The sequence below is a fragment of the Phyllobates terribilis genome, unplaced genomic scaffold (assembly GCF_046119375.1).
Source record: "Phyllobates terribilis strain yellow unplaced genomic scaffold, ASM4611937v1 Scaffold_1__5_contigs__length_1240528914, whole genome shotgun sequence".
Taxonomy (NCBI): domain Eukaryota; kingdom Metazoa; phylum Chordata; class Amphibia; order Anura; family Dendrobatidae; genus Phyllobates; species Phyllobates terribilis.
The window spans coordinates 814,534,317-814,821,434 of record NW_027362761.1 but is presented as its reverse complement, the minus strand read 5'-3'; the positions used below and the strand labels follow the sequence as shown (position 1 = coordinate 814,821,434).

At 44.1% G+C, this 287,118-nt stretch overlaps 2 protein-coding genes across 11 annotated transcripts; one reads left to right on the top strand and one right to left on the bottom strand.

The window, feature by feature from the left end:
- The first annotated feature begins 12,365 nt into the window (after window positions 1–12,365).
- LOC141152766 (G-rich sequence factor 1-like) lies at window positions 12,366–34,014 on the top strand. Its single transcript, XM_073637455.1, has 9 exons — window positions 12,366–12,521; window positions 13,156–13,311; window positions 14,360–14,548; window positions 17,771–17,909; window positions 19,591–19,772; window positions 23,841–23,962; window positions 24,095–24,233; window positions 29,407–29,493; window positions 33,442–34,014. Exons 1-8 carry the CDS (start codon window positions 12,452–12,454, stop codon window positions 29,454–29,456), a joined length of 1,047 nt encoding a protein of 348 aa, XP_073493556.1. The 5' UTR covers window positions 12,366–12,451; the 3' UTR covers window positions 29,457–29,493; window positions 33,442–34,014.
- A 19,519-nt stretch (window positions 34,015–53,533) lies between these two features.
- Window positions 53,534–186,963, bottom strand: RUFY3 (RUN and FYVE domain containing 3). Of its 10 annotated transcripts, none has more exons than XM_073637369.1 (18): window positions 186,291–186,963; window positions 94,776–94,949; window positions 94,538–94,655; window positions 94,266–94,367; window positions 91,718–91,841; window positions 91,481–91,542; window positions 88,389–88,454; window positions 86,587–86,656; window positions 84,370–84,450; window positions 83,414–83,497; window positions 77,013–77,180; window positions 75,294–75,391; window positions 70,906–71,025; window positions 64,926–65,052; window positions 60,606–60,679; window positions 59,672–59,705; window positions 57,515–57,589; window positions 53,534–54,200 (listed from the first exon to the last, which is right to left on the bottom strand). In XM_073637369.1, the coding sequence occupies exons 1-18, from the start codon at window positions 186,697–186,699 to the stop codon at window positions 54,060–54,062; spliced, it is 2,127 nt and encodes a 708-aa protein (XP_073493470.1). In that variant the 5' UTR covers window positions 186,700–186,963; the 3' UTR covers window positions 53,534–54,059. The 10 variants fall into 10 exon arrangements, 8 of the variants coding, with proteins under 8 accessions (XP_073493470.1, XP_073493503.1, XP_073493523.1 ...); XM_073637402.1 differs by lacking the exon at window positions 186,291–186,963 and adding an exon at window positions 124,018–124,751; XM_073637422.1 differs by lacking the exon at window positions 186,291–186,963 and adding an exon at window positions 104,052–104,085.
- Window positions 186,964–287,118: the final 100,155 nt, after the last annotated feature.

Genomic DNA, 287,118 nt, shown 5'->3' with positions numbered 1-287,118 from the left:
TACACTATACTTACACTGCTCCACAGAAACCCTCCATCCTCTTATACAGGCTCCCCCTACACTATACTTACACTGCTCCACCAGAACCTCCATCCTCTGATACCAGGCTCCCCTCTACACTATACTTACACTGCTCCACCAGAACCTCCATCCTCTTATACCAGGCTCCCCCTACACTATACTTACACTGCTCCACCAGAACCTCCATCCTCTTATACCAGGCTCCCCCTACACTATACTTACACTGCTCCACCAGAACCTCCATCCTCTGATACCAGGCTCCCCCTACACTATACTTACACTGCTCCACCAGAACCTCCATCCTCTTATACCAGGCTCCCCCTACACTATACTTACACTGCTCCACCAGAACCTCCATCCTCTTATACCAGGCTCCCCCTACACTATACTTACACTGCTCCACCAGAACCTCCATCCTCTTATACCAGGCTCCCCCTACACTATACTTACACTGCTCCACCAGAACCTCCATCCTCTTATACCAGGCTCCCCCTACACTATACTTACACTGCTCCACCAGAACCTCCATCCTCTTGATACCAGGCTCCCCCTACACTATACTTACACTGCTCCACCAGAACCTCCATCCTCTTGATACCAGGCTCCCCCTACACTATACTTACACTGCTCCACCAGAACCTCCATCCTCTGATACCAGGCTCCCCCTACACTATACTTACACTGCTCCACCAGAACCTCCATCCTCTTATACCAGGCTCCCCTACACTATACTTACACTGCTCCACCAGAACCTCCATCCTCTGATACCAGGCTCCCCCTACACTATACTTACACTGCTCCACCAGAACCTCCATCCTCTTATACCAGGCTCCCTTCTACACTATACTTACACTGCTCCACCAGAACCTCCATCCTCTGATACCAGGCTCCCCCTACACTATACTTACACTGCTCCACCAGAACCTCCATCCTCTTATACCAGGCTCCCCTACACTATACTTACACTGCTCCACCAGAACCTCCATCCTCTGATACCAGGCTCCCCTACACTATACTTACACTGCTCCACCAGAACCTCCATCCTCTTATACCAGGCTCCCCCTACACTATACTTACACTGCTCCACCAGAACCTCCATCCTCTGATACCAGGCTCCCCCTACACTATACTTACACTGCTCCACCAGAACCTCCATCCTCTGATACCAGGCTCCCCCTACACTATACTTACACTGCTCCACCAGAACCTCCATCCTCTGATACCAGGCTCCCCCTACACTATACTTACACTGCTCCACCAGAACCTCCATCCTCTTTTATACCAGGCTCCCCTACACTATACTTACACTGCTCCACCAGAACCTCCATCCTCTTTTATACCAGGCTCCCCCTACACTATACTTACACTGCTCCACCAGAACCTCCATCCTCTGATACCAGGCTCCCCCTACACTATACTTACACTGCTCCACCAGAACCTCCATCCTCTGATACCAGGCTCCCCCTACACTATACTTACACTGCTCCACCAGAACCTCCATCCTCTGATACCAGGCTCCCCCTACACTATACTTACACTGCTCCACCAGAACCTCCATCCTCTTATACCAGGCTCCCTCTACACTATACTTACACTGCTCCACCAGAACCTCCATCCTCTTATACCAGGCTCCCCCTACACTATACTTACACTGCTCCACCAGAACCTCCATCCTCTTATACCAGGCTCCCCTACACTATACTTACACTGCTCCACCAGAACCTCCATCCTCTGATACCAGGCTCCCTCTACACTATACTTACACTGCTCCACCAGAACCTCCATCCTCTTATACCAGGCTCCCCCTACACTATACTTACACTGCTCCACCAGAACCTCCATCCTCTGATACCAGGCTCCCCCTACACTATACTTACACTGCTCCACCAGGGCCTCCATCCTCTTATACCAGGCTCCCCTACACTATACTTACACTGCTTCACCAGAGCCTCCATCCTCTGATACCAGGCTCCCCCTACACTATACTTACACTGCTCCACCAGAACCTCCATCCTCTTATACCAGGCTCCCCCTACACTATACTTACACTGCTCTACCAGAACCTCCATCCTCTGATACCAGGCTCCCCTACACTATACTTACACTGCTCCACCAGAACCTCCATCCTCTTATACCAGGCTCCCCTACACTATACTTACACTGCTCCACCAGAACCTCCATCCTCTGATACCAGGCTCCCCCTACACTATACTTACACTGCTCCACCAGAACCTCCATCCTCTTATACCAGGCTCCCCCTACACTATACTTACACTGCTCCACCAGAACCTCCATCCTCTGATACCAGGCTCCCCCTACACTATACTTACACTGCTCCACCAGAACCTCCATCCTCTTATACCAGGCTCCTGCTACACTATACTTACACTGCTCCACCAGAACCTCCATCCTCTGATACCAGGCTCCCCCTACACTATACTTACACTGCTCCACCAGGGCCTCCATCCTCTTATACCAGGCTCCCCCTACACTATACTTACACAGCTCCACCAGAACCTCCAGGCTCCCCCTACACTATACTTACACTGCTTCACCAGAACCTCCATCCTCTTATACCAGGCTCCCCCTACACTATACTTACACTGCTCCACCAGAACCTCCATCCTCTTATACCAGGCTCCCCCTACACTATACTTACACAGCTCCACCAGGGCCTCCATCCTCTTATACCAGGCTCCCCCTACACTATACTTACACTGCTCCACCAGAACCTCCATCCTCTTATACCAGGCTCCCCCTACACTATACTTACACTGCTCCACCAGAACCTCCATCCTCTGATACCAGGCTCCCCCTACACTATACTTACACTGCTCCACCAGGGCCTCCATCCTCTTATACCAGGCTGTCATCCCTACAGTTTACTTACACTGTGATATCAGGGCCCCCATTACTTTTTGAAGTATCCTATTGAGTGCAGTGCAGTCCTTTACTGGGTAAGGCAGTGTCCCAGTCTACAGAAAATCCCACTGGCTACAATAAGGATGTAAAAGAGCTTTCTTAAAAACTACCTAATAAAGCCATACACGGCTGCAGTGGTCTCAGGATGTTGTGACTGCTGCTAGCGATTTGCTTTTGTGGTCACATGTTAGTACAGCATGTCATAACTCCAGTGAAGATCTGCTCTAGTATGGTGAAGTATTGTAGGCGAGTATAGGATTTATTTCATTAAATGGACTTTTCCCACAATTAACAGGTTTTCTCAACAGTAATAATGATTAGAATTACAAAGTGCTTCTAAAAACCATTTGGGCATTTACGCTGCCTTCCAAATTATTATGCAAATTCTATTTTTATTTGATTCTCCTAAATGGTTGATGCAAATGAGTACAACAATCAATTGTTAGAGTATAAATCAAAATTTATTGAACCCCCCCCCCCCCAATGATACATTTTTTTTTTTCAAAACTAGAAAAAAAACTCAATTCACTGTTCTTGATTATTCTGCACAACAGTTTCCTAACATTGTATAGGTAGTAAAGAACTGAAAATGGTCATTTGGTGAGTTTACAGCATTAAATGGTCACATTTACTGAAATCAATAGCTTTTTCAAACAAAAACATCTTAACAGGCCAAGTTGAATGTTATCATAGGACCCCTTCTTTGAGATCACCTTCACAGTTCTTGCATCCATGGTACTTGTGAGTTTTTGGATAGTTTCCAGGGCTGTGGAGTCGGTAAGCCAAACCTCCCACTCCTCAATTTCCATGACTCCCGACTCCCTCATACATGGATCATGTTTAAGTGATAAATTTACTGTATGATAGATTCATCTCGGCTAAAAGTCTAGACCCTTAGATCAGGAATAGGACAGACATTTATAGAACATTTTATAACTTTCCCTAATTCTTATGAAAAAATATTCCCCACAAAGTGCATTGAACTACTGTACCCAATTTATTATATATTTTAGGAGTCAGACTTAGTCCATTTTATACCGACTCAGACTCCACAGCCCTGATAGTTTCTTGAATTTTTTTGCAGGATGTCAGAATAGCCTCCTAGAGCTGCTGTTTTGATGTGAACTCCTTGTTAGGCTATGTGCCCACGATGCAGAAATGCTCCGGATTTTTTCCTGAGCATTTCTGCATCTTCACATGCATTTCTGCATGCGGGTTGTCAAGCGCTTTCCAAGCGATTTTTGCATCACTTGGAAAGTGTTTGTCAGCTTGGTCACACTAATTAAATCCATGCAACTGGCATGGATTTATATACTGTGACCTTAAAGTATGTTATAAAATAAAAAAAATAAATCTATACTTACCTTCCGATGACCCCCGCAGTCTTGCTTCCGTCCGTCCTGGCTTGCCGGCAGCTCGCGGTACACTACACTGAAGGACCTGCCGTTACATGACTATGACGTCAGCGCAGGTCCTTCAGTCCACCGCGAGCTGCCGGCAAGTGAAGACGAGCGCACCGCGGGCCATCAGAAGGTAAATATGATATTTATTTTTTATTTTCTTTTTTTTTACAGGTACAATGGTACCCAGGTCCGGAGGAGAGTCTCCTGTCCGCCGCACATTGAAACGCTTGGATTCCGCATGTACAGATCCAGTGATGCGGATTCCATGCGTTCCAATGCAAATCAGTGGCGGCGAAAACGCAGTGCTTCCGCAAAATAATTGGTAGTGCTGCGTTTTTTTCCGCAATGATAATCCACAGCGGAAATTTCCGCAGCATGTGCACAGCACATGCGGATTATCATTGGGGAACATGGCAGGCCTTCTACCATGTGGTTTTTTAAACGTTTCTGCAGCTTTTTTGCCACTGCGGAAATGCTTAAAAAACGCATCATGGGCACACAGCCTTACCCTCATAGATCTTTTGCTTGTTGATGCTACAAGGGTTCTCAATAGGGTTAAGGTCAGGGGAAGATGGTGGTCACACAGTGAGTTTCTCTTCATTATATGCCCATAGCAGTCAATGACTCAGAGGTATTCGTTGCAGCATGAAATGGTGCGTTGTTATGCATGAACATGATTATGCTACGTCACAGCCTTGCCAAAATATACTGGCCATCCACCAACCATACATCTGGACCATCCAGGGTTGCTTGACACTCATCAGTAAACAAGACTGTTTTAAAATAATTTTTCTATTTCTGGGCCCACTACAACCGTTTCTGCTTGTGAACACTGTTTAAGGGTGGCTGATAGTAGGTTTATTCATAACTGCAAGCGTCTGGATTGTTCTACTCATTGAGGTTTTTGGGACTCCAGAGGCACCAGCAGCTCCAGATACCTGTTTTCTGCTTTGTAATGGTATTTTCGCAGCTGCTCTCTTAATTTGATGAATTTGTCTGGCAGAAACCTTCCTCATTATGCCTTTATCTGCGCCAACCCTACTGTGCTCTTTATCAGCTACAAATCTCCTCACAGTATAACGCTTACGTTTTGTGAAATAGCTAATGTTTTCATACCTGGTCCAAGGCATTGTACTAAAGGAGATTTATAGAAAACAGCAGCATAATGATTCTAATGTATTAGTAGAACCTACTACAAATATTATAGCTGCCAAGTAATGGATTGTTATGGACAGATCATTGCAGTAATCATAGTAGGAGTGGGAGAGGGAAAAATGATCAGTAGTCCAAGGTATAATGAAAAAGTGTTACATTTAATAATAAAATATCACAACAGGCAAGGAAACGTAACATGTGCAAAGTGTGCATGGGGCGCACAGGGCCGGAGCAATAACAAAGTAGGGCAAGTGGCACATATAAAACTAGTGTAATGTGACCACTACAATTGACAATAATAAACACTTCCACATTAGCTACCATATAGGGTGATAGATATAGTGTGACCACTGGGTCACTAGCGATAGTAAGCCATGTTACTTTTCCTTGCCTGTTGTGATATTTTATACTTTTTCATTATACCTTTGACATAATTTTTTCCCTCTCCCCCTCCTTCCAATGCTTTGTATTAGTGGACACTTTTTGGTAGCAGCGAGATCCTTTTTTTTCCCATATTGCTTGAAACCTGTGGCCTGCTTAATAATGCGTAGCATTTCTTTAATTGGGCTCACCTGGCAAACTAATTATCACAGATGTTTGAGATTGATTTCAGTGATCAAAGAGCCCTGAGACACAATACCATGCATGAATTTATTATGAGTTTATTTGAAAAACAAAAAATTACATCTTTATGACACTTAAATCCAATTTGCATAATAATTTGGAAGACAGTGTAGATTCTGCTGTCACTCTGAGGCTATGTCCACACTGTGCGTTTTTGATGCTTTTTCGCGGCGGTTTTTCCGTGTGAAAATGCACCAAAAACGCTAGGTAATCCATGTGCCAGCTAATGCATGACAATCCTGAAGTGCTGTGCACATGATCAGGAATTTTCCTGACAGGATTGTCATTGCGTTTAAATCTGAAGGATGTCCATTCTTTATAGCGTTTCTGCAGCGTTTTTCACCCATAAACTTGAATTGAGTCAGTCAAATCCGCAGCAAAAACGCAGGTATAAAAATATTTGCGTATTTGCTGTGGGTGTTTGCTGCGAATTTGACTGAGTCAAAAGCGCACAAAGAATGGTACCCGGGCCGGTGAAGAAGACTACTCCTCCCATCATCCGTTGGCCACTCTCGCTGATAACAGCGGGAGCAGGTGCGGCTGAGGGGAGAAGTAGTCTCCTCATCCGGTGTCTGTGCGTGTTGTTTAAAAAAAAAAAAGTAAAACTTTACATTAAAATTAAACACCTTTTATTCTCACCTGTCTTCCGTCCTCCCGATGTCTCACGGCGGCCCAATCACCCAGCAGTCGGCGATACACTAACAGGAGAACGATCGCTCCCGGCAGTGTACATCGTTACACTGCCGGGACTGATTCCACCTGCGTTCATTAGCTGAAGATCAGCTGAGGGAGCCGGTGCCCTCATTTACGGCATCAGTGTTGTGTGGGAATTCCCACACAACACTGATGTAGTAAATAAGGTTACCGGAGCTTATCAGCTGATGGACTCAGCCCCAGCAGCGCAGCAATGTACACTGACAGGAGTTATTACACTCCTGTCAGTGTATAGTGCTGTTTTCTACAGCAGTCACATCAGTGATTGATGTGGCTACTGTAGAAGCGACCCCGATCGCCGTTGGACAGTAGGATTACGTCATGATGGCGGACACTTGAGGGATATGGTTCATTTTTATTTTAGTTTTTTCTTATGGGTGCGCCAATTCTGGGACTGCTGAGAGCTAGTATCCATGACCCCTTCCCTGGCTATTAATATCATCCCACAGCTGTCTGTTTAGCCTCTTCTGTGTTTTTTTATAGTGGGACCCTATTTCAATTTTTTTCTGGGATCCCCCTGTAATCTAGCCAGTAAAGGCTAAGCAAACAGCTGTGGGCTGTTATTAATAGACAGGGAACATTTTTGGATGACGGCCACTTCCCCGGCTACTAATATCAGCTCCCAGCGGTCTGCTTTCCTTATACTTGTTATGAAAATGACACTGGAGCCCACTCCATTTTTTTTTTAATTTTAGGCTATGTGCCCATGATCTGGACGTAGCAGCGCTTTGGACACAGCATGTTTTTGCTGCGTCCAAAATGCTGCATTCTATTGAATGCAGGTAAATCCGCCTGTGTTCACTGAACCATGCGGATTTACTGCATTCAATACATTTTAGCGGTCAAATTTCTGTTGCGGAGACTAGCGATTCTGCAAGAGAATTTGACATGCTGCAGTCCTGAAAGACGTGCAGCATGTCAGTTTTCCACGGGTGATCTGCTGCCTCAGATGCATGCATAGTGGACATGGGATTTCTAGAAATCCCATCCAATGTACTGTAACATCTGGACGCTGTGGGTTTGACGCTGCAGAAATATGAAGTGTCGAAACCCGCTACGGCTCCTGATCGTGGGCACATACCCAAACTCACCCGCAGCATTTCAATTTCTGTAGCGGAAACGCTAGTATCCACTGCAGATTTTGACCGATTTGAAATGTCATTATATGCGATGGATCCGCATGTATTGACAACAAAAGTGCGGCATTAGAACAGTGTTTTGGATACAGCAAAAATATTCTGTGTCCAAAGCGCTGCTGGTTGCTGATCATGGGGATGTAGTGGCTAACGAAACAGCTGTGAGCTGTTTATAGCCAGGGAACATGTTTACCTAATGGCACCTTCCTAGGCTAAAAATAGCAGCTCTCAGCTTCTCCAGAAATTACATTAATGGGAATGCTGATGAGATTGGGTTTATGGGATTATCTGACACCTAGCCCTTTTTGTTTAGTGATGACAAGGTGTCAATCAGACCCTTTCATTACTAAACCTAATTAAAATAAAGAGTTAAATAAACACAAACAGCGTAAAACACTTTATTTGAAATACAACAGACATTCTTTAATCATTTAAATTAACCAATATACTCACCCCCGGTCTGATGGTTATCCAAGGGTTAAAGTGATGTCTCACGTTTCTTTTTTCAAATATGGTATTTTTATTTAGCTCCAAAAAGCATTCATTGATGTACGAAAACTGCGTCAAAATTGCAGCAAAACACATGTTTTTTCTGCAGCGTTTTTCTTGCCAAGAGATGCAGAAACCTTAAGGAATTTTCTGCATTCAAATCCTGAATGTGCTCTCATAGCTTACAGCAGCATTTAATTGAAGCTACCGCAGGATGCCAAAGACTTACCATGGTAGCCAGGGTAGGTTGGATTTCATAAGTGACAATGATTTACACTGTTTATTCGCTTATATAGTACTATTAATTCCACTGTGCTTTACAGGCATCATCACTGTCCCCATTGAACTCAATCTAAATTCCTTATGAGTATGGCTGTGGGAGGTATTTGAACCCAAGATCCCAGCGCTACAGTGCTATATTACACTGAGCCACTGTGTGCGATTATTAGGCAATTTGTGTATTTGATTGTTGAACTACAGTGCTGCCGGTCAATCCAAAAGGTTAATAAACCTGAATATTGAAGAAAGTAAAAGTGAGGATTTGTCTGTCTTAGGAGAATATCTATATGTGCAGAATTATTCGACTAAATGAAAAAACATAAATTTTCCTATCTCAGTTAGTCATTTTTATCTGTTAAAGTGAGAATAATAGCCAAACAACTCAATGTACAAACATTTCTGGCATTTTCAAAAAAATATCAGTGACCAATATAGCCACTTTTTATTTTGTAGCAGTCATAAGTCTTCCATCCATGGAATCTGTCATTTTCTTAGGCTCCTGACAATGAACTTTATGAGCAGTACCAACCACAGCCTCCAAGGTACTGTTCAGACAGGTGTACTGTTTTACTCACCGTTTAAGAAGGGCCCATAAGTTCTCAAATGAGTTTAGTCAGGTGAGGAAGGGGCCATGTCATTTTTCTTTCATCTTTAAGGCCTCCCTGGTTAGGCAAGCTGTATAATACTGCGATGAATGCAATGGTGCGTTGTCGTACATAAAAATCATGGTTTTCTTGAAAGATGCAGACATTTTCCTGTACCATTGCTTGAAGAAAGTGTCTTCTAAAAACTGGCAGGTTTTTGAGTCTTTTCAACTGCAAAAGGTTGGACTAGCTCATCTTTAATCCCTGCCCATAGCAGTATGCCACCCCCACCTTGCTGACATCTGATTCGAAGTGGAGATCTGTGCCCATCACTGATCCAGCCATGGGCCCATCCATCTGGTCCTTCAAGAGTCATTCTCATCTCATCAGTCCGTAAAACCTTGCGAAATAATCTGCTTTCAAATAGTTCTTGTCTTGATCTTGACTTTTCCACTTGTCTTGCTCAGTGGTGGTCGGGTTTCAGCCTTTCTTACGTTAACCATGTTTCTGAGCACTTTCTGGGCCCTCCAGGGAGGTTGTAGTTCTGGACAGCACTGGAGGATAATGGGATCCTGGTCATTTCACGTTTGATTCTCAAATCTTTAGCAGTTGATGCGCGTTTTTTTTTTTTTTATCACCCATTTTTTGCGACCCTGTTTACTATTTGCAATAAACCTTTTAATGGTTCTGTGATCACACCCCACTATCTTAGCAATTTCAAGGGTGCTGCATCCCTCTAACAATATTTGCCTTTTCAGAGTCAGTTAAATCTTTTTGGCCCATTTTGCTCCTTAATAATTCTGCACACCTTGATAAAGGGTGATGATATTTTTTGGCCTCACCTTCCCTATTACACAAATACACATCACCTGATCTGATTCACCCAATAAGCATTCAGGGTTATGCAGCTTGGAGATGGAAAATATGCATTTGATTGAGTATATGGTTAAAGTACTCCTCTAATAATTGTCACACAATGTATACTGTGGATTTGCAGTGAATAGAATGTGTTCAAAGCATCACAGGTTCTAGTCACCAAAGGGGACTTGGTATAGAATAAAAAAAATTGTCACCCTCATTTTCTCCCTTTTAAAAAACAAGTTTTTAGTGTAACTGTGCCAGTAAAAGTCTGTTGTCAGAATATAAAGGTAACTGACCCATGGGGTAAAGGCCGTAAAAAGCCCAAAAAATTGAACCTCCAGAATTGTAGTTGTTTGATCGCGCTTTCTGCCTTCAAAAAAAAAAAAAATTACAATAAGAAGCAAACTTCACATATCTCCTACAGAAAAATAAAATTGTTACATTTTTAAACAAAATAACAAACAAGAAAACTCAGCTTGCTATTGCTAACCCCTATTGCTGACCCCACCACTGATGGGCAGATTTTTGCCTATGCACAGTGTACACAGAAAGCTGCCAAAGTTGTGTTGTGTGTGGGTTTAAACAGAGCTCAGCATTCAGAGAACTGGTAGATCAGATAAAACAGGGATTTTGTCAATATCATAGCAAGCAGCTCCGTAAGTGATACGTCACTGGAATCTGCATCCTTGCCCCTGCTCAGATTGAGTAGTAAACACCTGGTGACAGATTCCCTTTATTATGGTTGGCCCAAAGCTTTGATTCCTTCATAGTTAACTGGTCTTAATCATTTTCTTGTCTTTAACAAGAATAGAAATCGAGCAGAAAGATCCATTTTACAGCTATCCATTAAAGTTGTCATCTCTCTGTATCAGGAAGCCCTGATGCTGATGTGAGAGTCCTCGGTGCCCTGCACTGCTATAAATGAGGACATTGATAACGCACGACCTCTGTGCTCCTCATAGCTGAACCCTGTGATATCAGCTAAATTCAGAATTCTGGTTTCCTGTTCTCAGGGAGTGAAGCATCATGGGAGTTTAGATGACCAATTCAGGGCTGTGGAGTCTGTAAGCCAAACCTCCGACTCCTCAATTTCCCTGACACAGACTCTGACTCCCTCATACATGGCTCATGTTTAAGTGATAAATTTACTGCAGCACAGATTCATCTCCGCTAAAAGTCTAGACCCTTAGATCAGGAATAGGACAGACATTTATAGGACATTTCATAACTTTCCCAAATTCTTATGAAAAAATATTCCCCACAAACTGCATTGAACTACTGTACCCAATTTATTATATATTTTAGGAGTTGGATTCCGTCCATTTTATACCGACTCCACCACTCCGACTCCACAGACCGAAGACGATGATACAGATACAGCTATAATTTCACAGGATATGATTGCATGTAGATCTTCAGAACAAACGAGCAGTTTTTTTCTATACTTTTACTTTGGATGTGAATGGCAAAGAGAACCAGATCTAGCTTGATTTCAGCAATCTTGTCCGTGTGAAGATGTAGTATCAGTAATATCAGATTATCTACAAGTCTGTGGATGGCATATACTGGTCACTGTAGTTTGTGGATTAAAGTGGAACTCTAGTTACTTGGACTGGTGTTCTGCTTTTTCTTGCATTTAACATGTAAAACATAGATTTACTTGAAAGGAATAAGCCAAGTTTCTTCCTGCCAGGTATAGTACCATGTCTCCAGGATCTGACCCTTATCTCCAACTCATCGGTATGCCGTGGGTAGACGAGGATGAACACTGTACCCAGCTTCTGCATGCTGGCACTATGCAGGTGTCCGCACTGGCTCTGGAGCTAAATTCTCAATACCACTTCTCATATATCCTAAATGAAGTAGTGAAAGTTATCAGCACCAAAAAATAATGTGAGAACTGAATGCGGTTACATTGACATTTATTTTATTCCGAAAAGTGTTCTTGTGTCCCTGGTCCCTACAAAGCATTAACAAGGAATGCGTTAATTTGTCTACAATTTTGTGGTGGAAGGTAACAGGCAGATCGGTTTGTATTTGATTATCATTCTTGCATTTATTTATTTATTTTTTATGTTTTAACCTTTAACTTATTTTTCATTTAGGATGTTGTAGTGAACCTGTGATTCTTGAAAAAAATGATCAGTTTTGAGCTTTGTATTTTGCTTTGTGTTGACAGAGTCCATATAGGTCACATGAAACAGAAGAATACCTTGACTTACCAGAGTATGAACTTGGGCCTGTAAACAAAGGACCAAGTAAGATGTTCATTGTGCGTGCTAGAGGACTGCCATGGTCGTGCACTGCAGAAGACGTGCTCAATTTTTTTTCTGGTATGTTTGGGGAATGTAAAACGATTGTCCTTAAGGGATGACTTACTTTTCATAAACTCAGAGGACCCATGTATCTAAATCTGATTAAATTCTCACCAGAAGTCATTATAGCTCAGACATAATTACTTTTATTTATTTTTTCCTGCCCGGCTCTATGCAGCACCTTTTGTTTTGATGCTGCCAGGGCTTTCTCTTGATGGAATTGTGAATAATGACATTTCTCATTGTTCCTCTCAGACATTGCCTCTTTTTACAGCTCTCTAGTGCAGGATGGTACGCCATCCAGAAAGTAAGGGGCATAGCCAGGGCGCAGTGAGGATAAGGGCAGATAAACACTGGGCGCATTGGCATGTGAGGGGCATTTTGGCTACAGTCATTATATTTATAAAGGATTAATCTCACTGCATGAAACCCATTTGCACGTTTGCCCCGATTCATCAAGACAGGTGTTTTGTAAGCCACTGTTGATGAATATTGTCCTGGCATAAGATAATCTAAACTCATTGAGACGTCAGCTTCTTAATAAATTTAGCACACCTTTCAGCCATTGTGCGCCACTGCAAGAAGTATACTCCAGTCCTATTTATTTTTGTGCAAAAATATTTTCTAGAATTCTGTTGCTGTTATTTTTCAGGTTGCAATGTACGGAGTGGCACAGAAGGGGTGCACTTCATATTTAATAGGGATGGAAAACCACGAGGAGATGCAGTCATTGAGTTTGAGACAGCAGATGACTTGGTAAAAGCATTAGAACAGCACAAAAAATACTTGGGACAGCGGTATGTGGAAGGTAAGAAATGTGTACTATTCAATGCCGCTATGCTAGTGAGGTTAAAAAAGCCAAAGATGAAATAATATCTTTTTAAACCTACAAAAATATCAGGAGTAAAACTGAATAAATATTGATTGCTAAAAAAGGTAAAAGAATGTCAAACCAAGGCTGAGACCTCACAGGGAGCCCTGACAAGGTAATAATAGTTACCGTCAAGCACACAGATCACAATCAATGTAATGATGGATCTTCAGAAAGAGAAGATTCAAATGGCAAATCCCATAGTCAGGTCAAGATAAACAGATTATTACATGAAAAATAGTGATGAGCCAAGTGTCACAAAAAGGTAAGCGGAGGAAAAATGCTACAATAATCCAATATGGACACACTGGGAGCACCATAAAATGTAAAGCGAAATGACCATACTGATAAGGAGACTAAGGATAAAGTGCTGGATGGAATAAAATATGAGAAGTTAGATTAGAAAGGGCAAAAACCTATGTGGAAGTCAAGGAGCCACACGTTTCGCTTACAGCTTCTTCTGGTGGTAGCGATTATTACCTTGTTAAGGGCTCCTTGTGTGGTCTTCGCATCTGTTTGACATTCTCATTCTTACTTGTTTATCTATTTTTTTTCTCAATAAAGATTAATTCACTTTTACCCTGGCTGTGATTCTCCTGATATTTTTGTTGGTTTTGTGTTCTCTTCAGAAGAGCCTTTCTAAAGTATGGTCAAATATAAGCATCATTTCATCCTTGCTAAATTTTCAACAGATATTTGAAAAGTGAGAAGGGGTCATACACCTTTTATTCCTGTGGTGTTAACTTTTGCACACCCCATTGATGTGGCATGCAGCAAAATAGAGCTGTATGCAGTTTACTACAGATTCTATAATGGTGTCTCTGAGCATCTGAGATCCTCCCAGGTGAGGACAGCGCCTAAGATATTCTGTATTGGAAAAAAGCTTTTGCAGACCATTTTTATATTTACTGTTCCTATTTTCTCTATTTCATATTTTTTAGTTCGAAATAGGATTTTTTTCAGAAGCTGTATTTTTGTCTTGCAGTGTTTGAAATGAGCCATAAAGATGCAGAGTCGTTGCTGCAAAGACTGCAAGCTCCTTTGTCGCCCACTGCATCCTCCTCTGTGTCTCAAGCTGCACAGTCAGCGGCTGGTACCCCAAGTGATGGTACTGTGCGCCTCCGCGGTCTTCCATATAGCTGTAGTGAACAGGATATTGTTAATTTCTTTTCAGGTAAATTATATTTGTATCGTTTTTGATTTTAGAAAATTTTGTTCTCAAAAGCATCATTGTGACATATAGCGTTATAGATCTATAACAGCAGGGGATATAAAAGGCTGTTGGTTGCTGATTTTCACAGACCTGCTTTAACCCTTTTCCAACAGATGTAGAGGTAAGTTCTATGTCAGGTGCTGATGTTTGGAGCAGGCTCAGAAACTGAGCTTTCTCCACATCGCAAATACCGGCTGTGTTCCATAGCAGGCATCTGCCTCGTACTGCAACGATCGGAGCTGTGATCATTGCTGTTAACCCCTTAAACACCTCTATTAATTTCTGACAGCAGCATTTGAGGCACGTGATCCTGGGGGAACACCATTTTGGGCGCCCATCAGCTTCCTGTACAACAAGATCACTGGGTACCTGCTGAAGGCCGCCATGGTTGCTGCCTTAATACTCCTGTGTAGCCTAACTATAGTCTGAGCTTCATAGCAGACCATCATTTTCCCTATAACCTGCAAATACTGTAAACAAAGGTTGAAGACCCTGAGGCAGTGATGGCGAACCTTTTAGAGACCTAGTGCCCAAACTGCAACCCAAAACCCACTTATTTATCGAATAGTGCCAACATGGTCATTTAACCAGAATACTGAGGTTTTAGTTTAGAAAAACAACTCATACAGAGAGCAGGCGAGGGGAACCGAAAGCAGCCACAACCAGAAGCAGGGGTATGAGACTGTAAATATAAAGAATATGCTCCCCCTTCCATCCTGGTATATGTTTGCCCATCCTTGTATATATGCTGCTGTTTGATGCTGCTGCTCCCCCATCCTTGTATATATGCTGCTGCTCCCCCATCCTTGTATATATGCTGCTGCTCCCCCCCATCCTTGTATATATGCTGCTGCTCCCCCCCCATCCTTGTATTTATGCTGCTGCTCCCCCCATCTTTGTATATATGCTGCTGCTCCCCCCCCATCCTTGTATATATGCTGCTGCTCCCCCCCATCCTTGTATATATGCTGCTGCTCCCCCCATCCTTGTATATATGCTGCTGCTCCCCCCCATCCTTGTATATATGCTGCTGCTCCCCCCCATCCTTGTATATATGCTGCTGCTCCCCCCCATCCTTGTATATATGCTGCTGCTCCCCCCCATCCTTGTATATATGCTGCTGCTCCCCCCTCCATCCTTGTATGTATGCTGCTGCTCCCCCCCCCATCCTTGTATGTATGCTGCTGCTCCCCCCCATCCTTGTATGTATGCTGCTGCTCCCCCCCATCCTTGTATGTATGCTGCTGCTCCCCCCCATCCTTGTATGTATGCTGCTGCTCCCCCCCATCCTTGTATATATGCTGCTGCTTCCCCCCCATCCTTGTATATATGCTGCTGCTCCCCCCCATCATTGTATATATGCTGCTGCTCCCCCCCCATCCTTGTAGATATGCTGCTGCTCCCCCCCATCCTTGTAGATATGCTGCTGCTCCCCCCCCATCCTTGTAGATATGCTGCTGCTCCCCCCCCATCCTTGTAGATATGCTGCTGCTCCCCCCCATCCTTGTAGATATGCTGCTGCTCCCCCCCATCCTTGTAGATATGCTGCTGCTCCCCCCCCATCCTTGTAGATATGCTGCTGCTCCCCCCCCCATCCTTGTAGATATGCTGCTGCTCCCCCCCATCCTTGTAGATATGCCGCTGCTCCCCCCCCATCCTTGTAGATATGCCGCTGCTCCCCCCCATCCTTGTAGATATGCTGCTGCTCCCCCCCATCCTTGTAGATATGCTGCTGCTCCCCCCCATCTTTGTAGATATGCTGCTGCTCCCCCCCCCCATCTTTGTAGATATGCTGCTGCTCCCCCCCCCATCTTTGTAGATATGCTGCTGCTCCCCCCCATCCTTGTAGATATGCTGCTGCTCCCCCCCATCCTTGTATATATGCTGCTGCTCCCCCCCCCCATCCTTGTAGATATGCTGCTGCTCCCCCCCCCCATCTTTGTAGATATGCTTAGCTGCTCCCCCCCCCCCCCCCATCCTTGTAGATATGCTTAGCTGCTCCCTCCCCCCCATCCTTGTAGATATGTTGTCGTCTCCCATCCTTCATCCTGGTAGATGCCCTACCCATGAATATGCTCCTCCATACTTGTATTTGCGCTGCTGCTCATCGCATAGTAAAAACAGACACACATAATAAACACTCCTACTCGCCTTCCTTCCTCTCCTGTAGCCGGCAGCTGATTTCAGCGTCCTAACGACGGGGCGCATGGCGTCACTGCTATGTACGCTGACGCTGGCTGCTAGCAGCGTGTATTGCAGCGCTCGTGCCTGGCGAGTTCGTACGCTGCAATACACTTCAGCTAGATGTGTGTCAGAGAACGCACATCTAGCTGAAGTTGGCGGGCTCCAAGTACTCACCCGCCGGGCCCGGTCCTAGTGCTGAGGCGATGGTGCGCGTGACCTTAGGGAGGGCTCTGCGTGCCCTCTCTGGCATGCGTGCCATAGGTTCGCCAGCACTGCCCTAAGGGAACTAAAGCCGATTAAAAAATAAAGTTGGGGGGGGGGGGTTAAAGAAAAAAAATCTTGCCTTATTTAAATCTGCCCTCTATTTCCAGTTTAAAAAGTAAGAAATAAAGAACTAGGCATATTTAGTATCACTTCATCTGTAACATTTTGATCTGTCAAAATGTAAAATTATTTAAGCCATTCAGTAAATGCTGTAAAAAATGAAAACTCCAGAAATGCTGCTTTTTAGCATCCGCATTTCTCTAAAACCTCTTACATGCATGCCTTCAAAATGGTGCCAGTGAAAATAACAATCCCTCACTCGGCTCAATCAGTGGAAAAATGTAAATGTTCCAGGTCTCAGGAAATGGCATCTTATTTTATTTTTTATTTTATTTTTTAAGAAACTTCTGAAGGGTTTATTTATTCACCAGTAAACTTTACAGGGCTGGTATTGCCATAATCGCACTGACCTGAATGATTGATTATTACTGTATAATAAACGCCACAAAAACAATGGCAGAATTTACCATTTCACCTCATTTGGATTTTCTTTATTTATTTATTTTTCAGTACATTGTATAGTAAATTGGAGTCATAAAAAAACTCCAACCCATCCTGCATGTGGCTGTCGATGATGAATGAAATTGTTATGGCTCTTAGAAAAGGGGGAGCAAAAAAGCAAGTGGTTGTGTATGTTCAGTGGTCTTTGTTTTAATAATGTACATGTCTTTACAGGTCTAAGTATAGCCGAAGAAGGCATAACATTTGTGTTTGACCAGAGGGGGCGCAAGTCAGGAGAGGCGTTTGTTCACTTTGTTTCCGATGAACATGCAGAGCAAGCTCTTTTGAGACACAAGCAAGAAATAGGCAGCAGGTAATGTGTTTTCTTTAAGCATTACGTACTAGTATTGTATGTAGTGGCTGTGGTTTTTCATCACTTTGCTTAAAGGTGTTTAGAGGGAACCTGTCAGCAGGATCATCCATGTTAAACTAAAGCTATGGGCAGAATGATGCGGTCATACTGATTTAATACATGCATTTGATGTAAAAATCTGCCGCCTGGTTTTCATTAAATCATGATAAATTTCTGTTTCCTCAGTGCTTCGTGCTTTGAGGCTGCACTTTGGGTAGAGTCTTAGGCTCATGACCCCTCCACTGCCTCTGTTTCATTCATCATCCTGCATTCATTTAAATTTTGGGCTGGCACAGTCTTAGCTGTGGGCGGTGCTCTCGCTGGTTACTGTATTCATGAAAATTACCTCTGGCGGTCTTTAGGAAAATGGCGCCGGAGGTGGCGCATGCACAGAATGAGATCTCGGCTCAAAGATGAGCTGAGATCTCATTCTGCGCATGCACCCCCTCCAGTGCCATTTTTCCGAAGACTGCAGGAGGTTGATCTGCGCATACGCCAGCACCACTTTCATGAAGACCTGTATTAAATCAGTATGATAGCGCCATAAAGTTTAACATTGATGATCCTGATTACAGGCGGTCTTTAAAGGGAATCTGTCACCACTTTGGAGTTATCAGACTTCTACTATGGGCATACAGGGTATAGAAAAGTAAATCTATACACATACCTGTATAGCCCATGGTAGAGGTCTGAATGCAGAGAAATGTAGTTTCATCTTCTTGGTTTTTCACAGGCTTGGCGTCCCCCGGACGCCAAGCTGTCCCTGCCCATCTACTTATCATTCCACCAACTCCCCACCTACGTCCACGTTTACCATATTTCCTCCCTCTCCCCTTTGTTTCCTCCTGGGCCTGTTTGACTGAGCACAGTGACTCCCTGGCGCCTGCGCAATAGAGCACTGTGGCACTGTGCTCAGCCAAATGGGCCCGGGAGGAAACAAAGCGCGCTCCCTGTAAGCTGCGCTTTGCGCATGCATCGGGAGGTGAAGGCAAAAAGCGCACGTCACAGGGACCTGTGATGTGCGGGGAGGGGGGGAAATATGGTAAACATGGACATAGGCGAGGAATTGGAGGAATAATAAGCAGATAGGCAGGGATAGCTTGGCGTCCGGGGGACGCCAAGCCTGTGAAAAACTAAGGAGATAAAACTACATTTCTCTGCGTTCAGACCTCTACCGTGGGCCATACAGGTAAGTATACTACTTTTACATACCCTGTATGCCCATAGTAGAGGTCTGATAACTCCAAAGTGGTGACAGATTCCCTTTAAACAACAGGTATCACACAGGATAGGTGATAACCATATAATCACCCAGGGTTCATCCGATGAGACCCAGGTGATCTATTAGGATGCCATGTGAAAAGAGGTGTAATCCACATGCGTGTCCGCCAATTCAAATTGCATCTATGGTACTGCATGAGACCATTTTTTGGGCGCTTTAGACTTTTTGAGCAATTTAGATTAGATTTCTTTTTATTTAAAAAAGAAAATTAGGTTGTGATGATTTCATTACCCAGGTTGTCATCAGTGCACCTTTATCACTCATTTAACGTACTGCAATTATAAACTTAGGTTGCTCCAATATGACTGAAATTCACTTTGATTGTTTTCAAAATTATTTATTCTTCTTCCTTCTTTTTAGGTACATTGAAATTTTTCCAAGCAGAAAAAATGAAATTCAGAATGCTCGCTTTCTGGTTAGAAAGAGGAAAGGTGTTACTTTTGCTCCAACCATGAAAGAACTTTATGACCCAGACATGTCTGTTAATAATGAAAATAAAGACAGACAGTGTGACATGGTCAGTGAGAACAATCACATGAATGGTGAGATACTTTTCTCTTGCTCGTTCTTTGATCTAATTCTACAGCTAAATAAATGCACACAGTCCTTTTGGCTGAGATTTACCAAGATTGCATGCTAAGGGGTCTACATAGCAGCAGGGTCATACATTAAAATCACAGGACACTGTGATTAGGCCCCCCCATCCAAAAAATATTCGGCGACATAGGCGTGGTCATATCGTTCAACTTGTACGCATGGAGAGGAACATGGCACGTACACAGTAATTATGCCCCTATTTAAGCCCTTAGTGTTCTCGCCCACAATACCAATTTCATGGCCGTTAGAGTATGATGCTCCCAAAAAAACGCCTCCCACCTCAGTGAATTCCCGCCTAACCGCCTGCAATCCTTTACAGTCCACCTATACATACATTATAATACTGCACAGCAGGATACCCCTTAAAGGGGTTGTGCCATGAGCAAAAGTACATTTTAATCGACAGATCTTGGAGTAATAATAATTTCCACAATTGGATGAGTTAAAAAAAAATAAATAAAATGATCCTGTGCTGAGATAATCTTATAAATGTGCCCCTGCTGTGTACTGTGTAATGGCTGTGTCTGACCGTGCAGGAACATAGTCTGATCATACCACAGCTCCTGGGCAGGGGAGGACACAAAACAGTATACAGCTATTACAGCACGGGATCACAGTCGATTCTTTCTTTGAGGTAAAACATTGTGTAACAGGCAGAGAAATGCTTTACCTCACAGAAAGAATCAGCTGTGATCCCCTGCTGTCCTGTCTGTATACTCTTTTCCTTCCTCCCCTGCCCAGGAGCTGTGGTATGATCAGGTCATGTTCTTGCATGGTCAGACACAGCCATTACACAGTACGCAGCAGGGGCACATTTATAAGATTATCTCAGTACAGGGACATTTTATTTAAACACATCCAATTGTGGAAGTTATTATTATTCCAAAATCTGTTGATTTGAAGTAATACTTTTGTTCCTAGCACAACCCATTTAAGTAACTCACCCCACGGTATGATGTGCGAATAGTACCCCCCACCCACACACAGTATGATGGCCCCCATAAATACTGACATTAAAAAAAAAAAAATACTTTCATTCCCCTAATGCAGTGTGAGGACTCCACACAGCATGCTCAATATAGTGACATCATCAAGTCTGCAGGCGCCGGCTGAATGCTGCATTTGCATCATTCTATTTAAAGGTATCCTCAGGATGTGAATACCGTTGAACTTGTGATGACGGGCTGGTGGGGGGTGGTGCCATCTGACACCAGGCTTCCGGCTCATGGGCCTCTTAGCAGCAGCGGTCACTATGGATAGTATGCCCCTGCATAGCAGCTACAACATATATGGGGGCTGAGCAGCTGATGATGGTTGTAGTGTGGAAAATTGGGGCCAGATTCCTTAAGATATTTATGCCAGAATTGTGACGTAATACACCTTAAAAAGTCCCAACATTTTAGCACAACTTGTAAGTTGTGTAAAAAATTTGTGACTTTTTTTTGGTGTTTTCATGTCAGTCCTGGCCAGCACCGCCACAATAAGCAGAGAATGGGTGAGATGGGGTGTGGATGTACCCGCCCATCTTATTCATGAAAACTACTTGCGCATGAAATGCATTACAGTCCCTGACGTGAGCAGCATCTCTGCCGGAGTTGCACGGCACTTGTACGATGCACCCCATTCACTAATTGGTGTGTGCTTTTTAGCAAAAATCTGCTGCCAGATTCCCTTTGTGATCTGAGAGCAGCATGATGTAGGGGCTGAGAACCTGAGTCCAGTGATGTCACTTACTAGGCTGTGTGTTGCTGTTTTAATAGTGTTTTGTCAGCAGGAGGTAATCAGTAAAAGACTAGCTGCCTTGTGCCTCCTAGTCAACTGCTGTGTAACTATGGCCCCACCACTGATTAGCAGCTTTCTACTTCTGCACAGTGTACACAGAAAGCTGACAATCAATGGTGCGGGCGGGGGTACACAGAACTTTGCATTCTGAGCACTGCGAGCTCATGCAGACCATTAATTGACATATCGCTGGAATCAGGATCTCAGCACCTACATCATGCTGCTCTCAGATTACACACAGCAAAAACCTGGTGACAGATTCTCCTTAGTAAATTAAGTGCATCTTAGTCCACCATGGTTACAGCCCTTTATTAAGACTGGTATGTACATGATCAGTCTTGATGAATTTGCCAAATAGTTTTTGCTGTCAGTGTTGTATATGAAAATATTGATTTTTGCTTCAAGCATATGTGTTTTTTGACTCTGCTAAAATGAGTGCGTGCTCCCTCTGCCCAGTGATTGAAGTGCTATTGTGTATATAAGATAGTGATGAGCCTGCTGTCAGCCCGAGAAAAGGGAGAGTACGTCACTGATGAGTATACTGGGCTATAAGCCAAATGGCACTATTATTGTATAATTTGTTTTAATTTCTCCATGCTGTTTTGGCTGAAAGAGCAGTCATGACAGCATAGTCTGATGACTGACAGATCCTCTTTAAGCTTATGCAGGACTACATTTATATGTCATGCTTGCACTCCATACATCATTAATCTTTAATAAGCCTGCACAAAGCAGGGAATTAATGTAAAAAGAATTGTATAGCTTACCTAGATAACATTCAGATCTTTCAATATGAGCATTACAAGGACATTGCATGTACAATTACTTTTAGTAATGGTTCCTAAAAGTACATGCAGCAATCATCATAAGACACGACATTATGTTGTTGTTTTTTTTTATCTAATGTGGTAAAAACTCAGTCAAACCACTGTCTAGGTCTAGATATTCATATATCCTTTTCCTATCTGATTAAAGAGGTCCGGTCATCAGGTTACAAGTGGGCAAGTTTTACTCTTCTTTTATTCCCACTGTTCCCCTGACTAGTCCATTATTTTTTGTTTTATTTTTTAATCCACCATGTGTTTCTAGAGGCATGAGACTTTTCATTTAGTGCATTTATTATACGATTTATTTATTTATTTTAAGAAGATTACCAAGTTGTCATTTCTCACAAGCTAATAATGCAGAGCAGTGTAAAGACACACCCCCTTGGCAAATACAATTAAAAGTAGCACTAAATGAAAACACCTTGTTCTCTGGAACTGTATGGCAGATTAAAAAAAATACCCAAAATACTCGGGGAATAAAATGGTGGTGAGGATAAAACAACAGCAAAAACTGCACACTTTTTTGATCTAGTGATGCATGTTCTTTAAAGGGAACCTGTCACTTCCTTTTTTTTTTTTTTTTTTTTTTTATATTAAACTGCCCCAATGTCTTGTTACTGTTGCAATGGGCATCACGAACATGGTCTTCTCAAGCAAAACTTTCCACTTTTTATCCTTATGTGATTGCATCACATACTTTCTCTTTCAGTCATAGGGTTAGCGCTTTCTAATCTTCCACTTACAGTCCTCTTCAAATTATTCACACACGTCACAACCTGATTGCCTGGACTGCCCCGATGTCACGCCAATCGCCCAGTTAATCCCCCTCTTGCGCGCTGGCTATTATGTCCCCATGCACTGAATCTGGGTGTACGTCCCCAGCTTCATTTCATATCTGTGCATGCTACGGAGCCGCGGTGAGTCAGTGGCCAGGTGACGTGTCCATTGTGGACATGTGCAGCACTGTGTTCCCGCGGCTCCAGAGCATGCGCAGATATGAAAGTAAGCTGGGGACGTACACCCAGATATAGTGCGTATGTGCAGAGACCAGATAGTCAGTGCGCAAGAGCGGGATTTACGGTGCAGTCCAGGCAATCAATCAGGCTGCGATGGGTATGAATAATTTGAAGAGTACTGTGACTAGAAGACTAGAAAGCGCTACCCCAAAGACTGAAAGGGAAGGTATGTGATGCAATCACTTAAGGATAAAAAGTGTGTTTTTAAGATTAGTGGGAAGTTTTGCTTGAGAAGACCACCTTAGTGATGCACATTGCATCACTAACAAGACGTGACCGGTTCCCTTTAAGTGCTGAGAAGCAGCTTTACACCTAATCTTCTCTGGTCAAATAGTTTAAATTACAGTTTTTACTTTACTAAAAAATTTTTGCTTCTTTCCTCCCACAGATTATGGGAAGGACATGTCTGGGAAGGCAGCGGATACCAGTGAATTCACAGTTGTATCACCAGTCCATGATATCCACATTCGAGGACTCCCATTCCATGCATCTGGGCAAGATATTGCAAATGTGAGTTAATATGCAGTGAAAGTTTTTAGATAATTTTACTGATGGGGTCGTAAATAAGTTTATAAGTATTTGGAATAAAAGTGAAAAAAATTCCACATTTTTCAAGAGCACTTTTTGTTTTCCCCGTAACAGTTTTTCCACCCTGTGATGCCATTGAAAATAAATATTGAATACAGCGCAGATGCAGGAGGAACTTCTGGGGAAGCAGTAGTAAGATTTTTGACCCATGAGGATGCCGTAGCTGCCATGGCTAAAAACAGATGCCATATGCGTAAGTTTTCTACTATTCACATAACATTAGTGACTGCCTACGTTTTCTATTGTAAGCACAAGTGAAAATGTGCAACAAGGAAAATGGTTGCTTTAACCCCTCTAACCACTTCAGCCCACCCACTTTCGTGACCAGGACAATTTTTTAATTTCTGACCACTGTCACTTTATGTGGTAATAACTCTGGAACGCTTCAACTGATCCCATTGATTCTGACACTTTGTACTTCATGTTAGTGGTAAATGTGGTAAATTTTGGTCGATATGATTTGCCTTTATTTATGAAAATCTCGAAATTTTGCCAATTTTAAAATTTTGCAGTTTTCAAACTTTAAATTTTTATGCCCTTAAACAATCATACCACACAAAATGTATAATAACATTTACCACATGTCTAATTCACATCAGCACAATTTTTGAAACATAATTTTTCTTGTTCAGAAGTTAGGGTTAAAAGCTTATCAACCATTTCTAATTTTTCAAATAAAATTTACAAAATACATTTTTCTAGGGACCACATCACATTTGAAGTGACTTTGAGAGGCCTATATGACAGAAAATACCTAAAAGTGGCATCAATTTAAAAACTGCACCCCTCAAAGTACTCAAAATCACATTCAAGAAGTTTATTAACCCTTTATGCGCTTTACCAGAATTATAGCAATGTGGGAAGAAAAAAATGAACATTTTACTTTTTACCACAACAATATTGCTTTAACCCCAAATTTTGTGTTTTCAAAAGGGTAACAGGCGAAAATGGACCGCGGTAGGATTCAACTTTTGGAGTGCAAAATTGTCTGGAATAGATAGCGGATGTCATGTCGCATTTGCAGAGCAACTGAAGTGGCTAAACAGTGGAACCCCCCCCCCACAAGTTGACCCCATTTTTGAAACTGCACCTCTCAAGGAATTTATTTAGAGGTGTAGTGACGATTTTGACTCCATGGGTGTTTTCTAGAAACAAGCAGCAGTGGATGTTGGAGTGAAAATTGCAAATCTGCCATTGTAGTGGCTAGTACATTGTAGTGCCCAGCTCGTGCTTCTGGAGACACGCATCCTTTAACCCCTTTAAAGCCCATGACGTACTAATGCGCGTCTGTGCCCTGGGCTTTAAGAGCCTGACCCGTATTAGTACGTCATGGCGATCGCGCGCGCACACAGGCTGTGCGGGCGCGATTGCCGCCGGGTGTCAGCTGATTGTCACAGCTGACACCCGATACTATGTGCAGGGAGCGGTCCTGCACCGCTCCCAGCACATTAACCCCCGCAATGCTGCGATCGAAGTCGATCGCAGCATCGCGGAGGCAAGGGGAGGTGATCGGTATACTCGCCTCCTCTTCCGGCCTCCAGCGCTGTCTGCCGCGGCTTCCCGGGTGTTGCCATGAAGACAACATCCGGGTCACCAGACTGCAGGAAGATTGTTTGGACATGCTCAGTGCATCTCCAAACTATCTTCTCCCTGTCCAGCGCTGACAGCCTGCATGGCACAGGGATGGTGCTGCATTCCTGTGCCATGCAGGCGATCAGAATAAAAAAAGTGAAAGTCCCATAGTGGGACAAAGTAAAAAAGTAAAAAAAACTGTCTGAAAGTGAAAAAAAAAATTGTAAAAATATAAAAAAAAAATAATCCACTAAAAATAAAAATATAATGTACACATCAATAAATATTATTATGAAAAAAAAACCAAACCAATAAAAGTACACATATTTGGTATTGCCGCGTCCGTAACGACCTGACCTAGAAAACTGTTCCACTAGTTAACCCCTTCAGTGAACACGGTAAAAAAACAAAGCAAAAAACAATGCTTTATCATCATACCGCCAAACAAAAATGGAATAACACGCGATCAAAAAGACGAATATAAATAAAAATGGTACCGCTGAAAACGTCATCTCATCCCGCAAAAAACAAGCCGCCATACAGCTCCATCATCCGAAAAATCTAAAAGTTAGAGCTCTCAGAATAAAGCGATGCAAAAAAATAATTTTTTCTATAAAATAGCTTTTACTGTGTAAAAGCGCCAAAACATAAAAAACTATATAAATGTGGTACCGCTGTAAACGTACTGACCCGAAGAATAAAGCTGCCTTATCAATTTTACCACACCTGGAGCAGAATAAAAAAAACAATTCCTGAATTGTTGGTTTTTGTTTATTCTGCCTCCCAAAAATAGGAATAGAAAGCGATCAAAAAATGTCACGTGCCTGAAAATGGCACCAATAACAACGTCAAGTCATCCCGCAAAAAACAAGCCATCACTTGACTGTCTGCCAAAATATGGCGATGCAAAAACTAGATTTTACAAAATATGTGTCTTTTAGTGTGTGACAGCTGTCAATCATAAAAACCCGATATGATTCTGGTATCGCTGTAATCGCACCGACCCGAAGAATAACGTAATCTCATCACTTATACCGCATGAGGAACGGCGTAAAAAATAAACGCTAGGGCTGGGGTTAGGGTTGTGCTAATGTTAGGGTTGGGGTAGTTTTGTTTTTTTTTCCAATGTAAAAAAAAAAAAAAAAAAAAAAAAAAAAGATGATGATATGGCGACTAGTGTTGAGCGCAAGTGCTCGCTACTTGAGTTTGCATCGGGTGCTCGGGTATGCACTGAGTATCGCGGGTGCTCGAGTCTCCGCCCCATATGCTTCGCGGCCAAAAAAACCTTGCGAGGATTGCCTGCCATGCACGAGCGATCCCCGCATGTTTTTTTGGAGGTGTCTAATAACCGTGAAACATGCGGGCGGTGACTCGAGCATTTCACTTGAGCACCCGTGATACATGGTGCATACTTGAGTACCCGATGCAAACTCAAGTAGCGAGCACTTGTGCTCAAGAGTAATGACAACTTATTCAATATGATGACCTAATGTTATCAAATTCTGTGTCGTACCTCTGGGTTCAGGGGCTCTCCAAACGCGACATGGTGTCCGCTAACAAATTGAATGGAAAATCGGCTCAAATTTTTAGCGGATACCATGTTGCGTTTGAAGAGCCCCTGTGTGCCTAAACATTGGAGCTCCCCCACAAGTGACCCCATTTTGGAAACTAGACCCCCCAAGGCACCAATCTAGATGCATAGTGAGCACTTGGAACCCCCAGGTGCTTCACAAATTGATTCGTAAAAATGAAAAAGTGGAAAAAAAAAACTTTTTAATTTTTACGAATCAATTTGTGAAGCACCTGGGGGTTCCAAGTGCTCACTATGCATTTAGATAGGTGCCTTGGGGGGTCTAGTTTCCAAAATGGGGTCACTTGTGGGGGGGTTTCCACTGTTTAGGCACATCAGGGGCTCTCCAAATGCAACATGGCATCCGCTAATTATTCAAGCAAATTTTACTATCAAAAAGTCAAATGGCGCTCCTTCCCTTCCCAGCCCTGCCGTGCGCCCAAACAGTGATTTTTCCCCACATATGGGGTATCTGCGTGCCCAGGGGAAATTGCACAACAAATTTTGGGGTCCATTTTTTCCTGTTACCCCTGTGAAAATAAAAAAAATTGGGTCTAAAGTAACATTTTTGTGAAAAAAGTTAAATGTTCATTTTTTTCTTCCACATTCCAAAAATTCCTGTCAGGCACCTGAAGGGTTAATAAACTTCTTGAATGGGTTTTGAGCACCTTGAGGGGTGCAGTTTTTAGAATGGTGTCATTTTGGGGTATTTTCTGTCATAAAGACCTCTCAAAGTGACTTCAAATGTGATGTGGTCCCTAAAAAAAATGGTTTTGTAAATTTTGTTGGAAAAATGAGAAATCGCTGGTCAACTTTTAACCCTTATAGCTCCCTAACAAAAAAAAATTTTGGTTCCAAAATTGTGCTGATGTGAAGTAGACATGTGGGAAATGTTATTTATTAACTCTTTTGTGTGACATATCGCTCTGATTTCAGGGCATAAAAATTCAAATTTTGAAAATTGCTAAATTTTCGCCAAATTTCCGTTTTTTTCACAAATAAACGCAAGTGATATCGAAGAAATTTTACTACAATCATGAAGTACAATATGTCACGAAAAAACAATCTCAGAATCAGGGGGATCTGTTGAAGCGTTCCAGAGTAATTACCTCATAAAGTGACAGTGGACAGAATTGTAAAAATTGGCCCGGTCATTAACGTGCGAACCACCTTGGGTTGTAAAGGGGTTAAATTAAGCGGGCCCTCATCGCTTCAGATGAAACCCCTGCAGGATCCATTCACTGTAATGAAGCAGCAGAGTTACTCTGGACTCCATCTGGCCTCTGTTCAGCGGTGTCCCTTTTTTTTTTTTTTTTCCAGAAGTGCACAAAACTGTGTGGACGACCGCACTTTTATTCACTCTTAAAAAGACTTACACTGCTGGATCACAGACCAGAGTCCATCTGCCTCATTATATGGAATCTTCTGCTGGGGGTTGCTTCTGAATCACGCAGCGCTCGGCGTAGAGCACAGGATAAGTTTAAGCTGAGCCATACTGCGATCCTTGGGAGGCAGAAGAAACAAAATCGAATTCATAACTTGACATGTTAATTTAATTCCATGAGCTGTTCCCCCAGAAATAATTGCTGTCCAGCTGTTTTGTTTTGCATATTTTAGAAAATGAGTTGTGTTCATCTGCTAAATCGTCGCCATCTGCTGGTCAGTATTTGTTTCTGGGGGAACAGCACAGTGACTATAGCAAAATACAATGTATATAGAGGTTTTATTTATTTTTTGCTCACTTTACACTTTTTTTTTTTTGATTTTGGATCATTTTGCGAGCCATATTCTTTAATGAATTAATGTAGTTTGATTAACGTACAGCTGACACCCACAGTGAAGGGTTCAGGTACACCTCTTGTGCCGCACCATATATTTACAGCATCTGACTATTACTACATAGCACAAGCACTATAAATTATAATTGGCTTTTTTATATAATACATTATAGACTACATATCAGATTGTAAAATGCTGAACTTGTTTCAATCCAACCTTGTACCTAGAGATGGACTTGATTGGAAAAATGTAATTAGAGAGAAGTTGGAATCCAACCAAAATGCACTTTTCCTTCGTGATCTGCTTTTGGTGAATTTTAAATTGGTCTTAATTTTTTCTTAATGTTTTTGGATGTTAATCAGTTTTAACAAATCATTTATTTCAGTTATACTAGGTATTCATGTACTTAACTGACATTTACCATAAATAATTTTTCCCCTTTTAGAACATGGATACTTAGAACTGTTCCTGAATTCATCGCCAGATGGTAAATGAGATCAGTTTTGGTCGTGTTGTTGCCCACATTAAAAAGGTATTACTGATAATAAAAATAATTGTGCTAGTAAGAGGTTTTATACATTGTAAATGGGCATAAAGCACGGCGTTTATTTTCTGGAGTGGCCACTAAACATATTGACAGAGTATTGGATTTCTACTCCATACACTATGTACATCCGGCTGGTAACAACTAATCTGTGGGTGCACCAGGTGACTGACGGCCATGAACCCCTTCACGCCACGGCCATTTTCCATTTTTCCGCTTTTGTTCTTTACTCTTTCCCAGAGCCATAACTTTTTTTATTTTTAGGTCAATATGACAATGTGAAGACTTGTTTTTTGCCGGACAAGTTAAACTTTTGAACTACCCCATTGGTTTTACCATATCGTGTACTGGAAAACGGGGGGAAAAAAATTCCAAGTGCAGTAAAATTGCAAAAAAAACCCTCAATTCCACAGGTTTTTTTTTTTACCATGTTCACTAAATGGTAAAACTGACCTGCCATTATAATTCTCCAGATCATTATGATTTTGTATATACCAAACTTGTATATGTTCTTTTTTTATTTAAGTGGTGAAAAAATCCAAAGTTGTTTTTTTTATTTTAAAAAAAAAAAAAGTCACCATTTTCCAAGACCTGTAGCATCTCCATTTTTCTGGATTTAGGGCTGGGTGAGAGCTTATTTTTTGCTTGCCAATCTGATGTTATTGATACCATTTTGGGGTAGATACAATGATCGCCCGTTATTGCATTTTATTGCAATGTTGCAGCGACCTAAAAAACTTCTGGCATTTTGACTTTTTTTCTCATTACTCGTTTACTGATCGCATTCATTATTTTTATGTATTGAAAGGATCAGGCGATTCTGAATGTGGCGATACCAAATATGTGTATATTTGATTTTTTTATTGTTTTATTTTGAATGAGGCGAAAGGGGGGTGATTTGAACTTTTTTATATTTTTTCCGTTTTTTGTTTGTTTTTTTTTTTTAAAAATATTTTTAAACCTTTTTTTTTATTTTACACATGCTTCAATAGTCTCTATGGGAGACTAAAAGCTGCGATCTTGTGTAGCAGAACTACTCACTTGCTATGAGCTCCGACACCTGCGGCAGCACTCATAGCATCCTGGCAATGACAACCTTAGGGGTCTCTTGCAGACCCCGGGTTGTCATGCCAACCCATCGGCGACCCGCGGCCATGTGACATGGTCGGGATTTGTGATGCGTTTCTGGGCGTGGCCATGTTAAATGCCTCTGTCGGAGATTGACAGCGGCATTTAACATGTTAACAGCCACCACGATCCACCCGCGGCTGTTATGGGCACATGATAGTGGATCAGATCAGCTGCCATGTCCCTGGAAAGGTGCGGTTCATCGCGGGAGCCCACATCAAAGATGGAGACACGCCATGCGCCGTACATGTACGGCGCATGTCGTGAAAGCATTAATATGATCATAGATCATCAACATAGTAGTGAAGAACCCATTTAACAACCTGTATGTATAAACCGGGCCCCTGGTACCAATATATGGCATTGTTTGCCATAGGAGATCTGTGGAAAGCCTTTCTCTTCTTGCTTGAGATCTAATTCCGATTTCTACCGTGACTTGCGAAAGTATTCACTCCCTTGCCTTTTTACCTATTTTGTTTCTTTACGCGAGTCACCGATGCGTGGGCATGACAACCCTGGGTCTGCAGCAGACTCCAGTGGTTCATGAGCTGATCTCTATGAGCGCCACCTAGTGGTCGGTGCTCATAGCACAGGAGCATTTCTGCTACATAGAGGTGATCTGCTCATCACCTCTATGTAGCAGAGGCGATCAGACAAGTGCTATGGAGACTATAGAAGCAAGCAAAAAGTGAAAAAAAAAAATGTTTTTAAAAAAAAAATATAAAAGTTTAAATCACCCCCCTTTCAAAATAAAATAATAAAAACCCACATACACATATTTGGTATCGCCGCGTTCAGAATCGCCCGATCTATCAATATAAAAAATAATAATAATAATCTGATTGGTAAACGGCGTAACGAGGAAAAAATTCTAAACGCCAGAATTACGTTTTTTGGTCGCCGCAACACTGCAATAAAGTACAATAACGGGCGATCAAAACATCGGATCTACCCCAGAATGTTATCAATAAAAACTTTAGTTCGGCGCGCAAAAAATAAGCCCTCACCCGGCCTCAGATCCCGAAAAATGGAGACGCTACGGGTCTTGGAAAATGGTGCCTTTTTTTCTTATTTGCAAACTTTTTGGATTTTTTTTCACCTCTTAAATAAAAAAGAACCTGTACATGTTTGGTATCTACGAACTCGTAACGACCTGGAGAATGATAATGTCAGGTCAGTTTTAGCATTCAGTGAACGTGGTAAAAAAAATTTTTTTAAAAAATCTGTGGTATTGCACTTTTTTTGCAATTTCACCGCACTTGGAATTTTTTTCCTGTTTTCCCATACACGATATGGTAAAACCAGTAATGTTCAAAAGTACAACTCGTCCCGCAAAAAATAAGCCCTCGCACGGCCATGTTGACCAAAAAATAAAAACGGTATGGCTCTGGGAACAAGGGGAGCAAAAAACGGAAAATCCCAGGATTGCGCAGGGGTTAAACACATTCAACTGTGGAAGTTATTATCATACAAAGATGTATTGATTATAATCAACTTCTGTTCATGGGACAACCCCTTTAAGCAAGAAGCAACACTAACCAAGCGACACCATAATGGCCAAGGAGATCTCCAAACAATCAGGGACAAAGTTGTTGAGAAGTAGGGTGGAGTTAAGAACATGGTACCACAACTAACCTACCAAGACAGGGCCGCCCACCAAAACTCTCAGTCCAGGCAAGGGGGTCATTAATCAGAGAGGCAGCATAGAGGCCAAAGGTAACACTAAAAGAGCTGCAGAGTTCCCAAGCAGAGAATGGAGTATCGGTCCATACGACAACAATAAGCCGTGCACTCCATAGAGGTGGCCTTTATATAAGAGTGGGCAGAAAAAACACTTACACACACAAATTGTAAGACTCGTTTTGAGTTTGCCAAAAGACATGTGGAAGAGTCCCCAGATGTATGGAGGAAGGTGCTGTGGTCAGATGAGTCCAAAATTGAACTTTTTAGCCACCAAGGTAAACTATATGTCTGGTGCCAAACCAACACAGCTCCTCACTCCAAGAACACCTTCCCCACAGTGAAACATGGTGGTGATATCATCATGCTGTGGGAATGTTTCTTGGCAGCAAAGACAGGGAAAATGATCCGAGTCAAGGGGAAGATGAATGGTGCGAAATACAGGGATATTCTTGAGCAAAACCTTTTTTAGTCTGTCACCGATTTGAGACTGGGACGGAGGTTCACCTTCCAACAAGACAATACCCAAAGCATACTGCTAAAGCAACACATGAGTGGTTTAAGGGTGTAAATGTTTTGGAGAGGCCTAGTCAAAGCCCAGACTTTAATCCAATTGAGAATCTGTGGTCAGACTTGAAGATTACTGTTCTCCAGAGGTAACCGTTGAACTTGAATGAGTTGGAGCAGTTTTGCCTTGAGGAATGGGCAAAAATCCCAGTGGCAAGATGTGGAAAGCTCATAGAGACTTATCCAAAGCGACCTGCAGCTGTAACTGCCGGAAAAAGAGGCTCTACAAAGTAGTGACGTTAGGGGGTGAATAGTTATGCACACTGAAGTTTTCAGTTATTTTGTCCTATTTGTTTGCTTCACAAAAAGAAAGAAAAAACCAAATGTTCACAGTTGTAGCCATGTTCTTTACATGAACTGATGCAAACACACCAAAAAAAGAACAACTGATTTTTGTGAATTTCCAGCTTGTGAGGTAGCAAAACATGAAAAAACGCTAAGGGGGTGAATAATTTCACAAGCCACTGAATATTCAGTGATATTTGTATGGAATTGTGTTGTACGTATCTTTACTTGACATCGTACCAATTAATTTACATATTCGTTTTTTTTTTGTTTTAGGGCATTTAAGTATCTTCTCCACCTCCTGACATTAGACTGTATAAACACCTCTATTTTCTTTTTAATGGCTGTTTAAAAGTTCAGGACTTTTATTTTAAATACATATATATTTGTTACCTTGCTGAATGTAAGAAGATAGCCGTACAGATCCAGCAAACAAAGATATTTCATGAGATTACCAACTCAAAAGTACTTATTGGCCTGAAAGAAAAATTCTCAGAAGAGTGGATATAAGTTGCAAGCCAACAGCGTATGTTCTTGTTTCATCAAAGTGCCTAAGATAATAGCCAGAATGGAGTTCCTTTGAAAATGAAGGAAAACAATAAACTAGAAGATATCAACAAGCATTTAATTGTCCTGCATTGTGCCCACATAGATTTATAGACACACTGGTAAGTGGTACAGTGAATGGTCAGTTGTCTTATTTCCTCCACGTTCTAAGAACTGCTATGTGATGGGTTCAGTTCTTGCATAGTTAATTTTGCAATTGGTTCTAAATTTATGAAAACCGTTACATTTATTTGTAATATTATGGGGTTGGAATACAAATGAAATAAACTAGGAAAATGGTCAGTTGTTTTGTCTCTTGTCTTTATTTTTTTTCTTCTTTCTATATTAAAGCATCACATGATGATCCTACCAGTTGTTATGTTCCCTTCTATGTTAGGACTTACAAAGTACTTTATTAAAGGTTTTGTCTGGGATTTAAAAAAAAAAATATATATATATATATATATATATTCCTCATAGACAGTCAAGTCTGGTATTGGATCTATGCTCAACTGATCTACACAGATTGGCGTATCCTAGTCCTCAACCCTATATGTTTTCCCACCACCCCCTCATCCTTTTCTTTCTGGTAATACCACTTATCATTGTATTGGTGGATTTCCCTGCGACTGTTGGGAAACTTAAAGCGTTTTTTATTGTTTTGTTATTGTCTTATACCTACCAGCTGCAGTCTTCTTCTTTTATCGGTGCCGCTCCAGTCGGTGTCCAGCAATTGGTGACCTGCTGGATTGCTCCAGTGTGTGTTTGGAAGTCTCAACTCAATGTAAGTCTGAGAGCCAGAACAAGGACATCATAGACTTCTGTAACCTCTGAGTTGTGCCTGTTGCCTCTGACTTCTGGTTAGCGCTAGACTGGAGCGGTGCCAGGAAGAGCTGAAGACTGTGGCTGGTAAGTACATTACTAGGGTCAGGGAACTTGGGTTACTAGCACCACTCCAGCGATTTAACTTAAAAAAAAAAAAAAAAAAACGCCGTAGTGGTGTCTTATATGGACTTTTATACTTTTTGGGGTAGGGAGATTTCTTCCTTCTAGATGTCCTATGATGAATCTTCCTCATAAGAAGCAGTGCTCCAAAACTTTCTTCTTGCAACAAAGATGCTCCTTTTGGTGTTAAAAGTGCACAAGAAAAGAGACAGAAATGGAAATTGTTGAAGTGGAAATAATTTGTTTTCAGTCAACACGGCTTATGTTGTCTCCAGCCCTATGGGAGGGAGTAGATTCTGATTTAGTTTTTTTCCACAAGTCGCCTCCTCCATGAATCATTAGTTTTATCCAGACTAGTTACAGGTTGGCGTTCCTGTCTCTGCTCCCCAGCCGGGAGTCTTCATCTCATCAGCTGGCAGAGAGCCTTGTAACCAGAGATATTCACAATTCTTCAGAAACAGGAGATGGTATCAGTTACCAGTTTGGAAAAGAGTAAATGATTTTACTCTCTGGTATCTCCAGTCAAGATGCCAAATTGCTACTTCAGAGCGATTACCAATTTAAAAACCCTCAAACACATCAAATGCAAAAAATTCTAAATGGACACAACATGACGTGGTCAAGACTCTCACGTACTAACCCTGGGTTTATCAGTTGAATTATAACACATCTCCATCCTCAGGGATTTTCATATGAATTGCAGTCTCTGATAATAAATATTACAAAACTGGTTATTGACTGACTTTTCCAGCTATTCTGGCCATGGCCCTAAGAATATTCTACCAGAAACTTACAACCTCAAGTTCTACACATGTGCCATTGTTCAGAAATCTTAGAACCTGACGAACCAAGCTTCAGCCAACCTAAAAGACCATTTACGTCAGTAGCTGAAGTCCTGAGATATGGTAGCCCTATATGAGTAAGCGGGGAGACATGAGAAGAAAACTTGCATCTGTCATGGGTTAAATCTTCTGGGGACACAGGAGTCTTTACTGGTCAATTTTCTTAGCACAGAAAAACTCCAGTAAGGAAAATGGAAACCTAAACATCAAGTTTGTTTTCTGTTAGCTGGTTACTCTTCAGGTGGATGCCTTGCTTTCTTCATTGGATAATGGAGAAGGTTTAAAAGGGTCATCAGAAAAACAAATTAATTTTCATCCTAAGTGCCTATCTATTTTATGCCATAATCTAGTTTATTTTCTAATATATTTTATTTAAATATATATTTTTAATTCTTGGTTTCATGATTATTCATTTGCATGTCTTCAAGGGGCAGAGGCTGCGGTCATTAGTGATGACCGTTTCAGGGGCTGGGCTAATCCCAGCTCTACTGAGCATGCGTCACTTGTCTATTCTGATGGATGCTGAGTAGATTCATGTCATTGTGCAATATTCCCAGTGCGCTCCCTCTACTACTCTGATCAGAAGTAACGAGACTGCAGGAGAGCGCATTGTCAGTGCACATTGTTAAAATACTCAGCGTGCAGAGACCAGTACCGCCCCCATAAATGAGTCACACGGATCTTCTTAGAACGCGCACTAACAGTGCGAGTGCACTGTCCCAATGCGTATTGCACAGTGACAAGAATCTAGTGAGCATACGTCGGACGTGACTTCCAAAGCATGCCCATTACAGTGGGGACTAGCCCAGCCTCTGAAACGGAGATCACTGATGACCCTTCATTTCAGGGAGGGGGCAGAGACCACAGCCTCTGCCCCCCTGATGACTTGTTTGTGTATCCCAGCATGCACTAGGATTCTCAAACAGAGTCATTAAAGAGGAGGTATTAATAAAAATAAAGCAGTTAATGTAGTGAGGGAATGGTAGGGACTTTTTCATTAAAGTATATTAGAAAACAGATTCAATTTTGGCATTTAAGATGAAAATCAATTTGTGTTTTGGACCATCCCTGTTCAGTCCTATTCCTTCTGACAAAAGAGGCCTCCGTTTTCTCCCACTCTGGCTTTTGGCAGGAAACTTTTGGAATCCTCTGTGTCTGACCTTCTTACGCGTTCCTCAACTTTGTCGACAGCATGTACCGTACAGACCAAAAGTTTGGACACACCTCATTTAAAGATTTTTCTGTATTTTCATGACTATGAAAATTGTACATTCACACTGAAGGCATCAAAACTATGAATTAACTCATGTGGAATTATATACTTAACAAAAAAGTGTGAAACAACTGAAAATATGTCTTATATTCTAGGTTCTTCAAAGTAGCCACCTTTTGCTTTGATGACTGCTGTGCACACTCTTGGCATTCTCTTGATGAGCTTCAAGAGGTAGTCACCGGAAATGGTCTTCCAACAATCTTGAAGGAGTTCCCAGAGATGCTTAGCACTTGTTGGCCCTTTTGCCTTCACTCTGCAGTCCAGCTCACCCCAAACCATCTCGATTGGGTTCAGGTCTGGTGACTGTGGAGGCCAGATCATCTGGCGCAGCACCCCATCCCTCTCCTTCTTGGTCAAATAGCCCTTACACAGCCTGGAGGTGTGTTTGGGGTCATTGTCCTGTTGAAAAATAAATGATGGTCCAACTAAACGCAAACCGGATGGAGTAGCATGCCGCTGCAAGATGCTGTGGTAGCCATGCTAGTTCAGTATGCCTTCAGTTTTGAATAAATGCCCAACAGTGTCACCAGCAAAGCACCCCCACACCATCACACCTCCTCCTCCATGCTTCACGGTGGAAACCAGGCATGTAGAGTCCATCCGTTCACCTTTTCTGCGTCGCACAAAGACACGGTGGTTGGAACCGAAGATCTCAAATTTGGACTCCTCAGACCAAAGCACAGATTTCCACTGGTCTAATGTCCATTCCTTGTGTTCTTTATCCCAAACTTGTCTCTTCTGCTTGTTGCCTGTCCTTAGCAGTGGTTTCCTAGCAGCTATTTTACCATGAAGGCCTGCTGCACAAAGTCTCCTCTTAACAGTTGTTGTAGAGATGTGTCTGCCGCTAGAACTCTGTGTGGCATTGACCTGGTCTCTAATCTGAGCTGCTGTTAACCTGCGATTTCTGAGGCTGGTGATAAACTTATCCTCATAAGCAGGGTGACTCTTGGTCTTCCTTTCCTGGGGCGGTCCTCATGTGAGCCAGTTTCCTTGTAGCGCTTGATGGTTTTTGCAACTGCACTTAGGGACACTTTCAAAGTTTGCCCAATTTTTCGGACTGACTGACCTTCATTTCTTAAAGTAATGCTGGCCACTTGTTTTTCTTTACTTAGCTGCTTTTCTCTTGCCATAATACAAATTCTAACAGAGTATTCAGTAGGACTATCTGCTGTGTATCCACCAGACTTCTGCACAACACAACTGATGGCCCCAACCCCATTTATATACATAATTTTGATTCCATGCTGCAGTATGATCGAAGGGCCCCAATAGGTCGATACGGGCACTTGCGGTCTGACAGAAAAATGCAATGCAATATTTAAGTTAGCCAAATGAAAGAACACGCTGTGGTTTTTGTTTTTATATTGTGCTATCTGAAAACAGGTCTTTCCCATTGTAATGCCCCTGTACCGGTTAAAAACATGCTTCCACCAGCAAGCTTGCAGGGAGCAGTCTCAACCTGTATACCTGTTTATTTCACTCTCATTCTGTGTTCATTACAGTGATCTACATATATTCAAAAGTTGTCAGGTTCAGTTATCAAACAAGCAATTTCTTAATGACTTTGACCACCTGAATTCAAATCGACAAACTTTTTAGGTGGCTCTTGTTTCTATGATATCAAAGCCTTTTCCTTTTACTACTACATATAATTGATGCATAAAAGTTTCAGTACTTTGAAACATTATTTTTGCAAATATAAATATGCAGAATATTTTTTTATTATGGCAATTTTCTGATATTTACCGGAAATTTAGCAACAATTCAAATAACTAAAACATGTCTAAACACGCTTGCGAATTCTAAACCGTTACAGAAATTGCAGTATAAAATTTGGTCCTCATTCAGTGACTACTCTTTTTTTCCTTGTCTCTTATACTCCAGCATCGGATCGTGTCTTACAATTGTTCAACAATAATCTGCAAGCATTGATGGATTCCATTTTCCTTGGTATCTTTTCTCCATAGCCATAATATCTTGGTGAAATTTCTCACCGTGCTCGTCGCTCACTGCGCCACAATTTGGTTGGAAAAAGTCTAGATGCGAATGTAAGAAATGAATCTTTAAGGACTTATTATAGCCAAGATCCTTATATGTTTCGAGGAGATTTTCCACTAACTGCTCTTGAGTTTCCCAAAAAATTAGTTACTACTAGTGAGAATGCTACTCTACATGGTTGCCCTGCAACAAACGGTGAAACACCTTATCTTGAAGAAGCTTACTAATCTCAGGTTCAATAAAGACTCCTTCCTTTATCTTTGTATCACTCAACCTTGGAAAAAATTTTATGAGATACTTGAATGCTTTTGCATTTTTATCCTTTGCAAAGTTCTTTATTAGGTCCAACTTGATATGCAATGGTGGTAACAAAATCGTATGTGGGTCAACAAGTGCTAGATGCAGGACATTCTTACTCCCTGGCTGAAGTGAATGTCAGAGAGACTCTTTCATTCTCTTTTATTGTAGTGATATTCTCTTGCACGACTATCCCGCTCACACAGAAAGCAGCAGTACTAATGGTTTGGTTGCTCTGTGTGTGGAGCCAATCGTGATGATCGAGCACTGAAATGCTTGAGTGCTCGGTACTCAAATTGAGCAGGTCAGATGCTCGGACAGGCTCGACTCGAGTAACAAGTACAATGAAGTCAATAGGAAACTCAAGCATTTTCCTGTAAAATCCTAACAAGGGACCTGGGGGGCAGGCCGGAAGATCACTGACATGGATGGAAACAGTGGTGAAATGGAATGCGAACAGCATGTGGTACATGCCTGGATGCATCTCTAACTCCCAGGTCCCGGCTGGGAACAAAGTTGTCAGAGTATTACTCCACTTTTACGGACTCACAATAAAACATACAAAACCAAAGATGGATTTTACAGGAAAAAATGTTAGGAAACATTCTTTCTTGTGTAAAGATTTGCATAAAAGACAAAAAAAACGCCTCCTCCACCCCTTTAATGAGCAATCACTGATCATATTTTGCCTTTACCTGTGATTACAGTAGATTACACAGAGAAATTAAATTAAACTACACCCACCGGTGAATGTAATTTTAACAAATTACTGCCTTATCTGGGCATGTGCTGAGTGTGACATGGTCAGACACATCCTGTCCGACTCACTGGCGAAGATGAGGGCTGCAATCCAGGAACTGACCCTGCAAGTGGATCAGCTAAGAGGGTCTTAGTGGGATGGGGAAAGCCAGTCCATTCAACATATGACTCGTCGCCCTGACAGATGGGGTGGGAAGAACTGAGACCTTCAACAAGCATCCCTTCATATAGTTCACCAGAAGAGACCTGGGACTTAACGGCCCCAGCGCAGTCTTACCCGCCCCCAAGGATAATCTCGCCCAAACCAGGATCAAACCCGAGAACCCTGAACAATTTCTATCCCAAGGCCCAATATCCTGGAGGTGCCGAAAAAGAGGGCATGTCTCCCAGAGCTGCCCTCAGCTCAGATAACAGATGGTAGAGCGCGAGCCAGGACATTTACAGGTGCATCTCACTAAATTAGAATATGATCAAAAAGTTAATTTATTTCAGTTCTTCAATATAATAAGTGAAACTCCTATATGATATAGAGTCATTACAAACAGATCTATTTCAAGTGTTTTTTTTCTGTTAATGTTGATGATTATGCCTTACAGCCAATGAAACAACACAAAAGTCATTATCTCAGTAAATTAGAATACTTTATAACAACAGCTTGAAAAATGTTTTTAAAATCTGAAATGTTGGCCTACTGAAATGTATGTTCAGTAAATGCACTCAATACTTGGTCGGGGCTTCTTTTGCATCAATTACTGCATCAATGTGGCGTGGCATGGAGGCGATCAGCCTGTGGCACTGCTGAGGTGTTATGGAAGCCCAGGTTGCTTTGATAGCAGCCTTCAGCTCGTCTGCATTGTTGGGTCTGGTGTCTCTCCTCTTCCTCTTGACAATACCCCATAGATTCTCTATGGGGTTAAGGTCAGGCGAGTTTGCTGGCCAATCAAGCAAAGTGATACTGTTGTTTTTAAACCAGGTATTGGTACTTTTGGCAGTATGGACAGGTGCCAAGTCCTGCTGGAGAATGAAATTTCATTCTCCAAAAAGTTTGTCGGCAGAGGGAAGCATGAAGTGCTCTAAAATTTCCTGGTAGACGGCTGCGCTGACTTTGGTCTTGATAAAACACAGTGGACCTACACCAGCAGATGACATGGCTCCCCAAACCATCACTGATTGTGGAAACTTCACACTAGATCTCAAGCAGCTTGAATTGTGGCCTCTCCACTCTTCCTCCAGACTCTGGGATCTTGATTTCCAAAAGAAATGCAAAATTTACTTTCATCTGAAAACAGCACCTTGGACCACTGAGCAACAGTCCAGGTCTTTTTCTCCTTGGCCGAGATAAGACGCTTCTGGCGTTGTCTATTGGTCATGAGTGACTTGACACAAGGAATGCGACACTTTTAGCTCATGTACTGGATATGTCTGTGTGTGGTGGCTCTTAAAGCAATGACTCCAGCAGCAGTCCACTCCTTGTGAATCTCCCCCAAATTTTTGAATGACCTTTTTTTTAACAATCCTTTCAAGGCTGCGGTTATCTCTGTTGCTTGTGCACCTTTTTCTACCACACTTTTTTCTTCCGCTCAACTCTTCATTAATATGCTTTGATACAGCACTCTGTGAATAGCCAGCTTCTTTAGCAATGACCTTTTGTGGCTTATCCTATGTAGAGTGTGCCAATGACTGCCTTCTGGACATCTGTCAAGTCAGCAGTCTTCCCCATGATTGTGGAGCCTACTGAAACAGACTTTTTTGTTAATTAGTCTAATTTACTGAGATAATGACTTTTGTGTTTTCATTGGCTGTAAGCCATAATCATCAACATTAACAGAAATAAACACTTGAAATAGATCACTCTGTTTGTAATGACTCTATATAATATAAGTTTCACTTTTTGTATTGAAGAACTGAAATAAATTAACTTTTTGATGATATTCTAAGCACCTGTATATGAGAATCACCTCCAGTGGTAGGGCGTACTGGAGATAATGACCCATGTAGGCAAGGCCTGAAATGCCCTAAGTCCTGAGGTTCAGTGATGGACGTACTGATTGAAGACAAAACCATGCGCAGCCTAGTGGATACAGGACCCGAAGTCTCCACAATGCCACTGCAGTACTTTGAAACCCATTTCGGTCACTTTATCAAAGTTAAGCGAGAAAAACTGATTAAGCTGATGGCTGTTAACTACACGAAGATTCCAGTCCATGGGATAGCGTGGATGCACGTGAAGATTGGAGACCTACATGTGGGTCAAAAAAGGATCGTGCTGGTGAATGGGGATTCACAGTCAGGAACCACGATTATATTAGGAATGAATATCCTGTGTGATCTGGACCATCTTTGTGGAACATCAACCGGCCTGGGATACTGGCAGTCACCAAACATCGGCCTACACATAAGGCGTTCTAGAGACTGAACTGAATATGTGGGATTCACTACAGTGTTCCCAAAGATGAAGTGGTGGAGATTGCGACCCTCTCACCAGGGCGTCAAAATATTATCTTGCCTAGTCAGGAGCAGATCGTTCAGATGGATGTGGGTAGCCACCCAAGACTCAATGGAATAGAGGTGATTATTGAGCCCTGGAAACCAACAGGAACCCGACAAGGCTGATGATCGCATGTACTATGGCGACAGTGGTGGATGGACAAGTGGCTGTCTGGTATGCTAACGTACATGACTATCTTGTCATGCTTCATGTAGACAAAAAAGTTGCGAATTTGTATGTGTATGGAGGAGAGACAGTTCCCGGAGTCCAGCTGGCCCTGATTGCTGAGGAAAAGGAACCGTGGGCTGTGTCTTTGTCCGAAGCTCCGAGGACAGAGTCGACTCCGTTGTGGAATGGCCAGAAGATCCTCGAAATAATACAATACCAGTAATAATACACCAGTCAGTTCTCCTCTGAACAAATGCAAATGATAGAAGACCCGTTATGGGAGTTTTAAGCTGCTTTCTCCAGAAATGAAGATGATTTTGGATGTACAACCAGCGTTGAACACGAGATACTGACGGGAAACACACCTCCAATATGAGCGATATCAACAAATTCCCCCTAACCTCTACCAGGAAGCAAAAGCCATGCTATCACAGATGCTGAATAGTGCGGGAAAGTCAGAGTCCATGGGCCAATAGTGCTCGTCCGAAAGAAGGACGAAAACTTGAGATTCTGTGTCGACTATCGCAAGTTGACTAGTGTCACTGTACGAGACGCTTACCCTTTGCTTAGAGTGGAAGAGTCCCTGACAGCGCTTCGACAGGCCCAGTATTTCTCCACGTTAGATCTGGCAAGTGACTACTGGCAGGTTCCGGTGGCTGAAAGAGACAAGCCCAAGACAGCTTTCATTTTACCAATGGGCCTGTGCAAGTTCAATAGAATGCCTTTCGGATTCACAAATTCACCTGGGACGTTTCAGCGGTTAATAGACCACTGTTTGGGTGAGCAGAATTTTGAATCCATCTTGATCTATCTGGACGATGTCATCGTTCATGCACCCTCATTTGAGCAACACATACAGTAGTGTTCAAAATAATAGCAGTGTGTTCAAAAACATGAGTTAAGCACAAAATCTTTAGGTTAAGTGCACACTGAGTGTTATTGATGCGTTTTCACAGCGTTTTTTCCACGCGAAAATACACCAAAAATGCTAGGTACTCCGTCTGCCAGCTAATGCAATGGCAATCCTGATGTGCTGTGCACATGATGCGGAAATTTTCACTCAGGATTTCAATTGCATTAAAATACGCAACATGTCCATTTGTTGTAGCGTTTTTCTGCAGTGCAAAAACGTTCAAAGAATGGTACCCGGGCTGGGGAAGAAGACTACTTCTCCCATCATCCGACTGCCACTCCCGCTGATAACAGCGAGAGCGGCGCGGCTGGGGAGAGTCTCCTCAGTAGAGCCGGGGCTGTGCGCTGTGTAAAACAAAAAAAAAGTAAAAAAACTATTTTTAAAATAAAAAAACACCTTTATCCTCACTTGTCCGGTGTCCCGCTGTCCTCCTGATGTCCCCCGACGACGCAATCATCCAGGCGGTACACTGACGGGAGCACGCTCACACCCGGCAGAGTACATCCCTGCTGCCGGGGCTGAGGTCACGCAAGTTCTTCAGCTGAAGATCAGCTGACGAGCTCCGGGACCTCACTTTACGGCACCGGTGTTGTGTGGGAATATCTTTACCAATATTCCCACACAGTACTGATGCAGTATGAGGTCACTAGCGCTGATCAGCTGATGAACTCACCTGAACTCAGCCTGCAGCAGAGCAATGTACACTGACAGGAGTGATTTTACACTCCTGTCAGTGTACAGTGCTGTCTTCTACAGCAGTCCCATCAGTGATTGATGTAGCTGCTGTAGAAGTGACCCGGATCGCCGTGGGACAATCTGGATTATGTCGTGACTGTGGACAGGTGAGGGATATGGTTATTTTTTATAGAAGATCGAGGGCTTCGGGGATTGGTAGAATAATAACAAAATTAGTAAAACTGTGTAATTTTATTTCAATAAAATACTTTATTCTAGCGGTGTCTTTATTGAAAAAAGCGTTGAAACCCTTTACTGTGGGGCTAGTAATGGGGGCGTCTTATAGACACCTCTCCATTACTAATCTGGGCTTCATGTCAGCAGCCAATACAAGGCTGACATGAACCCCAACCCCATTACCCCACTTGCCACCGCTACACGGCAGTGGGAAGAGTGGAGGCTAAGCCCCAGATTTGGCGCATTTTATGGATGCACCAGTTCTGGGATTGCTGAGGGGTGATATTATTAGCTGCGGAGGGGGCTAGTATCCATGGCCCCTTCCCTAGCTATTATTATCAGCCCGCAGTTGTTTGTTTAGCCTTTTCTGGTTAGATTTTACAGGTTGACCCTATGTCAATTTTTTTCTGCGGTCCCCCTGTAATCTAGCCAGTAAAGACTAAGCAAACATCTGTGAGCTGTTATTAATATCCAGGAAACATTTTTGGCTAATGGCCCCTTCCCCAGATACTAATATCAGCCCCCAGCGGTCGGCTTTCCCTCTGCTGGTTATAAAAATGACGTGGGAGCCCACACCATTTTTTTTTTATTTTTTAGGCTATGTGCCCACTATACGGACGTAGCATATTTTTGCTGCGTTCTATTGAACGTAGGTAAATCCACATGTGTTCACTTAACTATGCGTATTTACTGCATTCAATACATTCTAGTGGTCAAATTTCTGTTGCGGAGACTAGTGACTCTGCAAGAAAATTTGACATGCTGCGGTCCTGAATGACATGCGGCATGTCAGTGTCCACAGGTGATCCAAAGCCTGGACGCTGTGGGTTTGACGCTGCATAAACACGCAGCTTAAAACCTGCAGCGGCTCCTGATTGTGGTCACGTGCCCAAACTCACCAGCAGCTTGTCAATTTCTGTAGCACAGAGTAAACACTTAATTTGAAATACAACAGACACATTCTTTAATCATTTAAATTAACCAATATACTCACCCCAGGCCTGATGGAAATCTTAGGGTTGAAGCAATGTCCCACGTTTCTTTTTCAAATATCTTTATTTAGCTCCAAAAAGCATTCATTGATGTCCAAAAATGCATCCAAAAATCTGCATTAAAAAATCGTCAAAATCGGGGCAAAATGTGTGTTTTTTCCGCAGCGTTTTTCCTGCCAAGAGATGCAGAAACTCTGCAGAAATTTCTGCATTCAAATCCTGAACATGCGCACATAGCCTCATTCTAGTTTTTATTTCCATGCATTGGGAACATTGCACAGTGTTTTCTAATTCAAAACATGGCGAGATGTATATAATTTTTAACTACTTTACAGAAAATAACAAAAAATTAACATTTTGCTGTTCTAAAAAATAGCAGTGTCTGCTACAAACTCACAATATGTACTCTTTTTTTTTTTGAGGATTTAGCATTCCTGTGAATCACTAACCTAATATTTAATTGTATAGCCACAGATTTTAGAACTGCTTCATATCTATGTTGCATAGAGTCAACCAACTTTTATCAACTGTTATTCCAGCCCAGGATGCTTTGACTACATAGAAGTTTCTTGGCATTTGTTGGCTTTGCCTCAGAAACTACATTTTTGATGTCACCCCACAAGTGTTCTATCGGATTAAGGTCCGGGGATTAGGCTGGCCACTCCATAAACTCGATTTTACCATAGTAAGAGAAACACTCATATCATGATGCTTGCCATGCTTCACTGTCTTCAGAGTTTACTGTATCTTGAATGCAGAGTTTGGGGGTCGTGTGACAAACTGTCTGCGACACTTGGACCCAAAAAGAACAATTTTACTTTCATCAGTCCACAATATGTTTCTCCATTCCTCTTTAAGCCAGTTGATGTGTTCTTTTGCAAATTGTATCCACTTTGGTACGTTTTGTTTTTTTTTGTTTTTTTTAACAGTGGGACTTTGCGGAGACTTCTTGCTAAGAGATTAGCTTCACACAGGTGTCTTCTAACTGTCACAGTATTCACAGGTAACTTGAGACTGTATTTGATCATCCTGGAGCTGATTATTGGCTAAGCCTTTGCCTTTCTTGCTATTCTTCGATCCATTTGAATGGTAGTCTTCCATTTTCTTCCACATCTCTCTGGTTTTGCTTTCCATTTTAAAGCATTGGAGATCATTTTAGCTGAACAGCCTATCATTGTCTGCACTTTTTTTTGTAACTTTTACTGTCTTTAATCAACTTTTTAATCAAAGTACGCTGTTCTTCTGAACAATGTCTCGAACGACCCATATTTCTCAGGCTTTCAAAGAGAAATGCATGTACAACATGTGCTGGCTTCACCCTTAAATAAGGGCCACTTAATTCACACCTGTTCTTCACAAATGATTGTCCTCACTAATTGAACTCCACACTGCTATTATGGTGAACACACCCCTTTCAATTAATTATTCAAATACACAGACTCAAAAACATGCAGATCATGAATGCGGAGTCTTTTGGTTTTCTTAGAATCTACTGCACCAACTGGTAAATTGTTTGACATGTGGTAATATAATTTATACCAAAAATAGTGATAAATCTGGTTAGTCATATTGGACTGCTATTATTTTAAACACCACTATATGTGGGTGCCTGTCTATTGTTAGTGTGTGTATGTATACATGTGGCCTTTATTTTTTATAATTTTGCCGTTTTTAAATTGTCTTTGAATTTGTCCCAGATATTGTGATATACACTGCTCAAAAAAATAAAGGGAACACTTAAACAACAGAATATAACTCCAAGTAAATCAAACTTCTGTGAAATCAAACTGTCCACTTAGGAAGCAACACTGATTGACAATCAATTTCACATGCTGTTGTGCAAATGGAATAGACAATAGATGGAACTTATTGGCAATTATCAAGACACCCTCAATAAAGAAGTGGTTCTGCAGGTGAGGACAACAGACCACATCTCAGTACCAATGCTTTCTGGCTGATGTTTTAGTCACTTTTGAATGTTGGTTGTGCTTTCACACTCGTAGTAGCATGAGACGGACTCTACAACCCACAGAAGTTACTCAGTTAGCGCAGCTCATCCAGGATGGCACATCAATGCGAGCTGTGGCAAGAAGGTTTGCTGTGTCTGTCAGCGTAGTGTCCAGAGGCTGGAGGCGCTACCAGGAGACAGGCCAGTACACCAGGAGACGTGGAGGGGGCCGTAGGAGTGCAACAACCAAGCAGCAGGACCGCTACCTCCACCATTGTGCAAGGAGGAACAGGAGGAGCACTGCCAGAGCCCTGGAAAATGACCTCCAACAGGCCACAAATGTGCATGTGTGTACACAAACAGTTAGAAACCGACTCCATGAGGGTGGTATGAGGGCCCGACGTCCACAAAAGGGGGTTGTGTTCATAGCCCAACACCATGCAGGACGCTTGGCATTTGCCACAGAACACCAGGATTGGCAAAGTCTCCACTGGCGCACTGTGCTCTTCACAGATGAAAGCAGGTTCACACTGAGCACATGTGACAGACATGACAGTCTGGAGACACCGTGGAGAGTGATCTGCTGCCTGCAACATCCTTCTGCATGACCGGTTTGGCAGTGGGTCAGTAATGGTGTGGGGTGGCATTTCTTTGGAGGTAGCCTGACTGCCATTAGATACCAAGAGGAGATCCTCAGACCCCTTGTGAGACCATATGCTGGTGCGGTTGGCCCTGGGTTCCTCCTAGTGCAGGACAATGCCAGACCTCATATGGCTGGAGTGTGTCAGCAGTTCCTGCAAGATGAAGGCATTGAAGCTATGGACTGGCCTGCCCGTTCCCCAGACCTGAATCCGATTGAGCACATCTGGGACATCATGTCTCGCTCCATTCACCAACGTCATGTTGCACCACAGACTGTCCAGGAGTTGGTGGATGCTTTAGTCAAGGTCTGGGAGGAGATCCCACAGGAGACCATCCGCAACCACATCAGGAGCATGCCCAGGCGTTGTAGGGAGGCCATAGAGGCACGTGGAGGCCACACACAATACTGAGCCTCATTTTGACGTGTTTTAAGGACATTACATCAAAGTTGGATCAGCCTGTAGTGTGTTTTTCCACTTTAATTTTGGGGGTGACTCCAAATCCAGGCCTCCATTGGTTAAAAAATTTGATTTCCATTGATGATTTTTGTGTGATTTTGTTGTCAGCACATTCAACTTTGTACAGAACAAAGTATTCAATGAGAATATTTCATTCATTCAGATCTAGGATGTGTTATTTGAGTGTTCCCTTTATTTTTTTGAGCAGTGTAGTAAATGACGTTTCTCCGTATAGTGCATGTATAGAAGTTTTTTCTTTCAGTCCCATTGCCACCACTGTATTAAAAGAGTCCCCTTTCCCAATGATTTCCCTGTGGTGGGCTTCGGGAAAATGGCCTTCGGAGGTGGCGCATGCGCAGATTGAGTTCTCGGGAGACGATTCCGCTCACCGGTGCAGACATCTTATGAGAGCTCAGAGTCTGCAGCATCGCCCCACTCCTGCTGCCGCCGCCGCCTCCTGAAGCAGCAACCCTGCCTCCTGTGACCATGCTCCACCACAGCTGTCCCCCCGGTAAGCTACAGTTAAAACGGACTATAAGACGCACCATAATTTTATTTAAAAAATGTTTTTCCTATTTTCCACCCCAAAATTTGGGGTGCGTCTTATAGTCTGCAAAATACGGTATATATATTCGTGGCTAGATCACATCCAGTTGGCGCAGCCTTGCTCCATACTCTTGTATGGAGCAAAGCCCCGCCCTCTAATCGGCCATGCCCACATCACTAGTCGGGGAACGGCCTCGCTCAATAGAAGTATTTGAAGTGAGGATGCACCCACCGGACATGAAAATGAACAAATGAAAGTCAGTCATTGCTTTTCAACTCTGCTTCCACAGAATTAAAAAAAATAAATAAACTCATGAAATAGGCCTGGACAGAAATGATGGTACCCCTAAAAATAATGTGACAAAAGGGACATGTTAAATCAAGTTGTGTCCACTAATTAGCATCACAGGTGTCTACAATCTTGTAATCAGTCAGAGGGCCTGTATATAGGACTACAGATACTCACTGTGCTGTTTAGTGACATGGTATGTACCACACTCAACATGGACCAGAGGAAGCAAAGGAAAGAGTTGTCTCAGGAGATTAGAAAGAAAATTATAGACAAGCATGTTAAAGGTAAAAGTCATAAGACCATCTCCAAGCAGCTTGATGTTCCTGTGACTACAGTTGCACATATTATTCAGAAATTTAAGATCGATGGGACAGTAGACAACCTCCCTGGACATGGCCGCAGGAGGAAAATTGATGACAAATCAAAGAGACGGATAATACGAATTGTAACAAAAGAGCCCAGGATAACTTCTAAAGAGATTAAAGGTGAACTTCAAGCTCAAGGAACATCAGTGTCAGATCGCACCATCCGTTGTTGTTTGATCCAAAGTGGACTTCATGGGAGACGACCAAGGAGAACACCATTGTTGAAAAAAAAACATAAAAAAGCCAGACTGGAATTTGCTAAACTACATGTTGACAAGCCACAAAGCTTCTGGGAGAATGTCCTATGGACAGATGAGACAAAAATGGAAGTTTTTAGCAAGGCACATCAGTTCTATGTTCACAGATGGAAAAATGAAGCATATCAAGAAAAGAACACTGTCCCTACTGTGAAACATGGAGGAGGCTCTGTTATGTTCTGGGGCTACTTTGCTGCATCTGGGACAGGGTGTCTTGAATCTGTGCAGGGTACAATGAAATCTCAAGACTATCAAGGGATTCTAGAGAGAAATGTGCTGCCCAGTGTCAGAAAGCTTGGTCTCAGTCGCAGGTCATGGGTCTTGCAACAGGATAATGACCCAAAACACATAGCTAAAAACACCCAAGAATGGCTAAGAGGAAAACATTGGACTATTCTGAAGTGGCCTTCTATGAGCCCTGACCTGCCGTCTGGAAAAGGCAACCTTCAAACACGAGACAACTGGAGCAGTTTGCTCATAAGGAGTGGGCCAAAATACCTGTCGAGAGGTGCAGAAGTCTCATTGACAGTTACAGGAATCGTTTGATTGCAGTGATTGCTTCAAAAGGTTGTTCTACAAAATATTAAGTTAAGAGTACCATCATTTATGTCCAGGCCGATTTCAAGAGTTTAATTTTTTTTAAAAATTCTATGGAAGCAGGGTTGAAAAGCAATGACTGACTTTCATTTGTTCATTTTCATAGATTTTTCATTTATTATTATTTTTGTCAGATTTAAGTTATTTCTGTGACCATTGTGGGTTTTTCTTTCATTAAACGAGGGGTACCAACAATTTTGACCACGTATGAACATACCCTCCAGTCCCGGCTCAGAAACAGGCAAATCTCAGCAGTGCACACTGTGGAGTTTCGCAAGTCTGCAGTCACACAGAGTGACTGCAGACTTATCGATTTGGACCAGACAACCCCTTTAAATCTAGCACCTACCCATGCGGTCTGCCTTTACAAATAATTGTGAAAAATATGGGTTGTTATAAAGAGCTTATAGAATCAGAGCATGAAATTTTTGGTAGTCTGATGGACAAGTTTGGGTTTTGTGAATGCCAGGAGAACGTAACTTGTATTGTGTCAACTGCAAAGTTTGGTGGAGGAGGGATATGGGGGTTGTTTTTCAGACGATAGCCAACACCTATTAGTTTCAGCAGGGGAATGCTAAAGCTTCAGCATACCATAACACTTTTGACAATTGTGAACCAGGTCCATAAAGGCATACTTTGCAGTGTTTGGTATGAAACAATTTGACAGGCCTTCACCAAGCTCTGACCTCCAGTAAATGCTTTTGGGATGAACTAAATCAGGGTTGTCAAACTCAAATACACAGAGGGCCCAAATTAAAAACTTGGACGAAGTCACGGGCCAACCTTGATATTTATAAAAAAAAAAAAAAAAAAAAAAAAAAAACACATGGTCCTCCATACACTAGAATGGCCCCTTATTCCTCAGTATCGCAGGCCAAATACAATCACCCTGAGGACCAGATTTGGCCATCGAGCCTGAGTTTGACATGTGTGAATTAGAGTTTAGATTGCAAGTTAGGCTCTTCTCCTTGGACATCACTATCTAACCTCGCAAATATTTCTCCAGATGAATGGGCAAAAATTCCTACAGAAAAATGCCAAAATCTTGTAGAAAGGCTTTGCAGAAGAGTAGAAGCAATTATAGCTGCAAAAGGAGGACTAACTCCATATTAAAGGGAATCTTTCTCCCCCTGGCACTTATCTGACCTCTAATATGGCATACAGGTGATAAAAATGTAAATCTATTCCTACCTATCACGTTTCTGATGCTTGCAGGCCCGGGGCCCTGAAGAAATTCCCACCTACTATGTGAATTATAATGTTTCCCCCTCCCCTGCAGGTCACAGTGCCTGGATTTGGCCGCTGCAACTGTACATCACAGGGCACTGTGACATGCAGGGGAGGGGGAAACATTGTAATTCAAGGAGGCAGGGATTTCTTCAGGGCCCGGGGCCTGCAAGCATCAGAAACTTGATTGATTAAAAAGACTTTTCACAGCAACAAGACCTCTAATATGAGGCATATTGGTAGAAATAGATTTACATTTTTATCACCCGTATGCCCATATTAGAGGTCAGACAAGTCCCAGGGGGTGTCAGATTCCCTTTAATACCGATTTTTTTAGAATGGGATGTTATAAAAAGTTCCTAGAAATGGGTTTGTCAATATAGTATATATGTGCCGAGAAAATTGTAAGCCAAAGAAAAGCGGGAATACTCAGTCTCAGAATTTGGAGCAGCACGAGATAAGTATACAAACCAGAGAGAATTATCTGGCTATTGTGATAATAAAGGGCTCCCAACTAATGCTTAAAGGGGTTTTCCCACGAACAAAAGTTCATTTTAATCAATGGCTGTGTATGACCGGGTACAGAACATACATCTCCCGGGCTCGTCATTCCATGTGTCCATTGGCGCCCGTGTGATGCATTCCGGGGAGCTGATGAGTTGCCATGACAGCTGTGGGCCTAATTAACTGTACAGTAAATACCATAAAGAGAGATGATCAAAACGTCGTATGTAACCCAAAATAGGGTCAATGAAAATTTAGCCGAGACAGCTCCATTTATGGAAAACAGAATTTTTTTTTTTCTTATTTACAAATTTCTGAATTTTTAGCTTCAGATGAAGACCAAATGCTGGATTGGAGGCCCATCTTCTTCAGCGATGAGTCCGGATTTTGTCTTGGACGCAAATAATAACTGGAGATTGGTCTGCAGACCACTTGAGCAACGCAATGAAGAGGCATTCACGAAGGAACGTCACAGTAGCCCGACTCCTGTGATTATGGTGTCTGTTGATATAATGTACAGTAGCAAGACCCCTTTAGTCTTCTTTCCAGGTATGATAACAACTTTGGCATTACATCAATTTGGTTGTGGACGCAGTGGTATGACCATTTCTACAAAGTGTTCCAGGAACCGTTTTTCAACAGAACACCGGGCTGCAGGTTACTCGTGCTACAGTGAGCAGCTTGTGTGGCCTAAACATGCTACCATGGCCTGCAGTATCTTCGGACTGGTCTCCCTTCGAGTACAACTGAGATGTCATTAGTTGGCAATTGTATCGAGCAGCCAGCAGCAGATTTTGATAAATGTGTGTACCCAAGTGCATTCAGCAAGGCAGAACAGTCCTCAGGTAACCATCAATAGCAACCAAGTGCAGGTAGTGTTGTGCATAGCACTCCCTTATATTGAATAAATCATGGTATTTTGACAATTTTTTTTTCCATTTTCTCATCATATGTATATCATTAACATGCCTATCCATCCTGTGATTTCCATAATGCCAAGACTTTTCTGTCTTGATGTTGCAGTCTCAATGCTGAGGAGTGCATTTGCATAAACTTTTAATCATTATTATAGTTAATTACACATTTTTGAAAACGTCCTTTCAATTCAGTGTCTATGAAGCCCTTAGTAGGGCGGACCCATGGAAGTTTGGGTTCTGGCACCAGACCGAACTTTCGTCCAAAGTTCGGTTCGGGTAGCAGAACTTTACCCAAACTTGAACCTGAACCCAATTGAAAGGTATGGGGACTCGAACTTTGGAGCTGGAAAATTCTCACCGTCTCCAGTACTAACCCCGAACTCTACTACTGAGTAATAATAGACCATTGCACGTCTAGGAGTATTAGTCTCAAGCCTAATTATATATATGTAAAAACACCATAGTAAAAAAAAAAAGTCAAGTTTCATTGCACAAATTTAATTTCCGATATGCATTTTTCCAAACTCTCTTCACTTTATTCATTGGAAGAGTGCAGACAGATTCTTGTAACAGCAGAAGTGCTAAGTCCACTCATGTCGGGGAAGTGGATGTTTATGCGGTAATTTTATCCAGTAATAAGAACAGATAAAGGGCATGTATTTGGCTAAAAGGTACAATTGACCTCTCACATAGATTATACGATTTACTTTTACCAAAAATAAAATTCAATACAAATGTACATAATTTCATACAACATTTCAGCAGCAAAAGCGTTCTCACATTGGGTTACAGTAACAAAGTTGATGTCAGCCTTGATGCCCTGATAAGAAATGGACATTTCTCAAGGAGTGCGTATAGGGGTAACGGTCATACCCATTTGTAAAAGAAAATCTACATCGATAATCCAATTTGACAAGGAACATCTTAATCAACACGGATCCGATGTCTTAGTATGTGCAGGATTGGAGTCATTTCCAGTTTCTATGCAAGTTCATACAATGCTCTGTTTTAGGATGGACTAGAATACTGCTGGATCAGTCTCTTGTAACAGAGGTTACACACTCGTTCTGGATTAATAGAGGATGGAAGAGGAATCTCATTAGATGAACAGGTGGAGCAGAATATCCCGCCACAATTCTTGCATTCATTCTGCAGTGCAAAAAAAAAAAAAAAAAAGAAGTGAGAAAAATCTTAAACTCAATTGTTAAAGGGCATGGTTAGCTAAAATGTCAGTCGTAGCCTGCTATTAGTGTTAGTACACCTATCATTAGTGACGTAAAGGGAATCTGTCACCAGGTTTTTGCTAACCCATTTGACAGTAGCATGATGTAGGGTCAAAGACTCTAATTACAGCGATGTATCACTTACTGGGCTTCATGCTGCAGTTTTGATAAAATCGCTGTTTTATCTGCTACAGAACCACCAGTCTCTTGAATGCTGAGCTCTTAATAACCCTGCCCACACCACTGATTGGCAGCTTTCTGCCTATGCACGGTATCCACAGAAAGTTGTCAATCAGTGGTAGAGGTGGGACTATACAGAGCTCATGAATATAGCAGACTACATGGCAGCAGGTTTAAAACTCCACTAGCAATAATCACTTGCTGATAAAACAATGATTTTAACAAAATTACAGCAAACAGCTCAGTAAGTGACATTGCTGGAATCAGGGTCTCGGCCTCTACATTATGTTGCATAAACCTGTTTATACATTTCACATCACTTGAGATGGAAATCTTTTGTCATTCTTCAGTCCCAAGCCTTTAAGCTCACATAGGGTAGTGTTTTCAGAACAGATACTAAAGATGGTTAAGGTAACGTTCCAATAGGATGAATACGCCTCAAATTGCCGTAGCATGAGGTGTATGGGATTTTAATTTATCAGTGTAAATTGTCTGGGGCTGCTGATTTGAAATCTGCAGTATATCAATGTAAACTGCAAGTGTCACCCTTTCCAAAGCCAAGGGTGATATGTGGCTTACAGGAAATATATCAGTAGGATCAACCCTCCTAAGTCGTCTATATGGGCATGTAGGTCATAGGAAGGTGATTAAAATGATACCTTAATATCTGCAATCTGGCGTCTTATTCCAGAGAAATCCACGTTTTTTCTTATATGTAAATGACCTCTTCCAGGCTATGGGGAGGACGCTGCCTGGAAGATAACTCTGCCTCCCTAGCATATGTTACATGAAGGGGGAGTTACAAATGTGAGACAAGTAACTAACACAGAACAGGGGAAATTAAATTTGTCTTCTTGCCAACACATTTTTTGCAGCTCTCTGAGCTCTGCTGCATTGCGACAGTATTGTAACCCCGTCTGCCTTGTGAGAGAGAAGCTGGAGCCGAGAGGAACTGTGATGGTGTGTGATATGGTATCATTTTGTGTATATTTATATTTTACTGATTTTTATAGTGTTCTCTTGCTGCTATGTGTACCTCTATTGCCTGCTGGAAAAACAGGCATTCCTCACATGTATTAAATCTGTCAAACAGTCGCAAATCATGTTCACGAAGCGAGGAAAACTTAAAGCCCGAGCACGCTATAAATACTCGGTGCTCGGCCGAGTATACTCGGCGAAAGGGTTAAACGAATATACTCGCTCATCACAAGTTGACTTCTCTTGTAGGATGAGTTATTTGTTAATTGATTAATAGCTGTTATTCATGATATCAGCACCCACAGCTTATTATACTGTTATCTGTGCACAGGGTCAGTGAGGCTATGTGCCCACGATGCAGAAATGAAGCAGAAAATTTCTGCATCATTTCTGCATCTCCCTGGTAGAAAAAACGCATGCAGATTGTACATGCAGATTGTACATGCGTTTTTCCCGCCAAATACATGCGGATTTGAAGTGTTTTCACATGCGTTTCTGCATGCCGGTTGACAAGCGCTTTCCAGGCGATTTTAGCATCACTTGGAAAGTGCTTGACAACTTGGTCACACTATATAAATCCATGCAACCAGCATGGATTTATATAGTGTGACCCGAGAGAGTGGTAAAAATAAAAAATAAACCTATACTTACCTTCTGATGGCCCGGCGTGTGTAGCTGCGCTCGCTCCTGTCTGCCAGCTGATTGCGGGACACTGCACTGAAGGGGCTGCGGTCACATGACTGTGACGTCACCGCAGGTCCTTCAGTCCTGCCCGCAAGCACAGGGAAGGAGACCGGGGCCCGTCGGAAGGTGAATATAAACTTTATTTTTTATTTTATTCTTTTTTTTTCAGGTACAATGATACCCAGGTCTGGATGAGAGTCTCCTCTCCTCCAGAACTGGGTACCCTCCGCACATTGAAACGCATATAATCCGTGAGTACAAATGTACTGACACGGATTATGTGCGTCTCAATGCAAGTCAATGGCGGCGATTACGCCGCGCTTCCGCAAAATTAATGGACATGCTGCAGATTTTTGAGCGCAGCATAAACGCTGCGGAAAAATCCACAGCATGGGCATAGAACTTGCGGAATCCCCTTGGGGACCATGGGGGGCGGATTACCTAGCGTTTAACAAGCGTTTACGCTGCGGAAATTCCACAGCATATACACTTGAAAAACGCTACGTGGGCACTTAGCCTGAATAATTCTATTTGCTAATATGCTAAGGACATATTGAACCAGCTTGGTGATTTTGTAAAACAATGGAAGACCCACAATGTCACCTCCCCCCCTGACCTGTGAATGAGGGACTTTTAAATATCACAGCCAGGAGAGACACTGGTTACATGCTGTGTGGGACAATGACGTGAGGACAGCATGTCAGAGAATGGGAGAAACCTGGATGACTTTGGAAATCCTGCTGGAAGGAACATATATGGAGAAACATATGGACTATTTTATCCTCTGTCTGCTGGATTGTTGGACTCCTCTCCCAGGGCGTTTGTCCCATTACTGGACTGCTTTAATGTTTCTGGACTATTTTTATCCTCTGTGTGGTGCATTGTATGTGGACCTTTCAGTTTTGCCTATAATAAAGGTCTGGTTATTGTTCACTCTTCTCTTGCTCTGTTGATTGTGTGATACTGGAGAAGGACCGGTGACAGGAACCTGCAGATGTGTGAGGTATAATCACACACAGCTCTGCAGTGAGATCAGGAGAGCAGAGAGCGGCCATTACACATCACACTCTGGTAACTCGCCCTTCATATAAAATAATCTCTGGAGGCAGAGTTATCTTCCAGACAACATCCCCCCCAGAGCCTGGAAGAGGTCATTTATATAAAGTGAAAAAAGATGATTTATCAACTTATATGGGGCATACAGGTGGGAATCTTTTCAGCAGTCTATAACCTGTATGTCCATATTAATAGTTTACATAGGTCAAATGTGGTGACAGATTCCCTTTAATGTCAACATTTCAACATCAACAGCAGCATTAGCACTGTGGGAGGTCTACAGTGGAAATGCCCAGTGGAAACCCTAATGTGTTATGAGCTATAAGCGAACGTATAGATTACCTTTGTAAGCAAGATGCTGGATTCTTCTCGACACAGCTGACACATTTGAAGAATGTTTGTTTCACCATCTTTCTCCTAGTACAGTAATAAGAGGAATATTATATACTAGTATGTGTGGCAAAAGCAGTTTTACCTTATTTTGGCGGATGAGAGCAAGAGCTGCTACAGAAATTTTTTGGGGGATTTAGTAACCTTTGGGGTGGACTGGATCATGCACTGGGGTTGTGTATATGCCCTTCCCTTTGACCTTTCCCATCCCTCGTTTGATCTTGATGCACATTTGTCTTTTTTCAACTGTATTAAAAGTGAATCTGTCCGCAGTTTTTTCTATGTATACTGCAGACAACGTGAAGTAGGGGTTAAAACACTGTAGGCAACGATGTGTCACATGTCTGACTGTGTGCTCGTGTTTACTTAGACTGAGGCTTTAATCACCTTGTGATTAACATTGCTGTGACTAGCTGGCCACATGCTTGCAAGTCCGACTCCGCCCCCTTCTGTGATTATCAGCTCAATGCCTATATCTATGTACACCTAGAGCCTGTTGTAGGCGGGGTTAACTTTCTCAGCTCTGCTGCATTGGTAAATCTAAAAACGCTGTGTCAGAACGCCTGTGCCGAATAATTAAGTGATACATCGTTGAATTCAGGGTCACTTTGCCTACAGTATGCTGCTCTCAGATGAAGCAGCAAAAACCTGGTGACAGATTCCATTTAACTATGGAACTTCCTGTTATCTATTGAGTTACTGACATTAAGATCCACAATCCTTTTTCAAATAAGCTTGGCAGCGTCTATTCAGTGTACTATACATTGCTTATGCCAGTCGCTGTGGAAAGAAAAGGCGAAATGGAGCCTTCATGCTTGTCAAAGTGACAAAGATCACCCACTTTTTGAAGGAAAAAAGGAGCTTTCTTTTTTTTTTTATAAAAGACAGAAGCTGTCCTTGAAAGAATAGCAGATGGATCAGTCAGTAGGTTAATACCCAACTGGCCCTTTGTTTTGTTTCCAGCTAAAAAACAATATATTATTCAACAATACATGTATTGGTGACCAAGTGTATTTAAAGAGTAACCAATTACATATATCAGTGGTATACGTGAAAACAAGCATCCTTGTAATATATCTTACCAGGGAAATCGGCTTCTTTCTCCTCCTGAACGGATCATTTTTCCAAATTCTCAATTTGTAGGTAAAATGTGTATTCAGTGAAGACAGACTTTCCCATTACTGAGATAGGAGATGACAATCACTACTGTTAAGATTCAGACAGGAGTGAGGAGGAAGAGGCAGATCTTATCAGTAGTTACTGCCATCTGCTATTCTTTCTTCACTGAATAAAGATTTTTTCTGGAAATTGAGAATTTTGAGAATATTCTCAGTAAGGACTGATGAGTCAGTCTGAGAAAAACCTCGGCACTCGGTATAGCTCTTTTGAACTTCAAGCTTTTAATATCATAATGTAAGTGCAGTCCAGAAAAACAACAAACGTTTCGGCCTACATGGCCTTCATCAGTGTTATCCAACAGCTTTTGGAGATCAGTGAAACCGGGGGATGGCCTGGACTCTATGTCTCAAAGGTGAAAGGTTAGTAGGACCTGTTTCACCTGCCAATACAGTGTGGGGCTCAAAAGCAGTGTCCACTGCTGGTTCCAGTGTCTGCCCATCCCCCGGTTTCACTGATCTCCATAAGTGGTTTGATCACACTGATGAAGGACATCTAGGCCGAAACGTTTGTTGTTTTCCTGGACTGCACTTACATTATGATATTAAAATCTTGAAGTTCAAAAGAGCTATACCGAGTGCCGACGTTTTTCTCAGACTGTATTTGGGTTTGGACCCTACTCGAGCAGCTTTCAGAGAGTGCTGCGGTTTTCTTTACTTGTTGAGCATAGAGCAGATTTCTCTGATCAGATATATTACACAGTTGCTTTTTTTCATGCATGTGTACTATTGATTTATGAAGTAAAAATGAAAACAATAGTTACTCTTTAAACCTATGGGTGTTTTATTACCACAGAACTTATGCCATCATCCCCTCCCTTTTGGTAATCTCCGCTTTCTTATTTTCTGTTTAACCATGCCATCAATAAATACCATACTGTTGGGTTTCATGCTGTACACAACCATGTGAATGAACATTTGAGTTTGCACAAACCTCACTCTCTGGGTTGATAGAAGGTAATGTTGTACTGAAAAAATAAAAAAAGTAGAATAACTGGAGCAGTAGGGACATGTAAAAACTAAGCAAATTTAAGCTCTGATAACAGCACACATTTCAGATGGAAAGATCCCGGCACATAAGCCTACGGTATCTTTAAAGCCACATTTACCCAGTGAATGCCACAATAGTGTCCTTTTGGCATCCGCTGGGCAGGTATATGCCAGTCTACTTTTTCCCTGGAAAGAGGTCTGTAGTCTGCCACTTTTTCCTATACAGAGAAAAAAAAAAGTAGTATTCTGCTAGGTATAAGTCTCATTCTAAATTCCCGAATGTCACAGTAAAAGGTAATATGACAAAGTAATATTCAGAAAAAAATAGGGCAAAACGACTAACAGGATCTTGTTTCAGGGATTAGTTTAGATAGGTGCATTCACTTTTTACGTTTGGGCTTGAAGGGCATAAAATAGCTTTTGTAGAGCTGTACAGTAAGTTGTCACTCACAACAGCTGACTCCGGCCTACTGACCTCGTCTGTAATTATCATTTAGGTGACCATACTGTACTTTCGTAGCTCTCTCTTTGGTTGGATGTTGCTGCGATATATACAATGTATCACAGCGTGAGCATTTGTTGAGCCCTCTCCATCGACATAGAGTCATATGTTAGATACAAACCACCTCCAAAACATTAACCAGTCTAAAACTTGGAATTCACCTGGCATCTAATTTCTCATTACCTATCCTCATCATTTAAATAACCAATGCACTACAAAAAAGGTGGAAAAGACCTTATATAGTATATTCTGAACTGCCTAAACTGGTAAAGATGTGGAGTATGTACAGCTTATGCAAGACAAGAACATAAAGAATAATACAAGAAAATCAAATTCTGCTGCATTTAATATCATCTTAGCTTTAAACATTACATACGTCTTTGGTGTAGTGCTACTTGTTTCATTCACAGCTTGTCTCACATTTTCATCTGCTCCTTTATGTTGTGTATTCTGATGAAAAAAAAAATTGTTACGCATTTTGGAACCTTTTCAGAAAAACGGATTTGGATTAAAAACAATTGTAAAAAGGATTATAAGGTTTAGAGTGGTCCCTCACTGAGAACTTCCATTAAATAGTCAACATTGAGACTGACTACAAAAGGGCTACAGAAAACTAATAACATGCTAAAGCATCTGATCACAGCGGGGACCATTTAAATAAAAGCTATACCCTATGGCAAAAGAAGGGTAATGCCACAGTGGCTGATCTTATGGTTAATGTATATTTGTGGGACAATTTATAGAGAATTGAAGAAGATACCAGTCACAGTTTGCATTTGTTCTGAAAAATACAGATCGTGCTGGTCAGTGACATTTATGTAAAATGGGCCTGTTTGTGTTCAGACCAGAACCACTTTCAGCGCTGGTAAAAGCTACCCATGCACTTGCTGATCAAGGACATCTCTTGAAAGGTTTAGATATGATGAAAAGTCTCTTGTTAATGAAATAAGCCAAATCCTAAAATTGGGCTCACACACTGATGTTTGCTAACATTGCCACAAAGATCAAACATCTTTATTGTACATGTGCAATGTTTTAGCCCATTGATGATGGGCTCCTCTTTTCCTAATTACCACTTTCTTAGTGGCATTGCTTGGAGATGTGGTTCTGGATTGTAAACCTGCCCTATAATAAATGTTAGGAGGTATTTTCTGACCTTTCGGTGAAGATATGAAAAAAAAAAACACTAATAAAATGAAAATGTTGGCATGAATCTAAACCATTACCCTAGTCCCATCCCATCGCCCCAAAGTACCCTTTTTAAGGACTATTTTAAATAATACACTACATTACATTAACCCCCTTCACCTTCCTGACCAGGCCAAATTTTTTAATTGTGACTAGCGTCACTTTATGTGGTAACTGGAATGCTTCAACGGATCCCAATGATTCAAAGACAGTTTTTTTGTGACATATTGTACTTCATATTACTGGTAAATTTTGGTCGATATGATTTGCGTTTATTTATGAAAATATCAAAAATTTGGCAAAAAATAAATAAATTACAAAATGTCACAATTTTCAAACTTTTAATTCTTATGTCCTCACACAAAATAGTTAATAAACAATATTTTCAAATTTGTACTTTACATCACCATCATTTAAACATTTTTTTTTTGTTAGGAAGTTAGAAGGGTTAAAAGTTGATCAGCAATTTTTCCTTTTTCCATCAAAATTTACAAAACCAATTTTAGGGATCACATCACATTTGAAGTGACTTTCTTTGGAGGGGCCTATGTGACAAAAGAATACCCAAAAGTGGCACCATTTTAAAAACTGCACTCCTCAAAGTGCTCAAAAGCACATTCAAGAAGTTTGTTAACACTTTAGGTGCTTCACATGTATTAAAGCAATGTGCAAGGAAAAAAATGAACATTTTCATTTTTCCCACAAAAATGTTCCTTTAGCCCCAATTTTTTCATTTTCACAAGGGTAACAAGAGAAAATGGAGCATACAATTTGTTGTGCAATTTCTCCGGAGTACACAGATACCCCACATGTGGTGGAACACTACTGTTTGGGCGCACGGCAGGGCTTGGAAGTGAAGGAGCATCATTTGACTTTTGGAGCGCAAAAGTCCTGATGTGCCTAAACAATGGAAACCCCCCACAAGTGACCCAATTTTGGAAACTAGACTCCTCAAGGAATTTATCTAGTGTGGTGAGCACTTTTAACCCTCAGGCAATTGACAGGATTGTATAACATTGGCCTGAGTGAAAGGTAAATTACCATTTTTTTCCACTACAATATTGCTTTGGCCCCAAGTTTTTTATTTTCAAAAGAGCAAATGAGCGGTACAATTTGCTGTGCAAATTCTCCTGTGTACCTCAATACCCCATATGTGGTCAAAAACTACTTTTGAGTCACAGTACAAAGCGCAGAAGTGAAGAACCGCCATATTATAATGCGGATTTTGCTGTTATGATTTGCGGGTGCAGTATCACATTGCCAGAGCCCCTGAGGTGCCAGAACAGCAGAACCCTTCCATAAGTGACCCCATTTTATAAACTACACCCCTCAATGAATTCATCTAGGGGCGCAGTGATCATATTGACACCATGGGTATGTGTCACAGAATTTTTTACCATTGGGCAGTGAAGAAAATATAAGTATATTTTTACTGCAAAAATTTTGTTTTAGCCCCAGATTTTACATTTTCACACGGGGAAATTGGTAAAAATGGCACCAAAACTTGTCACACAATTGCTGCTGAACATGGCAATACTTCATATGTGGCTGTACAGTATTGCTTAGCCACATGGCGAGACTCGGGAGGGACGGAGCGCTATTTTGACTAGGAGAAAAAATTATTACAGAATAGTTTGCAGACTCCATATACCGAGATCCCTAAGTACGATAAGAGCAGGATCCCCCCTCGTGACCCCATTTTGGAAATAACAATCCTCTGGGAATTTATCTACAGGTAGTGATGATTTGGACTCCATGGGTGTTTTTCAGAAACATGTCGCTTAGTGAAAATTGCAAATCTACAATTGTAGTGCCAAGTACATTGTAGTGCTCAGCTAGTGATTCTGGAGACACGCACCCAGTAAATTAAGTGGGCTCTCGTCGCTATAGAAATGGCAAACATGTGGATGCTAAATGTGATTTAGGCACGAACATTGTGGGGCTTAGAAGGAGGGGAAGCATTTGGATTTGAGAGCACAGAATTAGCTGGATTTCTTTTGGGGGGAGCCATTTTGCTTTTACAGAGGCTTTGTGTTACCAGTAAGGTGGAAGCCCCCTATATTTCCACTGACGGATCTGAGTGGGGACTTGCTTTTTTTGTGGACTGAGTTGAAGCTTTTGTTGGGAACATTTACCTTAACATTTTGGATCACATTTATCCTGCGCGCTACGCTGAGCACTTACATCGGGGTTCCCATCTAACAATTTTTCTATATTTCTGCTGACAGTCATATGAGGGCTTGTTTTTTGTGGAAGGAGTTGAAGGGTTTTTTTGTACCATTTTCGTGCACATAAAATTTTTTGATTGCTTTCTATTCCGATTTTTGGGACAGAATGAACAAAAACCAGCAATTCAGGAATTTTTTTTTATGCCGTTCACAATGTGGTAAAACTGGTAAGACTTTATTCTTCGGGTCAGAATGAATACAGAGACACCACACTTATATCGTATTTTTTTGTTTTGCCGCTTTTACACAATAAAAGCTATTTTATAAAAAAAAGAATTGTTTTTGCATTGTTATATTCCGAGAGCTTTAGCTATTTTCTTTTTTTTTTCTTTTTTAACTGATGGAGCTCTATGGTGGCTTGTTTTGTGTAACGTGTACTTTGTTTATTTTTGTTTTACATTAAAGGGGTTGTCCACTACTAGGACAACCCCTTCTTAAACTAAATGTTCGGCCCCAATAATATAAAAAAACCTATACTCACATCCCATGCCGGTCCAGCGGTGGTGGCACTCGCAGTCCCGGGGATGTGATGCGGTGGAATAACACATAATCCCGGGAACCCAATCAGCGCTGGCATCACTGTCCCCGCCTTTGGACAAACTGAACATGAAGAGGAAGTCTGGGATCAGCTGCAGTCCTGGCTTCCTCTTCATGTTCAGTAGTGGACAACCCTTTTAATATATGTATTTTATGGCAAAATGTTTTTTTAATTTTTTTATTTTGTGATTTTAAATATTTTCACAAATTTTTTTAAAACTTTTTTATTTAGTCCCTCCATGGGACATCAACTTTCCTTGCCCTGATCTAATACTCTGCAGTGCTTTTGCATTGCAGGGTATTAGATCAGTGTCTCACACACAGGGAGGAGGCCTGTCAGCTCCTGCTCAAGGCAGCAACTTACAAGCCACCATACTTGGGCAGCAATCTTTCGGCCCGGGGTCACCATGGAGACCATCCGCACAACGCGATAGCCTTGTGCCGATTAAAGCAGAGAGGGAGCTCCCGCCCGCTGCATGCCAATTGAGGCCGCTGTTATTATGGAGAGTGGCATTAGAGAGGTTAAACATCTGCGATCAGCACTAGCACTGATCGTGGGAGGTCAGCTAAAATCTACTGCTCACAGCCGCTGATGATTGCGCCGGCTCTGCAAGTGAGCCGACGCGATCTCTCTGCCATACATGTACGGTGGTTTACGGGAACGCATTTTCCGCAGGGCAATACATGTACGTCGGATGTCGTACGTGTTTTGAACTGCTTGACCTATCAATTCTAGTTCTCACCATGTTTTTTTGCAGAAAATGTGGTTTTCGTAGAGGCGAGTATTTATTTTCAGGCTGGCTTTTCTCTTTCTGATTTCCAGAAGACTTTTGGTTTCGTTCTTTCTTCAGTTCCTTTTCATATTGACCGCTAAAAAAAAAAAAACAGAAAAGAAAACAATTTTGGGTTACATTACAACAAAATGCATTTTTCACATTACAAACAGTTTACTAGATTATGAAGCTATGCCTGCATTAAGCAAGATGTGACCTTACAATGTCCTGCTTCTGCACTGTTGTTATCTAATGCAATATTTTATGAGTCTCTATGGTAACAGACTACAAACAAAACCTGAGTAGTCTGATCCTGCAATTATGACAAATGTGTTCCCTACTTCTTACTAAATTACTCAATGTACGTTAGCTGTAAATCTCAAATAGCTGCTGATTCGTATACAGTAAGCTGTAACGTTAAAGGGAATCTGTCAGTAGGATCAACCCTCCTAAGCCATCTATAAGGATATGCAGGTCATAGGAAGCTGAAGAAAGGAATACGTTCATATCTGCTACCTGATGTTTTATTCCAGAGTAATCCACATTTTTCTTAATATGTAGATGAGCTGTTAAACTCTATGTACGAATCAGAAGCTGGCTGTATGATTTCAGCAACATATGTTTAACTCTAAAACGCTGCAGCATTTCACAGAAAGACTTAAGCCCCCGTCTCACATAGCGAGATCGCTGCTGTGTCACGGTTTTGGTGACGCAACAGCGACCTCACCAGCGATGTCGCTATGTGTGACACTTTGCAACGATCAGGCCCCTGCTGTGAGGTCGCTGATCGCTGCAAAGTGTCCTGGACCATTTTTTGGTCGTTGCTCTCCCGCTGGTCAGCACACATTGCTGTGTGTGACCAGCGGGAGCAGCGATCAGGCTGGTAACCATGATAAACATCGGGTTACTAGGGGCACACGCGCACCTAGTAACCCGTTGTTTATCATGGTTACGAGCCTGCTAAAGTGAGCGGTAACCTCCCGCTTACTGTAGCAGAGTGGTAACCATGATAAACAACGGGTTACTAGGAGCGCGTGTGCCCCTAGTAACCCGATGTTTACCATAGTTACCAGCCTGCTCCTGCTTCAGCAGGCTCGTAACCAGGAGCAGGACATCATGGAAAGATTCTTTCCACGATGTCGCTGCTCCCCTGATCGTTGGTGAGCCTGCCTGTTTGACAGCTCACCAGCGACCACATAGTGACGCAGCAAAGATCCCTGACAGGTCGTATCGTTGTCGGGATCGTTGCAGCGTCGCCAAGTGTGCCGGGCCTTTACTGTAGTTTAAATGCCGCCAAGGACTGAGCCGCATGGAAGACTGGTCAGTTAGGCAGGTCCCACGCAGCTTCTCCCCACCCGCTTCCCTGAAGCGACACCCTGTGTACACTTGTAAGGAGAGATCTGTTACTCAAGGACAGCAGGGAGAGAAAAGTCGCTGGGCACCCACCTGTTTGACTACTGTAGTCTCCCATGCAGCTTGGTCCCTGGCGGCTATTATATTAATTTTCTCTCTGAAATGCCAATGCCGTCGTGTTTCAGAGTTAAATATGTGTGGCTGAAATCATACAGCCAGTATCTGATATATGCTGCCTCTAGATCAGGCTGCATGTACCAGCTGTCAGGTTCCCTTTAAAGGCAACCAGTCACACAGTATATGCAGCCTGATTAGACACCACAGTGTTCTATAGCAGGAAAAGTCAAGCAGATTGATGTATCATTTTACGAGATAAAAATCAAAACAGAACATCAGGTGGGGGGGATGTATTAATCAGTGATTTCCAGCTATCTTTGTTTCTACATTTAGGCTATGTGCCCACGATGCAGAAATGCTCCGGATTTTTTCCTGAGCGTTTCTGCATCTCCCTGGCAGAAAAAACGCATGCGGATTGTACATGCCTTTTTCCTGCCAGGGACATGCGGATGTGAAGCGTTCTTCACATGCATTTCTGCATGAAGGTTGTCAAGTGCTTTCCAAGCGATTTTAGCATCACTTGGAAAGTGCTTGTCAACTTGGTCACACTATATAAATCCATGCAACCAGCATGGATTTATATAGTGTGACCGAAAGAATGGTAAAAATAAATATTATACTTACCTTCTGATGGCCCCCGATGTCCTTATCCGATCCGTCCTGGCTTGCCGGCAGCTCGCGGTAGACTAAAAGGACCTACCATGACGTCATTTAGTCATGACTAAATGACGTCACCGCAGGTCCTTTTAGTCTACCATGAGCTGCCGGCAAGCCAGGACAAGGACACCGGGGGCCATCCAAAGGGAAGTATAATGTATATTTTATTCTTTTTTTTTACAGGTACTATGGTGCCCGGGTCTGGAGGAGAGTCTCCTCTTCTCTAAACCCGGGTACCATCCACACATTGAACTGCATGTTATCCACATGTACAGATGTAGTGATGCAGATGTCATGCGTTCCAATGCAAGTCAATGGCGGCGAAAACAAAGCGATTCCGCAAAATAATTGGTAGTGCTGCAGATTTTTCCGCAATGATAATCTGCAGCGGAAATTTCCGCAGCATGTGCACAGCACATGCGGATTATCATTGGGGAACATGGCAGGCCTTCTACCATGCGTTTTTGCAGCGGAATTGCCGCTGCGGAAACGCTTAAAAAAACGCATAGTGGGCACACAGCCTTATACAGGAAATGCTGCCATCCATTGATTAAGGCCACTTCCTCGACTGCTAAACCCAGAATGAGCAGGGATTTCAATGAATAAAATATTGTCAATACTGGACCTTTTCCCCACAAACCTATCAATTTGTTAAGCTTCTCCCACCCAGACTGCACATCATTTCCTAACTGAAAGGTTCCTTCTAAACTTATAGTGAGCATCTACATGAATATTATGGACATATATAGAAGCAGAAAAGCATCAGCATTGTCTCTGGGGTTAATGTTCTTTCAGGCTTAAAGAAGAATAACTGGCAGGATTTTCAGGATCAATTTGATTCCCATGATTAATAAAACTACAAATGCACAATTATGCTGCTAGATTATTGCATTGCGGGGTAGTCCAGATGGTGACCATGTGTTACAGAAGAACAGGAAAGCAGCAAATATTCATCAAAATAGTAACTTATTTACTACCACTAATTAGTGTATTGCTAAGAAGGGTCATTATAAAAATATCAAAGTTGCAGGAAGCTCAAGAGTAGTGTAGCTGTGATTATTCCTAGCAGTTTATGTACAGAATTCTCAGTTTACTCATCAAAAATAGGCAAAATTGCAAAGTGCTTGTAAATAGAAATAACTTGATGATTTACTTCTTTTTAAAAGTCCTCTCTGTTCTAAAGAAAGGAGGGATTTTAAATTCTATTGTGCACTGATCATTGCCTAGACTCAGTCTACCAGAGGTGACTAGTTAGCTAGGCAAGGAGTGTGTGTTTTTAAGAGCCGCTCTGAAGCTAGCCAGGTCACTTCACAGGTGCCAACCTCAGTGCCCATATGTTCCTTCTATGCTGCAGAAACAAACACTTCTGGCAAATGGTTGAAATTATCAATCATTCAGAAGCACACAGCCCCCAGAGAGCAGGAAGTCGGGAGGCTGGGGAGCAGTGTGCTCCTGAAGATAGGATCAACAACCACCCTTAAAACAGGTTGCCTCTATTTTTTTCAGAAACTGCACCACTCTTGTCTATTTCTTGTACCGGATGTTACATTCACTTAAATGGTGAGTAACTGCAGTAACAGACACAGCCCATGCACAAAGGGGGTGCTATGAATTTTTGTCTATTATCTCATATAACCTATACGTCAAAAATCTAAATGATGCATTGTTTTGTAAGCTTAATGTTTTATAAGGCAGCAGAAAGCAAAGCTATAAAACTAGAATACAGTTATGGGACCCTTTAATCCAAATGCATGTGGTTTACATTGAAATAGGTTTACATTGCCTATCATTATCTTGTTCATGATATTATGCTTGTTAAAGGGAATCTGTCAGCAGGTTTTTGCTACCTCACTTGAGAGCAGCATGATGTAGGCAGAGACCCTGAATCCAACGAAGTATCACTTCGTTTACTGGGAGCAGCCGTTCTGACACAATCAAGAGTGTTTAGATTTAGCAATGCAGCAGAGCTGAGAAAGTTAACCCTGCTCACAATAGGCTCTGTGTGTACATACTCTGTAGACAGTGAGCTGCCTATCACAGAAGGGGGTGGAGTCAGACATGGAAGCGTGTGCCAGCTAGCCACAGCAATGATAATCACCAGGTTTTTATCCCTTTCACAACCTATAGGTACGTCATAGGTCACCTCCCCTTGTGACGCGAGCTCCGGCGCGGAGCCCACATGTTTTCAGGCACATGACAGCTGATCTGATCAGCTGTCATGTGCCTCTAACAGCCACAGGTGGAATCTTTGACAGCGGCAGTTAATATGAGCGCGCAGGAAGAGCGTCACTGGCTCCACCCATCGGCACCCGTCACATGATCGCGGGGCGCCGATGGGTTGGCATGACAACCTGGGGTCTGCAGGAGACCCCTGTCGTTGTCATTGCAGATCTGCTATGAGCGCCGCCCCGTGGCCGACACTCACAGCAGATGATCAATTCTGCTACACATAGCAGGGCTTCTATGTATAGCTCAAGCGATCAGAAAATCGCAGCTTCTAGTCTCCTAAGGAGACTATTGAAACAGGTAAAAATTGTAAAAAAATGTTTTTAAAAATATAAAAAAAATATCTATAAAAAGTTCAAATCATCCCACTTTTGCCCCAATCAAAATTAATAAATAAAAAAAAATAAAAAAAATACACATATTTGGTATCGCCGTGTTCAGAAACGCCTGATCAAAATATAAAAACAATTAATCAGATCGGTAAATGGCGTAACGAGAAAAAAAAATAAATCAAAGCGGCAGAATGGCATTTTTTTGATCAACGCAACATTGCTATAACAGGCGATCAATACATCGTAAATTACTCCAAAATTATATCAATAAAAACGTGAGCTCGGCTCACAAAGAAATAAGCCCTCACCCAGCCCCAGATTCCCAAATAAAAAAGGAGATGCGACTGGTCTCTTAAGATTGCCCCCTTTTTTTTTTTTTTTTTTTTTTTTTTTTAACAAGAACCTGTACATCTTTGGTATCTGCGAACTTGTAAACTTGTAATGCCATGGAGAACCATAATGGCAGGTCAGTTTTAGCATTAAGTGGACATTGTTTAAAAAAAAAAATAAATTTGCAATTTCACCGCACTTGGAATTTTTTACCAGTTTTCCAGTACAGCATGTCGTAAAATCAATGGTGTTGTTAAAAAATACAACTCGTCCCACAATACGGCCATATTGACGGAAAAATAAAAAAAGTTATGGCTCTGGGAGTAAGGAGAGCAAAAAAACAAAAGTGCAAAAAAGGGAAATCCCCAGGTCGTGAAGGGGTTAAACCTTCAATCCAAGTAAAAAACAGCACATAGCCTGACATGTGACACATCGTTGAATTCTGTGTTTTAACCCCTACCTCATGCTGTCCTCAGATTACATAGCAAAAAACTGCTGACATTACCTTTAAGTTATCAAAATAGGAGAAGCTAAGTAATCTTGGTTGTCTATATGAGTTTATAGGTCCCATATCTGCATGGACAATGATTAAACGAACTGCAGAATAAAGACTGGCAGAGACACGTACACCAATATCAGCCATGAAATTTATTTATTATACAAGAACACAATTAAATATTATTAGTTTTATGTTCTTTGCAGGTTGTGACAACTTTTACTTACAATGCCAACGTTACTATTTATTGTTTATTAACCTGAGAGAGAGGTTCAGATCATCTTGAGAGTTGGAAGACAATATCCTAAAATCTTTTAATGTGGGTGCAATGAAAGATATCACCACCTGCAAGAGGTTAGGAAATGCGTGGCACCAGAGACCCCCAGATAGCATCACCACTGCTTCTGACTAGAACTACACCAAGCAATCATGTCTTCACCACTGCTTTTGGAGCTGATCCACTTCCATTTGTAGACTCTCAATCTTGTCCCCAAACTCTTGCTTGAAGAGTCTGTTGGCTTCTTCGGCCTCCAGCCGATCTCGTTCAGCCACTTTCAATCTGGATTTGATTCACATGAAAGGGTAATAAAAAAAAAAAAAAAAACAAAAAAAAAAACAAACAACAAAAGGCAATGGAGGTGGTGGGTATAACAAATGGACTAGAATAGAACATAAAACTCAAACAAGAACAAAAGTAAAAAAAAGGGTGGAAAATGGATAGAATAAAAAGAAAAATGACAGAAACCTACATAATATTTAATGAAACTTGAAGGTGAAGCAGGCAAAAACTGATCTATTCATATCACATGTAATATAGTCTAAACGTCAGTGTTAGTAGTTACATGAAATAAGGATTCTCAATCTTTTCTTAAAACTCTACATTGCATGGATCTTCGATGATAAAGTCATTCCCACTTTCACACTGTCTTATTTCCTCTTTACGTATACAGTCTCATTTAATTGAATGGAGAATTAAAAAAAGAAGGTTAGACATACTAGTAAGGCTCCTTTGTCTAGATGCATTAAACTATCTTTAGAGTCACAATATTCATTTTGCCATCTCCTAGGAGGAATGTCTTTTAGGATGTTTTAAAACTAGTTTTAGGTTATGTGCAGACAGAGTGGATGTTGGACACAGAATTTAGCCTTAAATCTACTGCAAAAAAAAAATCTATTAATTTTACTGTACAGTATATTTGCAGGTCTGAATACTTATTCTGTGTTATGTTACACTAAGTGATGTATGACTGATGGCTTTATCTCGATTTATAATGTGTACGCAACTCTATCCAGACCTATATTTAACATCTGAAGGTCTGTAATGTATAAAGACAATAGAAGAATTGCTTAATGGGGTTGTCCAGGACTCTGGATATCGATGACTGTAGATCCTGCGGTGGCTGGATGTACACTGTACGGAGCTGCGGTGTTACGGCTCCATACTTTTAGTGTAGTAGTCCCCGCTCATATGTACTGCAGCTCAGCTAATATTGAAGTGAATGGGGTCCACACACCACTGCGCAATGAGGAAAATGTCAAATGACGTGGTGGTAGAGCAGATATAGTGCCGCTCTATTCAATGTCTACAGGACTGACACAGTCGATGTACAACAGTTGTTTCTATCAGCCTAATAGACGCTAAATGAAGCAGCACCACCTTCTCCATTTACTCTCCTTACAGCATTTATGTCGAGGGAAGAAGCACTCCCACCAAACTTATTATTGCACAAATCCGTACATACTGTAAGTACGTAATATATTAATTGATCGGAGTCTTTCCTGGTTCCAGCACCGCTGTGGTCTTCTTCTGGGTCACATGATGGTTATTTAGACTTGCCACATCACACTGGGGTTTTATGCAAGAGCCGAAAACCACTTTTACAATGTAAACGTATGGATCCTCATTCTGACACTCCATAGACTTACATTGTAAAAGCCACCTGACGGAGCACAGAGTGATCCGGAAAGTTGGAATAGTCATCACGTGACCCAGAAGAGGCCCAGATCAGTGCTAATAACTGGGGAAGATGCCGATCAGGGAGTATATTACTAGAATTACATTACACTACATATATAGGTTTAGGCAATAAAAAGTTTTGTGGGACTGCTTCCTTAAAGGGAACCTGACAGGCGATACATGCTGCTTGATCCACGGACAGCATGTATCAGACACTGGTCAGGTATGTGTGACTCTGAAACGCTGTGGTGTTTCAGAGAAAAAAAAACAAAACAAACCTTAAAAGCCGCTGGAGACCGAGGTGCACAGGAAACTAGTCAAACAGGTCGGTTCCCGGAGGATTCCCCCGCTCATTGACCTGGATTGACAGGTCTCTCCCTACACACGTACATAGGGGGAGACCTGTCAATCCAGGGCAGCGAGTGGGGGAAGCCTCCGGGAACCTGCCTGTCTGACTAGTCTACAGCACAGTCTCGGTCCCTGGCAGCTTGTTAAGTATGTTCTTCTATGAAACGCCGCAGTGTTTCAGAGTCAAACATACCTGGCTGGGATCATACAGCCAGTGTCTCATACAAGATGCCCCTGGATCGGACAGCATGTATCAGCTATCAGGTTCCCTTCAGGGATCCCTGTGGGTCCTAGTGGTGGTATCCTCAGTGATATTTACACAGTTGATGAGGCATCACAAAGACATGGTTTTAAAAAGTTTATTTGGCAAATTTTTGTGGGGTCTAACAAAGATTTCATCTATAGTGAGAGGGTGGGAGAAAGAAAGGATAACAGAACGGAGGAGCCATGGCTTCAAAATGCTGCGATTTTCAAATGAACAGTAGGCAACATTTAACATCTATGTAGTAGCTAGTAACAAGGCAGACTTTTCTTGCTTCCTCCTGCTACCAAGTTCCTCTGTTAGTGCTGGCAAGGCGCTTTGCGTTAGCCACCTAGTGCTGCTTCTGTAACAGTTTACTGGCTGTACTACTTAAGGTTTTTGCCTGTTTCAACAAATTCTTTTCACTAATTTGTTAATTTAAGAACAAAAAACAAAAAGTTAAATGAGATTTAAGGGTAAATGATTAATAAAACAGAGAACATCAAAAGAAAAAGATGTATTAGGAAATTCATACAGAAATACAGTACAACTAAAATAAAGAAAACATATCAGGTTTGTGTATAGATGGCCCCATAATATATCCATTTTATGGCTAACACCAAAGGTGAGCTTCTTACAAAATCCTACTGCCTTTAGCAAAATCTAAGGAGCCTGGGTATCAATACTAATATGGACGGAGTGCCAGAATTAACAACATTACACATATAGGGCTAATTGTTTTCTACAACAAGTATATGTTGATGTAGGTATTTCCAGATATAAATGGCATTTAATACTCAATTGACTAATTAAAGATTTCTATAGGTTTTTATGCAACAAAATTATTTGCACAAAATCCATATTAAAACGGTGTTGTCCAACTTTGTGGACAACCTTTTTCTTGCATAAGGGCATGTATTTGGGGCTAAAAATCTTGCATTTTGGCTTTTACAGACTCTTACATTCCTGGACATTCAAGTTTATGTTGTCTGTGGTCATAAATCAGCTAAGAGGAGCTCAGAAAAAGATAGATAAGAGTTACAAACACTCTGTCAGACCGTCATAATGAGCTCACTCATGGATTTTCAGTTAACTCATTCTACAGCCAACAACGAACCTTGCAACACAGAGGCTATAAAAAGCTACCTGTGCAACATTTTTAGCCCAAATACATGTATTTACATGTACTTAAAATATAAATAAATTGCTCCAAAAGGTGGACAACCCATTTAACTGGTACATCAAGCAGGCAATCTTGTGAATGCCCACCCTTAGGCCAAGTCCACATGTGTTGTAATTTTCCACTTTTTCACCAAAAAATCTGCGAAAAGTACACAGAAAAATCATCACATAGATTTTGTTGCAGGTTTTAATGTGGATTCACTGCAAATATCTGCTACACAGAAAGGAGTTAAAATAAGTAGTAAAACTCTGACAGATTTATATACTGCAGATTTAAAAAACCATAGGACAGGTACTAGAGCACGAGCACTGGGACTCTAATCTCTATGGGACTGCTGAAGACAGTGGGCTGTACTTGGCCATCAAAGTCAGTCCTATGGAATTTCAATGAACAGTTACAACATTTTTGCTAACTAATTTCATCATACACAGCAGTATAAAGCTTTTGGTGTTGCCATTAGAGGGCGCTTAGCACCTTACTACATGCTATTTAACTATATGGTTTAATATATGCATTAAATGCAGTAACCTCCCACTAGTGCACTAACTATATCTCTTTACAGTAGATATATAGCCCAGTATTACAAAAGCATAGCCTTATTACGCTGGTTCACATTTGCACTCTCTCTTATGTTTTAGGAACAGACAAATGGATCCATTGGGCCCCACATGCTGCACTTTTTTCTCCCGTTCTGAAATCTGACACATGAACGAACCCAGATGGGGCCCATAATAATTAAGCTTCTGTTTGCATGAGTTATGCAACAGGTCCATTTTTGCCATGAACTTCATTTGTCTGTTCTTAAAATGGAACACATACATGGAATGTCAGAACGGAAGTTTGAACTGTGCCTAAACATACATTATGGAATTAGTCAGTGTGGAAGCCAGAGAAACATGGTGTTAAATTTAAAGAAAATTCAAAATATTCTATTGCTGCGTCAAATTGTTTGAAATAAGAAAAAGAAACAAGAAGAAGAAAAATTGCTGTTTTTTCTCCTTTATTCAATTCCTGCAACCTCTTCCCTGACAACCATTTAACACTCTGCTATCAAGATATGTAATATAAAGCCTTAGCAGTCCACTCCATGTATGTTACCTCTGCTCCAGTTGTTTGATCGTGGCAGCCATCTGATTGGTTTTCTCTTCCAAGCGACTGTTTAACTCAGTCTTCTGTTTCACTGCCAAATCTGAGCTCTGAAGCGAGATTTAACAGCACTATTAAAATAATGTCTTACAGGAATAGAAGTTATACCAGTTACTTAGACATCAGTGAAGTTTCACAAAATACATTACATGCTTTAACTACTTCTGAACTGTCCATATACTAAAAAAGGCTGGGTGGTCCACACTTTACTCTGTACTGACGTTCTAAAACATCAATGTATAGTAAGCAGCTTGCAGGCGATTGCATATAATTTGGGGAGGGATTGGGCTGTCAGACACAGCCAGACTACCCATAGAGAAGGGAAAAAAAGGTTTATTAACACGTTTAGCTTCTCAATCTCTGTCTACACAACACTGAACCAGCACTTATGTATACAGATAAGGAAGCACTAACAGTGTTTTCTCTTCTGAACTCCGTGATCATATGATCGCCGGGTGTAGGGAGAGAGCAGCAGTTTGTTGGGTCTTGGGAGACTCAGTCAGCTCCGCTATGCAGGCATGAGGCTGCATTTCCCCTGTAACTGGGGGAATAGAATGAATTAATATGATGTAATAGAATTTATCAATGTGTTCAAATTCCCCTCCCAAAAAGGTCTTTTTAGACCTTATGGGGGGAGGGAGCTCAGTTTGTAAAATAAATGGAAAAAAAAATGTATAAATAAAAAAAGCAAGAACATAAAACAAAGACACAGCCAGTTTGAACTGCTGTTTCTCGCCCCGCCCCGTCGAAAAAGAAAATATGTCCAATATACAAAAATAGTTTCTACAGAAAGGGGAATGCAATTTAAAAAAAATCTTTTTTTGTGTGAAACTCTGTGGTTGTAAAATAAAAAAAGGTTTTAAAAATGTGAAAAATACACACTTAGGCTGCGTTCACACATTGCGTATTTTCGCGCATTTTTTGAAAATACGCAATGTGCTTTGTGTCTGCCAGCAAAGTGAATGGGAAATTCACTTTGCCGTCCAGACACTGTGTAATTTTACGCATGTCAATTCTTTACGCTGCTGCGTCCCGCGCTTTCTCCTATTGTGTCCATTATAAGTGATGGAATTACGCAGCGGTGTTCACACACTGCGTAATTCCATCGCTTTTTTACGGAGGCGCAGGATGGATACTCACCTACACGATGTCAGGGGAGAGGCGTCCGGTCCAGTCCGCTCACATCCCACGCTTCCAGCATCTGCCGGTGAGCCGATCAGCTGTTAGCTAACCGGCTTGTAACCGGCCGGTCAGCTGACTACAAGCCGGTCAGCTGACAGTCTGCTGATCGCTTCACGGCAGATGCTGCAAGCGCGGGACCGGAGCAGACGCGTCTCTCATCCATCGGGTAGGTGAGTACCCATAGTCTGTACATACACTGCTAGGGACACACACACACACACACACACATACATGACACATAGACACAGACAGTACACATGTCACCCTTCATTTCACGCTGCGCTTTTTTACGCAGTGTGTGAATGGAGGTGCTTTTTTTACCTGCATAAAAAAAGCAGGAAAATACGCAGCGTAAAAAAACGCAGGGAAATACTCAATGTGTGAACGCAGCCTTAGATGAAAAGGCCCAACCTTTTTATGTGATAACTAACAATAAGTAATGCTTTCTCCTAGAGTGTTCCTAGAGTGCCTAAGTCTAGGTCTTCCCACCTGAAGTTTAAAGGACAGTTCATGCTTTAAAGCCCTGAGATCATCAAGTTGTTGTCTGAGTGCTGCTAAAGCATCTTGCTTCTCACAGACATCCTTATCCAGCATCTTCATAGCCATTTCCATCTCTTGCCTCATTCCTATTTGTACCTCCAGTTCTTTTTCTATGTCCTAAAACAAAAAATATATTAATACACAACAGGACATAGGGTGGGAAGGGAGAAAGAGCTGTGGCAGAAAATATTTACTCTCAATTATTGACTCTTTCTGTCTTCTGGATAATCTGGTACAAAGATATATATTTATTCGTACTCCCATGACAGCACCACGAGAGAGGATCCACCCATCAAGGACAGGTATCCTACAGGTTAAAAAGGGCGGCACCTCTCTCCCGCCTCCGTTTAGGTTTCCTGTCCTTGATGGGAGACCTATCAGGCTTACCTGCTGGATGAAGAAAAAGGTCTCTTGCCCCAGATGGAATAGACAGGGCTGGGGCGGTGAAGTTCCTGCCCTAGTCGGTCCTGAACTTCTGGAGACGCCTCGGCAGGGCTCATTGGGGCACCTCTGTGTGCGTTGCGGTCAGCGTGACATCCCCTCTTGTGGAGGTGGATGGTCCGCTATGTGTGGGTCCGCATGCGGGCAACCCCCCCCCCCCCGCTACACTATGCAAGTGCGGCCCTGTATTGTATTTCCGGAGCGCCGGAGCCTTCCGCCGGAAGTGGGTGTGGTTCTCGCGCGGCCAGGAAGTATAGGACCGCATGCGAGCGTGTGAGAACGCCGAAGCGGGAGCCTGTTCACCGCTGACGAGGGGCGTCCCGCCAGTGCTGCTGGGAGGCAGTGACTAGCCCACCTGGGGGGAGTGTGAGGTTCCTTCCGGGGACCCACCACACAGGTACCAGGTATGGCCAGTATGAAAAGGACCTGGCAGCATACAGAGGTATTTCCCAGCCCATTGTTTTCTTTTGGCAACATCGGAGATTCGCAAGAGCAGCTATCACCTCAGCATGAACAACTGCTGCAGGAGCAGCCCTCACAACAGGCGGTGCAACGTCGTTCCCGGGCTGGGTCCAATCGTTCGACTAGGAAGTTCACCGCAAAAAGCAGGAAGGAAGGTCCTGTTGTTCGGCGTGATCCTCCGCCAGTTAATAAGGATTCCTCTGCTTCTACGGTACCACATATTCCAGGGGGTAAGTGAAATCTTCATGAAAGTTCTACTAATTCTTCCTCTATTTTTCTGTCTATAATTTTTTCAGAACAAGAATTGTTCATTTAAATCAAAACATAAGGAATGTGCCCTATGCAGCAATCCGCTCCCTGATGCATATATTAAAAAATTGTGTCAACCTTGTATTGACAAGGTGATGATGGAAGAAACCCCGGGGTTTTCCTTAGGTCTAAAAACTTTAATTAAAGAAGAAATAGACAAGGCTTGGCGAGGGAATTCTGAGCCCAGGCATTCTCCTCAGGACCCTCAGCCAGGCTCAGACTCTGATATCTCAGACGTTTCCTCCTCTTCCCTTTCTTCCTCTAATAGCGAGTCTGATAGACAATGTTTTCCTCTGCATGAGGTTGATGCCTTGGTGAAAGCTGTCCGGACTACCATGGGCATTGTGGACACTGGACCAGAAAAATCTTTGGAGGATGTAATGTTTGGGGGATTAGATCAGAAAAAGAAGAGATGTTTTCCCATGAACACTAAAATTAAAGATCTCATTGATAAGAGAGTGGCAAAAGCCAGACAGGAAGGGTAGCATCCCCCCCTCCTTCAAAAGGAGGTATCCGTTTGATGATGCCGCAAGTTCCTCTTGGTCAAAGGCACCAAGGCTAGATGTTGCCATTGCTAAAGCATCAAAAAAGTCTTCTCTCCCCTTCGACGACATGGGAGCATTAAGAGACCCCCTGGACAGACGAGCAGATACCTTTTTGAAAGATGCATGGGAGACAGCTACAGGAGCCCTGAAACCAGCAGTTGCAGCAACTTGCACATCCAGAGCCCTGATGGTCTGGCTGGAACAGCTAGACAACCAACTGAAGGAGGGTGTCTCCAGGAAGGAGATTATTTCTTCCCTCCCCCTAGAACAGGGTGCAGCGGCCTTTCTGGCTGACGTGTCTGTGGACTCGGTAAGACTGGCAGCGAAATCATTAGCTCTATCAAATGCTGCTCGGAGAGCCCTATGGCTTAAATGCTGGCCTGGAGATGTACAAACGAAGTCTAGACTCTGTATAATTCCTTGTGAGGGGGAATATCTTTTCGGCCAAACTATAGATGAACTTTTGGAAAAAGCTGGAGATCCTAAGAAAGGGTTTCCGTCTGTATCTCTACCCTCTTTTAAGAAATAATTTCGGAAAAAGAAGTTTGTCTGAAGAAGATTTTTTAGAGATCAGGCGAAATTCGAAGAAAGAGGTAGCAAAGGTATAGGCCTACTCTTTGGTTCTTCTTCCAAAGATGAGCAGAAGCCAGGGGAATCCCAATCGGCCCAGGTGGGAGGGAGGTTGTCATTGTTTTTCCCGGCTTGGGAAAGTATTTCACATAGCAATTGGATTCTGAGCCTAAATTAGATTTGGTCTTAAATTTCAATTTAAAGCCCTTCCTTACAGAAGATTCGTGATTATTCCCTCTAGTTCCTCCCCAGAACAGCAGACTGCCCTTGTATCGGAGATTCAAGACCTAATAAAGAAACACGTCCGGATTGAGATTCCGAAAACAGAAGAGGGACACGGATTCTACTCCCCGCTCTTCCTGGTCCCCAAACAAGATGGGTGCTTCAGGACAATCATAAGTTTAAGATCCTTAAATAGCCTTCTTAAAATAGATACCTTTAAAATGGAGTCATTAAAAAAGATAATAAAATTACTTTTCCCCCACTGTTATATGGTAGTACTGGATCTTAGAGACGCATATTACCATGTTCCCATTCATAAGGATTATCAGAAGTATTTAAGGGTGGCCATTGAAATAAGAGGGGTTGTTAAACACTTCCAGTATACCGCCCTTCCCTTTGGGTTGGCTATAACCCCGAGAGTTTTTACCAAACTAGTGGCAGAAGTTATGGCCCATTATAGAGAAAAAGACATCTTAATAATCCCTTACCTGGATGATTTCCTGATAGTGGGGAACTCCTTTGTACAATGCGAAGCCCACCTTCAAGTGACAATTTCTGTCCTAGAAGGCCTAGGTTGGTTTCTAAATCTGGAAAAATCTAGGTTGACCCCACAAAAGGCTCAACAGTTCCTGGGGGTCATTTTAGATTCAGAAAGACAGTTATGCTATTTATCAGAAGAAAAGATTGCAAAAACCCAGGGCCTAGTAAAACATTGTATGGATAGACCCTCTATGTCACTCCGTAAAGCCATGTCATTATTAAGGACCCTGACCTCAAGTTTTACCGCGGTGCGTTGGTCCCAATTTCACTCAAGGGCTCTTCAATTGGATATATTATATACGACTCAATTCTAGATGGACATCTAGACCAGCAGTTTACCTTGGCCCCTCGCTCCTTACAATCCCTTCGTTGGTGGTTGGTATACACTAATCTTTCTAGGGGAGTCCCTTGGGAAAGTAAACCTACTGCAGTCTTGACTATGGGTGCAAGTGCTACAGGTTGGGGAGCTCATTTTGAAGGTAACTTAATTCAGGGGACCTGGTCAGAGAATGAGGTACAGTTTTCCTCGAATGTTAAGGAACTTTTGGCGCTCAGTGGGTTCCTTGTATATTTGCAGGGCCAGGATGTCCGTATACTCTCGGACAATCAAGTCACAGTAGCATATATAAATCATCAAGGGGGAACCCGTTCAAGAGACTTAATGAGAGCAGCAGACACACTTCTTCAGAAAGCAGATCATTTTCTCTCCCTTTCTGCTGTACATCTAAGAGGAAAAGAGAACGTCAGAGCAGATTTTCTCAGCCGCAATTCCCTAAGAGAAGGAGAATGGTCCTTGAACCCTCAGATATTCTCCAAGATTGTGGAAATGTGGGGTCTTCCAACAGTGGACTTGTTCGTGACAAAATACACTCGGAAGGTGGCAACGTTTTGTTCTCTAAACCTCAGAGAAAGGCAGTGAACGCCTTCATGATTCCCTGGGAGTTTCCTTTGGCATATGCATTCCCTCCCATGGTCCTGCTTCCGTCAGTCATAAGGAAAATCAGGGCAGACAAAGCCAGAATGATCCTCATATGCCCCTTTTGGCCCAAGAGGCCATGGTTCTCTTGTCTCCGGAGAATGTCAATATCAGACCCCTGGGTTCTTCCGGAGATTCCGGACCTTCTCCCTCAGGGTCAGGTTTCCCATCCTCCAGCCTCAAATCTCCATTTAATGGCATGGAATTTGAAAGGGCACTGTTAACCAGCAAAGGGTTTTCCACATAGGTAGTAAACACTCTCCTATGTAGCAGAAAACCTGTTACTACCCACATCTACGCTAGAACTTGGAGGAAGTTCCTGTCCTTTTCAAAATTCAAACCAGAGGATGGGATCCCTATTGGGAAGATACTAGAATTTCTACAGCGGGGTTTAGAACAGGGCCTTACCACTAGTACATTGAAAAGTACAAGTTTCGGCTTTAGGAGCTTTATTTTCCTTCAATATAGCGGCTAATTATTGGATAGCACAGTTTATAAAAGCCTCTCTTAGGTGTAGACCTATTATTAAATCCAGATCCACTCCCTGAATTAAACCTGGTCTTAAATGCCTTGACTAACCCTCCCTTCGAGCCCCTAGATTCAGCCTCCCATAAAATTCTTCTTCTCAAGACAGCCCTGTTAGTTGCCCTGACTTCAGCCAGAAGAGTGAGTGACATACAGGCGCTTTCTATATCCCCACCATTTACTCGAATTCTGGATGATAGAATTGTACTAAGGTCTGACCCAGCTTTTCTTCCAAAGGTAGTCTCACGATTTCATAGGACTCAAGAGATAAATCTTCCAACTTTTTGTTTTCCCCCTAAAAATCAGAAAGAGGAGAAACTACACACATTGGATGTTAGGAGGCACGTACTTAAATATCTGGAGGTCTCACAGAGTTTTAGGAAAGATAGTTCCCTATTTATATGCCATCAGGGGGCTAGGAAAGGTTGTAAAGCTTCAAAAGCTACAATTGCGAGGTGGATTAGAGAGGCCATCTCCCTCGCCTACTCTTCGGAAGTACCGGAGGGGTTGAGGGCACACTCCACCAGAGCAGTAGCAACCTCCTGGGCCGAGAAGACGGAGGTTTCCATCGAAGACATATGCAAGGCTGCCACCTGGTCTTCTCCCTCCACCTTCTATAGGCATTATAGGTTATATTTGGGTGATTCCTCTGATCTCACCTTTGGGAGAAGGGTGCTTCAGGCTGTGGTCCCTCCCCAATCTCCTTTCGTCTCTGTAATTCTCTCGTGGTGCTGTCATGGGAGTACGAATAAAGCCTTAGTTACTTACCGGTAACAGGATTTTTTGGAGCCCATGACTGCATCCTCATATTCACTCCCTACACTGGTGTTTTGCACTCCCGTAGAGTTATTTTCCTTTTTTGCACCCTCGGGGGAAGTTAATTAAAGTCATTGGCTTAAAATGAATTTGTCTTGTTGTAATTAACCTTGGCGTTCCTCTCATGCTCTGTTAACTTAAACTGAGGCGGGAGAGAGGTGCCGCCCTTTTTAACCTGTAAGTTTCCTGTCCTTGATGGGCGGATCATCTCTCGTGGTGCTGTCATGGGCTCCGAAAAATCCTGTTATCGGTAAGTAACGCAGCCTTTCCGGTAACAGTTAAATGATAAAATTAAATGGGTTATCCGGCCATAGAGTGACTGCAGACTTGTAGCCTATGTGACTGCAGACTTGTGAATCCTCATATCATGCATGCTGTGAGGATTCTCCAGTGTCGGCACCGGGAGCGGGTGGTCATGTGCCCGCAAGTATGGGTTATGCATACTTCCGGCCACATTCCAATTACACTTGTTCGGCCTCGCTCAATACCCTTTCCGTCTAGTTGGCACATGACCGCAATCCCAGCGCCAGCATCGGAGAATCCTCACAGCAAGCTGTGAGCGCAATGCAAGGATTCACACGTCTGCAGTCTCAGAGTGACTGCAGACTCGTAGCCTAAGGCCAGATAATGCTGAATGTTGCCACAACCGTTGGTGCTTGCGGCATAAGGATTTATAGAGAAATCCGTCTGTACTTCTAGATCTTTCCTAGTGCTTGCACCTACATCACAGTGTAACAAACAGCAGGCTGAAACACCGACGAAAATAGATTGTGAATGAAGCAGTGTAAAATTTTAGCCTATTTACTTTGAGAAAGTGAATTAAAAGACAGAAAGTATGGCTATGCAATAAGATACACTAGTATTGAATTGACTGCTGAAATGATGCATCCATTTGACAGTCCGAGCTGTTGAAACCTTCAGGTGCCATGACAATGTGATCCTACCAGTCTCAACTGAGTTTCTTCCTTCAAGTGTTTCCTGACTTCACTAAGCATTTGCCCGTCTGCTGTTCTCTCTTGCTTGTTCCCCTTAAAAAATGAAGAAAAAAAACCATGAATTAACTGTCGATATAAAATAAAATATAAGGCTATGTTAACACACGTTGTGTTTTTTTCTGCAGCTAAATCTGCTGACAACTTTTCTCTGCCAGGAAAACAGCGGCATCAAAAATGCAGGTTTTCCTGCGTTTTTTGATGCATATTTGCAGTGTTTTGTTCACTGTCCTTCTGTCTCTATTTAGGCATGTACATAAAGTTCTGTGAAAAAAATAGAATCCCATTCTATTTTGCCATCAAAAAAGCTGCAAAAAACGGTGCGGTTTTGCAGTGTTGTTTTCATCACCCATTACTTCCTATGGGTGAAAAAAATGCTGAAAAACGCTGAAAGAAGTGACATGATCTATTTTCCAAAAACACAAGCAAGGCAGAAAATACGCAGCAAGCAAAAAGCAACATGTGTGAACAGAGAATTCTGGTTTCTCAGACTTTGCTGGTACTGCCAGACACAGCTGAAAATTTGCATAAAAATCTGCAGCAAAATACGCAGCAAAACATAATGTGTGTGAACATAGCCTTAGAAGAACAGTACTTTAGATTATTAGGTCCCATTTAGACAAGCCGACCATGGCTGCTAAACGACCACACGCAATCCCATCGGCAGTCATTTAATAGCCTGTTTAGCCAGGTTGACCACACACCTCTATGTGCACAGAGCAATCGTTAATATGATCGTTCTTTGCTTTAAAGAGGATAATGTGATGCTGATAACATGATGTTCTCTGAGCAAAGACATGCAACCCACTTTTTTTTTGGGAGAAGAAGGTGCTTCACTAAGCAAGATCTCCTCTGGTACACTACTAATGCTTCAAAGTATTGTATATTATTTCTTACACCAAGCCTACCTTGGAGAAGTATGTACTATCTTCTTTCATCCTCTCCATTTCCTCCTGCATGGTAATAATTCTGTTGTTTGCCACAGCAAGCTGAAAAATGAAATAAGAATATGAATCTTTTTCTTGATAATTTATTGTTCATTGTTTATTTATTTCATTAAACATTACTTATCTACCAATTTTCTTAAGGCATACCAGTCATTTTGGATGAATAGATTCTCATAGGTGTACATGAGGATTTATGCTATTTTTAACACTATTTCTGGCCATTATATGACTTGTTTTCAGCATTTTTCCCTCTGTAGACTCTATGTCTAACTTTCAGTACTCTTTAAGCTGATGGGTGGAAACTAGCAGCTATGATGTCTCCCATAAAAACACACAGAATCAGAGTGATTCCTACTTTTTTTTCTTTGCAGCACATTTAGCAGTACCAATATGAAAGTCAAAATTAATCAGTACTGAGCTGTGTGAATGTGAATTCAGCTTTGGAGTAAACTAAGTCAACCGCTTGATGATGCAGCTTCACCTGACAGACATATAAAATTACTCTATGTGGGTGGTGTTCCCAGAGTAAAGTTCATACACTTATTAATGCTATGTAAGGGTCAATCAAATGAATACTAAATGGAAAGTCCTCTCCTATCTGATGTAGACTAGATACGCCATCATTCAGAACCTTAAAATCGTCCTAATTCGTCCTCTCAACTTGTCAAGGAGAATTAAAATTGTGAGGGGGAAAGGGTTGTTCCTCTTGCTAAAACAATTACAATCACCAAAGACTCTTCTCCATCCACGATGTGCGAGGAAATATCCCCTTGTACATCACGGTGGAGTACAGTATGCTTTATCCTAAATGCAGCAGAGTTCCAGAGTAAAACATACACAGCATTCACAGCCGGTGTCGGATTCATGTTGCCCCTGATTGAAGCACCATAAGCCAGATGGAACACTCATTTAAATATTAATATGTATTACTACTTTCTATGCAAAATATCACAGCTATTGCAAGACAGAGGAATCAATTCATCTACACCTTGTCACTACGTACTTTTTGCTAGTGTGAAAGCTGCTGATCGCAAATGAGGCAGTATATTAGACATGAATTTGATAGTAAACCTGCTTTGCAAAATGTTCAAAAATCAGAGAGTACAGTATATACACTTGAGTATAAGCCTAGGCATCTAATTTTAACCAGAAAAAAAATGGGAAAACTTATTGACTCGAGTAGCCTAGGTTGGGAAATGCAGCAGCTACTGGTAAATTTCCCCATCCTGGTATGCATGGCCCCCTCATCTCCAATCCTGGAATGCATGGCCCACTCATCTCCAATCCTGGAATGCATGGCCCCCCTCATCTCCAATCCTGGAATGCATGGCCCCCTCATCTCAAATCCTGGAATGCATGGCCCCCTCATCTCCAATCCTGGAATGCATGGCCCCCTCATCTCCAATCCTGGAATGCATGGCCCCCTCATCTCCAATCCTGGAATGCATGGCCCCCTTCATCCCCAATCCTGGTATGCATGGCCCCTACCATCCACCAATCCTGGTATGCATGGCCCCTACCATCCACCAATCCTGGTATACATGGCCTTCTCATCCCCCAATCCTGGTATGTATGACCCCCATCACTGCACATATAAAAAAATAAACACTTCTACTCACCTTCCTTCCTCACTTCTGCTCCAGCGCTGCGTCCTGTTCTGCAGCAGCAGCTCATGTCAGCATCTGAGCAGCGCATGGAGTCACTGTCATGCGCTCTCAGATGCTGATGTGAGCTGCCAGCATATTCACTCCTCTCCACGGAGGGACTATGGGAATGAAGAAGAGTGAATATGCATTCTCTTTAGTAGTGGGCACTGTCAGCAGGAGCTGCGGCTCAGCGATCCTGTGTGCTGCTAAAGAGAATGAATATTCATTCTTCTCCACGCCCATAGGAGTGGAGAAGAGTGAATATTCATCTCCCTTTAGCAGTGGGCACACGTGGTAGCTGCATCAGCCAGCTACAGCGTGTGCCCCCCCTCCTCCTCCGCACCCCCCACCACCACCACCACTATCCACCACCTGAATTTCTATATACTAGAGTATATATCTGAGTATAAGCCGAGGGGGGCTTTTTCAGCACAAAAATGTGCTGAAAAACTCGAAAAATTAACCAAATTTTTGGTTTCTAGTATTCTTTCATGCCTGATTAGCCATTTCAATTTACAGAAGTGAACAATACCTCCTCAGTTAGTTTGGTGTTGGATTTTTCTAATGCATCCACCTTTGTCTGCAGATTGTTAACAGTGGCACTGGAATATATAAAACAAAGATATAGATTTTTTATTGTTTGTTTGTTTTACCAAATCGGACCTTACACAGTGAAGGCACATCTATTTTGGATATAGCTTACTAATACAAGCTGGTTTACACCTTCCCATTCCTGTACAATAACATAGTTGTGTCTACCTCATAGAACATTATATGTTTTTGTATTCTTGTGCAATTTTCTTCATTGGGTAAAATATTTTTTTTTGTAAACATTTTGTGCTACATTTGTCTCTTTTTTACCATAATTTATACAATACAAATACACTTCCTGGAACTGTAGCAGAAACGCCAGAGAGCTAGAATTATCAGCACAAACCAATTATATAAGACTGATTTTACACAGAGCTCCGATAATGGGATAAAGGGAGCAAATTAGAATTACTGGTCTGCTTGGGGCAGAGTATGCATGTCTGTTAGTAGTACTAATTGTCCCTTTAATTATTTATGCTTAGTGGTCCATGAGCCACAGCTGTATACATTACTATTAAATGGAGGCATTTGAAAATGTAATGTAAGGACACTTTCCGATCTTTTCCCCATACAAGAGAAGTTGGCTATATTTAAACCCTAATGGGTCACAATAGGACAAAGCATTAAAAATAACAGTAAACATGTGAAAATGATAATAACCAATCCCATACAGAAGGAATGATGACTGATACATTTATGTAAATTTCCCCGATTTTGTAGGGAATAGATTTTTCATTATGCATATTAATAACCTTTACTTGCTGAAGCCAAAATGTCTACTTAAAGGGGTGGTCTGAAGGTCAAATACATGTTAATCTAAATCCTTACTGGTTTAGTGCTGTAATCTAAACTAATTTGTAATATGCTTGCATTAAAAATTCCCTACCGTTCCCTAGCTACACTATCTCACAGCTATTGCATTTACTCCCCTTACTTCCTGTGTCATGACACTTAGTTTGAGTATCCCAGACACTCAAATGAAGCATCATCAGGGGGCAGAAGCTGAGGTCACTGACAGAGCCTCTGCATCCTCCCTGAAACAAAGCATCATGCGTTTCGCTCATTTTAGGAGCAGAGCTAGTCCCTGCACGCTGTCAATGTGTGATAAGCACAATCACAGCGCCCTCTGTGTTGTTGGCTCAGATCAGTAATAATGAGCCGGCAACAGAGCAGCAATGTCAGGATATCCAGCGTTCAGAGACCAGCGCCGCTCCCGGAAGGGATGTCACTGGTCTTTGAACGCTGGGCAATCTGACCTGAGAAGAAAACACAGAGCACGCTAGGATTGTGCACATCACACAATGACAGTAAACAGAAACACAGCAGGGACTAGCCCAGCCCCCGAAATTAGCATCACTGATGACAATTCGTTTCAGGGAGTGGGCAGAGGCTGTGACAGTACCCTCTGCCCCCTGATGACGCTTCGTTTAAGTATCCCAGCATTCACTGAGATACTGAAACAAAGCGTCACCACACAAGACAAAGGGAAAAAAATGCAGTAGCTGTTAGGGAATGGTAGGGAATTTTTAATGCAAGAATATTAGAAATTAGCTTAGATTATGGCACAAAATAGGGATTTAGATTAAAATTTATTAGACCTTTGGAACACCCCTTTAAGTTATACTGCTGACTGTAACTGGTTAAAGGCCTTGTTCAGCTATTAAAAAAAATGATCACTGGTTTTAAGCCATTTTCAGAACTGTTTTTATGACTGGACAATCCCTTTAAATATGTATACTGTACCTCAACTGTCTGTTAAGCTCTTCTACATAATTCTTCTGATCTAATATAGCAGTTATCTGGACATCTCTAGGAAAAGAGCAAAAATACAATCAATCATTCACAAACAGAAGCAATACAAATGCATCATAGAATCGCTACACTTAGGGTATGTACATGCGTTAAATATTTGTTGCAGAACTTTCTGTATCAAAAACAGTGTATTAGCAAAAAAAAAAAACAACTTTTTTAGGCTATGTGCCCACGATGCAGAAATGCTCAGGATTTTTTCCTGAGCGTTTCTGCATCTCCCTGGCAGAAAAAAACGCATGCGGATTGTACATGCGGATTGTACATGCGTTTTCCTGCCAGGGACATGCGGAAATGGAGCGTTATTCACTTTCATTTCCGCATGCGGATTGACAAGCGCTTTCCAAGCGATTAGCATCACTTGGAAAGTGCTTGTGACAACTAGGTCACACTATATAAATCCATGCAAACGGCATGGATATATATAGTGTGACCCGAGAGAGTGGTTAAAAATAAAAAAATAAATATATACCTACCCTCTTACCCTCCGATGGCCCGCGCTGGCTTGCTTCGCTCGGTGCAGACAGCGGTGGATTGAATGACCTGCCGACGTCAGCGTCACGTGACCCGTCACATGACTCTGACATCAGCACAGGTCCTTCAATCCACTGCAAAGTGTCGGGAAGCAAGTAGGAGCTTATTTTTTTATTTTAGTCTTGTTTTTACAGTTTCTATGGTACCTGGGTGTGGATGAGACTCTCCTCTCCTCTACACCCGGGTACCATCTGCACATTAGAACGCACCAATTACGCAAGTACAGATGCAGTGATGCGGATTCCATGCGTTCTAATGCAAGTCAATGGCGGCGAAAACACAGCATCTCCGCAAAATAATTGGTAGTGCGGTGTTTTTTTCCGCAATGATAATCCGCAGCGGAAATTTCCGCAGCATGTGCACAGCACATGCGGATTATCATTGGGGAACATGGCAGGCCTCCTACCATGCGTTTTTAATGCGTTTCCGCAGCTGCAAAAACGCTGCAGAAACGCATTAAAAATGCATCGTGGGCACACAGCCTTAGCGTTTTTTTCCCACAGTCATTAAGATGGGTGGAAAACGCTGAAAGAATTGACACCCAGCAGAAATGAAAGTGCTTCAAATCTGCAAGGAAAAAATAAGCAACATGTGCATGAGATTTCACTTTGCTGGTACAGTAAAATGCTGCATTTTTCGTGGGGAAAACGAGGCAAAAACATGACATGAGCACATGCCATAATATGGTTGCTTTCTAGTTACTACCCTGGATGTGTGTTGGATACTATATGGGTTTCGGGGCATATATATTCTGCACTGAAAAAGTGCACTGTATTACAGTAGCAATACTGTCTGTATGATTTTGTGAAATAATCTACTTTAATTAGCCGCTGCCATCCGCAAAATTCACAGGATTTGGTGCAGCTTTGGATTACACTGTGGATTTTCTTCTGCGATTACGTCCCGAGGGTACAGTCAGTACGAATGCTGCTGACACAGTTTATCTTTTCTCTACACCACCTGATTGTGGATAGTGATAGTGACAAGGGCAGGATGTGGAGTCATAAGCTTTCTGTTTTGATCCTGCCAATATAGAAACTATTTTTAGCCATGCTGATCGCTTTTATTTATCATAAAGTTAACCTGGCCAATCATTTCTGAGCCCCTGAAATGAGGAGGCTTTGTAGAAAAATGGTTGAAATTCTTAAACATTTCACAGGATATTTTTATTCAACCCCTTTAATTAAACCTGAAAGTCTACACTTCAATTGCATCTCAGGTGTTTCATTCTTAATCCAAAATAGTGGCATGCAGAGCCCAAATCACAAAGATTCAGTCACTGTCCAAATATTTCTGGGCCCAACTGTAATTTTTTTTTTTTTTTTTTTTTTTTTTTTTTACAAGACAGGTTCCCTTTAAGACATTACTAGGAAAAGGTAAGGGCACTGGTGCCATATTGTTTAAGGATATATCATTGCTAATTCATGATGAATTCACTATGAATTTAGCGCGGCATACACATCACAGAATTGATTTTTTGTGAAAACCACCCAAAGCCTGGTAACACGTTGCCATCACACATCAGAAGTCACCCATTTTTCAAGCTAAAATTAGAAGTAAAATGTCACAGATAAAAAAACAAATCCAGTCCTGCCTACTAGAGATTAGCCTCTGGCTCGAAAGATTCAGTGATATTTGGGTCTTATTGAATGTCAGTAAGACCGTGTGTGTGCGCGTCATTTCACTCCGGATCTCATACTCTGACACTGAAGTCCAGCGTGACATTTTTAGGTCATATATTTACAACAGGGACCTTTTAATTAGTAGGGAATATGTTTTAAAGTAGTGGAGTAATCGCTCATTTTAATGCATACCTATTGTTCGAGTTTCTCTGCAGCGCACACAGACACAACTATATGCACACTTCGCTCGGCTATACACACATAGCAATGCTCCAATGCACATACCCATCTGTGCTGCACACGGTGTGACATGTCTCTTTTCAGGCATGTGACTGATCACAGCTAGGATCTGCAGCATCTGTGCAGCCTTACTGACATGCAGGTCCCTGTAGCTTTCTACCCTACCTCACACTGATCAGATCGATCAGTGTGGGGCAGGCGGACAGACAGCAGATCTCTCAGTGGTCAGGAATGACGCTGGGTCAGCTGTTTCCTCCATCATTGGAAGCTGCTTCTGGACCATAAGACGTATGCACTTTTTAGAAAAAAAATTCTAGCTAAAAAGTGTGTCTTATGCTACAAAAAATACAACATGTTCAAAGTTAAACACAATCTTCGATGATCAGGAACGTATGTATTCATAAACATACAAAGAGCACAAGTTCAAAAGGGGCAGAAATCTCTAAATCTCCAAATATGACATTTGTGAAAAGGCAAACACCTAATAGATTAACTCTAATTGTCGCCAACTTGCGTCTCCAAATATGCTAATGTACAATATGCCCTTATTAATAAATATGGGCTAGCAACTTAGTGGATAACAATAGAAATTACAGTTATCATATTCTTAGCTACTTTTTGCTCACTTACTCGTCACTGCACTTGGCAATAGGACCTTCTTTTAAGTACATCGAAAAATCAATGACTCCAACCTGAAAGTGAACAAAACCAGCATTGTTTAGTTCCTACAGATGACTGCTCTCACAATGATTTTTTTTAAGACACGACATAAGTCTTAACACAGTTTTCAGTAAAGTTCACAACTTTTTTGAGAGATGTACCACTTTGCAAAGATGAGATTGCTTTTCTACAAAGTTGAATGCATACCTGTGAATCAAGGTCTTCCCCTTTCATACAAAAATTTGCATCAATCACATTGAGTCCAACTAAAAGGCCAGAAATAATAGCCCCTTCTTCTTCCATCATTAGTGCGTTGGGCTCATAGAATTCACTGCAATAACAAAGGAAAATTGGCAAACGCCATAATACGCTGATGCAAACACAATGGAGGATGTGGTTGTTCTGATGAACAGCAAGTTACAGAACAATTGTACAAATGTCTTATATTTAATTAGACCTAAATGTAACAGTAATTGCTATTGGAAAAGACACTTTTTCTAAGATTTCATTAATAACAAGCAGGCAGCACCTCTGACAAACAAGTACAGAATTTGCAATTATTACATTTTCAGATTAAACAGAATAAAATTTACTTCTCAGGCCCCAGTTCAGACTTTCCCATTAGCTTTGCAGTAAACAATTCATGATCAATATGTGAGAACATTTGCTGTGCTGCCTGATTCATCTCCAAAGCCATGCCATTCTGCTTTCTGCACCTGCTCCCCTGTTATATGCCTTAAAGTCTGTAAAATGGGTCATTTGTAATTAGAGATTCAAGATGCATCCCTGACTACTATTAGCAGTGGTGGTCACAAGCCAATATACTCAGGAAGTGCAAGTCACTTACTGTAATAGCTTCAACACAGTCATAATAGGTGGTCTAAGGAAGAGCATTTCTCCTTGTGGGGAGTGCCAAGCCTCCGTAAGGAGACTTATAGGCCTTGCAGTGCTCCTCTAAGAATTTAAATATGTGCATAGCCTCTTCAGAAAGAAAGAGGAGTTTCTGGTTTGGCTTCTTATCCCAAGTCATGTGGCAAGGCTCGTTAAAGGGTCGATATTGACTTTTAGGATTGCTACCGTACTTCCAATAGGTGACACTAGAGTTCCTGTCCTCTTCCTCTCTGAAGAGGCTATTTGCATTGGCATATAATAATCACTCATGAAGTTTGAAAAATGCTTAAAAAACAGTAATCAGATATTCCAAATCTATGATATTTACCTTTCTACCACCCACTGTAAGCCAGTAAAGGGGCATGCTACATGTTAAACGATTAGAGAGGAGTACTCAGCTCTTCAATTTAATGGAAAGGACAACTTCATTAGCATGCAGTACACAGCCCGTTTCCAGGCTTACTGTCCCTTTAAAGGGAATCTGTCATCAGACTTTTGCCACCCAATCTGTGAACAGCACAATGTAGGGGGAGAACTATATATAGCAGCACAGAACACATCACTCTACTTAAAGAAAAATAGGGTGCATGGAAAGGAGATCACTCTACACTCAAAAATACAGAATCACGACACTCCTTAAAGAAAATGAAACAATGAGAAAAAGTGATGAGTGGTCCAAAGCATCAAGTTTTATTTATTTTTTTAATGTTTCGGTCAAACAAGACCTTCTTCAGAATTATGCTAAAAAGGAACAGATACATACAAATATAGTATATGTAGTTGTCTCATAGACCGTCATACAGACATTATCTTAATAGAAATGCAGATACAAGAAATATATAGCATACAGGTGCCGCTCTAGATGTCATATCTATAAACAAGAAACGTAAGTGATATACATAGAGAGAATAGGTAATAAAAAGAAAAAGAAAAAATGGGAAAAGAAAAAAAACAGGAAAGCCAGGTATTGAGAGAGTAAAGAAGAGAAATGGATGAAACAGACTGACAAAATGGAACACTATATCTGTATAAGAACAAGAACCATAGGTGATATACATAGAGAAAGTAAGTCGTAACAAATTAAATACTATAAATAGATAATAAATTTATAATAAATTAAATACTATATTTTAATGTATATTTTTATGTTCCTTTTTAGCATTATTCTGAAGAAGGTCTTGTTTGACCGAAACGTTAAAAAATAAAATTGATGCTTTGGACCACTCATCACTTTATTTCATTTTCTTTAAGGAGTGCCGTGATTCTGTATTTTCAATGTAGGGGAAGAGACCCTGATTATCGTAATGTGTCACTTACCGGGCTACATGCTGTAGTTTTCATAAAATCACAGTTTTATCAGCAGGACTAGAACAAGTACACCTGCTGCCATGCAGTGCTCCATATTCATGAGATCTGTATAACCCCGCCCCACCACTGATTGGCAGCTTTCTGCCTATGCAAAGTGTACACAGAAAGCAGCCAATCAGTGGTGTTGGCGGGGTTATACAGAGCTCACCAGAATTGGTAGATCTGCAACGGATTTTATCAAAACGACAGCATGCACCCCAGTGAGTGATACATCAATTGACTCCGGGTCTGTGCCTGTACATGATGCTTTCAGATGGGGTAGCAAAAGCCTGGTGACAGTTTCCCTTTATGGTGCCCACAAATTCCATAATGAAAAATTGACTATGGAGCTACACACATTTTTGAATAGAAACCGTGAATGAATATTAAAATCAGCTGCATTGTGGACCTCAATAACAACCGATACCAAAATTGCTTGTCTATATAAGCAGGCTCCTGATTAGGGACAATATATTCATGTCTAATTTTATCATGAAAATAATAATTGTAATACTACCTCAAGAGGTCCTTCCTGTTAATTAGAGCTTTTATGTACTCGGAGAGCTTTTTCTGCATCAATGCTAAGCGCAGCCAAGCGCGACCTCTGCCCACGGGTGTCCTGACAACAAGAGATCAGTTAATAAAACTACTACATTAAAAAGAGAATAAAAATACAATTTCGGATGTGCTCAATTCTTTATATAGCTAAGCAAACCTTTCAAATCAATTAGCACCTAGCAACTCGGTACAGAATACATCCAAATTGATGCGACTAAATATTATATTTACCTGAGGCCAGGTAGGTCCTTTACACTAGCAGTGATCTCTGCAGCTTCTGGTACCAGTTTTTCCACCAGTTCCAAAGGTCCCCAGAATGATTTATTCTGTCCTAGAAACGTCTTCTTAGCTAGCAAGCAACAGTATATTACAATTACAATCTCCTCAGCTTTCTATACTACATCATGTAAAGCTAGCAGACACACTAGCGCTAGCAGAAAATGTGGCCAGAAGGTGGCCGGCTTCTTACCCTTTAATCCATGTTTCAGGCAATGCTCCATCACCACAAAGAACTGCTGCAAAGGTGCGTAGTCAGAGTCCAGGGTCCGACCCAGATTTAGAGCAGACTCAATCAAGCCCTTTATACTCAACTTGGCCATATTCATCAGATTCATTCGTTCATTGGCCATGAGATAATTGGGATCTAGAGAGAACGACAGAAAAACATATTAACATACTTGAGCAGTTTATTACACCAGTCTAAAAGAAAAGATCATTGGAGTAAAGTTGCAAAAAAATAAAAAATTAAATTGTGCACGCCATTTAATGAACTTGGTGAAATTTTAGACTAAAGTCAGAAAATTAAACTTACTCCTATGAGCAGCTGCAGATTTGTGGCAAAAATTGCAACGTTTTCTGGGGCAATGCTTAACAAATCTGTCTGTTGTTGAGCACACTCTGGCACACTTTTCAAGTTTTGGCAACCATGGTGCCAAAAAAACAATAACCCATAACTGTTGGAAATTGCATCTTGTTGCAAGCTTTGTGCAAATTTAGAGTTTTAGGGGCTTCATTTCCACCAAATAGTAGTGTAAACCGCTTGATGTGAAACCCTCGTCCGCTCTGCAAATAGAAATTCATTAACGATAAACCTGGAATGACTAACTGTGCTAGTTAGAATTAACTATCTCATAAAGTGTCACCTTTATGCAGGCAATATTGCCCCCTTTACCATAATTAAAGCAATCCATAATTACGAGGACACAGATTAAAGAACATACACATAGCGGGTATGCCAGTCTTAATAAACCGGTCTCGTTTCCTGCGCAGAAACCAATCAAGGCACATGTGGAGAATACATTTACAGGGGAATCTAGTGACCGTACCTTTTCTAGCCAGTTCAAACCTCGCATAGGACGTTGGAATATCAAACTGAATGCTTGAATTACAGAAATCGGATTTTGGCTTCATCAAAGACCAGACAAAACCTAGTAACTGAGAAGACATCACAGGATCGGCTCCCAAAGACTGACAACTGGCTGCTGCTTCTAGGAGCTCTGAATATATACAAGAGATAGACAGACCCTCTCTGTGTCTCCTCAATTAAGTATCTCAATAGGATGCCCATTGTTCCCCTTTAAACAGAAGTGTCATAGGTGAGTGAATAATTACAGGCCACCAGACCCAACAACACTAATTTAAAAGCATTAAATGCTGTACTTTGTTGATTTTAATAAAATGAAATCACTGGAACTGGGCGCATATATATGTTACGCTATTTTTTTTTCTACATAGGGTTCTGCAGCTTGCAGATCACGGATATATCATCCATCTAACAGGCTGTCAGTGATTTCTATACGGGCACTGCAGAAATCACTCAGATCCATGAAGATCTTAGCCCAATTAGTGATAAATAAAGGAAATATAATAAATTGCAGAATTGTAAATTATCTAAAAATAAGAAAACAACAGCACACACCTTTCTGAAGCCATAAGAATTATTTTGAGGGTTAAAATCATAATTTGCTTTGAGGATCAAATATGAAAGATTAGAATGATTTAGTTCACACATTGCAGCCATTTTTTTCTTCAGTTTTCTGAAATCACAGCAAAAATGCTGCATTTATGAACAAAAATGCCCTGCAGGCTCAATGTGTGAACCCCTACAGGAAAACCCTTTACATCCTATTCTCACATGACACAGCATGCCCAAGGCTTTATTCACACTACGGTCATGGTTCAGTTTGGAATTGTTTCATGCATTAAAGGGAACCTGTCACGTCCTAGTTACTATTATCACTGCCCCCATTGGTTTGTTAGTGATCCAATGTGCTTCACTAAGAAGCTGTTTTCATGAAAATCGGTGGTAGCATAATGTTGTTATATTGTTTTATATACTTTGTCCTACCTGCTCGTATTCAGTCATAGGACTGTGATTCTCTCATTCAGTCATGGCGGTCGCCGTGTTCAGTCAGTGCTGGCGCCGCCCATGACATTTGAATACTGCTCCTGGCAAGCGCTAGGTTTGAGGGGCGCATGCACATTTGCACACGTTGGGCCGCTGGTCCGGGGCGTGCGCACGGAGTCTGTGTGATCTCCAGCTTCAGTGCGCATGCGCTGTGACCCGTGGCTCCAGGCGCGAGCGCGGTCAATGTATCGTGCGGTCACCGCTGCAGTGTCACACCGCATGCAGTGACCGCACGATACACTGACTGTGCACGCGCCGGCAGCCACAGGTCACAGCGCATGCACACTGAAGCTGGAGATCACACAGACTCCGTGCGCACGCCCCGGACCAGCGGCCCAACGTGTGCAAATGTGCATGCGCCCCTCAAACCTAGCGCTTGCCAGGAGCAGTATTCAAATGTCATGGGCGGCGCCAGCACTGACTGAACGCGGCGACCGCCATGACTGAATCGGAGAATCCCACCCCTATGACTGAATAAGAGCAGGTAAGACAAAGTATATAAAACGTTATAACATCATTATGCTACCACCGATTTTCATGAAAACAGCTGGTTAGTGATGCACATTACATCACTAACAAACCACTGGGGGCAGTGTACATAGCAACTAGGACGTGACAGGTTCCCTTTAAAGAAAAACACAGAAACCCAAACCGTCCCAATAAGGGTTCTGTCTGCATCTGGCACAAAAAAAACAACAAAAAACCCAACTTCCCAACATATACTTTGTGTGTCCATAGGGTTCCATCAATGCCAGTTTCACGCGTCCGACATTCACAGTCCTTGTACCGACAACGATGTCCGGTCAAGGGTCTACTGATACGCAATCAGCAGCCTCATAGGCATTTATGGCAGGGTCAGGAGACCAGCATCCAGTCCAGACATTGTGGTTCGTACGCAAACCATGAGTGTAAAAGTGTGAAACTAGCCTAACCCGTTATAGGCCAAAAGAGGATATTTTTGGTCTCTGGTGGGCTGATATAGTTCAAAAATAAAAAGTATATATGGCATGTTGGGCACTAGACTTTTTTATACAACATGGGAGCTTAGAAAGCATTCTCTTCTGACATTCCAGAGATTCAGTTAATGCTCATAGTACTGTAATGAGATAACTACTAGTAACGGATATACAATTTACAATGTAGCCACTTAGCATTAATTATTGTGGCTGGGAGATAAATGCTCAATTAGAAATTCTAAGGATAATGCAGAAAAACAACTTCTACAGTTTGCTTATGAGCGGACCAGTGGAAATTCGGGTTCGACTTAACTTTAGTCTAAAGTTCAGTTCTGGTACCAGAACTCTACCCAAACTTTAACCAGAACCCCATAGAAGTCAATGGGGACCCAAACTTTGCTGTAAAATGGTCTCTCTCTTTTCCTGGAACTCCGAACACTAAAGCTGACTTCCGGGAGAAGTCCATGTTCGGAGTTCAGAACGTACAAACCCCAAACTTTACAGTTTGGGTTTGCTCATCTCTACTTATTAGTGACAAGTGACGACTAGGAAAATAGCCATCATCTAGTACCATTAGTAACATTATTTATCAGCCTAATTAAAGTAATTTAGAACAAAAGTGATGTACTGGGTTCACTCCCATTTAATAAACTTAAGTGGCTAACTACTTTTTAGGCAGAATCTCAGAGATGAAACACAAAAGGTGTCTATGCTAAAAGGGACACTGCTCTCTTGTGTAGTAAAAGTCTATAATATCCTTGCAGAATGATAGAACAGTCTTTAGTTATGCTTGCTTTAGGGTTTTATTCACATGATCAGGTCTGATTTTGTGTCCGTGAAAAAAACAAAAACAGATCGCTTATTTCCCCTCACACTTAGGGCTTGTTCGGTTGAGCAAGTTATATATTCGTGTGCTCTCCGTCTGTGCTGCGGACCACACATGGATAGCACACTAACCTATTATAGCAAGTGTGCCAGTGCACATGGACGATTTACAACACGGATTAATAGTCTGCATGGAGAAAAATCACCAGTAATGTCCGCAATTCAAGTTTTAGTATGGCTGCCTGAGCAAGCCCTCAGGCTCCATTTAGAAGTCTGTGAAACATGGTCCGTGTACAGGCCATAATGTAAGGACTGGACTTGTGTGTCCCAACCTGAACCCAACATTCTCATATACAAGTGATTCTCATTAAATTAGAATATCATCAAAAAGTTAATTTATTTCAGTTCTTCAATAAGTGAAATTTGTATATTATATAGAGTCATTACAAACAGAGTGATCTATTTCAAGTGTTTATTTCTGTCAATGTTGAGGATTATGGCTTACAGCCACTGAAAACACAAAAGTCATTATCTCAGTAAATCAGAATAATTAACAAAAAACACCTACAAAAGCTTCCTATGCGTTTAAAAAGGTCCCTTAGTCTGTTTTAGTAGGCTCCACAATCATGGAGAAGGCGGCTGACTTGACAGATGTCCAGAAGGCAGTCATTGACACACTCCACAAGGAGGGTAAGCCACAAAAGGTCATTGCTAAAGAAGCTGGCTGTTCACAGAGTGCTGTGTCCAAGCATTTTAATGGTAGGTTGAGTGGAAGGAAAAAGTGTCGTAGAAAAATGTGCACAAGCAACCGGGATAACCGCAGCCTTGAAAGAATTGTTAAGAAAAGGGCATTCAAAAATTTGGGGGAAAATCACAACGAGTAGACTGCTGCTGGAGTCATTGCTTCAAGAGCCACCACACACAGACGTATCCAGGACATGGGCTACAAGTGTCGCATTCCTTGTGTCAAGCCACTCATGACCAATAGACAACGCCAGAAGCGTCTTATCTCGGCCAAGGAGAAAAAGACCTGGACTGTTGCTCAGTGGTCCAAGGTGCTGTTTTCAGATGACATTAAATTTTGCATTTCATTGGGAAATCAAGGTCCCAGAGTCTGGAGGAAGAGTGGAGAGGCCACAATCCAAGCTGCTTGAGGTCTAGTGAGAAGTTTCCACAATCAGTGATGGTTTGGGGAGCCATGTCATCTGCTGGTGTAGGTCCACTGTGTTTTATCAAGACCAAAATCAGCGCAGCCGTCTACCAGGAAATTTTAGAGCACTTCATGCTTCCCTCTGCAGACAACCAATACCTGGTTTACAAACAACAGTATCACTGTGCTTGATTGGCCAGCAAACTCGTCTGACCTTAATCCCATAGAGAATCTATGGGGTATTGTCAAGAGGAAGATGAGAGACACCAGTCCCAACAATGCAGACGAGCTGAAGGCTGCTATCAAAGCAACCTGGGCTTCCATAACACCTGAGCAGTGCCACAGGCTGATCACCTCCGTGCCACGCTGCATTGATGCAGTAATTGATGCAAAAGGAGCCCCGACCAAGTATTGAGGGCATTTACTGAACATACATTTCAGTAGGCCAACATTTCGGATTTTAAAAACATTTTTCAAGCTGTTGCTATAAAGTATTCTAATTTACTGAGATAATGATTTTTGTGTTTTCAGTGGCTGTAAGCCATAATCATCAACATTAACAGAAATAAACACTTGAAATAGATCACTTTGTTTGTAATGACTCTATATAATATAGGAGTTTCACTTTTTGTATTGAAGAACTGAAATAAATTAAATTTTTGATGATAGGCATAGAGGTGCTTCTCACTAAATTAGACTATGAGGCTGTTGAATTCGAGTTGGAAGACCTGCAGCCAATCTGTACACGAATAGTGTTTCACAGAAATCTGAATTTTGGTCTCAGGCCGGTCTTATACATCCACAAAACAAGGACCTTTTGGAAGACCTGGCCTGACCACTAGATCTCTTGACCCAAGCCAAAATTTGCTACATGAATACAATCACTCTTCCTAGAAAACAATGGGACTGTGGAAGCAGACGATGGCTGGTGAACTTCGTGTGACCTGGATATTGGTCACAAATGATAGAAGGCAATGTTAAGCAATTTACCTGGCAAAGAATTATCAAGTGCAGTTAAACATTCACTCTGAAGTCATTTGGGGAAAGTCAAACTGCTGCAACATAAACTGCAGATAAAGAATAGTGCACTTTTCCTGATGACTCACCTTGGATATATTTTAGCTGAGTCACATTTTTATTTCCCTATCAATGCTATAAACCCCTCCAGTTTCAGGCTGCATGATAAAACACATATTGGAATATCAGTCTCACATTTACAAAGATTTAAAGGGTTTCATTTTCTTTTTCATGTGGCAGTATCTACTCTGAAGAGGATCCTCTCATGTAAAGATCACCAAACAAACCTGCATTGCTACCTTGTCAGAGCTCAACATGACAGGGACAATAAAATTTCAATATAAATCTACCTTGTTCTAACTTTAAAAGGGAACCAGTCACCAGAAAAAAACGCTATTAACCTGGAGCTATGGGGTTAATCTGCAGGTTAATAGAGTTACTAACCTGCCTGGCGCCTGCACGTAGCCAAACACCGCAGGGAGAAAATGAACTTTACTCTCCCCGGCAGCATTCGATTTCAGTCACAGGGGCGGCTCCGGCGCAGATTTAGTCATTGCTGCGGCAGCTGTAACAGCGCCCCCGACCCTGACTGTCAGCAGACCGCAATGCAGAGCCAGTATCAGTTAGGGTCGGGAGAACGGTTACATCGGCCGCTCTGTATTCTCAGAGTGGTTTGAACTAGTGCCGCTGCCGCCCCTGTGATTGAAACCGAAACTCTGCCAGTTCATTTTCTCCCCGCAGCATTCGGCTAAGTGCAGGCGCCGGGCAGGTTAATAACACCATAAACCTGCAGATTAACCCCCTATCAGGTTAATAGCGTTTTTTCTGATGACAGGTTCCCTTTAAATTCTGTAAATTAAATACCAATTTGCTAAAATACTAAAAGTGATCTTCTATTCATAGGACAGAGAATAATTTGTCGATTCAGAGATTGGGGCTCTGCAGCCCGCATGCTTGACCTCCGCTTGAATCATTCAAGACAGGGATATAAAACTCAAGATGGATAGGGTCAGACCCCTAGAAATCAGCAAGTTATTCCTTGAACTATGGATAGGGGTTAATGTGTTTTTTCCCTGAATAACCCATTAACCGCTTTATGACCTTGCGATTTTCTGTTTTTTCCTCCCCTTCTTTCATGAGCCATAACGTTTTTATTTTTCCGTTAATATAGCCGTGTGAGGGCTTGTTATTTTGCGAGACGAGTTGTACTTTTGAACTAGACCATTGATTTTACCATATAGTGTACTGCAAAAATGAAAAGAAAAAAAATCAGTGAGGTGCAAAAGTGCAGTTACACAATTGTTTTTTGTATTTTTATTTGCCATGTTCACTATATGGTAAAACTGACTTGCTAATATGATTCCTCAGGTCAGTACGAGTATGCAGATACCAAACATGTATAGTTTTTTTATTTACCGTATTTTTCGGACTATAAGACGCACTGGACCATAAGAGGCACCTAGGTTTTAGAGGAGGAAATTAGAAAAAAAATGTAAGCAAAAAATGTGGTCATGATGCCCTGTTAAGGGGGAGGGGGTCTGCTGCTGACACGGTTATAGGGGTAATGTCCCCCAATTCTGTTAATATCCTTCATCCTGGTATATATGGCACCCCAATCCACCATCCTGGTATGCATGGCACCCCAATCCACCATCTTGGTATGCATGCCCCCCTCATGCCTCATCCTTGTATGTATGGCCCCCCTCATCCCTGTATGAATGCCCCCCCCCCCCAAGTGAATGTTATTAGACCGTTTTCACGGAGGGTGTGTACTTCTCCCTGTGTGATGCCGACCAATAATAAGCAGGCAGCAACATTAAATAAAAAAAAAATAAAAAAAACCCCACCATTAGCTTAGATTTCTCAGTGTGTGAGATGTAATGATACAGCTCTGATCTCCTGGTCTAACCTCCTGCATGAGTCAGTGTGAGAGGAGTTGCAGTGCATCTCAGTTTAGAAGTGTCATATCACAAACCTTTCCATCCGTTATTCTGCAATCCTAGCATTCCTCCAAAATGTCTCTCTGTAGAGGTGTCAATAATCACACTTGTCTGTTGTGCTCAACTTGTTCTTGTGCTGCAGGGAGATCTGAACAGGCTGTCATTATCTGTCTCACACAGGAGTGAAATGTAATGACAGTCTGTTCTCACTGCAGAGCAATTACAAGTTGCTTGAGCACAGCAAATATAAATGGGGTTACATGGCACACACGGAGAAAGCAGCTCTAAGCTATGGTGGGGGCATGTTCTTCTTGCCTTTGAGTGTTGCTGCCTGATTAGGATTGGCCAGCAACAAGCAGGGAGAAGTACACGCCTCCAGTGAAATCTGCCTGATAACACCCATTTGGGAAAAAAGTTAACCAATTATGTGCCAGGTACTTACAATATCTCCGCAACGACGAGACAAAAAAAAAAAAAAAAAATTAGAATATATAACATTTTATAAGCCACCAGTAAGCCTTGTTCACACTTTTTTTCACAGATACAACATGGAACCATAATCTATGGTGCTGCTCACACGTCCGTGTTTTTCATGGATCGTATGTTCGTGAAAACACACAGAGACCTGTCTGTTTTTTTTCAGCAGCACAGATGAAAAGTGCCAATACAAGTCTATGGGTCTGTAAAAAACCATGTACAGCACACGAACGGCATCCATGTGCTGTTTGTAATTAACATTGCAAAGTATAATCTATTTATTTTATTATCCATCCATGCAAGGCCCTGATGACATACTGGTGGTAAAAACTGACACACTGACGGCACAACACAACACCATTTTTTCATGTACGTGTTAAAACATGGACATGTGAATAAGGCCTAAAATTGTGTGTCCAGTTCAGCATGAAAAATTTGGTAAAGTCACACCTGTCTACAAAGTTGGATGTAGTGTTAACACACGAGACCTTGTAATCTAAAAACCCTAAGAATGTAACAATGCCCTAATATAAATCAAGAAAAATCAAAAAGACTGCCATACCAGTGTGGTCCAGCAACTACCCGTAGGAGGCATGCTGCAGGTTACAGGTGTGACCAGCCTAACCAAAACATACTGACACAATCCCTCTGCCCTTTAGTGGTTCTCGCCCTGCGTGTAAATATTAGTCTATATGTATCCGAAAACAAGCAGACAATGGAGTTTGTTCATGCTCTTAAGTTTAGCACAAAGCACTGGATTCACGTGGTGGATGTCACACTTGTAGCATTAAAGTGGGAGATACTAAACTCTGCTAATCTTGAGGCATTATGTAAGGTTTGAGTGCAATCGGAGTTTTACAATGTCTCCTATGCCATCAGTTCTTGTAAAAGCTGCAGTAAAGCAAAACCTGTATAGTGAAATGACAAAGTGCCAAAGCAACTGAAGCACTTCTCATGGTGGGACGGGACGCACCTTTTGGATCATGACGCATTTTCTCCACCAACTCTGTCAAATCCTCCCAAGAATCTTTGCAAACCGCACACATAAAAAAAAACAAATGAAAAGAAAGAAGCAATAACTTCATGGCAGGAACAGAGGGCAGATAATGACATTACACATAAGCATTTAATAGCTTGCTACACTGTTCGAGTTACACAGATCATAAGAAAACCATTTGGTAATCTAAAGCAGCAGCCTAGTCAGGAGACTGGCACGCAACATCTCATATCCACAAAGACAACAGCACCAACTGCTCCACGGGAACATAGCAATGCTACGTGCAGATGGCGCAGTTCACACAAAGGATGCTTCCCACCAGTGAAGAGCAGACAGTCTGTACTTTTCTGGCCAGATCAAACTTATCACAACAGTTGACCATAATGAACAGTTTGGTAGTTAAAGGGGTTTTCCAGTCAAGATGATAAATGATAAGAGGTTATACATACCCCAGGAGTCCGCCGCCATTTTTTTCCCCCACATTTTTAACAAAATACAAAAAAAATAAAAAACACAGGGAAAAAAAGGTATTGTGGGTTATTCCCATTTCAGACGTCATACAGGATCTGTCACTTGTCACCTATTGGGTTATTCCCATTTCAGACTTCATACAGGATCTGTCACTTGTCACCTATTTAGTTACCTGGTATAAATGCTAATACTAGGATTTCTTATTTTTTTTTTATTTTTCTCTTCCAGTGCTTCACTGCTCCTGAGATATGACCCACTTCACTGTATGTAAATCTAGTATTCTTAGCTAACGGGCATGATCTTCAATAAGAGAAAAGTTGAAAATCATGTCCACTTAGCTAAGAAGGCAAGATTTATATATGGTATGCAAAAAAAAAAAAAAAAGAGGGGGACATGTTAGGAACGGAGGAGAGAAAAAAAAATCACTAAGTTTAGGAGAACAGCGGCATTTACAACAAGTTAAAAAATTACCTATTCACGGCAACTGACAGGTCCTCTAAGCACAAGTACTGCAGTGTATAGCTCCCTAGATGGCTAGGCTCGGCAGAACTACAAGTGGTCTGGGTGTTAGGTCAGTAATATGAATGATAAAATGAAGTCCTATCCTCAGCAGCCTCATCTACACATCTTCCCCAGTTTTATTTGTTTCGCCATTCAGATGAGGGCTGGTTTGGCGCTGGAGAGGTAGCACATTAGTGATAGGGGCCATCCACATTTAGGTACACCTTGACGTGGTTGGATGGATTTTGCGCTCTTTGATCAAAAAATTTAGTCTCAGCAGAATAGTGTAGGAATTACATGTCACACAACATGTGTAAATATACCCTTACTGTCATAACATATCGCACAAAATAATGATATTCTGTATAATTTCACCATTCGTGATACTAACAAAATGAAACATTGTAGGAAAATATACATTTGAAAAAACAAAGTGTGACAATTCACAACCTGATCTTTAAAATGTCTCAGTGTACGATAACGCAGACATTTGTAATCTCACTAAGCAAGGACTAACGCAGTTCCCTTGAGACACCAGATCCATTCTCCTGCCGCCGTCCATGTGCTCTAGCACTTTAAATCGTGCTACTGGTATAAACCACTTCTGGGAATACAAGACAAATCTCAGAGCAAGACATGGGTAATATACACAGGAACATGTTCTTGCGGGCTGCGCGGGGATTAAAAACATTAACATTTTGTAGACATACATGCACCACAAAGAACGGGGCCAGCCTTGCCTGTGCACGAGATGACCCTCAGTGTACCCACGACATAACACAATAAGGGTATGATCACATGTGATAGAAAAAAAGCAATGTGGATTCTAAAACCGCGCGCGCATTTTGAAGCTTTTTTTTTTAAGCTTTTTTCACTGTTTTCAGAACATTAACAATAAGAACATGGAAGAGTCCAGGAGCCATTTGGTGAGCTGCATATCCAGCTACATGTTCACAGACTTGCCAGTGGAAAAGCCAAACTTCACATGCCAGAAATGCAAGCTTGTGTCCCTGTTGGAGGAAAAGTTGCGAAATCTAGAAGAGAGGTTAACTACCTTGAAAATCATTAAGGAAGGTGAAGAGTTCTTAGACAGAGCAGAATTATCTCTTCATGATTCAGAAAGAGAAGAAATTCGAACTGCACCTGACGAAACAGAGGAATGGAAGCATGTGACCCAGAGAAGCAGGAGGATAGAGAGGCAGTCAGCACCCATACTGCTCAGGAACCAGTACCAGGCTCTCACGCAGGAGAACCATGAAGAAATACAGCAAAATAAGACTTTGCCAGCAATGAATAACCTTGTAAGCCCTCAGAATCCTCCTGGATGGAGAAAGAAGAATGTTGTGAAGAAAAAACGGAGAGTGGTGGTCATGGGGGATTCCCTGTTAAGAGGAACAGAGGCCGCTATCTGCAGACCAGACATAACCTCAAGAGAAATGTGCTGTCTTCCAGGAGCAAAAATTAAAGATGTGTCTGACAGGATATCAAGACTCTTCAGACCTACAGATCACTACCCATTCCTGCTAATACATGTGGGGACAAATGACACCGCAAGAAAGGACCTGGAAACCATCTGCAGTGACATTGAAGACTTAGGCAAGAAAGTGAAAGAATTGGGAGCGCAGGTGGTCTTCTCATCCATCCTCCCAGTGGATGGCCATGGAACAATGAGGTGGAATAAGATTCTACAGGTGAACAACTGGCTACGTCGATGGTGCCGTCAACAAGGATTTGGATTTCTGGATCACGGAATGAATTACCTATACGATGGACTACTTGCTAGAGATGGGGTGCACCTTACGAAGACTGGAAAACATGTATTTGGAAGTCGCCTTGCTACACTCATCAGAAGAGCTTTAAACTAGAACAATGTGGGAAGGGAAGCAAAAGGCCAGAAAAAGCCATACAGCTGACAAATACTATTGAGATCTCTGCTACTGGAAGTGGAAAGGAAGAACAAAGACAAAACAATTTAAATAATAAAAATATGGGAGGAAGAGAAACCAATCACAAACTAAAATGTTTTTATACAAATGCACAAAGCATGGGCAACAAACAAGGAGAATTGGAACTACTAATGCAGGAAAAGGAATATGATGTCATTGGAATCACTGAAACTTGGTGGGACGATACACATGATTGGAATAAAAGGCTAAAAGGATACAACTTATTTGCAAGAAACAGACTTGATAAACGAGGAGGAGGTGTTGCATTGTATGTTAGAAAAGCGTATATCTGCACAGAGATGGGAGCTTCAGAGACTGGGAGTTCTGTGGAAACTGTTTGGGTAAGAATACAAGGAGAGAACAACGGAAAGGACACCATTGTAGGCATTTACTACAGGCCACCTGGGCAAGCTGAAGATATGGATGAACTCTTTATGTATCAAATGACCAAGTTCTCCAAAAAATATGACGTAGTGGTCATGGGAGATTTCAACTATCCAGACATTTGTTGGGAATCTCTCTCAAGTAAAACTAACAGGTCAAGCAAATTCTTATCCTCTCTTGCTGACAACTTTATCTTCCAAAAGGTAGGGGAGAAAACAAGGGGATCTGCTACTTTGGATCTAATCCTTATAAACAGGGAGGAAATGGTTGAGGAGGTAAAGGTGGCTGGGACCCTAGGAGGCAGCGATCATGCTATTATAGAATTTTGGATAACTAGAGGAGGAAGACATGTAAAGACTCAAACTTCAAGGTTAGATTTTAGAAAGGCAGATTTTAAGAGACTCAGAAAGAGAATAGGAGGGATCCAATGGCTGGATGTCCTTAAGGACAAAAATGTCCAGGAAGGATGGGAAATTTTTAAAAATGAGATTCTCAAAGCACAATCGTTAACAATCCCGAAAAGTAGGAAGAATGGGAAGCATTTAAGGAAACCAGGATGGATGAACACAGAACTTAAACACATGCTAAAAAGAAAGAAAGAAATGTTTATTAAATGGAAAGAGGGAGGCATATCTAAAGAAGATTATAATGCAGTCTGCAGATCCTGCAGGGCACGTATCAGGTTAGCTAAAGCTGACAATGAATTAAGGCTTGCAAGAGATGTCAAAAGCAATAAAAAAGGATTTTGGGGGTATGTCAAAAGTAAAAGAAAAGTCAAAGATGCTATAGGATTTTTACAGGATGAAAATGGAGAAATGGTAAGAGAGGATGTTGAGAAGGCTGAACTTTTTAATTCCTATTTTGCATCTGTTTTCTCTCAGAAAGAAAATGTAACCTCAACTGATCTTCACTGTCCTTTTAAAGGAATAGAGGAATCCAAGTTATCTGTAAACAGAAAGATTGTGAGGGAATATTTAGCTAACATAAATGAGTTCAAGTCACCAGGTCCAGATGAATTACACCCCAGAGTACTGAAGGAGATCGTAGAAGAAATTTTAGAACCACTCTCCATAATCTTTGAAAATTCTTGGAGAACAGGAGAAGTCCCAGAAGACTGGAGAAGAGCAAATGTTGTTCCTATCTTCAAAAAGGGGAAGAAGGTGGACCCAGTGAACTATAGGCCGGTGAGTCTGACTTCTATACCAGGAAAGATCTTTGAACAAATTATTAAACAACATGTATGTAAGTACATGGATAAGAATGAAGTGATTAACCAGAGTCAGCATGGGTTTGTAACTAACAAGTCATGTCAGACTAACTTAATTTCCTTCTATGACAGAATCACTGACTGGGTGGATCAGGGAAATGCTGTAGATATAGTATATCTTGACTTCAGCAAAGCATTTGACAAAGTATCTCACACCATCCTTATTGAAAAAATGACCAAGTATGCAATGGACCAGGCAACTGTTAGGTGGATTCATAACTGGCTTAGTGATCGGACTCAAAGGGTGGTTGTAAATGGCTTCACATCCAGCTGGATGAATGTCTCAAGTGGGGTACCACAGGGCTCCGTCCTGGGACCTGTATTGTTCAACATCTTTATCAATGATTTAGATGAAGGAATTGAGGGTAAACTGATTAAATTTGCTGATGACACAAAGCTAGGAGGGATAGCTAATACTAGAGAAGAGAGAGAGAGGATTCAAAAAGACCTAAATAAACTGGAGCAGTGGGCAGCAACCAACAGAATGGTTTTTAACAGGGAAAAATGCAAAGTACTACATCTGGGCAATAAAAATGAAAAAAGCATATACAGAATGGGAGGAATAGAGCTAAGCAACAGTACATGTGAAAAAGACTTAGGTATACTAATAGATCATAGACTGAACATGAGTCAACAGTGTGATGCAGCAGCAAAAAAGGCAAATACAATTCTGGGATGTATTAACAGAAGCATACAGTCTAGATCACGTGAAGTCATTATCGGTCTTTACTCCTCTTTGGTCAGACCTCATCTGGAATACTGTGTACAGTTTTGGGCACCACATTTTAAAAAAGACATAGACAAACTGGAGCAAGTTCAGAGAAGAGCGACCAGAATGGTGACTGGTCTGCAAACCATGTCCTATGAGGAACGGTTGCAGGATTTGGGAATGTTTAGCTTGCAAAAAAGAAGACTGAGAGGAGACTTAATAGCTGTCTACAAATATGTCAAGGGCTGTCACATTGTAGAAGGATCATCTTTATTCTCATTTGCACAAGGAAAGACTAGAAGCAATGGGATGAAACTAAATGGGAGGAGACACAGATTAGATATTAGAAAAAACTTTTTGACAGTTAGGGTGATTAATGAGTGGAACAGGCTGCCACGAGAGGTGGCGAGTTCCCCTTCAATGGACGTCTTCAAACAGAGGCTGGACAGACATCTGTCTGAGATGATCTAGTGAATCCTGCTTTGAGCAGGGGGTTGGACCAGATGACCCAGGAGGTCCCTTCCAACTCTACCATTCTATGATTCTATGATTCTATTGCAAATTTTATCAAGACTCCGCAAAAAAAAATGCACAAAAAGGTGGAATCCATTGTAAAAACCCACCCAAATAACTGAAACGCTGAGGATTTCAAAATCTGCATGCAGGTCATCCGAAGCAGGTGGATGATTTTTTTTTAACCTGTTCACCACCTTGTGTTCTTCCGTTTTTTTGCTCTTTTTTTTCATAGACCCGTAACTTTTTTAGTTTTCCGACAATATAGCCATGTGAGGGCTTATTTTTTGCAGAACGAGTTGTACATTTGAAATACACCATTGGTTTTACCATGTAGTGTACTGGAAAACGGGAAAAAAATTCCAAGTGCAGTGAAATTGCAAAAAAAGTGCAATTCCACCATGGTTTTTTTTACCATGTTCACTAAATGCCAAAACTGACCTGCCATTATGATGCTCCAGGTCCTTACGAGTTCGTTGATACCAAACATGTATAGGTTAATTTTCATATAAGTGGTGAAAAAAATCCAAAGTTTGTAAAAAAAAAAAAAAAAAAATGGAGCTATTTTCTGAGACCCGTAGCGTCTCCATTTTTCGGGATCTGAGGCAGGTTGAAGGCTTATATTTTTCACACTGAGCTGACATTTTTATTGATACCATTTTGGGGTAGATCCGATGTTTTGAACACTTGTTATTGCATTTTACTGGAATGTTGCAGCGACCAAAAAAAATCAGATTAATTTTTTTTTGCATTGGTAGATCGGGTGATTCTGAACGCGGCGATGACAAACGTGTATTTTTGATTGATTTTTTATTGTTTTATGTTGAATGGGGCAAAAGGGGGGTGATTTGAACTTTTATATTTTTAAAAACTTTTTTTTTTTTTAAACTTTACACATTATTCAATAGTCTCCATGGGAAACTAGAAGCTGCGATCATCCAATCACCTGGGCTTCAGCCCTGCTATGTGTAACAAAAGTACTCATCTGGTATGAGCACCGACCGCTGGGTGGTGCTCATAGAAGATCGGCTATGACAACCATAGGGGTCTCCTGCAGAGCCCGGGTTGTCATGCCAACCCATCGGCGCCCTGCGATCATGTGACGGAAGACACGCTTCTGGAGTTAAATGTTTGACAGCGGCGTTTAACATGTTAAAAGCAGCTGTTAGGGGCACATGACAGCTCATCGCTGGAGCCCGCGCCAAAGAGGGGAATGCGACCTTGAACGTACCTATACGTTCAAGGTCGGAAAGGGGTTAAATCTCCCAATGTCCCAATTGCGTTGTTAGTGATGCAATCACTAACAAGGTGTTTTCATTAAAATCGGTGCTAGCATAAGGCGATGTGCCCATGATGCAGAAATGCTGCGGAGCGTTTCTGCATCTCCCTGGCAGAAAAAAAGCATGCGGATTGTACATGCGTTTTTTCTGCCAGGTAGAAGCGGATGTGAAGCGTTCTTCACATGCATTTCCGCATGCGGGTTGTCAAGCTCTTTCCAGGCAATTTTAGCATCACTTGGAAAGTGCTTGACAACTTGGTCACACTATATAAATCCATGCAAACAGTATGGATTTATGTTGTGTGACCAAGTTACGATGCTGCTAATGCAGCATCAATAGTAAAAAAAAGAATAAAAATGTTGAAAAATAAAAAAAAACATTATACTTACCTTTCGATGGCCCCCGGTCTCCTTCTCCGGTGTCTTCAGCGGCTCGCGGTGCGCTGAAAAGGACCTTCCATGACGTCAATTAGTCATGTGAGAGGTCACGCGATCGCCGACGTCAGCGGTTGCGTGACCTGCCACATGACTAAATGACGTCATGGAAGGTCCTTTTCAGCGCACCGTGAGCAGCTGAAGAGCCAGCAGCACCGCCGGGAGCAGACCGGGGGCCATCAGAAGGTAAGTATATGTTTTTTTTTTTTAATTTTATTCTTTTTAAACTACAGGTACTACGGTACCCGGGTCTGGATGAGAGTCTCCTCTTCTCCAGACCCGGGTACCATCCGCACATTGAATCGCATAACATCCACATGCATACTTGTAGTCATGTAAATGTTATGCGGTTCAATGCAAGACAATGGCGGCGATTTTGCAGCGAATCCGCAAAATTAATGGTTGTGCTGCGGATTTTTGAAATTTGCATAGCACGTGTGGAATATCATTGGGAAACATGGCAGACAACTTAACATGCATTTTTAATGCGTTTTCGTGACGGAAATGCAGCCGCGGAAACGCATTAAATCCGCATAGTGGGCACACAGCCTTATGATGTTATAACTTTATATACACTTTGTCCTACCTGCTCGTATTCAGTCATAGGGGTGTGATCCTCACATTCAGTCATGGGCAGCACTGCATTCAGTCACTGCTGTCACGGCGCATGTACAGGTGCGTCTCACAAAATTAGAATATCATCAAAAAGTAAATTTATTTCAGTTCTTCAATCCAAAAAGTGAAACTCATATATTATATAGAGTCATAACATTAATCATTTGGGCAAAATTCTTTTTTTTCCCGATTAACGAAACTTACATTTTTATTGTCGCTTTATATAATATAAAAATTTCCCCTTATCGCTGATTGTTCAGTTTTGCCGGAATGTGACTCTTCCCATTTGTCCACAGTCCTGTCCGCAGAACCAACATTGTGAAGAATGGGCGGATCCCCGCGGGGAGAGGCGCAAAAGAGCGCCCCCGACAGTCACCATAATGCACAACACAGAAGTGACAAATTATTACAGGAATGGCTAAGGTCAGTGGAGAACACTGCTGGTATTATATACATATATATGGGCATGTCCAGGGTCAGTGGAGAACACTGCTGGTATTATATACATATATATGGGCATGTCCAGGGTCAGTGGAGAACACTGCTGGCATTATATACATATATATGGGCATGTCCAGGGTCAGTGGAGAACACTGCTGGTATTATATACATATATATGGGCATGTCCAGGGTCAGTGGAGAACACTGCTGGTATTATATACATATATATGGGCATGTCCAGGGTCAGTGGAGAACACTGCTGGCATTATATACATATATATGGGCATGTCCAGGGTCACTGGAGAACACTGCTGGTATTATATACATACATATGGGCATGTCCAGGGTCAGTGGAGAACACTGCTGGTATTATATACATATATATGGGCATGTCCAGGGTCAGTGGAGAACACTGCTGGTATTATATACATATATATGGGCATGTCCAGGGTCAGTGGAGAACACTGCTGGCATTATATACATATATATGGGCATGTCCAGGGTCAGTGGAGAACACTGCTGGTATTATATACATATATATGGGCATGTCCAGGGTCAGTGGAGAACACTGCTGGTATTATATACATATATATGGGCATGTCCAGGGTCAGTGGAGAACACTGCTGGCATTATATACATATATATGGGCATGTCCAGGGTCACTGGAGAACACTGCTGGTATTATATACATATATATGGGCATGTCCAGGGTCAGTGGAGAACACTGCTGGCATTATATACATATATATAGGCATGTCCAGGGTCACTGGAGAACACTGCTGGTATTATATACATATATATGGGCATGTCCAGGGTCAGTGGAGAACACTGCTGGCATTATATACATATATATGGGCATGTCCAGGGTCAGTGGAGAACACTGCTGGCATTATATACATATATATGGGCATGTCCAGGGTCACTGGAGAACACTGCTGGTATTATATACATACATATGGGCATGTCCAGGGTCAGTGGAGAACACTGCTGGTATTATATACATATATATGGGCATGTCCAGGGTCAGTGGAGAACACTGCTGGTATTATATACATATATATGGGCATGTCCAGGGTCAGTGGAGAACACTGCTGGCATTATATACATATATATGGGCATGTCCAGGGTCAGTGGAGAACACTGCTGGTATTATATACATATATATGGGCATGTCCAGGGTCAGTGGAGAACACTGCTGGTATTATATACATATATATGGGCATGTCCAGGGTCAGTGGAGAACACTGCTGGCATTATATACATATATATGGGCATGTCCAGGGTCACTGGAGAACACTGCTGGTATTATATACATATATATGGGCATGTCCAGGGTCAGTGGAGAACACTGCTGGCATTATATACATATATATAGGCATGTCCAGGGTCACTGGAGAACACTGCTGGTATTATATACATATATATGGGCATGTCCAGGGTCAGTGGAGAACACTGCTGGCATTATATACATATATATGGGCATGTCCAGGGTCAGTGGAGAACACTGCTGGTATTATATACATATATATGGGCATGTCCAGGGTCAGTGGAGAACACTGCTGGCATTATATACATATATATGGGCATGTCCAGGGTCAGTGGAGAACACTGCTGGCATTATATACATATATATGGGCATGTCCAGGGTCAGTGGAGAACACTGCTGGTATTATATACATATATATGGGCATGTCCAGGGTCAGTGGAGAACACTGCTGGTATTATATACATATATATGGGCATGTCCAGGGTCAGTGGAGAACACTGCTGGCATTATATACATATATATGGGCATGTCCAGGGTCACTGGAGAACACTGCTGGCATTATATACATATATATGGGCATGTCCAGGGTCAGTGGAGAACACTGCTGGTATTATATACATATATATGGGCATGTCCAGGGTCAGTGGAGAACACTGCTGGTATTATATACATATATATGGGCATGTCCAGGGTCAGTGGAGAACACTGCTGGTATTCTATACATATATATGGGCATGTCCAGGGTCAGTGGAGAACACTGCTGGTATTATATACATATATATGGGCATGTCCAGGGTCAGTGGAGAACACTGCTGGCATTATATACATATATATGGGCATGTCCAGGGTCAGTGGAGAACACTTCTTGTATTATATACATATATATGGGCATGTCCAGGGTCAGTGGAGAACACTGCTGGTATTATATACATATATATGGGCATGTCCAGGGTCAGTGGAGAACACTGCTGGTATTATATACATATATATGGGCATGTCCAGGGTCAGTGGAGAACACTGCTGGTATTATATACATACAGTCATATGAAAAAGTTTGGGCACCCCTATTAATCTTAAGCTTAATGTTTTATAAAAATTGGTGTTTTTGCAACAGCTATTTCAGTTTGATATATGTAATAACTGTTGGACACAGTAATGTTTCTGCCTTGAAATGAGGTTTATTGTGCTAACAGAAAATGTGCAATCTGCATTCAAACAAAATTTGACAGGTGCATAAGTATGGGCACCCTTATCATTTTCTTGTTTTAAATACTCCTACCTACTTTTTACTGACTTACTAAAGCACTTTTTTTGGTTTTGTAACCTCATTGAGCTTTGAATTTCATAGCCAGGTGTATGCAATCATGAGAAAAGCTACTTAAAGTGGCCACTTGCAAGTTGTTCTCCTGTTTGAATCTCCTCTGAAGAGTGGCATGATGGGCTCCTCAAAACAACTGTCAAATGATCTGAAAACAAAGATTATTCAACATAGTTGTTCAGGGGAAGGATACAAAAAGCTGTCTCAGAGATTTAACCTGTCAGTTTCCACTGTGAGGAACATAGTAAGGAAATGGAAGAACACAGGGACAGTTCTTGTTAAGGCCAGAAGTGGCAGGCCAAGAAAAACATCAGAAAGGCAGAGAAGAAGAATGGTGAGATCAGTCAAGGACAATCCTCAGACCACCTCCAGTGAGCTGCAGCATCAACTTGCTGCAGATGGTGTCACTGTGCATCGGTCAACTATACAACGCACTTTGCACAAGGAGAAGCTGTATGGGAGAGTGATGCGAAAGAAGCCATTTCTGCAAGCACGCCACAAACAGAGTCGGCTGAGGTATGCAAAAGCACATTTGGAGAAGCCAATTTATTTTTGGAAGAAGGTCCTGTGGACTGATGAAACCAAGATTGAGTTGTTTGGTCATACAAAAAGGCGTTATGCATGGCGGCAAAAAAACACAGCATTCCAAGAAAAACACTTGCTACCCACAGTAAAATTTGGTGGAGGTTCCATCATGCTTTGGGGCTGTGAGGCCAATGCCGGCACTGGGAATCTTGTTAAAGTTGAGGGACGCATGGATTCCACTCAGTATCAGCAGATTCTTGACAATAATGTTCAAGAATCAGTGATAAAGTTGAAGTTACGCAGGGGATGGATCTTTCAGCAAGACAATGATCCAAAACACCACTCCAAATCTACTCAGGCATTCATGCAGAGGAACAATTACAATGTTCTGGAATGGCCATCCCAGTCCCCAGACCTGAATATCATTGAACATCTGTGGGATCATTTGAAGAGGGCTGTCCATGCTCGGCGACCATCAAACTTAACTGAACTGGAATTGTTTTGTAAAGAGGAATGGTCAAAAATACCTTCATCCTTCATCCAGGAACTCATTAAAAGCTACAGGAAGCGACTAGAGGCTGTTATTTTTGCAAAAGGAGGATCTACTAAATATTAATGTCACTTTTCTGGTGGGGTGCCCATACTTATGCACCTGTCAAATTTTGTTTGAATGCAGATTGCACATTTTCAGTTAGTACAATAAACCTCATTTCAAGGCAGAAACATTACTGTGTCCAACAGTTATTACATATATTGATTACATATATCAAACTGAAATAGCTGTTGCAAAAACACCAATTTTTATAAAACATTAAGCTTAAGATTAATAGGGGTGCCCAAACTTTTTTGGGTAGCAAGTGTTTTTCTTGGAATGCTGTGTGTTTTTGCCGCCATGCATAATGCCTTTTTGTATGACCAAACAACTCAATCTTGGTTTCATCAGTCCACAGGACCTTCTTCCAAAAATAAATTGGCTTCTCCAAATGTGCTTTTGCATACCTCAGCCGACTCTGTTTGTGGCGTGCTTACAGAAACGGCTTCTCCCATACAGCTTCTCCTTGTGCAAAGTGCGTTGTATAGTTGACCGATGCACAGTGACACCATCTGCAGCAAGTTGATGCTGCAGCTCTCTGGAGGTGGTCTGAGGATTGTCCTTGACTGATCTCACCATTCTTCTTCTCTGCCTTTCTGATGTTTTTCTTGGCTTGCCACTTCTGGCCTTAACAAGAACTGTCCCTGTGTTCTTCCATTTCCTTACTATGTTCCTCACAGTGGAAACTGACAGGTTAAATCTCTGAGACAGCTTTTTGTATCCTTCCCCTGAACAACTATGTTGAATAATCTTTGTTTTCAGATCATTTGACAGTTGTTTTGAGGAGCCCATGATGCCACTCTTCAGAGGAGATTCAAACAGGAGAACAACTTGCAAGTGGCCACTTTAAGTAGCTTTTCTCATGATTGCATACACCTGACTATGAAGTTCAAAGCTCAATGAGGTTACAAAACCAAAAAAAGTGCTTTAGTAAGTCAGTAAAAAGTAGGTAGGAGTATTTAAAACAAGAAAATGATAAGGGTGCCCATACTTATGCACCTGTCAAATTTTGTTTGAATGCAGGTTGCACATTTTCTGTTAGTACAATAAACCTCATTTCAAGGTAGAAACATTACTGTGTCCAACAGTTATTACATATATCAAACTGAAATAGCTGTTGCAAAAACACCAATTTTTATAAAACATTAAGCTTAAGATTAATAGGGGTGCCCAAACTTTTTCATATAACTGTATATGGGCATGTCCAGGGTCAGTGGAGAACACTGCTGGTATTATATACATATATATGGGCATGTCCAGGGTCACTGGAGAACACTGCTGGTATAATTGACGCCACTTTTGTGCTGTACATTATGATGACTCTGTCGGCTGCTCCATCACTGGCTGAGACTTGTGGACATACAGGAAATTTTGAATTCTATCAAAACTGAACAATCAGAGCTATGTCTAATTCTTTATATTACAGAAAGCGATAATAAAAAAACTCACTTTATTAAATTAAAAAAAAATTCACAAAGTAGCTGAGCTTTCTCCCTCTCACCCTTCATTAAAGGGGATATCCGTTCCTGTCTTTCAGCTCCTGTGCCGACGTCACGTCGACAGAGTGGAGGCTTCTTTTCCGCTCCACTGTGTTGACAGGGCGAGACTGACTACGTCATTCAGATTGACAGCTGGATTCCCACCGTCTAACTGGGGGAGAAGGCTGTCAATCAGAATGAGTCAGACATCACGCTCTGCCCCGTCAGCAAAGGCAGCTCAATCCCCGACAGGAGAGGTCTGTGCCTTCTCTGTGCTGGCACAACAGGCACATAAGTAGCAATTACCTGCCTGTTAGTGCTTAGGCACATTTTTTTGTTTTTGATAAAGTCCCGGATATCCCCTTTAATGAAGGGTGAGAGGGAGAAAGCTCAGCCACTTTGTGAATCCCCTCCGATGTAGACCGTTCAGCACGAACACCACTAGGAGGGGATTACTGAGGCCCTCACTGCAACTACGATCTAGTGGTGTCAGTGCTGAACTGTCTACATCGGAGGGGATTACTGAGACCCTCACTGCAGCAACTCCGATCTACTCTCCTCAGCAGTGAAGCGTCTAGATCGGAGTGGCTACAGTGAGGAGCACAAAAAAATCACCTCCGATCTAGACACAACCTTGCCAGGAGCAGTATTCAAATACATGGGCGATGCCAGCAGTGAGTGAATGTGGTGCTGCCCATGACTGAATCTGAGAATCACACCCCTATGACTGAATACGAGCAGGTAGGACAAAATATATAATGTTAGAAAATCATTATACTACCACCGATTTTAATGAAAAAAGCTTGTTAGTGGTGCACATTGCATCACTAACAAAGCAATGGGGGCAGTGTACATAGCAACTAGGACGTGACAGGTTCCCTTTAAGACAACTGACGACCCACCGAGGTTTTCCTAGGCAAAACTTCTTCAGGAAAAAGCCGGCGGACTCTTTCCTGAAGTGCCTTTGCTAGCAATTTTATCATTATTTTTGCGGTGGCTCCACTGCTGATGATTTATTTTTTTTAGATTTTAAGATATAACTAGCGAGAGAAGAGGTTACTTCTTATAATAAATTTCAAGGTTTCCAAACCCTGAAACGGTTAAAAGAAGCAACAAAAGACAAAACAGAGCAGTGCTGTTTTTACATTGCTGTTTATTATGTTCACTTTTTACAGCACTTTTACATGCAGAATGCGCATTGAAAAAGACATCATCTGCACATACCTTTACATAGTTACATAGGCTGTCAAAGACTTCTGCCCATCAAGTTTAACCACCAGTTACACATTCCCTATTATTAGATTACTTATAACCCACAATGCCATTTGTTGTGAGAAAATCATCCAGCCCTTTTTTTAAATACTGATATAGTATCTGCCATCACTACCTCTTGTAGTAGGGCATTCCACAGTCCGACTGGCTCTAACTGTAAAGAACCCTTTCCTAATTAGCTTCTTTCCTCCACGTGTAAAAAATTATCCATTGTAAGGTCTTAGCTTAGCTATTGGTTTCGGTGGCGGCTGGCCAAAATTACTCACTTGCGGAGCTGGTTGTCTTCTGAAAGTGGCCTCCACAGGATGCAGTACCCCTGCATCGGCCATTTTCAGCAGATGAAGCAGCTCCGCAAGCGAGTACTTCCGGCCGGCGGCTGCCACCTTTTGTGTAAATGTGGGTGGTATACGCTGGCTGATTGTTTTCAAGTGAAATTTAAAAAAAAATCCTATTCTGCTTCTCAATCCATAGACACTCCACAAAGACATATACCACACAGTATATTTTTTTCTGACATTCATGTAGAATGTAAATCCAATGGGTCGTGGAACAGAGCTGAAATAACGTCGTTAGACATCTTTTTACTTAAAACTCATGCATAACTAATATATAACCAGAAACTGCTAATAAATATTGCCTCTTTGGGATTGTAAAGCTTCTGAAATAATTTGGTGCACACAGATCAGATATTCCTTAAAAATAGTCCTCAATTTTAATCCAAGATCATGATGGAAGAAGTAATATGTCCCAGCATTAACTTTGGATGGTAGAAAACCCCTTCAGTAAAATCTACCAGGAATATTCCTAGGGATATTAGACTAATAGAATTCTGGTTGCAGACAGTCTGAAGCTAATGCCACATAGACCTACTTTTTAATGGCTTTTAAAGCCAGGTTTACATTTTACAACCATTTTTTATTGATCCAATCAATGAAAATACTCTGCAAATCTTGTTAGATAAAGAAAGAATATGTCTATAGCTTCTGTACAAACGGTGCAGTCTGATCCTTTAGTCATCTTACTAACCAAATGTATGTTAGCAAGAACTGGGGTTTATTTTAATGCAATATGACTGCAGGATCCGACTACACATTGGAGTTTGTTGTCTGTTACCATGGAAACACGGACCAGCCTTCAGAATCTATCATGAATGAACCATTAGGCCTTGTGCCTGTGACCAAACCTCAGCACAGGAGATATTAAAAAAGTATGAAAAAACATTTAGCATGCATAAAAGGCCTTTTTTTCTGGTACATCTTTGTTAAGACGTGGATGTCCAGAAAATAAAACTCTTGTATTTACAGCTTGGGGATTTAGCCAAAAAATGCTATGTGATCAAATATAATGACCACAGTTCACCACAACAGGAATTTCCAACCTGTTGTTTTTTTTGGCTTTAAAATGCTTATACATGGCAGACTAGCAACTAATGGGTTACTTGCATTTAAAGGGAAGCAATTCAATAGGGAATCTTAAACACTATTTTTGCATGGAGATAAGCCATTCAATCAGGACCTATATTACCGTACTTGCCTTACAGATCTATAGGCTAAGAATACATTGCTGCGTGCAACAAGATTGCAGCCAAGAATTGCATGGACGCAAGTGTAAAAAAAACACTCTATCCATTGGAAATTACCAGCACAGCGAGTGTCATTTATAGCAATAGAGATGACTATGCCGGTCACAATAATACCAAATCACCACTGGCATCATGAACCACTCAAAGCACAAAAAATAAAGCTGTCCAGAGACAGATACATTTCAGCCATGTTCATTTGTTCAAACAAGTAGTCTATGGAAAATGACCATTTGTTGGATTGGATTTTTGGGGGGCTGGTAATTGACCACAACTTGTGGCTTAATAAATTAGTCAGCCTGTAAAATATTGTAAATTTGATTACGTTCACCTGAGCCATTTGTGGGAACATCAGCAAAAAAAAGGAAGAAACTACAGTTTTATCTCCATCTTTCAACCAGTAGAGATTGTGTCTAAAACCAGCTTTATTGTTGGAAACTCATGGTAGAGAAGATTTCACAATACAACAATCCACGTAGCTTATTAAATAGATCTCTTAGATCTGATGAGGCTAGGGTACTTACTATAAAATAGACATCATAATGGCAGCATAATCCTGATTTATTTTTTTTTTAAATGAGCATTTAAATACCTGGCAGAAAAATGTTTAAAAATCCAAGCCAGAAAGTACATAAAGTCTGAGACTTATTTATCATCTATACATGCAGTTTGTGTTGTGAAATCTGGTGACAGATCCACTTTAAAGCACCACTACAGGTTGTTGTTTTTTTTTCATTGGAGTGCTGGAGTAGTGTCACGAATCTAAGTTCCCTGCCCCTAGTCTTATACTTACCAGCCGCCGACTTCATCTGTTATCAGCACCGCTCCGGTCGTCTTCTGCAGATTGTGACCTGCTGGTTCGCTCCAGTATTTGCTGGATGATCCGGAAGTCACCACTCAATGTAAGTCTATGAGGCCAGAACCAGGCTCTCAAAGACTTACACTGAGAGCTTGCGACCAACCTCTGGTCAGTGAGGAGATGTGGTCATAAGATGGCAGCGTGAGACCGAAGATTCGCTGGGAAAAACTAAAAATGGCAGCTGCTGAGTATAATACAAGGGTCGGGGAACTTAGATTAGTAGCATCACTCCAGTCCTGCAATTAAACAAAACAAGAAAACCCTGGAGTGATGCTTTAAAGTTGGTGAGTTTGGTCCAACCCTAAATGTTTGTGTATGTTTCTTGCCATTCTCACCCTAGGCCACACAAAAGAAAGTGAAAAAGGCCAAAGACTATATTGGGTACGTGTTCTATTCATGAAAATGATAGAACGTACATGAAAATTATACATGTAAATGGGGCATTACTTGCAATGTTGACTAGACAACTGGATTATGTTACATAGGACCAGAGGGAGCTGGGAAGAGCTGAAGACAGCAACTGGTAAGTATAATACTAGGGTAAGAGAACTTCGAGTAGTGGCACCAATCCAGCGCTGGAGAAAAAAAAAAAGACGTTGGAGTGGTGCTTTAAATATATATGTAATGTTGTGTATGACTGGACACTAGGCCTTCACATCTGCATTAGGAATTCTGTTTTAGTTTGTTTCGTCCTGGGAGCAGAAAAACAGAATTCGATCTGTAACAGATGCCAATACCTAGGTGTACTTCTAATAGAGTGTTAGGCTTAATCGTGGGTTCAATTATGGTGTCAATACATCAGAAAAAAATAGCACTAAAGTTTCTTCATTGGGCACATAGCCTAACACTGTTAACATATATGTTACACCATTTATGTAAGGTATTTTTGTTTCGTTTTTGTGGTGGCTTAAAGGAAATATGTCAGCAGGTACTTTTGCTATGTAATCTGAGAGCAGCATGGTGAAGTGACAGAAAGCCTGACACCAATGATGTGTCACTTACTGGACTGCTTGGTGCAGTTTTAATAGAACCCCAGTTTTCTTTGTTGTAGATGTAGCCTGTGCTCAGAATGCTGAGCTGTGTATAACCACGCCCACACCCCTAATTGGCTGCTTTCTGTGTCCATTGTCAGCAAGCTACCAATTCGAGGTGGCGGTGGGGTCTGACTTGCACATGAGACCTAATTCTGCAGTGATAATCTCCTGCTGATAAAACACTCATTGTATTGAAACTACAGCACACAGCCTAATAAGTGACACTCCCCTGGAATCAGGGTCTGATGTCCGATATTATGCTGCTCTCAGATTTAAATAGCAAAAACCTGCTGACAGATTCCATTTAAAAAGCTTAGCATTGTCTGGGGTGACAAACCGGAAAATCAGCTACTATGTGGGGTCTTATTTTTAGAGGGCCCTGGTGTCTACACCAGTTTGTGAACCTCTAAGGTGATCCACACCTTGGAAGCAATTATGTTTTATGAAACTTGTATAGAAAAAGTCGTTTTTTGTTTTTTTTTTTAACTACAAAATAGAGGAAAAACATAGCCAAATAAAAAGGCAATGAATTAAATTGCTAGTTATTTCTTTATGAAATTACCAGCGGAAAGACCTATGCTGACTACATGACCAAATGCAACAGTGTGAGATGGGACCTTATGACCAAGACAAGGCCCAAATGATGAGACCCTCCCACTGTGTATTAATACTATGATCTGATACAGTCAATGCATGGACACACTAGATAAAATGTGTCTTTAGGTTTACTGCCATGTTACAAAACTTAAAACCATAGCGCCCAAGAGACTGGGCCCAAATCACGAGGAGGGAGTTAGGATAACCGAGGGATTTGTAGACTCTCAGCAGAGCTCTATACTCTAAAGGTCTTTTGTCAAAAACTATTTAGGCAGAATGACAGTAACGAGGGAGGAGGCACAGCCATTTAACCACTTCATTGCAGCATGTGTCAGAAAATGACCGTGACCAGATGCTATTAACTCTGTCAGCGCATGTTCAGGATACACAGATCCATTGATGACTGTGGCGTATTTCCCTGCATCATATTACAAAGGTAATATGAAGGTTACTGATCGTAGGGAGAGGGAGGCTTACAAGAAAAGGATGTGGACAATACACAACCCTGTAATTATGAAGCATAGAGATTAAAATAAGTATCGTAGTCAATTAACGCTTTCAACAGTGTATGGAGCATGCAGAGTACATATCATGTATACTGACAGCAGGCCTGGAGACACGCGACCTTCACAGATTGGCCACAAGTATCAAAAAGGAAATTATTCTCTCCTACATAAGCCTTCAGAAATTCCCAAAGTAATGGTCACTGCACCACAATGAATATCATTGCACATAACATTGGCATAAATGTAATAGTAATTGAGGGACACAATCATACGTAATACTTGGATGTGAGAACAATGAAGTATATCACAGCAGGAGATTATGGGAGGTTGCCATGGCAGGAATTTGGCCCATACCTTCAGGATTAGGTTCATGGTCTGGTGTAAGCGAGATGTCGTCAAGTTCGCGCAAGCAAAGCCACTCGCCATCCATAGAGACACGGAATTTGCAAAGGTAGATGGTCTCCATGGCAGCCTGTGTTATCTTGTCTGTGGTGGGGGTTGGCATGTCGCCCTGAGGAGTGAGAGCCGACATGATGGCTCAGGTGATACAACAGCCACCCAACAAAAACAGGAACGGCACGAAGAGCGGCCAAGAATCCAAGATGGATGAATGCAATGAGCTCAGAGGTAAAGTTGCACAATCAACATGCAGAGATACAGATAGAAGACGGATGACTGTTACTGGTGAAACGCTTTTCCTTGCAGCTTAGCTCTGAAAGCCTGAGTATGGTCTCTGCCTCTTCCGCCCCCTTGCTGCTCTGCTGCCAATTGTCATGCGTCAAACCTGCCTTTTTAGAGCCTAAACTCCAGATTCTAAGATTCTTCTTTGTCAAAGCCAGAGAGCTAGGTCATGAAAATTCAAAGCAGTCGTCCAACGGCGTAGAAAGCACAATGAAAGGCAATTACAGGAATCCGAGTGGTTCAAAGAGGGCAGTAGGGCTGCACAACCCAGGCACTTGTGATCTTGTAGGATTGGTTCTGCGCAGTAAGCAGGGTGGTGACCAAAATGGCTGACTAATGAAGAGAAGAGAAGATTCACACTCATGTGACCAGAGATGCTAGGAGCGTAAGCAAGTCCCAGGATGCTGTCTGGATGCTGCTGATGTAGGAGAGCAATGTTCTCTGTCCTCCAGCAGCCAACCCCACTGGCTCCTCACTGACAGATCCCCCTCCCCGTCAGCGGCTCCTCCTTGCTTCAGCTTCACTAGCAAACAGTGGAGCTCATTTTTACACAATGAGGCTATTGTCATTAATGCTGTCACCCAGAAGAGCAGGATAATCTCTGACACAGAGCTAAAAACACTGACCGGAACAGCATCACATGTAGGGAAGATGGAACAGGGGTTTTCTTTTTCTATATGCAGGATTGATAGCCTTTTGTGTATTGGCAGATAATAGACCAGCAGCCAGAAATTCTGTATTTATTGCTAACAATATATTTACCGTAAATTATATTCCCAATCTAAATATCATTTGAGCTATAATACAGCCCTATATACACAGATTACCTACAAGCATCTAATACATATATAAACAATAACACAAAAATGTTTTTTTTTCCGAGATGAGCTACAATTTTATTGGTACTATTTTGATCAACTTTTACTCCATTTTCTTAGAAGGAAAAAAAAACACCAATGTTAGGATTTTTTATAATAATTTTTACACCATTTATTGTGTGGGGTTACAGAATAAAGTCCTTCTGGAAGCAGAACTACCAATGAAGCTGAATATACAATCACTTGGGTATCACACTGCTACACTTCATGCACTATTGTTTCTATCAGCGTAACCATGGCCTAATAGATTTACTAAGATGGCAGGACTGGCCGACATTATGAGGTCTTTGGCTGTTATATTGGTCCATGGATCATTTCTAACCACTTAGATGCAGATTGAAATTGAACGCAGCATTTAAAGGGTTATTCCTATCTTCTTAAATGGATATTGTCAGATTGTTTTTGCAAGCACTAACACTTTTGCAGTGTACTGCTAATTAAAATATGCAGCCGTTGAGAAATTAACACGTTTCATTTGCTTGTTGCCTAGGAAACCAACAACCGCTGCTGTTTAACTTGTAATCACTGCGCTGAAGCTGGCCAGGATTAGCAGGTAACAGCGTGATCCATCGTTCTGACCAGCTTCAAAACAGGTCTTACAAGCTCAATGGAAAAGAGCTTGTAAACCCAGCGGCCGTTCGAGCGGTAAACAAAAGAAAAGTTCATTTTTCACAGGCTGCACATTCCAAAAGTGTTCACATTTGCAAGCACCATCTCACAATATAAATCTCTGAAAATAAATGTTAATATTTAAAGAGTAATTGAAAGTTTTAATAGGCACTAAATTGCAAAATTGCTTGTATTTACAAGCACTGTCCGAGAATACTCATTTCTGAAGATGGGAATAACCCTTTAAGGGGCTAAACATCCAGAATCAGAGTAACGTCCAATTCGGCTGTTGTAGCAGGAGCTCAGTGGTGAGGACACAAAAAAACACATCACCAAGGACAATAACGTATATAATAAATGGGTATGAGGCTAGCCGAATATACATCCATATACATGGTCATTAATAAAAGTGCAAGACAATGTAAATGTATGAGGAAAAAAACTGACTTTTTAGCAGTGTACTGGATCCATTTTTGATCTGTTTATTCTTTTTCTCATATGCAAAAAAAAAAAAAAATCAGACAATTGGTCAACATGCCTGTGAGTGAGTAATCAACTGGAAATTAGTAGACTTAGGTTTAGTTTACAAGAGCAGATGATGCTATCGTAACTCACGAATAGGAAACCATGTCAGACAAGTGTTTATACAGGATGAGAATCGTAAATGAAATGGTTGCATCAAGAATGTTACATTGTAACATCGAACATCGTGCACGGTGGTCACACAGACGGATAATATGAAGTGTAGGTGCGTTCAATGTTCAAATCCCATAGGTGAATTCAGAAATTATTCAAACTTTCCGTCGATACTGTATAGAGAATACTTAAGGCACCACCCAGCACCGCTCCAGTCTGCCTTCTGTAGGTTGTGACCTGCCGAATCTTTCCAGTGTTTGCTGGGTGATCCAGGAGTCACTACTCCATACAAGTCTGAGAACCAGATCCAGGCTCTTATAGACTTACATTGAGAGCTTGTGACCGTTACCCTCTGACTTCCAGTCAGTCAAAAGATGCTGTTGCAAGATGGCAGCACTGGACCGGAGTGGTGCTGGGAAGATCTGAAGACGGCAGCTGGTAAGTATAAGGTTAGGCTCAAGGAACTTACATTAGCTGCACACTCCAGTGATAATAAAAAAAATAAACTGCTGGAGTGGTGTTTTAATTGAATTAGCGATAAAATTTTACATAAATCAATTTTGTAGTTTTATACGAACTGTAGTATCTGCAATAATAATGATGAACAACATGACATTATTCTGCACTCACTCCAATGCTCCAACTGCTACTGAACAAACGCCCGGGACATGATCAACCAAGCATTGAAAGCCATACTCATTTAGGACTTGTATTTCCACTCCTCCTTTTTTCTGGTCTAATTGTTGAACGAGTGAACAATCTCCATTATCGTACACAATATTCAAAAGACGAACAAGAATTATTTAGCTCGCATGAAAGATTTCATGAATAAGCATTTTTCGACACATCGTTCAGCCGCTCAACCATCCACATTGCACAATTATTGTGAACAATGGGTCGTTAAAGGGGTTGTCCTTTACTAGGACAACCCCTTCTTGAACTAAATGTTCGGCCCCAATAAAATAAAAAAAAAAAACTATACTTCTATACAAACATAGTTCTCATCTCTCATATCCTCCCTGTCTCACAACCCTAAACAGCTATTCAACACCTTCAATTTTCTCCTCCGCCCACCAGCGCCTCCTCCCTCTCCTCTCATCTCAGCCGAAGACTTTGCCTCATTCTTCAAGCAGCAGATTGACGCCATCAGACAAAGCTTTTGCCTAAAGTCCCCTCATCCCCTCCTCACACCTACTCAATCCTCCTCCTCCAAAACCAGCTTCTCCGCCATTACGGAAGATCAAGTTTCCTCTTTACTCTCCAAATCACACCTCACCACCTGTGAACTTGACCCAATACCATCCCACCTCATCCCCAACCTTACCACTATCTTCATCCCAATCCTAACCCACCTTTTCAACCTGTCACTAACAAGTGGTGTCTTCCCCTCATGCTTCAAACATGCCTCGATCACACCCATCAACAAAAAGCCCTACCTTGACCCACCCTCTCTGACAAGCTGCCGCCCCATATCACTTCTCCCCTATGCCTCAAAACTACTGGAACAATATGTCCACTTTGAACTGTCCTCCCAGCTCTCCTCCTGCTCTCTCTTTGACCGCCTCATATCTGGCATCCGACTGCACCATTCTACTGAAACGGCCCTGATTAAGGCACCAACGACCTACTAACCGCCTAATCCAAAAGACACTACTCTGTCCTCCTTCTTCTAGACCTGTCACCTGCCTTCGACACAGTGGACCATTCCCTCTTACTACAGATTCTCTCATCTCTCGGCATCACAGACTTGGCCCTATCTTTGATCTCTTCATACCTAACAGACAGGACATTTAGTGTCTCCCACTCACATACCACCTCCACATCTCGCCCCCTATCTGTTGGGGTCCCCCAAGGTTCAGTTCTACGATCCCGGCTCTTCTCCATCTACACCTTTGGCCTGGGACAGCTCATAGAGTTTCACCGCTTTCAGTATCACCTCTATGCTGATGACACACAGATCTACCTCTCTGGACACGAAATCTCCTCACTACTAACAAAAATCCAACAATGTCTGTCCGCTATTTCATCCTTCTTCTCTGCTAGATTTCTAAAACTTAACATGGATAAAACTGAATTTCATCATCTTTCCGCCGTCTCACTCAACTCCCCCACCTGACCTATCTATCAACGTCAATGGCTATCCACTCTCCCCAGTCCGGCAAGCTCGCTGCCTTGGGGTAACCCTGGACTCTGAACTCTCCTTCAAACCACATATCCAAGCCCTTTCCACTTCCTGCCGACTCCAACTCAAAAATAACTCCTGGATCGGCACATTCCTCAACCACGAATCTGCAAAAACAGTAGTGCATGCCCTCATCATCTCCCGCCTCGACTGCTGCAGCCTCATGTTCTGTGGCCTCCCCTCTAACACTCTCGCACCCCTGCAATCTATCCTAAACTCTGCTGCCCTACTAATCCACCTGTCCCCCCGCTATTCCCCTCTCCTCTCTGTCAATCCCTTCACTGGCTCCCCAATACCCAGAGACTCCAGTTCAAAACCCTAACAACGCCATACAAAGCCACCCACAACCTGTCTCCTCCATATAACTGTGACCTAGTTTCCCGGTACATACCTGCACGCAACCTCCGATCCGCACAAGATCTCCCTCATCCCACAATCGCATACAAGATTTCTCCCGTGCATCCCCCGTACTCTGGAACTCTCTACCCCAACATATCAGACTCTCGCCTACCGTGGAAACCTTCAAAAGGAACCTGAAGACCCACCTCATCCGACAAGCGTACAACCTGCAGTAACCGTCGCTCCTGCATACCGCTGCACGACCAGCTCTACCCTCACCTACTGTATCCTCACCCATTCCTTGTAGACTGTGAGCCCTCACTCCTCCTGTACCATTCGCCGTCACATTTTGGTTTTTCACATGTAAAGCGCCATGGAATAAATGGCACTATAACAATTAATAATATTAACTTTTTGATGATATTCTAATTTAGTGAGATGCACGTGTGCGTCTGTGTCTGTGTGTGTGTGTAATTATATATATATATACACATACACACACACACATTTACACATATATCTCATTTAAAGATTTTTCTGTATTTTCATGACTATGAAAATTGTACATTCACACTGAAGGCATCAAAACTATGAATTAACACATGTGGAATTGTATACTTAGCAAAAAAGTGTGAAACAACTGAAAATATGTCTTATATTCTAGGTTCTTCAAAGTAGCCACCTTTTGCTTTGATGACTGCTTTGCACACTCTTGGCATTCTCTTGATGAGCTTCAAGAGGTAGTCACCCGAAATGGTCTTCCAACAATCTTGAAGGAGTTCCCAGAGATGCTTAGCACTTGTTGGCCCTTTTGCCTTCACTCTGCGGTCCAGCTCACCCCAAACCATCTCGATTGGGTTCAGGTCTGGTGACTGCGGAGGCCAGGTCATCTGGTGTAGCACCCCATCACTCTCCTTCTTGGTCAAATAGCCCTTACACAGCCTGGAGGTGTGTTTGGGGTCATTGTCCTGTTGAAAAATAAATGATGGTCCAACTAAACGCAAACCGGATGGAATAGCATGCCGCTGCAAGATGCTGTGGTAGCCATGCTGGTTCAGTATGCCTTCAATTTTGAATAAATCCCCAACAGTGTCACCAGCAAAGCACCCCCACACCATCACACCTCCTCCTCTATGCTTCACGGTGGGAACCAGGCATGTAGAGTCCATCCGTTCACCTTCTCTGCGTCGCACAAAGACACGGTGGTTGGAACCAAAGATCTCAAATTTGGACTCATCAGACCAAAGCACAGATTTCCACTGGTCTAATGTCCAGTCCTTGTGTTCTTTAGCCCAAACAAGTCTCTTCTGCTTGTTGCCTGTCCTTAGCAGTGGTTTCCTAGCAGCTATTTTACCATGAAGGCCTGATGCACAAAGTCTCCTCTTAACAGTTGTTGTAGAGATGTGTCTGCTGCTAGAACTCTGTGTGGCATTGACCTGGTCTCTAATCTGAGCTGCTGTTAACCTGCGATTTCTGAGGCTGGTGACTTGGATAAACTTCTCCTCCGAAGCAGAGGTGACTCTTGGTCTTCCTTTCCTGGGGTGGTCCTCATGTGAGACAGTTTCTTTGTAGCGCTTGATGGTTTTTACAACTGCACTTGGGGACACTTTCAAAGTTTGCCCAATTTTTCGCACTGACTGACCTTCATTTCTTAAAGTAATGATGGCCACTTGTTTTTCTTTACTTAGCTGCTTTTTCTTGCCATAATACAAAATTCTAACAGTCTATTCAGTAGGACTATCAGCTGTGTATCCACTAGACTTCTGCACAACACAACTGATGGTCCCAAACCCATTTATAAGGCAAGAAATCCCGCTTATTAAACCTGACAGGGCACACCTGTGAAGTGAAAACCATTTTAGGTGACTACCTCTTGAAACTCATCAAGAGAATGCCAAGAGTGTGCAAAGCAGTCATCAAAGCAAAAGGTGGCTACTTTGAAGAACCTAGAATATAAGACATATTTTCAGTTGTTTCACACATTTTTGTTAAGTACCGTATATTCCGGCGTATAATATGACCTGGTGTATAAGACGACCCCCCTACTTTCCTGTTAAAATATAGAGTTTAGGATATATTCACCGTATAAGACTACCCCTTTTCCAACGCATACCAAACACCGGTAAAAATAAAAAAAAAACAGATTTGAATTTAACATGGTCCTTTTTTAATTTAAATTCTTATGACATGCAGGTATATAGCAGGAAAACTGTCACTCATAAACATAAGGCATACAACAACAACATTACTATCATCCATTTTCATCAGCGGCATACACCGGTACCCGACAATTTACAACAGAAAGAATAGAGCTTCACACATAGATTAGATAGATAGAAATATGTCAGTCACATATATATGAAGTACAGTGACAGTGTTGCTTACTGTACTTGTCATTTAGTGTAAAGGATTTATTTAAAAAAATAATAGTGTTTTCATGCACCGTCTCTTTAAAAAAGCCGGCCGGCAATTCAGCAGCGGTACCCGACAATTTAGAATAGAAGGAATAGAGAATCATACATAGATTAGATAGATAGAAACATGTCAGACACATATATATGAAGTACAGTGACAGTGCTGGTTACTGTACTTGTCATTTAGTGTTAAAATAACGGATTTATTTAAAAAAAAATTGGCGTGGGGTTCCCCGTAATTTTAGTCTCTAGCGGAGGTTAAGCAGACGGCTGGGGCAGATGTTTGAAGCCTGGGAAGGGGGTAATACCCACGGAGCTTCCCAGGCTACTAATATCAGCCCACAGCTGAATACATAGCCTTTACTAGCTATTAAAATGGGGGACCCCCCCAAAAAAATGACGTGGGGTCCCCCCTAATTTAATAGCTAGCAAAGGCTAGGCAGACAGCTGGGGGCTGATATTAATAGCCCAGGAAGGGAGCCATGAATATTGGCCCCCTCCCAGGCTAGAAACACCAGCCGTCAGCCGCCCCAGAAATGGCGCATTCATAGGATGCGCCAATTCTGGCACTTAGCCTCGCTCTTCCACGCTGCCCTGGTGCGGTGGCAGGGGGTAATAGGGCTGGGGTTGATGTCAGCTTATAATGCCATCTGACATCAAGCCCAGGTTAGTAATGGAGAGGCGTCTATAAGACACCCCCATTACTAACCCCATAGTAAAAGTTAAAAAAAACACAAACACCCAGAATAAAGTCCTTTAATTGAAATAAACACACAATTCTTTATTGTTCTAAATTAAACCATACTTACCATCACGCCCATTCCAGCTGAAGCCAACGATCTCCTGCAATAAAAGTAAAATAATAAAGCAACCTCATCCTTACCTTTCCATGGTTCCCAGGACAGCTCCAGCTCTGCTACATCGAGATGACAGGCTGGACCGCAGCAGAACGCTGCCATCCAGCCTATCATCCCGCAGACACTGAGAAGCGCAGGCATGCTTGCGCTCCTCAGTGTCTCGCTGTGACGGCATCCAGATGAGCCGACAATGAACTCAGCTCACCTCCTGGACGTCCGTCACTGACAGCGTGGGAAACTACTACTGCGCATGCGGGGAGCAGGAGAATTTTCCCACGCTGTCAGTGACGTGCATGAGGTGAGCAGAGTTCATTGGACATGATCTCGGCTCATCTGGATGCCGTCACAGTCAGACACTGAGGAGCACAAGCATGCCTGCGCTTCTCAGTGTCTGCCGCATGGCAAGCTGAACGGCAGCGTTCTGCTGCGGTGCAGCCTGTCATGTGAATGTAGCAGAGCTGGACCGGTCCTGGGAACCATGGAGAGGTAAGGATGAGGTTGCTTTATTATTTTACTTTTATTGCAGGAGATCGTTGGCTTCAGCTGGAATGGGCGTGATGGTAAGTATGGTTTAATTTAGAACAATAAAGGATTGTGTCTTTATTTCAATTAAAGGACTTTATTCTGGGTGTTTGTGTTTTTTTTAATTACTTTACTAGAAATTCATGGCGGTCATGTCTAATATTGGCGTGACCCCATGAATTTCGGGCTTAGGGCCAGCTGATAATGCCAAGCTGGACTTAACCCCTTTATTACCCAGTGAGCCACCGCACCAGGGCCCTGGATGAGTTGGGTACAGCGCCAGAAGATGGCGCTTCTATGAACGCGCCATTTTCCGGGGTGGCTGCGGACTGCAATTTGCAGCGGGGGGGGGGGCCAGAAAGCTTGGGCCTCCCTGCGCTGCAGATTCCAGCCCCCAGCTGCCTAGTTGTACCTGGCTGGACACAAAAATAGGGCGAAGCCCCAAGTCTTTTTTTTTTAAATTATTTCATGAAATAATTAAAAAAAAAAGGGCTTCCCTATATTGTTGTGTCCGGCCAGGTACAAATAGGCAGCTGGTGGTTGGGGGCAGCCCGTTTCTGCCTGCTGTACCTGGCTGGACACAAAAATATGGCGAAGCCCACGTCAACATTTTTGGGAAAAATTAATTACAAAATTAATAATAATTTAGGGACTGCATCTTTATTAACCCCTCAATTGTCATTTAGTGTTAAAATAAAGGATTTTTTAAAAAGAAAATTGGCGTGGGATCCACCATCATTATAGTCTCTAGCGGAGGTTAAGCAGACGGCTGGGGCAGATGTTTGAAGTCTGGGAAGGGGGTAATACCCACGGAGCTTCCCAGGCTACTAATATCAGCCCCCAGCTGAATACCTAGCCTTTACTAGCTATTAGAATGGGGGACCCCCCCAAAAAATGACGTGGGGTCCCCCCTATTTTAATATGTTTATGAGTGACAGTTTTCCTGCTATATACCTGCATGTCATAAGAATTTAAATTAAAAAAGGACCATGTTAAATTCAAATCTGTTTTTTTTTAATTTTTACCGGTGTTTGGTATGCGTTGGAAAAGGGGTAGTCTTATACGGTGAATATATCCTAAACTCTATATTTTAACAGGAAAGTAGGGGGGTCGTCTTATACACCAGGTCGTCTTATACGCCGGAATATACGGTATATCTTTGTACTGTGTTAGCCAGTAGATAGAAAAATATTGAAATTTGAGAGTCCTCAGTGGTTGATACAATCTCAATCTACAATTTCATTTAGCCATTAAAAGGTAACAAATAGCAAACTTTCAAGACTTCTCAGAGTTCAAACTTATGACAACCTTTGACATACTCCGAGCAGGAAAGAATGTGCCGCATGGATTTAATGTCTTTCTATATCAATTAAAGGGGTTGTCCACTACTAGGACAACCCCTTCTTAAACTAATTGTGTGGCCCCAATAAAATTAAAAAAATTATACTCACCTCCCGTGCTGACGCGGTTCCCGCAGTGTAAGCACTTGCTCTCCCCGGGGCTCTTGTGCAGTTGTGACACGTGACATATGACAATAGCACCCAATCAGCACTGGCATCACTTTCCCCACCTACGTATGGATTGAACATAGAGAGGAAATCCAGGCTGCAGCTGAACTCGGATTTCCTCTTCATGTTCAATCCATACATAGGTGGTGACAGTACCACCAGAGCTGATTTGGTCCCGGGGCTCTGGTGTGGTGGAATGACACGTGACGCCGGCGCCCAGAGTGCGGATGCCGCTGGACTGGCGCCAGCATGGGAGGAGAGTATGTTTTTTTTTATTTTATATAGACCAAACAATTAGTTCAAGAAGGGGTTGCTTTACGTCACTTCTTATTTACAGCATTATTCCTGTATCCTGTTGTGTATAAATATGTGACTCTTTAGATTTTGTGTTATACTATGCCTGACGTAGACACCTGAGTAGTCTTGAAAGCTTCTTATTTAATCACCATCTTATTAGTTAGCCATTAAAAGGTTTTAATCACCGAGGACTCTCAAATTTCAATATTTGTCAAGACTGGCCAAGAAATATCTGAAGACAGATTTTGCAAAGGTTTTATGGACTGGTGAGATGAGAGTGACTCTTAACAGACCAGATGGATGGACCCATGGCTGGATCAGTAACAGGCACAGATCTCCACTTTGACTTGGACGCCTGTACAGTGGAGGTGGAATATTACTATGAGCTAGTTATTATTGAAAATGAGCTACTTGGACCTTTCGGGTGTAAGATGGACTCAAAAATCAACTCCCAAACCTGCTGCCAGTTTTTACAAGACACGTTCATCAAACAGTGGTGCAGGAAAAAGTCTGCATCTTCTAAGAAAACTATGATTTTTATGCATATATCAAAGTCCTTCACTGCTTGGAGGCTAGTAAGGCCTTAAAAAGAATAATGACATGGCCCCTTCCTCACTTGACCTAAACCCTACTGTGAAATTGAACTTAGGGGCCCTTCTTAGAGTACGTGACTAGAGATGAGCGGTGTTCGACTAGAACTGTTCGCCAATCTCAAATTCGAGCTGTTTTGGGCGGTGTTCGAGTTGTTCGACGAACCCGAACGATTTGCAAAAAATTCGGCTGTTCGAGGTTATGTTCGATAACTGTTCGTGCACCAAAAGCGTGTCCTGCATGTCTGGCGCTATTTAGAGCACCAATCATGCAGGGATTGTCTGCCACTCACTGTAATGCCACAGCCATGGTGGTTGTGGCATTACAGTGATTGCCCAAATCGATGGGAACAGTGCCAACAGTGAAACATGAAAAGCCGGCAATTCAGCAGCGGCATACACCGGTACCCGACAATTTAGAACCGAAAGAATAGAGCTTCACACATAGATTAGATAGATATAAACATGTCAGCCACATATATACGAAGTACAGTGAAAGTGCTGCTTACTGTACTTGTCATTTAGCGTAAAGGATTTATCAAAAAAAATAATAGTGTTTTCATGCACCGTCTCTTTAAAAAAGCCGGCCGGCAATTCAGCATCTGTACCCGACAATTTATAACAGACAGAATAGAGCTTCACACATAGATTAGATAGATAGAAACATGTCAGTCACATATATATGAAGTACAGTGATAGTGTTGGTTACTGTACTTGTCATTTAGTATTAAAATAAAGGATTTATTATTAAAAAAATTGGCGTGGGTTCCCCTTAATTTTAGGCTCTAGCGGAGGTTAAGCAGACGGCTGGGGCAGATGTTTGAAGCCTGGGAAGGGGGTAATACCCACGGAGCTTCCCAGGCTACTAATATCAGCCCCCAGCTGAATACATAGCCTTTACTAGCTATTAAAATGGGGGACCCCCCAAAAAAAATGACGTGGGGTCCCCCCTAATTTAATAGCTAGCAAAGGCTAGGCAGACAGCTGGGGGCTGATATTAATAGCCCAGGAAGGGAGCCATGAATATTGGCCCCCTCCCAGGCTAGAAACACCAGCCGTCAGCCACCCCAGAAATGGCGCATTCATAGGATGCGCCAATTCTGGCACTTAGCCTCGCTCTTCCACGCTGCCCTGGTGCGGTGGCAGGGGGTAATAGGGTTGGGGTTGATGTCAGCTTATAATGCCAGCTGACATCAAGCCCAGGTTAGTAATGGAGAGGCGTCTATAAGACACCCCCATTACTAACCCCATAGTCAAAGTTAAAAAAAACACAAACACCCAGAATAAAGTCCTTTAATTGAAATAAACACACAATCCTTTATTGTTCTAAATTAAACCATACTTACCGTCACGCCCATTCCAGCTGAAGCCAACGATCTCCTGCAATAAAAGAAAAATAATAAAGCAACCTCATCCTTACCTTTCCATGGTTCCCACGACAGCTTCAGCTCTGCTACATCGAGATGACAGGCTGGACCGCAGCAGAACGCTGCCATCCAGCCTCTCATCCCGCAGACACTGAGAAGCGCAGGCTTGCTTGCGCTGCTCAGCGTCTCTCTGTGACGACATCCAGATGAGCCGAGTTCATGTCCAATGAACTCGGCTCACCTCATGCACGTCACTGACAGCGTGGGAAAATTCTCACACTGACAGCGTGGGAAAATTCTCACGCTGAAGCGGTGAGTGCAGGAGAATTCTCCCACGCTGTCAGTGACGTGCATAAGGTGAGCTCATGTCCAATGAACTCAGCTCACCTCCTGCACGTCATTGACAGCGTGGGAGAATTCTCCTGCACTCAGCGCTTCAGCGTGAGAATTCTCCCACGCTGAAGCGCTGAGTGCAGGAGAATTTTCCCACGCTGTCAGTGACGTGCATAAGGTGAGCTCATGTCCAATGAACTCAGCTCACCTCCTGCACGTCACTGACAGCGTGGGAGAATTCTCCTGCACTCAGCGCTTCAGCGTGGGAGAATTCTCCCACGCTGAAGCGCTGAGTGCAGGAGAATTTTCCCACGCTGTCAGTGACGTGCATGAGGTGAGCCGAGTTCATAGGACATTAACTCGGCTCATCTGGATGCCCTCACAGAGAGACACTGTGGAGCGCAAGCAAGCCTGCGCTTCTCAGTGTCTGCGGTATGACAGGCTGGATGGCAGCGTTCTGCTGCGGTCCAGCCTGTCATCTCGATGTAGCAGAGCTGAAGCTGTCGTGGGAACCATGGAAAGGTAAGGATGATGTTGCTTTATTATTTTTCTTTTATTTCAGGAGATCGTTGGCTTCAGCTGGAATGGGCGTGATGGTAAGTATGGTTTAATTTAGAACAATAAAGAATTGTGTGTTTATTTCAATTAAAGGACTTTTTTCTGGGTGTTGTGTTTTTTTTAAATACTTTACTAGAAATTCATGGTGGTCATGTCTAATATTGGCGTGACCCCATGAATTTCGGGCTTAGGGCCAGCTGATAATGCCAAGCTGGCCCTAACCCCTTTATTACCCAGTGAGCCACCGCATCAGGGCCCTGGATGAGTTGGGTATAGCGCCAGAAGATGGCGCTTCTATGAACGCGCCATTTTCCGGGGTGGCTGCGGACTGCAATTTGCAGCGGGGGTGGCCCAGAAAGCTTGGGCCTCCCTGCGCTGCGGATTCCAGCCCCCAGCTGCCTAGTTGTACCTGGCTGGACACAAAAACAGGGCGAAGCCCCACGTCAATTTTCTTTAAATTATTTCATGAAATAATTAAGAAAAAAAGGGCTTCCCTATATTGTTGTGTCCGGCCAGGTACAAATAGGCAGCTGGTGGTTGGGGGCAGCCCGTTCCTGCCTGCTGTACCTGGCTGGACACAAATATAGTGCGAAGCCCCACGTCAATTTTTTTTAAATTATTTCATGAATTTCCTGAAATAATTTAAAAAAATTGAAGTGGGGCTTCGCACTATATTTGTGTCCAGCCAGGTACAGCAGGCAGGAACGGGCTGCCCCCAACCACCAGCTGCCTATTTGTACCTGGCCGGACACAACAATATAGGGAAGGCCTTTTTTTCTTAATTATTTCATGAATTTCATGAAATAATTAAAAAAAAAGTACGTGGGGCTTCGCCCTATTTTTGTGTCCAGCCAGGTACAACTAGGCAGCTGGGGGCTGGAATCTGCAGCGCAGGGAGGCCCAAGCTTTCTGGGCCCCCCCCCCGCTACAAATTGCAGTCCGCAGCCACCCCGGAAAATGGCGCGTTCATAGAAGCGCCATCTTCTGGCGCTGTACCCAACTCATCCAGGGCCCTGGTGCGGTGGCTCACTGGGTAATAAAGGGGTTAGGGCCAGCTTGGTATTATCAGCTGGCCCCAAGCCCAAAATTCATGGGGTCACGCCAGTATTAGACATGACCGCCATGAATTTCTAGTAAAGTATTTAAAAAAAACACAACACCCAGAATAAAGTCCTTTAATTGAAATAAAGACACAATTCTTTATTGTTCTAAATTAAACCATACTTACCATCACACCCATTCCAGCTGAAGCCAACGATCTCCTGCAATAAAAGAAAAATAATAAACCAACCTCATCCTTACCTTTCCATGGTTCCCACGACAGCTTCAGCTCTGCTACATCGAGATGACTGGCTGGACCGCAGCAGAACGCTGCCATCCAGTCTGTCATCCCACAGACACTGAGAAGCGCAGGCATGCTTGCGCTCCTCACTGTCTCGCTGTGACGGCATCCAGATGAGCCGAGGTCATGTCCAATGAACTCGGCTCACCTCATGCACGTCACTGACAGCGTGGGAAAATTCTCACGCTGAAGTGCTGAGTGCAGGAGAATTCTCCCACGCTGTCAGTGATGTGCATGAGGTGAGCTCATGTCCAATGAACTCAGCTCACCTCCTGCACGTCACTGACAGCGTGGGAAAATTCTCCTGCAATCAGCGCTTCAGCGTGAGAATTTTCCCACGCTGTCAGTGACGTGCATGAGGTGAGCCGAGTTCATTGGACATGAACTCTGCTCCTCTGGATGTCGTCACAGAGAGACGCTGAGCAGCGCAAGCAAGCCTGCGCTTCTCAGTGTCTGCGGGATGACAGGCTGGATGGCAGCGTTCTGCTGCGGTCCAGCCTGTCATCTCGACGTAGCAGAGCTGAAGCTGTCGTGGGAACCATGGAAAGGTAAGGATGATGTTGCTTTATTATTTTTCTTTTATTTCAGGAGATCGTTGGCTTCAGCTGGAATGGGCGTGATGGTAAGTATGGTTTAATTTAGAACAATAAAGAATTGTGTGTTTATTTCAATTAAAGGACTTTTTTCTGGGTGTTGTGTTTTTTTTAAATACTTTACTAGAAATTCATGGTGGTCATGTCTAATATTGGCGTGACCCCATGAATTTCGGGCTTAGGGCCAGCTGATAATGCCAAGCTGGCCCTAACCCCTTTATTACCCAGTGAGCCACCGCATCAGGGCCCTGGATGAGTTGGGTACAGCGCCAGAAGATGGCGCTTCTATGAACGCGCCATTTTCCGGGGTGGCTGCGGACTGCAATTTGCAGCGGGGGTGGCCCAGAAAGCTTGGGCCTCCCTGCGCTGCGGATTCCAGCCCCCAGCTGCCTAGTTGTACCTGGCTGGACACAAAAACAGGGCGAAGCCCCACGTCAATTTTTTTTTAAATTATTTCATGAATTTCCTGAAATAATTTAAAAAAATTGAAGTGGGGCTTCGCACTATATTTGTGTCCAGCCAGGTACAGCAGGCAGGAACGGGCTGCCCCCATCCACCAGCTGCCTATTTGTACCTGGCCGGACACAACAATATAGGGAAGCCCTTTTTTTCTTAATTATTTCATGAATTTCATGAAATAATTTTAAAAAAAGTACGTGGGGCTTCGCCCTATTTTTGTGTCCAGCCAGGTACAACTAGGCAGCTGGGGGCTGGAATCTGCAGCGCAGGGAGGCCCAAGCTTTCTGGGCCCCCCCCCCCCGCTACAAATTGCAGTCCGCAGCCACCCCGGAAAATGGCGCGTTCATAGAAGCGCCATCTTCTGGCGCTGTACCCAACTCATCCAGGGCCCTGGTGCGGTGGCTCACTGGGTAATAAAGGGGTTAGGGCCAGCTTGGTATTATCAACTGGCCCCAAGCCCAAAATTCATGGGGTCACGCCAGTATTAGACATGACCGCCATGAATTTCTAGTAAAGTATTTAAAAAAAACACAACACCCAGAATAAAGTCCTTTAATTGAAATAAAGACACAATTCTTTATTGTTCTAAATTAAACCATACTTACCATCACACCCATTCCAGCTGAAGCCAACGATCTCCTGCAATAAAAGAAAAATAATAAACCAACCTCATCCTTACCTTTCCATGGTTCCCACGACAGCTTCAGCTCTGCTACATCGAGATGACTGGCTGGACCGCAGCAGAACGCTGCCATCCAGTCTGTCATCCCGCAGACACTGAGAAGCGCAGGCATGCTTGCGCTCCTCACTGTCTCGCTGTGACGGCATCCAGATGAGCCGAGGTCATGTCCAATGAACTCGGCTCACCTCATGCACGTCACTGACAGCGTGGGAAAATTCTCACGCTGAAGTGCTGAGTGCAGGAGAATTCTCCCACGCTGTCAGTGATGTGCATGAGGTGAGCTCATGTCCAATGAACTCAGCTCACCTCCTGCACGTCACTGACAGTGTGGGAAAATTCTCCTGCAATCAGCGCTTCAGCGTGAGAATTTTCCCACGCTGTCAGTGACGTGCATGAGGTGAGCCGAGTTCATTGGACATGAACTCGGCTCCTCTGGATGTCGTCACAGAGAGACGCTGAGCAGCGCAAGCAAGCCTGCGCTTCTCAGTGTCTGCGGGATGACAGGCTGGATGGCAGCGTTCTGCTGCGGTCCAGCCTGTCATCTCGATGTAGCAGAGCTGAAGCTGTCGTGGGAACCATGGAAAGGTAAGGATGAGGTTGCTTTATTATTTTTCTTTTATTGCAGGAGATCGTTGGCTTCAGCTGGAATGGGCGTGATGGTAAGTATGGTTTAATTTAGAACAATAAAGGATTGTGTCTTTATTTCAATTAAAGGACTTTATTCTGGGTGTTTGTGTTTTTTTTAACTTTGACTATGGGGTTAGTAATGGGGGTGTCTTATAGACGCCTCTCCATTACTAACCTGGGCTTGATGTCAGCTGGCATTATAAGCTGACATCAACCCCAACCCTATTACCCCCTGCCACCGCACCAGGGCAGCGTGGAAGAGCGAGGCTAAGTGCCAGAATTGGCACATCCTATGAATGCGCCATTTCTGGGGTGGCTGACGGCTGGTGTTTCTAGCCTGGGAGGGGGCCAATATTCATGGCTCCCTTCCTGGGCTATTAATATCAGCCCCCAGCTGTCTGCCTAGCCTTTGCTAGCTATTAAATTAGGGGGGACCCCACGTCATTTTTTTTGGGGGGGTCCCCCATTTTAATAGCTAGTAAAGGCTATGTATTCAGCTGGGGGCTGATATTAGTAGCCTGGGAAGCTCCGTGGGTATTACCCCCTTCCCAGGCTTCAAACATCTGCCCCAGCCGTCTGCTTAACCTCCGCTAGAGCCTAAAATTAAGGGGAACCCCACGCCAATTTTTTTAATAATAAATCCTTTATTTTAATACTAAATGACAAGTACAGTAACCAACACTATCACTGTACTTCATATATATGTGACTGACATGTTTCTATCTATCTAATCTATGTGTGATGCTCTATCTTTCTGTTCTAAATTGTCGGGTACCGCTGCTGAATTGCCGGCCGGCTTTTTTAAAGAGACAGTGCATGAAAACACTATTATTTTTTTAAATAAATCCTTTACACTAAATGACAAGTACAGTAACCAACACTGTCACTGTACTTCATATATATGTGACTGACATGTTTCTATCTATCTAATCTATGTGTGAAGCTCTATTCTTTCTGTTCTAAATTGTCGGGTACAGATGCTGAATTGCCGGCCGGCTTTTTTAAAGAGACGGTGCATGAAAACACTAATATTTTTTTTAATAAATCCTTTACACTAAATGACAAGTGCAGTAACCAACACTGTCACTGTGCTTCTTATATGTGTGACTGACATGTTTCTATCTATCTAATCTATGTGTGATGCTCTATTCCTTCTTGTCTAAATTGTCGGGTACCGGTGTATGCCGCTGCTGAATTTGCCGGCCGGCTTTTTTAAAGAGAGTGTCTTCTGAGCAGTTTGTCAGCTTTTGGACACCTTTGCAGGTGTTTTCTATGTGTTTCTATGTGTTTTTGTTTGCCTGCCATTGGTTTTAACGGTGTTCGACGGTGTTCTAAGGTGTTCGACGAACAGTTCGACGAACAGTTCCTCGAACATCCCGGTGTTCGACGAACCGAACCGAACCCGAACACTTCGGGGGTGGCTCAACACTATACGTGACCACTATCAGGAAATGCTGCGGGTTTGAAGCTGTGTGTTTATGTGGCGTCAAACCCGCAGCGTCCAGATGTTACAGCATAGTGGATGGTATTTCTAGAAATCCCATGTCCACTATGCGTGCATCTGACGCTGCGGATCACCCGCGGACACCGACATGCAGCACGTCTTTCAGCATGTCAATTTCTCTTGTGGAATCGCTAGTCTCTGCAAGAGAAATTTGACCACTAGAATGTACTGAAGGCGGTAAATACGCATGGTTCAGTGAACACATGCGAATTTACCTGCGTTCAATAGAACACAGCGTTTTGGACGCAGCAAAAATATGCTGTGTCCAAAACGCAGCAACGTCCGAATTGTGGGCACATAGCCTTAAATAGGAAATTTACAGAGAAGGAATCAGTATACATTTCTGAACAGTGTCTGGGAGGCTGTGGTTGGTGCTCAAAAAGTTGATCGTCAGTAGATTAAGAAACTGACAGACTCCATGGATGGAAGGAAGGTTTATGATTGCTATTGAAAAGAAAGTTGGCTCCATTGATCAGTGATGGGATATTTTTAAGGGGAAATATCAGAAATTTATTTTTTTTTGCATTGAGTTGTTTGGTTATTCTCACTTTAACAGGTGAAAATAAACAATTGAGATGGGAAAATGTACATGTTTCATTTAGTTACATAAAAATCTTTACACTAATAGTTGCCCAAAAATTCTGCAAACAGATAAACCTGAAACTTGAATATTTAAGAGAATATTAACCACTTTGTACAATGTTTTGAAGGCCTAAATCAGTGTTTCCCAAACTCCAGTCCTCACGGCCCCCACAGGTCATATTCTCAGGATTTCCTTAGTATTGCACAGTTGATAGAAGAATCATCAAGACATCAGGAATTCTCTCACATATTCATCACTATGGAAATCCTGAAAACATGACCTGTTGGGGGCGGTGAGGACTGGAACTTGGGAAACGCTGCTCTAAATGAACAGGATTATTAGTCACCAGTACAATCATTCAAGTTGTGCTAAACTACATAAAAGATATTTGACATTTCTTGCTCCAAAGAGTTTAATCATATTGGATAGTATAGCAAATAACAGACACATAAATAAGAGGTTATGCTTTCCTGATGAATAACCGTGGATAGACCAAGGGCATTGTGGGTCACATCTCGTACTCAGGAGAGGAGACACTTGTCGGCACAGGGCAGGAAAGTCAGGCTAGCTACATGGGACAGTAGGGTCTGCTTACACAAAAAAAAGCATTACACACAATGAAGGGCCGTGAAAACCCTGTATTAGTTGGACAATTGGTAAAGCAGGGCTCGAATCTGACAACTCCGCACCTTGTAAGCCCTTCTTCACACATCCGTATTTAAACATGTACGTGAAAAAACAGTACATGTGACATCAGTGTGTCATCTGGGTTTTCCAGTATGGTTAAGGAAATAAATGACAAAGCTTCTCCAATACTTTACAAACTTAAACACGTACAGCATAAGGATGGCACACAGATGCCATCCGTGTGCTGTACAGGTTTTTCACGACTTAAAGAGGAAGCACCTTCCTTCAAATAACCATTTAAATACCACTGTCATTATTGACAGTGCCATCTAAGGTGTTAAACGGCTATGATCAGTTCTAATTAGTGATGAGCGAGCATGCTCGCTACTGCTCTGTGCTCGCCCGAGCATCTCACTGCTCAGGATGCTCGGCGAATATTGCCGGGTTGCTCGGGCGAGAACTCGGGTCCCCTCCCTGCATGTTTGGCGCTCTTTAGAGAGCCAATGAAAATGCAGGGATTGCCTGCCATGCACTGTGATGCCGTAGCCATGTTGGTTGTGGGCATTACAGTGATTGGCTGGCCGCACAGCGTCATCAGGTCTATATCAGACCTGGCGCCGCCATGCTCGTCACAGTCACTCCGGATCAGACAGTGTAGGGAGAGCTGCTGCTGTGTCAGGGAGAGATTTGATCGTGTATTAGGTAGTGTAGGGAGAAAAACCGTACATTACACATATCCATCTTAACAAACAGTCCTTCTGAGGACTAACTAATCCATCTGCAGAGATATCAGGCAGGCAGGGTGTATAGGCAGGCAGTGTATATAGCAGACTGCAGTGCATATAGCACAAGAGGCTCCATTCCAATTCTGCCTTCTGCTGCTGTTAGATATTTCTATACAAAGACCCAGGTCTCAGGGGCCAGGAATACTTTTCTTTGGATCTTAATCCTCATTATTTGCTTAAAAAGCAATCCAGAGAACACCATTTTTCTGCGCCATTTGCTTGTTGGCACTGCAGAATACAGCCAGGTCCTTTCCATATTACAGCGTAGAAATCCAGCTATTTAAAACTGTGTTTTCTCCGGATCACATATACGTTTTCAGAAAATACTGCCATTTTTGGCCTCCATTCCAATTTTTTTCACTGTGTCAGCAACATTTTTGACACCAGTTTGCTGTTCAAACTACTTACCTACAGGCCAGGTACCGTATATTCCGGCGTATAAGACGACCCCCCTACTTTCCTGTTAAAATATAGAGTTTAGGATATATTCACCGTATAAGACTACCCCTTTTCCAACGCATACCAAACACCGGTAAAAATTAAAAAAAAACAGATTTGAATTTAACATGGTCCTTTTTTAATTTAAATTCTTATGACATGCAGGTATATAGCAGGAAAACTGTCACTCATAAACATATTAAAATAGGGGGGACCCCACGTCATTTTTTGGGGGGGTCCCCCATTCTAATAGCTAGTAAAGGCTAGGTATTCAGCTGCGGGCTGATATTAGTAGCCTGGGAAGCTCCGTGGGTATTACCCTCTTCCCAGACTTCAAACATCTGCCCCAGCCGTCTGCTTAACCTCCGCTAGAGACTATAATGATGGTGGATCCCACGCCAATTTTCTTTTTAAAAAATCCTTTATTTTAACACTAAATGACAATTGAGGGGTTAATAAAGATGCAGTCCCTAAATTATTAATTTTGTAATTAATTTTTCCCAAAAATGTTGACGTGGGGCTTCGCCATATTTTTGTGTCCAGCCAGGTACAGCAGGCAGGAACGGGCTGCCCCCAACCACCAGCTGCCTATTTGTACCTGGCCGGACACAACAATATAGGGAAGCCCTTTTTTTTTTAATTATTTCATGAAATAATTAAAAAAAAAAAATACGTGGGGCTTCGCCCTATTTTTGTGTCCAGCCAGGTACAACTAGGCAGCTGGGGGCTGGAATCTGCAGCGCAGGGAGGCCCAAGCTTTCTGGGCCCCCCCCCGCTGCAAATTGCAGTCCGCAGCCACCCCGGAAAATGGCGCGTTCATAGAAGCGCCATCTTCTGGCGCTGTACCCAACTCATCCAGGGCCCTGCTGCGGTGGCTCACTGGGTAATAAAGGGGTTAGGGCCAGCTTGGCATTATCAGCTGGCCCTAAGCCCGAAATTCATGGGGTCACGCCAATATTAGACATGACCACCATGAATTTCTAGTAAAGTAATTAAAAAAAACACAACACCCAGAATAAAGTCCTTTAATTGAAATAAACACACAATTCTTTATTGTTCTAAATTAAACCATACTTACCATCACGCCCATTCCAGCTGAAGCCAACGATCTCCTGCAATAAAAGTAAAATAATAAAGCAACCTCATCCTTACCTCTCCATGGTTCCCAGGACCGGTCCAGCTCTGCTACATTCACATGACAGGCTGCACCGCAGCAGAACGCTGCCGTTCAGCTTGCCATGCGGCAGACACTGAGAAGCGCAGGCATGCTTGTGCTCCTCGGTGTATGACTGTGACGGCATCCAGATGAGCCGAGATCATGTCCAATGAACTCGGCTCACCTCATGCACGTCACTGACAGCGTGGGAAAATTCTCCTGCTCCCCGCATGCGCAGTAGAAGTTTCCCACGCTGTCAGTGACGGACGTCCAGGAGGTGAACTGAGTTCATTGTCGGCTCATCTGGATGCCATCACAGTCAGACACTGAGGAGCGCAAGCATGCCTGCGCTTCTCAGTGTCTGCGGGATGACAGGCTGGATGGCAGCGTTCTGCTGCGGTCCAGCCTGTCATTTCGATGTAGCAGAGCTGGACCCGTCCTGGGAACCATGGAAAGGTAAGGATGAGGTTGGTTTATTATTTTTCTTTTATTGCAGGAGATCGTTGGCTTCAGCTGGAATGGGCGTGATGGTAAGTATGGTTTAATTTAGAACAATAAAGAATTGTGTGTTTATTTCAATTAAAGGACTTTATTCTGGGTGTTTGTGTTTTTTTTAACTTTGACTATGGGGTTAGTAATGGGGGTGTCTTATAGACGCCTCTCCATTACTAACCTGGGCTTGATGTCAGCTGGCATTATAAGCTGACATCAACCCCAGCCCTATTACCCCACTGCCACCGCTACAGGGCAGTGGGAAGAGCGAGGCTAAGTGCCAGATTTGGCGCATCCTATGGATGCGCCATTTCTGGGGCGGCTGACGGCTGGTGTTTCTAGCCTGGGAGGGGGCCAATATTCATGGCACCCTTCCTGGGCTATTAATATCAGCCTCCAGCTGTCTGCCTAGCCTTTGCTAGCTATTAAAATAGGGGGGACCCCACGTCATTTTTTTGGGATCCCCCATTTTAATAGCTAGTAAAGGCTAGGTATTCAGCTGGGGGCTGATATTAGTAGCCTGGGAAGCTCCGTGGGTATTACCCCCTTCCCAGGCTTCAAACATTTGCCCCAGCTGTCTGCTTAACCTCCGCTAGAGACTAAAATTAAGGGGAACCCCACGCCAATTTTTTTTTAATAAATCCGTTATTTTAACACTAGATGACAAGTACAGTAACCAGCACTGTCACTGTACTTATATATATGTGACTGACATGTTTCTATCTATCTAATCTATGTGTGATGCTCTATCTTTCTGTTCTAAATTGTCGGGTACAGATGCTGAATTGCCGGCTGGCTTTTTTAAAGAGACGGTGCATGAAAACACTAATATTTCTTTAAATAAATCCTTTACACTAAATGACAAGTACAGTAAGCAACACTGTCACTGTACTTCATATATATGTGACTGACATGTTTCTATCTATCTAATCTGTGTGTGATGCTCTATTCTTTCTATTCTAAATTGTCGGGTGCCGGCTTATGCCGCTGCTGAATTGCCGGCTTTTCATATATTGTCACAGAAGCGATGCGAACTTCCCTGCTCCGGACACAGTGCAGCGCTTCTGTGACAAGTGAAAGCTGTCGGCACAGAAGCCCTGCGCTGTGTCCGGAGCTGGGAATACGCAGCGATGTGTCAGTTTCAGCACAGAAGCGCTGACTGTCTGGACCTACCGCCGCCGTATTTTAACTCCCTCCACCTTATATTAACTCCGACATGGCAGGGATACGGCCACGGCAGCTTATTAACACCCCCAGAGTATCCCCGCATGTCAATTTCTGAAAGTTCAAAAGCATTACCGGCGTATAAGACGACCCCAGACTAGACAGAAGATTTTTCAGTCTTCAAAAGTCGTCTTATACGCCGGAATATACGGTATTTAAAACTCTGTTTTCTCCGTCACACGGATCATATATACGTTGTCAGAAAATACTGCCATTTCTGGCCTCCATTAAAAATTTCCTTTAGGCTGTGTGCCCACGATGCTTTTTTTAAGCGTTTCCGCAGCAGCAAAAACGCTGCAGAAACGCTTAAAAAATGCATGATAGAAGGCCTGCCATGTTCCCCACTGATAATCCGCATGTGCTGTGCACATGCTGCGGAAATTTCCGCTGTGGATTATCATTGCGGGAAAAAAAGCAGCACTACCAATTAAATTGCGGAAGCACTGCATTTTCGCCGCCATTGACTTGCATTGGAACGCATGGATTCCGCTTCACTAGATAAGCACATGCGGAATACATGAATTCAATGTGCAGATGGTACCCAGGTGTGGAGGAGAGGAGACTCTCCTCTGGACCCGGGTACCATAGAAAACTGTAAAAAAATTAAAAAAAATAAAAAAAAGAATAAAATAAAAAATAAATATTATACTTACCTTCTGATGGCCGGCGGTGCGCTCGTCCTCCCTTGCTGGCAGATCGCGATGGACTGGAGGACCTGCGCTGATGTCACAGTCATGTGACGGGTCAAGCGACGCTGACGTCGGCAGGTCCTTCAGTGTAGTGTACCGCTGCCGGCAGCCAGGATGGAGCGAAGCAAGACATCAGAAGGCAAGTATAGATTTATTTTTAAACATGCTTTCGGTCACAGTATATAAATCCAAGCCGTTTGCATGGATTTATATAGTGTGACCAAGTTGACAAGCACTTTCCAAGTAATGCTAAAATCGCCTGGAAAGCGATTGTCAACCCGCATACGGAAATGCATGTGAAGAACGCTTCACATCCGCATGTCCCTGGCAGGAAAAAAAGCATGTACAATCCGCATGTACAATCCACATGCGTTTTTTTCTGCCAGGGAGATGCAGAAACGCTCAGGAAAAATTCGGAGCATTTCTGCATCGTGGGCACATAGCCTTAGTGTGTCATTGAAGCAATTCACCGCAGTTTGCTGTTCAAACTACTTACCTACAGGCCAGGTATTTAAAACTGTGTTTTCTCCATCAAACGGATCACATATAAGTTCACTCCAAACTCAGTCATTTGTAGTGAGCGTGGAAGATACTGTCCTCCATTTAAAATGGGCAAGGCACGTGGCAAGGGACGGGGAACTGGACGTAATGGTAATGGTGCATGCAGAGGCCGAGGACAAGCCGAAATTGTGCCACAACAAACACCCACATCTTCTCGCCTGACCTTCCTGTCCCAGAGCAGTGTCAAAAGGTTGTTGGTTGGATAGCGGATAATGCTTCCAGTCACTTTGCCACCATCACCACCAACACCCTGTCTTCCACACGGTCAAGTCTCAGTAGCAGTGAGTCTGGACTGCATATTCCTCACCCTGATCCTCCTGCCTCCCACCATGCAGAGTACCCAGAGACAACTGATCCCACACTTGGACACTCTGAAGAGCTGTTCACTTTACCATTTATAGATTCGGGCCTCTCACCCGGTCCACTTGAACCGGGGCAAGAGGAGATCGCGTGTAGCAATGCCCAAATATTTGAGCAGCCACGGTCACATGAAGGCGACGGTGGGAAAGTGTCACAAGAGGTGGACGATGATGAGACACAATTGCCAGAAAGTCAGGAGGAGGACCAGGGTGCGGAAGTGGAACACGAGGTGGTGGATGATATAGTAACTGACCCAACCTGGCAGGAGGACATGCAGAGCAAGGACAGCAGCACACAGGGGGAGGGAGGCAGAGCACCCCAACAGGCAGGAAGAAGCAGTGTGGTGGCCGACGACAGAAGGCAGGCAATCGTTCTCCGTAACACCAACACGAAGGAAGTTGCCAGTACAACGGTTAGGTCTTCCCGAGACTGGTTGTTTTTTAAAGACTCTGCCGATAACCCCAAAAAGGCCATTTGCACCACCTGCCAGGCCATCATCAGCAGGGGTGGCAAAACGACCAGCCTGACCACCACCAGCATGATCAGGCACATAACAGCAAAGCACCCGACTTTGTGGGCTGAACCCCAAAGTCCAGGAACAGTGTCTGCAGGTGGCACCATTGCTTCTTCCGCTGTTGTGCATGCAAGCCAATCCCCTGTCAGTGGTGCATGCGAAGACGCCTCCTGCCCTGCACCTGTCGTTGCACACTCTCAAGAAGCAGCATCAGGAAGCACGTCCATGTCCTTGTCCCAGAGCAGAATTCAGTTGTCCATACCCCAGTCCTTGGAACGCAAGCGCAAATATGCAGCCAACGCCCCACAGGCCACACTACTAAATTCTCACATTTCACGACTGCTTGCGCTCGAAATGTTGCCTTTTAGGCTCGTGGAGATGGAAGCATTCCGCAACCTGATGGCGGCGGCCGTCCCTCGGTACTCGGTCCCCAGCCGCCACTATTAATCCTGGTGTGCCGTCCCCGCATTACACAAGCAAGTGTCCCAAAACATTAGCCGTGCTCTCAACAACGCAGTTACCGGTAAAGTCCACCTAACCATGGACACGTGGACATGTGCTTGTGGGCAGGGACGGTACATCTCGCTGACGACACACTGGGTTAACATAGTGGAATCCGGGACCCAGTCGGACCTTAGGACGGAACACGTCCTCCCGACACCAAGGATTGTGGGCACTAGGTCAATCAGGGTTGCCCCCACGGTCTACAGCTCCTGCACCTCATCCTCCATCTCCGAAATGACCACATCAGTCACAAGCTGGAAGCACTGCCTCGGCCAAGCGGCAACAGGTTGTGCTGAAGCTAATATGCTTAGCCAAAAAAATGCACAATGCTGAAGAGTTGTGGACAGCTCTGAAAGAGCAGGCAGATCTGTGGCTCACACCGCTGAACCTACAGCCAGGCATGGTCGTGTGTGACAATGGCCGGAACCAGGTGGCGGCTCTGAGGCGAGGCGAGCTCACACACGTACCATACCATGCCTCAGACCCTCCCATCGCACAAGCTCTGAGGCGCGGGGTACTCTGACAAGGAGTGCAAAGTTTGGGAAGATGCTGAGGGAGTGCCTTGCCGACCGTACCAACGTCCTCCCTGATTCCACTGTGCCTTATAATTATTGGGTATCCAAGCTGCATACGTGGAATGAACTGGCTCTCTATGCCTTGGAGGTCCTGGCCTGCCCTGCCGCCAGCTTTTATCAGAGCAGGTTTTTAGTGCCGCTGGTGGAATTATAACTGAAAATGCTAACAGGCTGACTCTTATAAAAATGAACAAGGGCTGGATTGGGCCAAAGTTCTCAACACCACCGAATGATAGCAGCGTAACAAACTCAAATCCAATCTTTTCTTGGGAGGTGTATTCCCATGCACCTTTTCACACCTACACATGGGTATACGCTTCCTGATTTTGTCTATTTGCTCTGGTCCTCCTCCTTTTCCTCATCCTCCATCACCATAACACCAGAGTGACCGTGGTCCGTGATGCAACACCCACATAATTTTTTTAAAGGGTGTTTATCATGCCCGTGAAAATTTTTTTTTTTTTTTTATACAGTATGTTCATGTATACCCCCCAGGGGTAAATGTTTTTCAGTCCATACACTTAGTGCATGGGCATTACAAGTATAGGAGGCCCGCTCCTTTCTAATGGGAACATTTTTTTATGAGGCCCTCCTCCACGTCTCTTCCAAGGGGCATTGAAGTGCCTCCAAATTTTTGGCAGCCCTTGCATTCACTGCATAGGCCAACACTATGGGAGACTCTCTCCTTTCTAATGGGAATTTGTCATTACTGTGGTCCTGCTCTATGTGTCTTTAAATTCTTAGTGGGGGTTTTCCTAAAATTGGTCAGCCGTTGGACTCACTGCATACCCTATAACTGTATAGCAGACCCTCTCCTTTCTAATGGGAACATGTCGTACCTTGTTACTGTGACCCTGCTCTATGTGACTTTAAATTCTTAGTGAGGTTTTTCCCAAATTTTGGCAGCCCTTGCAGTCACAGCATGGGCATTACCACTATAGGAGATCCGCTCCTTTATAATGGGAACATTTTTTTTTTTTTTACTGAGACCCTCCTCTATGTCTCTTCAAAGGGGTATTGGGTTGCGTCCAAATTTTTGGCAGCCCTTGAAGTCACTGGATACGCAATAACAGTATAGGAGACCCACTTGTTAATAATGGGAACAACAAAGCATAGCCGGCCGATGGCTCTCTAACAATAGTTATGGCCGACTGCTGGCCTTTTAGTAAGGGCCGTCTGATGTCCCTATAAAAATAGGCTTTATGACTTTCAGAGTCTCTCCATCATAAATAAAACAGGAGGTGTCTGATGGTGTGACACAAAGCACATTGCCAGATAAGGTTGTAAAATGTTAAAATGACATTTCCAGGTGAATGCATTTGTCTTAAAAAAGAACATAAAAAACAAAACAATAGCATCTTTCTTTAGTATAAAAGACAGCGTCACCAATTTAACCTCAGTGTAATCACATTGTTCAGCTCATGCACCTCCTCCTCCATCTTCAAAATGATCACATCAGTCACAAGCTGACAGCACTGCAGCACTGCCTTGGCCAAGCGGCAACAGGCTGTGCAGAAGATAACATGCTTAATTGACAAACCACCCAGCGCTGCAGAGTTGTTGAAAGATGTAACACAGCAGCCTTATCTGTGGCTCTCACCGCTGAACATAGAGCCAGGCATGGTCGTGTGAGACAATGGGTGGAACCTGGTGACGGAGAAATGACAGTCGGGATAGATACGGTTTCCCTCTATGCCAGCCCTTTCACAGAGCTAAAGAATATGGCTGTAGTGAAATACAACTCCCACTGAGAAGCGGTTTCAGATTGAAAAACATTGTGCCCACCAGAGGATTTGATTCTGAGGGCTAACCTTTCTCACCCGCTCAAGAGCCCCATAGCAGCTGCAAAGTTAGCGATATCATGAACTCTCCTGAGGTAGAAGCCAAGGCACACCAGAGGATTCTCTGGTGGGACCGTCTAACCCTGCCGAGAAGCAGTCCTGGCTAAGAAACGTGTGTGGGAAGGTTCCCGGACACTAGTGCTGCTTTTTTACTGAAGAAGAAACACACGCAAACACGGGGAGAACATACAAAGTCCTTGCAGATGTTGTCCTTGCTGGGATTTGAACCCAGGATCCCAGCGCTGCAAGGCTTCAGTGCTAACCACTGATCCAATGTGCTGCTGTTCACCCTCTAATATCTAACAGGCTGGATAAACTTGCACTTACTGCCACTCTATCTTCAGCTCCTTTGTGAGAAAATTTATTTGGGCAGCCACTCAGTCTACCAAATAAAATTCCTGAGAAGGAAATTGGGGATGGCTTCGCTACTGGTACTGGGGGCAGTGCTAATACCATGGCGTCGTACCATAGTTTGCTGGAAATATTCCAGGCTGGTAGGAGGCAAGCAAATTCCCACAGAAAAGTACCAGCAGTAATGTTCAGGCCACATTTCAAGTGCAAGCAGCTTTAGAGGACTTCCTGGGAGAAATGACACGCAGGGTAGATACGGTTTCCCTCTATGCCAGTCCTTTCACCGAGCTAAATACAATTCTAAGCCAAAAAAGTTGTGGACTGGCTCCGTACCGTCCCTGGCCACATTTACCTGTCCACGTGTTTGTCGTTAGGCGGTCCTTCCCAGTAAGTGCACTGGGGAGGGCACGGGTAATGTTGTGGGACCCATGCTTGTGGAAGGCGGAGGCGATACCGGGAAATATAGTGGCGGCTGGGGACAGAGTATAGACACCCGGCCGCCGCCGGCATGAGGTTGTGAAAAGCTTCTGCCTCCACGAGCTTAAAAGGCCATATCTCAAGTGCAAAGAGCTACCCAGAAATCTGGCAGTTTAGTGTTGCGGCCTGTGGGTGGGTGGGTGGCTGGCTGCATACTTGCACTTGCATTCCAAGTAACAGAGGCCACCATCTGCTTAGTTTTCTATCATCATCATGGCCTCACCTCGGCGCTATGAACTCTCCTGAAGGAGAAGCCAGGGCCCGCCGGAGGAGTCTCCTGTTCTTTAGTGGGCCCATCCAAACCCTGCCGAAAAGCAGCCCTGGCTAAGGAAAGTGTGCGGGAAGGTTCCCGGACACCCTATGGCTGCTTTTTTAATGTGGATCGGCCATGCTTATGCATGTTATTTCTCAAAAAGCATTACAGATCAGGCCATTGTCCAACTCTGTATTCAAGAAATTAAATGCGCAAAGAAACGTGTGTGTGTCAAAGCACCACCGACAAGTGCGAGTTGATGTTGGACGGGCTGCCATTGCTTCTGCAACAAGCTCAATTACAGGACTTCCTGGGAGAAATGACACGCAGGGTAGATACGGTTTCCCTCTATACCAGTCCTTTCACCGAGCTAAATACAACTCTTAGCAAAAAAAGTTGTGGATTGGCTCCGTACCGTCCCTGGCCACATTCACCTGTCCACGTGTTTGTGGTTAGGCGGTCCTTCCCAGTAAGTGCACTGGGGAGGGCACGGGTAATGTTGTGGGACCCGTGCTTGTGGAAGGCGGAGGCGATACCGGGAAATATAGTGGCGGCTGGGGACCAAGTATGGACACTCGGCCGCCGCCGGCATGAGGTTGTGAAAAGCTTCCTCCTCCACGAGCCTAAAAGGCCACATTTCAAGTGCAAGCAGCTGTCAAAAATTTGGCAGTATAGTATTGCAGCCGGTGGGTGGGTGGGTGGCTGCCTTAATACTTGCGCTTGCATTCCAAGGAATGGTGTAGGGACAACGGAACGCTGTAGTGGGACAAGGACGTGGACGGTGCTGGTTGCAAGTCTGCAACGACAGGTGCATGGCGGGAGGCATCTTAGGGATTACTTATGATGAGCACACTTTTAGGCAGTGACCTGGGAGTCAGAGATGCTTCCAGAGGTCTACCCCATGCAGTTCTTTTCAGCACTGTATGCATGTGTCTGATGATGTGTCACACACCACATGGCCAGATAAGGTTGTAAAATGTTAAAATGACATTTCCTGGTGAATGCATTTGTCTTGGTTGAAAGCAATTCAAAAGTGCAAAAACGCATCAAAAACGGTATGTGTGAACATAGCCCAAGGTGTGGAGGAGTATTTTTGTTTTTGGCTATTTATTTTGCCTTATATACAAGTCATTACCCTGGAAAGGATGTTCCTTAACATATTTCCCAGGAAATCCATTTTGGTTTCGTTTTGGTATGTTTTATTGTGAGTCCGTAAAAGTGGCGAAATACCTCTGACAATGTTGTTAACAGCAGTGACCTGGGATTCAGAAATGCTTCCAGGGGTCTTCCCCATGCTGTTCCTATGTCATTTGAGCACTATTCCCATCGATTTGGGCAATTTTTAGGCCCTCTGCAGAAAGCCGGGGGGAGCCACCTGAAAAACGCTCGAGTTTCCCATAGACTTACATTGGGCTTGTTGCTCGGGTCGAGCACCCGAGTATTCCAATTTGCTCGACCCAAGCAACGAGTATCCGAGCATTTTAGTGCTCGCTCATCACTAGTTCTAATATCAATCATGGTCGTTGCAGTAGAGGGTCAACTATGATATATAGGTCACACCTGCTGATGATGGTGACGGTGTGATTGTGAACCTTAATTGCACCGTACATGAGCGCCAGCAAGTTAAGCTACATACTTTAGGTGTAAGTAACCATGTGAGATTCATTGTGACTTCCCAGCCTATTTCCCTTTCCCCTTGTTTGCTTATTAGGACTATTTTTGCCTATGAACTTTATGGGATTTAGTATTTGACATCCTTGGCTGCACTGACTACTGTCTACATATTTATTAAATATAATGATTAGAACTTTAAATTGTGATACCTTGTAGTCTCTATTTGTCTTCCAAACATTTGAACTTTATGTATTATCCGTGGATCAATTCTAGACTATTGACTGGCAGCCTGGCTGATATTTTCTAATGTGGATTTTGCACTGCTATGTTCCTTGCTCGTGCCCCTGTTTGTGCTTTTGTTATTTTATTGACCATTGTCCCCTGTTACTGTGCATTCCCTCCTTTTTCTTCTCTTTATGATAATGAATTAATAAAAGTTTATCAATATTACATAATTTTGTGGATCTGAAGGCTGAGTTCACACGATGCGTTTTTAATGCGTTTCCGTGGCGTTTTTGCAGCTGCGTAAACGCCACGGAAAAGCATTAAAAACGCATGGTAGAAGGGCAGCAATGTTCCCCAATTGAAATCCGCATGTGCTGTGCCCATGATGCGGATTTTTCCGCAGCATGTCAATTAATTTTTCGCCGCCATTGACTTGCATTAGAACGCGCCAATAGCACAAGACTGCATTTGTACTTGCGTTATTGGCGCGTTCTAATGTGCGGATGGTACCCGAGTGTGGAGAAGATGAGACTCTCCTCCACACCCAGGTACCATTTAAAAAGCTGTAAAAACAAGAATAAAATAAAAAATAAAGATATATTCACCTTCTGACGGCCCCCGGTCTCCTTCCCTCTGCTCGCGTGCAAGACTGAAGGACCTTCGGTGACGTCACAGTCATGTGACCGCAGGCCCTTCAGCGCAGTGTCTCGCTATATCTCGGCAGCCAGGAACGAACGCGGCAGCACACGCCGGGCCATCAGAGGGTAAGTATAGCTTTATTTTTTTATTTTTAAACATTCTTATATGGTCACACAATATAAATCCATGCCGTTTGCATGGATTTATATAGTGTGACCTAGTTGTCAAGCACTTTCCAAGTGATGCTATCGCCTGGAAAGCGCTTGTCAATCCGCATGCCGAAACGCATGTGAATCCGCATGTATTCTGCAGGAAAAACGCATACACAATCTGCATGTACAATCCGCATGCGTTTTTTCTGCCAGGGAGATGCAGAAATTTTCTGCTTCATTTCTGCATCGTGTGCACATACCCGAAGTCGAAGCTTCATCTCTCCGGTTTGTTTATATGTATGACGGTTTGCAGGAAGTCACCTCCATCTGCGCCATACATGTACCGCAAATGTCACGAAGGGGTTAAAAAAATCCTCCTCTCCATAATCACATACTATTAGCAATCCAGAAGTGCTCAGACATACTGCGTTCCTTCCTAAAGATACTCCAATGTCCCACGAGCTGCAGATGACGACCCCATGGGCCGTGTATTTGAGACCACTGCCATAGATTAAAGGTCACAGTGTGTAAAGTGTACTGCAACGTCCATCAATATATCACACTTGCTATGGCTTGTGATACTGTGAAAGAACATATTTGCATGTCTCGGATAGGAGCAGGTATGTATGAGTACACCCTTTCAGGTTCCAGGATTTGAAATGACTTTCCTCAGACCTATTGGTTTCATATTAATATCAGTATTTAGAAATGTAAGTCGTTTATTTATTTAAGAAAAGCCTGACTAATACTGGGCTGTCATTAGGGAAGTTCAGCAGCTCAGTCGGGGCTCAAAATATTTGCAAATAGAGGAAACTTCAGGATGTGATGCCTGATCGACAATCACATGCCACAAAATGAAAACTTCATTTACTAAGTTCTGAGAATACGCCTGTCTTCCCCATACATACTGGCATCATGCCAGCGCTCAGACTGTAAAAAGCTCTATGCAGCACTAAAAGTAGCCAGCTGAGAGGGACTATTTGCATAACATACGGGCAACTTACAGAGCGCTGGGGAGGAGGTTGCAAATTTTGATGCATCAATTTATTCCCCATTATTTTTTTATTTTATGCTGCTTTCTACAGTTTTCTAAAAGCAAAGATTAACAGCACATTTACATTATTTTACAGAAATCGGAGCAAATCATGGTGGAAATCTACACACAGACAACCCATCTTACTAACACTAGTCTTGATAAATCCCCCCCCCCACAAAACATTTACAGTTAGGTCCATATATATTTGGACAGAGACAACATTTTTCTAATTTTGGTTCTAGACATTACCACAATGAATTTTAAACAAAACAATTCAGATGCAGTTGAAGTTCAGACTTTCCGCTTTCATTTGAGGGTATCCACATTAAAATTGGATGAAGGGTTTAGGAGTTTCAGCTCCTTAACATGTGCCACCCTGTTTTTAAAGGGACCAAAAGTAATTGGACAATTGACTCCAAGGCTATTTCATGGACAGATGTAGGCAATCCCTTCGTTATGTCATTCTCAATTAAGCAGATAAAAGGCCAGGAGTTGATTTGAGGTGTGGTGCTTGCATTTGGAAGGTTTTGCTGTGAAGTAAACATGCGGTCAAAGGAGCTCTCCATGCAGGTGAAACAAGCCATCCTTAAGCTCTAAAAACAGAAAAAAAACATCCGAGAAATTGCTACAATATTAGGAGTGGCAAAATCTACAGTTTGGTACATCCTGAGAAAGAAAGAAAGCACTGGTGAACTCATCAATGCAAAAAGACCTGGGCGCCCACGGAAGACAACAGTGGTGGATGATCGCAGAATAATCTTCATGGTGAAGAGAAACCCCTTCACAACAGCCAACCAAGTGAACAACACTCTCCAGGAGGTAGCCGTATCAATATCCAAATCTACCATAAAGAGAAGACTGCATGAAAGTAAATACAGAGGGTTCACTGCACGGTGCAAGCCACTCATAAGCATCAAGAATAAAAAGGCTAGACTGGACTTTGCTAAAAAACATCTAAAAAAGCAAGAACATTCTTTGGACAGATGAAACCAAGATCAACCTCTACCAGAATGATGGAAAGAGAAAAGTATGGGGAAGGTGTGGTACAGCTCATGATCCAAAGCATACCACATCATCTGTAAAACACGGCGGAGGCAGTGTGATGGCTTGGGCATGCATGGCTGCCAGTGGCAATGGGTCACTAGTGTTTATTGATGATGTGACACAGGACAGAAGCAGCCGAACGAATTCTGATGTATTCAGAGCCATACTGTGTGCTCAGATCCAGCCAAATGCAGCCAAACTGATTGGTCGTCGTTTCATACTACAGATGGACAATGACCCAAAACAAAGCCAAAGCAACCCAGGAGTTTATTAAAGCAAAGAAGTGGAATATTCTTGAATGGCCAAGTCAGTCACCTGATCTCAACCCAATTGAGCATGCATTTCACTTGTTAAAGACTAAACTTCAGACAGAAAGGCCCACAAACAAACAGCAACTGAAAACTACCGCAGTGAAGGCCTGGCAGAGCATCAAAAAGGAGGAAACACAGCGTCTGGTGATGTCCATGAGTTCAAGACTTCAGGCAGTCATTGCCAACAAAGGGTTTTCAACCAAGTACTAGAAATGATCATTTTATTTACAATTATTTAATCTGTACAATTACTTTTGGTCCCTTTAAAAACAGGGTAGCACATGTTAAGGAGCTGAAACTCCTAAACCCTTCATCCAATTTTAATGTGGGTACCCTCAAATGAAAGCTGAAAGTCTGAACTTCAACAGCATCTGAATTGTTTTGTTTAAAATTCATTGTGGTAATGTCTAGAACCAAAATTAGAAAAATGTTGTCCCTGTCCAAATCTATATGGACCTAACTGTATATCCTCTTTGACTGATGTAGAGCAACATAGTCTATCCTTCGACAGAAATTTTAGGCTGCCTAGGATGATTGACAAAAAGCCTATAGGTCTAACGGGAACGGGAACGTTTCTCCTTGTGGAGAGTGCCAAGCCAGCGTAAGAAGATTTATAGACCTTGCAATTCCTCTGGGAATTTAAATACACAAATAGGAGAAACATTCCCCCTGCAAAAGAAAAACGGACGTCGCCAACACTGCAACGTCCACTCCCCTAATGTATTACCCTCCTATCTTTAAATCAACCCTTTCGGAGCTGATTGGTCAGTGACTATTGATCAGCAAATCGGGTGACGTCGATATCACCCCATCCATTTTGACTGCAGTGATTGGTGTCGTCTCAAAAGGCACCAATCACAGCATGTCACATACATTTTTTTCTTTTTACAACTATATTGTGGAACACTGATTGGCTATTCAGAATTGATTGACCAATTACAGCGATCACTGACTAGGGGGGGGCGTTAAAGCCCCACTGGGGCGATGTGCAGGGATGGTTGGCGCAGTGACCTGAATTTGTAGCGCCATACATGTACGGCAGTTTGCGGTCATACTCTTCTTGCTCTCTAAAAAGGATATTTGCATACAAAAAGCATACAAATTTCTGGTGCATTATCTTCGATTGTAATATTAGAAGTAAATAGAAAGACTATAACAGTCTCGAGAACTGTGAGGTTACTATTCTGTTTTTATGGATTTCTAGTACAATATAAAGTAATCATCAACTCCAACCATGCATAAATGACACAATGATCACATACAGGGGACATAGGTGAGTTACAAGGTAAGGGTTCTGTGTAAACCTTCAGCTTCATGCAACCCGCCATGTTTATAACATTTACTCCAAGTGGCACATGACAATGTAGGTGGGTACAACATCCTTTTCTAGGGATACCCTTAAGAAATGAAGGGTGTGGGCTCATGGCGTTTAAGAAAGCATTGACCAGACTGGAGAGCTAACAGGATTATTCAGCGATTGGTTCTTTGTGAGCTGTCCTTTAAGAGAGGACACAAAATTACTTTAAAAATCAATGCTGAGAAATACACAAGAGACTTCACAGGGGCAGAGTGATTGATCAGAAGATAAAAAACCAACCCAGATGCAGCCATTTCGCCACAGTGCTCTTATTACACAGAGTCGCATACACACATAAATGAATGATCAATGTAAGCTGCACTTTGTCCAGTCACATATCAATAAGGGGAGAAATACATTAATGCAATCTGAAGCAAAATGTGACTTTTTTTTTTCTAAAGAAAACAGTTTATTTTTTAATATGGAGATAAACATTCTGACTCACCCACTCATGTAAGGAAGAAGGGAGGCTAGCTTGGACCTTTCACCCACAGTCATTTACATAAACACTCCATAACCTTCTAAAGGACAATGCTCAGCTCACTGCCGTGCCTGATGCGCAGACACTTCACCGCTGCAGATGGCACGCACCACACAGCTCCATCATCAGGGCTACAGGGGTTAACCCGGAAAGTGCAATAGCTGGATCCGCTCACAGCAACCAAATACTGAACGCTGTGCTGCAGACACATATCAGGCGGTAAGACAGGTACAAGACGACGGCGTGCGTGTTACTAGTCTCCATCACACACAAGTACATCTGGTATTAAAACAGTAAGGAAGCATGGCGGTTCAGTAAAAAGAAACAGACAGGGATTTTGTAAAATTGTATTTTTATTACTTCCCACAAAAATAAGTCTCTGTTCCTATCATACTATGTTAACATGTGATGTACGTGGCGGAAAAGCATCTGCCAGCCTTCAGCTACATTGACTTCAATACGTACTGATTTGGAGAACTGATGATGGCAGTGATGGAGTGAGCTCAGAACTAGGGAGAGTGGACAGGTGAAAGCTCGGGTTCTGGTACCGGACCCAAATTTTATTCCAAAGTTCAGTCTCTCACAATGTTCGGAGTTCCGGGGGAAGTAAGTTGCAGAGAAACAGACTTCCGGAAGAAGTCCGTGTTCAGCGTTTAGTATCGGACACTAAATGTCCAGTATGATCCCTGAACTTTTAAGTTCAAGTTCGCTCATCTCTACTCAGTACCCTTGTCTCACCAAGGTGCTAGTCAGACATCAGTGATATTGTCGTAGGAGAAAATCAGTCAGAGTTTCTTCAGTATGTCAGTATTTACTTTCAGTGTTTGGCCAAGTTTTATCAGCTTTTCTCATATGTGAACAAAAAAATAAAAAATAAATAAAGGTTCCACCTTCTCCAATCTAGCAGTCAGTGAAAATCAAACTGCACTCGGATGGAATTTGAGTACCGTCAAACTTATTTTACAGACCCATAGACTAGCATTGCTGATTTTGATCTGACACATAGATCCGTATTGGACAGGTCTCTGCAATTGTGTGTGGACTGTCTCAGTCGCGGAAAATCATGGACATGTGAATGACCTCATTCCCTATTATAGGTACGAGTGCTATATATGAAAAAGGAGATTGTGTACTCACCGTCAAATCTCTTTCTCTTAGCCTCTAATTGGGGGACACAGGACCTTGGGTGTTATGCTGCTGTCCACTAGGAGGCGACACTATGCTTAATCTGAAAAAGATTAACTGTGGCTCCTCCTCTGCAGTATACACACCTAGACGGCGTCAGCCATCTTCAGTTTTGTGCAAAAGCAGTAGGAGGAACATAACATGGATAACATAACCATGCCTATAAGAAGGCAACAATGTACGAGCTCAAGAAAAAAACAATATGAGAACTCAACATAACGGCCCGGAACGGGCAACAGGGTGGGAGCTGTGTCCCCCAATTAGAGGGTAAGAGAAAGAGATTTTACGGTGAGTACACAAAAATCTCCTTTACTCTGTCGCCTCATTGGGGGACACAGGATCATGGGACGTCCCAAAGCAGTCCCTGGGTGGGAAGCAATGGACGAATATTGTGTAGACAGGCCCCTATAATTGGGGCACTGCCGCCTGCAGGATAAATCTACCCAGGCTCGCGTCTGCTGAGGATTGGGTATGAACCCTGTAGTGTTTGGTAAACGTGTGCAGGCTAGTCCAAGTGGCTGCCTTACACACTTGTTGCGCCGAGGCCTGGTGCCGAATGGCCCAGGAGGCCTCTACCGCACGTGTAGAGTGTGGCGTAATACCTGCTGGAAGAGGAGAATTTTTGAAGCGGTAGGCCTCTTTTATGGTGGATTTGATCCACCAGGCAAGGGTAGCTTTGGAAGCTGGTAAACCCTTGCGGCCGCCTTCCAGAAGAAGGAAAAGAGAACCAGACTTCCGGAAGGGCGCAGTCCTAGACACATAGATACGTAATGCCCTGACAAGGTCAAGCGTACGCAGAGCCTTCTCCACTCTATGAACCGGGACCGGACAGAGGGATGGTAGTGAAATTTCCTCATTGAGGTGGAAGTTGGACACAACCTTCAGAAGGAAGGATGGGACCGTACGGAGAACTACCTTGTCCTGGTAAAAAGCCAGGAAGGGTTGTCTGCAGGAGAGTGAGTTCAGACACCCTGCATAGCGTGGTGATTGCCACCAGGAAAACCACTTTCTAGGATAGAAGGCGGAGTGAGACTTCCCTAAGGGGTTCAAAGGGTGTTTCCTGCAATGCTGTCAGCAGCAGGTTGAGGTCCCACGTTTCTAGTGGTCGTCTGTAGGGGGGAACCAATCGGAAAACCCCCTGGAGAAATGTCCTTACTTGCGGCTTGTTAGCAATGCGCCTCTGAAAAAGCACTGAGAGAGCTGACACCTGGCTCTTAAGGGAGGCCAGGGACAGTCTGGCCTCCAGACCCAATTGGAGAAAACCAAGTACCCTGGGGAGGGAATAAGGGAATGGGGTCTGGCCACGAGATTCGCACCAGGTAAAGAAGGCTTTCCAGGTACGGTAATAAATCTTTGCAGAGGTTGGCTTCCGTGCTCTGATCATGGTTCCAATGATGTCAGGCGAGAACCCTGACTGGGTTAAAACCCAGGTCTCAATGGCCATGCCGTCAAATTGAGAGCCCCTGAGTTCTGGTGGTAGAACGGGCCTTGCGACAGAAGATCCGGGCGGTCGGGGAGACGCCAGGGGACGTCTGCTGTGAGCTGCACGATGTGGGCATACCACGTACGTCTGGGCCAGTCTGGTGCGATTAGGATGGTTGGAACTCCCTCTTGCTTGATGTTCCTCACCACTCTGGATATCAGGGGGAGAAGTGGAAAAATGTACAGGAGCTGGAACGGGTCGTGTGTCCTGGCCATGAAGTTGGAGACCTTGGCATTGAAGTGAGATGCCATTAGGTCCACATCCGGAGTTCCCCAGCGATGGCAGATCTGGCGAAAAACTTCGGGATGGAGAGACCACTCTCCCGAGTCCATTCCTTGCCGGCTGAGAAAGTCTGCTTCCCAGTTGTCCACACCCGGAATGTGGACCGCAGAGAGAACCGAACCTGTGCTTCCGCCCAGTGGAGAATGTGCGTCACTTCTCGCATCGCCTGGGCACTGCGGGTCCCCCCTTGGCGATTCACATATACCACAGCCGTGGCATTGTCCGACTGTACTCTGATGTGAGAGGCTACCAGTAAGTGATGGAAGACTCAACGCCAGGAGCATGGCACGAATTTCCAAGATGTTGATGGGCATGGTCACTTCTGCTGGGGACCACTGGCCCTGTGCTCTGTGGTGTAGGTGTACCGCACCCCAACCCGTCAGGCTCGCGTCGGTGGTCAGAACCTTCCATTGACCCGTGAGAAAGGATTTCCGCTTTGTTAGCGAGGTTGGCTTGAGCCACCAGTGCAGGGACCTCCTGGTTGACGACGTCGACTGGAACTCCCTGTCGAGAGAAAAAGGGTTCCTGTCCCATGACTTGAGGATGGCTAGTTGGAGAGGCCCGAGGTGAAGCTGGGCAAATGGGACCGCTTCTATTGCCGCCACCATCCTGCCAAGGACTCTCATGGCAAACCGGAGAGATCGAGGGAGTTTGCTTAGGAGGGTGCAGACTCCTAAACGGAGAGGCAGCGCCTTGTCCTTGGGAAGAAGCACTAGACCCCTGAAGGTGTTGAATAACATTCCCAGGAAGGTTAGAGACTGACTCGGGGCTGGTGATGACTTTTGTAGGTTGACTAACAAGCCCAGGCGACTCAGAGTGGCGATTGTGATTGAGACGCTGAGCTCTCAGTCCTTGAAGGTGGGAGAATTGATAAGGAGATCGTCCAGATATGGAACGACTACTATGCCTCTGAAGTGCAGGAAGTCCATGGTGGCTGCCATGACTTTGGTAAACACTCTGGGAGCCGTGGCGAGTCCGAACGGGAGAGCCACGAACTGGTAGTGGTCCTGGTCGATTGGGAACCTGAGAAATCTCTGATGGGCGGGTGCAATTGGTATATGCAGGTATGCGTCTTGAATGTCTATGGAGGCGAGAAATTCTCCCTTCTTCATGGACGCAATGATGGACCGAAGGGACTCCATGCGAAAAGGACGTACCCGTACATATTTGTTGAGCTGTTTTAGGTCCAGTATGGGCCGTACGCCACCTCCTTTCTTGGGGACTACGAATAGATTGGAGTAGAACCCTCGGAAGCGCTCGGCCATGGGGACCGGTACTATGACTCCTGCTTGAAGAAGCGAGGAGACCGCTTGGTGGAAGGCACGAGCCTTGACTGGCGGTTTTGGGGGAACAGACAGAAAGAGTCTGTTTGGTCGGTTGGAAGTGAACTCTATCTTGTATCCCGCAGCCACTAGTTCCCTGACCCACCTGTCTTCTGTAATAGGCAGCCAGACTTGATGAAAGAGCGAAAGACAGCCGCCTACAGGTGGGGTATCTTTTGGAGTCCGTGAGTCAAACTATGAGTGGCCTGCTCTTGACTGCCAGGTCTTGTCCGACTTCTGCGCCGACCGCAAGTTGTCTCTATGTGGGGCGCGGTTGTTATTTTGTGCCGGTCGCGAGACGGACCAGCCGGAAGAGTTCCGAAAGGATCAGAATCGTGTTTGGTTGCGCTTCTTGTAAGTGCGTTTGGGCTTCAGTTGGGGGAGAGAGGTACTCTTACCCCCGGTGGCGTTGGATATCATTGTGTCCAACAGTTCACTGAAAAGTAGACGACTGAGGTATGGGAGGTGTGTGAGGGACTTCTTTGAGGCTGCATCTGCTTTCCATTCCCGTAGCCAGAGGATACGCCGACTCGTGATGGCGTTTGATGCTATCCCCGCTGCACCTCTAGCAGAATCCAGAGCTGCATGAAGCATGTAATCTGCTACAACTGCTATTTGGGCCGCTTGGTCCGACAGTTCAGGGGTAGATACTTGTAAGCTAGTTTGTAAATTTTGGGCCCAAGCCAAGATGGCCTTGGCAGCTCAAACTGAGGCGAACGCGGGAGCTAGGGAGGCCCCTGCGGCCTCGAAAATTGAACGAGCCATGCGTTCTACCTGCCTGTTTGCTGTGTCCCTGAGGGTTGACCTATCTGGCAGTGAAAGGAGTGACTGTGCTGCTAGCGTAGAGACTGGGGGATCCACTTCAGGTGGATCTGTCCATTGTTTGGTGACCTCCTGTGGGAAGGGGTACCGCGCCTCCAGATATTTGCGATTAGTAAACTTCTCAGGTTGTGAGAACTGCTTTTTAAGGATCGCTTTAAATTCTGGGTGGTCAAAGAAGACTATAGGCGGTTTCAGAACTCCTTCAAAGGAAATCTTATGTCCTTGTGTCTCCGGGGGTGGATCAGAGATATCCAGCACCCGATGGATGGATGAGATTAGATCATCGACTAGCACTGTATTGCTAGGGGGGATAGGGATTAGGGACCCTTCGGTTTCCTTGTCTGAGTCGGAATCACAGATGTCTTCCGAATCCTGTGCATCACTAAGGCGTCTCCTGCTGGGTGAACCGGAGGGGAGGCCTTGTCTGGTCAGGGATGGCTGTGAGGATCTGTAATGTCTGTCCCTGGCAGGGGACAGTCTAGATGAGCTGGGACTACAGTGTCTCTCAGTAGAAGGGGATGACCGTGTGGTATGGGATGACGCAGATGAACGTGACCTGTGGGTCCGCTTGCATCCTGACCTAGACGTGGATGTGCCCGTGCCATCATGTCCCCGAGTGGAACTCTCCCTTTGCTGGGTAGTGTTCATAGCCAAGGCATGACTCTGCAGAGCCTGAAGCAATGTGGATGTGAGGTTATCTATAGACTGCGTCATAGATTGCGACATCTGAGTGACCCATTCCGGCGTGGCATTAGACACTGAAGTATTGGCAGGGGCTTCTTGGGGCTCTGGCACAGCAGCCTGGATGCAGTCCTGGAAGTGTGGGTACGTGCTGCCACTGGGGAGAGTATTACTGCAGGCTGCACAGAGTGCATAATAGCAGTCCTGCCTGGTTCTCTTGGACCTTGAGCCCGGCATAGTGTACAGGGGTGGCTATGCAGAGGGCCCTGGTTATGCAGAGGAGCTTATAGGATTCACAGCGAGGGAGAGACTCCCGCTGTGATCTTACCCCACCAGTGTGTCTCTAGGTCCAGCGCCGAAGATCCACAGTCCTGTGCCCCCCGGAGACTGGCAGGCCTGGTCTGTATGTGCCGACCGGTAGCTGCAGGGTTAATGTTTTCCTGCAGTAGATAATGGCCGCCGGAGTATGAAGAAGAAGGTGGGCGGAGAGCTGAAAAAGGCGGCAGTGCAGTGAAAAGACGCGCCCTTTCAGTCTGGATCCGCCCCTTCTAGGACACTATAGAGTGTCATATTCGCCATCCGGGGGGCGGGCCGGGGGCGACGGCTTCGGCTAGGCCGGAGCCGCGGTGTAAATTATAAAGCTGATGCCCAAAAGGGCTCCAGGCCGGCGCGGTAGTTCGGGGGGGCAGCAGGGCTGGGGTTCCTGGACTCAGTGCAGTGTGTCAGCTACTGGGAGCTGCAGATTGCTGCCTGTACAGGCCCTACCTGAGGTGTCTCAACCTAATACCCCCCAGAGGGGGATTAGGGAGGGTGCTGTTGTCACCGTCAGGGGGCTTTATCCTCGCCTCGACCTCAACCCAGAGACCAAAAGGAATTATGGAAGGAGGGGGGTCTCGACTTCGGACCAGCACCCGAGGGGCTGGGGAATGAGCGATATGGTGAATAGTCATCTCGACTTCAACTGTGCACCCCATAAAAGGGGGCAGAGGAAGGAGCCATGCCGGGAGTCTCGCAGAAGACCCACTTATCTTCATCTGTAATCCTCGGAAAAAAATCGGAGTAAAAATTTTTAGGTGTGCCTCCTATGCGACACTAAGCAAAAACTGGAGAAGGCTGACACCGTCCAGGGGTGTATACTGAAGAGGAGGAGCCACAGTTAATCTTTTTCAGATTAAGCATAGTGTTTCCTCCTAGTGGACAGCAGGATAACACCCATGGTCCTGTGTCCCCCAATGAGGCGACAGAGTAAACACGGATAGCATTCGTACACAAACAATGGCATCTGAATGAGGCCTAAAGGCCCCGTCACACTTAGCGACGCTGCAACGATCCCGACAACGATACGACCTGTCAGGGATCGTTGCTGCGTCGCTATGTGGTCGCTGGTGAGCTGTCAAACAGGCAGGCTCACCAACGATCAGGGGAGCAGCGACATCGTGGAAAGAATCTTTCCACGATGTCCTGCTCCTGGTTACCAGCCTGCTGTAGCAGGAGCAGGCAGGTAACTATGGTAAACATCGGGTTACTAGGGGCACATGCGCTCCTAGTAACCCGTTGTTTATCATGGTTACCACTCTGCTAGAGTGAGCGGGAGGTTACCGCTCACTTTAGCAGGCTCATAACCTAGTAACCCGATGTTTACCATAGTTACCTGTCTGATCGCTGCTCCCGCTGGTCACACACAGCGATGTGTGCTGACCAGCGGGAGAGCAACGACCAAAAAATGGTCCAGGACACTTTGCAGCGATCAGCAACCTCACAGCAGGGGCCTGATCGTTGCAAAGTGTCACACATAGCGACATCGCTGGTGAGGTCGCTGTTGCGTCACCAAAACCGTGACACAGCAGCGATCTCGCTATGTGAGACCGGGCTTTAACTCTGGGGATAAGCTTCTGTGGGAGATTGTTCTGATAGGCACAACACTCAGAGGGGGAGCCAGACACTGACACTTTCACTGCCATCATTGTACTCCAATAAGTATGTGCTGATATCAATGCAGCCAAATAGACTGGGGGCAAAAAGTCACTTTCATGCACTTATTATTTGCAGGAATGCAGATAAATCCCCTAATAAAGGGGTTTGCAAAGTTTAATAACTTTTCAAGCTTCACAAAATTATGCAAAAAAAAGTTTAGTTACTGTTTAACCCCTTTACAACTCAAGGTGGTTTGCACGTTAATGACCAGGCTAATTTTTACAATTCTGACCACTGTCACTTTATGAGGTAATTACTCTGGAACGCTTCAACGGATCCCCCTGATTCTGAGAATGTTTTTTCGTGACATATTGTACTTCATGATTGTGGTAAAATTTCTTCGATATCATTTGCGTTTGTGAAAAAACGGAAATTTGGCGAAAATGTAGAAAATTTAGCAATTTTCAAAATTTTAATTTTTATGCCCTTAAATCAAAGAGATATGTCACACAAAAAAGTTAATAAATAACATTTCCCACACGTCTACTTTACATCACCACAATTTTGGAACCAAATTTTTTATTTTTTTTTTTTATTAGGGAGCTATAAGGGTTAAAAGTTGACCAGCAATTTCTCATTTTTCCAACAAAATTTACAGAACCATTTTTTTTTTTTTTTTTTTTTAGGGACCACATCACATTTGAAGTCACTTTGAGGGGTCTTTATGACAGAAAATACCCAAAAGTGACATCATTCTAAAAACTGCACCCCTCAAGGTGCTCAAAACCACATTCAAGAACTTTATTAACCCTTCAGGTGCTTCACAGGAATTTTTGGAATGTGGAGGAAAAAAAATTAACATTTAACTTTTTTCACAAAAATGTTACTTTAGACCCAATTTTTTTTATTTTCGCAGGCGTAACAGGAAAAAATGGGCCCCAAAATTTGTTGTGCAATTTCCCCTGAGCACGCAGATACCCCATATGTGGGGAAAAAACACTGTTTGGTCGCACGGCAGGGTTCGGAAGGGAAGGAGCGCCATTTGACTTTTTGAATGTAAAATTTGCTTGAATAATTAGTGGACGCCATGTTGCGTTTGGAGAGCCCATGATGTGCCTAAACAGTGGAAACCCCCCACAAGTGACAACATTTTGGAAACTAGACCCCTTAGGGAACTTATCTAGATGTGTGGTGAGCACCCTGAACGTCCAAGTGTTTTACAGAAGTTTATAACAGAGCCGTGAAAATAAAAAAAATCAAACTATTTCCACAAAAATGTTTTGGCCCCAATTTTTTTTTTTTTCACAAGGGTAAGAGGAGAAAATGGACCCCAAAAACTTTTGTGCAATTTCTCCTGAGTACGCCAATACCCCATAATAATAAATATAGTGTTTGGCTATGTGCCCACGTTGCGGACACTGGACGGAGCAGACAAAACACCGGGAAGACATCGGAAGGAGAGTATAAACTTTTTTTTATTTTAAATTCTTTTTTTTTTACAGTTTCTATGGTACCCAGGTCTGGATGAGAGTCTCCTCTCCTCCAGACTTGGGTACCATCCGCACATAGAAACGCATAATATCCGTGTGTACAAATGTACTGACACGGATATTATGCATTTCAATGGCAGCGATTACGCTGCGTGTCCGCAAAATTAATGGACATGCTGCGGATTTTTGAGCGCAGCATAAACGCTGCGGAAAAATCCGCAACACGGGCATTGAAAGTGCGGCTTGTCATTGGGGACCATGGGGGGCGGATTACCAAGCGTTTCCCAAGCGTTTAACGCTACGTGTGCACACAGCCTTTGGGCGCATGGCAGAGTTCAGAAGGGAAGGAGCACTGTGTGACTTTTTGAACGCAAAATTGGCTGGAATCGAGAGCGGACACCATGTCGCATTTGGAGAGCCCCTGATGTGCCTAAATAGTGGAAACCCCCCCCACAAGTGACCCCATTTTGGAAACTACACCCCTCAAGGATTTTATCAAGGGGTATAGTGAACATTTTGAACCCAGAGGTACGACACAGAATTTGATAACATTAGGTCATCATATTGAATAAGTTGTCATTAGTCTTGAGCGCAAGTGCTCGCTACTTGAGTTTGCATCGAGTACTCAGGTATGCACCATGTATCACGGGTGCTTGAGTGACATGCTCGAGTCCCCGCCCGCATGTTTCACGGTTATTAGACACCCCAAAAAAAAAACATGCGGGGATCGCTCATGCATGGCAGGCAATCCCCGCGAGGTTTTTTTGGCCGCAAAGCATATGGGGCAGAGACTCGAGCATGTCACTCGAGCACCCACGATACTCAGTGCATACCCGAGCACCCGATGCAAACTCAAGTAGCGAGCACTTCGCTCAACACTAGTCGCCATATCGTCATGTTTTTTACTTTTGAAAAAAATCCCAACCCTAGCCCCAACCCCAGCCCTAGGCCCAACCCCAACCCGAGAGTTTATTTTTTACGCCGTTCCTCGTGCAGTATAAGTGATTAGATGACTTTATTCTTTGGGTCGGTGCGATTACAGAGATACCAGAATCATATCAGGGTTTTATGATTGACAGCTGTCACACACTAAAAGACGCATTTTTTTGTAAAATCTAGTTTTTGCATCGCCATATTTTGAGAGCTATAATTTTTCCAAATTTTGGTCGACAGAGTCATGTGCCGGCTTGTTTTTTTGCGAGATGAGTTGACGTTTTTTTATTGGTGCCATTTTCAGGCACGTGACATTTTTTGATCGCTTTCTATTCCGATTTTTGGGAGGCAGAATAAACAAAAACCAACAATTCAGGAATTGTTTTTTAAAAAAAAAAAAAAAAAAAAAATTATGCTGTTCCACGTGTTGTAAAATTTATAAGGTAGCTTTATTCTTCGAGTCAGTACTTTTACAGCGGCACCACATTTATATCGTTTTTCTATGTTTTGGCGCTTTTACACAATAAAAGCTATTTTATAGAAAAAAATATTTTTTTTGCATCGCTTTATTCTGAGAGCTATAACTTTTTTATTTTTCGGCTGATGGAGCTGTATGGCGGCTTGTTTTTTGCGGGACAATATGACGTTTTCAGCGGTACCATTTTTATTTATATTCGTCTTTTTGATCGCGTGTTATTCCATTTTTTGTTTGGCAGTATGATGATAAAGCATTTTTTTTTGCATCGTTTTTTTATTTATTTTTTTCACCGTGTTCACTCAAGGGGGACAGTTTTATAGGTCAGGTTGCTCCGGACACGGCGATACCAAATATGTGCACTTTTATTGTTTTGTTTTTTTTTCATAATATTTATTGATGGGTACATTATATTTTTATTTTTGGTAGATTATTTTTTTATTTTTTATTTTGATATTTTTACAATTTTTTTTCACTTTCTGACACTTTTTAGCGCTGCAGATGCAGAAGATATTTTGGTCACGCACTGCGCATGACCAAAATATCTTCCTGCTGTCTGGTGACCCGGATGTTGTCATCGGGTCATCATGACAACATCCGGGAAGCCGCGGCAGACAGCGCTGGAGGCCGGCAGGAGAGGTAAGTATCCCGATCGCCTCCCCTTGCCAACGCAATGCTGCGATTGACTTCGATCACAGCATTGCGGGGGTTAATGTGCCAGAAGCGGTGTAGGACCGCTCCCTGCACATAGCACCGAGTGTCAGCAGTGACAATCGCAAAGGCGTATTAATACGTATCAGGCTCTTAAAGCCCAGGGCGCAGATAGGTATTAATACGTCTTGGGCTTAAGGGGCTTAATAAGTCTTGGGGTTAAGTAGGATCATTCATGGAGATCATGTATTCCCACCCTTACACCTGTGGTCGTATTGGAATTTCAAGAAAATCAAGACTTTTCAGTGTCACCAAGAAAAAAAGAAAGGGATTGTGACAATACAGCGTAAAATCTTAATTATGCCAGACATTTTCTGATGGCAAGAGCAGTATACCTTTATTTTTATGTTGACTTTTTAACCTGTGATCTTCTTTGGTTGATTAACACAGGCTATTATTTGTATAACCCAAAATGCTGACTTCTATTCCTATAAGTTTTCATGTATCCTTTAATAAGATGTGTAGTAGAGGGGTTACAAGGAAACTAAGCTTCAGGAAGGCAAATTTCCAACGGTTGAGAGATGGATGATCTTAGTGCCATAAACTGGGACGATATCCTGAGACATAAAACTACACAAAGCAATTGGGAGACATTTATTAGCATCATGAATAGGATTCCCTTTGGGAATAAACATGTTAGAAATAGGAGGAAACCACTATGGCTAAATAAAGCTGTAAGGGGCACAATACATGACAAAAAAAAGCCTTTAGAGAACTAAAGCAAGTAGGTAGTGATGAGGCATTAAATAAATACAGAAAATTAAATAAAATATGTAAAAACCAAATCAAAGCAGCAAAGATTGAGACAGAGAGACTCATTGCCAGAGAAAGTAAAAAATAATCCCAAAATATTCTTTAACTACATAAATAGTAAGAAACTAAAAAATTATAGTGTTGCCCCCCTTAAAAATAGTCTGGTTGACATGGTGGATGAGGAAAAAGCCAATATGCTAAATGATTTTTTTTCAACAGTATTTACACAAGAAAATCGCATGACAGAAAACATGATCAATGATTAAAAAAAAATTCTCCATTAAATGTCACTTACTTAACCCAGCAGGAAGTACGGCGGCATCTAAAAATCACTAAAGTTGACAAATCCCCGGGTCTGGATGGGATACACCCACAAGTACTGCAGGAATTAAGTAACGTCATAGATAGACCATTATTTTTAATCTTTAAAGATTCCATAATAACAGGGTCTGTACCACAGGACTGGCGTATAGCAAATGTGGTGCCAATATTCAAAAAGGGGACAAAAACCCAACTTGAAAATTATAGGCCAGTAAGCTTAACCTCTACTGTGGGTAAAATCCTGGAGCGTTTCCTAAAAGATGCTATACTAGAGTATCTGAAGAAAAATAACCTCATGACCCAATATCAACATGGGTTTACGAGGGACCGTTTGCAGATGACACTAAACTCTGCAGGGTAATCAATACAGAGGAGGACAATTTTATATTACAGGAGGATCTATGTAAACTAGAAGCTTGGGCTGAAAAATGGCAAATGAGCTTTAATGGGGATAAATGTAAGGTAATTCACTTGGGTAGAGGAAATAAAATGTATAATTATATGCTTAATTTTAAAACACTGTGCAAAACAGTCACTGAAAAAGACCTGGGTGTATTGGTGGACGACAGGCTCACGTTTGGTGGCCAGTGTCAGGTAGCTGCAGCAAAGGCAAATAAAATAATGGGACGCATTAAAAGAGGCATAGATGCTCATGAGGAGAACATAATTTTACCTCTATACAAGTCACTAGTGCGACCACGCTTAGTATACTATGTACAGTTCTGGTCTCCGGTGTATAATAAAGACATAGCTGAACTAGAGCGGGTGCAGAGAAGAGCGACCAAGGTTATTAGAGGACTGGGGGGTCTGCAATACCAAGACAGGTTATTACACTTGGGGTTATTTAGTTTGGAAAAACGAAGGCTTAGGGGTGATCTTATTACTATGTACAAGTATATGAGGGGACAGTACAAAGACCTTTCTACTGATCTTTTTACTCTGAGGCCAGAGACGGTGACAAGGGGGCATCTTCTACGTCTGGAGGAAAGAAGGTTTAATCATAATCACAGACGGGGATTCTTTACTGTAAGAGCAGTGAGACAATGGAACTCTTTGCCGCATGATGTTGTAATGAGTGATTCACTACTAAAATTTAAGAAGGGCATGGATGCCTTTCTTGAAAAGTATAATATTACAGGTTATAAATACTAGATTCCTTCATAGGGCATTGATCCAGGGAACTAGTCTGATTGCCATATGTGGAGTCAGGAAGGAATTTTTTCCCCAATGTGGAGCGTAGTGTTTGCCACATGTTTTTTTTTGCCTTCCTCTGGATCAACATGTTAGGCTATGGGTTGAACTAGATGGATTTAGTTTTTAAGGTTGAAGGAAGACTATGTTACTATGTTTGGAAACAATGATGTTTACTATGCTAATGACATATTGTACTAAAAAGCTAGCTAGATGTGTATTTACAAGAGCCCCCTGTGATATCAACCATGTAAATTGAGTAGCTCAAACAACGAGACTTGTGTTAGCCCAGCACCCTCATCTTGACTGATGACCTTACACAGATGTAAATATAAACAGGGATGTCTGTAGTGCTGGAAGCAGAATCAAGGAGAATCAGAAAGACTTTACAAGGAGAATGAGAGACATCCTTCAGGACAGTAGATGGATTGCATGGCATTACCCAAAGAGACACAGATTTGGATTTTACATGATTCTAGCCTAAGGCTATGTGCCCATGATGCAGAAATGCTCTGGATTTTTTCCTGAGCGTTTCTGCATCTCCCTGGCAGAAAAAAAGCATGCGGATTGCACATGTGTTTTTCCTGCCAGGGACATGCGGATGTAAAGCTTTTTTTACACATGCATTTCCACATGCGGGTTGACAAGCGCTTTCCAAGCAATTTTAGCATCACTTGGAAAGTGCTTGTCAACTTGGTCACACTATATAAATCCATGCAAACGGCATGGATTTATATAGTGTGACCTTAAAGAATATATATTTATTTTTTAACACTTACCTTCCGATGACCCCCGCAGTCTTGCTTCGCTCCGTCCTGGCTTGCCGGCAGCTCGCGGTACACTACACTGAAGGACCTGCCGTCACATGACTATGACGTCAGCGCAAGTCCTTTAGTCCACCGCGATCTGCCGGCATGGGAGGACGAGCGCACCGCGGGCCATCAGAAGGTAAATATAATATTTATTTTATTCTTTTTTTTTTTTTTACAGGTTCTATGGTACACGGGTCCGGAGGAGAGTCTCCTGTCCTCCACACCCAGGTACCATCCACACATTGAAACGCATGGATTCCGCATCTACAGATGCAGTGATGTGTAATCCATGCGATCTAATGCAAGTCAACGGCGGCGAAAACGCAGCGCTTCCGCAAGATAATTGGTAGTGCTGCGTTTTTTTCCGCAATGATAACCCACAGCATGTGCACAGCACATGCGGATTATCATTGGGGAACATGGCAGGCCTTCTACCATGCGTTTAAGCGTTTTTTCCGCTGCGGAAACGCTTAAAAAACGCATCGTGGGCACACAGCCTAAGGGTATCAGCCTTAACTGGAAAGATTCGGATCTGCACCATTGACCATCAGAGAGACATGGATACATTTTGGGGAGCCCAGGGTGGGACGAGGAAGTCACCTGGCCCCATGGATGTTGTTTGGGGTTGTCAGGAGGGACCCTCCGGTCGCCTGCAACCCATGGAGACATTCGGAGAAGCCAGATTGTGACCCGCCAGTCATCTGGTCCCATGGAAACTCTCAGAGAGACCAGAAGCGGGGGGGCCACTGGTTGAGGTATTTGGCCCTGGAAGTCTCCAAAGTTGCAGCTGTTCTATCCCAGGCAGGCGGAAGGGTGAGACTGTGTAATGTTATACCATCTTGGGTATTTGCTGGGACTGTTCTATTTGTTTTTTGTACTGCCTTGTGGATCAATAAAGTATTGCCACGCTGTTTTACCCTCACCCTGTATTGTCTGAGTAGCGTTACGCCCACGGAAGACCCTGGGTCTTCACAGTGATATATCCCCGACACATGAATATTACCTATGAGGCAATTGATTAATGCTGCCAAAAGACTGGACAATATTATAAAGAAACACCAGAGGGTGAAGCATGATCATGTGTATGTTCTATGCTAGATCAATCAACTACCAGAAAGAAGAACATTAGGTAGGTCTTTGGCGAGACGAAGAACATAACTGTACAGCATTAGTTTGAAAAAAAATTCCTCTCAGGTGCACCTTACAATACACAAATGGGAACCTTATATTTTGAAACTAGAATCTTTTAGGAGCGGATACCATGTGAAAAAAAACAATACTGTAACATACAGGCCAAAATCATTAGGAGAATTCTGCGCTGAATGAACAAGGATTCATGTGCTTTCTGAAAACGTGTCTATATGTGCAAATAGTGGCTATGACAGAGCTGTTGAGGTTGAAATGTGACTGCTTCAGCCATACATTTTGTATGCACCTTTTTATGAAGGAATAAAAAAGAAAATTTAAGCGCAGCATCGGAACTCTAAGATTTTTTTTAGTAAGTATAGGCAATTTGTGCCGAGTTGTGAATGCTGTTCACATTCAAACAAGATTATTTTTGATCATATACAATGTACTCGGACATTTTTTTTTTTTTTTTTTTTATTTAAAAATTTTGGCGGTGTGCAATAACTATTCAACACAGCAAACTTTACACATTCTCCACCTCCTCACTGTTGTTCTCCCCTATACAAGGGGGAACCCTACTGAAGGCTGTATGCAGGCAGACCAATGGTATATTCATCAGTGACCGGTCGCAATGGTGAAATCAGATGAATTCAGTCTTTGAACAGGTCACAGAAAAGGTCCCCATTCTCCTCGCATCTTCTCACCCTACTACCTGCATCAGTGACTCTATTCCCTCTCACCTCCTACAGTCCCTCTCCCCGGCTGTCAATGCCCACCTAACTAAAATGATTTAATCTCTCTCTTCCAGTATCTTTCGCTAATCCTTCAAACACACCATCAAAATCCCATTACTAAAAAAACAAAAAACATCCCTCGACTAGAACTGTGTTGCCAACTACAGACCTGTCTCTAATCTCCCCTGTAAACTCCTGGAGTGCTTGGACTACTCATCTAATTTGCTAGCTCTCAGTTAATGGTCTTCTTGACCCTTTACAATCCGGTTCTAATGGTCACTACTCCCTGCTGGTTCTCTTGGATCTGTCGCATTCAATACTGTGGATCACCAGCAACCTCTCACTATGCTCCAATCTATCAGCCTCAAGGACACCGTTCCCTCTTGGTTCTCCTCCTACCTTTCTGACCACTCCTTCAGCGTATCAATTGCCGGTTCTTCTTCCGCATCTCTTCTCCTTACTGTCGGAGGTTCCTCAGGGCTCAGTCCTAGCCCCCCTCCTCTTCTCGTTATACACTGCCTCTACTGGACAAACCATCAGCAGATTTGGTTTTCCGTACCATCTCGATGCTGATGACATCAATTATACACATCGTCTCCTGCCATCATCCCCATATTATTACAAAATGCCAGGGATTGTCTGTCCACTGTCTCTAACATCATGCCCTACCTCTATCTAAAACTGTACTCCTTGTGTTTTCCCCCTCTACTAACCTGCCTAAATCTGAAATTGATATTTATGTGGGTGGTTCTACCATGACTCCCAAGCAGACTGCCCGGTGTCTTTGGGTTACATTTGACTCAGATCTTTCCTTCACTCCCTATATCCAATCACTCGCTCATGTCACCTGCACCTCAAAAACAACTTTAGAATTCGACCTTTCCTTACCTTTGACTATGAAAAAACTCGCTGTTGCTCTGATTCATTCTCACCTGGACTACTGCAACTCCCTACTAATCTCTCCAATCCATCATGAATGCAGCTGATACACCGATGCCGTCAACATGTGCCAGTCATAGAACTGGTTGTCCATCCACTACAGAATCCAATATAAACCACTCTTACACACAAAGCTCTCCACCGTTCTGCACCGCACTACATCTCTTCCCTCATCTCTGCCTACCATCCTACTCGTCCTTTTCGTTCCGGTAATGACCTAAGACTAAACATTCTCTATAATCCGACCTCTCGCTCTCCTCTCCAGGACCTCTCTGTTTATTTCCCCAGTTTTCTGAAATGCACTACCCCACACAATCCAGTTAATTCCCAGTATCCAGTTTCAAGCGTGCCCTAAAAGAACATTTCTTTAGACTGGCCTATCACCTCACTAATTACCTATCCCCTTTTTTCTCTGACACGCACTCAGTAGCACTTTGACTGGTTCATGTAGCGTTATGTGAATGTCCTATTTATTATACTGATGGCAACGACAATCACTATATTTTTACCTTTTGCGTCACCCATATATCCTCATAGATTGTAAGTTTGGGAACTATGGATTAGGCTGTGTGCCCACAATTCCGCTGCAGAAACGCTTAAAAAACGCTTGGCAGAAGGTCTGCCATGTCTCCCAATAATAATCCGCATGTGCTGTGCACATGCTGCGGAAATTTCCGCTACGGATTATCATTGCGGAAAAATCCGCAGCACTACCAATTATTTTGCGGAATCGCGGCGTTTTCGCTGCCACTGACTTGCATTGGAACGCATGGAATCCGCATCACTGCATTGGCAGATGCGGATTCCATGCGTTTCAATGTGCGGATGGTACCCGGGTTTGGAGAAGAGGAGACTCTCCTCCGGATCCAGGTACCATAGAACCTGTAAAAAAAAGAATAAAATAAAAAATATACATTATACTTACCTTCTGATGGCCCTTGGTGTCCTTAGCGATGCGTCTTGGCTTGCTGGCAACTCGCGATGATCTAAAAAGGACCTGCCATGACGTCATTTAGTCATGTGATGGGTCACGCGACCGCTGACGTTGGCAATCAGCAATTTGTTTGCTAATCAGTAGAAGTATAGTAGCCTGTTTACACAGGCAGACCACGGTAAACTATACAAAAGATTGCTCAGTGAGCATAGGCCTCCATTGTTCATGGCAGGACGAGTCCTGTATACTCAGGGCGATGGACTGCCAAGAATAATGATCTTTTGTGCATCATAAAAGATCATTTCACTTGATGAACGAGTGACATGCTTAAAATCGTAATAAGTTATGTGTTATTTTGTAATGTCTTTATTGTCTGTACAAGTACCCTCTGTAATGTAAAGGGCTTAGCAATATGCTAACGCAATTGAAATAAAAATTATTATATTAACACATACAAAAAATCGTCATGGGAGGACTCTTTAAACGGTACCAGAACCCGGACATCCACGGGTTCGCTCATCCCTAATTATCACCTATCCAAGGAAAGAAAACTGCAAAAAAAAAAAAAAAAAAAAGTGTGATCCCTCTCCAACAGAACAGATACAATCCTATTCTGCATAGAAAATTACAATATTCTTGTGGGGAAAAAAAAATGGGCGCCATTACTCTTTACTTTTCTACCTATCATTCAATGGAGTAGTTCAATGTAATCATGAGATTGTGTTGGCTTCCATTAATTACACTGGACAGAAGACCAAAGAGAGCAGACGTCAGAATTACTCCCAGCAAACCATAAACACCTCCTCTCATCCAAAAAATACTCATGAGGCCTATAAAACATGCAAGGAGAGGAGAAAGCAAATAAAACATATTCCTAGGGCAGCATCTAATCAATAGTCTTAGTCTTATTCATTACATAAATGGAGATCCTGATCAAGGCACATTCACATAACTGCAGACATGCAAGCAACACATGACCGGTACGGTTTAGACTTTCTGTAATGAGGTCATCTAGATTTTCATTTTTATAAAAAACATCTTCTCGAAAGATGTAATAAAATGAAAAGGATTTGCACATAAAAACACTATATTTGGAGGAGGTTGACATATGAATACATATAACTTGTACATAAGCAGATGTCCTGATCTTTAGCCATCACCATAGTCCTGGCAAGGGCTGACAAGCACAGCGTTCCCTGTGCCAGCTCACTGTCAGTGCCGTGAGTGAAGGGGGCTGGCTGGCTGCTTATTTCAATATCTAGGCCAGCTCCTTTATCTATGCATAGCTATTCCAATAAGCCAATCGACCAGCTGCCAATACAGGAAAGACAGTTCTGTTGGACACAAACCAGAAAAGGAGCTGCAGGGACAAGAGATTGTAGCACCTTTCCAACCTGAAAAATAAGAATTTGCATGTCATCTAAGTGCAGTCCGATGTTTCACACGCACCCATAGACTTGAATGGGATTATCAAATTCACTCAAAGCTCGCTGCGATTATTTTCTCATGCCGAATCAGCATGAAAAAATAATCGGAGATCTGCATTGCCCCATAGTATAATATTGGGCTGAGTGCTATCCGATAAAACAGTGTGGGCGAACCCTTAAGGCAAGTATCTGATGGTAAAAATCATTTCTGCAATTAGATTTCATTAAAATTTTGCACTGTTTGCTTTCTATAGCTGGATGCAGAATGAGTTACATGACAGTTCATCAGTGAGCTCCTTCTGGCAGGAAAGTTTGTAAATCTTTTATCTTTTTTTTCTGACGCTGGTTAATGACATAGACCACATTCAAAGTGCAATTCACAGATAAACAAAAAGCCTGTAAAAGCCAAACGATGCAATGAAACTGGATTGCAAAAATGAATCTTACTATTGCCCCCAAGATAGATGCATATAAAGGGGTGGCCCGAAACTAAAATTTATTTTAATCCTAAATCTCTATTAAATGCCATAATCAAATCTTTTTTCTAATATATGTTAATTTAAAAGTCCCTGCCATTCCCTCATTACTCTAAGGCTATGTGCCAAAGAAGCAGAAATGGTCCGGATTTTTCCTGAGCGTTTCTGCATCTCCCTGGCAGAAAAAACACATGCGGATTATACATGCGTTTTCCTGCCAGGGACATGCGGATTGTACATGCGTTTTCCTGCCAGGGACATGCGGATTGTACATGCGTTTTCCTGTCAGGGACATGCGGATTGTACATGTGTTTTTTCTGCTAGGTAGAAGCGTTTGTGAAGCGTTCTTCACATGCATTTCCGCATGCGGGTTGTCAAGCGCTTTCCAAGAGATTTTAGCATCACTTGGAAAAGTGCTTGACAACTTGGTCACACTATATAAATCCATGCAACCGGCAAATGCAGCATCAATAATACAAAAAAAAAAAAAAAGAATAAAAATGTTAAAAAATAAAAAAAAAACATTATTCTCACCTTCTGATGGCCCCCAGTCTCCTTCTCTGGTGCGTCCGGTGTCTTCGGCTGCTCGCAGTGCTCTAAAAAGGACCTTCCGTGACGTAATTTAGTCATGTGACAGGTCACGCGACCGCCGATGTCAGCGGTCGCGTGACCTGTCACATGACTAAATGACATCATGGAAGGTCCTTTGACACCACCGCAAGCAGCCGAAGAGCCAGCAGCACCGTCGGGAGCAGACAGGGGGCCATCAGAAGGCAAGTATATGTTTTTTTTTTTTATTCTTTTTTAACTACAGGTACTAAGGTACCCGGGTCTGGAGGAGAGTCTCCTCTTCTCCAGACTCGGGTAACATCGTAAAACTGAACCGCATAACATCCGCATGCATACTTGTATGCATGCGGATGTTATGCGGCTCAATGCAAGTCTATGGCGGATAAAACACAGCAATACCGCAAAATTAATGGACGTACTGCGGATTTCTCCGCAATGATGATCAGCAGCGAAAATTTCCGCAGCATGTGCACAGCACATGCGGATTATCATTGGGGACCATTGCAGACCTATTAGCAAGAGTTTTTTAAGCGTTTCTGCGGCAGAAATTACGCTGCGGAAACGCATAGTAGGCACGCAGCCTGACTGCTTTCTTAATTTTTACTACTTCCTCTGTGATGATGCTTCATTTGAGAATCCCAGCGCATGCTAGAATAGTCAAACGAGTCGTCATCATCAAGGGCAGAGGCTGCGGGCATTGCCACTGCCCACTCCCTGAAAGGAAGAGTCATCAGAAATATACTCTCCTGTTGAAGCACCTCTCTTGCAATGATGCACTTAAGTTTAAAGATGCGCCAAATTTATTAAGAGGCGCAAGCCACAATATGAATTTGAAGGATTTCACATAAATGAATACTTCATCAAGGCTGGCGTACAAAATGCAATTCTTGATGAATCGGGGTCTGAAAGTTTATTTATGCTCAATATTCAGGACTCATTCATTTTATTCATTCGGGTGCGGTGTATTTCACACGTAGAACTTGTCTCTATAATACTACATGGACGTCTTTCTTTGTGTATCATCGGCCTACAAATAAAACATAGTCAAGATTCATTGAAGACACATTTATCAAGACTTGCATTTAGTATGGCAGTCTTGATGAACTGTGCAATACAGTAAGAAAGTCTAGAAGACGCGTGTGTCTCCTTCAAATCAACATCAGAAATATTACTCTAATCAGGGACTGGAGTACATTCCTAGCATAATTTACCCCAGCTTAGTGGTGTCAATTATCAGAAATTAGTCGGGGTCGCTTTAGCACACCCCATTTCACTCCACACAGTTTTGGGTGTTCTAATGCCAGAATTTTATTAAATACAACTTGATGAATTAGGCCAATAAACATGGCCAATTTTGACATCAATATTGCCCATTCAAGAGCGTTTTTCACTGCCTAAGGGCTCATTCACACGTCCGTTTTTTCCAAGTATAAGGAAAACGGACTGTTTATGCTGCTCAGGCTTCGATCAGAGTCCGGTCCAAGTGTCATACGCTTTTCTCGTAACTGGAGAAATTAAAAAAAAAAAAAAAATTCTCCACTTTCTCCTTTCTGACAGTCCATGAAAGTCGGACGGTATTCGGATGTTATCCGAGTGCGATCCAATTTTTTCACAGACCCATTGACTTGTATTGCCGATTTTGACAAAATATGAATTGCCCCATAGACTATCACATGTACGAGTGATAGGTGCGGCCAAAATAATAATTCATACAAAAACCCACAAAACCTGAAGAGTGGCTTTACGTGATATTGTTCTGTTAATGGAATGTCTATTTGCCTGTAAAGTACACTGCTATAATGTGTCATCTTAGTGCAACCCTAGACATGGAGATTATGGTTAACCAAACCCACAACCTGGCTGACAATCTCATATCTGTGGACCCAGTCTAGCTGTTCACAGGTAATAAGGACTGGTGGCAAACTAACAAAGCCAGGCGTGTCTGACAGGTGCCCACCTCCATCTCTACATAAAAATATCAAGTCAAAAGGAATCGGTCATCGTCATTAAAGCAGACCATAAAAAGGGGGTTAACAAATCTGTTTTGATATATTGGCAGACACCACTGTACCCTAGCACCAAGATGCCATGGATACGCCATCGGTCTCACCAACAGCACAGCATGTGCATTGTGTACAAGAGGCCCCCTCTCATAGGGCGTCTGAAAGCCTCTACTTGGCCACATTCACATATTCAGAATCAGTCAACCTAATCCTGAGGGAAAATGTATACCCCATTTACATGTTCTGGAAAAAAAAAAGTCCATGCAAAATTATAAATGTGATGAAGTGGATCTTAAAGAGGTTGCCCACTACTTTTTCATTGATGACCTATCCTTAGGATAGGTCATCAATGTCTGATCTTCTGGGGTGCAACACCCGGCACCCCCACCGATCAGTTGTCGGTGTCGGAGGGAAGTACTCACTCACGGTGCTGCTCAGTCTATCGATAGTGACTGCCGCAGGATACTGCACATTCGTCTCCTATTCAAATGAATAGGAGGCAGATGTGTAGTACCCTGTGACGACCACTATCAGAAAAAGGCCATCTCCGCAAGCGAGTACCTCCGGCTGGAGGCCGCTGACACCGATAACAGCTGATCCGCGAGGGTGCCGGGTGTCTGACCCCAGCTGATCAGACATTGAAGGATAGGTCATCAATGAAAAAGTAGTGGACAAATTCTTTAAAATCTACAACATGCTCACTGCTGGCTCAAGTTCAGCATAGAAATTAGTTACACTGAACTAAAAGGGGCTAATCTGCAGCAGAAATCCAAACTTCATCCTAGGATTGCTTCTGCAGATTCTCTGAAAAATCCATGGCAAATCCAACCATAGTAAACCTGCATTTAAGTGTTTAATGGGAATCTGTCAGCCGGACATCTCCCCAAACTAGTTATATGTACCTAGTCACTTCTGCAAAGACAAGTCCAGGTAATACCGTTAAGGCCCCGTCACACTTAGCGACGCTACAGCGATCCCGACAACGATACGACCTGTCAGGGATCGTTGCTGCGTCGCTAGGTGGTCGCTGGTGAGCTGTCAAACAGGCAGGCTCACCAACGATCAGGGGAGCAGCGACATCGTGGAAAGAATCTTTCCACGATGTCCTGCTCCTGCTTACCAGCCTGCTGAAGCAGGAGCAGGCTGGTAACCATGATAAACAGCGGGTTACTAGGGGCACATGCGCACCTAGTAACCCGCTGTTTATCATGGTTACCACTCTGCTACGGTGAGCGGGAGGTTACCACTCACTGTAGCAGAGTGGTAACCATGATAAATAGCGGGTTACTAAGTGCGCGTGTGCCCCTAGTAACCCGCTGTTTATCATGGTTACCAGCCTGATCGCTGGTCCCGCTGGTCACACACAGTGATGTGTGCTGACCAGCGGGAGGGCAAAGACAAAAAAATGGTGCAGGACATTCTGCAGCGATCAGCGACCTCACAGCAGGGGCCTGATCGCTGCAAAGTGTCACACATAGCGACATCGCTGGTGAGGTCGCTGTTGCGTCACCAAAACCGTGACTCAGCAGCGATCTCGCTAGCGATCTCGCTATGTGAGACGGGGGCTTTACATGGCCAGTGTGTCTCTCTGTGACTGAGAAATCAGCCTTTGAAGTTATATGCAAATGAGGCTGAAGATCTATTTGTAGATCTGGAGCCTCTGTCACTCCAGCTCTATTCTCTGCCCAGTGCCGCCTCCTCTCGCTTAACTGATAGCCCCTTTGCCTTAAAGATGTTGTCCACTACTTTTACATTGAAGCCCCATCCGTATGATAGGGCATGAATGTCTGATCGGCCGGGGTCCCGCACCCAGCCGAGCAGCTGTTATCGGTGCCGGCAGGAAGTGCTGACTTACGGAGCTTGGCTGTCTCGTTGTAGTAGCCGCCGCAGGGTACTGCACATCCACCTCCCATTGAACTGAATAGGAGGCGGATGTGCAGTACACAGAGGCGGCCACTACAACTAGACGGCCAAGCTCCGCAAGTAATCGCTGCCGGCGGAGTCCGGAAGTGCTAACAGCTGATCGGAGGGGATGCCGGGTGCGGGACCCTGGCCGATCAGACATTCATGCCCTATCATACGGATGGAACATCAATGTAAAAGTAGTGGACAACTTCTTTAAGTCTCACAGCATAGAGGCTGTCAGTCAAGCAGGAGGTGGTACTGCGCTGGGCGGGGAATAGAGCTGGAGTGACAGAGAATTTAGATCTACAAATAGTTCTTCAGCCTCATTTGCATACTAAATCAAATTTCGGTAATGGAGGAACAGACTGTATAGGTAAAAGTATTGCGGCCTTGTCTGCTACATGTGCATATAAACAGTTCGAGGAGGGACATGGTGGTGACAGGGATTGGAGAATACGGCTGTCCTTGGGATGAATGTTTGGATGACCACCATCTCCGCGGTCATTTTCACCCCTTTGAACTTTTCAGACCGTTAAGTAGAAGGGAGTGATATAGCCGCTCAGTCTTTACCCACCGTTTCCTGGTCTTTAATAGTTAATAGAGGGAAGGGATACTTATAATACAAAAAAAAGCCATTCTCATCCCAGAATCCACCCTCTGCTCCAGTGCTGCTTCTCCCACCGCATGCCTCTGCCGTACCGGAGACAATGACGTCACGACCGTCCGTCACGTGATCGCTGACGTCTCTGATTATCTGGTGGTCAGGTGTAGACAGGTCGCTGGAGCAGGGGGGAGGGTAAGTACAGCTTTTCATAAGCATCCCATACTGTTACAAATTTTTAAAGAAGACCCCCATCAACGTTACTCACTTTTTTGGACTTTGTCGGCACCGCTGTGGCTTCCAGGGCTGGATCCAGTATAGTTCATCATCAGCATCATGAGCTGAAGAGAAGATGTGGGAGAAAGCCCCCCGGACAGCGGAGAGGTGGGCTCCGGATAACTCTGCTGAGATGATGAGGAGGACAGGGAGGATGTGGGAGAGGGGCGGCTGGACTCCGGCTGGACCCCGGCTCCTCCAGGGTTAACAGGGGAAGACCTCACTGGCTGCTTCTGTTTCCTGGCTCCTGGATAGAGGAATATGGGTGGTGGCAATGGAGAAGCTGGAGGAGACTCTTCCGGCTCCTGACAGCTCTTCTCGTCCAGGTGTAGTGGGCTTATCTCGATGTCCCGCCCACGCAGAGCCTTGCCCTGGGGGCCCCCATTGCTGGTGCTCTCCATGCTGTGCAGTAGTGTGTCCGCGCGGCGGGGGTCTTCCCCTCACCCCGATCTAGGCGGGTACGATGTCCTCACACATCGTGTGGGCGGCGCAGGCAGCACAATGGTCGCTCCTTCTTTCTAGAGTACTCGTCCACGGTCCCGACACCCACACTCGCCACCCGTGTCCACTATGTAGCCGGAACTCCCTCAGCAGCCAAGTGAGGCAGAGGAGGAAGCAGACACGGGGGAGTCTTCCTTACTGTGCGCTCCTCCCCTCCGCTGTAACCCTTCAGTGCGCGGCGGCGGCGGGAGGCGTGTCCTGTGTTGTGATCGTGGGGAAGCAGCTCCACATCAATGATAGCTGCAGTAACGTGCGTGGAAAATCGCCTGTCAGTGGGGCGTGTAACCCAGCCCCTGCCCCGAGACCCCCAGTGCACAGCATATACTGCATGTCGTGAGGTAAAAAATCTGCAGCCATTGCCTGGTCGTGTCTTTCTCCAGGGTGACCATGACTGACCCGATGCAATGGAAGTCTATTTTACCTCAACCCCAGCATAACCGGCCCTTTTTCGCCTTCGGTTTTCCTCCCTCCTCCTCAGGAGGATTCCACTCGAAAAACTGCCTAAAAAAGTTCTCAGAAAACTCTAAAAGGAAGGACTTGCTGTTCACACCTTCAGGCTTTTGAGCTTCTTTTAACCTCTTCAGGTTTTCCAAAGACGCCAAGCGGTTCAAAGAAGCGACCTGACTAATTCTTCAGGCAATTTCCGCTCTGTTCTAATGGGAAAGCTCAAAAGACGTCCAGGCGTGTGGGGTTTTTTAGCTTTTTGCCAGCGTTTTTGCTTGAAAAACTACTAGCGGTTCCTTCATTGTTGAATGGAGTTATACATTTTTTGGGGGAAAATGACGTTAAAAAAAGATTCCGGAAAAACGTAAAAAAAAATAACGGCGCTCAAAAAGCACTCGGGAACCAGCAAAACAAGAAAACGCTGAAAAAAAACCCACCGGGGCTTCCGGAAGTATGTGTCCCTTGAAAAACTCAAAAAGATGTCGTGTGCACATACCATAGCGGCTTCATTTTTCTGGCAACATTGCCATATGAGAGCTATTTTTGTTCATACCAAACGTGTGTCATTTGTTTTTTTTTGTATTTTAGAGGTTAAAAAAAGTATGAAGAAAATTTGGTTTAATTTTCTAATATTGGTAATTTTTTATTTTTTTTTTACAGCGATATAAGGAGGATGAGGGCTTGTTTTTTGCATGGTGATCTGACATTTTTAGTGATACTTTTTGGGATCTTTTTTACTGCATTTTTCTGCTTTAGGTGCAGTAATTTTTTTGTGATTTTCAATTTTTTTTTTTCTTTTTATGGCATTAAAACATACATGTTAAATTAATTTTAGATATTAATAGATCAGCCTTTTATGAACATAGTAATACCAAGTATGGTTATTTTATTTTTTTTAACTAGAAAGAAGAATGGTAGTTCAAACTTTTATTTTGTTAATCATTTTTACTTTGTTTTGTAGTCCCTTTAGGGAACTTGTATGTGTGATTGATTGATTGTTCTATCTATTGCGATACTAGTAGAAATAACAGCCTGTTATTTGGCTTATTACTGGGCTTCATGAGAGTACCAAGATGGCAGCGACAGGGACCTTTAGTAGACCCCTGGCTGCCATGGAAACACATCGACATCCTGGATTTACTTCATAGAGGGAGGGCATTGGGCGTAATAACAATTGCAAGATGCTCTCACTCAACTTAAAGGGAACCTGTCATCTGATTCTTGCTGCCCAAACTGTGGGCTGGGTGAATCAGAGCTTAGCTACATGAATGCAGCCAGGTGTATTTTTCTATGATTTTGAATTTTTATATCCTTAAACCATACCATGCAAAATAATTAATAAATAACATTTCCCATATGTCTATCTTACACCTGCATCATGTTTCAAATGTCATTTTATTTAGTTTAGGGCGTTAGAAGGGTTAAAAGTTTAGCAGCAATTATTATTTTCTTTTTTTTTTTTTTCAAATCCACAAAACCTGTTTTTTTCAGGGACCTACTCAATTTTGAAGTGACTTTGAGGGGCATATATATAAGACCCCCTTTTCAAAGTGATACCATTTAAAAAAACGCACCCCATAAACTATTCAAAACTGCTGTCAGAGAATTTATTAAAGGGGTTGTCTGGTCCAAATCGATAAGTCTGCAGTCACTCTGTGTGACTGCAGACATGAATCCATGAAGCACTGTGCGCTGTGGGGATTTGCAGGTTCCTGCGCTGGGACTGGAGGGTATATATGCGTTATACATACTCCTGGCCAGAGCCCGACTAGTGGGTGTGGTCTCACTCAATACAAGTGTATGGAGCAAGGCCACGCCCACTTCTGAACCTGTACTGAAATCAAGGTCTGTATGTTCAAAGTATGGAGGAAAAATGTAGCAACTATGTGGCAAACCTGAGTTTGTTCCCAAGATAAAAAAAAAAGCACCAGTAGGGCCAGAATGACAAGTTTATCTTTAACTTCCTCACGACCTAGGACATATCCATACGTCATGGAAGGGAAAATGCGTCACCGTGACCGAGCACTCGGTGATCATATTGAGGTGTCTGCTGTTTCTAACAGCAGGGCACTGGGACTCGTCACAACGGGGGGTGTGCCACAGCGATTTCAATGTTTCAGGTAATGAAAATGCCTGGAACACTGAGGTCCAGCTATGTGGCATTTCCCTGTCCATTTTTTCTCACCCCCACCCTTTGCACCACCTCCATGCGAGCGTCCTGCAGCCACTGATCAGCGTCTGTGCTCACTTTTGGCCAGGACTTTTTTTTTTCTGTCCTCCTCCTCCTCCCCCCCTTTTGCATCACATCCGTGCGTGCATCCTATGGCTGCTGAGCTCTGATTAGTGATGCACATCACTGATTGGCATTTAGTTGTTGTTTTTTTGTGAACGAAGAATCAAATAAAAATAATTTAATTAGTTGATTTGGCTAGATTAGGGACAGTAAAAATATACTGTAGTAATCAGCGTCTACAGTATTTTTTTGCTGAATATAGTCAGGATTAGTGTCAGATAGTTGCGGGCGCTCAGTACTTTTTTTTTACTGACATCCATTTTGTAAGTTTGTTTTTTATTTTACCACATTTTTATATTCTTTTTATTTTATTTTTATCTTTTTCTTTCTAGGTTATTTTCTTTTTTTCCTCTTTCTTCTAAATAAAAATGTTTACACCAAACACATACCTGAATAAAATGTGGTTATTTTCGCTATACTCTTCTTTGTTCTCAAGCTCACAGCTCGAACATGGTCAATTTGTGACCTACTTGATCCAACTTTTTTGTCGGATTACCTACAGTTTAAATGTTTATTTTTAATGAACCTGTGGGCATATGATGTAGTTGTCATCTTGTTATTGTATTGTGTTAAAAATTTGACATTGTTTGGCTAAATAAAATTTAAATAAAAAATAACCAAATTTTTTATTTTATTTTACACACACACACACACACGTGAAAAAAATGTCCCGCATGTCCCAATCACAGTATTGAGCATAGGAGGCATATGCCTTCCTTGCCTCTGACACTAATAGGGAGAGGATGCCACCTTCCTTTATTTTTCCTCCTCCTCTTCCTCAAGTGATACAGAACCGCCAAGCACACACCCCAGGACAGAAAATGAACCAGCGCCCACCGTTAGTGATTCTCTATGGACCTCACCCCCCACACCCCCGAAGATTATGAGCCACAGATTCCTGATTTTGTGGCGCAGTCAGAAATCCAATTTGACACTGCCGACCTCACAGAAATCTTGAGGTTTCCACTATTTAGGCACATCAGGGATTCTCCAAACGCGACATGACACCTGCAGACCCTTCCATCAATGTCTGTGTTCCAAAACGTCGCTCTACGTTATAAACTTCTGTGAAGCACCTGGCGGTTTAAGGTTCTCACCACACATCTAGATAGATTCCTTGAGTGGTCTAGTTTCCAAAATGGGATCACTTCTGGGGGGTTTCCACTGTTTAGGTACATCAGGGGCTCTCCAAACGCAACATGGCGTCCGCTCTCAATACCAGCCATTTTTGCATTGAAAAAGTCCAAAGATGCACCTTCCCTTCCGAGCCCTGCCGTGTGCCCAAACAGTAGTTTTCCCACACATATGGGGTATCAGCGTACTCAGGAGAAATTGCACAACACATTTTGGGGTCTATTTTCTCCTGTTACCCTTGTGAAAATAAAAAAGTTGAGGCTAAAAGAATATTTTTGTGGGAAAAAATGTGATTTGTTTTATTTTCACGGTTCTATGATATAAACTTCTGTAAAGAATCTGGGGGTTCAAAATACTCACCACACATCTAGATACGTTCCTTGAGGGGTCTAGTTTCCAAAATGGAGTTACTTGTGGGGGGTTTCCACAGTTTAAGCACATCAGGTGCTCTCCAAATGTGACATGACGCCCGCTCTCGATTCCAGACATTTTTGCATTCAAAAAATCAAACGGTGGTTTTGAGGACTTTGAGGAGTGCAGTTTTTAGAATGGTGTCACTTTTGGGTATTTTCTGTCATATAGGCCCCCCAAAGTCACTTCAAATGTGATGTGGTCCTTAAAAAATGGTTTTATAAATTTTGTTGGAAAAATTAGAAATTGCTTATCAACTTTTAACCTTCCCTTGAGAAAGCTGGACGTGTTCCCTGCGAAACGTGCGTCGGGAGGGAGAGGCACTAGTCCTTCTTACCACCTGGTGGGGCACATTTTTATACTTTGAGGTAATGATTTTGTTGATATACATGGACGTTCATGGGGTACTTAGGGGGATTGATTATGATAAGGCACAGCTATATCATTGAGCTGTAGGCTCTAGGAGACGAGCATTACTGCCTATATGATTGCACTATATCATGCAGGAGATAGAGCACTAAGCTTTACAATATTGTTCATATATTTATCTCTTGTGATATACCACTGTTACTATCCATCTATCCCTATCGAGTCCCATGCATTCTTATAAACGCAGGATTGATTGATTGATTCTCTACCTCTATGTGTCCCTGCTGCTTTTCGGTATTGCCATTCTTTTGTACACACATCCCTTGCACTTGCAGACTTTTAAATGTGTATTTTTTGTATCAATAAAGTTGTCATATTTTTGTACCAACCGTTAAGACTTCATTTCCCTTTTTTCTATTCTATGCGTTTGAAGTGGTTGTTTCAGTGAAACCCATCTGCAATTTTTTGTAGATGTCTGTCCACTGAATATGTTTCTGAGACTTGTGGTTTCAACTTTTAACCTGTAGCACCGGCGTCCCTGCACGCTGTCCCTTTTCCCCTACAGGGACGCCAGGTCACCGCCGCGGCTCCTGTCCCACACTTCCTCCTCCTTCCGGGTCGGTGAGTGCCCGGGGTGTGTGCAAGGCATGCAGACACTCGGACACTGTGCTTAGTGCCTGCAAACACGCTCCTCGTCTCTTAAAGGAGCCGTGCCTGCCATCCTAAAGTGTCCCCAGCCAATAGTTGGGAGGACACTTACTATTTAAGGCACCTCCTCCAGCATGGAGGTGCCTGAGCAACGTTGTATGCCTGTCACTAACACGCTTGCTAGTTCTCAGATCCCAGTACTCATATCCAGTATACACCTACAAAATAAATGGAGTAACTACGCCCAAATAAGCATCATGAAAATAATGTAAAAATCAATTTTATGTATACAAAATGTGAAAAGGAGGTCAAAAATCCCTTCTATTAGTAACAAAAACATTTAAAATGAAGGGTCAAAGGTGAGAACAACAATTACAAATATGGAGGCAACCTAGTAAGTCCCCATCAGGGTGAGAGCATAAATAACATGCAGGACCAATATTTGACCAAGGGCTAGATGGCAAATATATACACACAATGATATACAGTACAGATCAAAAGTTTGGACACACCTTCTCATTTAAAGATTTTTCTGTATTTTCATGACTATGAAAATTGTACATTCACACTGAAGGCATCAAAACTATGAATTAACACCTGAGGAATTATATACTTAACAAAAAAGTGTGAAACAACTGAAAATATGTGTAATGCACACGCCCGGACTGACTGGCGTGTGCGTGTTTAGTAGTTCCACTGGACCATGAACCGGAGAATGCCTGGAGGGGCGTAACTAAGTATCTGCCCGATCCGACCAAGGTCGCACGACGGCATACGACGCCAGTGCACCAGGGAGGAACCGAGCAGAGGAACCAGGGTCTACTCCAGGTCAGACTCCGGACACGGCTGTTGGCCCACACCGGGGAATACAGGAACTGGAAGGTAAGGCTGGAACACAGACCGGGGGTATAGGCAGACACGGCTGGTATGCCGACAGGTGGACGCTGGTAAGCACGACTGGTATGCAGGCAGAGAGGCGCTGGCAGGTACGGCCGGAATGCAGGCAGGTGGATGCTGGTAAGCACGACTGGTATGCAGACAGGGAGGTACTGGCAGGCACGACAGGCTGGAGCACAGAGAGGATAGGACCCAGTACAGACTGGGACTTCCAGAACAGAACCGCAGATGCGGTGGACAAACACAGCAGGGTGAGACCGCCCGGAGTGGCGGGCAAGAGCAGAGCAAGACTGCCGGAGCAGCGAGCAAAGGGTCAGAGCAGAGCGAGGCTGCCGGAGCAGCGAGCAAAGGGTCAGAGCAGAGCGGAAACCGCAGGAGCGGTGAGCAAGGCGGAGCAGAGCGGAAACCGCAGGAGCGGTGAGCAAGGCGGAGCAGAGCGGAAACCGCAGGAGCGGTGAGCAAGGCGGAGCAGAGCGGAAACCGCAGGAGCGGTGAGCAAGGCGGAGCAGAGCGGAAACCGCAGGAGCGGTGAGCAAGTCGGAGCAGAGCGGAAATCGCAGGAGCTGTGAGCAAGGCGGAGCAGAGCGGAAACCGCAGGAGCGGTGAGCAAGGCAGAGCAGAGCGGACAGGGCTCTGTTCACACGGAACAGACAGGAAGGGAAAGGCAGAACCAGATACACACTAGATACTTGCAATGAAGTAGCGAGTGGACACTAAACTCACAAACGAAAGTACAGCGACTACGAGTAGGAGTTAGGAGCAGGTTCAGACTCTGCAGAAAAAGGGAAGGGACGGACATATAAACAAAACAGGTAAAAGGTAGGAGAGTGTTCAGACAGGAACTGAGTGTTCGGACAGAAACCGACACTGCAGCGAGAGACAGGAGCGAGTCTGGGTATGCGGCCCCCAGAGAGGCGGGACGAACAGGCAAGGAGCGTGTTCAGACTGGCCTAGAAATACAGCCTCAGGAAGGCGGACAGACTGGCAAACAAACACAGAAACAGATCTAGGTATGCAGCCCCTAGAAGGCAGGATGAACAGGCTAACAGCGTGTTCAGACAGGTAGCTGGCTAGAGTGCACAGACAGGACACAGTTCAGACACGGGAACTGATACCGTAAGGCTGGGAACAGGGAAGGACCTGGCACGTCAGCGACCAAAGGCCAACTGACAGAACAAGATGCTCAGGCAAGGATTCCAGGAAAGAGCTGGGTTAAATACCAGGTGACAGACAGCAATAGGCTGAGGACGCACAAGGGGTGTGCCCGCAGCAGCTACAAGAAGCAGGAAGTGATCGGGCGCCGCCCTTAAGCAGAAGAAATAGAGGCAAGCAGACAGCATGGAGGAAAGCCAGAGTGATAGTCTGGACTGGAAATCAAGTGCGCGCTCTTGCACAGTGGGAGATGGACCACTATGCAAGGATGCCGCCAGGTATGTTACAATATGTCTTATATTCTAGGTTCTTCAAAGTAGCCACCATTTGCTTTGATGACTGCTTTGCACACTCTTGGCATTCTGTTGATGAGCTTCAAGAGGTAGTCACTGGAAATGGTCTTCCAACACTCTTGAAGGAGTTCCCACAGATGCTTAGCACTTGTTGGCCCTTTTGCCTACACTCTGCGGTCCAGCTCACCCCAAACCATCTCGATTGGGTTCAGGTCTGGTGACTGTGGAGGCCAGGTCATCTGGCGTAGCACCCCATCACTCTCCTTCTTGGTCAAATAGCCCTTACACAGCCTGGAGGTGTGTTTGGGGTCATTGTCCTGTTGAAAAATAAATAATGGTCCAACTAAACGCAAACCGGATGGAATAGCATGCTGCTGCAAGATGCTGTGGTAGCCATGCTGGTTCAATATGCCTTCAATTTTGAATAAATCCCCAACAGTGTCACCAGCAAAGCACCCCCACACCATCACACCTCCTCCTCCATGCTTCACTGTGGGAACCAGGCATGTAGAGTCCATCCGTTCACCTTTTCTGCGTCGAACAAAGACACGGTGGTTGGAACCAAAGATCTCAAATTTGGACTCATCAGACCAAAGCACAGATTTCCACTGGTCTAATGTCCATTCCTTGTGTTCTTTAGCCAAAACAAGTCTCTTCTGCTTGTTGCCTGTCCTTAGCAGTGGTTTCCGAGCAGCTATTTTACCATAAAGGCCTGCTGCACAAAGTCTCCTCTTAACAGTTGTTGAAGAGATGTGTCGGCTGCTAGAACTCTGTGTGGCATTGACCTGGTCTCTAATCTGAGCTGCTGTTAACCTACGATTTCTGAGGCTGGTGACTCGGATAAACTTATCCTCAGAAGCAGAGGTGACTCTTGGTCTTCCTTTCCTTGGGCGGTCCTCATGTGAGCCAGTTTCTTTGTAGCGCTTGATGGTTTTTGCAACTGCACTTGGGGACACTTTCAAAATTTTTCCAATTTTTCGGACTGACTGACCTTCATTTCTTAAAGTAATGATGGCCACTCGTTTTTCTTTACTTAGCTGCTTTTTTCTTGCCATAATACAAATTCTAACAGTCTATTCAGTAGGACTATCAGCTGTGTATCCACCAGACTTCTGCACAACACAACTGATGGTCCCAACCCCATTTATAAGGCAAGAAATCCCACTTATTAAACCTGACAGGGCACACCTGTGAAGTGAAAACCATTTCCGGTGACTACCTCTTGAAGCTCATCAAAAGAATGCCAAGAGTGTGCAAAGCAGTCATCAAAGCAAAAGGTGGCTACTTTGAAGAACCTAGAATATAAGACATATTTTCAGTTGTTTCACACTTTTTTGTTAAGTATATAATTCCACATGTGTTAATTCATAGTTTTGATGCCTTCAGTGTGAATGTACAATTTTCATAGAAAAAAGAGAGGGGTCGCTCACTGGTCTATTCGGGTGCTCTGAAGAAAAAAGTAATCTCAATTGCAAAAAGAACTTCGGCACTCCATACATGAAAATATAAGAAATATTGTATCTGGACTAATGTCACTTTGAAAAATGAAGGTTTTTTGCGCATAATTTGGCCAATTTATGTGTGCCCATCAACCACGACAAGGTCACCTTCGTATGATGGGAAACTACGCTACACTACCACTGGATATGCCACTCTTGGGCTGTAAGCCTGTATGGACAATATGTCTCTGCTTGGGCTTTTAACCTACAATGTATGGGCTGGTAGAGCTAGTTAAAACCACCTGTGACTGAATGGGAGGGACACATGGTCAGAAAAAAGGCTGTCAAACTTCTAATAGTGTGAACACGTACCTGCTGCAATGCTCCAGGAGCGGGATCCCAAAAATGATTAATAGAAAAAAGAGAGGGGTCGCTCACTGGTCTATTCGGGTGCTCTGAAGAAAAAAGTAATCTCAATTGCAAAAAGAACTTCGGCACTCTCTTTTCTATTAATCATTTTTGGGATCCCGCTCCTGGAGCATTGCAGCTGGTACGTGTTCACACTATTAGAAGTTTGACAGCCTTTTTTCTGACCATGTGTCCCTCCCATTAAGTCACAGGTGGTTTTAACTAGCTCAACCAGCCCATACATTGTAGGTTAAAAGCCCAAGCAGAGACATATTGTCCATACAGGCTTACAGCCCAAGAGTGGCATATCCAGTGGTAGTGTAGCGTAGTTTCCCATCATACGAAGGTGACCTTGTCGTGGTTGATGGGCACACATAAATTGGCCAAATTATGCGCAAAAAACCTTCATTTTTCAAAGTGACATTAGTCCAGATACAATATTTCTTATATTTTCATGTATGGAGTGCCGAAGTTCTTTTTGCAATTGAGATTACTTTTTTCTTCAGAGCACCCGAATAGACCAGTGAGCGACCCCTCTCTTTTTTCTATTAATCATTTTTGGGATCCCGCTCCTGGAGCATTGCAGCAGGTACGTGTTCACACTATTAGAAGTTTGACAGCCTTTTTTCTGACCATGTGTCCCTCCCATTCAGTCACAGGTGGTTTTAACTAGCTCTACCAGCCCATACATTGTAGGTTAAAAGCCCAAGCAGAGACATATTGTCCATACAGGCTTACAGCCCAAGAGTGGCATATCCAGTGGTAGTGTAGCGTAGTTTCCCATCATACGAAGGTGACCTTGTCGTGGTTGATGGGCACACATAAATTGGCCAAATTATGCGCAAAAAACCTTCATTTTTCAAAGTGACATTAGTCCAGATACAATATTTCTTATATTTTCATGTATGGAGTGCCGAAGTTCTTTTTGCAATTGAGATTACTTTTTTCTTCAGAGCACCCGAATAGACCAGTGAGCGACCCCTCTCTTTTTTCTATTAATCATTTTTGGGATCCCGCTCCTGGAGCATTGCAGCAGGTACGTGTTCACACTATTAGAAGTTTGACAGCCTTTTTTCTGACCATGTGTCCCTCCCATTCAGTCACAGGTGGTTTTAACTAGCTCTACCAGCCCATACATTGTAGGTTAAAAGCCCAAGCAGAGACATATTGTCCATACAGGCTTACAGCCCAAGAGTGGCATATCCAGTGGTAGTGTAGCGTAGTTTCCCATCATACGAAGGTGACCTTGTCGTGGTTGATGGGCACACATAAATTGGCCAAATTATGCGCAAAAAACCTTCATTTTTCAAAGTGACATTAGTCCAGATACAATATTTCTTATATTTTCATGTATGGAGTGCCGAAGTTCTTTTTGCAATTGAAATGTACAATTTTCATAGTCATGAAAATACAGAAAAATCTTTAAATGAGAAGGTGTGTCCAAACTTTTGGCCTGTACTGTAATTGTTATATATAAACCCTAAGTAGGGGGACGTTCTCCATTGTTGTGAACTAGGCCCATAAGGATCCGCATTACCACTGTGCTGATTCCACAGAAGTGAAAAGCCCAATACTGCATGGAAAAAAAAACAGGCTTACCCATAAATGCTTAGGACTTGTGGCTACCATGAGCCCCGATGCCCATTTCGCATAGGCTTCCTTGGGGGGCGCTCCCCGAGGAAGCCTTCTCGAAACACGTATCAGGGCTCCTTTTTACATTTTGTATACATAATAAAATTGATTTTTACATCTAAATCATGTTTAAGTATTTTCATGATGCTTATTTAGGCGTAGTTACTCCATTTATTGTGTAGGTGTTGGCTTTATTGGGAGTGCCCCTGTACTTTAACCATTATGGTGTATTTACATTGCCATGATTTTCAGTATCTTTGAATTTATGTACTCATATCCAGTATACCTGCCTGATTATCAGCCGTGCCCGTCTGCCTGTCTATTAAGCCATGCCCAGCTGTCTATCAACCTTATCCGCCTGCCTGTCTATCAGCCGTGTTTGCATGTTTTTCTGCAGTGCCCGTCTGTGCTTGCCAAGTCTATCATTCCTGGCCGTTCCTGTCTCCTGTCCCTTGGGGGTCTGCTGCCATCCACCCAAGGTCAGTCCTGGTGTAGCACCTGGTTCCACCTTCCTCGTCTCTCCTCAGATTGCGGTATCGTCAGCCGCGAGGTCGAACTTGGTGAGACACCTAGTCACGCCCCTTCAGGCTCTCCTCGGTTCACGGCACAGTGGTTCCACTACCTAGCCTGTTACATAACCCTTCTAACTTCCTAACAAAATAAATTATGTTGCAAAAATGATACAGGTGTACAGTAAACATACGGGAAATGTTATTTATTAACTTTTGTGTGAGATAACACAAATTTACGATATTTCCACAAATAAACGCAAGTCATATAGAACAAATTTTACCATGAAGTGCAATATGTCATGAAAAAACAGTCTCAGAACTACTGTGATATGTTGTAACGTTCCAGAGTTATTGTAATGTCCATGGTAGTGGAACCGCCGCGCTGTGGACTATGGAAAGCCTGGAGGGGCATGACTAGGTGAACACCTGGCTTATACTGGAAGACAAGGCAGGTGCTGGCATACAAACGGGCACGGCAGGTGCAGGCAGGAACGGCTGGTATACAGGTTGGCACGGCAGGTGTAGGCAGGTACGGCTAATACACAGGTTTGTATGGCAGGTGCAGGCAGGTACGGCTGGTATGTAGACTGGCATGGCAGGTACGGCTGGTATACAGACTGGCACAGCAGGTGCAGGCAGGTACGGCTGATATACCGGCTGGCACAGCAGGTGCAGGCAGGTACTGGCAGGCACGGCTGGAATTCAGGAACACAAGGCAAGTACGGGCAGACAGGTACAGGACAGGTAAACTGACTGGTGGGTACAGGGAACCTGAGAACTAGCAAGCATGCAGACTACTGACATAACATGTTACTCAGGCACTTCCCAACAGTAGGAAGTGCTTTAAATAGTACATGTCTCCCAGCCATTGACTGAGGCCACTTTAGGACGATGCGCGCGCTGTTTGTTTAAGAGAACTGGAGTGCGTACACGCACCCTAAGCACAGTGCCCAGGGATCTGCGAGAGGGCAGCAGGCGGAGGAGGTGTCAGGACAGGGGCTGTGATGGTGAGTGAGTCGGCATCTCTGCCGGGGGGTGAGACAAGCGTGAAGGGACACCGGTGCTACATTCTCCCCCACCTTTATACCCCCATTCTTCAAGCCTGCAATAAATCTCTCCAGGAGGAGAGGTGCATGGATGTTGTCCCTGGGCTCCCATGACCTCTCCTCAGAACCGAACCCCTTCCAATCCACAAGAAAAAAGTTTTTTCCGCTTACTCTTTTAGTGGCTAGAATATTCTTTACCTCGAAAACATCTTCAGCGCTGACTGGAGTGGGAGTGGTCCCGGGTACTTCAAGAAGGAGCTGAAGACAATAGCCTGAGGAGAGACACGTGGAATGAATTGGGGATCCATAAAGAGGCTGGAAGTTTGAGCTTATAGGCTACAGCATTAATCTGTTTGAAAACCTAGAACGGATCGCTGAAGCGAGGACTCATTTTATAAGAGGGTAACTTGAGGCGGACGTACTTCAAGGAAAGCCAAACCTTATCGCCAGGACAAAAGAGAGGTGGGTCCAGACGTCTCTTGTCCACGTGTCTCTTCATCCGTTCAGAGGATTTCATCAAAGTGGTTGTGCTTTCGTCCCAGCTCTTAGAGAAGCCCTTAATGAGATTTTCCGCAGCAGGAATGTCAGTGGTAGTAGATACACGGAATGGAATATTGAGGTGTTGACCGTAGACCACGAAAAACTGGGATTTAGCAGAGGGTTTACTCACGCGGTTGTTATATGAGAATTTTGCCCAGGGCAGGAGTTCGGCCCAATCTACTGTGGTGAGAATTGACAAAGTGCCGCAGGAAGTTGGTCAGGATCTGGTTAACCTCTACCTGGCCATTGGATTGTGGATGTTAGGCTGAAGAGAAGTTCAAGTTGACATTTACTAGTTTGCAGGTAGCCCTCCAGAAGGGAGATGTATACTGGATGCCTCTATCAGAGACTATATGGAGAGGTAAACAGTGGAAGCAGAAAATATGTTGGATGAACTTCACAGCAAGCACAGGAGCAGAAGGGAGACTGGACAGTGGAGTAAATGGGTCATCTTAGAGAAGCGATCCACAACTACCCAGATGACGGTACATCCGGCAGTTGCTAGAAGATCAGTAATGAAGTCCATTGCGATATGCAACCAGGGAGCAAATGGTATAGGCAAAGGAAGAAGCCAGCTAGTCGGAAGCTGTTTCGGAGTCTTATTCTGTGCACAGGAGGGACAGGCCAAGATGAAATCCACAATATCTTTGCGCAAGGATGGCCACCAATAATTCCGTGAAATGAGATGAGCCGTTTTCTTCTGTCCGGCATGACCAGCCAATTTAGACGAGTGACCCCAGGGAAGAACCCGCTTCCTGTCCGGTTTGGTGATGAAGGTCTTTCCGGATGGGACCTGAGACAAGTCCAGCGGAGCTACAGTAACTATTTTGGAGGACTAAATGATGTGTTGAGGCTCTTCCTCTTGGTCGGAAGACAGAAAGGACCTAGAAAGTGCATCCGCCTTGATGTTCTTGTTCGCATGACAGAATTGAAGAGTAAATTCAAAATGCAGGAAGAGCAGAGACCACCTGGCTTGATGCAGACTTAACCGCTGTGTGGACTGCAGATAGGCTAGGTTCTTGTGGTCAGTGTAGATAACTACCGGATGCATTGCTCCTTCAAGCAAAACATGCCACTCCTCCATTGCCTGTTTCATCACCAACATTTCTCAATTTCCTATCGAGTAGTTGCATTCTGGAGCTGAGAAGATTTTGGAAAAGAAACCGCAGGTCACCACACAGCCAGAAGCAGACTTCTAGGTGAGGACGGCTGGCACCAGAGGAAGAAGCTTCCACCTCCAAAAAGAATTGCATAGTATTGTCTGGTCGGTGCAGCACAGGAGCGGAGGAGAAGTCCTGTTTCAGGGAGACAAAGGTGCTTTCAGCCTCCGGAGACCATACTTTAGGATTAGCCCCCTTTCGGGTCAGAGCAAAAATATGAGCGGTCCAAGAGGAGAAATGCTGAATGAACTGGCAGTAGTAATTGGAGAATCTGAGAAACCGCTGGATTGCTTTCAGACCATCAGGACGGGGCCATTTCAGGATGGCGGACACCTTCTCATTATCCATCCTCAGTCCGGTCTCAGAGATCATGTACCCTAGGAATGGAAGTGAGGTTTGCTCGAAGACACATTTCTCAAACTTGGCATACAGACGGTTCTTCCTCAATCTCTGCAGAACCTGGAGAACATCCCTCCTGTGTGAGGGCAGATTGGGAGTGAACACCAATATGTCATCCAGGTAAACTACCACACACAAGTAGAGAAGGTCCTGGAAGATATCGTTCACCAGTTCTTGGAAGACTGCTGGGGCATTACAGAGCCCAAACAGCATTATGCGATGCTCATAATGGCCATCGCAGGTGTTAAAGGCAGTCTTCCACTCATCCTCTTGGCGTAGTAGGATCAGGTTATACGCCCCTCGCAGGTCAAGTTTCATGAAGACTCTGGAACCTTTGAGAAGATCAAACAACTCTGAAATGAGGGGCAGAGGGTATGTATTCTTGATTGTTATCTTTTTGAGACCCTTATAGTCAATACAGTGATGAAGTGAGCCATCCTCTTTCTTTACAAAGAAGAATCCTGCTCCAGCCGAGGAGGAAGACTTCCGAATAAATCCTCTGGCTAGATTGTCTGTGATATACTCTGACATGGCTCAGGTCTCAGCCTGGGAGAGAGGGTAGATACAACCTCGTGGGGGAGAAGAGCCAGGAAGGTGGCCTATAGGGCAGTCATACGGCCTATGAGATGGTAGCGTCTCCACCTCCATTTTATCAAAGACATCAGCGAATATCCAATAAGCAAGAGACAAGCCAGGTAAATTTGATGGGGTAACTGGAAGTCGAGCAGGACAAATGGGAACTAGACATCTCACGTGACACGCTTGATACCAACGGAACTCCAATCCAAGACAGGCTCGTGTTTTCACAGCCATGGCAGGCCCAGGTGCAGAGGATGAGGCAAACCTGATAGCATGTAAAGAGGGATCTTCTCTGAGTGCAATATTCCTAACCGAAGTTCCACAGGCTTGGAAACAAAAAGGATGGTCATGGATAGAGGTTTTCCATCCACAGACCATACCACCAAAGGATTCTGCAGACGTTGGATGGGGATCTGTTACTGTTCCACAAAGGCCTGTAAATTTCCTGCGGAACCAGAGTCTTGATAGGCTGAATCAATAAAATGAATGTTACCACAGGAAACGGACACTGACAGGGTCAGGGGAGGAGTAGTCCTTGCCCAGTGTAGCCTCTCCAACAGGCCCTAGGTTTTGGAGTTTCCCGGTTTTTCAGGACAGGAACAGATTAAATGTTCGGGACTTTCGCAATAGAAACACCTCCCTTCGGCACGACGGTCCTCCTGACGATGCTTGGCCAGCTTCATCCAGTCAATCTGCATGGATTCAGAGGAAGGTGTCAAAGTTTGGATCTGCAGCTTGATCGGCCTTTGAAAAGTAGGAGTTAAACACATAGATCTTCTCTCACGGGTCACCTCTTTGGAGTGCCCCTGAAACCTGATGCCAATCTGGGCAGCTAGGGACCCAGGTCATCCAATGAGGTGGAACTATCACGACCAGCCAACTCATCCTTAATTCTTCCTGAAGGCCCTCCTAGAAGGCGGCCGCCAGAGCCCCGTTTGGTAGACAGGGTCCGGAATCGGAGAGCGTACTGGCGCACTGTGAGGTTACCCTGACGCAACCTGAGAAGGGAGGATGCTGCAGAAGAAACACTGGCAAGCTCATCAAATACTTTGCGGAATGCTTCTAAGAAAGTCTGGAGACATGAGGATCCCCTTTTTCCCATAGGGGACTGAGCCAATCCAGAGCCTCGCCAGTGAGATGGGACATGATGAAAGCCACTTTGGCCCGATCTGAAGCGATCTGGTGTGCCAAGAGTTCAAAATGGAGCGTGCATTGATTGATGAACCCTCGACATAGAGCAGGGTCACCGTCATAATGTGGGGGAGCAAACAGACAGGGTCTGGAACCAGGCAGGCTGATAGGTCACGGCCGAAGTTGCTGTATCCTGGGCAGGAGCGGATCCGGCTGCAGAAGTCAGCATATCTAAGCATGTGGTCATTGTCGGCAGGTAGGAAAAGATTTTGTCCTGCTTGTCTTTCTGGCAGGAGACTTCCTGGTACAGGTCGGAGATTGAGGAAGCTTGGGAGCCAGCGGATTCCATGGCCTGAGCAAACTAATGTCTGTGGTAGTAGAACCACTGTGCCATGGACCAAGGAGAGCCTGGAGAGGCGTGACTAGGCGAACACCTGACTTTTCATTAGAGCCCCTGATGATGGGGTTAGACTTGGCTCCAGATGGACGCCAGGTGTTACTCCTGGACAGACCTCAGACGCATGACAACTGACCCCCAAAGGGGCAGGTAGATGGAACGGCCAAGACTGAATTGACTAGTACAGGCAGGCACTGCAGGACTACTGGAATACATGGCAGTTGTAGACAGGTACAGCAGGTATACAGACTGGCACGGCAGGTATGGCTGATATACAAGCTGGCACGGCATGTGCAGGCAGGTACGGCTGGTATACAGGCCGGCACGACAGATGCAGGTAGGTACTGGCGGGCACAGCTGGAATACAGGAACACACGGCAAGTACGGGCCATTGGCTGGAGCCACTTTAGGATGGTGCACGCTGTCCCTTTAAGAGAACGAGAGTGCACGCGCCCTTAGCACAGTGCCCAGGGTTCTGCGATCGGTGCAGTTTAGGGCCAGCAACAACAGTCCATGCAGCAACTTTACTACAGTATACATAATAGGATGGACAGGCAATTAATACCCAGGTGATTATGGGACATTGGAACTGGCTGCAGCAGAACAATGTAGAAGACAACAGATAGACAGGAAGGCAGGATATATGACGAAATTAATAATTTGCATCAGCTGTAGGTAAATTAAAGTTGTCACTGATCTATGCCTGATTCATTTGGATGGGACAAAGTGACCGCCTGCACTGAATACCATTTCTGACATTACACTGGAGGCTGGACATGACACGGCACAAATTGCATATTGGGTCTGTTTTTACCACCGGTGCAATCTGCTGATTCAGAATCCATGGGGTTGGTGATCTGGGTATCTGCATGAAAAAGGACACAGTCTAGAAATGATTGAACCTGGATGTTCAGTCGGCGCGTCACTGTTTGAAGTGCATCCGGTTGTTGCAATGATAGATAAAACATCTGGTCCATCATGTCAAATATAATGTAGCAATTGCCGCTGCCCTGGCTACTTGTAGCCCTAATGCAATCCTGGCACAGTCAAGGGGATAATTATGACTGGGATAACAGAGGGGTCTGTTTGTCAGTCGTCCACTCAGCAGAAGCTTTGCAGAGCATGTAACACAGCTTGTCCTGGTAATAAACCAATTTAGATTACTTTTCGAAAGCCGGAAAATATTTTCACATTTTATAGGAAGGGTTAAAAGAGTGGTTATCCTATAGTCATCAGTTTGCTTGATGTTAGCAATACACCTGTTATCCCACAAGCATTCCAGCATGTAACTTGCAATGCTCGCCAGCATGACCAGGTTCAAGGCCAGGCCAGGCATGACCAGGGCCAGGTTGCTTCATTTCAGTCACCCCACTGCGACGGTTGGTTAGTCATAGTCAGTGTCGTCATCATCATTTTCATTTTGACTGTCAGCCTCATCCCCTGCTTGTGCCAAGTCAATGTCCCCCTCCACATCAACCTGTTACTACTCTTTCTACTTCAAATCCTATAGCTTGAGGGTCCCTAACAGAGACCCAGCGGCAATGAACAGGTGCAAGTTGCTGTTCTTCCTCCATCCCCACTTGCATTCTGGTGAGTATTTTTTCCAGGGTATGTATGAGGGGGATGATGATATCATTGATTCCGCGTGTCCCTACAAGCTGTCACGCAAGGTGAGGGAAAGACTAAGTGCACAACGAGGGGAAGGGAGCCCAACAACTAGGGAAAGGAGGAGTGGAGACCCCTAGGCAGATCTAATATCACCCTGCCTACCCTATATTGGTTTTGCACCAATCACCAAGCAGGAACATAAGCCCTGAATGTCCCTAGAGCTAGGCCCTGGATAGGGAAGGGACGGGGTGAGTACTAATCTAACCCCACTACAAACTAAAGACAACAAGGTAAACAAACAAAGGGGATACACTTAGCTTGAGCAGACACCACAGAGATAATGCCAACTGTCCTCCAAGGGCACCAAAGAAGAGACTAGCCGACTGCCAGTACTCCAAGTCTGCATAGAGGTACATAGAACTATCACTGGCAACTCTCTGGAGAAACACAGTTTTTAACTGCCAAGCAAGGATTTGTCAATCAGCAGCAGAAGGTGGAGGTAGCTGCTGGGTCCTAAAGGAAGGAAGATATACAGTGCCTACAAGTAGTATTCAACCCCCTGCAGATTTAGCTGGTTTGATAAGATGCAAATAAGTTAGAGCCTTCAAACTGCAAACGAGAGTAGGATTTATGAACAGAAGCATAAATCTTACAAACCAAAAAGTTATGTTGCTCAGTTGAATTTTATTAAATTTTAAACATAAAAGTGTGGGTCAATTATTATACAACCCCTATGTTTAATATTTTGTGGCATAACCCTTGTTTGCAATTACAGCTAATAATCGTCTTTTATAAGACCTGATCAGGCCGGTGTTAGAACCTTGCTGTTAGGTTTTTTTTCCTTTGCTGGTCACATGACCTTGTTGGCCTATTTAATCCTGCTCCGCCCTTCTGGCTTTGCTGGACTTCATTGTATATCTACTTTCTAGCTAGCCTGCGCTCTGTATCTAACTCTGTTAGTTTGCTTGGTCTACGGACCTCTATGTTCTATCTATTTTGTTTGTTCGTCTGTCTGCTACTATTTCTGTTAGGAGGTGTCCCATATTCCTCCCAGTCCTTAGTACTTGTAGGGATTCCCTCCCCAAATCTATAGGTCTCCGTACAGACTAGATTAGGACTTTAGCAGGTCTGATCGCAGGATCAGGTTCCCTGTTACATCGTAGGGATTCAGTTGAGTCTTATAGTAGGGACAGATCTCCTCTCTTTCCTTAGCTTTGGTAGCAGAACATAACAGCCGGCACAGGTCTGTGGAGTTATCTTGGCCCACTCCTCCATGCAGATCTTCTCCAAGTTATCTAGGTTCTTTGGGTGTCTCATGTGGACTTTATTCTTGAGCTCCTTCCACAAGTTTTCAATTGGGTTAAGGTCAGGAGACTGACTAGGCCACTCCAACACCTTGACTTTTTCCCTCTTGAACCAGGCCTTGGTTTTCTTGGCTGTGTGCTTTGGGTCGTTGTCTTGTTGGAAGATGAAATTACGACCCATCTTAAGATCCTTCATGGAGGAGCGGATGTTCTTGGCTAAAATCTCCAGGTAGGCCGTGCTATCCATCTTCCCATGGATGCGGACCAGATGGCCAGGCCCCTTGGCTGAGAAACAGCCCCACAGCATGATGCTGCCACCACCATGCTTGACTGTAGGGATGGTATTCTTGGGGTCGTATGCAGTGTCATCCAGTCTCCAAACGTCACGTGTGTGGTTGGCACCAAAGATCTCGATCTTGGTCTCATCAGACCATAGAACCTTGAACCAGTCTGTCTCAGAGTCCTCCAAGTGATCATGAGCAAACTGTAGACGAGCCTTGACATGACGCTTTGAAAGTAAAGGTACCTTACGGGCTCGTCTGGAACGGAGACCATTGCGGTGGAGTACGTTACTTATGGTATTGTCTGAAACCAATGTCCCCACTGCCATGAGATCTTCCCGGAGCTCCTTCCTTGTTGTCCTTGGGTTAGCCTTGACTCTTCGGACAAGCCTGGCCTCGGCACGGGAGGACACTTTCAAAGGCTGTCCAGGCCGTGGAAGGCTAACAGTAGTTCCATAAGCCTTCCACTTACAGATGATGCTCCCAACAGTGGAGACAGGTAGGCCCAACTCCTTGGAAAGGGTTTTGTACCCCTTGCCAGCCTTGTGACCCTCCACGATCTTGTCTCTGATGGCCTTGGAATGCTCCTTTGTCTTTCCCATGTTGACCATGTCTGAGTGCTGTTCACAAGTTTGGGGAGGGTCTTAAATAGTCAGAAAAGGTTGGCAAAAGAGATCTTTAATCCACACATGTGAAGCTCATTATTCTTGGTGCCTGAACTACTTCTTAATACTTTAGGGGGACCAAACAGAATTCTTGTGGTTTGAGGGGTTGAATAATAAATGACACTCTGAATTAACTTTTAACGTTTTTAAAAAAAAAAAAAAAAAAACATTTGCTGCAGTGCATTTCCCACTTCCAGGCTGATCTACAGTACAAATGTCACAATGCCAAGTTAATTCCGCATGTGTCAACCAGCTAAATCTGCAGGGGGTTGAATACTACTTGTAGGCACTGTAACTATACTACAGAGATGAGAGGATCTGCAATGCCAAGCGCAGTGACCTTCTACAGCCGAATCCACAGCGACTGTCTGTCACACCTGACACACCCGTGATACAAACATTGTCACCTGATTGAAGGGCTGCAGTGGGAGACATGCGTCCCTCATCAGCTGCCAATGTTGGATCTCAAAGTAACCCACAGTCTAGTTTGCCTGCTGCATGATGTAATCTGTCACCACTGTACACTAATCGTACACATGCTGCAACATATAAAACATGCTGTAACGTCAACATCCCTGCACTCTTCACATCCTCCACTTCCCTGGCAGGGGCGCCGACTCACTCATCTCCCCGGCCCTCGTCCCGTGCTTCCTCTTCTTGCTGCTGCCTCCTGGGATCTGCGCATGCCTTGCTTATCCCCGGGCACTGCGCTTAGGGCGCGCACTCCAAGTCTCTTGAAGGGGCAGTGCACGTTGTCCTAAAGTGTCCCAGCCAATGGCTGGGAGACACTTATTATTTAAGGCACCTCCACCAGTACCTGTCGTGCCTGCCAGTGCTTACTTGTATACCAGCAGTACCTGCCAGCACCTGCCGTGTCTACCTCTATACCATCCACACCTTCTTGCACCTGCTGTGCTTACTTGTATACCAGCTGTACCTGCCTTCACCTGCCGTGCCTACATGTATACCAACCGTATCTGCCAGCACCTGACTTGCCTATCTGTTTACCAGTCGTACCTTCCAGCATCTGCTGTGCCCGCCTGTATACCAGCCATTCCTGCCAGCACCTGCCTTGTCTGCCAGTATACCTGCCGTGCCTGCCTTTACCAGCAGTGCCTTCCCATTCCTGGCCGTTCCAGCTCCCTGCCCCTTTGTGGGTCATCTGCCGTGTATATGAGGTCCATCCTGGAGTAGCACCTGGCATCCAACTGGACCACACCTTCAGAGGCTCTAGTGAAGAGTCAGATGTGTGCCTAGTCACACCCCTCCAGGCTCTCCCTGGTCCACGGCACCGTGGTTCCACCACCATTCCCGTTACAGGTGTAGACTTTTCTGTTTTTTAAAAGACAGGAAGGTGTGGCACATAAAATTGTTTGAAATAAGCTTACACTTTTCTGGTCATAACCACCACTTTCCTCAAGAGGGTGTATTTGTGAAAGGAATGTTGCACAATTTAATTTAGGACTTAGACCATGCATAGAACGTGAGTTACTTTGCCCAACCATAAGGAAACCAGAAAGTTCCATACATTGTCACTCATGACAATTTCAAGTTGCATTTCATTAGCAGCCATGGGGCGAGTTGGCACTTGATGCACAGCAGCAACTTGTCCACTATATGGCTTCTCTTACCCAGGCATTTAAGCTGTAAAACTGCTTGGCGGCACTTTACCTTGCATGAGCAAAATGAATGAAGGCAGTGTATGGAATCAACTATGTGTGCTGTGCTTTTTGGAGATGGCGTCATATCAGTTAAGCAGGATATGGAGGATCTGTAGGAAGTGACACATCACCTGTTCCAGTTGTGGGTGTATCGCTGGCATAAAAAAACTTTCACCCAGTTTTACACAGTAAGTCTTGAAACTCATATCCCTGCTCATATTTTCTGCTCCACATATCTACAGTGCAGTGCACTCTGGAGCTCAAAGACATGTCAAGAGAGTCGCCTACGTATGTTCTTCTACACATGACAACAGACAGTGGGCACTCCTTTTTGCAAGAAATAATGGTGTCTGTGTATCTTCCAGAGAGGCTGAATGTACATCTTTTTGGAAAGGCAGCCGATTCCACCAGCAACTTGACTAGGTAAAAGTTTAGTTGGCTAACCAGCAGATGACTAAAAATGTACTCTTGTTTCCTCAACATACAATCAATGTTGATGGCATTGTGACAGAGAAAGGTGAGACATTCTTATAGTATGACAAGCAGTAGTGGTGGATGAAGATGATGGTGATGATGATGCCGACATGGTACTACCTGAGTGTGGCAAAAATGGGCATCTTGAGGCATGCTCTGATTGCTGGCTGGCTTGACCTCGCCAATGAGCAGGTGATGTCGCTGCATGTGCAGATGGAGAGCCATAGTTTGTAGTCTATAAGAGCCAGCATGTCCATGGCTTATTTTCCTCTTGCAGAGCCTGCAATGTGCCAAAGTCTGGAGACAACGAGCAAAAGAACTCCCACACAAGAGACAGCCAGACTAGGGGTGGACATACCGCTGGTGCAGCCAGTGCAGCTGCATCGGGGCCCGGAGGGTCAGGGGGGGCCTTGCCAGGCAGCTAATATTGAGGGCAATCTGGCCTGCTTCTCGGAGTCCGAAACTCCAGGGGGCCCATGGCCAGATTGCCCTCTCATGTGCGGCGGGCAGGGAGCGACCCCTCCAGCTCCGCTGCCTAAAGGAGGAAAATGGCAGTGGAGCTGAGGAATTCGTCCTCTGTTTCCTGCCCAGCACTTCCTCCCTGACATAGACGAGTGCTGCTTGATGATGTCATCATGCAGCGCGTGCCTGGGTCAAGGAGAAAGTTACTGGCAACGAGGATGCTGCAGGGGAGCCGGCTGAAAGGTAAGTTGTTTTTTCTGTTCGTTTTTTTTACTGAAATGCTGGGGAGAGGAACAGGAGAATTAGGGGAGGTGGGGGAGAGCAATGCTGGGGATGGTGAGAGCAATGATGGGGATGGGGAGAGCAATGATGAGGATAGTGGTGATAGGGAGAGCAATTATGGGGATGGTGGCCATGGAGAGAGCAGTGATGGGGATGGTGGCGATGGGGATAGAAATGATGCGGATGGTGGTGATGGGATGATGGGGGATGCTGGGAGAGAGCAATGATGGGGCTACTGGGAGAGAGTAATGATGGGGGTGCTGGAAGAGAGCAATGATGGGGGTTTCACTTTGCTTGTACTGTAAAGCCTTGTATATTTTTCGTGTGCACATAGCCTTACAGTTAATTGGGGAGAGTCACAGAGACTGAATAATTTATAATATTGTCCGGAGGAGATTGCAGTTAATGAGGGGCACAGTGCTGCTTATCACTTTATATTTTGTTTTGATTGGTGCGTGGCTAATAGTATATTAATGGGGGGGGTACATATCTGTTTTCAGGGGGTGCAGCGCGGGTGAAACGCATGTATATATACAATATATGTGACCTTGTTTTTTTTAGGGCTGCACTAATCATCGTTACAAGACAAGTCGTGGCTTGGAGATGTCGACATGAAGGTCTGACCAGAAGGAGAAGAAGCAGCAGAAACCCACTCTAATCAGATGAGACGTCAGCGATAAGTGCCTGGATGTAAATATTATTCTGTATCTGCACTGTGTGACTTGGAGTGATAATGTTATCTGTAAAATCCCTTAGGATGTATTCTCATATTTGTGTGAAATGTCCGTGTGCTGCCAGATTTTTTTATCAGATGGTCCACGGACTCATAGAGTTTTATAGATCCATTCATACATCCATGAAAATCACGGATCTGAAAATGAGATCTGTGAGGGTCAGAGAATGTCCTGTTCTGATCCGATTGTGAGGATTAGAATAGGACATGCTCAATGCGTCTGTAAAACAGGGCAGCACACCGAAACTGCACATAGATGCAGGAATGTAGCCTTATTGTGTATAGCACAGTCCCTTAGTATATAGTGTACTCACTTATTATGCATAGCGCCATCCTTAGTTATATAGTTTCATCTTTCATTATGTATAACACCCTCCTTTATTACGTACCATCCTCTCTAGTTATATATAGCTTCCTCTGCTGTTATGTACAGTGCTGTCCCTTACATAGCGTATTCTTGTTATTTTTGTCAGTCACAGCGCAATCTTTTATTACATAGTCGTCTCTTGTTAGATATAAAATGACTGCTGATGGAGCAGCCGGTGACCAATCCATCAGCTCCTCCATCAGAAAAGAAGCTTTCCCATGCTCCATCAGCCGTCATTGCATTATATATCTAACAAGAGAGGACGCTATGTAATAAAGACAGGGGGCTATAAATAATCCAATATGTAAGGGACGGTGCTGTACATAACAAGAGAGGGCACTGTGTAATAAGGGGCAGCAATATACATAATAAAGGAGGCTATGTAAGAGGTATATATGTGTGTGTGGCTATATATACATCTGTAGCTTTGTCGCCATAAAAGTTGGGGGGCCCAGACACATTTCTTGCACAGGGGCCCCAAGCAGTCAGTGTCCGCCCCTGGTCCCGACTATCGACCTGCCACCAATGTAACTAGACCTTTTGAGCCTCCTACTCAAATTACACATGTGGCATTGCCTGCTCTAAAGCTGACTACAGAAAAAAATTGATTTTGCCTCATAGGATCTTTTAGCCACAAGTTGCCTATACTGTGTGTTGCCAGGACAGTTTCTACCAGCAGTTCCGGTGGTGTTGCTGATGCTATCTGCTCCCACATTTTTTTTTCAGATGAGTTTTTGTCTATCATGCTACCATGTCGATTGTCCATGCCACATTTTGGTTTAACATCCATTTTTTACACAAGTGTAACGTTTCATTTTGCTTTCACTATAGTAATTTGTTTGCAAATTTTGGCTTAAAGCACATTAATTCCCCCTGGCCAAAAAGGACCACGTAAAAGCAAATGCCAGGATATAGGAACACTGCCTAAATATGCTGCAACAGGCTACGCCACAGTACAGTTGTATGCAATGCCAAACTGGAAAATGAAAAAAAAGGTATACAAAAAGTATGGTAAAATGTGCATATTTTTTTTTAAAAAAACTTTTTTGGGGGGAAGGGGTGGGAGATAAATATATTTTTTATTTTCACTCCACCCATAGCAAAAATTGGTTAATTCTAAAAAAAAAAAAAAATAAAAATAAAAAAATAACTAGTATGCTCTGTAGGTCCACGCAAGGAACAACTATACAGGGAGTTTTCTTAGCATTGCTGACTTTGATCACTGTGATTAGGCTTTATCACAGTGCTCAATCTATTAGATACCAATGAACTCGGTTCTTTATGTTTCCGGGTGGTGACCAGCAGATCTGCGCTAGTTTACTGCACATGTGGCCTCCATTTTCTCACAGGGACTCGAGGGGGGTAATGATTGGAGAAACATTACCAGGGTACACTGGGGGACTTCAGGGCACTATTTCACCTTTGAGAGTTTTATCATGTAAGAGGAGAGAGAAATTACTTTAAAGCAAGGATTCATTTTTTATTTTTTTTTTAAAATGTGATTTCCATTTTTCGTTGAATAACCGGAAAAAAACCCAACTCCAATCATGTATCCAGGTTCTCTGCTACGTCTGGAGTTTTTTGACTTGTGGGGCCACTGTTTACTTCTCATCACTGTAAGGCCTCTTTCACACGTCCGTGTTTCCAGTACGTGTGGTGACTCATGCTTCACACGCTGACATGTCCGTTTTTTTACGGATGCACGGTCCGCAAAAGTGTCTCACGCTGAACACACACGGGTGCCATCCGTGTGTCATCAGCATGACATGTACCGGCGCCTGGGAATCAGCGTACAGTTAGCGCTCTTCCCAAGCACCGGGTGCTGAACCTGCCCTCATCATGGTTCCCTGCCGGAGTTGTGATCAGCACGAGCAGGAACAATGATGAGAGTAGTAGTGCCTGCTCCCGCAGTGTCCCTGTGTAAAAATAAGATTAAAATAAAAAAATCCTTATACTCACCTTTCCTAAGTGTCCCCTGCTGTAATCCTCCGCGGTTGTTAAAGGTTAAGTAAAACTGCTTTGTTTTGGAACCTTTCAACACTTAACTTTGATAACATTTTATTGATAATCATGCCCAGATTTCATGCATTTCTGCTGAGTTTTTTATCTACGAATTTTCCGTATCTCATTCAAGTCTATTGGCAAAATCCACAAATATATCGCATATTTACTGCAAGAGAAATAGACCTGTTGCTGAATTCAAAATCGCATGAGATTTATATACGATATAATTCCACACAATAAATTCTCAGTATTGACATATTAAGCTTACTCTGCTGATAATTATATGATAGTTCCAGGTAGAGACACTCTCTGAAGGTGAATGGAAAATTTCAGCTTGTTTTGACTATTAGTTTTATTTTAATCTTTGTTAAGCTGTTATGAGTGATAATGGTAAATTGACAAAACTTGAGCATCGCACAGTAATAAAATTCTTAACAAATCAAGGAAAAAGTAAAAAACGTGAAGGAATAGTTGCCATGTATCAAGAAGCTGCTTCTTCATTATTCACGATGTAAAAGTGGCTTAGTGAATTCGAGAGGGGCAGGGAGAGCATGACCCACGTCCCAGAGGACTAGTTGAAGCAGCTACAGATGAACTTATCAAAAAAAATTTAAATTGAAGGTACTAGAATTCAATGATTAGCAGAAATGACTCACCTATTGGTTAGTAAGGTAAACAAAGTCCTTCTTGATCTACTTAATTTTTCAACGTCAGTGCAAGGTGAATACCTGAAATGCTCATGGCTCCTCAGAAATTAGTTGTAGTGGATTGTTGTAAAGAGTTTTTGGAGCTGTGTGGGGATAAAACGGGGAACAAATGAAAAAAAAAATTGGTGCCTCATGCATTAGGCTTAGTTTCAGGTATATTCAGTCCTCTGAATCAGAATATGTCATTTATTTTTTTGTAGCAGCTTTACTTTTTGAGATAATGGGCATATCACAATATCGACCATGTGAATGGCAGCCGTTCATGTGGAACTTAAAATGTGTCCTTTTACACAATGGAAACAAATTTGGATCAATCCCAATAAGTCGCTCAACTAAGATGACTGAAGAGCAAAACACAATTGCTCGGATCCTACGTAAAATATCATACCACAATTATCAGTGACCAATCTGTGTGGATCTAAAGATGGTGAATATTCTCCAGGGACAGCAGAGTGGATAATTTCCCTGTTTTATCTGTCTCTAGGATAGTAGATACAAAAATGAGCACTGGGTGAGAAAACTTGCCTCAGAAAGTACACATGGTAGTAGGAGAGAACACATGGTAGTAGGAGAAAATAATTTAATTGCAGAATCATTGTATTAATCAATGGTACATGTGAATAAATGAAACATTGTAATACATCTAATCAGAGAAATTTGCTTCTTTCTCCTCTTATGTGCCACTTTTTTCCCCATATTCTGCCTCATGAACTTGCCATCTACTCTGAAAAAAAATGCTACAATATGTTTTGGTCAAAGCCAAATGAACTGTCAGCACAGTGAGGTATCAGGTTACACTGCTGGAGATCACTTTTCAAGCTAAGTCTATGAGAGCCTTGTTATGGCTGTCATAGAGTGGCATTGAGCGCTTGTGACTGTTACTTCTGACTTGCGGTCATATGTCATTCAAAAGTTGCGGTCACAAGATGGTGCTGCGGGACTGGAGTGGCGCAGATAAAAGTTGAAGATGGTAGTGGGTAACTATAAACTAGGGTCAGAGACCTTAGATTAGCAGCACCACTCCAGCACTAAAAAAAATCAACAATGCATTTCATTAATCTATTTGCACATTTTGAAGTCTATTTTATATTTGCATTCCTGATTTTTTTTTTAAAAAGTTGCAAAATTTGTTGCAATCTCATTCCTGTTTCCTATGGTGTATTTTCGAGTACACCAGTATTTTAGCGCAATTTTTGCGATTTTGGAGCCAATGTGCGACAGTGCAAGACAGGAAAAAAGCCCATTTTTTACTTTGCACAAACTTCATTAATTGCATGGACCATTTTGTTAAATTTGGCGCCAAAAATGGCAACTGCTACCACAAGACAAAAAAAGGAAAGTGACTTTAAAAAAAATATATTCATTTTATTTTTTGAGCATCATTTCTAATTGTCCTTTTGGCCACATTTGTAGGCGTTTCGCTGTCTGTCTGGCTCTTCTTTTTGTGTTTTATTGTTATCCATATAATCAGAACAAATATAGAAATAAATATAGAGGCATGCAAAAGCAAAAATTGTATTTATTTAAAATTGATACTATTTTGAAATTTAAGAAAACTGCATTTTTGTAAGATCTATAGGAAACAAAAAGGCCCAGAATGATTGCTAGGGAAAGTCAAGACTGACTTTAGCGTTCCTACTGCCTGAGGCAAAAATTGAAATGGCGACTCGTCCCACAGTGCAATATAAACTTGAAGTGAATAAACGCAAATCTGCATTGCTTTTGCGGTTTTGTTTTTATGGCAGTCTTTGTATTGCAAAAAAATTACCTGTAAACATGATTCTTCAGCTCCATACGATTAAGATAATACCAAACTTGCATAGGTTTTTGTTTTTATTTAAGTGGAGATAAAAATCCAGAATTTTGTAAAAAATTCAAATTATTTTATTGCGTCTCTGTTTTCTGAGACCCTTAGCACTTTTATTTTTCTATTGATGCAGCTGCCTGAGGACTTGCTTTTTGTGTCGTGAGTAGTGTTGAGCATTCCGATACTGAAATATCGGGTAGCGGCCGATATTCGCGGTATCGGAATTCCGATACTTAATTCCGATACTTTTGCAATATCGTATACCGGAATCGGAAGTTCCCATAATGCAATGAGCCATTTTCATTTTATTCAGCCAATGAGGATCCTAAGAAGTGTGGGCACATCCTGTTAGGCATGTAGGCATCTTAACTAATGGCATGGCTGTGATTGGCTGCTGAAATGATGTCATGATGCACTATAAAAGCCGCCGCCGCCATTTTGAGCTCACTCTGCTGTGAATTCAGTTAGGGATAGGACGCTGTTGTTCTGAGGGACAGTTTTAGCTACCTATTTGGTCTATTCTGCTTTACCCAAGCTACTTTATAAATCGCTGTGCCTTGCAGTGCTAGTGCACAGTTCTCCGAGCTGTTCACCGCTGTCTGCAAGGTCTCTGTGTGTGAGTGCAGCTCACCCTGTAGTGTGTGCTTCAGCCACGTCTGGTTGTAGTGCACTCAGTGTGTGTCACTGCCTCATACATTGTCCTTTTTTGCCAATTCATAATTTTTCCTGATATCTCCTATTAGTGTGGTGGTTCCATCCGTATTCAGCTAAATTGGTTCCAAACACACTATATAGGAGTAGATAGAGAAATTTTTTTGGACTTGCAGCGCTAGTGCACAGTGCTCTGCATCTGTACTGTTCACCGCTGTCTGCAAGGTCTCTGTGTGTGAGTGCAGCTCACCCTGTAGTGTGTGCTTCAGCCACGTCTGGTTGTAGTGCACTCAGTGTGTGTCACTGCCTCATACATTGTCCTTTTTGCCAATTCATAATTTTTCCTGATATCTCCTATTAGTGTGGTGGTTCCATCCGTATTCAGCTAAATTGGTTCCAAACACACTATATAGGAGTAGATAGAGAAATTTTTTTGGACTTGCAGCGCTAGTGCACAGTGCTCTGCATCTGTACTGTTCACCGCTGTCTGCAAGGTCTCTGTGTGTGAGTGCAGCTCACCCTGTAGTGTGTGCTTCAGCCACGTCTGGTTGTAGTGCACTCAGTGTGTGTCACTGCCTCATACATTAGTAAACAATGGTGCAGCGGTCTCAGGGAGCGCCAAAGGAATACTGGACAATTTAGTAGATGTCAACCGACTTTTATTCTTCCTCCAATACCACTGCCACAACGCGTTTCAACGGTCTAAGCCGTCTTCATCAGGTGGGGTCTCTGACCCCACCTGATGAAGACGGCTTAGACCGTTGAAACGCGTTGTGGCAGTGGTATTGGAGGAAGAATAAAAGTCGGTTGACATCTACTAAATTGTCCAGTATTCCTTTGGCGCTCCCTGAGACCGCTGCACCATTGTTTACTTGTGAGATATCTCCATGCGGAGCTAAAGCGGCAGGAGCAGCCTGGTCTATTTGGATGTTTGAGGACCTGCGGTATCCAACCACCGGGTTAAACTACTGAGGACCTGCGGTGACGTGGTATCTGGTCCAGCAGGATCGTGTGACCACTTGAGGAGCACGGAGTTGCGAGGCAAACACCGACAGGACGGTACTACAAATAGAGGTGACCCGGAGCCTCATTAATTACACGCTTAATCTTGGTTGTGTAGACGTACACAACCTTCACAGGTGAGTGTACTGGCACTTTTTAAATTCAGCAAATAGCCCTGTGAGTCTACACATGCGCCCTTTCTTTTCTTTTCACTGCCTCATACATTGTCCTTTTTGCCAATTCATAATTTTTCCTGATATCTCCTATTAGTGTGGTGGTTCCATCCATATTCAGCTAAATTGGTTCCAAACACACTATATAGGAGTAGATAGAGAATTTTTTTTGGTCTTGCAGCGCTAGTGCACAGTGCTCTGCATCTGCACTGTTCACCGCTGTCTGCAAGGTCTGTGTGTGTGAGTGCAGCTCACCCTGTAGTGTGTACTTCAGCCATGTCTGGTTGTAGTGCACTCAGTGTGTGTCACTGCCTCATACATTGTCCTTTTTTGCCAATTCATAATTTTTCCTGATATCTCCTATTAGTGTGGTGGTTCCATCCGTATTCAGCTAAATTGGTTCCAAACACACTATATAGGAGTAGATGGAGAATTTTTTTTGATCTTGCAGCGCTAGTGCACAGTGCTCTGCATCTGCACTGTTCACCGCTGTCTGCAAGGTCTGTGTGTGTGAGTGCAGCTCACCCTGTAGTGTGTGCTTCAGCCACGTCTGGTTGTAGTGCACTCAGTGTGTGTCACTGCCTCATACATTGTCCTTTTTTGCCAATTCATAATTTTTCCTGATTTCTCCTATTAGTGTGGTGGTTCCATCCGTATTCAGCTAAATTGGTTCCAAACACACTATATAGGAGTAGATAGAGAAATTTTTTTGGTCTTGTAGCGCTAGTGCACAGTGCTCTGCAGCTGTACTGTTCACCGCTGTCTGCAAGGTCTGTGTGTGTGAGTGCAGCTCACCCTGTAGTGTGTACTTCAGCCACGTCTTGTTGTAGTGCACTCAGTGTGTGTCACTGCCTCATACATTGTCCTTTTTTGCCAATTCATAATTTTTCCTGATATCTCCTATTAGTGTGGTGGTTCCATCCGTATTCAACTAAATTGGTTCCAAACACACTATATAGAAGTAGATAGAGAATTTTTTTTGATCTTGCAGCGCTAGTGCACAGTGCTCTGCATCTGCACTGTTCACCGCTGTCTGCAAGGTCTGTGTGTGTGAGTGCAGCTCACCCTGTAGTGTGTGCTTCAGCCACGTCTGGTTGTAGTGCACTCAGTGTGTGTCACTGCCTCATACATTGTCCTTTTTTGCCAATTCATAATTTTTCCTGATTTCTCCTATTAGTGTGGTGGTTCCTTCCATATTCAGCTAAATTGGTTCCAAAAACACTATATAGGAGTAGTTAGAGGAGCCTTTCTGCAGCATTGGGCCCTGCAGCCCCAGCCAGATTAGTATTAGCCTATTTTTTGTAGCCTCATCTATTGCATTGTAGGTTACCTTCCTACATTGTAATAGCTACAAAAAGTTTGTGATACTATCGTTATTACATCTTTAGGCACATCCAGTGTCTTTTTGTGACAAAAAAAACCTAAATAAAGTTCACCAAACACTCCACTTTACAGTTGTGTAGGCCACATTAGCTCATATTAAAGTCTAGTCCACACTTTATAAAATTAGTGTTTCTTATACCTGTTAGCAGCTGTTCAGGAATAAGCACACTAAGCCCTTAGTACTTTTCTGCCTATCTTTATCAGTCTACCAAGATGAAGAAGGCAGGGAGTAAGGCATGTGGTCGTGGGCGTGAAGTTTCTGCAGGGAGAGGACGTGAGGATTCTGTGCCTGCAGGGAGAGGATGTGGGGATTCTGTGCCTGCTGCGGGCACCAGTGACTCAGCATCCCCCAGTTTTACCAGGGAACAGTCCTTCATGCGCAGCTTTGTAGGAGCTAGCCGTACCCCACTGCTGCGGGAGGACCAAATTGAAGCCGTTGTCGGATGGATGGCAGCTAACGCATCGACTTCAATTAGTTCCAGATCCTCTCAGGTCCTGAGCACTGAAGAGCACCCATCTGTCTCTTCACCACCTGCCAAATTGCCCAGGCAGTCAGAGAGCCCTGGACAGGAGCCATCTCTACTTCTGTTCTCTGAATCTCTTGGCTTGGAAAGAGGGGGCCAGCCAAGCAGAATTCGAGAATTTGAAGAAGAGGTAGTATGCAGTGATGCGCAACCGTTTTGTCTCTCTGAATCTGAAGAGGCGGGTGGGCCAGTGCCTATGGTCAGCAGCACACCTCAGTACGCATCTGATGATGAGATTCAGGTGCCACTTTCTGGTGCGTACTGTGCTGTCGAGACTACCCAGGAGAAGCAGTTGTTTGAAGAGGGTGGTGTCCTTGACTCATCATGGTGTGAGGGACAGGAAGGTGGTGGGAGCAGCTCTGAGGAAGAGATTCCCCGAACAGCCCAAAAAGGAGGGAGAGGGAGGGGGCAGACTTGGTTGCCTGTAGCCTCCACTTCGGCACCCATTAGGAGCATGGCTCTTCCAAAATCCAAAGCGGGCGCTCCCAAGACTTGCAGTGCCTGGTCCTTTTTTGACACAGTTGCAGATGACATTTGCTTTGTCAAATGCAAGCTGTGTAATCAGAAGGTGAAAAGAGGGAAAAGTGTCAGCAACCTCAATACCACAAATATGTGGAAACATGTGCGGACCAAGCACGTGGTGGAGTTACAAAAACACACTGAAGACCTAGGCCAACCTACAGCGCCACCTACCACCTCTTCAGCTCGTGTTGTAGCCTCTTCCTCCAGCTCACACACAGCTGGTTCGGCTTCCTCACAGGATCGCCATGGAAGAATCTCTGGCACTGTTGTACAGAGACACAGTGTAATTCCACCCACAGCACCACTTTCCCAGTCATCCTCACACTCCCAGGCCAGTCTACAGCCATCGTTAGCACAGGCATGGGAGAAAAGGCGCCCATACTCGGCAAACCACCCCCGAGCACAGGCTCTGAATGCTGGCATTGCTAAACTACTGGCCCTTGAAATGCTATCATTCAGGCTGGTGGAGACTGACACATTCCGTAACTTTATGGCATTGGCAGTCCCACAATACAACGTGCCCAGCCGCTTTTATTTCAGCAGGCAAGCTGTCCCTGCCCTGCAACATCATGTGGAGGGAAAAATTGAACATGCGCTACAAAACGCCGTCAGTAGCAAGGTCCACCTGACCACCGATGCGTGGACCAGTAAGCATGGACAGGGACGATACCTTTCCCTCACTGCCCATTGGGTAAATGTTGTGGAGCCGGGTAAAGATCTTGAGAGTGGCGCTGTACGTGTTCTGCCAACTCCAAGGATTGCAGGAATCCAGTCTGTACACATTGACTCCTCCTCATACTCTAGTTCCTCTGAATCAGCGCTGCAGGAGCCGTCACGGTCTACCTCCACATCGACCCGTGAACGGTTACCTGTTATGATGACCGATATGAGCACAGCCGTGGCCAAACGTCAACAGGCCGTATTAAAATTAATTTCTTGGGGAATCGAAGCCACACAGCACAGGAGCTCTGGAATGCCATCAAGCAGCAGAGCAACGTGTGGTTTGTGCCAGCGAATCTCCAGCCAGGCATGGTAGTGTGTGACAATGGCCGAAATCTGGTGGCAGCTCTGGGCCTAGGCAACCTCACTCACATCCCATGTCTGGCACATGTGCTCAACTTGGTCGTGCAGAGTTTTTTGAGGGACTATCCGGATCTTGATGCACAGCTTCACAAGGTCCGCATAGAGTGCGCTCACTTGCGGCGTTCCAGCAATGCAAGATCACGCATTGCAGCTCTGCAGCGCCGATTACGTCTTCCGGAACATCGCATCATATGTGACCTACCCACCAGGTGGAATTCAATGTTACATATGTTGGAGAGGTTGTGTGAGCAGCAGGCAGCAGTAATGGAGTACCAGCTGCAGCAGGCGCAAACAAGTCGCAGTGCGCGCCATTCACACTTCACCACCACTGAGTGAGCCTCTATGAAGGACATTTGCCACGTTTTGCGTGCCTTCGATTATTCCACGCGGATGGCGAGTGCAGATGATGCACTAGTCAGCATGACTATCCCCCTTATCTGCCTGCTTGAAAAAACACTGCAAGCACTAAGGGACGAGGTTTTGGAAGAGGTGGAGGATGAGGAGTCACAAATGCCATCTGCTTCTCTACAGTCTGCGCAACGTGGTTCCTCACAAAGGCCTAGGCAGGGGACACTTTGTGAGGAGGATGAGGAGGAGTCAATGGATGAGGAAGACATCTGTCCAGAGGAGGGAGGTACACAATGCTCTAGTAGTCAGTATCTAGAGCGAGCGTGGGGTGATGCAGAGCAGGCAGAGATCACGCCTCAAGCAGGGGACAGCTTTTCTTGGCCAGTTGGCAGTCTGCAGCACATGGTTGATTTCATGCTGCAGTGCCTGAGAAACGACCGCCGCATCGCCCACATTATCAACACGGCTGATTATTGGGTGTCCACCCTCCTAGATCCTCGCTACCGGGACAACTTACAAAGCCTCATAACACCGTTGAACCGGGAGCTTAAAATGCGGGAGTACCAAGACGCACTGGTGCATTCCATCATGTTCTCCATTCCAACCGAGAGCAGTGCTGCTAGTGCTTTACAAAGCAGCTCAGTGCGTCGAGGCAGTGGAGGAAGCTCTGCACAAAGAGGGAGCAGAAGCAGCGCCTCAGCACAAGGCAAGACCAGTATGGCCGAAATGTGGCAAAGTTTTGTGTCCCCGCCGCCACAAATGTCTACACCATCACAGACGGCTCCAGTCAGCAGGAGGCATCGTTTCCGTCAGATGGTGACAGACTACATGTCTTGCCCTCTTAGTGTACTCCCAGACGGCTCTTCTCCCTTCAAGTTTTGGGTCTGTAAGCTGGATACATGGCCAGAGCTTAGTCAGTATGCATTGGAGGTGCTAGCTTGTCCTGCTGCTAGTGTATTATCGGAACGCGTCTTTAGTGCCGCAGGTGGTGTAATAACAGACCGTCGCATGCGACTATCCTCCGATAACGTTGACCGGCTTACTTTTCTCAAATTGAACAAGGCCTGGATCTCTCATGAATTTGCCAGTCCTCTTCCAGAATAAATAATTGGTTGGCAACTGTATCCAGGTCTCCTGTTGTGTTCATGTTTCTACCACCTGAACTGTAATCCCTGAGCTCCAACACCGCCAGTTGGCGCTCGGAAGTGCCGTCTGCACAGTCAACACTTGCTGCCGTGTTATTGGGGTTCAGTAACGTCAGCTGTTCCCCTGCTGTGCGGACGGCAATTTCTCCTGCTCTGTCCACATTCTCACTACTACAGATTTTAAAGTTGCTCCAATTACACCTCTGGCTCCTCTGTTTTCAGTATTATCCCTGAGCTCCAACACCGCCAGTTGGCGCTCGGAAGTGCCGTCTGCACAGTCAACACTTGCTGCCGTGTTATTGGGGTTCAGTAACGTCAGCTGTTCCCCTGCTGTGCGGACGGCAATTTCTCCTGCTCAGTCCACATTCTCACTACTACAGATTTTAAAGTTGCTCCAATTACACCTCTGGCTCCTCTGTTTTCAGTATTATCCCTGAGCTCCAACACCGCCAGTTGGCGCTCGGAAGTGCCGTCTGCACAGTCAACACTTGCTGCCGTGTTATTGGGGTTCAGTAACGTCAGCTGTTCCCCTGCTGTGCGGACGGCAATTTCTCCTGCTCTGTCCACATTCTCACTACTACAGATTTTAAAGTTGCTCCAATTACACCTCTGGCTCCTCTGTTTTCAGTATTATCCCTGAGCTCCAACACCGCCAGTTGGCGCTCGGAAGTGCCGTCTGCACAGTCAACACTTGCTGCCGTGTTATTGGGGTTCAGTAACGTCAGCTGTTCCCCTGCTGTGCGGACGGCAATTTCTCCTGCTCTGTCCACATTCTCACTACTACAGATTTTAAAGTTGCTCCAATTACACCTCTGGCTCCTCTGTTTTTAGTATTTATGACGCGCCCCCTGGGCCTGTGTTGTGCAGGGGATACCCGAAGCCGGATCGCTGGGGGTTGTAGTCTCAGTGTGGCGGTGACCCGGTCCGTGCCCAGGGCGGTCAAACCAGTGGCAGTCTTAGGTAATAACAATGTCCGACTACGCCACCCGTGGATTGCGGTCAGTGGGGACCGCCGCTGCGCTGCAGACTGCTGAGGCTGATGTTGTTTGCGCAGCCGAGTATGGGATAACTCCCCACGGGAGAAGTATTGCCTCAGGGCAGCTAGAGTGGATGATGGGAGTGATGGTGTGAGCGTCCCAGTACTGATGGTGCTGGTGCGGCGATGAAACACAGAGACGTGTGGTGCAGTTCAGGGTCTTTACTGATGGTATAACGCAGACCCTCCCGGGAGTACTGGTTAGCAGTAGGGGCCTGGTCAGTCTGTGAGCAAGTAGGATCTCCCCTGGCCAGGTGGAGTTGTAGGCCTCCCCGACTATCTGCACTCTTTCCTGGCTACCTTGCTCTATGCGGGTAGAAGTAGCCCACGTCCCTGAGTATACCGTGTGGTGCTCACCCGTATGGCCGGTGACTTGGGGCCTTCCGTTAGCCTCCGCTTCACGATGGCGGTGCTGGTCCCTTGCTTGTGACCGTGCCTCCGGGCTTCTATGGCCAGAGGACATGGAATCCCCTGCCGGTTGGATTCTGCTGCTGGACCTGGATGTCCCCACAGCCTTGGACTCCGTGTCCGGGTTTAGTGTCTTCAGCCAAGGCGAGCTTTCTAGCTTCCAGCCTCTGGCACTCGCTCCTGCTCCTACAGAGCTCCTAGTTCTTGCTTTCCCTCTGTCTGCTGTCCTCCAGACCAGACTGCGTCTCTGTCTCGGACTTCACTCACTAATCCCGCCCCAGACCCCGTTTATAAGGGCAGATTCCTCCCCTCCCAGGTCTGGGTGGGCCGTGTTGCATGCTTAGGGCTCCTGACCAGAGAAACCTCCCACTTGCTCTCAGACATAATATTTCTATTACTGTGGCAACCAGACCCCTGGGGTGCCACATTTACCCTGGGCTCCAATACCGCTAGTTGCTGCTCAGAAGTGCCGTCTGCACAGTCAACGCTTGCTCCAGTGTTATTGGGGTTCAGTAACGTCAGCTGATCCCCAGTTGTGTGTCCGGCAAATTCTCCTGCTTTGTCCACATCCACTGTACTACTGATTTAAAACCTCCTCCAAATACACCTCTGGCTCCTCTGTTTTTAGTATTTACCCTGGGCTCCAATACCGCTTGTTGCTGCTCAGAAGTGCCCTCTGCACAGTCAACGCTTGCTCCAGTGTTATTGGGGTTCAGTAACGTCAGCTGATCCCCAGCTGTGTGTCCGGCAAATTCTCCTGCTTTGTCCACATCCACTGTACTACTGATTTAAAACCTCCTCCAAATACACCTCTGGCTCCTCTGTTTTTAGTATTTACCCTGGGCTCCAATACCGCTAGTTGCTGCTCAGAAGTGCCGTCTGCACAGTCAACGCTTGCTCCACTGTTATTGGGGTTCAGTAATGTCAGCTGATCCCCAGCTGTGTGTCCGGCAAATTCTCCTGCTTTGTCCACATCCACTGTACTACTGATTTAAAACCTCCTCCAAATACACCTCTGGCTCCACTCTGTATTTAGTATTCACCCTGGGTTCCAGTACCGTCAGCTGGTTCTCGTCAGTGTCTTTGGCATGGGTACTCCCTCCTGCCCAGCCTGGTTCCAGCACGCCAGCTGTTTCCGGGTAGTGTCAACTCCTATGTGGGTTGCGGGATCTGGCAATGAAGGCTGGTTCCATAGTGCCAATAGGACAAGCACCCCCTGTAGGACTGAGGGTTTTGGTAACTGCGGCCGGCTCGCGGCCTTGAAACTTTTTTTTACATGGGTACCTTCTACTACCCATCCGGGTTCCAGTACCGTCAGCTGGTTCTCGGCAGTGCCTTTGGATTAGGTGCCTCCTTCTCGGTATCCAAGTTCCACCAACGTCTGCTGGTCCTTGGTAGTGCTTTCTGGCACAGGTACCTCCTGCTTAGTAACCGAGTTCCAGTACCGTCAGCTGGTCCTCGGCAGTTCCATTGGCTCAGGTACCTTCTGCTACCGATCCGGGTTCCAGTACCGTCAGCTGGTCCTCGGTAGTTCCATTTGCTCTTGTACCTTCTACTACCCATCCAGGTTCCAGTACCGTCAGCTGGTTCTCGGTAGTGTCTTTGGCACGGGTACTCCCTCCTGCCCAGCCTGGTTCCAGCACGCCAGCTGTTTCCGGGTAGTGTCAACGTCACTTTGCCTCCAATGCGTTGTCCTGTCGTGTTGCGGTCGGGTTAGCCAACTCTATGGTGCCTGCAGTTTAGGTGACTCCTATGTGGGCTGCGGGATCTGGCAAAGAAGGCTGGTTCCATAGTGCCAATAGGACAAGCACCCCCTGTAGGACTGTGGGTTTTGGTAACTGCGGCCGGCTCGCGGCCTTGAAACTTTTTTTTACATGGGTACCTTCTACTACCCATCCGGGTTCCAGTACCGTCAGCTGGTTCTCGGCAGTGCCTTTGGATTAGGTGCCTCCTTCTCGGTATCCAAGTTCCACCAACGTCTGCTGGTCCTTGGTAGTGCTTTCTGGCACAGGTACCTCCTGCTTAGTAACCGAGTTCCAGTACCGTCAGCTGGTCCTCGGCAGTTCCATTGGCTCTTGTACCTTCTGCTACCCATCCGGGTTCCAGTACTGTCAGCTGGTCCTCGGTAGTTCCATTTGCTCTTGTACCTTCTACTACCCATCCGGGTTCCAGTACCGTCAGCTGGTTCTCGGCAGTATCTTTGGCACGGGTACTCCCTCCTGCCCAGCCTGGTTCCAGCACGCCAGCTGTTTCCGGGTAGTGTCAATGTCACTTTGCCTCCAATGCGTTGTCCTGTCGTGTTGCGGTCGGGTTAGCCGACTCTATGGTGCCTGCAGTTTAGGTGACTCCTATGTGGGCTGCGGGATCTGGCAATGAAGGCTGGTTCCATAGTGCCAATAGGACAAACACCCCCTGTAGGACTGTGGGTTTTGGTAACTGCGGCCGGCTCGCGGCCTTGAAACTTTTTTTTACATGGGTACCTTCTACTACCCATCCGGGTTCCAGTACCGTCAGCTGGTTCTCGGCAGTGCCTTTGGATTAGGTGCCTCCTTCTCGGTATCCAAGTTCCACCAACGTCTACTGGTCCTTGGTAGTGCTTTCTGGCACAGGTACCTCCTGCTTAGTAACCGAGTTCCAGTACCGTCAGCTGGTCTTCGGCAGTTCCATTGGCTCTTGTACCTTCTGCTACCCATCCGGGTTCCAGTACCGTCAGCTGGTCCTCGGTAGTTCCTCAGCCTTCTTGTACCTTCTGCTACATTTCCAAGTTCAAGCTTTTTGAAATGGTTCTTGGTAATCACTCTGGATCTCCCTGATGAGGACCCTGAAGACGAGGACCCTGAAGACCAACCCGAAGAAGACGAGGACCCCGAAGACGACGGCCCTGAAGGCGAGGACCCTGAAGACCACCCCGAAGAAGACGAGGACCCTGAAGACCACCCCGAAGAAGACGAGGACCCCGAAGACGAGGACCCAGAAGACCAACCCGAAGAAGACGAGGACCCCGAAGACGAGGACCCCCGAAGACGACGACCCTGAAGACCACCCCGAAGAAGACCAAGAAGATGACCCTGAAGAAGTTGACCGAGAGGACAAAGAAGAGAAGACAAGCACCAAGATACAGAAGAACAAGAGACAGAAAACCAAGAAGCTGAAATACAAGAAGCTGCAGAACAAAAAGCGGAAGAACATTAAGCATAAGACTAAAAATTAGAGCAAAAGATAATATCTAAATTATAAGCAGAAGATGACTAAGCAGTGTATGGGGGTGAGTCCGTTCCTCCTCGTGGTGCCCCTGGAAAAGACCTGCTGCTGCAGGCCAAACTGAACGCGGACAAATCCTGTTGTAAATCTTTCGTGACGGGCAGAACGAAAGGTGTAATGTCCAACCTTTTATAGATAACAACTACAGGAATGCCTGTCACGAAGAAGAAGATGAAGAAGTAGAATATGAAGAATGTAAAAAAAAAGAATAATACGAAGAAGGTGAAGAAGAAGAAGATGAAGAAGGTGAAGAAGAAGTGGATGAAAAAGATGCTGAGGATGATGAAGGAGAAAGTGTGGGAGAAGTAAAAAAGAAGGTGAAGAGCATGGAAGTAGTGAAACATAAATATCTGACAAAATCTAAAAATACTTAACATAGTCAATATTTCCGTGACTCAGAACGTCTTAAAAAAAATATTAATTCCTGCTATTCCATTTGATTGGGCTAAACCTCTATGCCTTTATTGTCTCCCCCACCTCCCCCAATACATTCTACATTATTCTTAGTTGTTTTCCTTCATGTAGAATTAACCTACAAGGAAAGAAAGGGTTTATTTTCATTCCGATATTTCTGTCCCATTGACTTGCATTGGTTACCGGTATCGGAATCGGCGATATCCGATACTTTTTTGGTATCGGTCCGATCCAATCCGATCCGATATTTCCCGATATTGGAAGGTATCGCTCAACACTAGTCGAGAGTTAACATTTTTATTAATATCAATTGGGGATATATACAACATTTTGATCACTTTTTATTGCATTCGTACACTTGTAACAAGTAGTGTTGAGCGAGCACTAAAATGTTCGGGTGCTCGAAGCTCGGGCCGAGCTCACAGTGATACTCAGGCAACGAGCCCAATGTTAGTCTATGGGAGACCCGAGCATTTTTGCGGCGGCACCCCCGGCAGTCTGTAGAAAGCCTAAAAAGTGCCCAAAACGATAATGACAGTGCTCAAATGACATGGGGACAGCATGGGGATCGCCCCAGGAAGCATTTCTGACCCCCAGGTCACTGCTGTCAACAACGTGGTCAGAGGTATTAAGCCACTTTTACGGGCTCACAATAAAACATTCAAAAACTAAACTGAAACGGCCGCTGGCCGCGACCAATCAGCGAATCGCATTAGTGAGGACCGGGGAGCGGCGCTGCCTGTGCGGGTACTTCCGCTGCGAGTAGCCGGGAGATGACCAGCAGAAGTATCCCGACCGGTGGCGCCGCTTCCCTGTCCTCCCTTCACACTTGCTGTCGGGAGATCAGCGGCCCTAGGCGCTGATCTCCCGACGGTAACCGCATGGAGGGCAGCGGCGCCGCCGGTCGGGGTCCTTCTGCTGCCAGCAGCCGGGAGATGACTGGCTAGCGCCGGTCATTTCCCGGCTGCATCGCCGCTGACCTCCGTGCGGCAGATGAGCCGCTAACGGCCGCCATCTTTTTCTGAAATCCCGCATCGCTGATTGGCCGTGGCCGGACCAATCAGCGACGCGGGATTTCCTGGACAGAAGGACAGACAGGATAAGACGATTATATATATTAGATACAGTGAGTGCAATGCCTACCAAAAATTTTGAGGCACTCCAATGCCCCTTGGAAGTGACATAGAGGTCAGAGGGCCTTAACTAAACCGTTTTTTCCATTTATAGCAACTGGGTCTCCTGTACACTGTTGGCCTAAGCAGTGAATGGAAGGCTTTCCAAAAATTATGAGGAACTGCAATGCCCCTTGAAACAGACGTGGATTACAGCGTACTAAAAACCTTCTACCCATTATTGGGGAGTGGGTCTCCCTTAGTGTTCGCCTATGCATTGAAAAGTAAAAGCTGACTAAAATTAGGAGGAAATGCAATGCCCGTTGGAAGAGTCGTGGAGGTTAGAGTTAATTAAAAACATTTCAATGCCCCTTGGAAGAGACGTGGAGTTCAGAGTGGTTTAACAAGACGGTTTTAATGCACCTTGGAAGAGACGTGAAGGTCAGACTGGTTTAACAAGACGGTTTTAATGCCCCTTGGAAGAGTGGTGGAGGTTACATTGGAATAAAAAGACAATATCAATGCCCCGTGGAAGAGACGTGGAGGTCACAGTAGCTTAACAAGACGGTTTTGATGCCCCTTGGAGGAGTGGTGGAAGTCGCAGTGGAATAAAAAGACAATATCAATGCCCCGTGGAAGAGACGTGGAGGTCACAGCTTAACAAGACGGTTTTAATGCCCCTTGGAAGAGACGTGGAGGTCACAGTAGCATAACAAGACGGTTTTAATGCCCCTTGGAAGAGACGTGGAGGTCACAGTAGCTTAACAAGACGGTTTTAATGCCTCTTGGAAGAGACATGGAGGTCAGAGCGGTTTAACAAGATGCTTTTAATGCTCCTTGGAAGAGACGTGGAGGTCAGAGTGGTTTAACAAGATGGTTTTAATGCCCCTTGGAAGAGACGTGGAGGTCAGAGTGGTTTAACAAGATGATTTTAATGCCCCCTGGAAGAGACGTGGAGGTCAGAGTGGTTTAACAAGACTATTTTAATGCCCCTTGGAAGAGACGTGGAGGTCACAGTAGCTTAACAAGGCTGTTTTAATGCCCCTTGGAAGAGACGTGGAGGTCAGAGTGGTTTAACAAGACGGTTTTAATGCCCCTTGGAAGAGACGTCGAGGTCACAGTGGTTTAACAAGACGCTTTTAATGCCCCTTGGAAGAGACGTGGGGGTCACAGTAGCTTAACAAGATGGTTTTAATGCCCCTTGGAAGAGACTTGGAGGTCAGAGTGGTTTAACAAGACGGTTTTAATGCCCCTTGGAAGAGACGTGGAGGTCACAGTTGTTAGAACTCTCCTGTTGGTTTTTTTCTAGTTTTCTGGTCACATGACCTTTTTTGCCTATTTAATCCAGCTCCGCCCTCCTGGCCTTGCTGGACTTCATTGTAATTACTACTCTTGAGCTACCTTGGTGCTCTGTTACCTTTCTCTGTTGGTTTTGCTAGGTCTTCTGACCTCTATGTTCTATGTTGTGTGTTTGTCTTTACTGCTACAATTTCTGCTAGGAGGTGTCCAACTTTATCCCAGTCCCTAGTTCTTGTAGGGATCCCTCCCTTGCATCTATAGGTCTTCGTACAGACTAGCCGAGGACTTTAGCGGGTCTGATCGCAGGATCAGGTTCCCCGTTACATCGTAGGGATCCAGATTACTTCTATTGTAGGGACAGATCTGCTGTCTTTCCTTAGTGCTTGTAGCAGATCATAACAGTAAGTCCAGCCCAAAAAAAATTTCTCTAAGGAAAGACCTCCAGTTTCCATCATGGTCTCGGTTCAAGATTTGGCTCAACGCTTGCAGGGACTCTCTCTGGAGGTGGCCGAGCTCCAACAACACGTGAGTAGCTGTTCTGGAGCACATTTTGTGGAGCCAAAGGTACGTCTGCCTGATCTATTTTTTGGTGAACAACAAGATTTTTTTTCTTTTAAAAATGCTTGTTTATTGTATTTTCGTTTAAGACCCAGATCCTCTGGTGATGAATCACAGCGCATAGGGTTCATAATGTCACTTTTGCGCAAAGATCCTCAGGGATGGGCCTTTTCTCTCCAACCTAGTGATCCGTGCTTTAGATCAGTGGATAGTTTTTTTTCTGCTTTGGGTTTGTTGTACGATGATCCTGATCGTGTCTCATCTGCTGAGTCTGAATTGAGACGTCTGAGGCAGGGATCAGGTAATGTGGAAAAATATTGTTCTCACTTCCGTCGGTGGTCTGCCCAGGTGGGGTGGAACGATTCAGCTTTGAAAAGTTTGTTTCTTGCGGGGCTAGGTGAAAGGGTTAAGGATTTGCTGATTGCTTATCCCACACCTGGAAACTTGCAGGAGGCAATGCAATTAGCTATACGGGTGGACAGGAGACTGCGTGCAAGGGTTAATGAGAGCAAATCCTCTGCCATGTCAGCTCCGAGTTTTGAGAGGGTCTGTGCTGACAAAGGAGAGCCAATGGAGATTGGGGCGATGGCACCCCGCTCTCAGGAAAAAGACCGCAGGCTTTCTGGAGGTTTGTGCTTTTATTGCGGAAATTCTGGTCATTTTATTAAGAACTGTGTGCTTCGTATGAACAAAGAAAAAAAAATGGTCAGTCATGCACGTATAGCCTGTTTAAATACTAAGGGAATATTCCTATCTGCTACTACCGCTGCTCAGGAAGAATTAATTGAATTTCGGGTATTTGTGGATTGTGGTTCAACTCTGAATGTGATTGATGGGGGATTCTTGGAAAAACTTAAATTAAAACCTAAACCTTTGTCATCCCCTATTGCTGTGGTTTCTGTTGATGGCTCTCCCTTGAAGAGTGTTACTCACAAGGTCTGTGAATTTCCCCTCACTATTAATGGTATTCATCAAGAGAATTTGGATTTGGTAGTATTAAATAATTTGCCTTCTCCAGTAATTTTGGGGTTGCCCTGGTTAAAATTGCACAATCCTGTACTGGATTGGTCTACCAATGAAATTAAGTCCTGGAGCCCTAAATGTTATGACAAGTGTTGTAACGGACGTATTGCTGCGGTGGAAAAAGGGGAATTACCTGTACCTATTCAGGATTTTTGGAGAGTTTTTTCTGAGGAGGAGTCACAAATTTTGCCTCCCCATAGAGACTATGATTGTACCATTGAATTTGTCCCTGGAGCGACTCTTCCTAAAAGTCGTTTATTTAATCTTATTATTCCTGAGAGAAAGGCTTTGGAGGAATACATACAGACAAGCTTGGCCGCCGGTCACATTAGGCCTTCCAAGTCTCCTGTGGCTGTTTGTAAAAAAAAAAGATGGCCGTTTACGTCCTTGTCTGGACTTTCGTGAGATTAATAAAATTACTGTACGCAATCCTTACCCACTGCCATTGATTCCTGATTTGTTTAACCAGTTAGTGGGGGCCAAGTGGTTCTCTAAAATTGATCTCCGGGGGGCATACAATTTGTTGCGCATGAAGGAGGGTGATGAATGGAAGACTGCTTTTAACACTCCTGTGGGTCATTTTGAGAATCTGGTTATGCCTTTTGGTCTTACCAATGCTCCAGTATTTTTTCAGAATCTTATTAATGACATCCTTAGACCTTTGATCGGCAAAAATGTGGTTGTGTATTTGGATGACATTCTGATTTATTCGCCTGATCTGGAGTCTCATTGGCGGAGCGTACGTGAGGTTTTACAGTTATTAATGGACAATTCGCTTTTTGCTAAGCTAGAGAAATGTGAGTTCGCTGTACAGAGAATTATTTTTTTGGGTTACATTATCTCCAGTGAAGGTTTTGAGATGGACCCGGTTAAAGTTCAAGCTGTGCAGGAATGGCCTAGGCCTATTGGTTTCAAATCGATACAGAGGTTTTTGGGTTTCGCCAATTATTACAGAAAATTCCTAAAAAAATTTTCTATTATTGTCAAACCACTGACCGATCTCACCAGGAAAGGTGCTAATGCGGTTCAGTGGACTTCTGAGGCCATTGAAGCTTTTGTGTTTCTAAAGGAGAAGTTCAGCTCTGCCCCCATCCTTATGCAGCCTGATGTGACTAAGCCGTTTTTGGTTGAGGTTGATGCTTCTTCTGTGGGGGTCGGTGTGGTGTTGTCTCAGGAAAGCAAGGATGGAGTACATCCCTGTGCCTTTTTTTCAAAAAAAATTTCTGAGACTGAACTTAATTACGATATTGGTAATCGGGAATTGCTGGCTATTAAACTCGCATTTGAACACTGGCGTCATCTCTTGGAAGGTGCTGAATTTCCCATTCAGGTTTTCACTGATCATAAAAATCTGATGTATCTTGATGCTGCCAAGCGCTTGAATGCCCGTCAGGCTAGGTGGGCACTTTTTTTCTCGCGGTTTAATTTTTCCGTTACTTACATCCCGGGTACCAAGAATGTTAAAGCGTATGCTTTGTCTCGCAGCTTTTCTCCCATGGTCGGTGCTGAGGAGGAGGAGAGCATTTTACAAGAAGGTGTTGTGATTGCTGCTTTGGACTCCGTTTTGGAGGATGAGATTCTTAAACCTCGGGAGAATGCCCCATCTAACACTCCCCATGGGAGGTTGTTTGTGCCTAGGACCTTTAGGAGAGATTTGTTTGTTAAGTGTCATGAGTCTTGGTTGGCAGGTCATCCAGGAATTTCTGAGACCAAGAGACTTGTGGGTCGCAGTTTTTGGTGGCAGAAGGAAGTCATTAAGTGGGTGCGTCAATGTACTGTGTGTGCTAGATCTAAGTCTTCGCATGCTCCTGCTGCGGGGTTGCTTTGCCCTCTGGAGGTTCCTAGTGCACCTTGGACACATCTGGCTATGGACTTTATTACTGACCTTCCCCCCTCTGAAGGTTTCACGGTCATCTGGGTGGTCGTGGACCGTTTTAGCAAGATGTGTCACTTGGTTCCCTTCATCAAACTGCCTTGCGCTAAGACACTCGCTAAGGCCTTTGTCAAGGAAATTGTCAGACTACATGGCGTTCCTACTGACATTGTTTCTGATAGAGGACCTCAGTTCGTGGCTCGTTTTTGGCGTGCCTTTTGTGACAGGTTGGGAGTTCATTTGTCGTTTTCATCCGGATATCATCCTGAGTCTAATGGCCAGACAGAAAGAAAGAACCAGGATGTTGAGCAGTTCTTGCGTTGCTTTGTGGCAGACAATCAAGAGGGGTGGTCTGAGTTTCTGCCACTTGCTGAATTTGCTCTTAACAACCATACATCCTCTTCTGCTGGGTGTTCGCCTTTTTTTTGTTGTTCTGGGAGACATCCGTCTTTTGGGTCATTCTCCAAATTGGTATCGGCTGTGCCTGAGGAGGAGAGTTTTTCCGGTGATTTGGAGAGAGTTTGGACGGATGTGCGTGATAATCTTCAGGAGGCTAACAAAAAATCTAAGAGGTACTTTGATAGGAAACGGCAAGAGGTTTCATTTGCTATTGGTGACATGGTTTGGTTGTCCTCTAAGAATCTGCGATTGAGGATTCCTTCTAAAAAATTGGGTCTCAAGTTTGTAGGGCCCTTTAAGGTGCTTCAGATAGTTAACCAATCTGTTGTTAGGTTGGAGGTTCCTACCTCCTGGAAGATTAATCCGGTGTTTCATGTTTCTCTGTTGAAAAGAGCTGATGTGTCGGTTGGTGACGCCTCTGCCACTATTCCTCCGGTGGTGGAGGACGGGGAATATGAAATTTCCCCCATCCTAAATTCTAGACGGTATAGAGGGAGTTTGCAGTATCTCGTCGCTTGGAAGGGTTTCGGACCCGAAGATAACTCATGGGTGAGGGCGGTTTCTGCTTCCAGACTTGTCAGAGCGTTTCACAGGAGGTTTCCTGATAAGTCCGGGCCTAGGGGATCCGGAGGATCCTCTTAGAAGAGGGGGTACTGTTAGAACTCTCCTGTTGTTTTTTTTCCAGTTTGCTGGTCACATGACCTTTTTTGCCTATTTAATCCGGCTCCGCCCTCCTGGCCTTGCTGGACTTCATTGTAATTACTACTCTTGAGCTAGCTTGGTGCTCTGTTACCTTTCTCTGTTGGTTTTGCTAGGTCTTCTGACCTCTATGTTCTATGTTGTGTGTTTGTCTTTTACTGCTACAATTTCTGCTAGGAGGTGTCCAACTTTATCCCAGTCCCTAGTTCTTGTAGGGATCCCTCCCTTGCATCTATAGGTCTTCGTACAGACTAGCCGAGGACTTTAGCGGGTCTGATCGCAGGATCAGGTTCCCCGTTACATCGTAGGGATCCAGCTTAGTTCTATTGTAGGGACAGATCTCCTGTCTTTCCTTAGTGCTTGTAGCAGATCATAACAACAGTAGCTTAACAAGACGGTTTTAATGCCCCTTGGAAGAGACGTGGAGGTCACAGTAGCTTAACAAGACGATTTTAATGCCCCTTACAAGAGCCATGCAGTACAGCATATTAAAAACATTATTCCCATTATTGGGGAGTGGGTCTCCCATAGTCTTTGCCTATGCCTCCCAAGCAAAAGTTGCCAAAAATTAGGACGGAGGAACTTGCAATGCCCCTTACAAGAGCCATGCAGTACAGCATATTAAAAACATTATTCCCATTATTGGGGAGTGGGTCTCCCATAGTCTTTGCCTATGCCTTCCAAGCAAAAGCTGCCAAAAATTAGGACGGAGGAACTTGCAATGCTGGCAACACGGACCACGGTCACCCTGGTGGTATAGTGGTGGTGGAGGCTGAGGATAAGGAGAAGAGCAAAAAACAGCCGAAATGAGGAAGCGTATACCCATGTGTGGGTGTGAAGCGGTGCATGGGAATACACCTCCCGAAACAACACAGTGGATTTGACTTTATGTTACTCTGCTGTCATTTGGTGGTGATGAGAAGTCTGGCCCAATCCAGCCCTTGTTCATTTTGATAAGGGTCAGCTTGTCAGTATTGTGGGTTGACAGGCGAGTGCGCTTATCAGTTATAATTCCCCCAGCGGAACTAAAAACACGCTCCGATAACACGCTAGCGGCAGGGCAGGCCAGGACCTCCAAAGCGTACAGAGCGAGTTAATTCCAAGTGTCCAGCTTGGATACCCAATAATTAAAAGGCACGATCGGCAAGGTACTCCCTCACCATCTTTTGAAACTTTCCACTCATTTTGAGAGTACCCCGCGCCTCAGGGCCTGTAAGCTCGGCGGGTCTCAGAAAACTGTCCCTGAACGTTGACAGTGTTCCCCTGCCTCTGCTGGATTGGAGTTGCGTCTCTCTCGCCTGTACGCCTTGGTTGGGCAACGAACTGTGACCTCTGCCGCTAGCGTGTTCAGATGGGAAATTTTTTATTAGTTCTGCAGCAAGGGCCTTCTGGTACTGCCCCATTTTTGTAGACCTCTCCACCTCAGGAATAAGAGAGTGAAAGTTCTCCTTGTAGCGGGGGGTCTAAAAGTGTCACCAACAAGTAATGACTGTCACCCAACATTTTGACAACGCGAGGGTCACCGTTAAGGCAACGTAACATAAAGTCAACCATGTGTTCCAGACTCATAACGAGCAAGACTTCCGTCTACAGCGCATGGTACCAGCTCCTGTTCTTCCTCCTCCTCCTCCTCCTCCTCTCCCTCATTGTCCCCCAATGCACGTTGGGATGAGATGAGGCTTGGCTGTGTGTAAGTGCCCTCTACGGCTTCTTGATCCATCTGATCATACTCTGGCTGCAATGCCTCCTCTTTAATTCTCTAAACAAAAGAATAGTCTATTCTCATCAGATCTATATCCACAGGTGTACACCACCAAAGTAGTCATATGAGATAGGGAAAGGGGAGAGTTGGAAAAGTGTGGATATAAGAAAATTAAAATACATAAACTTTATTGATTAGTTAAAATCCTATAAATGTGAAATTACTCATGCATCTATAGATGCATATAAGGTAACCACTTACTAGTTGAAAAAGTGGTACCCACTAATAGATCTGGCTGGATGTAGTGTAGGGCAAATTATGGGACACCTCAGTCAAGTCCCTCTAATGTAGGACCGAGGTTATATATATATGTTAACCCCATATATTGGAATAGCCTAAATATGAATGTCAGGTGGAACAACTAAAGACACATATAGTTGCTATAATAGCAAAATGTACATGTATCAATCTGCCATAGGGCATTACTATTCACCACCTGACAGACATATATATGTATATATGTATAGGCTCGCTTAAATCCAGTTGTTTTAAATATTAACAATGGGAGATGTCAGAAATCAGCACTCGCCTTCTGTTCAATCACACAATTGCACAGTACGTGTATTTAGGCTGCTATTAATGAGCCGGCACTGTTCAAAATCATTAGCAGGAGGAGATCACACTGACAAGCGATTGTCTCCTCTGTTACACTGAGGGGCCGTCCGCTGCACCGAGCGGCTCCTCACATGTCAGAGGTTAACGATCACACTGTGATTCAGCCTGTCCAGCTGTACAATTGATCGCCCGAGTGAGGAATAATATATTATCCCCTGTCTCATTCCCTGCACGCATGTGCCGGCATGCCCAGCACAAACAGCTGATCGCTGCAGTGTTGAGCAGTCCGCTGTCTCGTAGCTGCACACGTGTTTGATGTGTCCGACTCAAACAGCCGAACACTGCGGCTATACTCTATATGATCCGCTACAGCTAAGGGTGCTGACACAGTTCTCCCTTATTATAATGCTGCCATATTTCCTTAGGAAAAAGCCGGTATACCGGCGAAACGCGCGTCAGGGAATTTATCTGAGCTGCATGATAGTGTAGGGGGGAATGAGAATCTACCCTAGGAATATGCATAATATGGCAGCATTATAATAAGGGAGAACTGTGTCAGCACCCTTAGCTGTAGCGGATCATATAGAGTATAGCCGCAGTGTTCGGCTGTTTGAGTCGGACACATCAAACACGTGTGCAGCTACGAGACAGCGGACTGCTCAACACTGCAGCGATCAGCTGTTTGTGCTGGGCATGCCGGCACGTGCGTGCAGGGAATGAGACAGGGGATAATATATTATTCCTCACTCGGGCGATCAATTGTACAGCTGGACAGGCTGAATCACAGTGTGATCGTTAACCTCTGACATGTGAGGAGCCGCTCGGTGCAGCGGACGGCCCCTCAGTGTAACAGAGGAGACAATCGCTTGTCAGTGTGATCTCCTCCTGCTAATGATTTTGAACAGTGCCGGCTCATTAATAGCAGCCTAAATACACGTACTGTGCAATTGTGTGATTGAACAGAAGGCGAGTGCTGATTTCTGACATCTCCCATTGTTAATATTTAAAACAACTGGATTTAAGCGAGCCTATACATATATACATATATATGTCTGTCAGGTGGTGAATATTAATGCCCTATGGCAGATTGATACATGTACATTTTGCTATTATAGCAACTATATGTGTCTTTAGTTGTTCCACCTGACATTCATATTTAGGCTATTCCAATATATGGGGTTAACATATACAGTTATATGAAAAAGTTTGGGCACCCCTATTAATATTAAGCTTAATGTTTTATAAAAATTGGTGTTTTGCAACAGCTATTTCAGTTTGATATATGTAATAACTGTTGGACACAGTAATGTTTCTGCCTTGAAATGAGGTTTATTGTACTAACAGAAAATGTGCAATCTGCATTCAAACAAAATTTGACAGGTGCATAAGTATGGGCACCCTTATCATTTTCTTGTTTTAAATACACCTACCTACTTTTTACTGACTTACTAAAGCACTTTTCTTGGTTTTATAACCTCATTGAGCTTTGAAATTCATAGCCAGGTGTATGCAATCATGAGAAAAGCTACTTAAGGTGGCCACTTGCAAGTTGTTCTCCTGTGTGAATCTCCTCTGAAGAGTGGCATCATGGGCTCCTCAAAACAACTGTCAAATGATCTGAAAACAAAGGTTATTCAATATAGTTGTTCAGGGGAAGGATACACAAAGCTGTCTCAGCAATTTAACCTGTCAGTTTCCACTGTGAGGAACATAGTAAGGAAATGGAAGAACACAGGGACAGTTCTTGTTAAGGCCAGAAGTGGCAGGCCAAGAAAAACATCAGAAAGGCAGAGAAGAAGAATGGTGAGATCAGTCAAGGACAATCCTCAGACCACCTCCAGAGAGCTGCAGCATCAACTTGCTGCAGATGGTGTCACTGTGCATCGGTCAACTATACAACGCACTTTGCACAAGGAGAAGCTGTATGGGAGAGTGATGCGAAAGAAGCCGTTTCTGCAAGCACGCCACAAACAGAGTCGGCTGAGGTATGCAAAAGCACATTTGGAGAAGCCAATTTCTTTTTGGAAGAAGGTCCTGTGGACTGATGAAACCAAGATTGAGTTGTTTGGTCATGCAAAAAGGCGTTATGCATGGCGGCAAAAAAACACAGCATTCCAAGAAAAACACTTGCTACCCACAGTAAAATTTGGTGGAGGTTCCATCATGCTTTGGGGCTGTGTGGCCAATGCCGACACCGGGAATCTTGTTAAAGTTGAGGGACGCATGGATTCCACTCAGTATCAGCAGATTCTTGACAATAATGTTCAAGAATCAGTGACAAAGTTGAAGTTACGCAGGGGATGGATCTTTCAGCAAGACAATGATCCAAAACACCGCTCCAAATCTACTCAGGCATTCATGCAGAGGAACAATTACAATGTTCTGGAATGGCCATCCCAGTCCCCAGACCTGAATATCATTGAAAATCTGTGGGATCATTTGAAGAGGGCTGTCCATGCTCGGCGACCATCAAACTTAACCGAACTGGAATTGTTTTGTAAAGAGGAATGGTTAAAATACCTTCATCCAGGATCCAGGAAATCATTAAAAGCTACAGGAAGCGACTAGAGGCTGTTATTTTTGCAAAAGGAGGATCTACTAAATATTAATGTCACTTTTCTGGTGAGGTGCCCATACTTATGCACCTGTCAAATTTTGTTTGAATGCAGATTGCACATTTTCTGTTAGTACAATAAACCTCATTTCAAGGCAGAAACATTACTGTGTCCAACAGTTATTACATATATCAAACTGAAATAGCTGTTGCAAAAACACCAATTTTTATAAAACATTAAGCTTAAGATTAATAGGGGTGCCCAAACTTTTTCATATAACTGTATATATAACCTCGGTCCTACATTAGAGGGACTTGACTGAGGTGTCCCATAATTTGCCCTACACTACATCCAGCCAGATCTATTAGTGGGTACCACTTTTTCAACTAGTAAGTGGTTACCTTATATGCATCTATAGATGCATGAGTAATTTCACATTTATAGGATTTTAACTAATCAATAAAGTTTATGTATTTTAATTTTCTTATATCCACACTTTTCCAACTCTCCCCTTTCCCTATCTCATATGACTCTTTAATTCTCTGCAGAGAGCGTTGCAAAAGACAGCCAAGTGGGATGCTGACGCTAATGATGGCGTCATCGCCACTCACCATCTTGGTGGACTCCTCAAAGTTTTTCAGGATGGTACATATGTCAGACATCCAGGTCCACTCCTGAGGTCTTATGTGTGGAGTCTGACCTGAATATCGACAGCCTTGTTGCAGCTGGTACTCCACAACTGCTCTCTTCTGCTCACAAATCCTTTGCAACATGTGGAGGGTAGAGTTCCAACATGTGGGGACATCACACACCAGTCGGTGTGCCGGAAGCTGCAAACGCTGCTGCAACACAGCAAGGGCGGCGGAAGCTGTAGGCGACTTCCGAAAATGAGCTGACAGGTGGCGTACTTTGATGAGCAGATCTGGCAACTCGGGGTACGATTTAAGAAACCGCTGAACCACGAGGTTAAGCACATGAGCCAGGCATGGTATGTGTGTGATCTCGCCTCACCTCAGAGCCGCCACCAGTTTACGGCCATTGTCACACACGACCATGCCTGGATGTAGGTTCAGCGGTCTCAACCACAGATCTGCCTGCTCTTTCACAGCTGTCCACAACTCACAAGAAGTGTGAGGTTTATCACCTAAGCTCATGAGTTTCAGCACAGCCTGTTGCCGCTTGGCGGAGGCAGTACTGCAGTGCTTCCAGCTTGTAACTGATGTGGTGATATCTGAGATGGAGGCTGAACATGAGGAGGAGGAGGATGATGCGCAGGAGCTGTACACTGTGGGGGCAACTCTGACTGACATAGGACCCGCAATCCTCGGTGTGGGGAGGATGTGTTCCGTCCCAAGGTCCGACTGGGTCCCGGCTTCCTCTATGTTTACCCAGTATGCCGTCAGGGAGATGTACCGTCCCTGGCCACAAGCACTTGTCCATGTGTCCGTTGTCAGGTGGACTCTCCCAGTAACTGCGTTGTTGAGGGCACGGCAGATGTTTTTGGACACGTGCTTATGTATTGCGGGGATGGCACACCGGGCAAAATAGTGTCGGCTGGGGACCGAGTACCGAGGGACGGCCACCGCAATAAGGTTGCGGAAGGATTCCGTCTCCACCAGCCTAAAAGGCAGCATTTCCAACGCAAGCAGTCGTGAAATGTGCGAATTTAGGACTGTGACCTGTGGGGCGTTGGCTGCGAATTTGCGCTTTCGTTCAAAGGTCTGGGATATGGACAATTGAACGCTGCGGTGGGACGTGGACGTTGATGCTGTTTCTTGAGAAACTGCCATAACAAGTGAAGACTGAGAGGAGGGGGCATCTTTGCACGCACAACAGCGGAAGAAGCAGTGGTGACACCCGCTGACACTGGTCTTGGACCCTGGGGTTCGCCCCACAAAGTCGGGTGCTTTTCTGACATGTGCCTGATCATGCTGGTGGTGGTCAGGCTGTTAGTTTTGTCACCCCGGCTGATGCTGGCCTGGCAGGTGGTACAAATGGCCTTTTTGGGGTTATCAGCAGAGTCTTTAAAAAAATTCCAGGCTCTGGGAGACCTACCGGTTGTACTGGCAACGTCCCTCGTGTTGGTGATACGGGGAACGGTTGCCCGCCTTCTGTCTGCGGCCACCACACTGCTTCTTCCTGCCTGTTGGGGTACTCTGCCTCCCTCCCCCTGTGTGCTGCTGGCCTCGCTCTGCGTGTCCTCCTGCCACGTTGGGTCAGTTACTAGATCATCCACGACCTCCTCCTCTTCCGCTTGCGCACCACGATCCTCCTCCTCACTTCTTGGCAATTGTGTCTTGTCATCATCCACCTCTTGTGACAAATTGCCAGCATCGCCTTCCTGTGGCTGTTCAAATATTTGGCCATCGCTACATGGGATCTCCTCTTCCACCACTTCAAGCGGAGCAGGCGAGGGGCACAAATATGGAAATGGACCAGTGAACAGCTCTTCAGAGTGTCCAACTGTGGGATCAGTTGCTGTCTGACGATATTTGGCATGGTGGGAGGAAGGAGCATCAGGGTGAGGAGGAGTATGCAGTCGAGACTCACGGCTACTAACACTTGACCGCGTGGATGACAGACCGGAGGTGGTGGTGCCCAGGTGACTGGAAGTATTATCTGCTATTCAATTAATAACCTGTTCATACTGATCAGTTCGCAATATTGGTGCTGTTGTGTGCTTCCTTAGTAATTTGGTCAAGAACTGGGAGCGAGAAGATGTGGCTGTTGGTTGTGGCACATTTTCACCTTGGCCACGGCCCCGTCCTCTGCACGCACCATCACCAGAACGTCCAGTTCCACGTCCCTTGCCACGCGCCTTGCCCATTGTAAATGAAGTAAGATAGCTTACACTCGCACTATCAATGGCAAAAGGGTAATAAAAAGGAGATTTGAACCGTGGAAGAGGAAAACCACAGTTCTAGTTATCTGGCCTACACCAGACTCTTTTAAACAGATATATTTGTGTCTGAACAGTCAGCGAGACACTCAAAATGTTTTATTTTTATGCAAAAAAGACAAAAAAGTGAATAATACAGAGATTTGAACCGTGGAACTGCAAAACCACAGTTCTTGTTATCTGGCCTACACCAGACTCTTTTAAACAGATATATTTGTGTCTGAACAGTCAGCGAGACACTCAGAATGTTTTTTTTTATGCAACAAGGTGGATTACACCCAGATTTGAACCGTGGAAGAGGAAAACCACAGTTCTAGTTATCTGGCCTACACCAGACTCTTTTAAACAGATATATTTGTGTCTGAACAGTCAGCAAGACACTCAAAATGTTGTTTTTTTATGCAAAAAAGGCAAAAAAGTGGATAATACAGAGATTTGAACCGTGGAACTGCAAAACCACAGTTCTAGTTATCTGGCCTACACCAGACTCTTTTAAACAGATATATTTGTGTCTGAACAGTCAGCGAGAAACTCAAAATGTTTTTTTTTATGCAAAAAAGGCAAAAAAAATGGATAATACAGAGATTTGAACCGTGGAACTGCAAAACCACAGTTCTAGTTATCTGGCCTACACCAGACTCTTTTAAACAGATATATTTGTGTCTGAACAGTCAGCGAGACACTCAAAATGTTATTTTTTATGCAAAAAAGGCAAAAAAATGGATAATACAGAGATTTGAACCGTGGAACTGCAAAACCACAGTTCTAGTTCTCTGGCCTACACCAGACTCTTTTAAACAGATATATTTGTGTCTGAACAGTCAGCGAGACACTCAAAATTTTTATTTTTATTCAAAAAGGTGTATTACACCCAGATTTGAACCATGGGAGAGGAAAACCACAGTTCTAGTTATCTGGCCTACACCAGACTCTTTTAAACAGATATGTTTGTGTCTGAACAGTCAGCGAAACACTCAAAATGTTTTTTTTATGCAAAAAAGGCAAAAAAGTAGATAATACAGAGATTTGAACCGTGGAAGAGGAAAACCACAGTTCTAGTTATCTGGCCTACACCAGACTCTTTTAAACATATATATTTGTGTCTGAACAGTCAGCGAGACACTCAAAATGTTTTTTTTTTATTGAAAAAAGGCAAAAAAGAGGATAATACAGAGATTTGACCCGTGGAACTGCAAAACCACAGTTCTATTTCTCTGGCCTGCATCAGACTCTTTTAAACAGATATATTTGTGTCTGAACAGTCAGCGAGACACTCAGAATGTTTTTTTTATGCAAAAAAGGCAAAAAGTGGATAATACAGAGATTTGAACTGTGGAACTGCAGAACCACAGTTCTAGTTATCTGGCCTACACCAGACTCTTTTAAACAGATATATTTGTGTCTGAACAGTCAGCGAGACACTCAAAATGTTTTTTTTTTATGCAAAAAGGTGGATTACACCCAGATTTGAACCGTGGAACTGCAAAACCACAGTTCTAGTTATCTGGCCTACACCAGACTCTTTTAAACAGATATATTTGTGTCTGAACAGTCAGCGAGAAACTCAAAATGTTTTTTTTTATGCAAAAAAGTGGATAATACAGAGATTTGAATCGTGGAACTGGAAAACCACAGTTCTAGTTATCTGGCCTACACCAGACTCTTTTAAACAGATATATTTGTGTCTGAACACTCACAGACATATTCAATTATTTTTTTTTTTGGGGGGGGGATACCAAAAGGTTAATAAGACGGGTATTTGTACAGTCTGACTGAGGAAAAAAAAAAAAAGAGGATTTAGATAAAAAAAAAGAATTTTTCCTGGTCCCTGAGACCTGGGGTAAGTCTAGCAATTTGAGCAGCGGTAGCACACAGGACTATAATGCAGTGTTTGTTGGTATAACCACTGCGTCTCCTATACAGCCTGCCTGCCTGCCTGATGTCTGGGATGGATATTAGTCCTGAGAAGGACTGTTTGTTTGATTTGGCAGGCTTTAGAGACCCTACACTACCTATTTCGCACTGTATATCTCTCCCTAACTCAGCAGCACTGACCCTACACTGTCTGATCCCGGGCGACTGCGTCCGAGATGGCGGCGCCCGGTTTGAAATACTCGAGGTGACGCTGTGCAGCCAGCCAATCACTGTAATGCCCACAACCAACATGGCTGCGGCATTACAGTGACTGGCTGGCAATCCCTGCATGTTCATTGGCTCTGTAAAGAGCGCCAAACGTGCAGGACGGAGACCCGAGCTCCCGCCTGAGTAACCCGTAAATGCTTGGTGCTCGCCGAACATCCCAAGTAGTGAGATGCTCGGGCAAGTACCGAGCAGTGTCGAGCATGCTCGCTCAACACTAGTTACAAGTCTTTTGAATGACCAGTGACGATCTCAGGACCACCATCAAAATTACAGGTTGCAAAATATATAAATCTCCCCAAGTTTAGTTACTCTTTAAACCCTTCCCTCCAAACCCCCCTGGCCTGTTTTCACCTTCCTCACCAGGCCGATTTTTTCAATTCTGACCAGTGTCACTTTACAGTGGTGGCCAAAAGTATTGGCACCCCTGCAATTCTGTCAGATAATACTCAGTTTCTTCCTGAAAATTATTGCAATCACAAATTCTTTGGTATTATTATCTTCATTTAATTTGCTTGCAAGGAAAAAAACACAAAAGAGAATGAAGCAAAAATCAAATCATTGATCATTTCACACAAAACTCCAAAAATGGGCCAGACAAAAGTATTGGCACCCTCAGCTAATACTTGGTTGCACAACCTTTAGCCAAAATAACTGCGAACAACCGCTTCCGGTAACCATCAATGAGTTTCTTACAATGCTCTGCTGGAATTGTAGACCATTCTTCTTTGGCAAACTGCTCCAGGTCCCTGATATTTGAAGGGTGCCTTCTCCAAACTGCCATTTTGAGATCTCTCCACAGGTGTTCTATGGGATTCAGGTCTGGACTCATTGCTGGCCACCTTAGAAGTCTCCAGTGCTTTCTCTCAAACCATTTTATAGTGCTTTTGGAAGTGTGTTTTGGGTCATTGTCCTGCTGGAAGACCCATGACCTCTGAGGGATACCCAGCTTTCTCACACTGGGCCCTACTAATGCTGCAAAATTTGTTGGTAGTCTTCAGACTTCATAATGCCATGCACACGGTCAAGCAGTCCAGTGCCAGAGGCAGCAAAGCAACCCCAAAACATCAGGGAACCTCCGCCGTGTTTGACTGTAGGGACCGTGTTCTTTTCTTTGAATGCCTCTTTTTTTTCCTGTACACTCTATGTTGATGCTTTTTCCCAAAAAGCTCTACTTTTGTCTCATCTGACCAGAGAACATTCTTCCAAAACGTTTTAGGCTTTCTCAGGTAAGTTTTGGCAAACTCCAGCCTGACTTTTTTATGTCTCGGGGTAAGAAGTGGGGTCTTCCTGGGTATCCTACCATACAGTCCCTTTTCATTCAGACACCGGCGGATAGTACGGGTTGACACTGTTGTACCCTCGGACTGCAGGGCAGCTTGAACTTGTTTGGATGTTAGTCGAGGTTCTTTATCCACCATCCGCACAATCATGCGTTGAAATCTCTCGTCAATTTTTCTTTTCCGTCCACATCTAGGGAGGTTAGCCACAGTGCCATGGGCTTTAAACTTCTTGAAGACACAGGAACATTCAGGTCTTTGGAGATGGACTTGTAGCCTTTAGATTGCTCATGCTTCCTCACAATTTGGTTTCTCAAGTCCTCAGACAGTTCTTTGGTCTTCTTTCTTTTCTCCATGCTCAATGTGGTACACACAAGGACACAGGACAGAGGTTGAGTCAACTTTAATCTATGTTAACTGGCTGCAAGTGTGATTTAGTTATTGCCAACACCTGTTGGGTGTCACAGGTAAGTTACAGGTGCTGTTAATTACACGAATTAGAGAAGCATCACATGATTTTTCAAACAGTGCCAGTACTTTTGTCCACCCCCTTTTTTAGGTTTGGTGTGGAATTATATCCAATTTGGCTTTAGGACAATTCTTTTTGTGTTTTTTCTTTGAAGACAAATTAAATGAAGATAATAATACCAAAGAATTTGTGATTGTAATCATTTTCAGGAAGAAACTGAGCATTATCTGACAGAATTGCAGGGGTGCCAATACTTTTGGCCACCACTGTATGTGGTGGTAATAACACTGTAACGCTTCAACGTGTCCCAGTGATTCTGAGACTGTTTTTTGTGACACATTGTGCTTCATGTTAGTGGTAAATTTTAGTTGATAAGATTTGCGTTTATTTGTGAAAATATCAAAAAATTGACAAAACATTTGAATATTTTTTTCAATTTAAAAACTTTTAATTTTCACACCATTTTAACACCTGCACCCACAAGCCTGTTTTCACCTTTATGACCAGGCCAAATTTTACAATTCTGATCAGTGTTACTTTATGAAGTAATAACTCTGTAACGCTGCAACGGATCCCACTGATTCCCAAATTGTTTTTTTCGTGACATATTGTACTTCATGATAGTTCGATATGACTTGCCTTTATTTGTGAAAAAAATGGAAATTTGGCAAAAAGTTTGCAATTTTCAAATTTTTTATTTTTATGATCTTAAATCAGAGAGTTATGTCACATAATATAGTTAATAAATAACATTTCCCACATCAGCACAATTTTTGAAACATAATTTTTTTTTGTTAGGAAATTATAAGGGTTAAAAGTTGACCAGTGATTTCTAATTTTTCCAACAAAATTTACAAAACCATTTATTCAGGGACCACATCACATTTGAAGTGACTTTGAGGGGTCTATATGACAGAAAATACCCAAAAGTGACACCATTCTAAGAACTGCACCCCTCAAGGTGCTCAAAACCACATTCAAGAAGTTTATTAACCCTTCAGGTGCTTCACAGGAATTAATGGAATGTGGAAGGAAAAAATAAACATTTAACTTTTTTCAAAAGGGTAACAGGAAAAAATGGACCACAAAATTTGTTGCACAATTTCTCCTGAGCATGCCGATACCCCAAATGTGGGGGAAAACCACTAATTGGGTGCTCAGAAGGGAAGGAACTCTATTTGACTTTTTGAATGCAAAATTTGCTAGAATAATTAGCGGACGCCATGTCACGTTTGGAGAGCCCCTTACATGCCTAAACAGTGGAAACCACCCACAAGTGACACCATTTTGGAAACTAGACCCCTCAGGGAACGTATTGAGATGTGTGTTGAGCACCTTGAACCCCCATGTACTTCACAGAAGTTTATAACGTAGAGCCGTGAAAATAAAAAATCACATTTTTCCTACAAAAATGTTCTTTTAGCCCCAACTTTTTTATTTTCACAAGGGTAACAGGAGAAAATGGACCACAAAATGTGTTGTACAATTTCTCCTGAGTTCACTGATACCCCATATGTGGGGGAAAACTACGGTAGGGCTCAGAAAAGGAGTGACGTTTTGGAACTCAGACTTTGATGGGATGGTCTGCAGGTGTCATGTTGCATTTGGAGAGCCCCTGATGTGACTATATAGTGGAAAACCACCACAAGTAACCCCATTTTGGAAACTATACCCGTCAAGGAAGTTATCTAGACATGTGATGAGCACCTTGAACCCACAAATGAAAACAATATATTATTTCCACAAAAATGTTTTTTTTCTGAGCCCCAAAGTTTTTCATTTTTACAAGGATAGCAGAAGAAAATGGACCCCAAAATTTGTTGTACAATTTCTCCTGTGTATGTCGATACCCCATATGTGGTCAAAAACTACTTTTGAGGCACAGTGCAAAGCTCAGAAGGGAAGAAGTGCAGTGCATTGGCAGAACCCCTGAGGTGCCAGAACAGCAGAACACCCCATAAGAGACCAAATTTTACAATCTACACCTCTCAATTCATCTAGGGGTGCAGTGATAATATTGACACCACAGGTTGGTCACAGAATTTTATACCATTGGGCAGTGAAGAAAAAAATAATTACACCTTTACCACCAAAATTTAGTTTTAGCCCCAGATTTTACATTTTCACACTGGAAAATGGATAAAAATGGCACCATAATTTGTCCCACAATTTCTGCTGAATGTAGAAATACCCCATATCTGGCTGTACTACAGTACTGCTTAGCCACATGGCGAGACTCGGGAGGGACGGAGCGCTATTTACCTCCTGGAGCGCAGATTTTTCTAGAATAGTTTGCGGACTCCATATACAGAGCCCCTAAGTGCTAGAAGAGCAGAATCCCTCCTCAAGTGACCCCAGTTTCGAAATTATACCCCTTTGGAAATTTATCTACAGGTGTAGTGGCGATTTTTACTCCATGGGTGTTTTCCAGAAACAAGCAGCCGCGGATATTACTGAAGTGAAAATTGCAAACTGCCGTTGTAGTGACCAGTACGTTGTAGTGACCAGTATGTTGTAGTGATCAGTACAATATGCCCAGCTCGTGTTTCTGGAGACATGCACCTGTAAATTAGGCGGGCTCATCACTACAGAAATGCCAAACATGTGAACGCTAACTGTGGTTTAGGCACACTGGGGCTCAGAAGGGAAGGGGGCATTTGGATTTAGGAGCGCAGAATTTGTTGAATTTCTTTTGAAGGGCGAGGAGCGATTTAGCTTTTCCAGAGCCTTTATCCTACCAGTAACATGTAAGCCCCCTTTGTTTCCGATAACAGATGATGGGCCTGAGTGGGGGATTTTTTTGTGGATTGAGTTGAAGCTTTTGTTTGGAATATTTTACATAACATTTTGGATCACATTTATCCTCCACTCTACGCTGAGCACTTTTATCGGGGTTTCCATCTAAATCTCTGAGTGACGTGATTCAGATGAAACCCAGAAGGATCCTTTCACTATAATGAGGCAGCAGAGTTACTCTGGACTCCGTCTGGCCTCTTTTCAGCGTTGCCTTTTTTTTTCCAGAAGTGCACAAAACTGTGCTTTTAAACTTGCTTAAAAAGACAGACACCACCGGATCACAGATCAGACGGCGTCCACAGTGCCTCCATTCCATCATAGGGAATCTTCCGCTTGGGGTTCCATCTGAATCATGTATTTCAGAGATTTACACAGAAACCCCGGTGTAAGCGCTCAGGGTACAGCGCAATATAAATGTGAGCCGAGCCAAACTGCGATCTTTGGGAGGCTGAATGAACAAATCAACAGCAGGTCAAGAATTGGTTTTATTTATTTTTTATGCCGTGCTGTATGTGGTATAAATGATTAGACGGCTTTATTTTCTGAGTCGGTGCAATTACAGTGATACCAGATTTATATAGTTTCCCACACTAAAAAAACAAAACCCAAGATAAACATAAAATAAGCAAATACCCTGCAGAAAATAAATAAATAGCAATAGTGCATGAAAATAATATAGGGTATTTATTTAACATAATTTGGATAAAAAAAAACGTAAAAGCCATCCCACCATGGCTTACCAAACCTTACGATTTGTCAAGTGACATAAAATGTGAATAAGAGTTTGGTATCACACACTAAACTAATTTTTTTTATTTTGCAAAACAAGTTTTTGCATCACCATATTTTGAGAGCTATAATTTTTCTATATTTCTGCCGGTAGTCATGTGAGGGTTTCTTTTTTGCAGGACAGGTTGATCTTCACACTGTCCCAACTTTACACTGTCCCTATCCCCACTTTAACCCCATGCTGTCCCCTCTCTATGCTGTGTCCACCCTCCACACTATCCCTCCGACGCTGCCCCCTTTGTATACTGTCCCCCCATGATGCCGCTTCTCTCTATATTGAACCCATTTATCCCCAGTATACATTATAAGTCCCATGTATCTTCAGCTCCATAATAGAGTATTTACCTTCTCCCGCATGTTATTATGCAGCGACATCAGTAGCTTGATGAGGTGAACTCATCATGCTGCAATGACATCAGCAGTGTGATCACACCACTGCACGTTGGGAAAAGTAGCTGATTACTGTAATATATAAAAATATTTTTATAATCTGATAATTTAATAATTTGGTTTATGTGTCTGGGGCACTAGGATAATCTTATATATTGCATTGGTGTGAGATATTGAGGTAGGCTCAAAAGTCCTGTGAAATGCCTCAAATATTTTGATGAATAGAACAGGTATCGAAAGGAGTAGTGTCACAAAAATAGGCATCGGGAAACAGCCCCAGTCAGTGCATTTGTACACTTCATTCACTTATCCTCTCACTCCTTGCATAATTCTGTAGAAACAGGGAGAAGACAGTTACAAAGACTGTTTTACGCAAAAAAAACATCATTGCAAATTTATCATAATGATAGCACATAATGAAACACATAAAATTGTGGAAGTTGTTTCCACAATAATTGAAATTTTGGGGTTTTCTTTATAGCATTTAGAGTATGGGTTAAATGCCTTTATATTTTGATAGATCAGACCTCTACTACGATAGAGATACTATATACAGTACAGACCAAAAGTTTGGACACACCTTCTCATTTAAAGATTTTTCTGTATTTTAATGACTATGAAAATTGTACATTCACACTGAAGGCATCAAAACTATGAATTAACACATGTGGAATTATATACTTAACAAAAAAAAGTGTGAAACAACTGAAAATATGTCTTATATTCTAGGTTCTTCAAAGTAGCCACCTTTTGCTTTGATGACTGCTTTGCACACTCTTGGCATTCTCTTGATGAGCTCCAAGAGGTAGTCACCGGAAATGGTTTTCACTTCACAGGTGTGCCCTGTCAGGTTTAGTAAGTGGGATTTCTTGCCTTATAAATGGGGTTGGGACCATCAGTTGTGTTGTGCAGAAGTCTGGTGGATACACAGCTGATAGTCCTACTGAATAGACTGTTAGAATTTGTATTATGGCAAGAAAAAAGCAGCTAAGTAAAGAAAAACGAGTGGCCATCATTACTTTAAGAAATGAAGGTCAGTCTGTGCGAAAAATTGGGAAAACTTTGAAAGTGTCCCCAAGTGCAGTTGCAAAAAACATCAAGAGCTACAAAGAACCTGGCTCACATGAGGACCGCCCCAGGAAAGGAAGACCAAGAGTCACCTCTGCTTCTGAGGATAAGTTTATCCGAGTCACCAGCCTCAGAAATCACAGGTTAACAGCAGCTCAGATTAGAGACCAGGTCAATGCTACACAGAGTTCTAACAGCAGAAAAAATCTCTTCAACAACTGTTAAGAGGAGACTTTGTGCAGCAGGCCTTCATGGTAAAATAGCTGCTAGGAAACCACTGCTAAGGACAGGCAACAAGCAGAAGAGACTTGATTGGGCTAAAGAACACAAGGAATGGACATTAGACCAGTGGAAATCTGTGCTTTGGTCTGATGAGTCCAAATTTGAGATCTTTGGTTCCAACCACTGTGTCTTTGTGCGACGCAGAAAAGGTGAACGGATGGCCTCTACATGCCTGGTTCCCACCATGAAGCATGGAGGAGGAGGTGTGATGGTGTGGGGGTGCTTTGCTGGTGATACTGTTGGGGATTTATTCAAAATTGAAGGCATACACAACCAGCATGGCTACCACAGCATCTTGCAGCGGCATGCTATTCCATCCGGTTTGCGCTTAGTTGGACCATCATTTATTTTTCAACAGGACAATGACCCCAAACACACCTCCAGGCTGTGTAAGGGCTATATGACCAAGAGGGAGAGTGATGGGGTGCTACGCCAGATGACCTGGCCTCCGCAGTCACCAGACCTGAACCCAATCAAGATGGTTTGGGGTGAGCTGAACCGCAGAGTGAAGGCAAAAGGGCCAACAAGTGCTAAGCATCTCTGGGAACTCCTTCAAGATTCTTGGAAGACCATTTCCGGTTACTACCTCTTGAAGCTCATCAAAAGAATGCCAAGAGTGTGCAAAGCAGTCATCAAAGCAAAAGGTGGCTACTTTGAAGAACCTAGAATATAAGACATATTTTCAGTTGTTTCACACTTTTTTGTTAAGTATATAATTCCACATGTGTTAATTCATAGTTTTGATGCCTTCAGTGTGAATGTACAATTTTCATAGTCAAGAAAATGCAGAAAAATCTTTAAATGAGAAGGTGTGTCCAAACTTTTGGTCTGAACTTTATGCTTATTATTTTAAGAACGGGAAAAGAGGTAGTTTACACTTCTAGAATTTTGCTTATTTTTCTTAACTGTAACTGTCATTATCAGGAAGGGCTTCCTGCAAATTGACATACAGTTAAGTCATAACGCTCATGTGGGCACATAAGCGGTGCCCCAGGTTGTTTAACCCTTTAAATGCAGTGATTAATAGCGATCGTAGCTTTTAGAAAACTAGGGGAGCAACATGGTCTAAAAGGCGTTCTGTCAGTGTCACAATAACAATTCTAATGCATTGCAGCACATACAGTGGGAGGGAATAAGTATTTGATCCCTTGCTGTTTTTGTAAGTTTGCCCACTGACAAAGACATGAACAGTCTATAATTTTAAGGGTAGGTTAATTTTGACATTGAGAGATAGAAAATCCCCCCAAAAAATCAAGAAAATCACATTATATAAATTAGATAATTTTTTTTTGCATTTTGCAGTGAGAAATAAGTATTTGATCCCTCTGGCAAACAACACTTAATACTTGGTGGCAAAACCCTTGTTGGCAAGCACAGCAGTCAGACATTTTTGTAGTTGATGATGAGGTTTGCGCACATGTCAGGGGGAATTTTGGTCCACTCCTCTTTGCAGATCATCTCTAAATCATTAAGATTTTGAGGCTGTTGCTTGGCAACTCGGAGCTTCAACTCCCTCCATAAGTTTTTTATGGGATTAAGGTCTGGAGACTGGCTAGGCCACTCCATGACCTTACTGTGCTTCTTTTTGAGCCACTGCTTTGTTGCCTCGGCTGTATGTTTTGGGTCATTGTCTTGCTGGAAGACCCAGCCACGACCCATCTTCAATGCTCTTACTGAGGGAAGGCGGTTGTTGGCCAAAATCTCGCAATACATGACCCCATCCATCTTCCCTTCAGTACAGTGCAGTCGTCATGTCCCCTTTGCAGAAAAGCACCCCCAAAGTATAAAGTTTACCCCACCATGCTTCACGGTTGGGACAATGTTCTTAGGGTTGTACTCATACTTCTTCTTCCTCCAAACACGGCGAGTTGAGTTAATGCCAAAGAGCTCAATTTTTGTCTCATCTGACCACAGCACCTTCTCCCAATAACTCAGAGAATCATCCAGGTGTTCATTGGCAAACTTCAGACGGGCCTGCACATGTGCCTTCTTGAGCAGGGGAACTTTGCGGGCACTGCAGGATTGTAAATCTTTAAGGCGTAATGTGTTACCAATGGTTTTCTTGATGACTGTGGTCCCAGCTGCCTTGAGATCACTAACAAGTTCCCCCCATGTAGTTTTAGGCTGATCTCTCACCTTCCTCATGATCAAGGATACCCCACAATGTGAGATTTTGCATGGTGCCCCAGATCAATGTCGATTGACAGTCATTTTGTATTTCTTCCATTTTCTTACTATTGCACCAACAGTTGTCTCCTTCTCACCCAGCGTCTTACTTACGGTTTTGTAGCCCATTCCAGCTTTGTGCACGTCTATGATCTTGTCCCTGACATATTTAGAAAGCTCTTTGGTCTTGCCCATGTTCTAGAGGTTAGAGTCTGACTGATTTATTGAGTCTGTGAACAGGAGTCTTTTATACAGTTGACTTTGTAAGACAGCTGTCTTTAATGCAGGTAACAAGTTGATTAGGAGCGTCTAACTGGTCTGTAAGAGCCAGAACTCATAATGGTTTGTAGGGGATCAAATACTTATTTTTCACTGCAAAATGCAAAAAAAATTATCTAATTTATACAATGTGATTTGCTTGATTTTTTGGGGGGATATTCTATCTCTCAGTGTTAAAATTAACCTACCCTTAAAATTATAGACTGTTCATGTCTTTGTCAGTGGGAAACTTACAAAAACAGCAAGGGATCAAATACTTATTTCCCCCACTGTATGTATTGTAATGCATTAGAATAGTGAACAGACTAAGGGAAGAGTCAGACGGCCGTATAACTTGGACAAGGAATGCAACTCAATGCTCGGACTGGCCGGCGTCTCTCCTGACCCAAGTGTGATAGGTGCATAGAAATACATGTGGTCACGCTCCTGTTGGGAGAGCTAACGGCCAGTCTGAGCATTGCGTTGCGATCCTCGTCCAAGTTATATGGCCATCTGACTCTTCCTTATTAAAAGTTAAAGTACCATAAAGGGACTAAATAAAAAATAGTTGTTTTTTTTTAAAAAAATGTAAATATATAAAAAAAACCACAAAAATAAAACAAAAAAATCATCAAATAATGTAACACCAATAAATGCGCAGATTTATGTAAAAACAAAATGAAATGTAAAAAATACACATATTTGGTATCAACATGTCCAGATCTGATCTATAAAACTGTCACATCAATTAACCCCTTTCGTGAATAACATAAAAAAAAAACTTAGCAAAAATTACTTTTTTTTCTTCATACAGCTGAAAAAAACACAGAATAAAATGTGATCAAAAAGTGTAAATAGGAATAGTATTGCTGAAAACGTCATCTTGTCCTGCAAAAAACAAGCCCTCATTCAGCTCCGTCAGCGGAAAAATAAAAATGCTATAGCTGTCACAATAAGGACATGCAAAAACAATTTTCTTTCTATAAAATTGTTTTTATTGTGTAAAAGCTTCAAAACAACAAAAAATGATATAATAGAGCTATTGCTGTAATCCTACTAACCAAAGAATAAAGATGTCTTATCACTTTTACCACACGATGAACAGCATAAAAAACAACACAAATACAGTTCCTAAATTGCTGTTTTTTGGCTAATTCTGCCTCCCAAAAATCTGAATACAAAGTGATTAAATAATGTTATGTCCTGAAAAATGATACCAATAAAAACTCCAATATATAATATATCCCACAAAAAACAAGCCATCACATGACTTTGTCAGCAGAAAAATAGAAAAACGATAGCTCTCAAACTATAGTGATGCATAAACACTTTTTTTGTGTGTGATAGTAGCAAAACATAAAAAAAAACTACACAAATCGGGTATCGCTGTGATCGTAGTCACCTGAAGAGTACAGTAGTTTTAGCACTCATACTGCATTGTGAGCGGAGTAAAAAATAAATAAATAAAACCAATTCTTCAACTGCTGTTGATTTGTTCATTCTGCCTCCCAAAAATTACAAGGCTTGTTTCACATTTATTCTGCGCTCTACGCCGTGCACTTGAAGTTTCCATGTAAATCTCTAAAATACGTTATTCAAACAAAATCCCCAACAGAACATTCCCTATAATGAGGCAGCTGGGTTCATTTTGAACACCTTCTGGCCTATGATCCAGCAGTGTCCGTCTTTTTATGCTTTTTTTAGGCATGTACAAAAGCGCGGTTGGCCACAGTTTTCTGTATCTCTGAAAAAATGGACATCCCTCAAATGAGGCCAAACGGAGTCCAGAGTAATTCTGCTTAACTCATTATAGTGAATAGATTCGTCAGGGGTTTCATCTAAATCACATATTTCAGAGATTTAGATGGAGATGCCAAGGGAAAGAGACTTTTAAACTGCCATGCTCCTCTGGGAAATATGCAATGGAAACCCCGATGTAAGTGCTCAGCATAGCTCACAGGATAAATGTGAACTGATCCAAAATTTTATGTACCCCAAAATGCTAACAATAAAAGCTTAAAGTCAACCCACAAACACAAGCCCCCAGTCAGGTCTAAGCATGAGCGAACATTTCATGTTCGGTTCGGAAAAGTTCGCTGAACAAATTGATATTCGCCGAATGTTCGTCGAACATTTCCAAATCCCATAGGAGTCAATGGGGGTACCAAAAAAATGCATATACAACACCTAGAAACTGGACCAAAAGCTATCAAAACACATCAAATTAGGTGTAGACACCAGGGAAGTGCCATCAATTGACCCAGAGTACAAGTACTATAATTATTATTACTGTGACAGCGACATTTATTCTGTTGCGCTTTACATGTCAAAAGGGGTCACCGATTGGTACAACAGGAGAGAGGACCCTGCCTGCGAGGGCGCACTTTCACGGACATGGTTTGTGGAACCACTGTGCCACGGACCCCGGAGAGCCTGGAGGGGCGTGACTAAGCGAGCACCGGACTGTTCACTAGAGCCTCTGATGGTGAGGTTAGACTTGGCTCCCGATAAACGCCAGGTGCCACTTCAGAACAGACCAACGGACGCACAGCAGCTGGACCCAGTAGGACAGACTAGATGGTGCAGCAGGCTGGGTCTGTATCAGAGTGCAACAGGCAGGGTCTGTATCAAAGTGCAGCAGGCAGAGTCTGTATCAGAGTGCAGCAGGCAGAGTCTGTATCAAAGTGCAGCAGGCAGAGTCTGTATCAGGAGTGCAGCAGACAGAGTCTATCAGGAGTGCAGGAGGCAGAGTCTGTATCAGAGTGTAGCAGGCAGAGTCTGTATCAGAGTGCAGCAGGCAGAGTCTGTATCAGAGTGCAGTAAGCAGAGTTTGTATCAGGAGTGCAGCAGGCAGAGTCTGTATCAGAGTGCAGCCGGTAGAGTCTGCATCAGGAGTGCAACAGGCAGAGTCTGTATCAGGAGTGCAGCAGTTCGAGTCTGTATCAGAGTTCAGCCGGCAGAGTCTGTATCAGAGTGCAGCAGGCAGAGTCTATATCAGGAGTGCAGCAAGCAGAGTCTGTATCAGAAGTGCAGCAGGCAGAGTCTGTATCAGAGTGCAGCAGGCAGAGTTTGTATCAGAGTGCAGCAGGCAGAGTCTGTATCAGGAGTGCAGCAGGATGAGTCTGTATCAGGAGTGCAGCAGGCAGAGTCTGTATCAGAGTGCAGCAGTAATATGAATGAAGAGAAAATTTCAGCTCACCCCTGAGATGTAATCCCAATCTGGCATGGAGCATGGTGTCCTCGCTGCTGCACAGCGCCTGGGTCAATGAGGAAGTGAAGATCGATCCAGCTCAACACACCAGGCAATTAATTAAAATTCAACAATCTTTATTGGCAAATCCTTTTAAAAACTTGTAGAAAAGACAAAAAATGGACATCTCAGATGACAAAGCATATATTATGGAGTGGTGTGTATAAAATATACCATTTGCGTTTCGAGTGAAAAACTCTTTAACACTGGCTGGCAGCAGGCAGAATCTATATCAGGAGTGCAGCACGCAAAGTCTGTATCAGGAGTGCAGCAGGCAGAGTCTGTGTCAGGAGTGCAGCAGGCAAAGTCTGTATCAGGAGTGCAGAAGGTAGAGTCTGTATCAGGAGTGCAACAGGCAGAGTCTGTATCAGGAGTGCAGCAGGCAGAGTCTGTATCCGGAGTGCAGCAAGGACTGGTACACAACTTTACACAACTCAGACTGCAGAACAGGAAGGTTCCACTACAGCCAACCCAATAGATGGAGACCCAATCAGGATTCCCCACATTTAAAAAAATTAGTGACAGACGCCAGTAGAAATAGTGTAAATAAGACGCACACCTCTTCCAGTACAGCCAACCCAGGAAATGGAGACCTAACCAGGAGTGTTCACATTGCCCTAAATGAGGGCCTAACACCACTGAAGTGGCATCAATGTCATCAGACTACAAGTAGTTTACTTCAGACCCAAACCTGTCCCACTACAGCCAACCCAGGAGATGCAGACTCAATCGGAAGTGTTTATGACGCGCCCCTGGGCCTGTGTCGCGCTGCGTTGCGCACGCGGGAGCTTACCCGGAGCCGGATCTCTTGAGGGTTGTAGTCTCGTGGTGGTGACCCGGTCCGTGCCCAGGGAGTCAAACTGAGCGGCGATGTAACAGCGGTAGATGCAGGACGACTACGCCACCCGTTGAATACAGCTATGGAGCTGCCGCTGCAGGACAGTCCGCTGAGGCCGGTGGATGGATGGTGCAGCGTAGATGGTATAACCCCCAACGGGAGGGGTATGGCCTCAGGGCAGCAGATGTGGATGATGGGGGTAGCAGGAACCACTCAGAGACGGTGCGGTGTAATTCAGGGTCTTTACTGGTAACAACGATAGACCCTCCCGGAGTACTTGCTAGTGAACGGGGCCTGGTCAGTCCTTGAGCAGATGGGATCTCCCCTGGCCAGGCGGAGTTGTAGGCCTCCCAAACTGACTGTACTCTTCTGGCTACCTTGCTAGAAGCGGATATAAGTAGCCCACGTCCCTGAGTGTACCGTGTGGTGCTCACCCGTATGGCCGGTGACTCGGGGCCTTCTAATGGCTTCCGCTCCACGATGGCGGTGCTGGTCCCACGCGTGTGACCGTGCCTTCGGGTTTCTGGGCCTGAGGACCAGAAATCCCTTGCCGGTCGGCTTCTGCTGCTGGGTAAGAGTTAGTCCCCACAGCCTCGGACGCCGGGTCCGGTAAGAAATCTTCTCAGTCAGGGCGAGCTCTGCAGCTGCCAGCCCCTGACTTGTAGTAGTATTGCTCCCACTGAGCTTCTGCTGTTTCTTCCTATGCTGCTTCTCTGTCTCTACTCTCCTTGACTCCTAACCCTGCTTCAGCCCCGGGTTTATATAGGGGAAGTTCTTCCCCTCCCAAGACTGGGCAGGAGGTGTGGCATGCACAGGATCCCTGACCAAAGGACCTCCCACCTGCTCTCAGACATAACATCTCTATCACTGTGGTAACCAGACCCCTGGGGTGTCACATTCCCCCCTAGTGAAATTTAGTACTCCGGGACTAAACATATTTTAGAAAAGCATAACAAGATAAAAACAATAATAATACAATAAGAAAAACATATAAAGATGGTTACGGCATGTCCGTAACCGGGTGCAGTCTTTGAAGAAAAGCAAGGTGTCCATTTCACTAAAACAGGGAGACGTAACCAGGTAGGGGTCTGTCCTACCCCGAGTCCTTAACAGTCTCTAGTCCATCCTGGGTTACGCTCCAACTATGTACAAGGATTCCCGGTAATCCACCAAGGATTCCTAAAAGTAACTGGAAACACAAAATTATACACAAGCAACAATACACAGGTAAACATAAATAAAACAATTTATACAGTTCAAATCCTCCAGCGTGCGGGTAACTGGACTCTAGTGGCCCTAGTGGACCTACGGAGCTGACTGTCTGGCCCTGAACTACAGGGTGTAGGAGCTGTCAAGGGTAAACTGGGCAGCTGTCTACCGGCTCTTTGTCTCACTAGGGGTACGGCAGGCTCACTATAAGCAGAGGGTTGATCCTCCTGTTCTGCTTGTGTGGAGTCTTCTGCCTCCTGGACCGGCTGTTCTTCCAGCTCTACCTGTTGCTCCGTAGGTGCTTGGGATGCTGGTTGGAGGAAGGTGAGTACGGGTACCACAACTGCACCATTGACTTGAGTCCAAGACCGAGGGAAGTCCCCGAGCACAGTACTAACCATATCTTCCCTTTCCTCTACGGGTCGATGGTCTTCTTGTTCCTCTTCAGGGTTCCTCAGTTGTTCGGGACACTTCTTCAGGTGGTCCCGGGATACAATAGCTGTGGTTTCCCCTCCGTCTTTACTGATGGTACAAACCTTCGGGTTCTCGTGGCTTGAGGGCAGTACGGTGTACGGGTCCTTCTCCCACTGGTCGTCCAACTTGTGGAGCCGTCTCTTCCTCTTCAAGACCTGCTCTCCGGGTACCAGGGGAACAGCGGGAGCATACTGGTTGTAAGTTTTCTCTTGTCTTTCCCTAGCCTGACAGAGACTTCGCTCCACGCTCTCCTGTACTCTCCGGTACTGCTGCTGCCTCTCTGTGTCCCAGTCTGTTTCTGGTGAAGTGTCCTCGGGTGTCAGGACTCCCATTTCCAGGTCAACAGGTAACTTACCAGGTCTTGCCCTCATTAGGTAAGCCGGGGTACAGTTGGTGGAACCTACCGGGATGTGGTTGTATAGGTCCACCAGATCGGGCAACTTCTCAGGCCACAGATTGCGTTCTTCCAGGGGCAACGTTTTTAGAAGATCCATTACCACCTGGTTCATTTTCTCACAAAGTCCATTAGTTTGCGGATGGTAGGGTGTCGTCCTTATCTTCTGGCAGCCATACAGATTGCAGAATTCCTGGAAGACCTCCGCTTCAAAGGCAGGTCCCTGGTCCGTCAGCACTTGGTCCGGGTACCCGTGTGGATGGCAAAAGTGCTGCTGGAAGGCTCTAGCTGCTGTTTGAGCCGTTAAGTCCTTGACGGGGACGACAACCAGAAACCGGGAGTAATGATCCACGATGGTTAACGCGTAGACGTAGCCACTTCTGCTTGGGGTCAGTTTTACATGATCCAAGGCTACCAGTTCCAACGGTTGCCGGGTGACGATGGACTGCAGGGGAGTCTTCTGGCTGGCGCGGTCCTTCCTTCTCAGGTTGCACGGGCCACAGTCTCTGCACCACTTCTCAATGGTTCCCCTCATGCCTACCCAGTGGAATCGCTCGCGCAGCAGGAACTCCAGCTTCTTCCACCCGAAGTGTCCAGCTCCGTCGTGGTATGCCTCCATCACCATGGCTGCGTCCCTCCGTGGCACCACTACTTGCCAGAGTAGTTCATGCGTCCGGGAGTTAACCATTCTGCGGCACAACTTCCCCTTGTAAAGGAACAGTCAACTCTTCTCTGCCCATAGTTGTTTGGCTTCCTCCGGAGCGTCTGGTTCAAGGCAAGCCTCCGGGAGAGTCAGCATCTCCTTCACCAGTCGGACGGCAGGGTCGCTGTCTTTCGTTTCCGCCCAGTTGTAGTGAGGTAAGGGGTTCAACGTAACAGCCTGCTTACTCCTTACCCGGTGGGAATACTGGATAGTCCCATGACGGTGGAACGCAGGGAGTTCAACTTCTTCCAGTCCCTCCGGATCTTCTCCTTCGTCCGGCAGGTTGGGCATCCTGGACAGGGCATCCGCGTTGGTATTGGAGCGTCCGGCCCGGTATTTGATTGTGAACTCGTAGTTGGACAGACGGGCCATCCACCTCTGCTCCAGGGCACCGAGTCTTGCCGTGTCCAGGTGTGTCAACGGGTTGTTATCCGTGTACACGGTGAACCGGGAAGAAGCGAGGTAATGCTTAAAGCGCTCGGTGACTGCCCATACTACGGCCAGGAACTCTAGCTTAAATGAGCTGTAATTCTCGGGGTTCCTTTCGGTGGGTCGCAGTTTTCGGCTGGCGTAGGCGATTACTCGTTCCTTCCCCTGCTGGATCTGGGACAGTACGGCTCCTAGCCCGATGTTACTGGCGTCGGTGTAGAGGATAAAGGGCTGGCTATAATCCGGGTACGCCAGGATTTCGTCCCCCGTGAGGGCCATCTTCAGCTGGCGGAAGGACTCTTCTTCCAGCTCCTCCCATTTGAAGGGCGGCTTCTGGTTCTTGGCCTTCCGGGACTGGCCTATCAGGAGGTCCTGCATAGGTGCTGCCTTTTTGGTGAAACCGGGAATAAACCTTCGGTAGTAGCCTACCAACCCGAGGAACTGCCGCACTTCTTTTACGCTGGAGGGGCTTGGCCATTCCTTAATTGCGGTGATCTTATCAGGGTCGGGAGCCACTCCGTCAGCGCTCACCACGTGTCCCAGGTACTGCACCTTTGGTTTCAGGAGGTGACACTTGGAGGGTTTCACCTTTAGGCCGTAACTCGCCAGAGCCTCGAACACTTCCGCCAGGTGTTTTCAGGTGGTCCTCATACGTCTTGGAATATACGATGACATCGTCCAGGTACAACAGGACCGTCTCGAAGTTTCTGTGGCCCAGACAACACTCCATTAGTCGTTGGAAGGTTCCTGGTGCATTGCAGAGTCCGAACGGCATGCAGGTGAACTCGCTAAGTCCCATCGGGGTGGTGAATGCGGTCTTCTCCCGGTCCGCCTCTGCTACAGGAACCTGCCAGTACCCGCTAGTGAGATCCAAGGTAGAGAAGAAGTTAGCAGATCTTAAAGCAGCCAATGACTCCTCTATCCTTGGCAAGGGGTACGCATCCTTGTGTGTGATACGGTTGATTTTCCGGTAATCTACACACATCCTCATGGTGTTGTCTTTTTTTCTGACTAAGACTAGTGGAGCTGCCCAGGGGCTACAGCTATCCCTGATCACCCCAGCCTCCTTCATGTCTCTAAGCATCCCCTTGGCGTGTTGGTAGTGGGCAGGGGGTACGGGTCGATACCTCTCTTTTATAGGAGGATGGTCTCCCGTGGGGATGTGGTGTTCTACCCCCTTGACTCGCCCGAAGTCTAACGGGTGTTTACTGAACACTCTCTCGTACTCCTGAACCACCCGATAGACTCCTTGTTTCTGGTGTGCGGGAGTGGAGTCAGTACCCAGATGTAGTTGCTGACACCAGTCCTCCATGTTTTTCTTAGAGCCGTTACCTTCCTCCGGGTGAGATGGAGGCAAGGGTTCCACAGATTGTATAGAATTTTGGTTAATGGTATATAATTTAGCTAGCGTGGCATACCGGGGCAGGTACACTTCCCTCTCCCCGATATTTATTATGCGAACGGGCACCCTCCCATGGCGTACATCAACCACCCCCCGTGCTGTCAAAATGGTGGGCCTACTGTCCGAGTAAACTGGTTCTACCATTGCCTGGTAATCCCTACCTCTCAGACCAATAGCTGCCCGGCACCAAATCATCATTTCACTTTTTGGGGGCATGGCAATAGGAAAAGGGTCACACATTCTTACGCTACCAATCTCACCGCCGGAGAGTTCCACCTGTTGCCGTCGCATCAGTGCCCGGATCTCTTTCTGGAGCACCCGCTGCTCGCCGGAGCTGGCGTTCTTGGCAACCTGCTGTAAAAGGAAAATCACCTCTGCAAGACAATTTTCAATTACATTAGTTCCTAGAGTTATTTTTGGGTGACTCTCATGTTTGTCAATATCTACAATGATCAGTCCCTGTGCTGCCAGTTCGACTCTACCGATTTTGATGGTCACCTCTTTAAATCCGATCTGTGGCACGGGCTGGCCATTGCTGGCGATGATACTCAAGTCGTCGTCAGGGTAGCGGGTAATATCCGAGTCATTCCAGTACTGCTTAAAGAGCACGTACGGGATGGTGGTGACCTGTGACCCGGTGTCCAGTAGGGCACTCATGGGAATGCCATCCAGTACCACAGGCAAGACTGGACGTCCTCCCACATATCTGTCGCGCCAGTTCGATGGGCCTGGTGATCTTTTTCCTGGGGGTTGGCCCTCTACCCCAGGTTGTGCCCGTTTAAAGAACAGTACCTTGCCATATGTCCGGGTTGATTGCAGCGGCGGCAGATGGGTCGTCCGTCCTCGCTGTATCGGTCACTGGGTCTTCCTCTGGCCGGTGGGGTCCTCCTTGGTCGACGCCACGGGATGTCCTCCGGTCCGGATGCCAGCTGGATCTTCCCTGGGGTGGAAGCCTGTAAAGACTGCACAGTTCGGGTTAGCGCAGCAACGCTCTTAGCTAGCTCTTGGACCTGATGGTGTAGGTCTGGAGCCGGGTCATTGTCCAAAGCCTGCGCATCAGCTCCCACAGGCCCTGCCGACAAGGGCGCCGCCTCCTGGTGGTAAGTGATAGCAGGGCGCCTGTGGGTCACAACGCCACCTGGTGCCGGTTCTCGGAGCACCCGGATGGCTCTGTCCTTGAACTGTGCAAAGCCCAGATGGGGATCCTGTAAGGCCATTGCCCGCAACTGGGTTCGGTGGGTATTACAATACAGTCCCTCTATAAACTGTTCGGTCAACAGCCTGTCCTCGTTTCCCACTCCATCAGGGTCGGTCTGCTTAATGGCCCTCAGGGCCTCTTGTAGGTTTAGTGCATAGTCCCTTATACTCTCATGCGCTCGCTGCTTGCACCCGTAGAATCTAAGCTTAATCTCGGCTGAGGTGCGGGTATCAAAGGTGTCCTTCAGCCGGGTTAGTATCCCTGCGACAGTCTTCCTCCCAGGTGGCCAGGATTTTACTTCCCTTTTGGCTGCCCCGGTTAGTTGGGCCACCAGGATGCTCACTTTTTGCTCTTCTGTGAGGGGGTACACCTGGAAGAGGCTATCCAGCTTTTCTCTAAAGTCATGCAGGGTATGTGACTCCCCTGAGTACTGGGGTAGCCAAGCTGCTCCCGGGATATAGGGCATGGTGAAGGGCATAACTGCAGCAGCGGTAGCGCTGGCGGGGGTTGAGGCAGTGAAGCTCTCCTCCGTATCCGACATCTTCCTCCCCCCTAGTGGACCGTGGCCTACCTTGCAATGATCCTCTTCCGTAGGCCGCGGCTCCGCAGTGGATCGTCAGGGTTGAGGACCTTCCGTCGCGCTCCTGTGACGTCGGCGTCTGCTGGGCTCCTTCCAGGACCTTACGCAACGTCCGGACGTGAGGCGGGGCTTCAGTTCTCGCGCGCTTTCGGAGTCCACGCCCCTCTTCTTCCCGCGCGGCATCCTCAAGATGGCGTCCAATGGCGGGAAAACTCCACGGATGGCGGGAAGAAGGCAGAAGATGGCGCCGGATGGCGGGAAACTTCACCGATGGCGGGAAGAAGGCTGAAGATGGCGCCGGATGGCGGGAATCTTCACCACAGGTAAGTTTGAAAAGTCTCTTTTTCAGGCACGCAGTACCCGGTGGTTGCGGGCACGAAATCCTGCCGACTACGCCAAAGTTGACGCGCCCCTGGGCCTGTGTCGCGCTGCGTTGCGCACGCGGGAGCTTACCCGGAGCCGGATCTCTTGAGGGTTGTAGTCTCGTGGCGGTGACCCGGTCCATGCCCAGGGAGTCAAACTGAGCGGCGATGTAACAGCGGTAGATGCAGGACGACTACGCCACCCGTTGAATACAGCTATGGAGCTGCCGCTGCAGGACAGTCCGCTGAGGCCGGTGGATGGATGGTGCAGCGTAGATGGTATAACCCCCAACGGGAGGGGTATGGCCTCAGGGCAGCAGATGTGGATGATGGGGGTAGCAGGAACCACTCAGAGACGGTGCGGTGTAATTCAGGGTCTTTACTGGTAACAACGATAGACCCTCCCGGAGTACTTGCTAGTGAACGGGGACTGGTCAGTCCTTGAGCAGATGGGATCTCCCCTGGCCAGGCGGAGTTGTAGGCCTCCCAAACTGACTGTACTCTTCTGGCTACCTTGCTAGAAGCGGATATAAGTAGCCCACGTCCCTGAGTGTACCGTGTGGTGCTCACCCGTATGGCCGGTGACTCGGGGCCTTCTAATGGCTTCCGCTCCACGATGGCGGTGCTGGTCCCACACGTGTGACCGTGCCTTCGGGTTTCTGGGCCTGAGGACCTGAAATCCCCTGCTGGTCGGCTTCTGCTGCTGGGTAAGAGTTAGTCCCCACAGCCTCGGACGCCGGGTCCGGTAAGAAATCTTCTCAGTCAGGGCGAGCTCTGCAGCTGCCAGCCCCTGACTTGTAGTAGTATTGCTCCCACTGAGCTTCTGCTGTTTCTTCCTATGCTGCTTCTCTGTCTCTACTCTCCTTGACTCCTAACCCTGCTTCAGCCCCGGGTTTATATAGGGGAAGTTCTTCCCCTCCCAAGACTGGGCAGGAGGTGTGGCATGCACAGGATCCCTGACCAAAGGACCTCCCACCTGCTCTCAGACATAACATCTCTATCACTGTGGCAACCAGACCCCTGGGGTGTCACATTTACATTTAAAAAAAATAGGGCCTAAGACCAACCTCTTAACTCTTTGTCATGTGTAGGATGAAACAATCTTTTACGTGACCTCAACAGTGGGATTGAGGGCTGGCTGCAGTGCTGAGAGAGGGCAGAGCACGGTGAAACGGACAAACCGATAGACCGTGAGTGAGGTGCAGGCGGAGATGTTACGGTGGATTGAGAAACGTGTGGTGTGCTCAGAAAAAAAAACACAGCAGGCATGTCCGCTTCACTTACAGCTGACGGGCTGTCACTCAACCTAACTGCAGCGGGTATACAGATGGTTCTGTCGGACACCTGCGTGACACAACTTGGCACGGTAACAAAGGAGGAGGAAGAAGCAGCAGAGGTGTTTGATGGGGCTGCTGATGGTTGTTTATTGAAACTCAATTTAGAGTTTATCATGTTTGTGTACCCGTTTGATGAGAATTATATCTGCACCAAATGCTCAATTTCACTACAGTATAACTATAGAAATGCATGGAGACCAAACCTCTTCCACTACAGTCAACCTAATGGATGGAGACCCATTCAGGATTCCCCACATTTCCAAAAATTAGGGCCTAACCTCTGCAGCAGCAGCAAGAGCAGGCACAGAAGCCATATCACAGACTGCAATTTCAAGAGATCAATGCAGCACACTCAAAACGACAACATCGCCTACTCTGTACAGTCTGCAATTGGGGTGCAAAAGTCCTTGGAGATCCATGACTTGTTCATCTTGATGAAAGTTAGGTGGTCTACACTTTCAGGGGACAGCCGGGTGCACTTATCCGTCAAGACACCACCAGCAGCACTGAAGACACGTTCAGAGAGAATGCTGGCTGCCGGCCATGATAAAACCTCCAAGGCGTGAGAGGCGAGCTCAGGCCATTCATCCATTTTTGAAGACCAAAATGTAAAAGGGTCCAAACCCTCCCTGATGGTACTGATATTGAATTCTAGATACTCCTGCACCATCCTCTCCAGTCGTTTACCACGTGTCAGACTTGTACTTTGTTGTGCTGGTGCACGAGCTGGTGCAAAAAATGTGTAAAAGGACTCACAGAAATTGCTTCTACCACTTACTCTATTGCTGCTGCTAATGTTTTGGTGTTGACGAACTGCCGTACCAGAGGTTGAAAGACTACAGCTGCGATGCACACTGTGTGCCTCACTGTTATCTTGGGGAAAACCTCTAGTAAGGTTGCTTAAAAGCTTTTTTCAATACTCCAACATAAGCGGATCCCTTTCCAGGGAGGGAAGAATCTGGCAAAATTGACTCTTATAACGTGGATCTAACAGAGTGGAAACCCAGTAGTCAGCATTATTTTGAATCCTAACTATACGGGGATCATGTTGCAGATAGTGCATCAAGAAGGCACTCATATGTCGGGCTCTTCCAGGAGGTCCAAAGCCAGGCTGTATTGTGGGCTCTGTAACATTGATGCTTGTTTCCTCCGTCCTCTCCTGCCAACCACTTTCAAACGAGAGCGGATGATTATCCTCTTCATCCTCTGACAGCTGCTCGTCCATCACCTCTTCCTCCTCCATTAGTTCCTTGGCTCTTGCACCTTCACTAACAGTTTGCCTGGTATCACCAAACCCCCTCGATCGCTGTAATCCACTGTCACTTGGCATCCGCCTGTGTGATGACCGTCTGGAAATTTGAGACATTGGTATCCCTTTCGCATCCTCCTCTTCTTCTGGGGCCACCACCTCCTGCCGCAGGTTATTCAAAGTTTTCTCCAGCATGTATATGACCGGAATAGTGATGCTGATGATGGCATCGTCAGCGCTAACCAGTTTAGTAGCCATTTCAAAACCATGCAGAAGGGTGCAGAGGTCCTTAATCTGATACCACTCCGCAAACATGATATGCCCCAAGTCCATACTGCGTTGCCCCAAGCTATACGTCATGACATACTGCGTCAGAGCTCGTTGCTGCTGGCACAGTCGCTGCAATATGTGCAGAGTGGAATTCCACCGCATCGGCACATTGCAGATCAACCTGTTAACTTGCACGGACAAAGACCTCTGTATCGATGCAAGTCGATGACATGAGGGGTGCGAACAGTAGAAGTGAGCACATAGCTTCCGTACTTTGTGAAGCAGCTCATCCAGGTCAGGATAGTGGCGGAGAAATCGCTGTACCACCAGGTTGAGGACGTGAGCCATGCAAGGCACGTTAGAGCTTGCCTCGGCCTAGGGCTGCTAACAGGTTCGCACCATTATCGCACACGGCCTTCCCTGGCTCTAAGTTCAGCGGAAACAGCCATTGCTCAAACTGAGCCTGGAGAGCTGCCCACAACTCTTCACCTGTATGACTGCGATCTCCAAGGCATATTAACTTGAAGACTGCCTGATTACGGTGAGCCCTGACTGCGCAGTACGGAGGTGGTGTGTATTCGCTCGGCACCCTTGGAACGCATGTCTCATTAAGGCAGAGGTTGAGTGTGCAGGTGGAGGCCCTAAAGGAGGTGGAGGATGCAGAAGCTGCGATGGAAGTGGGAAATACAGACGTTTCTTCTGCAAGCCTTGAGGATTCCAAGATTTGTGGAGCAGCCCCTTCCCCACCTGCCCCCACAGCCACCAGAGTAACCCAGTGTCCAGTCAGCGAGATGTAACGCCCTTGGCCATGCTTACTCGTCCAGGTGTCTGTGGTGAAATGCAAACGTAGATTTAGAAAAGGAACGGGTGATGTTGTCTGCGACATGCTGGTTTAGCGCAGGCACAGCTTTCTTAGAGAAGTAATAGCGACTGGGCAACTGGTACTTGGGGACTGCAACGGCCATCAGTTTTCGGAAACCATCTGTATCTACCAGGCGGAAAGACAACCGTGGCCAACAGATTGGAGATGGTGGAGTTGAACTTCTTACCTTTGTCATGCGAAGGATGAAGCAGGCTGGCTAAGGTGCTGAGAGAGGGCGGAGTATTGTGAACCGGAAAAACTTGTGTAGCGTGAGTGAGGTGCAGATGTTATGGTGGATTGAGAAACATGCGGTGTGCTCGGTGAAACAAACACAGCAGGCGTGTCCACTTTCGTTATTGCTGACGGGCTGTCACTCAGCCTGACTGGAGCGGGTAAAGAACCGGAGTTTCTGCGATAGGACACCTGCGTGACAATACTTGGCTTGATAACAGAGGAGGAGGAAGAAGCAGCGGATGCGTTTGATGGGGCAGCTTATGGTTGTTGAGGTGCACTGGTCCACATTTCAGCGCGGTAAGATTCCCAGTGTAAAGAATGTTTTTTTGAGCATGTGAACGTTCATGCATGTAGTAGTCAAATTATTGCAGTTTTTCCCTCTACTGAGTTTATAGCAAAGTTTTCAGTGTGAGGCAGTGACTGGGATCGTATACGAGGGTAATTATATATCCCCCAGGATGTGTACAGAGACCTATTAAATCCATTGGAGTGCATTGCAGTCACAAAGTCACCTGCGGCTGCAATGCAGGAATGAAGGTGAACATTACCTGGTCAGGCTATCTGGCTAAGGCAGATTAGTAAAACCCGGCAGGGCCTTCATTTCTTGGAGGTTACAGGAAGGCAGTGGGGCGGCCTCCTCCCTCCAACCCGGGTTTTCCAGTGGCTCTTGCCACAGGTCCTTTAAAAACCCTGCACTAAGGATTAGTGTTGTTCTGTGTTGGAACCTGCTAGGAGCATAGCAGGAAAGCTCAGCGGGACTCTGTGTAGCTGAACCCCCGCCTGGGAAGGCTCTGCACCTGTCAGGCTCTGAGCGGCCCGGCGCGGCCGTTGCCCACGGCAACCGTTGTTTATGAACTCATGTTAACCCGGTTGCGAACCGGAGGACTTTCTGTTTACCCGTGAGTTGCTGAATAAAAGCTGTTTATGTTGGACTTGCTTAGGTCACTGCCTCAGTTACTACACGGTGTGAACACCGCCGCGTTACAGCAAATAACATGAGTTGGCTCATTCTTTGCAGTGACAGAAAAGGCCCATGCTAGGCAACCCTTGCTGCCCCTGCAAGCTGCAGACCCACGACCACTGCTGGCCACGGTTGTGGCTAAGGATGCAGTGCTCCTCATGCTTGCATCACTCCGTGTCTGCGCCGTAGGGCGAAATCTAACCTCCTCGTCTTCCTCCACCTCCACAGATGAGCTACACGGCGGCGTGACTCTGGGTTCACACCAAGTAGGATCTTCAACTCCATCATCATCCAATGTGTTATCACATTCCTCGCCCTCAGAGTGACCCCTCTCCTCTTGTTGCCCTGACAGTACAGTACAGTTCGCATGAGCCTCAGGTATCTGAGTCTCATCGGGATCACCTCCCTCCCCTGCGGTTAACGTCTGGTGACAAGGGTCAGGAATCTGCTCGGACCCTACTTCGTCGTGCCCTGAATCCAAGCAAAAAAATTTTGGGCATCGGTGCAGATGCTTTCCTCCCCTTGACTCTGTGACTGTTTGGAGTACACTTCTGATGCCCATGGTGTAGAACGGGTGAAGAATTCTACAGATTTGCCCATCTGTGGTTCGCTACAGTCAGTTGGGCAGTTGTGACAGGGGAAGCATGGGTAATTGGGGTGCCACCTCTGTGGGCTGTACTGCGTGTGATGTTGAGGTGGAGGAAGAAGAGGAGAGGGCACTGTGCCATCCACTGGAGCACCTGCTCTTTCTGGGCCTTATCAACAAGGTGTATCGCTGTGCGGCTGCCAAGGGAAGGGAGTGCAGTAGGCCGTCCACTAACATAAGTTGTCATTTGTCTTTGAATAGGACCTGTTTGTGTTGGTTCACTAGTGCTTTCACTAACATTACCACGTACCCCATGTACACCTTGAACACCAAGCCTATTCCCCCTTGCACCACGCCCTCTCTTTTTCCCACTCATGTTGGTCAGATACAGTGTTAGGAGCACGCAATTAACTAAAGAAAAATATGTTTTTTTCCTGTGCAATAGCTCTGCACACACCTGAATTTCAGCGACACTAAATGACAAGGCAAGATATTGGCTGCCGTATAACGTTAATAACAGACAAAAGAAATTTGTTAGCGTGCATGAGGCCGATAAAACCTACGAGATATTCTCCAAACAATTTCAAACTGAGATGTCCCCTGCTGCATTACTTTAGGAACAGAAGAAATTTTTTGTTTTGAATGTGGATGGCCAGTATGACATAAAATATATGCTCCAAAATATTTCAAGCTCAGATCTAGCCAGCTGTATCACTTTACTCAGAGCAAAAAATATTTTTGGGTTACTTTGCATAAGCTCTGTGTCCAGCTGACTTTGGCCACTGACCTAGTAGCTGGCTTATAGCACTGTATGACTTTTGGCACATGAAAAAATATTTTTTGAACTGGGACTAGTAAGAGAAGTTTTTTTTTTTTACTGTGAAACCAGGACAAGTTCAACGCCACTAAAATAGGATCTGCTTTTTAGTAGACTGGATCAACTTTGCCACAGTAAAAAACCTTTGGTGGCCTCTGCCTGCCAACCAAAAACATATATAGGTTTGACTGTGCGTACAAGCTGAATTTGACCGCCACTGACGTAGTAGCTGGCTTATAGCACTGTATGACTTTTGGTAGAGGAAAAAAATATTTTTTGGACTGGGCCTAGTAAGAGAAGTTTTATTTTTTTTACTGTGAAACCAGGACAAGTTCAACGCCACTAAAATAGGAACTTTGCCACAGTAAAAAACCTTTGGTGGACTCTGCCTCCCAACCAGGGCTGTGGAGTCGGAGTCGTGGAGTCGGTGCTCATTTTGGTGGAGTCGGTATAAAATGGACCGACTCCGACTCCTAAAATATATAATAAATTGGGTACAGTAGTTCAATGCAGAATGTGCTGAATATTTTTTCATAGGAATTTGGGAAAGTAATGAAATGTCCTATAAATGGCTGTTCTATTCCTGATCTAAGGCTACATTCACACACAGCGTTTTTGCTGCGCTTTTTGAGGATACGCTTTTCAGCTGCAAAAGCAGATCAGCTTTTTAAAAAACTGCATCACCTGAAAGGTTTTTGAGCTCATAGATAATGTTTTCAATAGCAAAATCTGATTAGAAAAACGCCGCACAAACTGACATGCTCATTCTTTGTGAGGATCCATTTTTGAGCCCAAAAACGGATCCTCACAAAACGATGTGTCTGAATGTCATATCTTGAAACCCATTGACTTTGCTGGGATGCCCAGAGTCACTGCATTTTACTGCAAAAAACGGATCCGCAAAAACGCTGTGTGTGAATCATGACCATAGCCAGCGAGGGGCAGGGGGGGCAGCTGCCCCCCCCCCAGAAGCAGGGGTACACACCTATCAAAACTCACTTGTATGCTGCAGTGCTCCCGTCCTGCACCAGCTCCAGACTGCAGGGGGCAATCTCCCCTCCTCTGTCCTGTCTTCTGCCATCTTCACGAGAGAGAGGAGGGGGAGGGGCACAGGATCCGATTCCTGGGCCCCGAGCTGGAGAAAGTGAAAGTACTACTGCTCATCTCTGTAACAGGAAGGTAACTAATGCTAATATTGTAGGTGATTATTATGTGCTCTCTGTACAATGTGTGAATTATATGTGCGATATGTGCAATGTACTATTTGCTGTCTGTAGCTGTCATCTGTCTATCACACTCTATCTATCCCTCCATGTATTCATCTATCTATCCATCTATCTATCCCTCCATCTATCTGTTCATCTATCCTTTCATTTATCCCTCTATCTATCCATCCATCCCTCTATCTAGCCATCCTTTCATCTATCCCTCCAGCTATCCATCCATATGGCTATCTATCATCTATCTATCCATATATTTATCCATCCATCCATCCCTGTATCTATCTATCTATCTATCTCTCCATCCCTCTATTTACCTATCCATCCCTCTATTAATCTATCTATTCCTCCATCTATCCCACTATCTATCTATCCATCCCTCCATCTATCTATCCATCCCTCCATCTATCTATCCATCCCTCATCTATCTATCTATGACTTTATCTATCTTATCTATCTTATATATCCATCCTTTCATCTATCCCTTCATCTATCCCTCCATCTATCCATCCATATGGCTATCTATCATCTATCTATCCATATATTTATCCATCCATCCATCCCTGTATCTATCTATCCATCCCTCTATTAATCTATCTATTCCTCCATCTATCCCATTATCTGTCTATCCATCTCTCCATTTATCTATCCATCCCTCCATCTATGACTTTATCTATCTATCTATCTATCTATATATCTAATCTATCTATCTATCCTTTCATCTATCCCTCCATCTATCCATCCCTGTATCTATCTATCTCTCCATCTATCCATCCCTCTATTTACCTATCCATCCCTCTATTAATCTATCTATTTCTCCATCTATCCCACTATCTATCTATCCATCCCTCCATCTATCTATCTATCCCTCTATGACTTTATCTATCTATCTATCTGTCTATCTATCCATCCATTTATCCATATCTGTCTATCCATACCTTATCTGTACCAAAAAGAATGAAAGCCGGGTAGCACACAGACTAAAAGACTGAAAGCCGGGTAGCATACAGACTAACACTCCTTTTTTTTTAGCACCAGTCAGGTACACCTCATAGCTGCCCAAAAGGATGCCCAGGACAGGCATTGCTCGTCTTCAGTAACACATCAACATCAATTGATAGTTGGAATAAATAGACTGCATTCACCACATCTTCTTAAGGTGCAGGCTTTATTTTCAAGTGTAGGGGTGTGCAGTATGAGGTGCTGCAGCAGCTGAGGTGTGCAGTATGAGGTTCTGCGGAACAGTATGAGGTACTGCCCCCTCTAGTTTTGATCCTGGCTACTCCCATGGTGTGAATGTAGCCTGAGGATCTAGGCTTTGTCTTAGCTGAGATAAGTCAGTGCTGCACTCCAGCACCAGTGAAGCTCCTTCTCTACAGACAAGGGTAAAAAGTAATATACATACAACAGCCTTAAATACATGCACAAGAGCAAACATAGCTGATAAACCATAAAATCTAGGTCAGCATGAGCTCCACTCCAAAAGCAGCTCGTGAACCCCCACACACCCACATCATATTTGTAGCTTGCGGGGTGAGGACTCCTAAGGTGAGGTGACTATCAGAGTTTAGAAAAAATGGCCAGGGAACAATCAATCATTCATTGTAACCAGGACTAAGAAACGTCCATAGTCTCATATAAAGTCCACAGTCCAAGTGTATATAGATAAAAAGAACCTTACCAGAGGAGATGGGACACGAAGCTAAAGTGCTGAGTGCAATATACCCAGGGTCGGACTGGGCTGGCGGGATACCGGGAATTTTCCCGGTGGGCCCCGCCCCTTGCTGCAGAGGAGAGGGGGAGAAGAGAGCAAAAAAAAAAATCCTGCGGTTTTAAGGGGCACGGGCCCTTTAAAAGCGCAGGCACAGTGTATGCGGGGACGCGCGCACGCGGCGTTCATTACCTGAACCACCGCGGCGCACGTCCCAGTGAAGCAGCTGAAGCGGCGCATCTCCCTTCGCCGGCCGGCGTATGACGTCATCGTCATGCGCCTGCTGTGAAGGAGGCGCGCAGCTCAGGAGAAGGAGGACACCGCACGGGAGCGCAGGAAGGTAAGAGGTGTGTGTGTGTGTGTGTGTGTGTGTGTGTGTGTGTGTGTGTGTGTGTGTGTGTGTGTGTGTATGTAATGGTCTGGGCCCCTGGCTGGACACACAAGGGGGGAAGCCCAGCTGGACAGTGGACAGACACACAAGGGGGGCAAGCCCAGCTGGACAGACACACAAGGGGGGCAAGCCCAGCTGGACAGACACACAATGGGGGGAAGCCCAGCTGGACAGACACACAAGGGGGGGAAGCCCAGCTGGACAGACACACAAGGGGGGAAGCCCAGCTGGACAGACACACAAGGGGGGAGGCCCAGCTGGACAGACACACAAGGGGGGGAGGCCCAGCTGGACAGACACACAAGGGGGGGAAGCCCAGCTGGACAGACACACAAGGGGGGAAGCCCAGCTGGACAGACACACAAGGGGGGAAGCCCAGCTGGACAGACACACAAGGGGGGAAGCCCAGCTGGACAGACACACAAGGGGGGAAGCCCAGCTGGACAGACACACAAGGGGGGAAGCCCAGCTGGACGGACACACAAGGGGGGAAGCCCAGCTGGATGGACACACAAGGGGGGAAGCCCAGCTGGACGGACACACAAGGGGGGAAGCCCAGCTGGACGGACACACAAGGGGGGAAACCCAGCTGGACAGACAAAGGGGAACCCTGCCTGGACACACAAGGGGGAAAACCCTGCCTGGACACACAAGGGAAGAACCCTGCCTGGACACACAAGGGGGGACCCTGGTTGGACACACAAGGGGGGACCCTGGCTGGACCCAGGCAAAGGGGGGTGGGCAGGATGGATATATGGGGGGGCAGGCTGGACTCATGGAGGTCAGGATGGATATATGGGGGCAGGCTGGACATATGGAGGTCAGGATGGATATATGGGGGGGCATGCTGGACACATGGGAGGCCAGGACGGATATATGGGGGGGCAGGCTGGACACATGGGAGGCCAGGATGGATACATGGGGGGGCAGGCTGGACTCATGGAGGCCAGGATGGATATATGGGAGGGGGCAATCCGGACACATGGAGGCCAGGATGGATCTATGGGGGGGGCAGGCTGAACACATGGAGGCCAGGATGGATCTATGGGGGGGGCAGGCTGAACACATGGAGGCCAGGATGGATATATGGGGGGGGATAGGCTGGACACATGGGGGGCTAGGATGGATATGTGGAGGGGCAGGCTCGATACACGTGGGCTAACATAAAGATATGGAGGGGCACGCTGGATATATGGGGGGTGTCAGGATGGATATATGAGGAGGCAGGCTGGACACATGGAGGCCAGGATGGATATGTAGGGGGAGCAGGCTGGACACATGGATATATGGGTGGGGCAGGTTGGACACATGGAGTCCAGGATGGATATATGGGGGGGCAGGATGGATATATGGGGAGGTGTCAGGATGGATATATGCAGGGGGGGGGCAGGATGGATATATAGAGGGTAGGCTGGACACATGGAGTCCAGGATGGATATATGGGGAGGCAGGCTGGAAACATGGAGGCAAGGATGGATATGTGGGGGGGAGCAGGCTGGCCACATGGGGGGCTAGGATGGGTATATGGGAGGGGGCAGGCTCGATACACGTGTGCTAGGATAAATGTATGGAGGGGTCACACTGGACAAATGGGGGCCAGAAGGGATATATGCAGGGGGGTGTCAGGATGGATACATGGAGTCCAGGATGGATATATGGAGGGGCAGGCTGGAAACATGGAGGGCTAGGATGGATATATGGGGGGGGGCATGCTCGATACATGTGGGCTAGGATAAATATATGGAGAGGCCACCCTGGACATATGGGGGCCAGAAGGGACATATGGGGGTGCCTGGCTGGACAAGGGACTTAATTACTGTTTGGGGGCCAGATTGAGGAACATACTTTATTAGTTTATGGTGGCCAGTGGGGAACATTATTACTTTAGATTCCAATTATTATTATTACATTATTACTTCAGTAATATAATTTACTTTTTAGGAAATTGTTTTCCATGGGATGCGACAAAAGAGGGGTCCTGTTACTGTGCAGGATGGCACTATGTTCCTTTTTTACTTCAACTGGTATAGTGTACAAGTCGGGGGGGAAAAGTGGGAATGTGCTCTAGAAGACATTAGTTATTGATAACTGTGTGTTATTTTGTGCAGAGACGATTCCTGGCTGGCAGAAGTGATGACCGTCTGTGCCAGATGAAGAAAAGCGAAGATGAAGGACTTCACCTAGAGACGTCACTGGTGAGTCACTGTATTACATGTACACTTACACTACACATGTGGTCAAAATTGTTGGTACCCCTCGTTTCATGAAAGAAAAACCCACAATGGTCACAGAAATAACTTGAATCTGATAAATTACAAACTTTTGAAAATGAACAAATGAAAGTCAGACATTGCTTTTCTGCTTCCACAGAATTTAAAAAAAAATTAACCTCATGAAATCGGCCTGGACAGAAATGATGGTTCTCTCCTTCTTAACTTAATATTTTGTTGAACAACTTTTTGAGGCAATCACTGCAATCAAACGATTCCTGTAACTGTCAATGAGACTTCTGTACCTCTCAATAGGTATTTTGACCCACTCCTCATGAGCAAACTGCTCCAGTTGTCTCGTGTTTGAAGGTTGCCTTTTCCATGTTTCAGCTCTTTCCAAAGATGCTCAATAGGATTTAGGTCAGGGCTCATAGAAGCCACTTCAGAATAGTCCAATGTTTTCCTCTTAGCCATTCTTGGGTCATTATCCTGTTGCAAGACCCATGACCTGCGACTGAGACCAAGCTTTCTGACACTGGGCAGCACATTTCTCTCTAGAATCCCTTGATAGTCTTGAGATTTCATTGTACCCTGCAGAGATTCAAGACACCTTGTGCCAGATGCAGCAGAGCAGCCCCAGAACATAACAGCCTCCCCCATGTTTCACAGTAGGGACAGTGTTCTTTTCTTGATATGCTTCATTTTTCCGTCTGTGAACATAGAGCTGATGTGCCTTGCCAAAAACTTCCATTTTCGTCTCATCTGTCCATAGGACATTCTCCCAGAAGCTTTGTGGCTTGTCAACATGTAGTTTGGCAAGTTCCAGTCTGGCTTTTTTATTATTTTTTTTTTTCAACAATGGTGTTCTCCTTGGTCGTCTCCCATGAATTCCACTTTGTATCAAACAACGATGGATAGTATGATCTGACACTGATGTTCCTTGAGCTTGAAGTTCACCTTTAATCTCTTTAGAAGTTTTCCTGGACTCTTCTGTTACCATTCATATTATCCGTCTCTTTGATTTGTCATAAATTTTCCTCCTGTGGCCACGTCCAGGGAGGTTGGCTACAGTCCCATAGATCTTAAATTTCTGAATAATATGTGACACTGTAGTCAAAGGAACATCAAGCTGCTTGGAGATGGTCTTATAACCTTTACCTTTAACATGCTTTTCTATAACTTTCTTTCTAATCTCCCGAGACAACTCTTTCCTTTGCTTCCTCTGGTCCATGTTAAGTGTGGTACACACCATGTCACCAAACCTCACAGTGAGTATCTGTAGCCCTATATACAGGCCCACTGACTGATTACAAGATTGTAGACACCTATGATGCTAATTAGTGGGCACAACTTGATTTAACATGTCCCTTTTGTCACATTATTTTCAGGGGTACCATCATTTCTTTCCAGGCCTATTTCATGAGTTTATTTTTTTTTTAAATTCTGTGGAAGCAGAAAAGCAATGTCTGACTTTCATTTCTTCATTTTCATAGATTTTTAAATTTATTATTACTTTTGTCAGATTCAAGTTATTTCTGTGACCATTGTGGGTTTTTCTTTCATTAAACGAGGGGTACCAACAATTCTGATCACGTGTCTATATAGTATATACAGAGCTCCTGTGTATGTCACTGGTGATCACTGTATTACGTATACACTATATATATACAGAGCTTCTGTGTATAATGTCACTGGTGACCACTGTATTACCTGTACACTATATACAGAGTTGCTGTTTATAATGTCACTGGTGATCACTGTGTTACCTGTACACTGACACTATATACAGAGCTCCTGTGTATAATATCACTGGTGATCACTGTATTTATTACCTGTACACGAACACTATATACAGAGCTCCTGTGTATAATATCACTGGTGATCACTGTATTACCTGTACAATGACACTATATACAGAGCTCCTGTATATAATGTCACTGGTGATCACTGTGTTACCTGTACACTAACACTATATACAGAGCTCCTGTGTATAATGTCGCTGGTGGCAATAACAGTGTTGTTAGTATTGTGGTTTGTATTCATGATCAGTATTGTAGTATTTGGTCACTTTGGGGTGGTAATATGTGGTCTGGTCATGGTGTGGCCGTATTTATTCCTTGTATGTGGTATTATTCGGTCACTTTGTGGTGGTAATATATGATCTAGTCATGGTGTGGTGATATTTGTCCCTTTTGTATGTGATATTATTGGTGTTGATATAGTGAACTGTGTTGTGTATGGCGGTCATTTTGTTCTTGCTGATATTAACTAGGAAAATATTTTTTTCCATTAGGCCACAGCCCCACCATTAGTATTTGGTTAGTATTTTTTCTCAGGAGTCGCTGCCAAAACAAGTAGTGGGTGATAACTGCCGAATTGGTGACTTGTTCCTATTCTACCTTTTCTCTGATTGTTCCTCACCTGGTTTTGGCTCCCACTCCTGAAAAAAAAAATACTGACCGGATACTGACCAAATACTGAAAGTGGGGCCGTGGCTTTAGAGATTAAATACTTGGACCAGAGCGGCAGAAATGCACTTACAGGGGTTCTCCGGTGAAAACAAGTAATCACCTCTCCACAGGATCAGTGATAATATTGATTGGTGGGGGTCTGATTGCTGGGACACAATCGGCAGAATGTGGAGCTTTTCTCCCCATTAGACTGGAGCGGCATGTGCGACTCGACCACTGATCCATTCATTCCTTCAGTGGCTGTAAGCGCTGCTCTTTTTTGGAAGCCCCCAAGAGAATGAATGAAGCTGCGGTCAGACGTCCCATCTGTCGCTGCATTTTAAAATGGGGATAAGTGTCCTGTCAGGGATGAAACTTCCCCATTCTTCCGATAGGTGCGTTTTCCAATGTTCGGACCCAAACGATCAATAAGTTATCACCTATCCTGTAGAGCCCATGGATCGGTGATAACTTATTTTAACCAAAGAAGGACTACCGTAATTCTACATCCCAGTTAGTGTCGCACAGTAGATGTGCAGGAGCCGCCAGTCAATGCTATGCTATAAGAGGGATAGCGGATAACAGATATTTGCATATGGCTGTAGGTGGGCCCCTAGAGTCAGTTCTCCCTGTGGGCTCCAGACACCCCAGTCCGACCCTGAATATACCCAACGCGCTTTTCGCCTGAGTGGATGTGGCTTTCTCAAGAGGCTGAGGCAACAATGCGTGTAAGGACCTTAAATATGTTAATTCTGTGGATGGTCAATCTGGACACGGTTAGCCCACGTGGATTAAATGAGGCTCTTAGTTTCGCCGCGTTCTTATGATTTAGAATGGTTCCTGGCTCTACTCTCCTGCTCTCTCTGTAACGTAACCCCATGTGATTAATTTTAACAAGTTTTTATCAGTATAGTTTCTTATGTTTTGTGTTTAATTTTTACATTTTTATTCTTATTCTAGTGATGATGCGTTGTATACCCCTATACAGAGTTTTTCTGTGGTCATGTCCATTTCTATCTTTTCATCTTCAGCTACTGGGAAGAACATCCTCTGCCCGGAATTTTATAATATCGATGTGATGAGTTATGTTGTAATTTTAATGTGGAAATAACTTTATGCTATCTGATGATGTAACATGAATTGCTACTATGTGCAATGTTGCTGACGTCCTGGTAAATTGTACTAGATGCTCACACCAATATTGAATATGTTCCACAATAATTGATATGTTTTGCAATCTTGTTACATATTTTGCTGCTAGTACGCTGACTAACGTTGTGCGCATGCGGACCGTCGGTTTCCCTCGGAGTGCGCGCGCCCCGCTGTCTGTCGCCTTCTGCTCAGTGTGCTCTGCGCACATGCGGTGGGCATGACAGCTTGGACACACGCACGCGACAGGACACCTACGGCGCATGCGCCGCTGTGCGGAAGTCTGACATCACTAGATGGTCATGTGATGTGTCACATGACCACAGAATTAACATATTTAAGGTCCTTACACGCATTGTTGCCTCAGCCTTTTGAGAAAGCCACATCCACTCAGGCGAAATGCGCGTTGAGGCGGTTCTCTCCATGGGTATATTGCACTCAGCACTTTAGCTTCGTGTCCCATCTCCTCTGGTAAGGTTCTTTTTTATCTATATACACTTGAACTGTGTACTCTATATGAGACTATGGACGTTTCTTAGTCCTGGTTTCAATGAATGATTGATTGTTCCCTGGCCATTTTTTCTAAACTCTGATAGTCACCTCAACTTAGGAGTCCTCACCCTGCAAGCTACAAATATGATGTTTGTGTGTGGGAGTTCACGAGCTGTTTTGTGCTGTTATCCCTCGACTCCCTTTTTACCCCTATGTATGTAAATGCTGTGATTTGATTATTAATTTTTGATATTTATGTATTCAATAAAGGTTGTCTCTTACCTAAGCTACTCCATATTTTCTCTTTGGTTTAAGGGTAAAAAGTAAACACACTCAGAAAGAAGGAAGACCTGCACTCATCTCAGAAGAATTGCTAGAGTGAACAGGATAACAAGATTAAGGTAATTACTTCTTAAAGCATATTTAAACTTTTAATAAACTGAGCATAAATCAATAGTCCAGTATACTGTATGTTCTCTCTGTATGCTTGATGCTTGTTTGTTTCTTTCTTTGAGCTCATATACTTTTGGGAAGCTAGCTTCTACACAATATATATACAATATACAGGGAAAATACGGCAACTGGATTGATGAGGACTTATATGAGGACTTGTATAGGTATAGAAGCCAAAACATCAAGTTATTAGCTCTGTTATCAGTTTCTTTGTTCCTGGAGTATGATACACAATAAACTTGCTCCCTCTCTCCTCCCCGAACGGTGTACCATTATCATTATTTGCACGACCAGCTTTTACAGCTCTTAGAAATGGCTCGTAAACTTGGTGTTTCTCTGGAAAAAGATAGTGTTAGAAAATTAGTGATTGAAGAAGCCCTTAAACAAAAGGAAGATCTTAAAAAGACTCTCAAAAGACGCTTCATGTTTCTTAAAATGGATGCCTGCACACGTCACAGAGTGAACTATTTTGCCATCAATGTTCGATATGTTTGTGACGACAAAGAAATTGTTACCAAGACACTGGCAGTAAAAGATACTAAAGCTCATCACACCATCCAGTTTCTCCAGGCCTTAGTGGAAAAAGTTCTGCAAGATTACGAACTCAAAAAAGAACAGGTTCTTGCTATTATAACTGATAATGCTTCAAACATGATAAGTACAATTAAACTGATGAATGAGAGTAATGAACAACAGCTAGAAGAAAATTTAGGATTCAGTATGTTTGAGATGGAAGGCCACAGTGCTGTTCATGTAACTGAGGAACAAACAGATATTACAACAGAAGAACAGCAAAATTATACTTTAGAAATAGATGATCTTGTTGAAGCTGCTTCAAAACACTTTCATATTCATCACATTCGCTGTGTTGTGCACACGCTGCAGCTGGCAATAAGAGATAGTCTGCAAGAGGGACATGCTGGAAATCTGATTGGAAAAGTGAGGAAATTGGTTATTGCCGCCAGAACCCCTAAAATTAATTCCATCTTGAAGAGACGTACTGGGAAAGGGGCAATTGTCAATCAAGCCACTCGGTGGGGCAGCACTTATTTAATGATTGAGCGATTGCTTGAACTAAAACCGTTTCTTATAGATATGGCGAACCCTCAGGTAACCCTAAATGAAGGTCAATGGACACAGGTGGCTGAATTGAAGGAATTGCTTAATCAGCCATTTACCGTAACTAAAAAATTACAAGCTGAGGATTTAACTCCTGGCATTTTCATAAGGGAGTGGAAGAACTTGCTATTTTTCCTGTCCCAAAGAGGAGGTTTAATCGCAGATGGTATTTCTGCTTCAATGAAACGGAGAGAGACACAGCTATTGGAAAATAAAAATTTTCTGGCAGCTGTTTATGTGGACCCAAGTCATCGTATACTGCTTGATGATCAACAGCTTACTAAAGGAAAAGAAGCTCTGACTGAGGTAGCAGTTAGGATGAGTGGCCTACAAGAGGACTGCCAGGCGCAAGAGGACTTGGGTCCTGACAGTGCTACTGCTGCCATATCTTCATCCTCATCAGATGAGGAGTTTAACTTTGACAAGTATTTGGATGACATGGAGCAGGCAAACCATTGCCGCAAGCAAAAGATTTCACTCCGTCTCCTATAGCAAGCAGATTGAACATATTTCAGCAAAATGTTTCACTTGCTCTCAAAGAAATAGAAAAATTCAACAGTTCATCAAAACTGACTGTGCATGAGGCAATTCCTTTATACCCGGAAATTGTTAGAGATGTTGCCCATGTGGTTACGGCTTTGCCTACAACCCAAGTTAGTGTAGAGAGGTTGTTCTCTAGCCTTAAAATTATTAGGTCAGATTTGAGGTCATCTACGAAGGAGGATCTGATGGAGGCAATTCTATTTCTTAGAACAAATTCATAGACTGCACAAATGTTATTTAGTATGTTTTTGTTGAAAACTGTTTTTTGCCACTTACATAGTTTATTACATAGTGTTATATATACAGTACAGACTAAAAGTTTGGACACACCTTCTCATTTAAAGATTTTTCTGTATTTTCATGACTATGAAAATTGTACATTCACACTGAAGGCATCAAAACTATGAATTAACACATGTGGAATTATATACTTAACAAAAAAGTGTGAAACAACTGTCACGCTGTCTCAGTATACTGGAGGTAGGGGGCCTAAGCTGACCCTAAGCTGGGGCCCTGACTAATCCCTCAAACTGGAGGTACTGTTAAAGGTACAGAGGTCCAGGCCGCCAGCGTAACCCCTACCTCCTGAAGATCCCTGCACCTCAGTAATCTAGTCCTGAGAAGGACCCCGATCACAACCAAAGGGAACAAGAAATAATATGCCCAAACACAGTATTTAGATGAACGAGACAGTACAAGGGAAAAACCAAAACCACCTTGCATACAAACAACTTCTCAACTACAACAGAGGGAAAACCAACGGGAAAGGAGATAAATGATAAAGCGAGGAAAGGGAAAAAACACTTCCAAATACACTTATCTCAGCAACTCCAAACACCACGATCCGCTCTGTCAGTCTGAATGAAATGCTTTCACCGACACCTCCCAAACAGACCAGCAGGTATATGAAGGAGTCTCACTACAGAAGTATTGATTGCAGCTGGGCGAGGCTGGACCTCATCTAGCCCAGAGAGAGAGAGAGAATTAACTCCCTCACTGCCGAGAAACACAAAGCACCAACAAGTCAGCTGCGAGAAGTCAGGCTGTGTACTCGTGATGATCTTCGTGGCAACACACCCGTGACAGTACCCCCCCTTCTACGAGGGGCCTCCGGACCCTCAGGGCCAGGTTTATCCGGGTGAGTCGTGTGGAAGGCCCGAACTAATCGGTCTGCGTTAATATCCGACGCAGGAACCCACATCCTCTCCTCAGGACCATACCCCTTCCAATGAACCAGGTACTGAAGGGACCGGCGATTAAAGCGTGAATCAATGACCCTCGATACCTGGAACTCCAAGTTACCATTGACAACCACTGGAGGGGGAGGTAAAAGTGACGGTACCACCGGCGCCACATACCTCTTAAGCAATGATCTGTGAAACACGTTGTGAATTTTAAACGTAGGGGGGAGGTCAAGACGGAATGCCACCGGATTAATAATAGAACTGATTCTGTACGGCCCGATGAACCTGGGACCCAGTTTCCAGGAGGGAACCTTAAGTTTTATATTCCTGGTAGACAACCATACCCGATCGTTCACACTTAGGTCCGGACCAGACACTCTCCTCCTATCAGCCATACGTTTGTATCGGTTCCCCATAGTATTCAGATTCTTCAGCACCCCTCTCCATACTGAAGCGAGTGATGAGGAAAATCGTTCCTCCTCAGGAACCCCCGAAGAGCCCCCCCCACTGAAAGTACAAAACTGGGGGTGAAAACCATATGCCCCAAAAAACGGGGACTTACCAGTGGACTCGCTCCGCCTATTATTAAGAGCAAACTCTGCCAGAGGTAAGAAAGAAGCCCAGTCCTCCTGGTTCTCTGACACAAAACACCGGAGATATGTCTCCAAGCTCTGGTTCATACGTTCCGTCTGACCATTGGTCTGAGGATGAAAAGCCGATGAGAATGACAACTGCATCCCCCGCCGTGCACAAAACGCCTTCCAGAACTTAGACACAAACTGAGACCCCCGATCAGACACCACCTCGGAGGGTACCCCGTGAAGCCTCACAATCTCCCCAATGAACACCTGCGCAAGAGTTTTAGCATTAGGGAGAGCCGGAAGAGCGATAAAATGTGCCATCTTGCTGAACCTGTCCACTACAACGAGTATGACCGTTTTACCCGAAGACGGAGGGAGGTCCGTAATAAAGTCCATAGACAGATGAGTCCAAGGACGCTCCGGGATCTTCAAAGGTAAGAGGGCCCCAGACGGACGGGTATGTGAGGTCTTAGAGCGCGCACAAACCCCACAGGACGCGACAAAAGTTACCACCTCCTTATGTAAATTAGGCCACCAAAACCGACGCGAGAGGAGATCCACAGTTGCTTTACTCCCCGGGTGTCCTGCAAAAACTGAGTTATGGTGTGCTTCGATCACCTTTTGTCGCAACTGATCTGGAACAAACAATCTCCCTGGAGGTCCAACAGGGGCGTCCCCCTGAGCCTCCAATACCTCCTCCTCCAGCTCAGAGCATACTGCCGAAACCACCACCCCCTCCTGAAGGATAGGAATCGGGTCGTCCGTATTCCCGGCCCCCGGGAAACTACGAGGTAAGGCATCCGCCTTTACATTTTTTGACCCAGGACGATATGTAACGACAAAATTAAACCTGGTAAAAAACAATGACCACCTAGCTTGTCTGGGATTCAGACGTTTCGCGGACTCCAGATATAGCAGGTTCTTGTGATCGGTGATGACGGTGACCGGATGAACTGCCCCCTCCAGAAAATGGCGCCACTCCTCAAAAGCTAACTTAATGGCCAAGAGTTCCCTATTGCCGACATCGTAATTCCTCTCAGCGGACGACAATTTTTTAGAGAAAAAGGCGCACGGATGCCACTTACCAGGGGACGAACCCTGTGACAATACTGCTCCCACCCCTACCTCGGAAGCGTCTACCTCTACAATGAATGGCTGAGACGCATCAGGTTGAATGAGTATGGGTGCCGAGGCAAAACATTTTTTCAAAGAGGAGAATGCTTGACAAGCCTTGTCAGACCACCTAGAAAAATCCGTCCCCTTTTTAGTCATGTCAGTGAGAGGCTTAACCATGGACGAGAAATTACGAATGAACTTTCGGTAATAATTAGCAAACCCCAGGAAACGTTGTAGTGCCTTAAGATTCTCTGGCCGATCCCACTCAAGAACTGCCCGCACTTTCCCAGGGTCCATACGAAAACCGGACGCTGAAACCAGGAAGCCTAAAAACTGGAGTTCCTGTACGGCGAACACAGACTTTTCCCACTTGGCATACAGTTTATTATCCCGCAAGATCTGTAACACCTGCCTAACGTGCTCCTGATGAGACACCAGATCCGGCGAGTAAATTAGGATATCATCCAGATATATGACAACAAACTGTCCCACCAAGCGGCGAAAAATGTCATTAACAAAGTGTTGGAACACCGCCGGGGCATTAGTCAGACCGAATGGCATGACAAGGTTCTCATAATGCCCCTCCGGAGTGTTAAACGCCGTCTTCCACTCATCCCCCTCCTTCATCCTAATCAGATTGTACGCCCCCCTGAGATCCAACTTAGAAAACCATTTGGCGCCCACGATCTGATTAAAGAGATCGGGAATAAGTGGGAGCGGATACGGATCTCGGACCGTAATCCGATTAAGTTCACGGAAATCCAGGCAAGGGCGTAGGCCTCCATCTTTCTTCTTAACAAAGAAGAACCACGCAGCCACCGGTGAAGATGAAGGTCTAATATGCCCCTTAGCCAGACTTTCAGAAATATAATCCTTCATGGCCTGCCTCTCAGGACCAGAAAGGTTATACAACCTAGCTTTAGGTAACTTGGCCTCAGGGAGCAGTTTTACAGAACAGTCATACACGCGATGAGGAGGTAGTTCC

Coding starts and splice junctions, on each gene's coding strand:
- LOC141152766 (XM_073637455.1), top strand. CDS start 12,452: ATGTTCATTGTGCGTGCTAGAGGACTGCCATGGTCGTGCACTGCAGAA. Junction 13,312..14,359: donor GGGACAGCGGTATGTGGAAG/GTAAGAAATGTG, acceptor TTTGTCTTGCAG/TGTTTGAAATGAGCCATAAA. Junction 17,910..19,590: donor AAGCAAGAAATAGGCAGCAG/GTAATGTGTTTT, acceptor CCTTCTTTTTAG/GTACATTGAAATTTTTCCAA.
- RUFY3 (XM_073637369.1), bottom strand. CDS start 186,699: ATGGAGAGCACCAGCAATGGGGGCCCCCAGGGCAAGGCTCTGCGTGGG. Junction 94,368..94,537: donor AAGGACCTACCTGGCCTCAG/GTAAATATAATA, acceptor TCTTGTTGTCAG/GACACCCGTGGGCAGAGGTC. Junction 59,706..60,605: donor AGTAGCACTACACCAAAGAC/GTATGTAATGTT, acceptor TTATTTTTTCAG/TACAACATTACCTTCTATCA.